Source organism: Bos taurus, chromosome 10, assembly GCF_002263795.3.
Source record: "Bos taurus isolate L1 Dominette 01449 registration number 42190680 breed Hereford chromosome 10, ARS-UCD2.0, whole genome shotgun sequence".
NCBI classification, from domain to species: Eukaryota; Metazoa; Chordata; class Mammalia; order Artiodactyla; family Bovidae; genus Bos; species Bos taurus.
In genome coordinates, this window is record NC_037337.1 from 25,931,970 (window position 1) to 26,216,443 (window position 284,474).

General features: G+C 44.6%; 14 protein-coding genes and 1 long non-coding RNA gene across 41 annotated transcripts; 6 read left to right on the forward strand and 9 right to left on the reverse strand.

Annotated features, from left to right (window-relative positions):
* The first annotated feature begins 18,284 nt into the window (after window positions 1-18,284).
* On the forward strand, window positions 18,285-20,211 carry OR5AU1 (olfactory receptor family 5 subfamily AU member 1). Its single transcript, XM_003586540.4, has one exon. It carries the CDS (start codon window positions 18,810-18,812, stop codon window positions 19,743-19,745), a length of 936 nt encoding a protein of 311 aa, XP_003586588.2. The 5' UTR covers window positions 18,285-18,809; the 3' UTR covers window positions 19,746-20,211.
* Window positions 20,212-37,855: 17,644 nt separating this feature from the next.
* TMEM253 (transmembrane protein 253) lies at window positions 37,856-60,498 on the reverse strand. Of its 2 annotated transcripts, XM_010809110.3 has the most exons (8): window positions 58,585-60,498; window positions 58,327-58,464; window positions 57,829-57,939; window positions 57,688-57,744; window positions 57,287-57,397; window positions 57,025-57,171; window positions 55,698-56,471; window positions 37,856-49,503 (listed from the first exon to the last, which is right to left on the reverse strand). In XM_010809110.3, the coding sequence occupies exons 2-7, from the start codon at window positions 58,426-58,428 to the stop codon at window positions 56,391-56,393; spliced, it is 609 nt and encodes a 202-aa protein (XP_010807412.1). In that variant the 5' UTR covers window positions 58,429-58,464; window positions 58,585-60,498; the 3' UTR covers window positions 37,856-49,503; window positions 55,698-56,390.
* Window positions 54,930-69,346, forward strand: ZNF219 (zinc finger protein 219). 7 transcript variants are annotated; one of them, XM_010809125.4, is made up of 6 exons: window positions 54,974-55,063; window positions 56,420-56,493; window positions 65,848-65,939; window positions 66,221-67,628; window positions 67,931-68,062; window positions 68,279-69,346. In XM_010809125.4, exons 3-6 carry the CDS (start codon window positions 65,934-65,936, stop codon window positions 68,881-68,883), a joined length of 2,151 nt encoding a protein of 716 aa, XP_010807427.1. In that variant the 5' UTR covers window positions 54,974-55,063; window positions 56,420-56,493; window positions 65,848-65,933; the 3' UTR covers window positions 68,884-69,346. The 7 variants fall into 7 exon arrangements, with proteins under 7 accessions (XP_024853722.1, XP_010807427.1, XP_059746772.1 ...); XM_059890789.1 differs by lacking the exon at window positions 54,974-55,063 and adding an exon at window positions 56,005-56,086; XM_024997954.2 differs by lacking the exon at window positions 56,420-56,493 and having other exon boundaries at window positions 54,930-55,063.
* A 492-nt stretch (window positions 69,347-69,838) lies between these two features.
* On the reverse strand, window positions 69,839-89,025 carry ARHGEF40 (Rho guanine nucleotide exchange factor 40; the record flags this gene model as incomplete). Its single annotated transcript, NM_001205941.1, is given in 23 exon segments — window positions 69,839-70,378; window positions 70,498-70,543; window positions 70,926-71,056; window positions 71,562-71,705; window positions 71,931-72,035; window positions 72,736-72,913; window positions 73,716-73,886; window positions 74,597-74,812; window positions 75,651-75,737; window positions 76,096-76,330; window positions 76,444-77,054; window positions 77,541-77,684; window positions 77,761-77,883; window positions 79,921-80,047; window positions 80,422-80,537; window positions 80,645-80,740; window positions 85,291-85,407; window positions 85,537-85,617; window positions 85,728-85,824; window positions 86,373-86,493; window positions 86,642-86,809; window positions 86,957-88,208; window positions 88,828-89,025. Coding segments are annotated over 22 exon segments (4,560 nt in total), but the record flags the coding sequence as incomplete, so codon positions are not given.
* A 17,202-nt stretch (window positions 89,026-106,227) lies between these two features.
* LOC100300237 (ribonuclease 7) lies at window positions 106,228-106,945 on the reverse strand. The gene is given in 3 exon segments (XM_010809126.4): window positions 106,228-106,640; window positions 106,643-106,876; window positions 106,879-106,945. Coding segments are annotated over 3 exon segments (453 nt in total). The 3' UTR covers window positions 106,228-106,488.
* Window positions 106,946-110,862: 3,917 nt separating this feature from the next.
* LOC104973100 (uncharacterized) lies at window positions 110,863-121,628 on the forward strand. Its single transcript, XR_009496158.1, has 2 exons — window positions 110,863-117,926; window positions 118,571-121,628. It is a non-coding gene; the product is annotated as an uncharacterized lncRNA (long non-coding RNA).
* A 2,211-nt stretch (window positions 121,629-123,839) lies between these two features.
* On the reverse strand, window positions 123,840-127,507 carry LOC538679 (ribonuclease, RNase A family, 7). Its single transcript, XM_005211526.5, has 2 exons — window positions 127,398-127,507; window positions 123,840-126,882 (listed from the first exon to the last, which is right to left on the reverse strand). Exon 2 carries the CDS (start codon window positions 126,840-126,842, stop codon window positions 126,372-126,374), a length of 471 nt encoding a protein of 156 aa, XP_005211583.1. The 5' UTR covers window positions 126,843-126,882; window positions 127,398-127,507; the 3' UTR covers window positions 123,840-126,371.
* A 4,715-nt stretch (window positions 127,508-132,222) lies between these two features.
* RNASE13 (ribonuclease A family member 13 (inactive)) lies at window positions 132,223-139,832 on the forward strand. The gene is made up of 6 exons (NM_001105426.1): window positions 132,223-132,297; window positions 135,566-135,622; window positions 137,327-137,514; window positions 137,714-137,825; window positions 137,936-138,151; window positions 138,430-139,832. Exon 6 carries the CDS (start codon window positions 138,435-138,437, stop codon window positions 138,894-138,896), a length of 462 nt encoding a protein of 153 aa, NP_001098896.1. The 5' UTR covers window positions 132,223-132,297; window positions 135,566-135,622; window positions 137,327-137,514; window positions 137,714-137,825; window positions 137,936-138,151; window positions 138,430-138,434; the 3' UTR covers window positions 138,897-139,832.
* An 892-nt stretch (window positions 139,833-140,724) lies between these two features.
* TPPP2 (tubulin polymerization promoting protein family member 2) lies at window positions 140,725-145,244 on the reverse strand. Of its 2 annotated transcripts, none has more exons than XM_005211473.5 (4): window positions 144,761-145,244; window positions 142,438-142,673; window positions 142,038-142,191; window positions 140,725-141,005 (listed from the first exon to the last, which is right to left on the reverse strand). In XM_005211473.5, exons 1-4 carry the CDS (start codon window positions 144,794-144,796, stop codon window positions 140,817-140,819), a joined length of 615 nt encoding a protein of 204 aa, XP_005211530.1. In that variant the 5' UTR covers window positions 144,797-145,244; the 3' UTR covers window positions 140,725-140,816. The 2 variants fall into 2 exon arrangements, with proteins under 2 accessions (XP_005211530.1, NP_001029456.1); NM_001034284.2 differs by lacking the exon at window positions 144,761-145,244 and adding an exon at window positions 142,834-142,895.
* A 1,334-nt stretch (window positions 145,245-146,578) lies between these two features.
* On the forward strand, window positions 146,579-155,365 carry NDRG2 (NDRG family member 2). 11 transcript variants are annotated; one of them, XM_059890363.1, is made up of 17 exons: window positions 146,601-146,662; window positions 148,266-148,332; window positions 149,049-149,129; window positions 149,471-149,512; window positions 149,888-149,993; window positions 150,252-150,372; window positions 150,554-150,616; window positions 151,487-151,547; window positions 151,742-151,828; window positions 152,026-152,082; window positions 152,248-152,351; window positions 152,818-152,862; window positions 153,150-153,201; window positions 153,583-153,630; window positions 153,886-153,921; window positions 154,075-154,126; window positions 154,369-155,359. In XM_059890363.1, the coding sequence occupies exons 3-17, from the start codon at window positions 149,055-149,057 to the stop codon at window positions 154,533-154,535; spliced, it is 1,116 nt and encodes a 371-aa protein (XP_059746346.1). In that variant the 5' UTR covers window positions 146,601-146,662; window positions 148,266-148,332; window positions 149,049-149,054; the 3' UTR covers window positions 154,536-155,359. The 11 variants fall into 11 exon arrangements, with proteins under 11 accessions (NP_001030381.1, XP_059746346.1, XP_024853260.1 ...); XM_024997492.2 differs by having other exon boundaries at window positions 146,601-146,634; XM_024997494.2 differs by lacking the exon at window positions 146,601-146,662 and adding an exon at window positions 147,252-148,145.
* A 7,343-nt stretch (window positions 155,366-162,708) lies between these two features.
* On the reverse strand, window positions 162,709-186,920 carry SLC39A2 (solute carrier family 39 member 2). 7 transcript variants are annotated; one of them, XM_059890299.1, is made up of 5 exons: window positions 186,581-186,920; window positions 165,175-175,630; window positions 164,854-164,984; window positions 164,570-164,620; window positions 162,709-163,623 (listed from the first exon to the last, which is right to left on the reverse strand). In XM_059890299.1, exons 2-5 carry the CDS (start codon window positions 165,287-165,289, stop codon window positions 162,991-162,993), a joined length of 930 nt encoding a protein of 309 aa, XP_059746282.1. In that variant the 5' UTR covers window positions 165,290-175,630; window positions 186,581-186,920; the 3' UTR covers window positions 162,709-162,990. The 7 variants fall into 7 exon arrangements, with proteins under 7 accessions (XP_059746282.1, XP_059746283.1, NP_001192577.1 ...); XM_010809088.4 differs by having other exon boundaries at window positions 163,535-164,275; XM_005211478.5 differs by having other exon boundaries at window positions 163,571-163,623; window positions 164,570-164,615.
* Window positions 186,921-187,602: 682 nt separating this feature from the next.
* Window positions 187,603-193,249, reverse strand: METTL17 (methyltransferase like 17). Its single transcript, NM_001038542.2, is given in 14 exon segments — window positions 187,603-187,828; window positions 187,903-188,087; window positions 188,312-188,404; window positions 188,629-188,679; window positions 189,381-189,449; window positions 189,724-189,831; window positions 190,019-190,089; window positions 190,417-190,511; window positions 190,971-191,044; window positions 191,347-191,428; window positions 191,683-191,761; window positions 192,634-192,768; window positions 192,855-193,008; window positions 193,157-193,249. Coding segments are annotated over 14 exon segments (1,389 nt in total). The 5' UTR covers window positions 193,238-193,249; the 3' UTR covers window positions 187,603-187,716.
* A 45,624-nt stretch (window positions 193,250-238,873) lies between these two features.
* Window positions 238,874-239,774, reverse strand: RNASE2 (ribonuclease A family member 2). 2 transcript variants are annotated; one of them, NM_001105511.1, is given in 2 exon segments: window positions 238,874-239,535; window positions 239,710-239,774. In NM_001105511.1, a coding segment is annotated over 1 exon segment (477 nt). In that variant the 5' UTR covers window positions 239,531-239,535; window positions 239,710-239,774; the 3' UTR covers window positions 238,874-239,053.
* Window positions 239,775-262,523: 22,749 nt separating this feature from the next.
* On the reverse strand, window positions 262,524-263,509 carry LOC112448555 (eosinophil cationic protein). Of its 2 annotated transcripts, none has more exons than XM_024998204.2 (2): window positions 263,366-263,509; window positions 262,524-263,191 (listed from the first exon to the last, which is right to left on the reverse strand). In XM_024998204.2, exons 1-2 carry the CDS (start codon window positions 263,436-263,438, stop codon window positions 262,710-262,712), a joined length of 555 nt encoding a protein of 184 aa, XP_024853972.1. In that variant the 5' UTR covers window positions 263,439-263,509; the 3' UTR covers window positions 262,524-262,709. The 2 variants fall into 2 exon arrangements, with proteins under 2 accessions (XP_024853972.1, XP_024853973.1); XM_024998205.2 differs by having other exon boundaries at window positions 263,359-263,425.
* Window positions 263,510-268,423: 4,914 nt separating this feature from the next.
* LOC517093 (ribonuclease pancreatic) lies at window positions 268,424-270,070 on the forward strand. The gene is made up of 2 exons (XM_002690740.5): window positions 268,424-268,663; window positions 269,531-270,070. The coding sequence occupies exon 2, from the start codon at window positions 269,536-269,538 to the stop codon at window positions 269,959-269,961; it is 426 nt and encodes a 141-aa protein (XP_002690786.1). The 5' UTR covers window positions 268,424-268,663; window positions 269,531-269,535; the 3' UTR covers window positions 269,962-270,070.
* The last annotated feature ends 14,404 nt before the right edge of the window (window positions 270,071-284,474 follow it).

Below are 284,474 nucleotides of genomic sequence, written 5' to 3' on the forward strand. Positions count from 1 at the left end.
ATTGCAATTAACCTTTCAATAAAGTCCAGTTTTTCTTACATAGCCCACTCTCACCTTAGTAAGCAGCTCTCCTACTCTTCAACACCTGCACTTTTTAATTTTTAAAATTAACATGTATACACACACACACTATAAAATGCATACATTTTAAGCATATAGCTTGACTGTAAAGTGAATATGCGTGTTTAAACACCACCGTGATCAGGATATGGAATGATACCAGTACCCCAGAAAACTTCATGCCCCCTCCAGTCATTACACCACTAGGTAACCACTGTTCTGACTTCTGTCACCATTAGATAGGTTTTGTCTGTTTTTGAAGTATGTATGGATGGAATCGTATTGTGAAAGTTTGGGCTTCCCCAAGAAAACACTTGGATGCAGTAGTTTATTGAGGGATTGGTCCTGGGAGATGGAGTAATGACGTGGGGAGAGTTAGTTAAGGGAAAGCCAATATAAAGATGTGTTATTGAGACAACATGTAATGTTTTCCAAAATTGTCTGAGAAATGGGAGAAGAGGCTGGAATACGCTGGCTCCTGTTCCCCATTAACTTACACGATACTGGGCTATAATCAATCTTAATAGGCTCCAGCAGCACTGAAGGACATTTGGATTATTTTCAGTTTGAGATAGTACTGTTATGAACATTCCTAAACCTGTCTTTGGAGAACACATATGTACACATTTATGCAGGGTATATAATTGGGTGGAATTTGTGGGTCATATGGTATGTGTATATTTAGCTTTAGTAGATAACTGCAAAACACTTTTCCCAAAGTTATTATACTAATATATATTCTTACTAACGGTAAATGAAACTTTCAATTCTCCACATCCTTGCCAACACTTGATATTGTTAGTCCTCTTAATTTTAGGCTTTTTAATGAGTATGTAGTGGTATCTCACTTTGTGTTTCCTTTTTGGTAAACTTTTTATTGCATAATTAACATAGAAAAGTGCACAAATTGTGTGTAGCTGTTAACTTTTCTCACACTGAATACACACAATAGCTAGAAGTCAAGAACTGGAAAATCACCAGCGTTATATAGCCCCATGCATGCATGCCCTCTTCTCATCACTGTACCACCATCCAGGGAACATACTATCCTGACACCATAGATTGTTTCTGCCTGATTTTGAACTGCAAATAAATGGTATAATATGTAGTTTTTTGTGTCTGGCTTTTTGATTCAACATCATGTGTGATTCATTTCTATTGTTGCATGTTCATACTGTTGTAGACTATTATGCTGTAAAAATATACTGCAATTTATTCATTCTGTGAATAGGTATTTGTACTGTTTTTGATTTTGGATGTTATGAATAAAGCTGCTATGAACATTCTAGAGCATGTCTTCTTGAACACATGTATCTATTTCTTCTGGTTATGAAACTAAGAATGAAGTTACTGGGATAAAGCGTATTCTCCACACCCTTGCCTACCTGCTATATTCTCTCTCATCTTAAAGATGCCTAGTGGTATCACATTACATTTTTCTTTTATAAAAAATAAGACTTTAATGTTTGATTTACAGGAAAGTTGCAAAGATGTACAGAGAACTTCTTGTGTATCCCTCATCCCAAATTTCTCTTAATGTTAACATCTTAACACTACCATGGCACATTTGTCAAAAATAAGAAGCCAATACTGGCATATTACTGTTAAACTCCAGACCTTACTCAGATTTTACCAGTTCTTCCCTGTACATGTGTGTTGTTTCTGCACATTTTGTCACATGCATAAATTCATGTAACCACCACCCCAATCAGTATTATAAAGAGCTGTCCCATTACCACAAATGAACACTTGTACTATTTATCACTGCATTGTGTGCTCCCCCATCCTCCCACTACCATCCCTAACCTGTGGAAACCACTAACCTGTTCATCACCATAATTTTAAAATTTCAAGAAGTTATATAAATGGCATCAGACAGTATGTAGTTCTGAGTATGGCTCCTTCCCACCCCAACAGCAAAATGCCCTTGACTTTCATCCAAGTTGTTACATGTATCAATAGTTTATTCCTTTTTATTGCTGTGGATATTCAAGTTTGTTAATTGTTCATCTGGCTAAGGACATCTGGAATGTTTCCAGTTTGGAGCTATTACAAACAGAGCTGCTATGATTAACTGTGTATCAGTTTTTCTGGACATTTTATGGTGATTGGTGAGTAGTATGGTAATATGTACATGTTTATTTTTATTAAAAACTGCCAAACTATTTACCAGAAATGCTGTATTATTTTACATTTCCATGGACAATGTGTGAGACATCCAGTTTCTCCATATTCTTGCCAGGATTTGGGATTGTCACTTAATTTTATTTTCACTTTTCTAATAGGTTTGTAGTTTTCTGTTTTTGTTTGCTTGTTTGTATTTCCCTAGTAGCTAATGGTGTTGACCATCTTCTCATGAGCTTATCTGTTATCCATACATCCCTCTTTGGCAAAATAGCTGTTGATGTTTTTACCAATCTTATCACTGACTTTTTAAACTGCTAAGTTTTTAGAGTTCTTTATATTTTCTAGCTACATGTCCTTTGTTTAGATGGCTTGCAAATGTTTTCCCCCACTCTGTAGCTTGGCTTTTCATCTGAACACAGACTTCGTGGACAAAAAGTTTTAAATTTTGGTGAAGTCCAGTAATCAGTTCTTTTTCTTTTATGATCATGCTTTCAGTGTCATTTCTAAGAATTCTTTACCAGGACCTGAGCCCTGCCAATTTTCTCCTATGTTTTTCTCTTAAAAATTTTAGAGTTTTAGCTTTTATGTTAAATCTATGATTCATTTAAAGTTATTTTTTGTATAAGATGGGAGATTTAGACTGAAGGATGTTCTTTTTTTTTTTTTTTTTAACTATGGCTATTCAATTATTCCAACACCATTTGTTGAAAATACCTTCCTCCACTGAAATGCTTCTGCACTTTTGTCAAAAATGAATTAAGCATAGTTGTATGGGTCTATTTCTAAGTTCTCTCTTTTGTTCCATTGTTCAATGTATTAATCCATTTGTCCATATCATGTTTTTTAAACTGCAGCTACATAGAAAGTCTTAAAATTGGGTAGAATGTTTCTTTCCACTTTACTATTTTATGTTTTCAAACTTGTTTTAGTTATTTCCTTTGCATTTCCATATGCATTTTAGAATACGCTTGTATGTTAAAAATCTTACTTGGATTATGATAGGAAATGTACTAAATCTATAGATCAATTTAGGAGAATCAATGGCTTTAATCAACGTTGAGTCCTTTAATCTGTGAACATGGTGTGGCTTTCCCTTTGTCTAGGTCTTTTCTTTTCGTCAGGGGTTTATAGTGTTATCTGGATCTTGCATCATCTTGTAACCTTATTGAACTCTTATTTAGTAGTTTCGGGTTTTTAATAGCTTCATTGGGAAATGAATTTTCTCAGTGCATTGAGAATTTTATAGATTCATCTCCAAGATAGCCATGCCATCTGCAAATATGAATTTTCTTCCTTTCCAGTACATATGATTTTTGTTTTCTTTCATTCTTGTACTGGCTAGGATTTCTAGTGCTATGATGTATAAGGGTGGTAAGACCAGACAAACTTTCTTTGTTCCCAGTTTGGGGAGAGAAATACACACTCTTTTACCATAAGTATGATGTTAGCTGTAGATTTTCCACACATACTCTTTATCTGGTTAAGATAACTTCCGTCTGTTCCTAACTCACTGAGAATATTTTTTCATGAATGAGCATTGAATTTTGTCTGTAGGTTTCCTTGGGTAGTATAGTCTTTTTTTTTTTTTTGGCTGTGCCACACAACTTTATTTAGTTCCCTGGCCAAGGATCGACTTGTGCCCCATGCAGTGGAAGCATGGAGTCCCAGCCTCTGGATCACCAGAGAATTCCTGGTAATATGGTCATTTAAAAAATATTCAATCCAAGAACATGGTCTATCTTTCCATCTGTTTGTGTCATCTTTATTTTCTTTCATCACCATTTTACAGTTTTCAGTGTACAGGTCTCCTGCCTCCTTATGTAGATTTATTCCTGTGTATAATGGATAAACTTTTGTTTATCCATCTACTTAATGGACACTGATTTGCTTTTATCTATTGACTGTTGTGAATATTGCTGCTATGAACATGATGTACAAATATCTATTCAAGTTTCTGCTTTCACTTTTATGGATGTACTTTGAAGTAGAATTTCTGAATCATACACAAATTCTATTTAATTTCTGAGGTGTTTGTCACACCATTTTCTACAATGGTCACACCATTAATTTTCTGGTCACACCACATGGCTTGTGGGATCTTAGTTCCCCAACCAGAGATCAAACCCAGGCCCCTGGCAGTGAGAGCACCGAATTCTAACCACTTAACTGCTGGGGAATTACCTTGGCTGCACCATTTTAAAGTCCTACCAGCAATGCCAAATGTTCAAATTTCTCCACATCCTCCCCAATACTTGTAATTTCTTTTTTTGATAACAGCCATCCTAGTAAATGTGAAGTGGTATCTCAATGTGGTTTTGATTTGCATTTCCCTAATGATTAATAATGTTAAACATTTGGCTGTGTTTATTGACCACTTCTATATGTTCCTTGGAGTAATGTCTATTCAAATCCATTATTTATGGCTGTGCTGGGTCTTCAGTTGTGGCAAGTGGGGGCTACTCTTTGATGTGGTAAGTGGGCTTCTCACTGTAGTGGCTTCTCTTGTTGCAGGGCACAGGCTCTAGGTGTGCAGGCTTCAGTAGCTGACTTGGGTTCAGTAGTTGTGGTGCACGAGCTTAGTTGCCTCATGACATGTGGGATCTTCCTGGACCAGGGATTGAATTCATGTCCCCTGCATTGGCAGGCGGATTCTTTACTACTGGACCACCAGGGAAGTCCCTTTTGCCCATTTTTTAATCCATTTGTTTCATTTTTGTTGGTTAAAGAAGTCCTTTATGAATTCTGGATATCAGTTCCTCATGAGTTACATGATATTCAAATATTTCCTTTCATTCTGTGGGCTGTGTTTTCATTCTGTTAATTTTCTATGAAAGTGAAAGTCACTCAGCCGTGTCTGACTTTTTGCAACCCCATGGACTATACAATCCATGGAATTCTACAGGCCAGAATACTGGAGTGGGTAGCCTTTCCCTTCTCCAGGAGATCTTCCCAACCCAGGGATCGAACCTGGTTTCCCACATTGCAGGTGGATTCTTTACCAACTGAGCTACAAGGGAAGTCCTAATTTTCTAGACTGTTTTTTTTTAACTTATTTATTTTTTAGTTGAAGGATAATTGCTTTACAAAATTTTGTAGTTTTCTGTCAAACATCAACCTGAATCAGCCATAGGTATACATATGTCTCCTCCCTCTTGAACCTCCCTCCCATCTCCCTCCCCACCCCACCCTTCTAGGTTGATACAGAGCCCCTGTTTGAGTTTCTTGAGTCATATAGCAAATTCCCATTGGCTATCTATCTTACACATGGTAATGTAAGTTTCCATGTTACTCTCTCCATACATCTCACTCTCTCCTCCGGTCTCCCCTGTGTCCATAAATTTGTTCTCTATGTCTGTTTCTCCATTGCTGCCTTGCAAATAAATTCATCGATACCATTCTAGATTCCACATATATGCATTCAGTTCAGTTCAGTTCAGTCGCTCAGTCGTGTCCAACTCTTTGAGATCCCATGAATTGCAGCACGCCAGGCCTCCCTGTCCATCACCAACTCCCAGAATTCACTCAAACTCACGTCCATCGAGTCGGTAATGCCATCCAGCTATCTCATCCTCTGTCATCCCCTTCTCCTCCTGCCCACAATCCTTCCCCCTCCTGCCCCCAATCCCTCCCAGCATCAAAGTCTTTTCCAATGAGTCAACTCTCTGCATCAGGTGGCCAAAGTACTGGAGTTTCAGCTTTAGCATCATTCCTTCCAAAGAACACCCAGGACTGATCTCCTTTAGAATGGACTGGTTGGATCTCCTTGCAGTCCAAGGGACTCTCAAGAGTCTTCTCCAACACCACAGTTCAAAAGCATCAATTCTTCAGTGCTCAGCTTTCTTCACAGTCCAACTCTCACATCCATACATGACCACAGGAAAAACCATAGCCTTGACTAGACGGACCTTTGTTGGCAAAGTAATGTCTCTGCTTTTGAATATGCTATCTAGGTTGGTCATAACTTTCCTTCCAAGGAGTAAGCGTCTTTTAATTTCATGGCTGCAATCACCAGCTGCAGTGATTTTGGAGCCCCCAAAAATAAAGTCTGACACTGTTTCCACTGTTACCCCATCTATTTCCCATAAAGTGATGGGACCAGATGCCATGATCTTCGTTTTCTGAATGTTGAGTTTTAAGCCAACTTTTTCACTCTCCTCTTTCACTTTCATCAAGAGGCTTTAGTATACGATATTTATCTTTCTCTTTCTGACTTAACTTCACTCTGTATAATAGGCTCTAGGTTCATCCACCTCATTAGAACTGACTCAAATGCATTCCTTTTTATGACTGAGTAATATTCCATTGTGTACATGTACCACAACTTCTTTATCCATTCATCTGTTGATGGACATCTAGATTGCTTCCATGTTCTAGCTATTGTAAATAGTGTTACACTGAACATTGGGGTACATATATCTTTTTCAATTTTGGTTTCCTCAGGATATATGCCTAGGAGCGGGATTTCTGTGTCATATGGTGGTTTTATTCCTAGTTTTTTAAGGACTCTTCATACAGTCTTCCATAGTGGCTGTATCAATTTACATTCCCATCAACAGTGCAAGATGGTTCCCTTTGTCCCCTCTCCAGCATTTATTGTTTGTAGACTTTTTGATGATGGTTATTCTGACTGGTGTGAGATGATATCTCATTGTAGTTTTGATTTGCATTTCTCTAATAATGAGCGATGTTGAGCATCTTTTCATGTGTTTGTTAGCCGTCTGTATGTCTTCTTTGGAGAAATGTCTGTTTAGGTCTTTTTCCCACTTTGTGACTGGGTTGTTTGTTTTTCTGGTATTAACTTGCATGAGTTGCTTGTATATTTTAGAGATTAATCCTTTGTCAGTTGTTTCATTTGCTATTTTCTCCCATTCTGAGGGTTGTCTTCTCACCGTGCTTATAGTTTCCTTTGCTGTGCAAAAGCTCTTAAGTTTAATTAGGTCCCACTTGTTTATTTTTGTTTTTATTTCCATTACTCTAGGAGGTGAGTCATAGAGGATCCTGCTTTGATTTATGTCATCAAGTGTTCTGTCTATGTTTTCCTCTAAGGGTAGTGTTTTAGATATTGCTTAGATATTACATTATACATAAAATACTGGTCACAGTCTACTATTTTTATTTTACCATTTTGAGCAAAATTTTGAAAACTACCTTATTTAGATCCCTTTACCATGCTCCTTCATCATGCAGTTGTCTTAAATATTTCTTTTACTTACATAGTGAACCACAACAGACAATTTCATTTTTTGCTTCAACCATCAAACAGAATTGTTTTTTAATTCAAGAGGAGGATAGTGTATTATGTTTAGTCATATTTTTACTTTTTTCATTGTCTTTTTCTTAATTACAAATGTCCCAAGATTTTTTTCAAGATCCTTTATCAAAGATCTTGCTTTGTGCTTAGGTTGGTTGACAAAAATTCTTAGTTTTCCTTCATTTGAAAATGTCTTTATTTAACTTTCCTTCTTGAAGGGTATTTTCTCTGGATAAAGAATTCAAGTTTCACCATTCTTCCAGCACTTGAAGTGTGCCACTTCTTTCTGGCCTCCATGATTTCTCATGAGGAATCTAACATTTGGATTCTTATTCCCCTGTAGGTAATGCATTTTTTTCTCTCTACGTGCTTTCAGGATGTTTTCTTCTTTCCTGGTTTACAGAAGTTTGATTATGATGTTCTGGGTGTGATTTTTCTTTGGGTTCATCTTGTTAGGAATTATATGCTAGGCTTTCTGAATCTGTAGGTTTATGCCTGTCACCTAATTTGGGGGAAATTTAGCCTTTTTTTTAATTAACGAATTCTCCTTCTCTTTCTGTTCTTCCGGGACTGTGATCATACAAATGCTAGGTCTCTTGTTATTGTCCCACAAGCACCTGAGAGTTCTTTTGTGTTTGTTTTGTCTCTTTTCTCCCTGTTTGTTGTTTAGATAGGGAAGCTTCTATTGTTCTATCTTCACATTCACATAGTCTTTCCTCTGTCGTCTCTATTTGTACTATTTTAGCCCATTCAGTTAGTTTTAAATTTCAGTTATTTTATTTTTAAGTTCTAACTTGGCAATTTAGATTGCCAATGGAAATACAATTTTGTTCTAATTTGTATTTTCTATTTCTTTGCTGAAATTTTCTGTTCTTTCACTTGTTTTAAGCTTATAATTCCTCATTGAAGCATTTGTATGATAGTTGCTTTAAAATCTTTTTCAGATAATTTCAACATCAATGTTATTTTGGTGTTCATCTGGTGTTATTTTGGTATTCATTTGGTTCTTGGTATGACAAGTAGTTTTTTTTTGTTGTTGTACTCTGGACTGACTGGGTATTATTTTATGATTTTTTTAATCTTATTTACATCTTGTATTTTAGCAGGCCTCCAATGACACCTTGCTGGTTTGGAGTAAGGAAGGACACCTCTTTTTTCCACTGGGTGTGAGTGAAAATTCATGCTCTCCACTCAGCCTCTGCTGACATGGGGAGAAATGCTTTATTACTGCTGGATAAGGGTAGAAATTTAGGCTTTTGATTAAGCCTCTACTGACATCATGAGTCTTCAGAGGGGTGCTTTGTTACTGTCAGGCAGGAATGGAAGTCTAGACCCTCCACTCAGCTTCTCAGAGAGAATGGTGTCTCACTACTACTGAATGAGGTGGAACTCTACGTTCCTTATTCAGGATTGCTGACTGCATTTTTTGCTTTGGTGATTGGAGTAGTGTGAATATTGCAAAAAGATTTTCTATTCTCCTAGGCCACCCCTTTACCAGTCCTTTGGCTAAAGACAGGATTTGAGGAAGGCCTTTTTAAAAACCTGTAATAATTTTAAAATCAGCTTGCAATTTCTAAAGATTAACTGTTGGGATTTTGAATGGGGCTGAATGTAATCTATAGATCATATGGAATGAATTTTTATAATTTTGAGTCTTCTTTAGTTGTTTTAGTATTATTTAGTAGCTTTCATGCTCTTCATTATTTCAGTTCAATTCAGTCACTCAATCGTGTCCGACTCTTTGCGACCCCATGGACTGCAGCATGCTAGACGTCCCTGTCCATTACCAACTCCCGGAGTTTACCCAAACTCAAGTCCATTGAGTCGGTGATGCCATCCAACCATCTCATCCACTGTTGTCCCCATCCAACCATCTCATCCTCTGTCGTCAGCTTCTCCTCCCCGCTTCAATCTTTCCCAGCTTCAGAGTCTTTTCAAATGAGTCAGTTCTTTGCATCAGGTGGCCAAAGTATTGGAGTTTCAGCTTCAGCATCAGTCCTTCCATGAATATTCAGGACTGATCTCCTTTAGGATGGACTGGTTGGATCTCCTTGCAGTCCTAGGGACTTTCAAGAGTCTTCTCCAACACCACAGTTCAAAAGCATCAATTCTTTGCCACTCAGTTTTCTTTATAGTCCAACTCCCACATCCATACATGACTACTGAAAAAACCATAGCTTTGACTAGATGGACCTTTGTTGGTAAAGTAATGTCTGCTTTTTAATAGGCTGTCTAGGTTGATTATAACTTTTCTTCCAAGGAGCAAGCGTCTTTTAATTTCATGGCTGCAGTCACCATCTGCAGTGATTTTGGAGCCCCCCAAAATAGTCTGTCACTGTTTCCCCATCTATTTGCACTTTCATTAGAATTTAATTAATTTTGGATACCAAGGTAAATGCTATCATTTAAGATGTTTTATTTTATAATAACTTTTTCCAATAATTTATTTTTATAACTTTGTATTCAGGTTTTTGCTAGATTAACTTTTAAATTCGTAGATTGATTTTGGACTTGCTATGTATTCAATCATGCTGTCTGTGAATAATAAAAGTTTTGTTTCTTCTTTTCCAATACCTATTTCTTGCTCTTGCCTATTACACACTATTGATAGAAACTGTCCAGTTCATTGTTGAATCAAAATTGTGATAGAGGATAACCCTGTCTCTTTCCTGATCTCAGGGAGAAAGTTTTTACTATTTATTAGATTTTAATAAAACCAATAAACATGATGCTTGCTGTAAAGTTTTTGTATTTATGTTTTGTTAGATTAAGGATATTCTTTATCACTAATTTGCAGAGATTTTTAAAAATCATGAGTGGGTATGAAGTTTTAGCAAATGTTTACTCTCCATTAATTGTGACAATTATGTATTTTAGTCTTTATTTTGAATGTTTTCTTAAAATTTTTATTGGAGTATAGTTGATTTACAATGTTGTATTAGTTTCAGGTGTATAGCAAAGTGAATCAGTTTTACATATACATATAGCTATTCTTTTTAAAGATTATTTTCCCATATAGGCCATCAGAGTGCTGAGTAGATTTCCCTGTGCAGCAAGTCCCTGTACAGGAGGTTCTTACTGTAGGTCTCAGTATCAGTTTTGTATATAGTAGTGTGTATATGTCAATACCAATCTCCCAATTTATCCCTTCCCTCTGTTACACTCTGATAACCATAAGTTTATTTTCTACATCTGTGACTCTACTTCTGTTTTGTAAATGAGTTCATTTGTACCCCTTGTTTAGATTCTATTTTGAATGTTAAATCAACTTTGCATTCCTAGGATAAAATCAATTTGATGTAATATGTACCCTTTTTATATATTACTATATTTGTTTTGCTAATATGTTATTTAGGGCTTCCCAGGTGGCACTAGTGGTAAAGAATCTGCTTGCTAATGCAGGAGACATAAGACATGCAGGTTTGATTTCTAGGTCAGGAAGATCCCCTGGAGGAGGAAATGGCAACCCACTCCAGATGTCTTGCCTGGAAAATTCCATGAACAAAGGAGCCTGGTGTGCTGCAGTCCATGGGGCCACAGACAGAAAGACATGACTGAGCACACACACACAAATATTTTAATTTAGGATTTTTGTCTCTCTGTTCATGAGAGAAATTGACCTGGGGTTCCTTTCTTACAGTGTTGTTTCCAGGTGTTGGTTGTCAAGCTTATATGGGTCTCTTATAATAAATTAAACAGAATTTCCTCTTTTCCTACCCCCTGGAATTTTCTGTGTAATATAGATGTTATTTATTCTTTAAATATTTGAGAATTTTTACTGATAAAGCCATCTGGGCCTAGAGTTTTCTTTGTAGGGAATTTTTAATAATGGATTAAAATTTGTATTAGCTTTAGGACTATTCTGATTATTTCCTCTTTGTTTTGATAAGTTGTGCTCTTTAAGGATTTTTTCTATTTTATTTAAGTTCAAATTTATTGGGATGATTATTCATAATATTCTTGTATCTTTTAAATCTTTGTTGTATCTCATTAACATTGTGATTTCTCTTTTAACTCTGGTTATTTAGAAGTCTATTGCTTAATTTCTTAAGTCTATTCTTTAATTTCTAAGCAGGATTTTATAACTATCTTTTTTATTTATAGTTCAATTCCACTGCATTCAGAGAACATACTCTTTATAATTTCATTCCTTTGAAATGTGTTAAGAGTTACTGTTTGCCAGGTATATGTTCCATTTTGGTAAATATCCAAAGCATATATTGCTTTAGAAGAATGTGCATTCTATGATTTGTAGGTGCACTGTTTTATGTATATCAATTTAATTAGTTGTTTATTCACATCCTTTATATCCTTTGTGATTTTCTGTCAGCTTGTCCCATCATTTAGTGACAAGAGATGTGTTAAAATCGCCAACTATGATTGTAATTTAATCTGTTTCACCCTATGTTCTATCCCTTTGCTTTATATATATTTGAGGTTGTGTTATTAAATGCATATTAATTTTAGGATTATTACATCTTCCTGTTGGGTTGGCCCTTTTGTTATTATGAAATGCCCTTAGTCTCTCCTAAAGCTCTTTCCTTTAATGTCTACTTTAACTTATATTAGCATAGTTAAACTAGATTTCTTTTTGTTAAAATGTGCATGGTATATATATTTTTCAGTTTTTTTACTTTTGAGTTTTCTTTGTCTTTATATTTTAGATGCAGTAGCTCACATAGGAAATGCAGAATAAATGTTTGATTCTTTCCCTTTAAATCCTAGTTTTCAAGACACTGAATTAATTCCCTCTTAGCTTCCAAATATGATAGCCAGCCCTCTTGGCTGGCCCTTACCGGTCCTTAGTAGGGCTGACCTGAGTAACCATCAGAATACTGTGAAAGTAATAGTGTGTGCTTTCTGAGGCTTCCAAGGTCTTAAAACACACTATGGCTTTCTCCTTGCACTCTCTTTGTTCACCTCCTCTGCAGGGAGGCAGTCATCATGTCAGGAGGACACTCAAACAGTCTTGTGGGGAGATTCATGTGTAGAAGAACTGAGGTCTCCTGCTAACAGCACCAACACCAGTCAAGTGAGTGAATTATCTTGTAAGCAGATCCTCCAGTGATTCAACTGACAACAGCTCCAGTTGACATCTTAACTGCAACTCCATGAGAAAGCCAAGGTCTCTCCAATTTTTGACCCATAGAAATCATGTGAAATACTAAGTGTTTATTGTTTTTTTTAAGATGCTAAATTTTAGGACAGTTTATTACAAAGCAATAGATAATAAAACAGACTTTGGTAAGTGGAAATGAGATGTGGATTTAACAAAACCCTAAAAAATTATAAGCATCTTTGACAGTACGATGGGAGGAAGCTGAAAGAACTTTGAGGAGAGGATTAGTGAAAGTCTAAAATGCCTTGAAGAGACTGTTAGCAAAATTCTGATAGTCTTTGAGAAGGCTTCCAATAACGATAAACATGGGACTTAGATAACCATGAGGAAAATGTTATTGGAAACTGAGAGGGAAAAAAATCTCTGTTATTCAGTTTCAGAGAGTTTAGTAACACTGGTGCCTTCAGTAATGTAGATGGTAGAAAATATCAATTGCCTAATGAAATTGGCAATCTGGGAATTCCCTGGCTGTCCAGTGGTTAGGACTGCATGTTCTCACTGCTGAGGGCCCAGGTTCAATCTCTGGTCAGGAAACTAAGATCCTTCAAGTGGCTCATGGCCAAATAAATAACAAAGATGAAACTGAGAGTCAGTAAAATCTTTTGTTAAGACTTTAGAAAGATCTAAGGTACTGTCTCAGAGAATGGTTCAGTTAAATGATAGGACTTCCAAAAAGTTTCAGGGCACAAGCCCTCAACAGTCTCAGCAGAGGTTCAAGACAGAGGGCTGTGTCAAGAGAGATTTGTTAATAAGAGTCACAGAAGACCCCCAAGTTTTAAGAAAGTCACGATGACAGAAACACCACCAGACTGAACTGTAAGAAAAAAAATGAAGAGAAGCCTTTCAATTCCCAAACTCCTTCAGTCAGGAAGCAAGCTAAGAAAACTACTCAGCTTACAAACACAGGCTAGCTTTCATATAAAGTGAAGGATAATTTAGTGAGGACAACGATAGTCTCCGAGTGGAGCCAAGAGCCACAGAGAATTATTCTTAGGATTTGAGTCCTAATCAAGGACTTGCCAACAAGTATCTTACTGGATTTTAGAATTTTTGAGACTCACTGACTCTTGTGTGCCCACCTTTCCCCACCCCCCATTTTTTCCTAGAGGTTATCCCGTACGTGTCCTGCCAGTGTATGTTTTGTGTGTATAGAAGCCAGATGGAACTTCTGTGTTTAGCTCACCAATCTTAAGACTGAGAGGAACTGTAGTCAAGATACTCTTACAGAGGGACCATACTTCAGTTATACCTGATTTAGATGATGTGACTGTGGACTTTGAGCTGATACTGTAATGGTTTTGGGGAGGTGTGAGTATATTTTGAGCATATATTCATGTATAAGTTGGACAAGAATCAGTGAGGGTCAGAGGGAGGACTATGACAGCCAGCCTTCAAGATGGCCCCAGTGATTCTCAGCTCCTGGCCATTTTATAATGTATGTGGGAAAATTTATCAAGAGAACATAATAATCTTAAATATTTATATACGTCATAACAAAACTTTAAAACACATGAAAGCAAAACTGAAAAACTGCAAGAAAAAAAAATCACAATTATAGTTAGATTTCAATGTACCTCCCTTTCAATTCTTGATAGAAAAAGTAGGCAGAAAATTAGAAAGGCTACAGTAGACTTGAATAACACTATTAAGCAACATGAGGTAATTGAAAGTGATAGACCACTTGACCTAACGACAGCAGAATATAATTCTTTTCAAGTGGTCATGGAACATTCATCAAAATACACCATATTCTGGGCCATAAACAAGTCTCAATAAATCCAAAAGTATTCAAGTCATACAAAGCATGTTCTCTGATGACATGCTATTAAATTAGAAATTGATAACAGAACTATCCCTAGAAAACCCCAAGTATGTGTTAAGCAAATCACATACCTCTAATTTTATTATGATCTTGATGGACAGAGAGGTTGTCCTCCACTGTAGCCTAGGTCACTTTGTACATTGGGAAACTGGAATAAAGGAAAGAAAAACTATAAAAACTTGTTTCTCCAGCACAGAAGAAATACAGATAATAAGTACATAAGGGTTCATTTCCGGGTTGAGATAGGGAGGTCCTTTGAGGCTACTGATCAGTGTATTGGCAGGGATCTGGTACGGATCTGTTCCCTTTATTCCCAGTGTCCCAGTCACCAGATTTCTCAAGGGTAAGAAACTCAGTAACTTTGCAAACGCACATTAATGGATCTATATGGGGCCAATTATTCTTACTTCACCTGCCTGCTAAGCCCTCATTAATGAAGGCAACATCCTCCCCAGCTGTGACCTCATGGGCCACCCATGGGAAAAGATGGCTCTGGGGTGTCTCTTCCCAGTATAGGACCAGCTGTGAGTGCCTCTCAGGGTAGGGGCTGCCTCCCTCCCCTCACCACGTGAGAGGTTAAAGTCAATAGCAGGCTCTGATCCCCAGACTCAGTCTATGGACCCAATGAGTCTGGCTTTGTCATCACTGTTTTTCTAATGAAAGATTGTGTTCTGACCTCCAGAGCAACAGCTCTGCCACCAAGTCACCTGCTCTGTTGGAATTATATGGTTTTCTTATGAACATGGAAAGCAAACTTGAAGGACGAAATTCGTTGGTGCTTGACTATCACCAAGTAATACTCAGATTTCTGGGAATTGTTAACTACTGATATGTCTTCTGGAAGGAAGGGAATGTCCAGGACAACCACCTTATCCTACAGGCTGATCTGATTTTCCAGGACATGGAGAATTCTAGCAACTCAGAAAAGGATATTTATATGTGGCTCAAGGGAAGATACTCCATGGTTTAGTGTTTCTCAAAGTGTGGCCAGTGACCACCTGTTTCAGATTCACCAGATGTGGGGGCCTGGCTTTAGATGCACTAGATCACATTTTCTGAAGTTGGTACCTAGAATCTGCACATGCAGCAAGCTTCTCCAGGGAACCTTGGGCAGAGCACCTTAACGTTTCAGAACCACTGTTTGAGGTCATTGTTGCTCACTGTTTGGGGTCATTGCTGCTCCCTCTGGCTGCCTGCTCTCCGTTGTACTCCCACTCTGGTATCCCAAGGAGGAAGGCAAAGAAACAGGTATAATAAAACCCTTGCTTACTCCTCCCTCATCTACAGGCCCCTGGCACCTGCTCTCATTCCTAAACACTCCACTCCAGCATGACTAGACTAGACCACTCAAGTTTTCTTCCTAGTTTCCATTCACAGGTATAAACTACAGCCAACAGAAATAGTGGTTACTCCAGCATCCTTTTTCCCCTCCAAGATGAACTACTTCCATTTATTTATTATTATTTTAGCCATGTTGCCTAACATGTGGGATCCTAGTTCCCCGACCAGGGATCATACCTGTGCCCCCTGAATTAGAAGCAAGGAGTCCTAACCACTGGACTGTCACGGAGACCCCACTCCAGCGTCCTTTGAAAGACTGTCAGAGATGTCAGTTTGTCCACAATCCCTTGCTTAACTAACTCTCTATACTCTGAATAGTTTTGAATTTAGTGCAGACTGGAGAAGAGGGATGGCAGAGGAAAGGGGAGAAGAAGAGAAAGCGAGTAGACATAAAGCGAGTAATAAATCAGAGGCTCTGATCAGCTACCCATTGCATTACCCACTACCCTACCCTTTTCCATCCCACCTCCCAGCCTGCGTGTTGACTGTTTTAATCAGAGAAGTACTTGCAGACCTGTTACCCACATTGAAACCACCTATTGAAGAAGGTGTGAACTCGGGTCTTAAGTTCTTCTTCACTCATAATAACCATTTCTCAATTTCTTGAAGTCCCTGTAAGTTATTCATCCTGAGATTTTTACAGTTAATTCTTTAAAGTCCTTGTAATTTGCCTTGAAGCTGGGTTGGCTTTTGACACCAATAAGGCCAATGACGTTTGCAACCCAAATCTGGGGCTGTCTGCAATCCTGCAATAATAGGGTTTATTATAAACTAGCAACTGTTGGGTTCAGAATGGCTGAAATTTTACATATCAGTGACACCAAATAAGTCAGTTATGCTCCATGTGCTCTAAAAGATGTTACTAGTACCCTGTGTTCAAATTTGCCCTCTTGGGTTTTGTATTGCAACTTTATTAGGAGATGTTATCTCTTTGGGCATTACAATGATTTCTTCCAGTCACCACTCACAGTGTTCCATCAATAGCCATAGTGTCTTCAGTATCTACTTGATAGCTAAAATTTTTTTAAATTTTTATTTATTGATTTGGCTGTGCCAAGTCTTAGTTGTGGCATGTAGGATCTTTAGTTCAGCTTGTGAGCTATTAGTTACAGTATGTGGGATCCAGTTCCTTGCCTAGAGATCAAACCCAGGTCCCCTGCATTGGGAGCACAGAGTCTTAATCACAAGATGTTAACCACTGGACTACCAGGGAAGTCCCTCAACAAATTTATGGATAAATTTAGTTATCCATATTCCAGAGTCTTCCCCTGTTCTGGCAGTTTGCTGATTCTGGAAAGTTTGCCAATGGGACAAACTAGAATCTTTCGCCTGTTCATGGCAGCTTTCCTCTCTGGAATCTTCCCAACATCTTTCACAGCTCCATTATTCATTTACTCCTCAGGGCAGGAGGAGGGGGCTCAATTTTTTCCCTTTCTAGCCTCCTCTATCACATCTGCTGGTTTCAACGTCTTCACAACTGAGGATCCTCACCAAAGAGCACAGGATACTTAGCTGACTCCAGAGCCCAAGGTAATTCAGGAACAGGCAGCCAGTGGAGCAAGAGAGAGTGTGGTGCTCAGGTGGTACAGTTCAGTTCAGTTCAGTTGCCCAGTTGTGTCCAACTCTTTGTGACCCTATGGACTGCAGCACGCCAGGCCTCCATGTCCATCTTCAACTCCCATAGTTTACTCAAACTTATGTCCATTGAGTCGGTGATGCCATCCAACCATCTTATCTTCTGTTGTCCCATTCTCCTCCTGCTTTCAATCTTTCCCAGCATCAAGGTCTTTTCATATGAATCAGTTCTTCGCAGCAGGTGGCCAAAGTATTGGAGTTTCAGCTTCAGCATCAGTCCTTCCAATGAATATTCAGGAATGATTTCCTTTAGGATGGACGGGTTGGATCTCCTTGCAGTCCCAGGAACTCTCAAGAGTATATCATGACTTTATTCATCATGACTTTATTCATTCTCTGCATGTAAAAGGCATTTTTACAAAGCCCTAGTCCTGGGGAGGGGCTATTCCTTCCCTGCTGGCCCCAACATCCCTTGAGAACAAGGTGATTCTATTCACTGGAAATGATGGTGCCTTCATGAAGGATGGGTGACGTTTTACCCTTGGCTGATGCTCTGGAGTGCAAGGTCTCAGTGTACACTCTGCAGCCTTATACCACACCTATTTCTCCACATCCCAACCCCCATCACCTTTAGAGTCCACAATAGTGCTTGACTTGTGCCAAGTTCTGAGAAGCAATTTTGTAGCTGAGCCAACGAACCACCTTCCACTCCTCTAGAATTCTCCAGATCCTCTGAAGGCTTGTTTAGTCACTCTCACTTAGTACACGTTTCCCTTCTATTTTGTTTGGTGGTAGGTTGTTTGCTAAATCTCGTCGCTGTTTCACTTATTTATTTTTATTGTTGTTTAGTTTTGTGTTAGATGTCTCTCTCCAACAAGAATAATCAAAGCTAACATTCTTTCTCAAAGTGCCGGGCTTTGTTCAAGTGCTTTACATGAATTAACTCATTGAATTTTTACAATAAACTTTTGAGATTAGTGTTTTTATCCCTATTTTACAGAAAACTGAAAATCAGAAGGAAGGTTAAGTAACATTCCCAAGGTTACATAGCTGGCTAATGGTGAGGTCTCAGTCTGGAACCTTGCCAGTCTGATGCCACAGCTTGTGTGCTTAAACACAGTATATATAGTCTCGAATATAGGCTTCTTGAAGTCAGACATACTTGAATTCCTGACAGGAAGAACATAGAGCTAAGTTTATAGAAGATGGTCAATAAATTTTTGGTAAGTAATTGTTTCATTATTTAGAATTTTTTAAGATCCCTAAGAGACCAAATTGCGTATATTTCTTTTCTATTTTCCATTGCTGTTCAAGTAATACTTCCTAAGTGACTAATCAGCCAAGTTGAGGAGAACTTCTCTATGACAGAACTCCACTGACAAAGCCAGACTTCCTCAGTGAGAGCAATCTTCAGAAGGCTGTCCTTAGGGCAGAATTAAGCCAGCGAGAGCCCCTGGGGCTTTCACTTCTTTCTGGTGGTCCCCTCTTTCCACGTCACAGAGCACTGAAGAAATATGGAAGGGGCCAACCTGAGTCAAGGGACTGAGTTTGAGCTTTTGGGGCTCACCAGTGACCCCTGGCTCCAGAAGCTGCTCTTCGTGGTGTTCCTGGGCATGTACACTATCACACTGCTGGGGAATCTAATCATGTTTCTTCTGATCCATGTAAGTACCACGCTGCACACACCCATGTACTCCCTCCTGAAGAGCCTCTCCTTCTTGGATTTCTGCTACTCCTCCACGGTTGTCCCCCAGACTCTGGTGAACTTCTTGGCCAAGAGGAAGGTGATCACCTATCTTGGCTGTGTGGTTCAGATGTTTTTCTATGCGGGTTTTGCCACCAGTGAATGCTATCTCATTGCTGCCATGGCCTATGACCGCTATGCGGCTGTTTGTAACCCCCTGCTCTACCCAATTGCCATGTCTCCTACGGTCTGTGCCTCTCTGATTGTGGGATCCTATGGTGCAGGATTTCTTAATTCTCTGATCCACACAAGCTGTATTTTTAGTCTGAAATTCTGTGGTACTCACGTGGTCACTCACTTCTTCTGTGATGGACCACCCATCCTGTCTCTGTCTTGTGTGGACACCTCACTGTGTGAAATCTTGCTCTTCATTTTTGCTGGTTTCAACCTTTTGAGCTGTACCCTCACCATCTTGGTCTCCTACCTCTTAATTCTCATCACCATCCTGAGAATGAACTCAGCTCAGGGCAGATTCAAGGCCTTTTCCACCTGTGCTTCCCACTTCACTGCTGTGTGCCTCTTCTATGGCACAACACTTTTCATGTACCTGCGCCCCAGGTCCAGCTACTCCCTGACCCAAGACCACACAGTGGCTGTGATCTACACAGTGGTGATCCCACTGCTCAACCCCCTTATCTACTCTTTGAGAAACAAGGATGTGAAAGAAGCTTTAAGAAAGGTTTGGGAAAGAAAAATAATGGAATGATCTTCTTAATTCATCACCACATATCTTTAGAAAGCTGAGGGAACTTTATCCCATGCTCAGCTCTATTCATAGGAGGCACTCTCTGGTCTGCAGGGGCCTCTGCATCTACTGCCACAGAAAGAACAGATCGTGTCATAGAGACTAAAAAGAAGTAAGGAATGTCTGCTAGTTGCATAATTGGACCCACTGGAAATATTTAGGCATGTCTTTATTCAGATGTTTCTTTCATGTTTCCACGTGTGTGAATATTTTTTATTACAAACTGACATTTACATTCTTCACAATGAAGTTCTCCCCTTAAATAACTTGAAGACCTTCACTGCTTGGGGGAAATCCTTCCTTATTTACAATCACCTCTTTGTAAAAACTGACTCCTTGACTTTAACATTTTTTAATTGTCTAATTATTTGAATAATACTGTAACAATTTCAGAAGCTCAGATTATATTCTATTATCTTTATTGACTTTTTTCCTGGACAAGTAACTACTTAGTTGCTTCCAAACTGAATGAACTTAGGCAAGTTACTTAGTTTTTCTGAGTCACAGATATCTCATCTTTTAACTGGTGTGAGTTTTAAGTGTTCAGTTAGATATTACAGGTAAATCATTCAGTACATGGTAGACATTCCTGGACTTCCCTGGTGGCCCAGTGGTTAAGTCTCCATGCTTCCACTGCAGGGTGCACAAGTTTGATCCCTGGTCGAGAAACTAAGACCCTGCGTGTCTCATGCCCCACCTTTTCCTTTCTATCGGCCCCTGTGCATGCTCAGTTGCTTCAGCTGTATCTGATTCCTTGCGATTCCATGGACTGTAGCCTGCTAGACTCCTCTGCCCATGGGATTTTCCCAGCAGGAATGCCGGAGTGGATTACCATGTCCTCCTCTAGGGGGTCTTCCCCACCCAAGGATGGAACCTACAGGTCCTGAATTGGCGGGTGAATTCTTTACCACTGAGTCAGCAGGGAAGCCCTTTTTTTCCCCAGTGGTGTGGAATAATTTAAATAAGATAGGAATATTTGTTCTTTAAAAATGATACATGCTGTGCTGTAAAACCACCTGAGACTGGTGTGTCTTTAAAAGGTAGACCTTTAATTATACTTCCAATTTCTTATACAGTTATTAATTTCATTTTAGGTTTTTCCCTGCTTATTAAGTCAATTTCATCATTTATATTTTGCTCAAAAATTATTTCCTTCTTCCAAATTTTCAAATTTATTGCCATGAGTTGTACATAATATTTTCTTATAAATTTTGTATTTGTTCTTTAGGTCAACAGCATCTCCACTTACTCTTCTAAATCTCTCCAAAGAGTTTGTGCCACTTTTTAGGACAATCCAAAAAAAGACCCTCTACCATAAAATAAGAAAAGGATTAAGTGGTCTGTAAGGATCTTCTGGACAACAACCCTCCATGAGATAAACATTTGAAGAAAGGCAATGTTGAGGAAGGATTAAAGACATATACTGCCTAATTCTAATCTAGCTCTGTCACTTACTAGCAATGTAAATTTGGGGAAATTCTTTACCTCTCTCTGCTAAGTTTGTCTCATTTGGGAAATAGGGATAACAGTAAAATCTATTTTATGTATAAAACTGTTGTGAAAATTAAATTACATAATATTTACACTTGTGAAATTTAAATGATACAATATCTAAAACAGTGTCTGACCCTTAGTAACTCTGTCATAAATTTGTATTAGCTACTCATTTCTTTTGTGTGTTTCTGTGGTTTCATTACCTTACACATTCTTCATATATTTGTTTTATTTTCCTTAATAACACTTGGCAGAGGATTTTTATCAACATTTGAAAACATTCTGTTTTGTGATTTTTCTTATTTCTACAATGTATCAATTTCTCATTTTATTAATGTCAGATTGTTCTTTATTAATTCCTTCTTTCTCTTCATTTATTTTGTTTTTCTTTTGTCAAGTGATTGTTTTAAACACGGAAAATCTACAAGAGAGTATTTTAAACATCAGATCAGATCAGATCAGTCGCTCAGTCATGTCTGACTCTTTGCGACTCCATGAATCGCAGCACGCCAGGCCTCCCTGTCCATCACCAACTCCCAGAGTTCACTCAGACTCATTTCCATCGAGTCAGTGATGCCATCCAGCCATCTCATCCTCTGTCATCCCCTTCTCCTCCTGCCCCCAATCCCTCCCAGCATCAGAGCCTTTTCCAATGAGTCAACTCTTCGCATGAAGTGGCCAAAGTACTGGAGTTTCAGCTTTAGCATCATTCCTTCCAAAGAAATCCCAGGGCTCATCTCCTTCAGATGGACTGGTTGGATCTCCTTGCAGTCCAAGGGACTCTCAAGAGTCTTCTCCAACACCACAGTTCAAAAGCATCAATTCTTCGGCACTCAGCTTTCTTCACAGTCCAACTCTCACATCCATACATGACCACAGGAAACACCATAGCCTTGACTAGATGGACCTTTGTTGGCAAAGTAATGTCTCTGCTTTTGAATATGCTATCTAGGTTGGTCATAACTTTCCTTCCAAGGAGTAAGCGTCTTTTAATTTCATGGCTGCAGTCACCATCTGTAGTGATTTTGGAGCCCCGCAAAATAAAGTCTGACACTGTTTCCACTGTTTCCCCATCTATTTCCCATGAAGTGATGGGACCAGATGCCATGATCTTCGTTTTCTGAATGTTGAGCTTTCAGCCAACTTATTCACTCTCCACTTTCACTTTTATCAAGAGGCTTTGTAGTTCCTCTTCACTTTCTGCCATAAGGGTGGTGTCATCTGCATATCTGAGGTTATTGATATTTCTCCCAGCAATCTTGATTCCAGCTTGTGCTTCTTCCAGCCCAGCGTTTCTCATGATGTACTCTGCATAGAAATTAAATAAGCAGGGTGACAATGTACAGCCTTGACGTACTCCTTTTCCTATTTGGTTATTCATGTCTATTTATTATATAGTGATTAAAAATAAAATGCAATCACTCACTATCCAGCTAAAGAGGCAATATTACTAATCCACTAGAAATTTTTCTTGCTTTACCCTCCAGGAAGTGCTTAGTCATAAGTCATATCTTTTTTAGATTTTGGTATGCTGAAAACTGGAACATAGATAAGATATCTGGAGTACAGAAGGTATATTGGGTCAGAAGGTGACCTTGAGCGTGGAAGTTCTATGCAAAGGATGGCCAAGCAGGAAGACAGAGGAGTTTGGGTCCCTGGGGACAGTAGGAACCCATAATCTCTACCTCTGAGCTTCCTTTATATAAAAGAAAACAGACCCTGTCTCATAGATTTTGGATTTTATGTTATATGTGACTAAGCATAATTTACACTGCCATTGACATAGGAGAGCAGAGAAAATAGGCAATGTCATGAGAGAAACAAAATTTTGTTTTTCTCCAAAGATGGAAGATACTATAACATATTTTATAGAGGAAAAAATTGATGGTGTAGAAGAGAGAGGATATAGTTATAGGAGCAAAGCTTGTGAGTAAGGAAAAGGGATTGGAATCTAGCACACAGATGAGGGGATTGGCCTTAAATGTTAATGAGAATAGTTCATCCATTGTCACAGGAGAGAAGGCAGACAGGTATAGGCCTAGGTAGTTCAGTAGCTTGGTGAAAAAGTTAAGTTTTCAATTGCATTTCTCTATTTTCTCAGTGAAATATGAAGTGAGTTATAAAATTAATTCTAGTTCATCTCTAAAATGGGGATAATAGTGTTTGCTTTCAAGAGTAGGCCACGTATAGTATACAGGACATGGCTAGGTTTGCTGTACAGTACTGGAATCTCTGGCTCAGTCTCTGTGGGGTCTCTGGATCCTGGTGTGCACAAGGTTTGTTTGAGTCCTACGAGGGTCTCTGGTAGGTGTGGGGTTTGATTCTAAATGTGATTTTACCCCTCCTACCATCTTGCTGGGGCTTCTCCTTTGCCCCTGGACGTGGGGTATCTTTTTTGGTGGGATCCAATATTCTCCTTCTCAGAGAAGGCGATGGCACCCCACTCCAGTACTCTTGCCTGGAGAATCCCAGGGACAGGGGAGCCTGGTGGGCTGCCGTCTGTGGGGTCGCACAGAGTCGGACACGACTGAAGCAACTTAGCAGCAGCAGCAGCAACATTCTCCTGTCGATGGTTGTTCAGCAGCGAGTTGTAATTTTGGAATTCTTGCAGGAGAAGATGAGCGCACGTCCTTCTACTCCATCATCTTGCTACCAAAAACTTTCACCAAGCTATGAAACACCTATGTCTATACCTGTCTGCCTTCTCTCTTGTGACAATGGATGAACTATTCTCATTAACATTTAAGGCCAATCCCCTCATCTGTGTGATAAATTCCAATCTCTTTTCCTTATTCACAGGCTTTGCTCCTACAGTTACACCCTCTCTCTTCTGCATCATCTATTTCTTCCACTATACAAATATGTTATAGTATCTTTCATCTCAGAGGAACCAGAGATCAAATTACCAACATCTGCTGGATCATTGAAAAAGCAAGAAAGTTCCAGAAAAACATCTACTTTTGCTTTATTGACCACACCAAAGCCTTTGACTGTGTGGATCACAACAAACTGTGGAAAATTCTTAAAGAGATGGGAACAACAGACTACCTGACCTGCCTCCTGACAAATCTGTATGCAGGTCAAGAATGTAAGAGTTTTTCTGACAATGTTTATGGTATGGCTGTTTAGCAGACTCAAAGTCTGTGGTGATCACTTTCATTTCTCCAATTTTTCTCTTCATGCTAAACAACTACTAAACCAGCGTTTTCCAATGTATAGTTAGTGAATATATATAAAAATTCCTGAGCCCCACCCCTTAAAAAAGTAATCTGCATTTTAATTTGTACTTTTAGTTAACTTACCAAGGGACTCCCGTGCACCCTAATGTTTTAGAACCATCACACCAAACTCAAGGTACCATGCCACTCTTATCCACCAATGTAATCCGTACACCTGGCATAATAATTCAGTAATTATTGAATGAAAGAATGAATAAATTATGGCAATCAGTCATGATTATTCCTTCAGAAACCAGAGAACAGTTTACGTTAGGGCAATGGTTCTCAAACTTTTTGGTTTCAGGATCCCAAACAGTTTAACCTTAGAAAATCCCAGATATATACCCTACTATGTATAAAATAGATGAGAACCTACTGTACAGCACGGGGAACTCTACTCAGTGCTCTGTGGTGACCTAAAAGGGAAGGAAATCTTTAGAAGACTGGATATATGTATACCTGATTCACTTTGCTGCACAGTAGAAACCTAACACAACATTGTAAAGCAATTTATATGCCAATAAAAGTTCATAAAAAGAAAACCCCAGAAAACACAAGACTATAAGACCCATTGTCTATTAGCCATTAAAGTGATGATGTCATTATACTTCCTGTAGCCTCTGGAGATTTCCTCTGTGTACCTTTAAACACATGAGAATGAAAAAAGAAAAAAAAAATCTTAGTATTATTTTGAAAATAGTTTTGACCCCCTGGACTTCCCAAAAGGACTACCCTTTGGGAATCACAGCTGGAGGGACTGTTTTGGCCATAGAGGACGTGTTACTGGGGTTAAGTGCAGGTACTCTAGAGCAAGGACTCCTGGATATGAGTCAACTCTTTACTGACTAACTGCTGTGTGACAGTAACTTTCCTGGACTTTATTTTCCTTAACTGTAAAACAAGGATGTTAGCACCTGCTTTTTAGGGATATTGTAAGGATTAATTGAATTAAGACACTAGAAGTGCTTAAGATAGGGTGAAGCACAGAGTAAGCATGACAAAGGTACATGTAAGTACTATTATTAGAAATGAAGATATCATCATCATTATTATAAATGCTACATGACTGCACATATCTGTTATTTTCTCTGGTCCCTTCTGAAGGTTTTTTCATGAACACAAACCACATTTACAGCCCATATGTCCTTACAACCCAGTTGGCAGCTGTAGTCAAAGATAACAGATTTGGAAAATAGTTTTCTAATTTTTTCCCTGAGTTATTTTTTAATTCCCTAGCACTATTTGTTACAGTCAATTCCAAAAGGAACATCTAGTCTGTACCTCTTAATATGATTCTGTTGCATCCTTATTCCCTTTTATTTGCTTGCCTTAAGAGAGTTCCAGCAAAACATCTATTTCTGCTTTCTTGACTATGCCAAAGCCTTTGACTGTGTGGATCACAATAAACTGTGGAAAATTCTGGAAGAGATGGGAATACCAGACCACCTGTCCTGCCTCTTGAGAAATCTGTATGCAGGTCAGGAAGCAACAGTTAGAACTGGTCATGGAACAACAGACTGATTCCAAATAGGAAAAGGAGTACGTCAAGGCTGTACATTGTCACCCTGCTTATTTAACTTCTATGCAGAGTACATCATGAGAAATGCTGGGCTGGAAGAAGCACAAGCTGGAATCAAGATTGCCAGGAGAAATATCAATAACCTCAGATATGCAGATGACACCACCCTTATGGCAGAAAGTGAAGAGGAACTAAAAAGCCTCTTGATGAAAGTGAAAGTGGAGAGTGAAAAAGTTGGCTGAAAGCTCAACATTCAGAAAACGAAGATCATGGCATCCGGTCCCATCACTTCATGGGAAATAGATGGGGAAACAGTGGAAACAGTGTCAGACTTTATTTTTGGGGGCTCCAAAATCACTGCAGATGGTGACTGCAGCCATGAAATTAAAAGACGCTTACTCCTTGGAAGGAAAGTTATGACCAACCTAGATAGCATATTCAAAAGCAGAGACATTACTTTGCCAACAAAGGTTCGTCTAGTCAAGGCTATGGTTTTTCCTGTGGTCATGTATGGATGTGAGAGTTGGACTGTGAAGAAAGCTGAGCGCCGAAGAATTGATGCTTTTGAACTGTGGTGTTGGAGAAGACTCTTGAGAGTCCCTTGGACTGCAAGGAGATCCAACCAGTCCATCTGAAGGAGATGAGCCCTGGGATTTCTTTGGAAGGAATGATGCTAAAGCTGAAACTCCAGTACTTTGGCCACCTCATGCGAAGAGTTGACTCATTGGAAAAGACTCTGATGCTGGGAGGGATTGGGGGCAGGAGGAGAAGGGGACAACAGAGGATGAGATGGCTGGATGGCATCACTGACTGGATGGACGTGAGTCTGAGTGAACTCCAGGAGTTGGTGATGGACAGAGAGGCCTGGCATGCTGCGATTCATGGGGTCGCAAAGAGTTGGACATGACTGAGCGACTGATCTGATCTGATCTGATCTCCCCTACAGTAACATCTTTGACTCAGTTAGCTATGAAAGAGATTTTTTTCTTTCTAAGTACATGTTTACTTGTTTCTCTGAATGTTCTGTTCCACCATCATTTTAGTAGTTTCCAGATTCCTTGGTGCTATTTACCTTTTAAACCCTATCAATTTTTTCCCAACTAAAGGTTTAATTTAACAAGTAAAAAGAGTTTTTGGCTCAATACAAGAAAAACTCTTTTTTCCCACTTCAAGTTGATTTAACTTTCTCTTTTCAGTTGATTGGGAAATGGCATACTTTTTTAAATTTTATTTTTTAAATTGAGGCAACATTGATTTGTAACATATTAGTTTCATGTGTACAACAGTATAATTTCACTTTTAAATACACAATAGTGTGCAACCCACTCCAGTACTCTTGCCTAGAAAATTCCATGGATGGAGGAGCCTGGTGGGCTACAGTCCATGGGGTAACAAAGAGTCGGACACGACTGAGCGAATTCACAACACGAGTGTGCTTTCCACCAAAAGTCTAGCTTCCATCCATCACTATACAGTTGATCTCCTTTACTTATTTCACCTTCCCTCTCAACCTCCTTCCTGTCTAGAACCATGTTTTCCATGTCTATGTGTTTTGTTTGTTCATTTATTTATTTATATTTTACATTCCACATGAGTGAAATCATATGATATTTATCTTTCTCCACCTGTCTTGTTTCACTTAGCATAATACCCTCAAGAGCCATCCAGGCTGTCACAAATGGCAAGATTTCACCTTTTTATGACTGAATGGTGTATATACGGTACATATATATATGGATTATATACTCTGAATATATATATGGATTATATACTATATATATATTATATACTATATATATATATGGATTATATACTGTGAATATATATATATGGATTATATACTGTATAATTATATATGGATTATATACTGTATAATTATATATGGATTATATACTGTGTGTATATATATATATATATGTATATATATGTGTGTGTGTGTGTCACATCTTGATCCATTCATCCACTGATAAGATCATAGGTTGTTTCCATATCTTGGTTATTGTAAATAATGTTGCAATGAACATAGAGGTGTGTATATCTTTTCAAATTAGTGTTTTTGTCTTCTTTGAATACTCAGGAGTGGAATACCTGAATTGTATAGTAGATCTATTCTTAATTTTTTGAGGAATCTTCATTATGGGTACACAAATTTACAATCCCACCAACAGTGTAGGAGAATTCCCTTTTCTCTACATCCTCTCCAACATTTGCTATTTATTGTATTTTTGATAATAGGCATTCTAATAAGTGTGAGGTGATAACTTACTGCTGTTTTGATTTGTATTTCCCTAATAATTAGTGGTGTTGAACATATTTTCATTTGTCTGTTGGCCATCTCCATGTCTTCTTTGGGAAAATGTCTATTCATAGCCTCTGCCCATTTTTCTGGAGAAGGCAATGGCACCCCACTCCAGTCCTCTTGCCTGGAAAATCCCATGGACGGAGGAGCCTGGAGGGCTGCAGTCCATGGGGTCGCTAAGAGTCGGACACGACTGAGCGACTTCACTTTCACTTTTCACTTTCATGCATTGGAGGAGGAAATGGCAACCCACTCCAGTGTTCTTGCCTGGAGAATCCCAGGGACGGGGGAGCCTGGTGGGCTGCCGTCTATGGGGTCACACAGAGTCGGACACGACTGAAGTGACTTAGCAGCAGCCCATTTTTCAATTGCATTTTTTTTGTTTGTTTTTGTTCAGTTGTATGTGTTCTTTATATATTTTGAATGTTAACCCCTAATTGTATATATGATTTGCAAATGTCTTCTTCCATTTGTTTTGTTGGTGGTTTCCTTTGCTGGGCAAAACCTTTTAGTTTGATGTAGTCCCATTTATTTATCTATTTATTTTTTGGTCATGCCATGTTGTTTGTGGGATCTTAATGCCCTGACCAGAGACTGAAGTCAAATCTTTGACAATGAAAGCACAGAGTCCTAACCACTAGACTACCAGGGAATTCCCACCCATTTGTTTATTTTCAAGGTTATTTCCCTTGCCTGAGAAAACATATGCAAAAAGATATTACTAAGAGCAATATTAAAGAACATATTGCTTGTTTTCTTCCAGGAATTTTATGATTTCAGGTCTTCAAGTTTTTCTTTTTTTTTTAATCCATTTTGAGTTGATTTTGTGTATGGTGTAAGATGGTGGTCTAGCTTCATTCTTTTTTTGTGACTGTACAGTTTTATCAACACCATTGAAGAGATTTGCTGTTCTCCATTGTATGGTCTTGACTAATTTGTCACAAATTGAAATAATCCATAAATATGTGGGTTTGTGTCTGGGCTCTCAATTCTATTCCATTGATCTGTATGTCTGATTTTCTGCCAAAACCATGCTGTTTTGATTACTCTAGCATTGTAGTATAATTTTGAATCAGGGAGTGTGATACCTCGAGCTTTGTTCTTTTTAACTCAAGTTTGCCTTGGCTTTTTGAGTTTTTTGGTAGTTCCATATAAATTTTAGATTTTTCTTTTCTATTTCTGTGAAAAATTTCATTGGGATTTTGAAAGGAATTACACTGAATCTGTAGATAACTTTAGGTAATATGAATATTTACACAATGTTAGTTCTTCAATTCATAAGTACAAAATACCTTTCCATTTCTTTGTGTCTTTTGCAATTTCTTTCAACAATGTCCTAATAGTTTTCAGTGTATAGGGTTTTCACCTCCTTGGTTTAATTTATTCCTGTGTATATTGTTCTTTTCATTGCAATTGTAAACATGATTGCTTTCTTAATTTCTTTCTGATAGTTTATTGTTAGTATATAGAAATGGAACTGATTTTTGTATGTTGATTTTATATGCTGCAACTTTTCTGTATTCATTTATTGTTTATAATAATCGTTAGTGGAATCTTTGGGTTTTCTATACATAAGATATTGTCATCTGCAAATAGTGACAGTTTTATATCTTGATAAAACTAAACTATTTTTTTATAGTTTATTTTTATTTCTATTTTTTAAAATTTTTATTTCTATTTCTTGTATAATTTCTCTGACTAGGGCTGCCAATGCTACATTGAATAAAAATGGTGTGAGTGGGCATCCCTATCTTGTTCCTGATCTTAGGCCGATAGTTTTCAGTTTTTTACCCTGAGTATGATATTAGTTGTGGGCTTGTGATAAATGGCCTTTATCATGTTGAGGTTTGTTCCCTCTGTATCCACTTTATTTAGAGTTTTTATCATAAGTGGACATTTAGTTCAGTTCAGTCGTGTATGACTCTTTGCGACCCCATGGACTGCAACGTGCCAGGCTTCCCTGTCCATCACCAACTCCTGGAGCCTCCTACTCAAACTCATATCCATCACGTCAGTAATGCCATCCAACCATCTCATCCTCTGTTGTCCCCTTCTCTTCCTGCCTTCAGTCTTTTCCAGCATCAGGGTCTTTTCCAATGAGTCAGTTCTTCACATCAGGTGGCCAAAGTATTGGAGTTTCAGCTTCAGCATCAGTCCTTCCAACGAATATTCAGGAATGATTTCCTTTAGGATGGACTCGTTGGATCTCCTTGCAGTCCTCCTTGCAGGGACTCTCAGGAGTCTTCTCCAACACCACAGTTCAAAAGCATCAATTCTTCGCTACTCAGCTTTCTTTATGGTCCATCTCTCACATCCATACATGACTACTGGAAAAATCATAGCTTTGACTAGATGGGCCTTTGTTGGTAAAATAATGTCCCTGCTTTTTAATATGCTGTCTATGTTGGTCAAAGGTTTTCTTCCAGGGAGCAAGCGTCTTTTAATTTCATGGCTGTAGTCACCATTTACAGTGATTTTGGAGCCCCCCAAAATTAAGTCTTTCACTGTTCCCACTGTTTCCCCATCTATTTCCCATGAAGTGATGGGACCGGATGCCATGATCTTCGTTTTCTGAATGTTGAGTTTTAAGCCAACTTTTTCACTCTCCTCTTTCACTTTCATCAAGAGGCTCTTTAGTTCTTCACTTTCTGCCATAAGGGTGGTGTCATCTGCATATCTGAGGTTATTGATATTTCTCCTGGCAATCTTGATTCCAGTTTGTACTTCATCCAGCCTAGCATTTCGCTTGATATACTCTGCATAAGTTAAATAAGCAGGGTGACAATATACAGCCTTGACATACTCCTTTCCTGATTTGGAACCAGTCTGTTGTTCCATGTCCATTTCTAACTGTCACTTCTTGGCCTGCATACAGATTTGTCAGGAGGCAGGTCAGGTAGTCTGGTGTTCCCATCTCTTTAAGAATTTTCCACAGTTTGTTGTGATCCACACAGTCAAAGGCTTTGGTGTAGTCAATAAAGCAAAAGTAGATGTTTTTCTGGAACTCTCTTGCTTTTTCAATGATCCAGCAGATGTTGTCAATTTGATTTCTGATTCCTCTGCCTTTTCTAAATCCAACTTGAACAATGGAAGTTCACAGTTCATGTACTGTTGAAGCCTGGCTTGGAGAATTTTGAGAATCATTTTGCTAGCGTGTGAGATGAGTGCAATTGTGTGGTAGTTTGAAGATTCTTTGGCATTGCCTTTCTTTGGGATTGGAATGCAAACTGACCTTTTCCAGTCCTGTGGCCACTGCTGAGTTTTCCAGATTTCCTGGCTATTGAGTGCAGCACTTTCACAGCATCATCTTTTAGGATTTGAAATAGAATTCCATCACCTCCACTAGCTTTGTTCATAGTGATGATTCATAAGGCCCACTTAGGTGAGTGACATTTTGGGAATCAGTGAACTAAAATGGACTGGGATGGATGAATTTAACTCAGACGACCATTATATCTACTACTGTGGGCAAGAATCCCTAAGAAGAAATGGAGTAGCCATCATGGTCAACAAAAAAGTCCAAAATGCAGTACTTGGATGAAATCTCAAAAATGCCAAAATGATCTCTGTTCGTTTCCAAGGCAAACCATTCAATATCACAGTAATCTAAGTCCATGCCCCAACCAGTAATGCTGAAGAAGCTGAAGTTGAACAGTTCTATGAAGACCTACAAGACCTTCTGGAACTAACACCCCAAAAAGATGTCTTCTTCATTATAGGGGACTGGAATGCAAAAGTAGGAAGTCAAGAGCTACCTGGAGTAACAGGCAAATTTGGCCTTGGAGTACAAAACAAAGCAAGTCAAAGGCTAACACAGTTTTGCCAAGAGAACGTGCTGGTCATAGCAAACACCCTCTTCCAACAACACAAGAGAAAACTTGTGGTCAATACCGAAATCAGATTGATTATATTCTTGGCAGCCAAAGATGGAGAAGCTCTATACAGTCAGCAAAAACAAGACTGGGAGCTGATTGTGGCTCAGATCATGAATTCCTTATTGCCAAATTCAGACTTAAATTGAAGAAAGTAGGGAAAACCAATAAACGATTCAGGTATGACCTAAATCAAATCCCTTACAATTAAACAGTGGAAGTGACAAATAGATTCAAGGGATTAGATCTGATAGACAAAATGCCTGAAGAACTATAAATAGAGGTTCGTGACATTGTACAGGAGGCAGTAATCAAGATCATCCTCAATAAAAAGAAATGCAAAAAGGCAAAATGGTTGTCTGACAAGTTATAAATAGTTGAGAAATGAAGAGAAGTAAAAGGCAAAGGAGAAAAGGAAAGATATACCCATTTGAATTCAGAGTTCCAAAGAATAGCAAGGAGAGAGAAGAAAGCCTTCCTCAATGATCAATGCAAAGAAATAGAGGAAAATAATAGAATGGGAAACATTAGCAATCTCTTCAAGAAAATGTGAGATACCAAGGGAACATTTCATTCAAAGATGAGCCCAATAAAGGACAGAAATGGTATGGACCTAACAGAAGCAGAAGATATTAAGTGGCAAGAATATACAGAAGAACTGTACAAAAAAGATTTTCATTACCCAGATAAGTAGATGTTGGATCTTGTTAAATGCTTTTTCTACTCTATTGAAATAATCATATGATTTTTATCCTTCATTTCTAATGTGGTGTATCATGCTGATTGACTTGCAGATGTTGAACCATCCTTGCATACCTGGAATATATCTCACTTGATCACGATGTGCTGTGCTGTGCTTAGTCGCTGTCATGTCCAACTCTTTGTGACCCCATGGACTGCAGTCGGTCAGGCTCCTCTGTCCATGGGGATTCTCCAGACAAGAATACTGGAGTGGGTTGCCATGCCCTCCTCCACGGGATTGTCCCAACCCAGGGAACAAAGCCAGGTCTCCCACATTGCAGACAGATTCTTTACCATCTGAGCCACCAGGGAAGCCCAAGAATACTGGAGTGGGTAGCCTACCCCTTCTCCAAGGGATCTTCCTGACCCAGGGATTGAACCAAGGTCTCCTGCATTGCAGGAGGATTTTTTACCAGCTGATCCACCAGGGAAGCATGATCATGGTGTGCGATAACTTAAATGTACTATTGTACTTGGTTAGCTAATATTTTGTTGAGGATTTTTGCATCTATATTCATCAGTGATATTGACCTGTAATTTCCTTTTTTTGTGGTGCTCTTGTTTGGTTTTGGTATCGGCATAATCATTTTGTAAAACGAGTTAGGAAGCATTGCCTCCTCTTCAATTTTTTTGGAATAGCTTGAGGATTGGTATTAAATATCCTTTGAATGTTTGGTAGAATTCACCAGAGAAGCCATCTTGTCTTGGACTTTTGTTTTTTGGGAGGTTTTTATTACTGTTTCAATCTCATTACTAGAGATCAGTCTATTCAGATTTTCTATTTCTTGATGATTCAGTCTTGGTTGTATGGTTCTATACTCAAAGAATTTACCTATTTTTTAGGTTGTCCAATTTGTTGTTGTATAGCTGTTCATAGCATTCTCTTATAATCCTTTGTATTTCTGTTGTTTCTGTTATAATTCCTCTTCTTTCATTTCTGATTTTGTCTTTATTTTTTTTATCTTTTCAAAGAACCAACTCTTAGCTTCATTGATCTTTTCTGATATCTTTTTAGTTTCTATTTAATTTAATTCCACTCTGATTTTTATTATTTCCTTTTTGGGGCTTCATTTGTTCTTTTCTAGTTCCTTTAAATATAAGGTTAAGTTGTTTATTTGAGATTTTTCTTGTTTCTTGAGGTAGGCTTATGTTGCCATAAATTTTCCTTCTAGTACTGCTTTTGCTGCATCCCATAGATTTTGGTATGTCATTATTTTTGTCTTCAGGTGTTTTTTATATTTCTCCTTTTATTTCTTCATTGACTCAATCGTTTCTCAGTAACATGTTGTTCAGTTTCCACATATTTTTCCCAGCTTTTTTCTCGTATCTTATTTCTAGTTTCACATTGTTATGTATGGAAAAAATGTTTGATGTGATTTCAGGCTTCTTAAATTTACTGAAAGCTGTATTATGTCCCAGCATCTAGTCTATATCCTTGAAAATATTCTATGTTCACTTGAGAAGAATGTGTATTCTATTGCTTTTGAACGGGGTCTTCTGCATAAATCTATTAAGTTCACCTGATTTAAGTCTGATGTTTTTCTCACTGAATTTCTGTCTGGATAATCTATCCATTGATGTAGCGGGATGTTAAAGTTCCCAACTATTATTGTGCTGCTGTCAATTTCTCTTTATAGGTCTATTAATAATTGATTTGTATATACTAGTTCCATCTATATCAAGAAATGTTATATCTTCTTGAAGGATTGTCCCCTTTGTCATTAGGTACATCTTTGTCTCTTGTTACTTTATTTTCTTAAAGTCTGTTTTATCTGATATGAGTAGTGGTTGTACCTGCTTTATTTTGGCTGCCATTTGATTGGGGTATCATCTTCCATCCCTTCACTTTGAGCCTATGTTGGTCTTTAGAGCTAAGTCTCCCAAAGGCAGCATATAGTTGGGTCTTGTTTTTTAATCCATCCAGCCACTCTGTATCCTTTACTTAGTGAATTCAATCCATTTGCATTTAAGGTGAGTATTGATAGAGGAGGACTTAGTCCTGCCATTTAATCTTCTGTTTTCTAGTTCCTCTTTATCTCCATTGTTTCTTTTCCCTTGTGTTTCTGTCTGTTATTTTGGTGTGGTTTGGTTTTCTATGATGTTTTACTGTTTCCTCTTGTTCATGTTTCATGTTTCTGCTCCAATTGTGTGTGTGTGTGTGTGTGGTTACCATGAGGTTTGTATAAAATATCTCAAAGATAAAATAGTCCTTTTTAGGACTATAGTTTCTTTTTCTGCTGATAGCATCTTGTCTTCATGTGTCTATATAGGTTTGTCCTTTTCTTCTTCCCTTCCATGTTCTTATTGTCACAAATTATCCTTCTTTATATCATGAGTTCATTACCAAATTGAAGAAGCTATAGTTATTTTAAATACTTTTCTCCCTTTAAACTTTAGACTATATTGTTTAACAGTATTCTGATACAGAGTTTTCATTTTTCTGATTCTGTCTATTCATCACCTTACTCAAAGTTTTGTGTACTTTTGCCTTTTTGTTTCAGGTTTAAAAGCTCCCTTCAACATTTCTTGTAAATAGATCTAGTGTTGATGAACTCTCTCAGCTTTTGTTGGTCTGGGAAAGCCTTTATTCCTCCTTCATATCTGAATAATAACTTTGCTGGATAGAGTATTATTGGCTGAAAGTTTCTATCTTTCAGTATTTTTGAGTATGTCATTTTGCTGTCTTCCGGCCTGTAGAGGTTTTAGTGAGAAATATGCTGATAGCCTATTGTGGTACCTTTGTAGGTTACTCTTTTTTCCCTCAATGTCTTTTAAATTCTTTCTTTGTCACTGACTTTTGACAGTTTTAATATGTCTTGGAAAAGGTCTTTCTGCACTGATATAATTAGATGTTGTACTAGCTTCATGAATGTATACATCCATTTCCTTCCCCAGGTTTGGAAAATTCTCAGTTATTATTTCTTTAAATAATAGTTATTATTTCTTTAAATTGCTCCCTCTTCCTCCTTTCTTCTGGGATATCCATTATCTTTATGTTGCCTTTCCTAATGTAGATAGTTCTCATAGTTTCTTCATTGAAAATAAAACAAAACAAAACTTAGTTTTATTATCTCCTCTTCTACATGAATCATTTCTAGATTTCCATCTTTGAGTCTGAATTATCTCTTCTATACGGCCTGCTCTGTTTTCAATGCTTTCGAATGCATTCTTCATCTCATTTATTGAGCCCTTCATCTCCACAATTTCTACTTTGGTTCTTTTTTAGAGTTTCATTCTCTTCGGTAAAATATTCCTTCTGTTCATTGATTCTATTCCTGAGCTCATTGAGCTGTTTTCTGTATTTTCTTGTAGCTCATTTAATTTCTTCATGACAGCTATTTTTGAATTCTTTAACAGTTGGATTAGAAGTCTTCTGTAATTTTGTTTCAGTTCTATGGACTTGTCATTATCTTTTTTTGATACTATGTTATCATGTTTTTTTATGATGCTTGATGAACCGATCCTCCGCCAGCACATTTGAAATAGTGAACACTTTTCTTATTTAAGTAGTTTTGTTTACTTTTAACAATTTAACAAACTGGTCACTAGAAGGCCTTTCTTTTGCTTATCGGTAGGTGGTGCTATAGCACAAGTTTTTGGTTTCTCTTACCAGAGCTGCTGCCCAGATATGAGAATTAGCACTTTCCATCTTCCATTACTTTTGCCAAAGGTGTCACTGCTGCCCTTATCGTAGCTGCCTGTGCCTCTGGGGTTCCTAGTGCCTTGCTGCTGCTAGTAACACTGGTGTTGCTGGTGTCACCACCAGGGGCACTGGGACGGCGGGAACCTTTGTTTTGTCCGAAGTTGTCTGGGTTGCAAGCATTGCCACCATGATGAGAGAGGAGGGGAAGAGCTGGGGGAGCCAGGGTCAGGGACACCTCCACCATGTCTGGGGTTGTCTGGTTTGCAGTAACTGCTGCAGTAGGCAAGGGCAGGGGAGCACAGAGTTGTAGGCGTCACCACAGTTGAAGGGACTGTCTCGGCCCCGCCAGTGCCGCTGACCTGTTTCCTGTGCAGCAGAGATGTTGAAGTTGTGTCTGCTGCCCCTCCTCCTGCTCTGCTGTTTGCTGGGCTCAGCTGCTGTGACCAAGGGGCTGGGATCCTGGGCACTGTCTCTGCTGTTTCCCCACCTTCCACCTCCTCTGTGTTCCAATCCACACCCACCTTCACATGTACAGATGTATGGATCTCTCTAGCATCCAGGGAGCTTTTCTTGAGTTAGGGATGTTTTACTAGTTGTAAATTGAAGGTGTGAGACAAAGGGAGCTTCTCACACTACACGATGCTCATGTATCCTCCAGGAAAACTTTAAAATAATATTTAAAATCCAGATTATGTGTGTGTGTGTGTGTATAAGCTACAGTTTTTCCAGTAGTCATGTATGGATATGAGAGCCAGATAATAAGGAAGGCTGAGTGCTGAAGAATTGATGTTTTTGAACCGTAGGGCTGGAGAAGACTTGAGAGTCCCTTGAACTACAAGGAGATCAAACCAGCCGATCCTAAGGGAAATCAACCCTGAATATTCCTTGAGAGGACTGATGCTGAAGCTGAAGCTCCAATACTTTGGCCATCTAATGTGAAGAGCTGACTCATTCAAAAAGACCTTGATGCTGGGAAAGACTGAGGGCAGGAGGGGAAGGGGGTGACAAAGGATGAGATGGTTGGATGGCATCACTGACTCAATGGACATAGGTTTGAGCAATCTCAGGGAGATAGTGAAGGACAGAGGAGCCTGGCAGGCTCCATGGAGTCGCAAAGAGTTAGGCAAGACTGAGAGAGACTGATCAGAAACTGTTTAGGGATCAGACCTGCATCCCCTGCACTGGAAGGCAATTCTTAACCACTGGACCACCAGAGGAGTCCCTGTCCTTCTACACACTTTTTCCTATGCATATACTTCAGAAAAACAAAACCAACTATACCTACTGTTTTGTAATGTGCTTTTTTTATTGTGGTAAAATTCACATAACATACATTTCACTATTTTAACTATTTTAAAGTATACAATTCAGCAGCATTTAATACATTCATAGTGTTCTGCAATCATTACCACTATCTAGTTCCAGAACACTTTCAGCATCACAAAAGGAGACCCCATAGCCATTTTGCAGTCTTGCCCCATTCTTTCTTCCTAGCCCATGGCAACCATTAATATGCCTTTTGTTTCCATGGATTTGCCTATTCTAGATATTTCAGATAAATGGAATCACACAATATGTGGCCTTTTGTGTCTGGCTTCTTGCATTTAGTACAGTATTTGCAGGGTTCATCCATGTTGTATAGTGGAATAAGAAGTGTTCCATTATATGGATATACCACATCGTATGTATTCATTTATTAGTTGATGGTCATTTGAGTTGTTTCCATCCTTTCTCTATGAATATTTATATCTAAATCTTTGTTTGAACACCTGTTTAGTAAATGCATAAGATAAGAATTACTGGCTCATATAGTAATTCTATGTCTCACCTATTGAGGAAATGCCCACCTATTGAGGAAATGCCAACCTATTTTCCAAAGCAGCATTTATGCTCCTACCAGCAATACATGAGAGATCCAATTCCTCCACATCTGTGCCAACACTTGTTATTTTCCGTTTGTTGTTGTTGTTCTTATAGCTCTCATTGTGGTTTTGAATTGTATTTCCCTAATGACTAATGATGCTTGACATAATTTTCATGTGATTATTGGCCATTTGCAAATTTTTTGGAGAAAAATGGCAAAAGACTTTTTTTTCAAGTCTTTTTGCCATTTTTTAATTGGATGTAATGATGAAAAAATTTTTTTACTTAGGAATATACCATGGGCATCTTTTACTCTTTTTATACCAGTGTAATACAGTATAACATTTCAATCTCTAGGTTTATTATACTTTAAAAATCAACTAGGACGTCCCTGGCAGTCTGATGGTTAGGACTCTGTGCTTCCACTGCAGGGGGCATGGGTGTGGAGTAAAATTTTAAAATAATAATAATAAAATAAAATCAACAACTGTATTGTTTCTCTGGTGGCTCAGATGGTAAACAGTCTGCTTACGATGTTGGAGACCTGGGTTCAATCCCTGGGTTGGGAAGATCCCCTGGAGAAGGAAATGGCAACCCACTCCAGCGTTCTTACCTGGGAAATCCCAGGGATGGAGGAGCTTGGCGGGCTACAGTCCCTGGGGTTGCAAAGAGTCACACACAACTGAGCAACTAACACACACACCAAATTGTTAGATATTTAAAACTGCTTGCACTTTAAAAATTAATGATGTACTAAACATTTCAGTAGGTAACTCCTTATATATGTCCAAAAGTATTCCTGTAAAAAATTCCTAGATACGGAATTGCTGGGTTAAGGGTAGCCAATTTTTTTTTTTTTTTTGGCCAAGCCATGCAGCATGCAGGATTTTAGCTTCTTGACCAGGTATCAAACCTGTGCTTCCTGCAGCAAAAGTGCAGAGCCCTAACCACTGGACCACCAGAGAATTCCCAAGGATAGGCAATTTTTAATCTGTATGTACAAGATGTTAAGTTGCTTTCCATTATAGCTTACCAATTTACAGTCCTATCAGAGAAATAAGAGAATGCCTATTTCCTTACACACTCATCAATGATGGGTTTTATGCATTTAAAAGTAACAATATGATTGACACAAAATAGCATCTTATTGTTTTAAATTGCATCTATTTAGGGACTTCCCTGGCAATGGCAACCCACTCCAGTACTCTTGCCTGGAAAATCCCATGGACAGAGGAGCCTGGTAGGCTGTGGTCCATAGGGTCGCTAAGAGTCAGACACGACTGAGCGACTTCACTTTCACTTTTCACTTTCATGCATTGGAGGAGGAAATGGCAACCCACTCCAGTGTTCTTGCCTGGAGAATCCCAGGGACGGCGGGGCCTGGTGGGCTGCCGTCTATGGGGTCACACAGAGTCGGACACGACTGAAGCGACTTAGCAGCAGCAGCAGCTGGCAGTCCAGTGGTTAAGATTCTTTGCTTCCATTGCAGGGGGCACAGGTTCCATCCCTGGTTGGGGAACTAAGATCTCACATGCTGAGCAGTGCAGCCAAAAAATAGATAAATAAATAAATTGAATTTATTCGCCATGTAAGTTTCTTTACTGTATTTCTTTGGTAAATTGGCTCAATTTCTCTGTAAGAAAAGATTCAGGGACTTCCCTGATGGCCCAGTGGCTAAGACTCCACACTCACAATGCAGGGGGCCGGGGTTTGAACCCTGGTGAGGGATCTAGATCCCACATGTCACAACTAAGACCCAGAGCAGCCAAATAATAAAGAAAAATAAATATTAGAAAAGATTCAGTACTGATACTAACCATCTTTTAGTTTTATGTTATTCTGTCATCTTTTAACTTTACATTTGAACTTTACCTTTATTTATTGCAATTTTTTTGATAGAAAGCTTAAAATTTTTAATGTGAAATCAATCTTTTTCCTTTCAGTTTCTACTTTGTTGTTCAGTCGCTCAGTAGTGTCCAACTCTTTATGACCCCATGGGCAGCAACATGCCAGGCTTCCCTGTCCTTCACCATCTCCGGGAGTTTGCACAAACTCATGTCCATTGAACTGGTGATGCCATCCAACCATCTCATCCTCTGTTGTCCCCTTCTCCTCCTGCCTTCAATCTTGCCCAGTATCAGGGTCTTTTCCAATGAGTCAGCTCTTTGCATCAGGTGGCCAAAGTATTGGAGCTTCAGGTTCAACATCAGTCCTTCCAGTGAATATTCAAGGTTAATTTCCTTTAGGATTGACTGGTTTGATTTCCTTGCTGTTCAAGAGACTCTCAAGAGTCTTCTCCAACACCACAATCTGAAGGCATCGATTCTTCTGCACTCAGCCTGTTTTATTGTCTAGCTCTCATATCTGTACATGACCACTGGAAGAACCACAGCTTTGATTATACAGACCTTTGTAGGCAAAGTAATATCCCTGCTTTTTAACTGTCCAGGTTTGTCATTGGTTTTCTTCCAAGCAGCAAGCGTCTTTTAATTTCATGGCTGCAGTCACCATCTGCAGTGATTTTGGAGCCCCCAAAAATAAAGTCTCTTACTGTTTCCATTGTTTCCCCATCTATTTGCCATGAAGTGATGGGATCAGATGCCATGATCTTAGTTTTTTAAATGTTGAGTTTTAAGCCAGCTTTTTCACTCTCCTCTTTCACCTTCATCAAGAAGCTCTTTAGTTCCTCTTCTGCCATAAGGGTGGTATCATCTGCATATCTGAGGCTATGGATATTTCTCCTCACAATCTTGATTCCAGCTGTGCTTCATCCAGCCCGGCATTTTGCATGATGTACTCTGCATATAAGTTAAATAAGCAGGGTGACAATATACAGCCTTGATATACTCATTTTCCAATTTTGAACCAGTCCATTTTTCCATGTCCGGTTCTAACTGTTGCTTCTTAACCTGCATACAGGTTTTTCAGAAGGCAGGTAAGGTGGTCTGGTATTCCCATCTCTTTAAGAATTTTCCACAGTTTGTTGTGATCCACACAGTCAAAGGCTTTAGCACGTAGTCAATGAAGTGGAAATATATGTTCTTCTGGAATTCTCTAGTATTTTCTATGATCCAAAGGATGTTGGCAATTTGATTTCAGGTTCCTCTGCCTTTTCTGTATGCAAGTTGTACATCTGGAAGTTCTCGGTTCACATAGTGTTGAAGCCTAGTTTGAAGGATTTTGAGCACTACTTTGCTAGCATGTGAAATGAATGCAGTTGTGTGGTAGTTTGAACATTCTTTGGCACTGCCCTTCTTTAGGATTGGAATGAAAACTGACCTTTTCCAATCCTGTGGCCACTGACGAATTTTCCAAATTTGCTGGCATATTTAGTGCAGCGCTATAACAGCATCATCTTTTAGGATTTGAAATAGCTCTGCTGGAATGCCATCACTTCCACTAGCTTTGTTCATCGCCTCCACTAGCTTTATTTGCAGTTTCTGTTATTAATGTTATATCTAAAAGCTCTCATTTGACCTGGGTTATATAAATAATTACCTATATTTCTTCTCATATTTTTATGATTTTGATTTTTTCCATTTATGTCTAGAATTTATTTTCGTGTATGGTATATGATAGAAGTATAATTTGGTACAGTTATGCAGTTATTCCAATATCATAAACGGATTTTAGTTCATGATTAACTGATAAGAAATAGTACTACTAAAATTTATTAAATCTTATATATACTTGAGCTCTTCTTTTGACTCTATTCTATTCCATTCATCTATCTATCTATTCTGATGTCAATACCATAGTGTTTTAATTTTTCATCTTATACATTAATAGCTGATAGACCAAGTCTCACCTTATTACTCTTGTTAGAAACCCTTTCTCTCTTCTTTCTTTTTCTTCTTTCCTGCCTTCTCGTTCTTTCATTATCATTTGTTTATTCTTCTAGATGCACTTTAGAATAACTATTGAAAACAAAACAAGACAAAAAACTTGAAGTAGCAGCTGTGGAAACTGAGAACTGCCAATAGTAGTATTAATATTACGGGGCTGCTTTTAGGATATAGCTGCAGTTTGAGATCAGGAATTTGTTGTGGAACCAGCTGCCATGATTGAGTGATTTTCTCCAGTGACTGTTACTGTTAATGTTTTAGCAGAGACTGAATGACTGTCAGAATGTTGCATAGGAGTTACTATGTTGAAGTTCCTTCAGACTTAGTGTATTTATTCATTCAGTCAGTCAATGTGTATTGAATGTCTCCTATATGCCATTCCCTTAGCTAGGTTCTGGGCTTATAAAGATGAATAAAACAGTTCCTGCTTCAAAGGTGGGCACATAAATGATAATTTAATTTTTGGGGGAAGAAAAAACTTCTCTACCTTCTTGGTTTAGTAGCTGGAGCTTGCAAATTAAATTGATAAAAGTCAAATTAACAGGAAAAAAGGCATATACACTTCCCTTGTTAATATTTCAATTTTTATATATACAGAGGCTCTTCATAGAAAAGAAATGATGGATCAAAGAGGTGCTTAGACACAGGGGATTATATACTATTTTAACAAAGGGTGATAAACTGTGGAGAAGTAACAAGACAAAGGAAAAGCATTTTAGGCCTCTAGGAGTGATAGATTTCAGGAAACTAAATATACGGGGAAAACTGATAAAAGATAATGGTGATTTTAGTATGGTTGTTTGTGTACATTCATGATGGTGCTGACTCTGACGTGTAATGGTTGCTTTTCTTCCTCCCACTATGAGAGATAGGAGGGGGATGACATTTACAAAGGGAAATTTATATTCCACTTTTATTAGAGGGAGGGCAAAGAGCTCTTTCTGAGTGTGCTGCTTATTTACCTTCTAATCAAGACAATCTCCATGCCAATGTAACACATTTTGGGGTGAAGTCTTCTGATCCCCTTCATAGTAAGTATGGAATTATGTGTAGAGCACTGTAAAAGCACCTTAGTGAGGAGAGAAGTCAGGGAAGCTTCCCAAAGTAGGTGAAGACTAAACTGAGTCTTGAAGAATCAGTACCAGTTAGCAATTTGGGGCTAGGACTTACCACTGCTTGAATAAGGCATAAAAGTAAGAAACATATGTGCCAAAGTGAGATGTTTTGACTTAGCTATTTTGACATGACATGGCTTTAACTTCTCACTGGAATTTTGATTGTTCTGACTTTTCACTAATGTATGCAAAAAACAGTCCTGACTCCCACCTTGCCCATCACTGAGTCACTGCTGTCATCATCATCATCCTTGAAAGTGAAAGTCACTCAGTCGTGTCCGACTCTTTGAGACCCCACCATGGTCTACACAGTCCAGGGAATTCTCCAGGCCAGAATACTGGAGTGGGTAGCCTTTCCCCTTTCCAGGGGATCTTCCCAACCCAGGGATTGAACCTGCGTCTCCTACATTGCAGGCAGATTCTTTACTGCCTAAGACACCAGCTTATGGGTGGGTCCATTTAAAAAACCATCACTGGGGTTTCCCTGCTAGTCCAGTGATTAAGAATCTGTCTTGCAATATAGGGAACATTATTCAATCCTTGGTCCAGGAAGATCCCACATGCCATGGGGCAACTAAGCCTGTGTGCCACAACTATTGAGACTGTGCTCTGGAGCTTGCAAGCTGCAACTACTGAAGCCTGAGCACCCTAGGGCCTGTGTTTCACAACAAGAGAAGCCATCTCAATGAGAAGCCCATGCACCATAACTACAGAGTAGCCCCCACTCTCCGCAAGCAGAGAAAGCCCATGTGCAGCAACGAAGACCCAGAGCAGTCAAAGAACAAAACCTTCACTGCTGAGAAACCAAATCTTAATGTTGGAGAATAAATTAAAGGTCATCTATTCCAACCATTACTGGAGAAGAGAATGGCAAACCACTTCAGCATTCTTGCCTTGAGAACCCCATGAACAGTACAAAAATGCAAAAAGATTTGACACTGAAAGATGAATTCCCCAGGTTGTTAAGTGCCCAATATGCTACTGGAGAAGAGCAGAGAAATAGCTCTAGAAGGAATGAAGAGATTGAGCCAAAGCAGAAAAAATGCCCAGTTGTGGATGTGTCTGATGGTGAATATAAAGTCCAATGTTGTGGTGTTGGAGAAGCCTGTTGACAGTCCCTTGGACAGCAAGGAAATCCAACCAGTCAATTCTAAAGGAAATCAGTCCTGAATATTCATTGGAAAGATTCATGCTGAAGCTGAAGCTCCAGTACTTTGGCTATCTGATGCAAAGAGCAGACTCATTAGAATAGACCCTGATGCTGGGAAAGATTGAAGGCAGGAAGAGAAGGGGATGACAGAGGATGAGAAGGTTGGATGGCATCACTGACTCAATGGACATTAGTTTGAGCAATTAGTTTGAGCTCCCAGAGATGGTGAAGGACAGAGAAGCCTCGTGTGCTACAGTCCATGGTGTCTCAAAGAGTTGGACATGACTCAGAAACTGAACAACAACATTCCAACTGTTTGGTTGATACTTGAAAACTCACTTCAACAACTTAACTGTACAGAAGTGCATTGCACAAAACACCTCAAACATTACCCAGAGGTTGAGAGATTAACTTCAAAGCAGCTCATCTTTAGAAAGGTGTTCCATTTCTCTTTTTTGGTTGAAAACCAGCCTCTCTGCCTCTCTATAATACGACACCATTGGACCCAGCTTCACATCTTGGGCTCACTAATGATAGTTTCTCTTCCTCATAATTATCTGTGAGATTTACAAAGACATCAGTCCTGTTCCTCTTATGCCATGACGTTGAGTCCTCTCATTTTATCTAAAGCACAAGAGTGGATACAGAGTAGTTTCCTCATACATAAAGTGAGCATAGAATTATAAAGAAGCAAAGCTCCTCTATCTGAGGAGCTTGGACTTGTAGAAAAATACTTTATAAACAAGAAACTTTAAAAGGCAAGGAAAAATAGATAAGAGTCAACAAAAACAACTCACTCACTCTGGATTGAACACAGGAAAAGTTTCTGATAAGAAAAATAAACCAGAGATTCAGATCATAAGTAGAATCAAGAATAACATATAGGACTTACCAGATGGTCCAGTGCTTAAGAATCTCCCTGCCAATCCTGGGGACACTGTTCAATCTCTGGTCCGAGAAGATCCCACATCCCACGGGGCAACTAAGCCCGTGTACCACAATGACTGAAGCCTGCATACCTTAGAGCCCATGCTCGCCAACAAGAGAAGCCATGGCAATGAGAAGCCTGCACAACATAACTAAAGAGTAGCCTCTGCTAGCCACACTAGAGAAAGACCATGTGCACCAATGAAGACCCAGAGCAGCCAAAAATAAATAAGTTTTTTAAAAAATTTATAAAAATAAAAAGGAATAACATGAACCACAAAATATAATTAAAATAAAGCTGAAAAAATATAAGCAAAGAAGGAAAAACAAAAGAAACAGAAGACAACTCCTATTAAATAAACAGCATCTGAGTTATAAAGCAACACATACCAGTTTAATAGCCTAGGAAATTATACAAGGAGGCCCTTTCCCTGAATTTTTGCCTTTTTTTTTCTATTTTTAAATTTAATTAAAAAAATTTTTTTACAGTGTTGTGTTAGTTTCTGCCATACAGCAATGCAAATCAGCTGTAATTATAGATATAGCCCTTCCCTCCCCAGCCTTCTTCGCCTTCCCCCATCCTATTCCTCCAGGTCATCACAGAGCACCAGACTCCCCTAAATTTTTACACATGGGAAAGCATATTAAAACAAACTACAGGCAACTGTTTTTCCTCCCCCTCCTCCATTGTCTCCTCCTCCAATTCTGCAATTAGGGATAAGGAGGGCCTGGTAGAGTCTGGGCTCTCCATAAAAAGCCAAACATGTGTAAAATATACAGGAAGGGCAAACAGCTAGGAGACAGTTCTATACATTTATTAATACTTTAACGCTTGGAAGGTTTTAAATACATTATTATAATGAAAGAAAAATAGCACCAACTAGAAGTTTTCCTGCCTTTCCTCCAGAACGAGTCACTTGCTGCTCAGTCACCAACAGCCCAGCTACAAGGGCAGTCTCCTAGATTCCCTGTGCCTTGGGCATGGACCTCTGATCACTACAGTGCTCAGATCCTGTCATCCTTATAGGAAACACTGCTTAACAGTGACACACACTGCCACTGTCCTGCTCAATCCAGCAATTAAACATTGAACTTGTAGCAGTACTGGCTGGACAAGCCAAGAAGCAACGGTGTGTACACAGAGCAAACCAAAATGGGCCTAGACAGTAAAACAAAATCCTGATGAGGTAATCATCTCTTCTCACTAAGATAAAGAATAACTCAGCCCTGACGGTGAGTAGAGAGAGGCTGCAGGGCATTCACTGGGCCAAGCAAGCGAGGTCAGCTCCGATTACTCCTGGGTAGTTGAGTTTACTGATTTTCTGGCTTGAGTCCAGGATTGCATAACACATGGAGGCCCAAGGGCTGGGAATGACCCAGAAGGGCCCTGTGCCTCCAGCCTACTTGCTACGCGCTTGGCGTGCGTCATGGCCCAGGTGGACTCATAGCAGGGGAGGGATTTGGCGCGTACCCAACAGTGAGCAGAGAGTCCTTCTCCAACTAAGCCATAAGCCACTGACACACGCCATTACCTGGAGGCAAGGCCCTTTGTGAGACCTCAACCCCGGCAGCAAAGAGGCCACAAGATGGCAGCAGAGGACAAAGCCCAGGACACAAAACCCGAACCGTCTGCAAAAGCTGATACTTCATTTGGGAAATGTCTGTTGTCTACAATCATGTATTTGAGGTCAGAATAAATGACTGAATTTCAAAAAAATCAGGGTAAAATTCATCAACACGGAGAATTTCCCAACCACCTCAGAATTCAGTCGCATATGAAGCCACATATTTCTCAAATGCTTAAAGCAGGGGATGGGGTCAAGGCCTTTAAAACTGACGTCAGCAGGAACCTTGTCACAGTCACTTCTTTCTGTGAAGTTCCAATGGGCAGCAATTCAAGTAAAACATGAGTGACTTCTATAGCGGCTGCCAAACTGATGAAGGGACAGATACAATGGTTGCTGGGAAGCATTGAGCAAAGCAGAATGCTTTCATGGAGCAGCTAGTAACTCTGGCAGTAGGCAGTATGCCGGGAAGTGTGGGGGGATAATGAGGACCACAGGACAAGTCTCACAGTCTTTACTTGCAGCTTGCAGAGGACAATGCACAGGAAAGGGGCAACAGTAGCACTGGGACTAAATCTCTGATCTTCCAATTTATCCTCTTAATACTCTTTTGCCTACATAGTCTTCCCCACCCCACCCCCACTGCCACTACCAAAAGCTGTCACTACCAAAAATTGCCAAGTAATCCCTGTGGGGCAAAATACCCTTCCCTGAAAATCAATATGAGAGGGATATGATTCTTAAAAAATGGTTTTGAGAACCTAATGTTAAATCTCTACAGGACTCTTGAATTTTATAAAAGGCTTTGATGGCCTACAAAAACCATATTGTACATCTAAACTCTAAATTTCTACCATATGTGTATATAAAGGAGAGATAATAATTGAAGGACTATGGACCAAATCTGGTACTCAGTTTTAAGAAAATCAGTTGTTAATATTTTAAAATCAGAAGATTTTACATTTTAAAAGTCAGAATTTTTGACTATTATAGAAAAATTGGAACAATGGCAATACTAAGCCCACAGTCCCACATGCCAATAATTGGGTAGAGTTGAGTAGGGTTAGTCTTTAAACAAAATGTGGGCTTTCTAGTTTGCCATAGTTCCCATCACTCCCTATTAACTCATGCCTAATCTGCTTCACTTATTTACACCATTTCTCATTTCTATAGGCAATTTATTTTCAATCTCTGAAGTGCTTTATAGTTTTAAAGTTTTTTTTGTTTTCTCATGTGTGATTTATTTGAGCCTTCAGTCAGTTCAGTTCAGTTGCTCAGTCATGTCCGACTCTTTGAGACCCCATGAATTGCAGCACACCAGGCCTCCCTGTCCATCACCAACTCCCGTTCACTCAGACTGACGTCCATTGACTCCGTGATGCCATCCATCCATCTCATCCTCTGTCGTCCCCTTCTCCTCCTGCCCCCAATCCCTCCCAGCATCAGAGTCTTTTCCAATGAGTCAACTCTTCACATAAGGTGGCCAAAGTACTGGAGTTTCAGCTTTAGCATCATTCTTTCCAAAGAAATCCCAGGACTGGTCTCCTTCAGAATGGACTGGTTGGATTTCCTTGCAGTCCAAGGGACTCTCAAGAGTCTTCTCCAACACCACAGTTCAAAAGCATCAATTCTTCAGCGCTCAGCTTTCTTCACAGTCCAACTCTCACATCCATACATGACTACTGGAAAAACCAAAGCCTTGACTAGATGGACCTTTGTTGGCAAAGTAATGTCTCTGCTTTTGAATATGCTATCTAGGTTGGTCATAACTTTCCTTCCAAAGAGTAAGCACCTTTTAATTTCATGGCTGCAGTCACCATCTGTAGTGATTTTGGAGCCCCCAAAAATAAAGTCTGACACTGTTTCCACTGTTTCCCCATCTATTTCCCATGAAGTGATGGGACCAGATGCCATGATCTTCATTTTCTGAATGTTGAGCTTTTTCACTCTCCTCTTTCACTTTCATCAAGAGGCTTTTTAGTTCCTTTTCACTTTCTGACATAAGGGTGGTGTAATCTGCATATCTGAGGTTATTGATATTTCTCCCAGCAATCCTGATTCCAGCTTGTGTTTCTTCCAGCCCAGCATTTCTCATGATGTACTCTGCATAGAAGTTAAATAAGCAGGGTGACAATATACAACCTTGACATACTCCTTTTCCTATTTGGAACCAGTCTGTTGTTCCATGACCAGTTCTAACTGTTACTTCCTGACCTGCATACAGGTTTCTCAAGAGGCAGGTCAGGTGGTCTGGTATTCCCATCTCTTTCAGAATTTTCCACAGTTTATTGTGATCCACACAATCAAAGGCTTTGGCATAGTCAATAAAGCAGAAATAGATGTTTCTCTGGAACTCTCTTGCTTTTTCGATGATCCAGCGGATGTTGGCAATTTGATCTCTGGTTCCTCTGCCTTTTCCAAAACCAGCTTGAACATCTGGAAGTTCATGGTTCACGTGTTGCTGAAGCCTGGCTTGGAGAATTTTGAGCATTACTCCTCCAGTAAGGTAGCGAGAGTAAATATTATAATCTCCATTTAAGCAAAATGCATTTCAGAGAGGTCTGATTTGCCCAAACTTCCACATCAAAACCAAAGTCTAGATTTTCTGAGTCCCAATCTTATTATTCTTGGCAGGGGGAACTATTAAGTTTCTATTAAGAACTTCAACATTGCCGGGAGAAATATTAATAACCTCAGATATGCAGATGACACCACCCTTATGGCAGAAAGTGAAGAGGAACTAAAAAGCCTCTTGATGAAAGTGAAAGAGGAGGGTGAAAAAGCTCAACATTCAGAAAATGAAGATCATGGCATCTGGTCCCATCACTTCATGGGAAATAGATGGGGAAACAGTGGAAACAGTGTCACACTTTATTTTTTGGGGCTCCAAAATCACTGCAGATGGTGATTGCAGCCATGAAATTAAAAGATGCTTACTCCTTAGAAGGAAAGTTATGACCGACCTAGATAGTATATTCAAAAGCAGAGACATTACTTTGCCAACAAAGGTCTGTCTAATCAAGGCTATGGTTTTTCCAGTAGTCATGTATGGATGTGAGAGTTGGACTGTGAAGAAAGCTGAGTGCCGAAGAATTGATGCTTTTGAACTTGGTGTTGGAAAAGACTCTTGAGAGTCCCTTGGACTTCAAGGAGATCCAACCAGTCCATCTTAAATGAGACCAGTCCTGGGATTTCTTTGGAAGAAATGAGGCTAAAGCTGAAACTCCAGTACTTTGGTCACCTCATGCAAAAAGTTGACTCATTGGAAAAGACCCTGATGCTGGGAGGGATTGGGGGCAGGAGAAGGGGACGACAGAAGATGAGATGGCTGGATGGCATCACTGACTCGATGGACGTGAGTCTGAGTGAACTCCGGGAGTTGGTGATGTACAGGGAGGCCTGGCGTGTCCCCTTCATGTCTCCAACTGTAGGGGGCATGGGTTCCATCCCTGGTCAGGGAACTAAGATCCTGCGAGGCATGTGACACGGACAAAGAAAAAAAAAGAACTACATTTTAGTGGTTCATGTATCAAAACCAGAGAAGTAGATACAGGTATAACTGTTGGAATGGATGAATTCCCACTGTTTAGTTGTTCAAGAATCCTTGCAAATGATTACCTCCTCTTCTTTCAGTGAACTATGTCCACTCCCCTTTCAGGCATATGAAGATTGCCTTTCTAACCATTCTGAAGTTGGGTGCGGCTATATGACTTGTTTTCCTCAATGAAGTGTGTGTGAAAGTGATATGTATCCCTTTGAGGCAGAAGCATTTAAGAACCTGAACAATTCTTCATGTTTACTTCACAACTTGGGAAGGGGCTGGAGATCGGGGGAGGGGGGATTAGTCTCATGGTGACATGGTAGAGAGCACCAGGCTGCGATGGTGCAGGAGTGGCCGAGAGGAGCTACCCCACATCCGAGGTCAGGGGTGGCGGCCAAGAGGAGCAACCACACGTCCAAGGAGCAGCAGCTGCACAGGCACAGGAAGGCCGAGAGGAGCTACTCCATGTTCAAGGTCAGGAGGGGCGACCTCATCCAAGGTAAGGAGCAGCAGCTGCGCTTTGCTGGAGCAGCCGTGAAGAGATACCCAACATCCAAGGTAAGAGAAACCCAAGTGAGACAGTAGGTGTTGCAAGAGGGCATCAGAGGGCAGACACACTGAAACCATAATCACAGAAAACTGGTCAGTCTGATCACACAGACCACAGCCTTGTCTAACTCAGTGAAACTAAGCCATGCCCTGTGGGGCCACCCAAGATGGACGGGTCATGCTGGAGAGTCTGACAGAATCTGGTCCACTGGAGAAGGGAATGGCAAACCACTTCAGTATTCTTGCCTTGGGAACCCCATGAACAGTATGAAAAGGCAAAATGATAGGATACTGAAAGAGGAACTCCCCAAGTTGGTAAGTGCCCAATATGCTACTAGAGATCAGTGGAGAAATAACTCCAGAAAGAATGAAGGGATGGAGCCAAAGCAAAAACAATACCCAGTCATGGATGTGACCTGTGATAGAAGCAAGGTCCGATGCTGTATAGAGCAATATTGCATAGGAACCTGGAATGTTAGGTCCATGAATCAAGGCAAATTGGAAGTGGTCAAACAGGAGATGGCAAAAGTGAACGTTGACATTCTAGGAATCAGCGAACTAAAATGGACTGGAATGGGTGAATTTAACTCAGATGACCACTATATCTACTACTGTGGGCAGGAATCCCTCAGAAGAAATGGAGTAGACATCATGGTCAACAAAAGAGTCTGAAATGCAGTACTTGGATGCAATCTCAAAAACGACAGAATGATCTCTGTTCGTTTCCAAGGCAAACCATTCAATATCACGGTAATCCAAGCCTATGCCTCAACCAGTAACACTGAAGAAGCTGAACGGTTCTATGAAAACCTACAAGACCTTTTAGAACTAACACCCCAAAAAGATGTCCTTTTCACTATAGGGGATTGGAATGCAAAAGTAGGAAGTAAAGAAACACCTGGAGTAACAGGCAAATTTGGCCTTGGCATACAGAATGAAGCAGGGCAAAGGCTAATAGAGTTTTGCCAAGAGAACGCACTGGTCATAACAAACACCCTCTTCCAACAACACAAGAGAAGACTCTACACATGGACATCACCAGATGGTCAACACCGAAATCAGATTGATTGTATTCTTTGCAGCCAAAGATGGAGAAGCTCTATACAGTCAGCAAAAACAAGACCGGGAGCTGACTGTGGCTCAGATCATGAACTCCTTATCGCCAAATTCAGACTGAAATTGAAGAAAGTGGGGAAAACCACTAGACCATTCAGGTATGACCTAAATCAAATCCTTTATGATTATACAGTGGAAGTGAGAAATAGATTTAAGGGACTAGATCTGATAGACAGAGTGCCTGATGAACTATGGACGGAGGTTCATGACACTGTACAGGAGACAGGGATCAAGACCATCCCCATGGAAAAGAAATGCAAAAAAGCAAAATGGCTGTCTGAGGAGACCTTACAAATAGCTGTGAAAAGAAGAGAAGCGAAAAGCAAAGGAGAAAAGGAAAGATATAAACATCTGAATGCAGAGTTCCAAAGAATAGCAGGGAGAGATAAGAAAGCCTTCCTCAGTGATCAATGCAAAGAAATAGAGGAAAACAACAGAATGGGAAAAACTAGAGATCTCTTCAAGAAAATTAGAGCTACCAAGGGAACACTTCATGCAAAGATGGGCTCGATAAAGGACAGAAATAGTGTGGACCTAACAGAAGCAGAAGATATTAAGAGATGGCAAGAATACACAGAAGAACTGTACAAAAAGATCTTCATGACCCAGGTAATCATGATGGTGTGATCACGCACCTAGAGCCAGATATCCTGGAATGTGAAGTCAAGTGGGCCTTAGAAAGCATCACGATGAACAAAGCTAGTGGAGGTGATGGAATTCCAGTGGAGCTATTTCAAATCCTGGAAGGTGATGCTGTGAAAGTGCTGCACTCAATATGCCAGCAAATTTGGAAAACTCAGCAGTGGCCACAGGACTGGAAAAGGTCAATTTTCATTCCAATCCCAAAGAAAGGCAATGCCAAAGAATGCTCAAACTACTGCACAATTGCACTCATCTCACACGCTAGTAAAGTAATGCTCAAAATTCTCCAAGCCAGGCTTCAGCAACACGTGAACCATGAACTTCCAGATGTTCAAGCTGGTTTTAGAAAAGGCAGAGGAATCAGAGATCAAATTGCCAACATCTGCTGGATCACCAAAAAAGCAAGAGAGTTCCAGAAAAACATCTATTTCTGCTTTATTGACTATGCCAAAGCCTTTGATTGTGTGGATCACAATAAACTGTGGAAAGTTCTGAAAGAGATGGGAATACCAGACCACCTGACCTGCCTCTTGAGAAACCTGTATGCAGGACAGGAAGCAACAGTCAGAACTGGTCATGGAACAACAGACTGGTTCCAAATAGGAAAAGGAGTACGTCAAGGCTGTATATTGTCACCCTGCTTATTTAACTTCTATGCAGAGTACATCATGAGAAACGCTGGGCTGGAAGAAACACAAGCTGGAATCAAGATTGCTGGGAGAAATATCAATAACCTCAGATACGCAGATGACACCACCCTTATGGCAGAAAGTGAAGAGGAACTAAAAAGCCTCTTGATGAAAGTGAAAGAGGAGAGTGAAAAAGTTGGCTGAAAGCTCAATATTCAGAAAACGAAGATCATGGCATCCGGTCCCATCACTTCATGGGAAATAGATGGGGAAACAGTGGAAACAGTGTCAAACTTCATTTTTGGGGGCTCCAAAATCACTACAGATGGTGACTGCAGCCATGAAATTAAAAGACGCTTACTCTTTGGAAGGAAAGTTATGACCAACCTAGATAGCATATTCAAAAGCAGAGACATTACTTTGCCAACAAAGGTCTGTCTAGTCAAGGCTATGGTTTTTCCAGTGGTCATGTATGAATGTGAGAGTTGGACTGTGAAGAAAGCTGAGGACCGAAGAATTGATGCTTCTCAACTTCGGTGTTGGAAAAGACTCTTGAGAGTCCCTTGGACTGCAAGGAAATCCAACCAGTCCATCCTAAAAGAGATCAGTCCTGGGTGTTCTTTGGAAGGACTCATGCTAAAGCTGAAACTCCAATACTTTGGCCTCATGAGAAGAGTTGACTCATTGGAAAAGACCCTGATGCTGGGAACGATTGGGGGCAGGAGGAGAAGGGGACGACAGAGGATGAGATGGCTGGATGGCATCACTGACTCGATGGACATGAGTTTGGGTAAACTCCGGGAGTTGGTGATGGACAGGGAGGCCCGGCATGCTGCGATTCATGGGGTCGCGAAGAGTCCGACACGATTAAGCGACTGAACTGAATTGAACTGACGTGGTAGGATCTCCAAATGGTGGTGGTCCATGGACTTGGGTACCTGAATAATTTACAAGGAGCAGAGCACCCTGCCAGAGAGTAAACCTTTGTGGTTTTAGGCCATTGAGATTTTGGCATTGTTACCACAGCATAACCTAGCCTAACCTGATACAAGGTTCATCTGCATGGTAACTGAACTTTTCCAAGAATTAAAATGCAATTCTTAGATATCTGATCATATGACTAAAACTTGTTGCTCCTATGTGGAAGACAGTTAAGAATGAATTGTTGACTTTCATTCCTAGCTTCTTCAGCTACCACCACCTTCTGATTTTGAGGAAAATTATTTTGAGTACTTCACAGATGAGCTCTCCATTATTCTGGTATTTAGACGGGGAGGGGGGCGGGGGAGATTTTGTTTTCTCATTCCAGAGCCTAATCCCAGAACTGTCCCCACCCACTAATACTCACACAATCTTGTCATAGGGCAACTATTACCACTCCCAAGGTGTCACAAACAGCTGGCGCCACTGCAATGTAAGGGCAATGCAGCCAGGCTGCGCTCTTTCCTCACTGGTGCCTGGGCTTGGTTAAGCCTGGAGAAGCAGCCTTCTCAAGTGGGAACAAAAATGAGTGTGAGGCGCACACCCATCCCGGCACTATGTGAATTTGGGGTGAGTTTTTAGTATTGCAGCTCTGGTCAGTTCTAGTTTCTCTAGCGGCTAGCAAGCTGTCGGGTTGGTGCTACGGGGTGCCCTCGTTTTCCTGGGCTTTTCTCAAGCCCACCTGAACTTGCCATTTTTGCACACTTGCAAAGGTCATAAACGGTGGGGGTTGAGCACGACCAGAGCTTCTGCAAGCGCGCCGCAGCTGGGATCAAAGGTCGGCAGGGCTGCCGAGAGGCTGAGCCTGCGCAGTCCCGCTCCCGCCTTGGAGAGAAAGGGTGGCTGCAACGCGGGATCTTTACACCGGCTAGCTCACAAGAGGCGGGAAAATCTTAGGTTGGGTCGCCGTGTCCCTCCCTCTTCCTGCCCTGTCCACACCGTCTGCCCAGCCGGTCCGTCCTCCTCAGGCGCCTAGGCCCCGGGGGAGGGGGATGAGAAGGGCCCTGGGCTTCTGACTCATCATCTCCAACCCCTTTCTCGCGCGCGCTCCAAGTCTCAGGACTTTGGACCTGGGCACTGTGGGAGGGGGCACGGCAACAGCATCTGGGAAACCCCAGCTCTGCCGAGGGGCAGCCCTCAACCCCAGCCGGTCTCCGAAGCTACCAGATGGAGGAATATAGAACCCCAGTCAGTTCTTAGTTACCGAGGTTGGGGTGGTGGCGCCCCCGCGTAGCACTGCCCGCCCAGCTCCTCCCTGCACGCGGGGCCAGTGGTCACGTCCGAGGAAACGCTCGTCTAGGCCCATATTTCCAGCGCCTCGCGTCACTCAGCAGATGCACAGCGCCCCCACCACAGAAGGGAAGGCTCTTTATTTCCCAGCAGGCCACAGGGCGGCGGGGCATCCTGGGATTTGTAGTTTCCGCTAGACTAGAAAGGCACCAGATCGAAGTGAGAGAACGGAAGCACCAGTGGTGAATTGATTTCAGAGAGTGGGCGTGTACAGGAACCCGGGTTTGGAGTGAATGGGATTGTGAAAGGTGGAAATCTTGGAAACAGTGAGATGAGGCAGATGTGAAGCTGGGGAGGCAATGGGTAAGAATGGAAGGGAGGAAATGGATCTAGCTGAAAGTTAGTTTAAGGATATCTTATCTTGCAGGCAGTCAGATTCTCAGGGCTGTGAGGTGATGGCAGACTCACTCTAGGTATTGCTTTCCCCAGCAGGGAAGGGTAAAGCAAGGGGCCTAGTTAGAGGGAGAATTGAAGGCACTCCACCAGACTTCATGTATGTCTCAGGGGACTCCATCTAGTTTGAGTTCAGGGGGATGCTGTGCAGGAGAGTCTGGAGAATGTTCCCGTGGGGTAGGAGAGCAGCACATGTCTGCTTCCACTTGCCAGCTCACTGATTTGTTCTCTTTGCTGTGCTAGCCACTGTGGGACCAGTCTCCAACTCAGGAACTTCCTCCAACTCTGAGAGGCCCTGAAAACCAGACAGTTGTGAGGTGAGCAAACATCAAGGGTGAGAAAGGAGGAATCCCAGAGAGACGCAGTTTCCTCCTCTCCGATTTTTTCCCTCATGTTCGCACAGTCCTTCCAATATTTAGTCACATTCCTAATGCTCTCCCACATTTCTAGCCCCAACCATTTAGATACTCAGTTTCCTGTTGCCCATCACTAGGAGAAAGGGAAAGTGAAGTTGCAGTCCAGTGCGACTCTTTGCAGACCCCATGGACTGTAGCCTACCAGGCTCCTCAGTCCATGGAATTTTCCAGGCAAGAGTACTGGAATGGGTTGCCATTTCCTTCTCCAAGGGATCTTCCCAACCCAGGGATCAAACCCTGGTCTCCCGCACTGCTTTACCGTCTGAGTCTCCTAGCCATCACTAGGAGAGACATGTCCAAAGCCAGAAAACGAATAAGTTTCAGTTTAACAACCTCTCCTGCCCTGCCCCATTGTTTTCCCTTAAGTACCATTGACCAGAAGAGCCAGTGAAAAAAGTTTCTAGCTCTCTGCTTCCTCCCCACCCTCAATACCTCCTGTAGCTCCTGGTAGCGCAGACTCTGGCTTCTGCAGCATCTTGGCTTCCTCTGGCTCAGCAGGAACAGGGAATATGCTGAGACCAGCACTCCCCCTAGGGTGAAGGCCTCAGCGCTGAGCTCCAGCACCAGCAAGCCGGCTAGCTGTAGGTAGATGGGGCTGAGGGTATGCTGCAGGGGACCCTGCACCTATCTGCCCTTGTCCTTTCCCCTCCTCTCGCCTCCACATCCTCCCACATTCTTCTTTATTTACTTGTACCTCAGAGGGGACAGTTGGGGCAGACATCAAGGCTGTCTTCATCACCTCGACCACCAATGCGATGAAGCCCGAGATCAGATTAAAGGTGTTGAATATCATCATGGCGCGCACCTGCCAGTGAGCCAGTTGAGTCCTGCCAGCCTAGGGGACTCATTGGAACCTCAAGCCCCACCTGTAGCCTAGCTGAAAACAAAACTCAGCTCCTATTCCTCCACCTCCAAACAAGACCATCAGCCCTTTAAACTTTCTTATTTTACCCCCTCAGGGTTTTAGGCCAGTCATGGGCAGAGAGCTGACACAGTTAGTCAACAGTGAGAAATTCACTTCCTAGACTGAGATGTGCATGTGTGTATGTGTTTCAGGGGGTGGGATAATAGTACTACATTCTTTTCCCCTCTCACCTTCCAGAGACGGGGTGCTCTGCGCAGCTCAAGAGTAACAATCCCAGTGAGGAGACCCTGAATGATGAGAAAGGCAAGTGGTGAGGTTTGGCTTGTTAGGGAGGGGCCCTTCCTTCTACCCTCCCACGTGGTAGTTCTTACCAGTATGCCAGGCCCAAGTGGCAGTGCTGTGGTCATGTGACAAGCAGAGTTCAGGCAGGCTACTGAGACAGCAAAGGGCACCACAGCCACTGCCAGCCATAGCTGGCTCACCTGGAGGCCAGATGCAGTGTAGTTAAAGGGAAACTGTCAGGAATTCCCTTCCTCCCAATCCTTGCCTCTTCCAGAGATCAGCGATTGGGAGGAATCATAGTGCCAGAGAGTAGTCAACCAAGGGTCATAAGGAGAAGGAGATATCATTTAATTTTTTTCTGCCTCATGTTGTAGTTCAGTTACTTACCTGTGTGTTTTCCCCATATGGAGAATCTACTTGGAGATTAAGGGTCTTCCCTTGTTTATTCTATATTTCCTCCACCCTCCTCCCACTCAGAACCTAGCACAGTTTCAGGCACGTGATAGGTGCTTACAAAACATGTGTAGAACTGAATTGGGGGTACAAGTTAACATGCTGAAGGTCGGGGTGGGGCAGCTTGGCCTCACCGCCAGCACCAGGAGGCGCCCACTCTGCCTGTGCCTGGCCCAGTGCTGTAGCTTTTCCAAACGAAGGCTAGGTCTCTCTTGCTGACCAGCTCTGTCCTCCATGGCTCCCTTGACCACTAGAGCTCCGTGATTTCTAGCCTGGGAAAAATGCATTATGACACCCATCAGAAGACAGGACATACAGCAACATCTCTTTCAGCTGCCCCTCTGCCCACTTTCAATATCCAGGAAGTTGAGGTTTAGAGTCCTTACACCTACCTAGTCTTGAAGCAGCTGCTCCAAAGGGATGGGTCCCAATCGGGCCTGGAGCTCCTGGCAGGGCCCCTGGTAGCTCAGAGCAGATGACAAACTTGTCCTGGCAGAGACAGGCTATCAAGGCTGAGGTGTGGTGGGGCAAAGGTCCCTATGAGGGCTTATGGATCCAGGGAGTGGCGGTGGGTAGACACCAGCCTCAGTTCACTCTACAAGACACCTCGCCCTATCTCATTCTGTTCCCATTTCCTGTTGACCCCGTCTCTGCCCATCCTTTGTGCCTCTTCTGATCACTCACCTTATCCACATGGATACTATCACCCTGGGCTCCAATGTCCCATTTCCACCTAATTTTTTTCCTTTTTTTAGGGGGCTTCCTCCTTAACTTACTTGCCATTCCATAGGGAAATCCCACCTCACTCTCTGGATTAGTCCCATCATTACCACTTGAAGATTTGTCCCAAGACCAGCCAAGACCTGGCTTCTTATCTCTCACTTTCTGGACAATTTCTCCTCTCTCATTCCTTTCTTGAAGGATTTACTCTGGATTGGGCACTGACTAAGTGGATGGAGAGCTCTATTTATAGTAGGGATTGTTTTTGACTCAGTGATAACCTGTAGTTAGACATGTTAGAAGATGGTCCTTAAATGGTCAGTCTTGGAAAGGACACTATTGCAACAATTAATATTTTTGAGGGACAGAAGTTGCCTTGAAGCCAGGCAAGCTCTGACACTTTCCCAGCTGTGTGGCCTTGGATACATTATTCTACCAATTTGAACCTCAGTTTGTTGAAACTGAGTGATTAAAAGGGGGACAGTAATATGACTGGGAAGGGTTGTTGACTCAGGGTGGGTACATAATAACCATTAATGATGCTGATTAATTTATACTGATATACCTGATGCCCATATATTACAGCACTTGGGTTGCAAAGAGTCGCACACGACTTAGCTACTGAACAGCAATAAAGAAGCAGCATCACCTAGGCCCAAATATATATTCTGTAGATCAAAAATAGGAAAAGCCCACCTTGCTGCAAGCCTGACTTCTGGAGGCAACCAGATCTATGTTCAAATCCCAGAGCAATCCAGGTGACCTTGGGCAAGTTACTTAATCTCTGTTTTCTTATCATTAAAGGCAAATTAATACCAATCTCAAGGGGTTGCCTTAAGTATTAAAAGAGAAAATGCATATGAACCAATTCAGTTCAGCACCTGGCTCATACACACTCAATAAATGTGAGTCGCTATTATTAATTGATGACAGAAGACTGAGCCAGAAGACCCCAGGAGTTAGAACTAGGAGGCAGGGTCCTGGGGGGCAAGTGGCCTTCTATGTGAGCCACTTCTGCCCTGCTCAGTGCTGTGCCAACTCACTGGAGCACTGTGCCCCCTCTTCTTTCCTGGGCAGTGAGAATCACATTTAAAGGAATCCTGAGAACTGCTGTGTCTACTCTCTCCTCTATCCTTACGTATATTAATTTTATTTTGTGGCGATGGCCTGACAGAATGTGAGATGTTAGGCTTGCACTGAGTTTCCCTTAACTGGTAGGCCAGTGAAAAGAGACTACTAGCTTTGTTTTCCTTACCTGTAAATGCAGACTAATTATAGAAGTGTTATTGGAAGGATTGTATACTATTAAATATGTGATCAGGCGTTCAGTGAAATATTGATCAAATCTAAGTGTCCAATTTACAAATTTGTAGTCCCTGTCTAGATTACAATCTCCTCGAGGGAGAGTACCACATTCCCCTGCTGTGTTCATCCCCCACGGCCCTGAGCGTAGTGCTTGGTACTCAGTAAGCACTCAGTAAATATTTGTTGTATTGAAGAGCCATTAAAGTAACTTAAGGAATGGAAAAATAGAATTCGAGAGGAAGGAGCAGGAATTGTTTATCAAGAACAGAAAGGACCGAAGAGTAACTTTAATGTTTCTTACACGGCCGACATTAACTATCTCTATAATCGCCCCTCCTCCTCCCCCAAAAGAGAGACAGAAATTGTAAGGGAGAGGCTTTGAGATAAAACCCCAGGAAGAACTTCCCGAGTCTGTGCATGTTGGGGCAGAAAGAGCGGCAGAGCCAGCTCCTTCCCTGGTATGTCCGGGTTTAGGGTGGGAGGGGCAGTCCTGCTTGGAGGCTGGGGGAAGGACGAGATGACCTTTCAAAATCTCTTCCAGTCTCCTGTTGGAATCATCCGTGCGCCCCACCCCCGTCCCCCCCCCTCCTCCGACAGCGCCCCCAGTCTCCAAACGGCCCGCACCCCGCCCCTGGCGGCCGCCTCTCGCGGCTCCCGGGGTCCCCTGCTCCCTGTCCCCGGAGCCAGAGCCCCGCTCCCGCTCCCGCTCCCGTGCGGCTCCCAGCCCCGCCGCGCCGCCCCCCGCATGCTAATGGCCGGGCCGCCTCCCGCCGCACACAATGCGGGCCGGGGCCGGGGGCGGGGGACCGGGGAGGGGGCGGGGGCCGGGCCGGGGGCGGGGGGGCCGGGGCCCGGCGCATCTCCCCCGGCCCCACGTAACGCTGACGCCCGCGCCGCCGGCCCGCCGCCCGCCGCCGCCGCCGCCGCCGCCGCCGCCGCCGCCCGCTCCGCCGCCGCCCGCCCGGGGCTCGTGAGTAGCCGCTCCCCCCACTCCCGGCCCCCCCTCCGCCACCCGGCCCCCGCCCCCGGCCCCCGCCCCCCCTCCCGGAGGGGGGGGCCCCCGCTACGCGCGCCCGGCTCGGAGCAGGTGCAGGGGGCGGGGGCGGGGGAGGGGCGCCGGCTCGGCCCCAAGCAAACTTCGCCCAGAGCTCCTGGGGGGGCGGGGTGGGGGCGGCGGCCACGGAAGCCTGAGAGCTAGGGGGGCCTCGAAGGAGGGGGGGTAGGTGGGGGAGTCGGGAAAGCGGACACCAAAGGGGAAAGGCCAGCGGGGGTGGGGGGGGGGCGGTCGTCTTTGTAGGGGCCCGAAGGCAGGGCGCGAGGGGCCTGGGGGTGCCGGGCGGCCGAACTGGGAACCAGAGTGGATGAGTGCCCCCCGGCCCAGGTAGGGCTGATGGAGGAGGAGGGGGAAGGGACCCAAACTCTCCGGGAGCGGGGGATGGGGGAGGGGAGAGGATGGGGGGGTGCTTCCCTCTCTGCGTCCCAAACAAAGTGTCACAAAGAGCTCGGCCGGCGGCAGCGGCGGAGGCGGCTGCAACTCAGCTTTTGTTCTCCGGGCCCGGGTAGCTGAGCCTTGGCCTCCCAGTCTCCCAACCCTGTCCCCCATCATCCTTCTGGTTTATCTTCCCCGGGAGGGGCCAGGGGTGCTGCTAGAAGAACCTCTTGTGCAAGATCAAAGGTCTTGCCCTACTTGCCAACCTACTTCTGGGAAGGAGATTTTCCCAGAGGCTTTCCTACCCACTCCCTACCCCCTAATCTGAGAACTGAGGTTCATATGGATGCTGAGACTCTGACCCTTCTAGGGTCAGCTCCAGCTAAGGGGGCTTAGGGCTGGCTGCATGCCGCTCCCCCAGATCCAGGTTCTTCGGAACTTTCAGAAGAGGGGTCAACTTGGGACATGCCTCTGGGATAAGATTCACCATGGTGGGGTGGCTGTAGGTGAGCAGGTGTACTTCCCTCTCACCTCTTGCTGTCCATTTGCGGACTATAACCCCCACTCAGGGTAGTGAGGATGGAAGGAAGGAGGCTTTACCAAGAACTCAATCTAAAAGGTGGGCAGGCTGTGCTATTAGGTCAGTTTTGGGGGAGCCACCTGAGCAGTGCAGTTCAGAGGACCATGGAAAGGAGGCCATAAAAGTGAACTAGTGGCGTGTCCATGTGTTAAAGGTGGTCTTGACTCTAGACCACCTAAGGAGTTCCCTTTCAACTCCATCTAGTACAGCATTAATCATAATGTTAGAGGACTTGGAAGGCGTAAAAATTCTCAGAGGGGGAAAACATCAAGTATTAGAGATGACCAGAGACAGAGATCTAGTCACTGTCCTTCAGGCCCTATACTTCAAGTCTTGACCATTGCCCCTTACACTTTCACCCTAAAAGCTTTTGAAACACAAAGTTTGAGAGAGAATCTTGATGGTCCTCCAGACAGCAGATGCATCTATGTACTTGTCCCTGTTGTTTCTAAGAGTCTTCTCACCAACCCTTGATGGTCCACACCCCCTTTCCCACCAGGTCTCCTAGCACATAAAAGGAATTGGCCTATTGCTTTGGAAAGATTTTGGATCCCTATCCCTGGCCCTACATCCTTGTAGAACCCAAATAAGGGCAAAATAACCCTTGATTCCCACTGAGGGTGGGAAGTAGGTCAGTGCTACTGCCTGGCTAAGTCTCGTGGTTGGTGTTTAGGGCCTGACTATAGAAAACTCTGATTATTGCCCACGGGCAATGCATGCATGATCTGGGTTCCAGGTCATTTCATAAAATCTGGGGCTCTGGGGCTCTGTCAGTGCTTTCTCCTACTGAGAAAAACTTGTGGGATCAGGTTCTTGGGACCTCTTTGGTGAGGAGATGATTCTGGAGATCTTGCCTGAGCCTAGGAGGGTCTCTCAGTGGGTTTTGTTGATTTGAGGCTACCCTCTGGGGAAACTTTCCCTGCTGGGAATTCAGCTTCACTTTGAGCCTTCTTGTATATCACTGCATTTCCGTCCTGGAAAACTGCTATGTGGAAAGCAGTGTTTTTGTTTTGTTTTGGGGAGGAAGCTTTGCCCAATTCCTACTCTACTTGCCTTGGTATGAGATCAGTCTCCCAGGAGGTAGTTTGTTTACTATCCTATAGGCACTTTTAAGGGCCCTAGAATCTTCTCAGAATCAGAGTATGTGCCCATAGGTTAGTCAGCTATGACCATGCAGTATTCCCAGCCTCCTCCCCCTCCTCCCCCACCATCTGCTTCCTCTGAATATACCAGATTGGCTGTACACCAGGATGTTCCGGGAATCCCCAGGAGAGCAACAGAATGTGATGGACCCAAATATGATGCCTCAGTAACTCATTCCAGGATGTACAAACTGTAACTGTCAGAACACTGCTTATAGCTAATTAAAATTCTTCTAGTTACATCTATTTTCTGTTACATCTGTCTATTTTCAGTGACATCCAAAAGGCCAAAATAATCCCTCTGGTACCACTGGTTTTTCCCCCCTCTATGGTTTCCAGATAAGAATTTTAAAAAATCCTCTGGCTTTTCTCATTGCCTTATGTGAGGTGCTAAAATGGCAAATGTGGCCCCTCTAGCACTTCATTGCTCTATGGTATGGAGGTGGCCAAAGAGGCTCCTCTGGTAGCCCACTGCACTCTCCATGGTACTGAAGGAATGACCATTTGTTTCAACATCTCTCTGGGGTCCAGAAGAGTCCTATGACTCAGAACCACAAAACTTTTGAACTGGAGGGGACCATCAGTATAAATTAGTCTAATCCCCTTATTTTACAGATGAGTAAACTGGGAAGTTAAGTGATTTACTGAAGGTTGCAGGGCTATTAATGATCTGACTGGGCCCACAGTAGTCTTGTACCCTTCAGTCCTACACTAATTCATCTTTCATTATATTACTTAGTGAACTCAACAAGGCTCTTGGTCTCAGGAAAGGGGCTTATTTGGAGGATCCAGAAGATGAGAGTGGATGCCTTAATTTGGAGCTGCAGAAATAAAGATATTAAAAGTTGTGGTTGAGGTTGTTTAGTGACCTTGGACAAAGACATTTTGTTAATTAATTTCCTGTTAATAAAATTCCCATCACCCAGATTCCACATGTAACAGGTACCTGACCCTTCACAGAGTCTTGTCCCATCTACTAAACATCAAAAATTAAAGCACCGTTAGGTCTCCAGAGCCTTTTTTCTTTGCAGGGCTGACCCTAGCTCAGTTCTCTTCTGTTAAAATTCCTTAAGCAAAATAATGCTGAATCCTTTTCTTTCTCAGTAACCTATTTCAGTTTCACAATACCTATTGTAAGCAGGTTCTTTATACCTCAAACATTCTTTCTGTCTCAGGCCAAAAAAAAAAAAAAAAATCAGGTAAGGTCCACATTTGTCTAGCTTTGACCACATACAGTTGTATATGGAAGCAAGAAAGATAGACTAGATGACTTCTGGTCATTCTCCTAGGTCTATTTCCATGAATCTTAATTCTGGGGTTGCTTCTAAGTCCTGCTAACCTCCTCTGCAGCTTAGAATCAGGAGATCCTCACCCCCCACCCCCACCCCCAAGTCCTCTTCCTCTCAATGCTCTTCTCCTTCCTCAGAACTGGAGCTTTGCACATCCCAGGCTCAGGGAATTTTAGCCTGGAGAATTTTAACCCTTTTCAGCTCAGAGCATGTGCTGAGCCCCTATCTGTGCAGATGGCCCAGCCCCGCCCCCCGTCCCTCACTCCAGCCTCTTGAGCTCAGAGCCAGTGTAATCCTCCTCTTGTGTGAGGGAGCCTCTCCCCTGCAGAGAGGAGGAAAGCCTGCCTCGGAACAGCCCTGGACAAAGGGGCTGAGATGCCCCATCAAACTGCAGGCTCCAAGGTTTGAAACGAGGGGATGAATTCTATCTGGTATTTGCAGTTTTTAACCCCTTCCCAAGGCCAGCAGCGCCCCTTAACTTCCACTCCTCCCCCAACTCTCTCTTCATTCCCTTTCCCTCTGGCTCTCTCCCCCTTCATGCCCCTCCCCCTCTGTCTGTCTCCAGACTCTGCTGCTGGGAGGTGTTTCTCTCCCATGCATGAATGAGTCTCTGTAATGAATGGAAATGAATGGATCAGGAATCCAGGCGGAGGGAGGAAGAATGAGGGGGAAAGACAGAAAGACAGGGTAAAGGCAGAAGGAAGAACTATGGAGCCTGGAAGAATGTTTGGCTGGCTGGTCAGTTAGGGGTCTGAGAGCAACTGGTCCCACTTGGATAGCTGAGGAGCATGGCAAGCCGACCCCGTTTGCTTTTCCCACTGCACAGCCCAGTCTAAATGAGAGAAGAGTATACTGTGATGGTCTCTTCCACCAGCAGGGTGGCGGAGACGTGGGTGGGGGGCGTGGTGGTGTTGGTGGTGATGGTGGTTCTGCATAAGGCATTTAAAATGAAAAATTTGGGGGGAAGAAATCTGGGTTATCAGGGAGCCTTGTGGACAAATAAAGTAGTACAAGTTTTGAAGACAGTAGCCTCCTCCTGTCTCAGGATGTAAGGCAGGAAGGAGAAGGGATAGATTCCAGGGTGCTAAGAGTTTGGGGCTCTCCGGAAGAGACTCGGGTTAGGGGTGACTTTTTCCACTGCTGAAAATCAGGGCTCATCCTTTGCTCCAAATCTGTCTCTCTTGCTTTAGCTCTTCAGCACCTGTTGCCTTCACTAGCAGCTTTTCCCCCTCCTCTTCCGTACACTCCTCAGAACCAAAGAATGTGAAGGGGGTCCATGGAGGTGAGTGAGGCTCTGGCCTGAACCTACAAGTACCTGCAACTATACTTCCTCCCCTCCCTACCTCTCTTTCTGTCTCTCTGGCCTCCCATTATTTCCGTGGTCCCCAAAGCTCAGTTCCCATTCATCCCCCAACTTCCTCGAGGTGAGTGGGAGGGGCCCCCGGTGTTCTTGGTTCAGGCCCCGACCCACCCTCTCTTGGGTTCCTCTGGCTCTCCGTGTCCATGTCTCCCCCACAGCTCTCCCTTCTCCACCCTTCGCTCTGTTCACATTTTTCTCCACAGGGCTCACGTCCCCGCGCCCCGGTCGGCCACCTAGCGCCGTCGCCCCCGGCTTTCGACGGCGAACTGGATCTGCAGCGCTACTCCAACGGGCCAGGCGTGAGCGCCGGGTCTCCAGGGATGGGAGCAGTGGGCTGGTCTGAGAGTCGCGCAGGCGAACGGCGCTTCCCCTGCCCTGTATGCGGGAAGCGCTTCCGCTTCAACTCTATCCTGGCTTTGCACCTGCGGGCGCACCCAGGCGCCCAGGCCTTCCAGTGCCCGCACTGTGGCCACCGTGCTGCGCAGCGGGCGCTGCTGCGCTCACACCTGCGCACGCATCAGCCCGAGCGCCCGCGAAGCCCCGCAGCGCGCCTGTTGCTGGAGTTGGAGGAGCGAGCTCTACTGCGGGAGGCCCGGCTGGGGAGACCTCGAAGTTCAGGGGGCCTGCAGGCCACCCCTGCCACCGAGGGCCTGCCGCGGCCCCAGGCTTCTTCGTCGTCCGCCTTCCGTTGCCCCTTCTGCAAAGGCAAATTTCGCACCGCGGCGGAGCGCGAACGCCACCTGCACATTCTACACAGGCCCTGGAAGTGCGGCCTGTGCAGTTTCGGCTCCAGTCAGGAGGAGGAGCTGCTGCACCACAGCCTGACGGCCCACGGAGCTCCCGAGCGCCCCCTGGCGGCCACCTCGGCTGCGCCCCAGCCTCAACCTCCACCCCAGCCTGAACCTAGATCGGTCCCCGAGCCAGAGCCAGAGCCTGAAAGTGAGGCAACCCCCGCCCCCGCTCCTGCTGCTCCCGAGGAGCCCCCAGCGCCTCCAGAGTTCCGCTGTCAAGTGTGTGGCCAGAGCTTTACGCAGTCCTGGTTTCTCAAGGGTCACATGCGCAAGCACAAGGCCTCCTTCGATCATGCATGTCCTGTTTGTGGCCGCTGCTTCAAGGAGCCCTGGTTCCTAAAGAACCACATGAAAGTGCACGCCAGCAAGCTGGGCCCACTGCGTGCTCCGGGGCCTGGTTCCGGGCCTGCCCGGGCCCCCCAGCCTCCTGACCTGGGCCTACTTGCCTATGAGCCTCTGGGCCCTGCGCTCCTCTTGGCCCCAGCGCCCACCCCCGCTGAGCGCCGTGAGCCTCCGAGCCTCCTGGGCTACCTGAGCCTACGAGCTGGCGAGGCGCGGCCCAATGGTGAGGGCGCTGAGCCTGGGGCTGGCCGCAGCTTTGGAAGCTTCCGCCCGCTGCCCTCTGCTCTCCCAGCCCGGGCTCGCCGGCACCGCGCTGAGGAGCCAGACGAGGAAGAGGAGGTGGTGGAGGCAGAGGAAGAGACCTGGGCCCGGAGCAGGGCGGTGGGCCCTCTGGCTTCCCTGCCCTCGCGCCCAGGCGAGGCCCCAGGGCACTCTGCGCCTGCCGCGGGGGCCCAGGCGAGGTCCACCGCCACGCAGGGTACGTAAGGATCTCCTCTAAGGTGTTCCACATTGTGGCCCACTCTGACGCCACCACTGCCCTCCTGCCCGCTCCTTTTCAAAAGGACCTGCCTCTTCTCGGTTTTCCTCCCTTAGAGGCTTTACTACTCTTTGAGGGCACAGTCCAACTCAGAGCAAGTCGAACCTCTCAGGTTCCCGCAAACGTTTTGTTTCCTCCTGGGCTGGGAGGGGAAGCAGTTCTGTGGGTGGTATGGGGGCACATGGACCTAATAGAGTTAGGGCAACGGGTCCTTCTGACTTCTTTTAATGCGTGTATTGCAGAAGAGAATGGTCTGTTAGTTGGAGGGGCCCGGCCTGAAGGGGGCCGGGGGGCCACCGGCAAGGACTGCCCCTTTTGTGGAAAATCCTTCCGCTCAGCGCACCACCTCAAAGTGCACCTGCGCGTGCACACAGGTGAGGGGGGCAACCTCCGGGATGGGGGGGTGCTGAGGTCAGGAAGCGGGGTGCGGGGTGCGGGTGAGAGCTCCGAGAAACACCTCTTAATTAAAATCAGAAGGGTGGGTGCGGCAGTGGTTTTTTTTCCTTGCCCAAAGCTTGTACATGGAGTGAAATGCGGGCAGGGGCGGGCAGTGATCGTGACTCTGGCATTATCGCACCCCTCCTCTCCAGGCGAGCGCCCCTACAAGTGTCCGCACTGCGACTACGCGGGCACCCAGTCCGGCTCGCTCAAGTATCACCTGCAGCGCCACCACCGGGAGCAGAAGAGCGGAGCCGGCCCCGGGCCACCCCCGGAGCCGCCGCCCCCTTCCCAGCGGGGTTCGGGCCAGTCGTCCGGAGCCAAGGCGGCTCCGCAGCCTGCGACCTGGGTAGAGGGCAGAGCGAGCCCCCGGCCTCCCGCGAGTGGCGGCGCGCCGGGGTCCCGTCGGAAGCCCGCCAGCCCCGGGAGGACCCTGCGCAACGGGCGAGGCGGTGAGGCCGAGCCCCTGGACCTGTCCCTGCGGGCAGGCCCAGGAGGCGAGGCTGGGCCAGGGGGTGCCCTCCACCGATGCCTCTTCTGTCCCTTCGCCACGGGAGCCCCCGAGCTCATGGCCTTGCACCTACAAGTGCACCACAGCCGCAGGGCTCGGGGCCGCAGGCCGCCCCAGGCCGATGCATCCCCGCCCTATGCCCGAGCACCGTCAGGAGAGACCCCTCCCACTCCTCCGCAGGAAGGGGAGGAGGGCCCCGGGCTGTTGAGATCCGGAGAGGCTGGGCTAGGGGGCCAAGAAAGGTAGGGAGCCCTCTTAGGGGGCCGTTAGCTTAGTTTACCCCGCCGGAGCGGGGCAGCGGTAGAGGTAGTTGGGTAGAGCAGCCAGCAGGGGGCAGCATGGGACCCATATCCCAGCCCCGGGCGGACCAGAGGTGGAGGGGCAGAGAGCGTGAGGAGGGTGGGCGGGCGACACCCACCCAGCCCACGGGAGAGTCACAGTGCCTTAGCAGTGGCAGGGGTGAGGATCAAAGAACGGGGTCCCAGGGCTGGCAGAGAGGAGTGTTCCTGCTGAGGGGCAGCTCTGCCAGTCTTTGCTGGTCCATAGGCGTGAGAGTTTATTTTTGTACAATGGGTGGGGGTGGGGGGCACTGCACCCTTCTAGCCCCTTCAGGGGCCCTGTAGACGTCGCTATTTTTGGTACGATTCCTGTCATCCCTGTCGCAGAGTTGTGTCCCCAATAAACAGGTGTCTTGAGACACAGGGCACTGTGTCTGCCTGCCTATGTCCTGTCCTTGGGCCACTGCATCCAGAAAAGAGTCCTTTCTTCAGGCACTTTTTACCACCCAAAGAGCTTGGTAAGAAGCTTGGGCTTTACCCTCAGGCTTTGGCTTCAGTAGCTCTGGGGTGGGGCCCATGAATTAGTATTTTAACAAGTAGCCCATTGTTCTCCTGTACTGTGATCTGAGACTCATCTTGAGAAACTGCTGGATGGTGCTAGAAGACCCCAGCTTGACTGTGAGCAGCTCAGCCTCAGGAAGTGCATGCAGAATGAGAGGAGGAACTTCAGGCCTCTGGAGGCCTCTCCTCTGGGAGGGTGCACGTTCACCCAGGCCCAGCTTTGTGCCAGTAAGGGGGTACAGTGTACCTTGCAGCCTTGGCTTTATTTTCTGTGTTCTAGTTAACGATCGGGTTAGCAGAAGTGCTCAAGTTAGTGGTATCACTTCAACCCTGAGGTCTGCTCTAGCTGTTCGGAGACAAAGTGTGAGTAAATATATTTAATATAACAATAGTATTATAATAACAGTAATTACATATACAAAGTTTGCAGTTCCCTGCCCCACTCTTCTGTAATGGTTTGCATAGCTCCGTGTCCTATGACACCTGCCCCCCACCCTCAAAAACGGAGTTGCCAGGAATTGGCAGAGATGAGTCTTCTCAGGATGAGTCAGGGGGCGGCATGAGGGGAGAACACAGGCTATGGAGGCAGGGCTGACACGGAGCTGTGTCCTGGGAGTATGCACTGGCCCCGGATGGGGAAGGACTGGACGGAGGAAAATTTCCCCACCTCCAGGGTATAAAGGCAAGCAAGTGTGGACACTCTGGTTCTTGTAGGAAGGCACCTGGCTGGGAAGAGCTAGAGACAGTGGTAGCAGGGAGACATACTAGTCCTTTGACCTCCTCTCTGTCCAGGAAGCAGAGGGAAGGACTTCAGTGCTCTTCCAGTCCTCCACTCTGTGCCCTCAGCATCCCAGCCCAAAGTGTGCTGAGAGGAGGGGCGGTAGCCAAGCTCCGGATCTTCTCTGGAAGCCAGGAGAGAAGAGGGAAGATGGGTTGGGAGAGGGAAGAAGCTGACTCCCAGGCAGCTGGGGAAGGGAAGGGAAAGGATGTAGGATATGGTAGAAAGGGGGCACCAACTTACCCAGTCACAGAGGCGTGGTGGGGTCGCTCAGGGCCCGGGTATGACTCTGAAGGAAGAGAAACCACAGTGAGTTTAAAGCATAAGAAATCATCTCTTGTATAGAGAGATTATATAACCCTCCCTCTCTCCCAAGCCTGTCAATTAGTTCACCCTTTTTTCCTCATCATTCCTGAATTTTGTGGATTGAATCCAAGTTCAAACCAGTCTGTTAGAATTCTCCCCTTTCTCTCACTCTTGCACTACATTCCTTATTAAAGATTCTTTTTCACTTCTGACCTTCATCCCTCTTAGCCAGGCCTGGAGGAGAGGAGAAACGCAGACTGGACAAATAGCCTTGCGGGAGCACAGGCTCACTGGTTCCTCTGCCCCTCATGAGTTGAACGACCAGAAGAGCCCACCCCATTCTCAGCACTACTGCAAGGACTTACCTGCCGGGATAGCCCTAAGATCCCTCCACTGGACAGAATGGGAGTGCTGCTCCCAGGGTGTGGGGCTTGCAGGTTGGGGCTGTTTCTCGGTCCTGGGGACACATCTCCAGAAGAGTCAAGTGTTTCTGGGGCTGGAGGGGAAGCTAGGGTGAGAGCAGAGTACAGAACCCCTCTAGATTACCTTAAGCAACCAAGCTGCTCCATCAGGGAAGAAAAAGCTCCATAGCAACAGGAAGCTGTAAGTCACCATAGCAATCCAGTTGCAAGAGAACCCCCCTACCAAGAGGCAGGAAATTGTCAGCGGCATCATTAGAGCAACCAGGGAAGAAGCGACAGGAAACTATAAGGATTGCCGTGGTGAACCAGGAGGGTACAACAGGAAGCTGAAGCAGTTTCCATAGAAACCCAAGGAGAGCTAGAGAGAGAGGTACAGAGGAAGTGCTTCTTAGCAACAGGCTGCTGTAAGCATTACCCTAGCAACCAGATGGAAGGCTCTTTTAGCAATGGGGGAGCTGTACATAGTTGTCATGGCAACTGGGCCACTTGGCTAGAGAAAGGAATTGCTCAGCAGCAAGCAGCCTGAACATCACCATGATGACCCAGCTGTTGGGAGCCACCCCTTGAGAGGTGCCTCACCCAGGGCAATTTGCTTGACGTCCAGATCCCAGGCCTCCTCCTCGACGCGGGCAGGCAGGGAACACGCTCCCGGGGAGAGACCGGGAAGGGAGGGGCCGGCATGCTCAAAGGATGACACGGCCACCGAGGCCCGGGTGCGGGCGGCTGCAGAGAGTGGGGGGGTGGGGGGTGGGGTGCTGGTGTGGGAAAGCCCTCCTGGCTCCCTGAAATGATCCTCATCTACTAGAGGGCCTCCCAGTCAGTCCCACAGTTTCTGAGAAGATATATCCACTGCGACCCTTCCTCTCTTTCCACCACACCTCCTCACTGTGCATTCACTCTCAAGGTCTTTGACTCCTGGGGGCCACCCCCCTGCACTCCGGCCCTCACCTCTTCCAGTGAGCAGGGCACTCAGTGTCCGCTCCCCAAGTGCTTTGATGTCCAGGAAGGGTTTATTCCCAATGCCCATGGAGACCATCTGCTGCACTCGGAGCTCTAGGGAACAGAGACCATGTTACCAACTTCTTTGCTCCTTCCCAACTCTTCATTCCTCATTCTCATTCCCTTGGCGTCTCTTGTTACTCTCCTGTTACGACATGGATGATGATGATCCTTGACTTCCCCCTTAGACAGCTGTCTCTTCTACCTGTTGCATCCTGCCCATTTGGCATTCCTGCTACTCAACTTTTCTTCTAATACTCACCTCTTCTTTTATCTTGGGTATTAAGAGCAAAATTCCCATTTTTACATACCTTTACAGTTTATCAAGTGTTTCCATATATATCACCTTATTTAATCCTTCCTATCATACCAAGATGTAGATGTTACTTTCCACTTTTCAGATGAGTGGAATGAGAATTAAAGAGAATTAAAAATGAAAAACAAAAACTAGCAAAAGACTGCTCAAAACAAACAAACTAGGTCTGCTAACACAGAAATTAAATTCTGAAAGGCAAGGCACGTGCATGGAACACCCTCTGACTCTCTTTTGCCCAGCCATTTGTGCTCACCTTCCTGAAGCTTAGCGGCTTCCTCTTTTCTTTTGGTACACCTTAGACTAATTTCTATCTCAGCAGTCTCTCTCATGTCGAATCTTCTCATACACCATTCTCCATCTTATACCCTCTTTTCCCCAGGCTCTCTCCAGCTAACCTCCTTGATCCCAAGCACACCCGCTCCTGGTTCTGCCCGGTACCCTTGTTGTGGGCTGCCTGTCTCCACAGCAACTGGGCAATAGAACTTGTCCACTTGAGTTTGATCTCTGGTGAGGCTGCCTGCAGGGTGTACGCCTCTCGTGCGCGCCGCCGCCGAAACCACAGTTCAAAGCAGAGCCCACTGTCCCCGATGTTTTCTGTTAGCCCCATGTCGGCAGTCTGAGAAAGAGCAGAGGAGTGTGGGTGAAGATGAAGTGCGTCCTGACTAGATGGTACCATGTGGAAAAGCACTACACTTAGTTTGGCATCTGGGAGATGCTCAGTAAATGTTTGCTCAACACCTACCCTGTGCCAAGTGCTCTACATTTAGCCTTCACAACAACCACGATTTACAGAAGGGGGGGCTGTATAATACCCAGAGCATCTTGTCCAAAGGCTTATCATAGCTTATTAGAGAAAGTTCAAGCCCATGGCTGTGTTATTCCAAACCCAAGCTTTTTTCTCTATATTGGACTCTGTTGGAACTAGTATAAGAGGACTACGTCAGAGAAACTCTTAGAATCATGCTACATTGCCTGATCTGGGACTAGGCTGCTATTGATGTTTATCTGGATATCAAGGCTGTTTCCCTAAAGCAAGGCCTCCCTCCTCTTGGTTTCTTCAGTTCCATAAGTTAAGCTATATTTATAGTGTCCTCTCTTCATCCCCCAGGGACCATCCCTAACTCAGAAAGCATGTGTGTTCTTAATGGGAAAGTTCCTCTTCCCTTCTGGTTTGGAATGCCCCATGAATCTCCTGTGTGAATAAGAACGCCATGCAGTAGGCCAATGACAAGGACTTCTGTCACCTCGACACCCTAACCTGATGTTTGATTACAGGCCAAAGCCTGTTCAACATGATACAGATTCTGAAGCTGGGTTGGGATTGAGTTTTCCAGAACATCCTGAGTTCTCAAGTAGAGCATGATTTCCTGTCCTGTCCCTGTGGTTTCCCACCACCACCCTGCCCCCAGGCATTGTACCTTAAAGGCCTGCTTATAAACGAAGGTCTCTGACCCCCCCTCAGGGCCCTTGAGCTTGCTGAACAGGAGGAGATGCTCAAAGAGAAAGACATGGCGAAAGCACTTTTTTCGGCCACAGATGACTGTGAAAGGGTCCCGGTGCAGGAGTTGGCCCTGCTCCTTCAGATCTATCTGGGGAAAGCAAAAGGAAAAGTCATTGGCCCTGGAGCCCTTTATATATATTTTATGGAGCGTAAAAATGGGATTTATAGGGCAAGGGGCCTAGTGCACTGGTTCTCAGGCAGAGTGAGGAAATCAGGAAAGCCCCTGGCCTAGAATCCATCTACTGGTCACCATGCACAGCACACCTGGCGTGGCAGCACAGCCCTGCCTCTGAAGACAGAAGATGGATCACACAGTAGGGTTTAGAGCCTCCAGTGGGTAAGCCTTTGCATGTTGGGGACCAAAGCACCATTTTGCCCCAGGAAGAGAATCAAATCAGCAAAGACCTGAAGGGAAAAGAGGTCTAACCCAGTGGAGGTAGGTTTCCAAGTTGTTCTGGAACCTTAGGGCTGGAAAAAGACTAAGGAGAGGAGAATAGGTATGTGTTGAGTGTTGAGATACAGAATGAACTGCAGGGTAGATGTAGATAAGAATTAGGAAAGGAATAGGAAAGCAGAGGCAGATACAGGGTCATGGGATGTTGGGCAGGACATAGCTTTATTAGTAATGAGGAAATTGAGGGCCAGTGAAGTTCAGTGACTTGACCAAAGCTATCCATGTTTGTTAGAAATGACAGCCTGGGGCCCTCTGACATTGAGTCTATTTCCCTGGTCACCAGCCCACACTGCTTCTGAGGTCACAGGGCGGCCTGGGCTGGTATGTCTGGAACATGCTCTTACCTCACAGCCACGCACCGCCTCTACAGCCAGCAGGTCTCTGCCACGGATCTCTTGTTCCCGGAGCAGCTGCACAGCAGCCCCAAGGGCCTGGCGCTCAGAACTTGGTTCAGGCCCAGCTTCCCTTAGGAGCTCCTCTAAGAGCCGCCCATACCTGGCCAGCTGCTCCAGGGGCTGCTGCAAGGCCCGGGGCAGGTGAGGGCCCCCCTCCAAGGTGCCCTAGTATGGGGAGGAAACAGATAGGAATGAAGGAAGGTGCTAAAGGCCTTTGGAGAAGATGGGCAGTACTCTGGGTTTTTAGGGGTAGATCAAGTCCAGATGGTCTTCCCAGATGGTACTAGAACCCACCTGCCAATACAGGAGACTTAAAAGACTCAAGTTTGATCCCCAGGTCAGGAAGATCCCCTGGAGGAGGGCATGGTAACCAGCTCCAGTATTCTTGCCTTGAGAATCCCATGGACAGAGGTGCGTGGCAGGCTACAGTCCATAGGGTCACAGAGTTGGACATGACTGAAGCAACTTAGCACGCACCCACAAGCCCAGATACACCCAAAGGTAAGGTGAAAAACCTTTCCGCAGAAAGAAAGGAGGTAGGAGGCCTGCATGAGACTCAGACATCCTCTATATCTTAAAGGAGAATGGAAGAGGAATACAAATAATCCCTTGAATTCTCCGGCTTTTAACTTTTTTTTTTTTTCCGGCTTTTAACTTTTGAAGTCACTTTCACATCTTTTGATGTGAGGTCTTTTGAGCCTCTGAGCAGTCCATTAGTTAGATGTAGTGAACACTGCCCACTTTTCCTGGATACAGAAACAGCAGCCTGGAGGAATCAAGACCCTTGCCCAAAATCCTCAGGTGGACGGGATATGATCCCAGCTTCACCTGGCTCCCAGACCAATGCGTGCCCCACCCTCAGCAATTCTGGGAGATTACTGGTAGCTGATGCTCCACGGCACGTCTAGGAAAGCTTTTTTTTTCCCTGAGAGATTTTGAGGTTGGCTGAATTTTATGTCTTCCTGGCGTCTCCCCTTCTCATGAGAGTAGGAGAAAAAGTTACCTTGGTTGGGGGGCTGAGGGCTGTCAGACCGGTCTCCAGTTTGTGCCGGTGCTTCACGTACTGGGCATAAAGGCTGAATTGGTCCCCCTGTGCCAGTAGGGAAGCAGTAAGTCATCTCCATGAGGCCCTGCAGACCAGCCTCTCCCTCTCCTCCTCCACATCCTGTGCGGCCGGAAGGAGGGACCGGCCCCGGGGGAGCACTCAGTCTGCCTGGGGAATGACAGGCTCCGGTGGAGAGAGCAAAGGCCAGGCAGCCCTGATGTTGGGGACACAGAGGTGGAGTAGATCCAGGAGCCCAGCAAACAGCACTAGGCCCCAGTATCTGGAACTGCACATTCCGGTGGGGGGAGTGGGGAGGAGAGACGTACTGAGAAGGAGGGACCGTGGATGGGGCTGAGACGTGTGAAGGGAGAAGCCCTGGAAGACATTTTAGAGGCTGACTCACATGGCGAAGGAAGCAGGCCCCGATGCGCAGGGGGTGGGTGGCGCAGCCCTGAAGTTCCCGCAGAAAGTGTGTCCGGTGGAAACTGCGGAGCCTCTCCCGGGCGCTCAGGGCAGCAGCCCAGGTGCCCCGCAATTCTGGGGTCAGCTCAGGCCCTGGGGGTGGCACCGGCTCACTTAAGGCAGCCACATATTCTTGCTCACAGGTAATCAGCTCAGACACCAGACGCTGCTGGGCGCTGCAGGTACCACAGGGAGAGATAGGAGGCTGTGGCATGGGAGGCAGTCACCACCCCGACAATGTCACGTTCTTTTCCTGCGGGGCAGCTGGGTCTGCTGCTTGGGTTCTCACCTGATGCTCCGCTTGCGCTCCATCCGGGGGGTGCCCACTCCCCAGGGCCCTTCTGGTCCCCCAGCCCGGCCCAGCAGCACGTGTTCCCGGGGTGAGCACGTCCTGTCTACCACCTCCGTACTGGTGACTTCCAGACCTCGGATCAGCACAGTCCTTGGTGGTCTGCCTTCTGCTTCTGGACCCAGCTCGGCACCCTCCTCCTCATAGTCCTCCCCACAGGGGGCCAGGGAGCAGTGGGACGGGGCTGCCCGTGGCCCGGGGCTGCTGGGGAGCAGCAGGGAGCTGAGGCTGGGTGAGGGGCTGTGGGGGCCCCGTGGGGCTCCTCCGCTGCTGGCACTGTCTGCCCGTCGTCGCCGGTGGCCCCGGGGACTTGCTTCCTCCCCCAGCTGTTGTTGAATCCTCCTCTCCAGCTCTTGGCAGCGGGCCCGGCAGCGGCCCCATTCTCGCAGGGCTGCCGGGCTGCCCAGGTCCAGGGCCAGGGCCCGCATCTCCTGGAAGGTGCCAGCGCTGGGCTCCGGGGCGCGCCGCAGGGCCAAGGCTGCCAGCACTGCCTCCCGCCCTGGTCCCGCTCCTGCCAGCCTCGCAGAACCTTCATCCACCCATTCGTGTGCCTGCAAGGCCAAAGCGAAGGGGAATGGGGCCAGGAAAGGGTGAGGTCCCGGGCCACTCCCACGAGCTGCCCCATGGCAGCTCCTGTTCTTCTTCACCAATGGCTTCCCAAGGCCCAGCACCACCAACCCCCTCAGAACACCTCCGCTCACTGTCCTGCATCCCTGCCTAATGTGTTACTCTGAGCTGGTAGGGAGACAGAGGGGCCTAGATGAAGATGGCCAAAACACAGAATTTACAAGTGGCAGGCTCTGTACTGAGTGCTTGTTACATACTGCTTATGATAAGCCTCACGCAGCCCTGTGAGGTAGGTGCCACGAGGCACACTCAGGTTTAGTCTCCTATCCCAGGTCATTCATCAGGTTAGAGCCAATAGTCAAAGCCCAGGGGAGGCCTCCTAAGTCCTGGCTTCTAACAGCTCCCCGATCAGCTTCTCCAGGCAAAAGAAAGGTGGCGGTGGGCACTGGAAGAAAAGGCTCGGCACATACCTGCTGGAAGAAGCGCTGTAGCCGCAGAGCCCGATGGAGGCCACTCTCCACCTGCTCCAGGCGCTGTTCAAAGACATCCAGAAGCTTCTGGGAGGCAGCGTCCTCTTCCAGGGCCAGGGTCTCCCTCGCTTGGGCCAGGCGCTCCTGGAGAAGCGAGGCTGCTCTGAGGCCTGGCCCTCAGTCCAGCAGTCTCCCCTTCCTCCCCGCTCCCCCTTCTCACCTGAACCTCAGCACTGAAAGCCCGGAATCGTAGCTCTGTCTCCTGCAGGGCAGGCAGGGAGTCCCCAGGCACGGCAAAGCTCGCCAGCTGCTCCTCTCCGGGGCCTGAGAGCCACTGCAGTGCCTGGGGCAGACAGGGTGGGAGAGCAGGGCCATGAGGGAGAATGGGGCAGGCAGGGCGAAGGAGAGCTGAGGTCCAGCTCCCACCTGACTGCCCTAACTTGTAGAAGTTGGGGGAAACCACGTCATCTCAGCTGTCAAGTGGAAATAACAGTGAGTGGTGATAATTTCCACAAGGGTCAAGCGAGAAAGTGAGTAAGAGATCTTTGTAAAACACGAGGTGAAGGGGAGGCTGGGCTGTTAGGAAGCACTGAGACCTGTGCTTGGGTTCCAGGACTATGCCTGGAGGTGAAATAGATAAAATTAGTGTGAACTGGAGGCAAAGGGGCCAGAAGAAATTTCACATTTACAGAGCCTAGTGATAGGGGGCAGTAGTTCCAGGGACTGGGCCTGGAGAGACAACTCAGGTTTGTGTGTGTGTGTGTGTGTGTGTGTGTGTGTGTGTAGCTCTGGTTGCCTATTATGGGGCTCTAAGAACTCTCATGTTGGTTCTGGGATGTTTGACCAAAAAGGGATGGTAATTCCTTCCTCTGAAGAAAGGCTGGAAGCTGGGGCAAGACAGCCTGAGGACAAGAAGTCTGAGAATGTTCCCAATAACCTGTGCCAACAATAAACACTTCTGCAGTCCTCTGCTGAAATCATTTGATCACCCTAATGCCCTCGTGAGGCAGGCCTTACTGTCACCCCCATTCTGCAGACGAGAACGTGGGAAGTCAGAGATGTTTCAAGGCTTCTCCAACATCTCACTCTTAGCAGAGCACAACTCAAACTGAGCACTTTAGACTCCAAATCCTGTGTGCTAACAGTTTTTAAACAGGAGGAAAACAGCTGATTAGCAAGCAAACAAACAGTAGAAGTAGGGGGTTAGGTTTTATGTGAAGCAGAGTGCCTGGAAGAGGGCTCCACCAGATACCCTGGTGGTTCTGCCTGCAGTAAAGCGTCTGCCTGCAACGCGGGAGACCTGGGTTCAATCCCTATGTCGGGAAGATCCCCCCTGGAGAAGGAAATGGCAACCCACTCCAGTACTCTTGCCCGGAAAATTCCATGGATGGAGAAGCCTGGTAGGTTACAATCCATGGGATTGCAAAGAGTTGGACACAACTGAGAAACTTCACTGGTTCACAGACCTGGATGCTGGAATGTGTGTGTGCACTTAGTCACTCAAGAATACTGGAGTGGGTTTCCATGCCCTCCAGGAGATCTTTCCAACCGAGGTCTCGAACCCAAGTCTCCTGCATTGCAGACAGATTCTTCACTGTCTGAGCCACCAGGGAAACACAGATGCTGCAATGGAGGAAGCTAAATATGCAGAAATCTCAGAAAAGACAGCCCTGCCCCTACCCTCCTTTGTCATTGACCCTGAGATGACCCTTCCCCTGAGGCTACATGCAGTCCATGAGGTGATCACTAAGCACACACAGGAGTTATGGAAGAGCAATCAGATTTCAAAGCTCCGTTTACCCTACAAGATAGGGTGGAGAGCAAATCTCTATGGAGCTCTTAACCCCAGGAGAAAAGAATTAAGGTTCAAAAAAGCAAGCCTTATCCCCGAATCTTTCTCATAAAGAGACTTCAGTTTCCAAGGCATTTAGCAGCTTCCATCATCCTCTCCTTCTAAGGCGGAGGGAGGTGGGACCTTTCCAGCCTCAGGTTTGGGGATGATTATTGCCTAAGGGGTGGACAGAGCTGGTGTCAATGGACATTTGTTATTTCTGAGCTAAGGAGGTAGGCTCTCAGAATCAATAGACTCTTCCTACAGTCCCCGAGGGCACCCGAGCATCTCACAATTTCTAAGGATCCTTGATCAAATATCAACAGTGGGAAGGGGAGATCTGTCTTCTCTTTCTTGCTGGTGCTGAAATGCCATCTCCCTCTTGCTGAATCTCACACTGACCATGATCAACTTCCAAGGAGATGAAGAGGGAGGGAGGGTTGTTCAGGTTAGGAGAACACCATCAATTGTAAGTATCAGTGGGAAAAGCGTTGCTGGAGGCCAGGCCCTCAGGTGGAAAGAGGCATGGGGGAGGGGGTGTTGGCTCACCTGCTGCAGTCGGTGCAAGCGTTGCCGCTGCTCCTGCTGCTGCACGTGCAGATTGGAGAGGCGCACGAGCTGGTGAATGGCTTCATCTACCTCTTGATACAGTGCAGCTGGACCTGGACCTTCCAGCCTGGGGAGGAAGAGGGGCAGAATTAACCACAGCCCTTGTCAAGCTCTCCTCCAAACCCATCGCATCCTTGCATTCCAACGTGAGGGGTGACACAGCATTCTAGGTCAGCAGATGGGCCTGTATCTGAATCCTGACTCTTCCATTTACTGACTGACCTTGGCCAAGACATTAAACATTTCTGATCCTCCAAATCTCCATTTATAATCATGACTAGCATCTGGGGATGTTATGAGGGTTGTACATGGAGAAGCATGATATCCTGTCCAGATAACATGCTTAGTTAAGAATTTTCTGGCAGCTAAGGTGAACTGGCAGTTCTCTGCTGTGTCTCCATCATGCATGTCCACCTGCCCCCGTGCACCCATCCCTCGTACTTGCTGCTGTGGGTGGATCGCAGCTTCATCAGGATGGCTCCTCCGTCCCTCTGCAGCTCTGTCAGCCGGGGATCTGCCAGTACCTTCTGCAGGGGCTCAGGCATTCCTACCACCTCCTGGCGGGCAGGGAAAAATTGACAGGATTCCACCAGAAGGTCCTCAGCTCAGCTCAGCCCCATCCCCACCTCCACCTCATGCCCTTTGGTCCCATCTTATTTCATACCTCTCCTTCTGGCTCTGCTGCTCTCTCTAGTTCCTCAATGGCTTGCCGTATAGAGCCCAGCACACCTCGGCACAGGTGGCACAGCCTTGCCACTTGCTGAAACAAATACACGGGGATGGAGTCCAGGGACAGAGTCTAGGATAAGGGGCCTAAGCCCAAGAGTGGAGGTGGGGCAACCCTAGAGACTTTTATGAGGCAATGCTGGATTCAGTTAGAAAGTAGGTTATTGCTTACTAACTATATGACTTTAGGCAGGTCCAGAAAATTCCCTGAACCTCAGTGTTCTCAACTGTAAAGACGTACCAGATTTAAAGGTTTAAATAGATGACCCTACATAAGCAGTTAGCATAGGGCTGACACATTTTACAGCTTAGTAAACATGAATCTCCTTTCCCTCATCTGCACTGCCTCTTCACACTATAAGACCCACCTCTCTGCCTATTCAGATGCGCTTCCCCTTTGATCCACAGCTTAGAGACCATGTTACAGACCCCCTTTAATACTCAGCTCAGATCATGTTCAGACCTCTTTTCTTGAAGACAGCATTCAGATTTCATAAAATCAGAGATGTCCCAATTGGTGTACTTTGTGGGCAAAAATCTTGAGGCTGGAATGTTGGTGCAGGGAGCAGGTATAGGAAGGCACCATCTCCAAAAGTAAGTAACTTGTTACAGGTCATATGGAACCAGAATCAGCCCCTCTGAGTCAGCTCTTTCTAGAACCCCAGTGACATTCTGCATGCTTCTCCTGTTGTTTCTAACTTATCTTCCACCAAAAATGATATGTTATTTAATGTCATGTTAAGAATCACAAAAAGAGAAGATTACAGGCCAATATCACTAATGAACACAGATGCAAAAACACTCAACACAACATTAGTAAACCAATCCAACAATACATTAAAAGGACCATGCATCATGATTAAGTGGGATTTATTCCAGATATGCAAGGATGGTTCAACACCTGCAAATTAATCAACATGAAACACCACAGTAACAAAATGAAGGCTAAATATCACATGATCATCTTGATAGATGTGGAAAAACTTTTCACAAAATTCAATATCCACTTATGATTTAAAAAAAAAAAACTCTCAATAAAATGGGTGAAGAGGGAAACACCTCAACATCATAAAGCCCAATTATGACAAACCCACAACTAACATCATACTTAATGATGAAAAGCTGAAAGCATTTCTTCTAAGATGAGGAACAAGACAGGGACATGCATTCACACCAGTTTTATTCAACATAGTTTTGGAAGTCCTAGACACAGCAATCAGAGAAGAAAAAGAAATAAAAAGGCATCCAAACTGAAAAGGAAGAAGTAAAATGGTCACTGTTTGAAGATGATATGATACTATACATAGAAAATTCTAGAGAAGCCACCAAAAAACTACTGTAACTCACCAATGAGTTCAATAAAATTACTGGATACTGAATTAACATATAGAAATTGGTTGCATTTTTATACACTAACAATGAACTATCAGAAAGAGAAATGAAAACAGTTCCATTTATAATAATATCAAAACAAATAAAATGCCTAGGAATAAACCTAACTAAGGGGGTAAAAGATTTGTACTTGGTATAACACATTGATGAAAGAAACTGAAGATGACACAAACAGATTGAAAGATATACCATGCTCATGGATTGGTGGAATTAATATTGTTAAAATGTCCATACTTCCCAAGACAATCTACAGATTCAAGGCAATCCCTATCAAAATATCAATGGCATTTTTCACAGAACCAGAACAAATAATTTTAAAATTTATATGAAAATACAAAAGACTCTGGATAGCCAAAACAATCTTGAGAAAGAAGACCAAAGTTGGAGGTACCATGCTCCCTGATTTCAAACTGTAACTACAAAGTTACAGTAATCAAAACAGTATGATACTGGCTCAGAAATAGACACACAGATCAATGGAACAGAATGGAGAACCCAGAAATGAATCTACACACATATGGCCAATTAACCTGTGACAAAGGAGGCAAGAATGTACAATGGAAAAAGACCATCTCTGCAATAAATGGTGTTGGGAGTACTGAATAGCTACCTGCAAAAGCATCAAACTGGACTACTTTTTCACACCATGCACAAAGATAAATTCTAAATCGATTAAACACTTGAATGTAAATCTTGAAATAACAAAACTTCTAGAAGAAAATATAAGCAATATGCTTCTTGACATCTTAGTATTATTTTTTTGGATACATCTCTAGGGAAGGGAAACAAAAGCAAAAATAAACAAATGGGATTACATCAAACTACATCACCTTTGTGCAGTGAAGGAAACCATCAACAAAATGAAAAAACTCCCTACTGAAGGGGAGAGGACATTTGCAAACAATATATCCTATAAGGGGTTAATATCCAAATTATATGAAGAACTCATACAACTCAATATCAAATAAGCAAGCAACCCAATTAAAAAATGGGCAGAGGATCTGAATAAACATTTTTCCAAAGAAGACATACAGACATCGTTTCATGGCCAATGGGCACCGAAAACAATGCTCAACATTATCAATAAACAGGAATGTGCAAATCAAAACCACCATGAGATACCACCTCACATCTGTCAGAATAAGTATAGGTGAGGATGTGCAGAAAAGGGAACCCTCATGCACTATTGGTGGGAATATAAACTGGTGTGTAGGCACTCTGGACAACAGTATGGATAATCCTCATACGATCCAGCAATTCCACTCCTGAGTATTTAATACAAAGAAAGTGAAAACAGCAATTAGAAAATATATATGCACCTCTATGTTAATTGTCGGAGAAGGCAATGGCAACCCACTCCAGTACTTCTGCCTGGAAAATCCCATGGACGGAGGAGCCTGGTGGGCTGCAGTCCATGGGGTCGCTAAGAGTCCGACACGACTGAGCGGCTTCACTTTCACTTTTCACTTTCATGTGTTGGAGAAGGAAATGGCAACCCACTCCAGTATTCTTGCCTGGAGAATCCCAGGGACAGGGGAGCCTGGTGGGCTGCTGTCTATGCGGTCGCACAGAGTCGGACACGACTGAAGTGACTTAGCAGCAGTAGCAGCAGCATGTTAATTGTGGCATTATTACAATAGCCAAGATAAGGAACCAATTTAAGTTCCCATCAGTAGATGAATGGCTAAAGAAGATGTGGTGTACACACACACACACACACACACACGAATATTACTCAACCGTAAAAAGGATGAAATCTTGCCATTTGTGACAACATGGATGGGCCTAGAGGGTATTATGCTAAATGAAATAAGTCAGACAGAAAAATACAAGTACTGAAGGATTTCACTTATATGTGGAATCTAAAAAACAAACGAACAAACATAACAAAACAGAAACAAAGTTATAGATACAGAGAAAAAACAGGTGGTTGCCAAAGGGGAGGGGGTGGGGAGAGAAAAGAAATAGGTGGGGGGGCGGTGTGGGGAGACGAAAGAAATAGGTGGGGGAGATTAAGAAGTACAAACTTTCAGTTGCAAAGTAAATCAGCCACAGGTATGAAATGTACAGTGTGGGGAATATAGTCAATAATTATGTAATACCTTTGTATGGTGACAGATGTTAATTAAACATCATGGTGATCATTTTGAAATGTATGGAAATATTGAATCTACTCTTGTATACCAGGAACTAAAATAGTGTTGTTGGTCAATTATACTTCAAAAACAAATAAACAAAAAACTCATGGAAAAAGAGATCAGGTTTTTGTTTTTTTTAAAGGGTGTAGATGAGGGGGAGGGGGAATTGGACAAAGATGATCAGGGCTACCCTGATAGCTCAGCTGGTAAAGAATCTGCCTGCAAGGCAAGAGACCCTGGTTCAATTCCTGGGTCAGGAAGATCCCCTGGAGAAGGGCTAGGCTACTCACTCCAGTATTCTTGGGCTTCCCTGGTGGCTCAGCTGGTAAAGAATCCTCCTGCCATGTGGGAGACCTGGGTTCTATCCCTGGGTTGGGAAGATCACCTGGAGAAGGGAAAGGCTACCCATTCCAGCATTCTGGCCTGGAGAACTCCATGGATTGTATAGTCCATGGGGTTGCAAAGAGTTGGACAACTGAGCGATTTTCACTCACTCACTCAATCAAAAGTTAAAACTTCCAGTTACAAAATGTGCTGTGTACTAGGGAAGTGATGTACAACACAATATAATTAACACTGCTGTATGTTAAATATGGAAGTTGTTAAGAGTAAATCCTAACAGTTTTCATCACAAGGAAAACAATCTTCCTATTTCTTTAATTTTGTATCTGTATGAGATGATGAATATTCACTAGTGTGGTAATCACTTCATGATTGTATGTAAATCACTGTGTTGTATACCTCAAACTTGTTCAGTGCTGTATGTCAACTATATCTCAAAACTAGAAGGAAAAAAAGAATTTATTTAATATATTCCTCCCATCTTCCCAGCAGCCCAGGGTACACGCACAATCTTTTGCTCATAAATACTTATTAAATTTGCTAATAAACAGGTGTTGAATTGTGAACCATAACTACTTATTGAACTAAATGGAAGGGAAACCACTCTTTCCCAGCCCCTTGGTCAAGTCTCATTTGCCATTTTTTCCTAGAAATGTCCTCTGCTGGGTCACTCCTGGCTCCCAGTGTCCTGGGTGTGGGAGAGGAAGCTTACCTGGTGTGTCTCTACCCAGTGACTAGGAGAGGGCTCCCTGTGACCTCCCAAGTCCCACTGCAGCTCCTCTGGCTTGGCCACTCTTTTCAGATCGCCCTCTGATAGCAACTCAGCACCCTGTAGACACATGAAGACAGGGGGTTTTGGGCCTGGGCACCTAGGGATTCAGGGATTGACCAGGGGCTCCAACTAGCCTCTTCTCTCTCCATCACTGATGGGAACTAGGTGGGAATGAGGAGCTCAAACCTGAAGTCCATGGAGTTCAGCTGGAGGCTCATCAAGAGTGAGAAGCAAGAGCCGCTGAATGAGGGGAGGGTCTCCCGAGTCCTGAAGGCAGAGAAGAATAACCCTAAACTACAGGTGACTAGGTGGCCTGGAATGACCACTAGGAAAGAGTTAGGGCCCAGAAGAAGTAATCATCTCAAGGGGTTGGTTACCTGAAGTTGACTCAGGACAGGAATGAGAGCTGGAGGCAGTGGGGGTGCCTTGCGAAGATCCAGCAGGACAGATAGCCCCAATATCTGTAGATCAGGTCTGTGGGGGCAGAAGAGCCAAGGAAAGAGAGAGAGAGTGTGTGTGTGTGTGTGTGTGTGTGTGTGAGTGTCACTCATCCTCAGGAGAAGTTAGATCCTAGAAATGGGCAAAGGATCAAACAAAGCCTGGGATGTGTGTCCAAGCGATAGTGATGACTAGCAATTAGGAGTCTATATTCATACAACTACTGGGTCATGGGATCAGAGTTTAAAAAGTTACGAATTCTGTGCTCCAGAAGGATATGAATTCAATCCAGCACCTAGCCTAATAGATTCTGGGTCTCAAGAAATAGTTGTTGGATGAATAAATCAACATTTTTATAATCTAGGTAGTATCTTAGGAGACTGAAAGTCAGCAGGGTTGATTTTGAGGATTGATGAAGACATTCTGCAAGTCAGGGGTCAGGAAGGTCAGACATCAATGACCTGAACAATCTGAGGGTTGTAGAAGTAGGTGTCCTAGAGGTCAGTGTCCTGTGGAAAGAAGAGGGCAGGGTCCTTATGACCCAGGAGGTTACTGTGCAGGGTGGCAGCCTGGGCCTCAGTTACCTGAGCAGTGAGTGAAGGTAATGAAGAGCAGTGCTCAGCACGTCTTGGGAGGGTGGGGGCTCCTCGGGAGGGCACGGTGGGGTAATGGTCAGCAGAGCTCGCCCACTCTGGTCCACCCCTCCTAAGGACACAAAATGGCCAGGCTGTCCTGGCTGAGGGCAGGCCTTGGCTACCTCCCATCTACCCCGCCTCCCTCTGCAGCCCACCTTGGAGGCTTTTCCTTAGAGGCTTTTTCAACCCCTTCCCTTCAGCCACTGCTGCCCACTGACCAGTCAGGATGAGGAATCCAGATGCCAGTAAGTCCCAAGCTACACCAGGGTCATCAGAGATGGAGACTGGGGGCCCTTCTTCCGGAATGCTCTCCCCTTTCACTTCTTGCACAGTCTCTGGGGGTGGTTTTAGGGGGTCGGAGAGGAGCCCTTCTGGATCGTTGGGCGCTGCAGACACAGGGCAGAGCTATGGGCCTGAAGTGAGGACAGGTCTGGCTGTTCCACTCCCAGCCTCACTTCTGCTTTTCCTCTAGCCCCCTTCCCTAGACTCCACCTAGCCCGGCCCTTGCCCTACTGGCCTCAATGTTGTCTCACCTGCCATGCACACCAGGCTTAGCCCCTCCTGTTCTCTTTCTCTGGCCCTTTCTTCTACAGGCCCGCAGACTTCTTGGGACCGAGGCTCTTTTTCATCTGGTGGTTTGAGCTCCTCTCTTGGCTCAGGTTCTGGCTTCCCCGAGCCTTCATGTTCCTCCTTAACTGGGCTGCATCCTGGAAGCTCGTGTTCGTTTGGTGGGGGCAGGCTGACAAGGGCTTCCTGGTGGCTGGTCTCTTCCTTGTCCCCAGGGCTCAGTGGGGCACTGTCCCCTCCTCGGTTAAGAGCCCCTCTGCCTGCAGCTCGCTTCTTTCTCCTGTTTCCTTTGCCTGTTCTCCGAGGGGTACCAGGCAGCCCTTCAGCCCCTTGGCCTGGTCCTGCTCCAACCTCGCCTGGCCTCAGAGGGCAAGACTCGGAGGCTTCTCCCAGTGCCTCTGCCAGGGGCTCAGATACCTCCAGGGCTGCTGCCTCTGGGAAAGCCTCAACCTCAGCTCCCGGGGGAGACCCAGGGGAGGCTCCAGTGCTGCTCCCTTCACCAGGTGGCCGGGCTCCATCCTGGTCCCGAGGCCCCAGACCCTTCTGGTGCATCCATGCCCGGTGTCTCCGATGCCGGCCCTTCCCTCCAGCACCCTTGCGTGTGGGTACTGTCCGGGTCCGGGAGAGGCCAGAGGAGCCTTCAGCATCCATGGGGCTCCCCCTCACAGGCAGTGTCACCTCCAGCAGCTCCACATACTCGCCCTCAGGTCCTTCAGCGGGGGCATTGTGCCCATCCCCGGGACTCCGGGTGCCCAAGGCTTCCTCTGGGAGTGGAGGGCTGGGGAGCCCCGGGGGCCCCGAGGGCAGTTCTGGGGGTAGTGTGCTTGGCCGATGTCCAACCATGAGGCCTCCTTTGTGCACAAATCGAGGGCAGATGAGCTCAGCCCAGGGCAGTCGCTGAATCCCAGAGGGCGCAGACAGAAGGCAGGTGCTGAGGCGACCTGTTGGCCTGTCCTTATTGATGCCTTGTAGCCACTCAGGTGTGAACAGGTATGCACAAGCCTCATTAGGCACAGGCAGCTCCTGCACTCGCCCACCCCCTGGGGCCAGGCACTTGAGTGCTAGGCGGGGTGCTTGGGCTGCTGAGGGTACCACTTGCAGGTAGAAGTCTCCCGGGCGCAGCAGCTGCCAGGGGAGGGCGGCCAGCTGCACCACTACCTGCTCGTGCAGGCAGAGGGGCCAGCCCTCGTGGAAGAAGAGGAAACCGCTGTACTGGGCCTGGGGAGATAGAGGGCAGGCTGTGCTCAGGCTTCCTCTGCAGATGAAGCCAGCAGGAGAGGCTAGTTAGAATGGGACTAGCCTAGGCAGGAGTGGCCTTATGCCTGGTGGGTTAAGACTCCAGGGGTGCAGGAGGAGATATCTTGCTGTGTGCATGTGACAGAGGGAAGGATTGGAACTGATCGGTTTTCTGGTGGTAGGAAGCTTCTCTAGGAAGCTGGTTCCACGAGTAGGAGGGGCAGAACTGAGTCATTATAAAGATATGGTCAGCAGATGCTATTGTTTTGGAGGAGTTGGAGACTCTTAGGAGGTCTTTAGAGCTGTAGAAGTGACTTTGTTGAGTCATTCTTGGGGGAGTCAGTATCTTGAAAAAATTGATATGAGGAGGGAAATGTCTGGAATTTGGTCTGGAGGGTCAACATCTTTGGGAGTTGATGTTTCTCAGGGATCACTATTTAGGAAGATGAGTGTCTATGTGTTAGTATCTGAGTGGTAAGTGTCTCTGGGGGCATCAGTATTGGGCAGGCAGTGTCTCCAGGTGGGGGGAAATTAGTCTGACTGGTGCCTGGGGTGAGGCAGTGGATCTTAGGGGAGACAAAACAGGAACGTGTTCACTTACACAGGCTTCCTGCTGGATCTTGGCAAGCAGGTGCTTGGCAGGCACCAGGAAGTCCAGTGTGTATCTCAGCGCATCCTCCCGATAAGTCCTCTCCACCACCTGGAACACTTGGCCCAACAGTGTGGGGGCTGTTGCCTTGAAAGGTGGGTAAAGGGCCGCTAGAGTACTCTGCACACAGTCCTCTACTGGCTCAGGCTCCTGGAAGAGACAAGATCAGACAGTGGATCCCTAGCACCCAAGCATGGTTCCTTAAAGGCTGGTGTTGTCCCCCAGGGGCCCCATCACGTACAAAGTGTGTGTAGAGAGGCAACATTCAGGAAATGCTGACTGAATGAGATGGGAGTGGGGCTGGGCCAATCAGAGTGCACTCTGAGACCTTGGTTTTGGAGATCCGGGGAGACTTTTCTGTGAATGTCTTTTATCAGGGCTGAACTTGGTTTTTGTACATTGGGATAATTGCATAGGCCCTCTTTCTCAAGAAGAGATGGGCCCCTGGGCCATCAGGGAAGTCACAGGTGGCTGAGAGTTCTGCAGGGTGAAGCCTTTTGATACAGCCATTCTACTAGTCCCTCCTCACAGGGCCTGCCAACCAGAGTCATGTTGTCGTGAAGTCACTCAGTCGTGTCCGACTCTTTGTGACCCCATGGACTGTAGCCCACCAGGCTCCTCCATCCATGGAATTTTCTAGGCAAGAGTACTGGAGTGGGTTGCCATTTCCTTCTCCAGGGGATCTTCCCGACCCAGGGATTGAACCCAGGTCTCTTGCATTGTGGGCAGACGCTTTGCCGTCTGAGCTACCAGGGAATCACTACCAACCAGAGACCCCCTTCTTAAGTAGAGGTGCCACCACCCATGAGCAATCATATGCTAATGGTCATTGGGTGGGAAGAAGGACTGAAGGGCTATCTGTCTTGAGTCTTTCTAGCACCCCTCATCCTCTCCAGTGGCTCTCAAGGAATCACTCATTCCCTGAGTGTGCTGGATTAGGTTACAAAGACTTGGGTGGGGACAGCTGAAAGAAGGAAAAGTCACAAAAGGAACACGTAGGGAAGGGAGGAGGAGGCTTTGCTGGTATGTATTGGAGCTGAAATATTTTCTGATTTCTGTAAGGCCTGTCTAACAACCTCCATCCTGGGCCACTCAAAAGTTCTCAGCCCTGTTTCCTCTAGACTCACCTCCCTAAGTGAATCAGTTGGATATCTTTCTCCATCTCAGAACCTAAACAGCCACCCCTTAGGCTATTCCTTTACAAACTTACTTCTCTTTCAAGGTGGCTTTGAAATTCCTTTTATCAGATTTCTTTGCTGTAACTGGGCAAGGGTGATGCTCGAATTGAAGTGTTTACTTAGTTCTCTACTCTGCATTGCCCTCCCCACCCCCTACTCCGCCGGCTCTGCCCTGAGGATAAAACCGCATACTTTACTTTGAGTCCTTCCAGCCTGGGTGTTACAAGCCTATCCCGACAGTCAGAGAAGCGAGGCAGCCACTCCAGAGAGCGACAGTCAGTGCGTCAGCACCGAGACCCGGCCCCAAGGTGTGTGGGCGAGCAGACAGACCCCCCAGTGTTCCGGGGACCCGGCCAGCTCCGGGAGCGTGGGTGGGGGAGGGTGGGGATGGGCGGGGTGAGGCAGAGTGGGCTGTCCCCTCGGAGGCCTGGAAGGGGGAGCTAGAGCTGGAGCGGCGAGGCAGCTGCAACCCATTAGGGGCGGTGAGCTCATGGCTGAGTGAGAGTCTCAGCCACAGGAAACGGCAGCGGCAGGAGGGGAGGAGGGGTCTGGGGTGGGAAAGGGCGGGCAGGAGCTCAGCGACCCGGCCTCCAGCCGGCCCGGACCAAAGAGAAGAGCAGAGAGACTGAGTCAGCTCTCCCTGGCCCAGTTCCTCTTTCTTCTTGTTCCAGTCTCCCTGCCAGGGGCTGCCCTTCCTTCTGTAGAGGAACAACCCCGGTGGTGCTCCTACCCCTCCTCCACTCCCTGCTGTGAGCGCCCCCTGGCAGGGCCTCTCCCCCCTCCTCCACTCCGTGCTGTGAGCGCCCCCATGGCCGTACCCCCACCCTCCCTCCGCAGTGGGCGCTCTCCCTGGCAGTGCCCACACCTGCAATGACTTTTTAGAGAGTTCTTTTGGAGTGAAAGTTCACACGACCATGTCCACTCCTATAGGCACTGCCATCCTCTAGCAGCGCTCTCCTGCTTCCTGTGCCCTCGAGTTGCTGCTGCCAGGGTCCCCAACCCGCTGCAGCGGGAATGCTCCGAGACAGTGCTTCGCTTCCCTGCAGCGGGAGCTCCGGGGCACTCCTCCCCCATCGCATCTCGGGTCGGCTCCGGCATCGTTACGCCCCCTGGCACTGTGGGCCCCCTCCCCACTCTGTCCACTATTCTGAGGCAACATCTCTTTCTCCACGGGAATTTCCCTTTTTGACGAGGTCCCTGGCCCCAACCCAGCCGCAACTGTGGCCGGTCCCCCAGGGCCGGATGGGTGGGCCCGGGGTGGGGCCCGGGATGGAAAATGGTGGTTCCAGGCAGGTCATTTCTCATGACCCAAGGCCGGGCCCCCCTCCAGGGCCGCTGCAGCACGAACCCGCAGGGGTCTCCCGCGGGTAAGGAGTTGGGACTGGGAGGGGGAGGGAAGATCCTGCAAAGGAAAGCACAAGTCAGGACAGAGGAGGGCGAGGGGAGGTATGTGGATTAGGGGGAGAGACCTAAGGGAGGTTGGGGGAGGCGCGAAGAAAAGGGGAAGAAAGGAGTGAGGGCAGTGCCCAGTGGGGTCAGTCAGTGGGGCAGACAGGCAGATCAAAGAAAAGAAGGGGGGATGGGAGGAAGGAGAGTCTCAGGAGCGCTCAAGAGTTCCAAGCTGGAGCAGGAGGCACCCAGCTTGGGGCTGGCGATCCGCAGAGGACGGCGCGAAAGCGGAGGGGACACCGGGTGGCGACGCGGGACTCACCATGGCTCGGCTCGCGGCCGCGTCCGACGCTCGGGCCGGCGGGCGGGGCCGAGCGCGCCGCCGCCTCCCTCCCGCCGCTCGCGTCTCGCCGGGTCTGGCTAGGGGACAGCTCCGGCCGCGGTGGCGGCTCGGCCCGCTCGGGCTCCCAGGCCGCGGGGCCCCACCAGGGAGGGTCGAGACGGCCGCCCCTCCTCGCCCCGCCCTGCAGTGCCCGCCTCCGCCTCCGCGTCCGACCCCCTGCCGGGACGCCCTCTCCCGCGCCGGGCCTCTGGCCGCTCCCCCCGACGCCCCCAGAGGATCTCCCCGGCTCTCCCGCAACCCTCTTCCACCTCCGCCCCGCCCTCCAGCCCGTCTCCCCGACCCTGACCCTCGGAGGCCCGTCCCGCCGAAGATGCCCCTCTTTTCCCGCCTCCGCCTAGCTCCCTAGGCGATCAGTTTAGTCTCCGCAAGGGACTGTCCAGAGACTGGGGCGTGCGTGAATTCCCTGGGGTCCTCAGCCTAGGATTGGAGTCATTTGATGGCCGGAAGCCTCCTGAGTCTAACTCGCTCGGGAACCTCTTCTCCCCTCGGTTGCCAGACTTTGGCAGCACTGGCAGCACCTGGAGCTCAGAAGAGAACCCCACCCCCCGCTCACAACACACACACACACACACACAGCCCCTGCACACACACACAGCCCCTGCACACACACACACACACACACACACACACACACACACACACACACACACACACAGCCCCTGCTAGCTTCCCTCGGAGCTGGGGGCAGGAAAATCGGGGGATTCCTCCCCCTCTCCAGGGGCTTGCCTGCCCTCCTCCTTCCCCTCCCATCTCCTCCGGCCTCGAGCCTTCGGGCTCCGACAATGGGCTCCTCTGTGCGGCCTGGGGAGGGCGGGGGCGTGGGGGAATTAGGCAGCGGAGAAGGCTTGGGGAGGGGGATTGGACGTCCAGGCTGAATGCGCGCAGAGTCCCGGGATCAGGATCCTCCTGCCTAGGCGGACGTTTTCTGAGTTCTTTCCTCGCTGCCCCTTCCCCTCTGAATCTCTCATCCTCTCCCTTAGCTAGCGGAGGGAAGGCACCAGACCCTGTTCAGCAGCCCCACCTCCGGATTCCAGACCCTTCCTTCTGTGGGGGTGGCGAAAGTCAGTCTCCTGGGGCCGCTAGAGCTCTTGGTGGCGGGGATGGCAATCTGACGCAGTAGACAAAGGGGGTAGGCTAGTTAAGAAAGTTCTAGTCTCACCCATCCTCCACCTCGTCTGGATGGCAAATGAAGCCCTGGCGAGGGTCCCCCAGGAGGGTCAGAGGAGGCTTAGGCATGGCGAGGAGATGCTTTGCTCCTCCTCTGAGCAGGCACCTGGAAGCCGTGCAGGGGTGGGCAGGGGCACTTCTAAAGAGTGGGCATTTGAGAAGATAGGAGAGCCAAATAGACCCCAGAGACGGACGTGAATGCAGGTACCACTGCGACTGGGGAGAGGGTGACGTTTGGAAAACGTCCTGCCTGGGATGCAGCTCCGACGAAGCCAGGAGACTGGAGCCTGAGGGCAGTCTTTGGAACGGAGGCAGGCGGAAGGGTGGGGATAGAGGGGGCGTCGCCTAGGTGATGGGCTCTTCTCTCACCTCCTCTGAACGCTAATCTCCGCCCTTTTCTCCTCTCCGCCGGATCTGGAAAACAGGAGAGAAAATATTCATTCTTTTGGAGGCAAGAAGATCCCTCTGCTCCATAGCGTCAAAAAAAAAAAAAAAATCTAGGGCAGCAAACCTCAGTGCCCATCTTTCCAGCACAGTCAGAGGCAGGGAGCTGGAGCTCTTGTCCATCAATGGGTTATGAGCTCGCTAGACATCCAGCCTCCCCAAGCCTCCTTATAATCAGTGCTGAGAACTGGGAGAGTGAGATTTTGCTACCCCCTGGTGTCCACTCTGTAAATGGGACCCAGTGGCTGGTTATAGAGGCCAGAATTTAGGAGATTTTCTTAGGGGGTTTATTATGAACCTTATTCACTTGTTTCAAACCCAGCTCACCCATTCCCAGTGTTGACAGAGTCTGAACTTTTCCTCATTAGATCTTAACATTCTTTATACTCAAACAAATTGTTTGGGGAACAGTTGGTAGAATCCGAGTTTCCCACAAAGCTGGCTTTTATAATCTGTGAGATCCTGGGGGAAAAAAACGAGTGGATATTTTTCCCCCCATGGGAAAAAGGGAGTTATTGAAAGTTTTTGAGCCTACGGGTGAGGGGTTTAGATGCAGGCTCTGAAATCAAGTTATTCCTTTCCAGGAGTTTTAATCTGTGCTAAATTAGAAAGGTTTATTTAAGTAAATAAGGAGACAGATATGCATATAGTGGTTAAATGCCACTTTCTCCAGGGATGCAGGCTCTTACCTAATACCTGTGCATCTGTGTGATAGTGTGTGTGTTGATGTGAACGTTTTGGGGAGATTGTGAAGTAGAAAGATTAAAATGGAGGAAATAGAGACTGGCAATAGACCAGACCTAAAAACTCTCTCCAGCATTCACTAAAAGTTCTCACTATATTTCACCAATTTCAGATTCTTTGGAGTTTAACAAACTCGCATTTTACAGATGAGATTCTGGCTTATTTGAAATTAAAAAACAAGCTGTAAGCTATACAGTAAGTGGAGAAGCCAGAATTTGAACCCCAGCAGCCTGACAACAGAGCCTTCATTCTCAACCACTGTCATAGGGTTTCATCCAAGCTGTCAAGCGAGAGTCCATACAGGAAGTCCTTTGAAAACTACATCACCTTTTCCACCACCTAACCATCATGTTAGGTTAACATGTTAGGTTAGGACAGGGAAGCGTGGCATGCTGTAGTCCATGGGGTTGCAGAGTCGGACACGACTGAGCAACTGAACTGAACCATCATGTTAAAAAGGGTTAACTTTGGGACTTCTCTGGTGGTCCAGTAGTTAAGACTCCACACTTCGAATGAAGTTTGAACCCTGATCAGGGAACTAGATCCCATGTGCTGCAACTAAGACCTGGTACAGACAGATACATTTTTTAAAAAGGATTATTAAAAAGTGTTAACTTTATTTTTGTAGTAACCAGTGCTGGAAAGAGTTTCTAAAAGTGATAAATATATCACTGTGGTCAGGCATTGAAACCATTTCCCCCACTAGTCTTGTTCTAGAATAAATAATAGTTACAATAATTGCCAGGAAATTTCCAGTATGGTTCTTTTGGGAAGTACTGTTATGCAAACATGAGAGATGGTGAAAGAAACATTTGTGTCTGTAATGTTTATTACCTGGCTTGTGTGCACCAAGAGATGTAATGGCCGTTCTACATAGGGTTGGGACTTCAGGCTGCTCAGTATTTGTCCACTTGGAGACTAGAAGGGACTAGGGCTCTGCTTGAGCTGCATGCCTCAAGGTAAGGGGGAATTAGTGAAGGACCACAAAGGGGAATTTGGGGGACAGGAAGGGACAGACTGGAGAGAACAGATTCTTTTTTTTTAAATATAAATTAATTTGTGTTAATTGGAGGCTAATTACAATATTGTATTGGTTTAAGAGAACATATTCTTGTTACTCGTGCTTTCCAAGGAAACTGGGGGCCAAACCTTAGGTATTTCAGGATAAGAAATCTGTGTAGTATATATGTGCTGATTCTATTTTTTGTTTAATTTCCCCTTAGGTTTGGTTTTATTTTATTGGTAATATTCCTTTAAACATTTATAGCTTGTCTGCTTTGAACGAGGTGACACCAAAGCCCACACCACCACCATCTTGCCTATACTAATGCATTCATTTCCGTACTGGCCTACCTGCTCCACTCTTGCCACCTAAGAAGCTGTTCTCTGCACCCTCACCAGAGTGATCTTCTAAAAACCCTGATCATTATCCATTCATCTGTCATTGGACATCTAGGTTGCTTCCATGTCCTGGCTATGGTGAATAATGCTGCAATGAACATTGGGGCACATGTGTCTTTTTAAATTGTAGTTTTCTCAAGGTATATGGATAAAGAATCTTCCCTGGTAGCTCAGCTGGTAAAGAATCCACTTGCAATGCAGGAGACTGCCTGCAATGCAGGAGACCTGGGTTTGATCCCTGGGTCAGGAAGATCCCCTGGAGAAGGAAATGACAACCCACTCCAGTATTCTTGCCTGGGAAATCCTATGGAGAGAGGCAATTGGAAGGCTACAGTCCATAGGGTCACGAGAATTGGACACGACTTAGCGACTAAACTGCCACCCCCATGGATCAAAGAAGTTGTGGTACACATATATAATGGAATATTACTAAGTCATAAAAGAACAAATTTGAGTCAGTTGTAGAGAGGTGGATGAACCTAGAACCTGTTATACAGAGTGAAGTAAGTCAGAAAGAGAAAAACACATATTGTATATTAATTCATATGTATGGAATCTAGAAAAATAATACCGATGAACCCGTTTGTGTGGATGAAATGGGGATGCACATGTAGACAATGGACTTGTGGACAAAGCTGGGGAAGGACGAGTTGAGAAAGTAGCCCTGACATATATGCACTATCATGTGTAAAATAGATAGTTGGTGGGAAGCTGATGTATAACACAAGGAGCCTAGCCAGGTGCTCTGTAGTGACCTAGAGAGGTGGGATGGGAAGATGGAGGGAGAGAGGCTCAAAAAGGAGGGGATATACATATATAACTATGGCTGATCCTCATTGATGTACAGCAGAAATCAACACAACATTATAAAGCAATTATCTTTCAGTTAAAAAAAAAATACTCCAATCAGATCCCATCAGCCTCTTCTAATGGCCTCCCCTTTGTATCATGACTGCTTTTCTCCTCTCTCCAGCCTCACCTCTTACCACTCCACTGATGTGGGAAGCCACTAGTGAGCCTCCAGTCATGCGGCCTTTCAGTTCTTCACACAGGCCTTGCTTATTCCTAATTTGGAATATCCCTTCTCCCTGGAGGCTTCTTTTCACAGTTCTAGGGTCTGGCTCTCATCTTTCGATCATAACTAAAATGTTGCATTCTCAAATGTCTTCCCTCAACTAAAGTGGGCTAAACTGGTCTCTCATCTGTTGTCCCTCCAAATAATGTATGTTTTCTGTCTTGTTTTCCTTCCAGCATTTGTCTCTATCTGATTATTTCTTTGATTATTTCCTGTTTCTCAATAGACTCACCTCTACCACCACATATCATTTGAAATTAAGCTTCATAAAAAGTCAAGGATCTTGTCTCTTTTATCACTGCTGTATCCCAGCTAGTGTCCAAAAGATGTCACCAAACTAGGTGAAGACTGTAAAGTGAAAGTCACTCGGTCGTGTCTGACTCTTTGCAACCCCATGGACTATACAGTCTATGGAATTCTCCAGGCCAGAATACTGGAGTGGGTAGCTGTTCCCTTCTCCAGGGGATCTTCCCAACCCAAGGATTGAACCCAGGTCTTGCATTGCAGGCAGATTCTTTACCAGTTGAGCCACCAGGGAAATCCAAGAATACTGGAGTGGGTAGCCTAGCCCTTCTCCAACAGATCTTCCCAACTCAGGAATTGAACCAGGGTCTCCTGAATTGCAGGCAGATTCTTTACCAGCTGTGCTACCAGGGAAGCTCTGAAGACTGTAAAGAGAGCAGAAATCCCCACATAATAGGAATGGTGGTGGTAACAGGTGAGAGATAGAAACCAGGAACAAGTGAGTAGGCCAAGGCGTGGAGTCCACTGCTTAGCTTTCATTTCTTCCTGGAGAAAAGATATGTGAATGTCTATGTTCATTGCTGAATTACTTACAATAGCCAAGACACAGAAACTGCCCAACTATCTGTTGATAGATGGACAAAGGAAATATGGTATATATGTGTGTGTGAGTGTGTGAGTGTGTGTACTTAGTTGCTCAGTTGTGTCCATCTCTTTGCAACCCCATGGACTGTAGTCTGCCAGGCTTCTTTGTCCATGGGGATTATCCAGGGAAGAATACTGGAGTGGGTTGCCATGCCCTTCTCCAGGGGATCTTCCCAACCCAGGGATTGAACCAGGTTTCCCACATTGCAGGTGAATTCTTTACCCTCTGAGCCACCAGGGGAGGCATTATGCTAAGTAAAATAAGTATGAGAAAGACGTCATGTGATCTCACTTTAAAAAAAATCTTGTAGATACGGAGTACAGATTGCTGGTTGCCTTGCAAGAGGTGGGTGGGTAGGTGGGTGAAGTGGATGAAGCGAATCAAAAGATACAAACTTACACAATAAGTCATGAGTATGCAATGTACATTATTGGTGACATCATCTCACATGCTAATAAAGTAATGCTCAAAATTCTCAAGCCAGGCTTCAGCAATATGTGAACCGTGAACTTCCAGATATTCAAGCTGGTTTTAGAAAAGGCAGAGGAACCAGAGATCAAATTGCCAACATCCACTGGATCATCAAAAAAGCAATGCCAAAGCCTTTGACTGTGTGGATCACAACAAACTGTGGAAAATTCTGACAGAGATGGGAATACCAGACCACCTGACCTACCTCTTGAGAAACCTGTATGCAGGTTCGGAAGCAACAGTTAGAACTGGACATGGAACAACAGACTGGTTCCAAATAGGAAAAGAAGTACATCAAGGCTGTATATTGTCACCCTGCTTATTTAACTTATATGCAGAATACATCATGAGAAATGCTTGGCTGGAGGAAGCACAGGCTGGAATCAAGATTGCCGGGAGAAATATCAATAACCTCAGATATGCAGATGACACCACCCTTATGGCAGAAAGTGAAGAAGAATTAAAGAGCGTCTTGATGAAAGTGAAAGAGGAGAGTGAAAAAGCTGCCTTAAAGCTCAACATTCAGAAAACTAAGATCATGGCATCCAGTCCCATCACTTCATGGGAAATAGATGGGGAAACAATATCAGACTTTATTTTTGGGGGCTGTAAAATCACTGCAGATGGTGATTGCAGCCATGAAATTAAAAGACGCTTACTCCTTGGAAGGAAAGTTATGACCAACCTAGACAGCATATTAAAAAGCAGAGACATTACTTTGCCAACAAAGGTCCGTCTAGTCAAGGCTATGGTTTTTCCAATTGTCATGTATGGATGTGAGTTGCACTATAAAGCAAGCTGAGTGCAGAAGAATTGATGCTTTTGAACTGTGGTGTTGGAGAAGACTCTTTCGAGTCCCTTGGACTGCAAGGAGATCCAACCAGTCCATCCTAAAGGAGATCAGTCTTGGGTGTTCCTTGGAAGGACTGATGTTGAAGCTGAAACTCCGGTACTTTGGCCACCTGATGCAGAGAGCTGACTCATTTGAAAAGACCCTGATACTGGGAAAGATTGAGGGCAGGAGGAGAAGTGGACAACAGAGGATGAGATGGTTGGATGGCATCACCGACTCAGTGGACATGAGTTTGGGTAGACTCTGGGAGTTGGTGATGGAGGGGGAGGCCTGGCGTGCTGCAGTTCATGGGGTCGCAGAGAGTCGGACATGACTGAGTGACTGAACTGAACATATATTGTAATTACTGATGACAATAATTTATAACACTGTATTACATATTTGAAAGTTGCCTAGAGAGTAGTTCTTAAAAGTTCTCATCACAAGAAAAAAATTTTGTGTAACTATGTACGGTGACAGATGTAGACTTATTCTGGTAATCATTTTGCAGCACATACAAATACTGAACTATTGTGTCCTATACCTGAAGCTGGTATGATGTTATATTCAATTATACTTTAAAAAAACAACACATGTGGAATGTCTTCTGTGTCAGGCATAGTTCACTGGGCTAGATGAATTTGAAGGAAGCACTGGTTTGGAGACAGAGTTCTGGAAAGGCTCCAGATTCACTTATGGACTTTGCTGCTGCTGCTAAGTCGCTTCAGTCGTGTCCGACTCTGTGTGACCCCATAGACGGCAGCCCACCAGGCTCCCCCCTGGGATTCTCCAGGCAAGAACACTGGACTGGGTTGCCATTTCCTTCTCCAATGCATGAAAGTGAAAAGTGAAAGTGAAGTCTCTCAGTTCTGTCCGACTCTTAGTGACCCAAGGATCAAACCCGTGCCGCCTGCATTGGAAAGCAGATTCTTAAACACTGGATCAGCAGGGAGGTCCTAATGTTCTCTTTTCTTCATTTATCATTCCCCAGACAAATTTCTATGCATCAATATAATTTTTGTATATTTGTCTTCAGCTAAAGTGATGACTTGATGCTTCAGTTAATGCATTATAAATAGCTGCCCCATCATTTGTTTAGTCATTCTCAGTTTGGGGAAATTTGTATTATTTCTACAATTTCTATATATATATATATATTTTTTTTTTTTGCCACACAAAGACAAATATAGACAGGTTGCACAAATTTACTCCTTCTCACTTTGACTGATTTCCATTTAGCATATTTTACCAACTGAAAATTATTGGGTCAAACTTTAGAAGCCATTTTATAGCTCGTGTTATTGTCTGTTGAGGCAATTTTGGAGGGAAGGGGGCATGAAACACTGAAAATATTTACAAAGTTGGGTGTGATGAGGAATTGGATTTACTCTGAATGGCTCAAAGTGATAGGGCATCAGCAAATTGCTGCAGTGACAGAGAAATAGATTAGGTTCTCTATAGGAGAATTTTTAATATTTAGAGCTGCCAGAAAATGGGACAGGCTGTCTCGATAGGTAGTAAATTCCCCCTCTCTGGAGAGTTTTAAAATAAATTGTTTTATAAGCTTTCCAGAGTTGTGATTTGTATATTTCCCTAGCCCCATTCCTTTGCTCTGAAAACAAATTGTGTTCAGTGAACATTTATTAAGACTTCAATGTGCCAGGTATGCCCAGTGGCAGCTGGAGCACTCATTGGCAGGCTCCCAGCTGAGCCTCCAGGGGCAGGCAACCTGGGAATTATAGCACCTTGAAATCATACCTCCCAACCCCTTAGTCTTCAGAACTGCTAAGCTAGTGGGCACAAATTTGTCTCCAGTTCCTTGACATCTCGTTTTCTATGCTCATCTTCTCCTTCCACGTCTCTGCCTCTATTCCACCTATTCTTAAGATCTTTGTTACAAACCTTTCAATACACTATGACATACATCCAACAGCTCCCAAGCCATGGGACTAACGCACACATGCACTGCTATACATATCAATAAAATAAATAACCAACAAGGACCTACTTAACAGCACAGGTAACTCTACTCAATACTGTGTAATAACTTATATGGGAAAAGAATCTGGAAAAGAATGAATATATGTATATGTATTACTGAATCACTCTGCTGTACACCTGAAACTAACACAATGTTGTAAATCAACTATACTCCAATAAAATTTAAAAAATAAACAAACAAAAAGCCCAAGCCAAATGCACCCAGTACCCAAGTGACTGATTCCAAGTAATTGTTACATTATATTGTTGTTTTCAGTTAATGGCAACCCACTCCAGTGTTCTTGCCTGGAGAATCCCAGGGGCGGGGGAGCCTGGTGGGCTGCTGTCTTTGGGGTTGCACAGAGTCAGACATGACTGAAGCGACTTAACATAGCATAGCATAGGCTGCATCAGGTCTTAGATGCAGCACACGGGCTCTCCAGTTGTGGTGCATGGGCTCCGTAGTTGCAGCTTGCAGCAGGCTTAGTTACTCCGTGGCATGTGGGATCTTAGTTCCCAGACTAAGGATAGAACCTGTGTACCCTGCATTGCAAGGTGAATTCTTAACCACTGGACCACCAGGGAAGTCCCAACATTATCTTGTTTTTTATTTCTACTAAAAAATATTTGTATTTCACACGAGGCATTCTGGTCCCCAGAGAATCTGTAACTGGTAAAATACAGCAGTCCTAATCCCACTAACATAACTTCTCCTCCTCACCATGAACACATGTGTTTACACACACACACACACACATTTCCAGGCAAGCAGCCTGATTTATTGAAGGAAACAGTTGCTTAACAATCTGTTGTTTTTAAAAAGCCATCTTACTTGGAAATATGTAGTCTCAAAATTCCAAATTTGGCCAGGGAGGAAAAGTCCCTATTGAGGATGGAGACTCAGCTATATAGTTTCAGAGTTTTACTTTTTCTTGGAGTGTATTTAGCTGAATTCGTCTGCCACCACCACAGTGGCCTCAGGGAAGCCCTACTCCCCTTTCTCAGTTCCTCCAGAATGCAGAATGACCCATCTGGAGGTGGAACAATGGAGAGAAAGGAGGGCGCTGAGGAGAGACAATTTCGGAGTCAGTCCCTGCCAGCTCTGTGCCTTGAGCCCGGCCTCTGCTATTTCATCAGCAGAGCCATTCTCCCTTCTGAAGGCTTAGTAGTAAAACCAGCAAACATGGCAAGAGCAGGAAATATAACCACCCAATCTGCTCTGTACTGGGTAGATGAAAGCAGTCCAGAAAATGGACCAGTCTTGCAGTGTTGGTGTGAATTTTTTAAATGTCCTTTTTGTGCCAGAAAAGAAGGCTATAAAGGCCACTGCGGTGGTGGCAGATGAATTCAGCTAAATACGCTCCAAGAAAAAGTAAAACTCAAAGACTATATGGCTGAGTAGGGTCTACTTTGGCTTTTTGAAATTTGTGTTCCCTATGTTAAAGATGCAAATCAGAAGCTCAGTTCTTCCTTAAGTTTATGTTCAACTTGCAAACAAGTATATTTTAATAATCACTTTAAATGATTGTACTTGATGAACTGTTTGGTACCACTTATAAATGTAGTTAATGACTCCTTTAAACACTTAAAAGTATACTTTATAAGTTTAACATATTCCATGTCCTTACAAAGTAATTTGGTTACCTGAGCTAACCAACCACACATTCCTGAATACCTAAAAAAATTCTTAGAAATCTGACAATTTATGCATATAGTGATTAAATTCCTAAGTTTTTAAAATGTCCCCAAACTAGTTTTAAAGGGAAATTCTATACATAAAAAGGATGTGTACATATATATATATATATATATATATATAAACTGAGTTACTTTGCTGTACAGTGGAGATCAGCACAACATTGTAAATCAACTACACTTTAGTAAAAAAAAATTGGGGACTTCTCTGGTGGACCAGTGGTTAAAAATTCACTTTCCAATGCAGAAGCCCATGTGCCACAACGACTGAGCCTGTGCTCTCTGGAGCTCGAACACCTAGAGGAGCCTTCACACTGGAACAAAGACCCTGCACACCACAACTAAAGACCCAATGTAACCAAATAAATAAATAAATATAAAAATTGGTTTTTTAACTTGAAGAAAAAAATAAAGGAAAATTCTATTTCAAACCACACATCTAAACTAATTACACATTTAAAATAGCAAGACCAATTTGTTACTGTAACAGGCTAGATTCTCTTAAACACTGTAAATACTTAAAATACAAAATACACAGGAAGTCTTTAACACAAACACACTAATGCCAAGTACTTGATTTGCGTAAATATTTCTATTCTTACAATTTTATGGCTAGTAAAGCAAACTTACCGACCAGGAAATAATTATGTCATCCTAAATATCTGGGGAGTGCCTTTCCGAGTTGACTTTTTGGAAATCCGTTCTCAGAGAATATAACCAGCAGAGATTTGGTCCCAAGGCTTTTGCGTGGCTCTTCTCAGGCCCCCAACTGCCCCAGTGGGCCCTGTATTCTGTGTCATTAGTCTCTGAATGGGCCAGGTTCATGATCCATGGCCCCTGGATTCAAGTTACACTGCATTTAATTCTTCAACCTACACACGGAAGTCAGAAACTCCCACCCAAGCTGCTACATTACTTGTTTGGATATAATTAGTCTATTTAAAGATCCATTCTATTCTGAACTCGTTCCACACTCTTGCCAGCTTCTGGAGCCATAACTCTTACATATATTCAGTGGTTTGATTTCTCCTGGTGTTGCCTGACTCTAATTACAGACCTAATATTATGTCAGAGACATGTATCAGAAATATTAGCATTTAACAGAGAACAGAGAACCTAACCTATAGGTTAGGATGAATGAAACCTTGGGGGAGGTGGGAGAGAAATGTTACAGAATCCACTTGATTCATTATACTCTTCTATTGCTGCCTTTTTTTTCCTTAACTTTTTGGCCCCACCCCTCGGCATATAGGGTTCCACCACCAGAGACTGAACCTGCACCTCCTGCATTGGGAAGTGGAGTCTTAACTACTGGACCACCAGGGAAATTCCTACTCTGTTACTGTTCGATAAAGTTCTAAAGGTATTATTTTTTCTTCCCTCTGTAGCTAGACAGTAAATCCTTGATTGCAACCACTTAGGTGTATTTGCTTAGCTTCAAATCACAGCCGCCTCCAAAATCATTATGTCTGTTGAACCAATGTTAGGAACTTAGTGATAGTTGGAAAAAAGAAAATCCAAGAACTTGTGCGCCCTCTTAAGGTAATACCTGGGATTACCTGGGTGGTCTCAGGTGGCGCTAGTGGTAAAGAACCCAATTGCCAAGCAGGAGATATAAGAGAGAGATGTGGGTTGGATCCCTAGGTGGGGAAGATATTCTGGAGAAGGAAATGGCAACTCACTCCAGTATTCTTGCCTGGGAAATCCCCTGGACAGAGGAACCTGGAGGGCTACAGTCCACTGGGGTCGCAAAGAGACATAACTGAAACAAGTTAGCAGGTAAGCATGGGGTAGATGGGGAGTTACTGGCAATGCCAGCAAACAGAAAAAGAATGTGTAGACATAGGTGTCTCTTAGATTAAGACTTTGAATGACTGGCTCTGATGTTTCCCCTCACCAAGACTGAGAGATGCCAGGAGAAGGGGCAAGTTTGGCAGCCAGGCAGATCTGAGCCCAGTTCTGAGTGTTTTTTTTTTTTTTTTAATAATGTCTGCAAGATGCTGAGATGAGTATATGTGCCTGGAACTTGGGAGACAGGGCCGGAGAGATGCTTTTGGGAGAAAATAAGTGGAAGTTGAAGCTATGGGACTGTATCAAGTCATTCAAGAGAGTTCAGTGTGAGAGGAAAAGAGAGCTAAGAATAGGAGCCTGAGAAACACCATCATTTAAGGTGCAGACAGAGGAAGTGAAGCCTGCCCACAACACCCGGGCAAAGAGAGGAGTAGAAGGATGTTGTTTTCCTCTCATTTCCAGTATATCTTCCTTGGTCAGAAGCACAGGGTGGGTACAGTAGTGGTAGTGATGGGCAGAGTGTGATGTGGGAAGGCTGGGCGCTGTGGGGAAAGCTATATTTGGGTAGGATAGTGTGGGTGTGGTAGGTAGCAAGGAGCTCTGCTTTAGATCTCTTTCTAGGTAGCAGGGATGGGGGCTGGGAGTCAGAATTTTTGGATTTTCTGCTTTTCTTGCCACTTCATGTTTCACCAATCATGCTTTCCTTATTATGAACTCTAGTCGATGTAGAAAAGTCTCTTTCTAAGTATGGAAAGGGAGCAGTATGGGCGAGGCAGAATCAGCAGAGGGAAGGACGGTGTCGCCTTACTGTTGAGTGTGTGTGTTGTGTGCACACGTGCACATGTGTGAGTACGTGCCCATTATATGTATATATGTATGGGCGTGTATGTCTTATGCTGGTGTTTAATTTATGGGTGTATATGTATATAGTATTTTCCTCTGTGTATCTATCATAAGTATAGAAATTATGGGCAGCATAATTTGCAGCATAAGCAGCATAAATCAAAGGCAGCATCGAGAAACTTTTATCCCAATCTGATACACCACTTTTATGTTCACTGAATTTGATTATAAAGAAATCCGACCTTGTGTTTTCTATATCTGTATATTCTATTTCATTTTTCCAGTAATTCATTTTATTGTATTTTATGAAAGTGCTGATCTGTGGCAGATTTTGCATACAAAACTGATCCTTCACTGCAGTTAGTTGGAGAAGCACTAATTAGAACCAGATCAAGATTTTTAGAAGGTCCTGGTTCTGAAATTTCCAAGGGAGGTAAGTTCACTTCAAAAATCCGAGATTCCTGCTCTGGGTCATAACAGTGAGGCATGAGGTCAGGTCTTGAACATAAACAAGGGGTTCCACCTTAGGTCTGACTACCATCCTGGGGCTCAGCCTGCCCTTCCCTGCCATCCTCCCCTTCATGTGACGTGGGCCCACCAGGCAATTTTTAAGGGGGTGGAAGGCAGAGCCCCCTAGAGTAACTGCGCCTTCCAGCCTGAGCCTGCTCAGGGTGCTGCCGTCTCTTCTGCCTGCAGGGTACACGATGCTGAAGCTTCACAGAGATAAACAGGGGCTTCCAAACCTCCATGCTTCCCCTGGTCAGTAGCGCACACGTTCAATCAGGAAAAGAAAGGTTTTTCATTGTAGCAAAGTCAGACACATTCCTTTGTCCAGTACAGTGAACAGGGCACAGACGCTTCTGGCCTCCTTCCTTGAATGATCTCCCCTAGGGTTCCCTCTGAATGGTCCAACCACAGCTCTACCAAGGTCCTGACTTTACTTTGCATTTGTAGTTTGTGTTCTTCTTCTTTAAGATGGTCTCTAAAATTGCATGTGCCATAAGCCCCACAAAACCTGGATCCACCCATGCCAAGAGCCTTAGTGCCTGAAGAGCCACAGGGCATCCACACTCAGAAAACAATGTAAGCAGCAGTGAAGGGTTAAGGAGAATCACCTCTCTTCCCTCATCATTTGGAGCATCCACAAAACCCCGTAAGGAATTAAGAGTATGTGGAGTTGGCTGCGTGGGAGAGAAGTGGTATTTGCAAAAAGGGTGAGGATTAGTGAAGAACTCAAGGGAGGAAAAGGCAGCCGCAGTGTCAGGAGTCTGCAGGGCTTGGGGTGAGGGGAACACTTGGCCTTAGACAACATTATCCAAAAGTACAGGACCAGTGGTACCTCAGGTCATCCTTCTGTTGTGGCAGGTCACAGGCTACAATGAAGAATGCCTCCAGTTGCTTCTCCTTGTTCCTGCAGTCTGGACACCTTCCTGAGATGAGCTCACATGTAGTCAGGGATATAGGCTTTGGCTCTGGTGGCAGTTTTTATGACCATTCTTGCAGGCTAAGTTGGGGGTCCGACAAGTGGTGACCATGCAGTAGATGGATTCATGCAGAAAGGTGTTGAAGTCTTTGCAGTGCTTAGAGAACTTGTTGATTTTGTGTATCGCTGTGTTGCATCCTTGAGGTCTGGGCTGCACATGCTGAGTTTCAAACCACTGAGCTGGGGTCATGTTCCCAGGCTTGGCGCTGACTGGTCCTTGGCCACCCACAGCCCCAGCAACAGGAGCAGCCACAGAGCGCAGAATCCTGCTCTGGCTGGCGCCATTGCTCCCAGGGGGCACAGGGGGCACAGAAGAAGTGGGAGGTGGGTGACTAGGTCACCATGGGGGTGCCCTGCTAGCCCTTCTAAAAATTTCATACTGTAAATCAAGTATTGCAGGGTTCCTACAGCCTCAGATATTTAAAAACACTACTGGCATTTAATTGTTCGGTCCCAGCAGATACATTTTATTTAATGATACATTTTATGTCCCCCAATAAATACGTATACAGTTTTTCCTTCATAAGAGTTTTATGAGGTATGAACTCTTTTTTTTAATAGGCAAGCAAACTGAAGCTCAGAAAAGTTAAGGAAATTGCCCATCATCATACAGCTAGGGAGTGTTACAGGCTTTGAATCGATGCTTCTCAGCTTCCAAAGCCCCTATTCTTTCCACATTCCCATGTTTCTGGTTTGAAACTCTGAGAAATCAGACCACAAAAGGAAACCAGTCTTGAAAGAAAGTAGGTCAAGGGTCCATACCTTGCTCTTCCAGGCTAGCTCAGACATTCCTGAAAATCAATATTAAGGTTGTGGTGTCAGGCTAATTCCTCTCTGCTCTGTGGTCGAGTTTCTCACTGAAGCTAGAAAAACAGTCACTCTCAGTGTTCCAGCCAGCCAAGCAGGATTCTGTGAATTGGGTTCTTTCTGGGACTGACATATCACCCTAAGTGGAGAAAGTTTTGGAATGACAGAATCAGAGCAGAGGAGTTTCTTTAAGATCATCTCAATCAACTCTGCTTTACAGAGGAAAGAGCTGGAGGGCCTGAAAGAGCAAGTGCCCTTCCCAAGGCCACCAACTGAGTGTCAGAGCTGGGACTGGAGCTTCCTGACTTTCAACCCATCCCTTTGGTCTAGTGCCAGGCTGAAAAGGGAAGGAGAACGTGTTTCCCATAGAGACAGGGCCTAGTGAGTGTGTCTGTTTGTGGTTTAAGTGAAACATGACCATTGCCTTTGATAATTCTCTTCTAATCCTTCTGATGACTTTAGGAGAAAGTCTCCTATTGGACACGACTGAGCGACTTCACTTTCACTTTTCACTTTCATGCATTGGATAAGGAAATGGCAACCCACTTCAGTGTTCTTGCCTGAAGAATCCCAGGGATGGGGGAGCCTGGTGGGTTGCCGTCTTTGGGATCGCACAGAGTCGGACACGACTGAAGCGACTTAGCAGCAGCAGCAGTTCCTATTAGGACAAGAAGGTAAAGCCTTTGTTTCTACCCACTTTTCAGTACAGACAACAGATCTCAGGCTGAGCCTTCAACTGAAAACAGTATCTGGATAGAACTTTAAAATCTTTTTTTTCTTTTGGCTGCACTGGGTTTGTTGCAGCATGCAGGCTTCTTTTGTGGAGCAGTGGGCTTAGTTGCCCCATGGCATGTGGGATCTTAATTTCCCTGACCAGGGATCAAACCCACATTCTCTGCTTGGAAGGCAGATTCTCAACCACTGGACCACCAGGGAAGATCACCAGAATTTTAAACAATTTGATGACATTGTTTATTTTTACTTCTATTTATCCAGTGACACTCTAGTATTCTTTGAAATATGATGTTACACAGTTTCATATTCAAAGAACTCTTTGAACTAAATGCATATAAATATAAATTTAGTAAATGATAATACTGGCAGTATTACAGCAATTATCAAGGGAGGGAGCAAATGACTGAAGTGGGGGATCTTGCTTTAGCTATAGCCTCTCAGGTCTGTGCTGGCATGTTGAGCCCTACCTTGACTTCTGTGTGATTTCACTGCCTTTGAGATAAAATGCTCTGCAAAGTGGCAAAAAACACTTAGACTCCTATGATCTGGATTTCCAGATGGGAAACTTTGGAGATGTTTGCCTTTCTATCTTCAAGGTGGAGCCTGGTTCATCAACCAAGCTCACCCTTCTCCTGCACTTCTCCCCACAAAGCTAACGAAACACTGCTTTTTGATCCCAGTAGAGCATTATCCAGCAAATAGTTGATTTGGACCTCAGAGAGAAAATATATTGAGTTGTTCAAAAAGTTCATTTCATTCATTTTTTCCATCAGATGTTACAGAAGATCTCTAACTAATTTTTTGGCCAACCCAATATATATATTTCCCTTTTGCAGGCTGTCAGCTGCCACGACTGAAGTGACTTAGCAGGAGCAGCAGCAGCTGAACCTTTCCCATTGGGATGGTTGGATTGCCATGTGATTGTTCATTACCTGTTGCAGACCCAAGCCTCTGGGCTTTTTGTGTGAGAGGGTAGGGATGGCAGCAGGAGCCAAGGGTTGGCAGGAACATTTCATGCCAACCAAGTGACTGACCATGGACTTCGCAAGCTCTGAATCTAGTTAAGTTGCAAACATGCTTTCCTCAAGTAGGTACTGACCGTGCAACTGGCCAGTCCCACTCAGGGAGGTCTGAGGAAAGGGTTCCTTTAATTGTGTGTTTGATCCTAGTTATTCATCACAAGTCTTCCCAGTGGTCACAGTCTCAGGGCTGTCTTATCCATTAAGCACTAAAAGCCCAGTGCCTAGGGTCTGGGAGGTTTTCAAGGGCCTACAATATTTGAGATTAGGAAAAAATATATTGGCTCCAATATAGGAAAAGTCAACTATAAAATCAAATTTAAAATATTTACTTACCTGCTACCACAGTAACATAAAGTTGATTTCACTTATTTTGGAATTTGGCACCCATAAGAAGTCTATTACTTTGGAAAACAGACTTAGGTTAGATTTTTTTTTTCCATCCTTTTACTGGAATACCACGATTGGAGAAGGAGAAGTGCCAATCCCAAGTTACTTGGAGTCAAATGATTTCAGAAGTAAAACTTTAAAAATCATTTCAGATACGTTTCTGCAAGAATGATATTGAATGAGGAACATACATTTTATATATTCAATGTGGCATGACGAAATGTTGAAATGCCTAGTGTGGTATGGGGGTATTAAACAGAGCCCTTGACATTCTAGAGCTAGTTGCCTTGGGTGTATCGTTTACCGCTTTCCTAAAGGCAGCCTGGATGATACGCACTACATTGCTTTAGAGTTGAGTCAGCCCAGGGCTGTGCTGCAGCAACAGGAGGAAAGTGTACGCTAACCACCGTTCAGTGAAGATATAGCACGTGCTTGGCACAGTGCTAGGTATTCTGCTAAGGATTACAGCTATCGTTTAAAAGTGCTTGGGGACTTCCCTGGTGGTCCAGTGGTTAAGACTCTGTACTTCCACTGCAGGTGGTCTGATCCCTGGTTGGGGAACTAAGATTCTGCATGCTGCAGTGTATGGCCAAATTTTTTTTAAAAAAATGCTCACTGTGTGCCAAGGCCTTGTGCTTTATGTACAATTCAATTTGCAAAACAATATTGTGTGTTCCATGTTATTTTTTCCATTTTATAGAAAAGGAAACTGAGGCTTGGAAAGGCTAAGTTCACAGATGTGTTAAGCGGCAGGCCTAGGACAGAAAAGGAGGGAGGGCTGGCTCAAGTGTTGTGTTGTTCCCTCCTCACCACACTGCTTTTTAAGTTTTATAAATGTGCTTTTCGAATCTATTGTTTCCCTATTTTATTATTTCCTGCATTTCCTGGTACCACTCATTCGGATGCTCAGTCAGGTACTACCTTATTCTATTATTTGACTCTTACGTGTGTATTCAGTCTTCCCAGCTGGCTGATGAACTTGTGGGACAGGAATCAGGTCCTTTCATGCTTCTCAGTCTCCACAGAGCTGGGCATGTGGCTAGCTCAGAGGGATACTTATTTCCTCTTATTTCCTTATTTTATTTTTTGTTGCACTGAGTCTTCATTGCTGCGCACGGGCTTCTCATTGCAGTGCTTCTGTCGTTGCAGAGCACAGGCTCCAGGCCCACGGGCTTCAGTAGTTGCAGCACGTGTGGCACGCGGACTTCGTTTCTCTGTGGCATGTGGGATCTTCCTGGACCAGGTATGGAACCCTTGTCCCCTGCATTGGCAGGCAGATTCCTGGCCCAGTGTGGCAAGTCCCCACACTGCTTTCTGAGAGTTACCTTATGGGCTGACAGTTACTGTGTGACTAATAGATTGGGCTTCTTTTCATCTCTTGGACGTGTTCTGTTTTCTTCAACTTTATTTCTGCTTTTTTTCCCCTCTTCCCTAAAAGTTCTCCCTCAACTCTTATCCATCCTTCAGTGCTCAGCTTGGTCCCCCGAGCTTGTGCTTGAACCTTCCTGTACAACTCTACCTGGGGTGACTCTTTTCTGAATATACCTCCTTCAGTATTAACTCCTGGTACCACTCACTTGGATGCTCAGTCAGGTACTACCTTGTTCTATTATTTGACTCTGATGTGTGTATCCAAGCTTCCCAACTAAATGGTGAACTTGTGGGCAGAAATCAGCTCATTTCATGCTTCTCAATCTCCATAAAGCCGGGATAGCTCAGAGGGATACTCAGTAACTGTGTGTTGAACTGAATCGCCACTCTTGTCCTCTTAGTCTCCTCATCATTTGTAGCCTAAAGAGTTTCAGTTGAGTAATTTCTAAAAAGTATAATAATTTCTAAATATTTTCTAAAAAGAAAAATTTCTAAAAGACTCTGTGAAACAAGAGGAAGCATCAAAGTGCTAGTGGCCAGACTAGAATGTGAAAAGAGATCCTGCAGGAAGACCCCAAAGGTAGCTCCAAGAGGGCGAGTGGAGAATAAGCACTGATCCTGTAGAGACCAGTTTTCTCAGGATAGCCTAGGAGGTGTGAAGAACTGACTCATTTGAAAAAACCCTGATGCTGGGAATGATTGAAGGTGGGAGGAGAAGGGGACAACAAAGGATAAGATGGTTGGATGGCATCACCGACTCAATGGACATGAGTTTGAGTAAGCTCCGGGAGTTGGGAGTTGGTGATGGACAGGGAGGCTTGGCATCAGATCAGATCAGTCACTCAGTCGTGTCCGACTCTTTGCGACCCCATGAATCGAAGCACGCCAGACCTCCCTGTCCATCACCAACTCCCGCAGTTCACTGAGACTCACATCCATCGAAGTAGTGATGCCATCCAGCCATCTCATCCTCTGTCGTCCCCTTCTCCTCCTGCCCCCAATCCCTCCCAGCATCAGAGTCTTTTCCAATGAGTCAACTCTTCGCATGAGGTGGCCAAAGTACTGGAGTTTCAGCTTTAGCATCATTCCTTCCAAAGAAATCCCAGGGCTGATCTCCTTCAGAATGGACAGGTTGGATCTCCTTGCAGTCCAAGGGACTCTCAAGAGTCTTCTTCAACACCACAGTTCAAAAGCATCAATTCTTCGGCGTTCAGCCTTCTTCACAGTCCAACTCTCACATCCATACATGACCACAGGAAAAACCATAGCCTTGACTAGACGAACCTTTGTTGTCAAAGTAATGTCTCTGCTTTTGAATATGCTATCTAGGTTGGTCATAACTTTCCTTCCAAGGAGTAAGCGTCTTTTAATTTCATGGCTGCAGTCAACATCTGTAGTGATTTTGGAGCCCAGAAAAATAAAGTCTGACACTGTTTCCACTGTTTCCCCATCTATTTCCCATGAAGTGGTGGGACCAGTTGCCATGATCTTCGTTTTCTGAATGTTGAGCTTTAGGCAAACTTTTTCACTCTCCACTTTCACTTTCATCAAGAGGCTTTTGAGTTCCTCTTCACTTTCTGCCATAAGGGTGATGTCATCTGCATATCTGAGGTTATTGATATTTCTCCCGGCAATCTTGATTCCAGCTTGTATTTCTTCCAGTCCAGCGTTTCTCATAATGTACTCTGCATAGAAGTTAAATAAACAGGGTGACAATATACAGCCTTGACGTACTCCTTTTCCTATTTGGAACCAGTCTGTTGTTCCATGTCCAGTTCTAACTGTTGCTTCCTGACCTGCATACAAATTTATCAAGAGGCAGATCAGGTGGTCTGGTATTCCCATCTCTTTCAGAATTTTCCAGTTTATTGTGATCCACACAGTCAAAGGCTTTGGCATAGTCAATAAAGCAGAAATAGATGTTTTTCTGGAACTCTCTTGCTTTTTCTATGATCCAGTGGATGTTGGCAATTTGATCTCTGGTTCCTCTGCTTTTTCTAAAACCAGCTTGAACATCAGGAGGTTCACAGTTCACATATTGCTGAAGCCTGGCTTGGAGAATTTTGAGCATTACTTTACTAGCGTGTGAGATGAGTGCAATTGTGCGGTAGTTTGAGCATTCTTTGGCATTGCCTTTCTTTGGGATTGGAATGAAAACTGACCTTTTCCGATCCTGTGGCCACTGCTGAGTTTTCCAAATTTGCTGGTATATTGAGTGCAGCACTTTCACAGCATCATCTTTCAGGATTTGGAATAGCTCAACTGGAATTCTATCACCTCCACTTGCTTTGTTTGTAGTGATGCTTTCTAAGGCCCACTTGACTTCACATTCCAGGTTGTCTGGCTCTAGGTCAGTGATCACACCATCGTGATTATCTGGGTCATGAAGATCTTTTTTGTACAGTTCTTCTGTGTATTCTTGCCACCTCTTTGTAATATCTTCTGCTTCTGTTAGGTCCATACCATTTCTGTCCTTTATCGAACTCATCTTTGCATGAAATGTTCCTTTGGTATTTCTGATTTTCTTGAAGAGATCCCTAGTCTTTCCCATTCTGTTGTTTTCCTCTATTTCTTTGCATTGATCGCTGAAGAAGGCTTTCTTATCTCTTTTTGCTATTCTTTGGAACTCTGCATTCAGATGTTTATATCTTTCCTTTTCTCCTTTCCTTTTCTCTTCTCTTCTTTTCACAGCTATTTGTAAGGCCTCCTCAGACAGCCATTCTGCTTTTTTGCATTTCGTTTCTATAGGAATGATCTTGATCCCTGTCTCCTGTACAATGTCACGAACCTCTGTCCATAGTTCATCTGGCACTCTATCAGATCTAGGCCCTTAAATCTATTTCTCACTTCCACTGTATAATCATAAGGGATTTGATTTAGGTCATACCTGAATGGTCTAGTGGTTTTCCCTACTTTCTTCAATTTCAGTCTGAATTTGGCAATAAGGAGTTCATGGTCTGACCCACAGTCAGCTCCTGGTCTTGTTTTTGCTGACTGTATAGAGCTTCTCCATCTTTGGCTACAAAGAATATAATCAATCTGATTTCAGTGTTGACCATCTGGTGATGTCCATGTGCAGTCCATGTGGTTGCAAAGAGTCAGACATGACTGAGCGACTGAACTAAACTGAACTGAGGAGATGTGGGTGAGGGGGCCAGAAAAGTCTATCTGGGTTGCTGGCCTGAGGTAGTCTTTGAGCTACAAATGCCACCTTCAGTATGGTTGTCAGGCTTTACCCTGGAGGCAAGGGGCAGCCTCTTCAGGAAGAAGGGGGTTCTGGAAGAGCAGGACTGGTGTAGGAGTGGCCAGGACCACTACAAATGGCCACAAGTGGCTAAGTGGAAAGGGGGCTGTATGTACATTTTCTGATCCTCTGCTTGGATCTTGTGTGCAATTGCCCAGAACCGATTCCTGGCACCTCAGTAGAGGGCCTTGGTGGGATCTATTCATAGAGGTCTCTGAGGACAGGTTCAGCTTGAGTAGCCAGCGGGAAGCTTCACTTGCTTGGCTAAGTTACTCCTGACTATGCGTGAGAGGAGCTATCGCTGACTATGTTTTCTGTAGGTGCTAAAGATGAGGCAGGCTGGGGTGCAGATGCCTTGAGGTAAAATTCACCAAGAGGCAAGCTGAATGAAGGTATAATGTTAACTTCAGGAGGCAGGTGGCTGCTGATAGTGTTCAGGTTCTCTGGGCTCAGTATGAGAGATTCTCAGCTAACTTTCTGCCAAACAGCTCACACATCCATGAGTACCACGTGGGGCCAGGACAGGTGAGTTTGCAGCACTTACTCCTAATGACGGAAGTCCTGACCGTGGATGCCCTGCAGATGGATGCCCTGACGCCCCACAGCTCTGCTGTGAAACACTGCTGCTGCTGCTAAGTCGCTTCAGTCGTGTCCGACTCTGTGCGACCCCATAGACGGCAGCCCACCAGGCTCCCCCGTCCCTGGGATTCTCCAGGCAAGAACACTGGAGTGGGTTGCCATTTCCTTCTCCAATGCATGAAAGTGAAAAATGACAGTAAAGTCGCTCAGTCGTGTCCAACTGTTAGCGACCCCATGGCAGCCTACCAGGCTCCTCCGTCCATGGAATTTTTCAAGCAAGAGTACTGGAGTGCGGTGCCATTGCCTTCTCCGGCTAGAGAAATAGAAACACTATTGCACTTCTAATTCAGAAAGGAGACTGAGATTGTGAATATTCAGCTCCTCAATTACTTTGTAAATATATATAAAGATATCCTCAGGAGAGAGGGAAGAGGGAGAAAAGAGAAAAATGCAAATAGAATGAAAGTCCAGGAAGCCGGGTAGATGCAAGCTCAGGCTGGAAAAACCCAGAGGGAAGCTAGAAGGATGAGCAGCCCGAAGGGCAGTGCCCTGCTCCAGGGTATCTCTGAAGGACCACAGGGCTACCTTGCCCCTGATTCTCTGAATGTTCTCCTTGCTCTGCTTGCTGGGACTCATGGACTTGGCACTGAGTCTACAGCCAGGCTAGATAGAGGAGCTGGGTTGGTCTCAGGCGGAGGCAGGAGCTTGCCAGAAACTTTGACAAGGAATCTCTCCAAGAAGGATTCTCCTCCAAGACAACTGGAGGAGAAGACCCATGGCATAAGATGTCCTGGATTCTGCTTTCTAAACTTTGAGCCTCCGAGTGCTATCACAGGAAATCTCTGTTCCCAGTGGCTGACCCTCTCTCTTACCAGCTTCATTTTTCTGTACCGTGAAGCTCTTTGGGGCCTTCTCAGGGCGTCCAGTCCGCCATGATCGTGCTTCAGCAGGTGGACTGCCTCCCTTTGTTCCTTTCTATTGGATCTGTCCTCAAGCAGGAGAGGATGCGGTCTTCAATCCAACAAGCCTGGGGGTCTGTGTCTCCCCTTGCATGTGTTTTGTGGCTTTTGACTTACTTCAAGCCTGTGTTCCGTATTCAGACCTCCCAGGGGTGATGATGACAACGGTAAAAACAGTCAGAGTGAACACGTACTGAGGGAGTCTAGGTCCCAGCTTCAAGTGCTCCACGTTTATTTTCTCATTTTTAGGTGTGAAATACCTTCCTACTGCTCTGGCTCTGTGGTTATCATATCTTCCTCATCCAGTTCTTATTTTTTCCCTGATAAGCCTTTTGTTTTTTATTATCATAGTGATTCACACATAAGGAAATTTCTAAAAATTGTAAGCCTTGAGGGGAAGAATGCAAAGCAAATCAGAACCAAATATGATTCCCTTTTAAAGTATGAATAAACATTGGTAAATGATATTTGGGCTATATTTAAAATTTTTAAAGTGAAATTTTTAGAGAATGAGTGAGAGGTGGGCATTCACTCTCTATTGCTCAAAAAAGTTCTGAATTTTGGCTTGTAGTTTTAAAATAGCAGCACAAGTTGTCTTTTTCAATTCTATTTACAAAATTAAGGAAAAAAGGGCATAAATTAATAATACTCTAAATAATACAGGACTACATTATGCAGTTAAAGAACAAGCCAAAATGAAACAGTTCTTTAAGAGAAGTATTGGTCAGAGGCACAGTCCACAGAGAGCGAATTAAAGAAAACCTCATTAGGGCGAGTGTATTCCTAGTCTAGGTTGAATGCAGATATGCACAAAGTGCACGCAAAGCCATGAGATAAATGTCTTCTTTCCCAGTTTTACCAAAACTATTTTGGAGGGGAAAGGAAGTAATTTGAAGCACTGTTCTTTACACAAAAGAAAACTATGATAGGGTTTATTAAAACATTGAAGTCAATTATTTAAAAAATAATTTTCAAATGTTTCTGCTTTGACATAATTTCAAATTTATATATGTTTTAGGAATAGTACACCGAGCTCCCCTATGTACTTCACCCAAATTTCCTAATTTTTATTAACATTTCTGGACTATTTGGGACTAAGTTACAGACCAAATGCTCCCTTGCCCCTTCATACCAAAACGAACATTTCCTAATTACAAGTATGCCTGCCTACGTAACCACAGCATAGGCATCAAAACCAGGAAATTAACATTGATTCACTATTATCACAAATTAAATTCTAGGATGTAAAACATCTATGCATGTGGCTATTTTATAAATATCAATTAAGTGAAATAAAAAGGCTTTAGAGAAAGCTCATGCCTGCTGGATATGACTTAGTGTTTAATTAATTCTCCTCTGCCATTACTAGCACTTCAGGGAAAAGTCTGAGAAACATTGCTCTGGGGGCTCTAGTTGACCATGAAAACCCAGCCCTGGATGTGTCAACCTTGAGGGTTAAGAATGATAACCCTTACCAAAGATAAAATATTTTGGATGTTTCAGGCCCATCTGTAGATCACCCAAAGGGATCTCTGCAATGTTTTCACCTTGGCCCCAAATAGCAGATGGAGAGTAAAGACCTTTGTTCTTGCTGTGTGCCCTTATTTATGTCTCCAACAGGCATGGCCCAGGGATATGCTTGACGAGTTTACCATCAAGTTCTTGGGTGCTATTTTGTTTTTTCCATCTCACTGATACAATGTAAGCATTCAGGTGAAGGGGATGTAGTCCACAGGTGAGCAGCAGAAAGGTAAACGCCTCAGGATCATGGACACTGGACGCTCTGTTTTGGATGAACATGCTTTTGTCTCAGTCTGGGAACCTGCCCATTTGCTGATTGATTTGCCAGTCATGTATCATGAGTTTGACCTTGGAGGATGTCTGAGATCCATTTGGGAGCCTTAACTGGAATAACACTTTGGAAATGTCATTGGACTGGTTCAAGAAACATGAGTTCTTACTTAAACTAATCACAGGGTCTTAGGTTCCCTGGGTCTCATTTTTCTCATTTGCAAAATAGGGAGGGCGGTACTAGATGATCTCTGAGGTCACTGGATACAACATCTTATGACATCGTTTTATGAATATCGACTGAAAGAGCCTAAAGCTATGTGGATGTGAATGCCATGGCCCAAGCGGGAATTTGTACTGATTCACACCAGGTCAGTTTGTTTGCTAGTTTATTTATTTATAATGAAAATATGGTTGGTTTACAATGTTGTATTAGTTTCAGGTGTACAGTTTATGTTTTAAATGTGTAACTTCAACTAAGTTTCCAGGTGAAGATCACAGAAAATAACAATGCTGATATTTTCCCATTGTAAACAAGCCATCGGAAAGCAGTGGACCAACCTTGGTGGTAGTTTTGTGTAATGGGAGACAGACTAGCAAATGAAACTGAATCAGAGGGTGGGAAAAATACAAGACGTCTTCCATGATGGAATGAAGGCACAGTAAGCTTACCTAAGGACTAGTTTAAATGACTCAGGAAGGGAAACGGAAATGTAACTAGGAACTTCTCTCCATCAACTGCTGTGATAATTGAACCCTTTGGAGAGGAGCTGTAAGGAGGACACTCTCAAAAGTGAGTGACCTTATTTCCTCTGCCTTGTTTTCACATCTTTGGATTCATGGATGGTAGAGATGAGAAAAACCCATTGCATAGTCTTAATAGAAATGCTCAATAGCTTTCTGTCCCCTCTAATTGAAAACATTGTTCCCACTTCACTCCAGAGAGAGCAGAGAAATTAATGCATATTGTCCTTTGTGTCTAATCTTGAACCTTACCTTATCTCCTCTTTGCTAGGAATTGTTTTGGACAAGAGGAGGCTGAGGAGGAGCTCGGCCTTCTTTGTTTAAGTCCTTTGTTCTTCTGTTACGGAAGTCGGGCCTGTTCCATCAGAGATCTGGCCACTCAACATTTGACATCAGAGTAATAAATATAAATGATTACATCTCTCAAACTTTTCCTGCACACCAGCCACTGTACTAAGTGCTTTGTGTACGTTATCACATTTAATCTGCGTTAATACTCTGAAGTAGATGACCTTCACACAGATGAGGAAATTCCAATTTCTCTAAGTCAAGAGGACTTTCCATCATGGGCATATTTCCATTACGGGTAGACATCTTTCCTTGCCTCTCCTCTTGTGAACTTCCTTCGAAGCCTCTCTGGCAATGTTTTCTCATGCCTCTGTGGCTTCATGGATATTCCCATGCTTACTGGCTTTGAAATCCTGCACAGGAAAACATCCTGGTAAGAGCTGTGATTGCTGTTTATCTCTCTCCAGGTGGATAGGGGATAGAAAGAGGACTTTAGAATGAGGATCTGAAGTTTTCAAAGCTCTCTTGGAGGCCCAGTTGTGAAGTAGCACAGGAGAAATGTGGTGAAATTGGGCAAGGTTCTTGCCAAGAAGGCTCTTCCCTGAGTATTGTTATTGGTTTGTTTTCTGCTGCTGTAGCTCTAAGGTCACCCCTTAGGGCCATAGGCACTATGAAGAAGGCCATCCGAATGGATGTGCAGAAAAAGTTTCCAGTCTCAAGGGCATTTCCTCTTCCTACACCATGCCCTTGAGATCAGGACCCTTCTCTCTGCTTTGACCCAGCTGGCCCTCTTCATAGTGTCTGTGGGTCATTTTCTTCAGAGCATGGTGCCTTTGGAGCAACTAGAGTCACGTCAAAAAGTCTCCTACCTAGTCTACCTCAGATAGTCTCACTCCTAGAAAGTTAGCTCACACTAGCTCCAGTTCTTGGGTTATGTTCTTTATGGGATGCCATTTTTGCTCCTTAGACAGATCCAGGGCAAAACGATTTCCTTTAAAGCCATCTACCCATGGCTGGGCAATACCTCCCTGGACACCCTCCTCCCCTCTCCATGCTGCCACCCCCAGGAACAGAAATTTCACAACTAATCAGTCTTCTTTTCCCATTTTTCAGCCTTCAAGTAAGAATGTGTCAAGATGCAGCCTTGGTAATTGGTGCAAACCTATTATTCGTTTTGGACCTCAGCTTTGGCCTTTGAAAGTCTGAATAGCCCAATGCTTATTTCAACATAATTCCTGGCATCCCTGAACTTGGCTGTGATCAAGATCATGTGAAGGAATGGGTGACTGTCAGATCTAATCAGTTAATGCTTTAGTATGAAAACAAGTCAGGTCATTTGGGTTCATTGTTAATAGAATAATCTCTTTCAAGTATTGGTGAGCACTCTGAATGTAACTGGAAGTGAAATTTTCCTTATGAACTTTAAAAGTTGAAATTCTGTTAGTCGGTGGAAATACAAATACATGATTATTATTTTTTAAAAAATGTAATAATTGATTGTAAAAGCTTATACTTGGCTTCCCCTATAGCTCAGAGGCAAAGAATGCCTACAATGCAGGAGATGCAGGAGACGATGGTTTGATCCCTGGGTAGGGATGACCCCGTGGAGAAGGCAGACAACCCACTCCAGCATTCTTGCCTGAAGAATCCTACGCACAGAGGAGCCTGGCGGGCTACAGTCCAAAGGATCACAAAGAGTTGAACACAATTGAGCAACTGAGCATGAGCTTTTGTACAAGCACAAAAGCTTATACTACATATAAAATTCATTAAGAATTTTCAGTTAAAAATAGTTTCTTATTTATATTTACATTTTATTTTTTTATTTTCATTAGTTGTAATAAGTAGTTGGATAAGTAGTAGAAGAGAATGGATTACCTGGATAACTTTGGAAAAAAAACCTTATATACTTTTTGAGCCAAAAATATTTACAATATTTCAATAAATAGTACAGTTCAGTTCAGCCGCTCAGTCGTGTCCAACTCTTTGTGATCCTATGGACTGCAGCAAGCCAGGCTTTCCTGTTCATCACCAAATCCCAGAGCTTGCTCAAACTCATGTCCACTGAGTCAGTGATGCCATCCAACCATCTCATCCTATGTCGGCCCCTTCTCCTCCCACCTTCAATCTTTCCCAGCATCAGGATCTTTTCCCATGAGTCAGTTCTCATCAGGTGGCCAAAGTATTGGAGTTTCAGCTTCAGAATCAGTCCATCCAATGAACATTCAGGACTGATTTCCTTTAAGATTGACTGGTTTGATCTCCTTGCAGTTCAAGGGACTCTCAAGAGTCCTCTCCAACACCACAGTTCAAAAACATCAATCCTTCGGTGCTCAGCTTTCTTTGCAGTCCAACTCTCACATCCATACATGACTACTGGAAAACCATAGCTTTGACTAGATGGACCTTTGTTGGCAAAGCAATGTCTCTGCTTTTTAATATGCTGTCTAGGTTGGTCATAGCTTTTCTTCCAAGGAGTATCTTTTAATTTCATAGATGCAGTGACCATCTGCAGTGATTTTGGAGCTCCCCAAAATAAAGTCTGTCACTATTCCCATTGTTTCCCCATCTATTTGCCATGAAGTGATGGGATAGGATGCCATGATCTTAGTTTTGGGGATGTTGAGTTTTAAGCCTACTTTTTCCACTCTCCTCTTTCACTTTCATCAAGGGGCTCTTTAGTTCTTCATTTTATGCAATAAGGGTGGTGTCATCTGCATATCTGAGGTTATTGATATTTCTCCTGGCAATCTTGATTGCAGTTTGTGCTTCATCCAGCCTGGTATTTCACATGATGTACTCTGCATATGAGTTAAATAAGCAGGGTGACAATATACAGCCTTGATGTACTCCTTTCCCAATTTGGAATCAGTTGTTGTTCCATGTCCAGTTCTAACTATTGCTTCTTGACCTGCATACAGATTTGTCAGGAGGCAGGTCAGGTGGTCTGGTATTCCCATCTTTTCAAGAATTTTCAACAGTTTGTTGTGATCCACCCAGTCAAAGGCATTGGTGTAATCAATAAAGTGGAAGTAAATGTTTTTCTGGAACTCTTTTGCTTTTTTGATGATCCAACAGATGTTGGCAGTTTGATCCCTGGTTCCTCTGGCTCTTCTAAATCCAGCTTGAACATCTGGAAGATCACAGTTCACGAACTGTTGAAGCCTGCTTGGATAATTTTAAGCATTACTTTGCTAGCGTTTGAGATGAATGCAATTGTGCGGTAGTTTGAACATTCTTTGGCATTGCCTTTCTTTAGCATTGAAATGAAAACTGACCTTTTCCAGTCCTGTGCCCACTGCTGAGTTTTCCAAATTTGCTGGCATACTGAGTGCAGCACTTTAATAGCATTATCTTTTAGGATTTGAAATAGCTCAACTGGAATTCCATCACTTCCACTTGCTTTGTTTGTAACGATGTTTCCTAAGGCCCACTTGACTTCGCATTCCAGAATGTCTGACTCTAGGTGAGTAATCACACCATTGTGGTTATCTGGGTAGTGAAGATCTTTTTTGTACAGTTCTGTGTATTCTTACCACCTCTTCTTAATATCTTCTGCTTCTGTTAGGTGTATACCATTTCTGTCCTTTATTGTCCCCGTCTTTGCAAGAAATGTTCCTTTTGTATCTCTAATTTTCTTGAAGCGATCTCTAGTCTTTCCTATTCTATTTTTCTCTATTTCTTTGCATTGATCTTTGAGGAAGGCTTTCTTATCTCTCCTTGCTATTCTTTGGAACTCTGCATTCAAATGGGTATATCTTTCCTTTTCTCCTTTCCCTTTTGCTTATCTTCTATTCTCAGCTATTTGAAGGCTTCCTCAGACAACTATTTTGCCTTTTTGCATTTCTTTTTCTTGGGGATGGTCTTGATCACTGCTTCCTGTACAGTGTCATGAACCTCCATCCATAGTTCTTCAGGCACTCTCTCAGATCTAATCCCTTGAATCTATGTGTCACTTCCACTGTATAATTGTAAGGGATTTGATTTAGGTCATACATGAATGGTCTAGTGGTTTTCCCTACTTTCTTCAATTTAAGTCTGAATTTGGCAATAAGGAGTTCATGATCTGAGCCACAGTCAGCTCCCTGTCTTGTTTTTGCTGACTGTATAGAGCTTCTAGCCATCTTTGGCTGCAAAGAATAGAATCAATCTGATTTTGGTATTGACTACCTGGTGATGTCCATGTGTAGAGTCCTCTCTTGTGTTGTTGGAAGAGGGTATTTACTATGACCAAGTGCATTATCTTGGCAAAACTCTGTCAGCCTTTGCCCTGCTTCATTTTGTACTCCAAGACCAAACTTGCCTGTTACTCCAAGTAACTCTTGACTTCCTACTTTTGCATTCCAGTCCCCTTTAATGAAAAGGGTGTTAGTTCTAGAAGGTCTTGTAGGTCTTCATAGAACCGTTTAACTTCAGCTTCTTCAGTGTTACTGGTTGGGGCATAGACTTGGATTACTGTGATATTGAATGGTTTGCCTTGGAAATGAACAGAGATCATTCTGTCATTTTTGAGATTGCACCCAAGTACTGCATTTTGGACTCTTTTGTTGACTATGAGGGCTACTCCATTTCTTCTAAGGGATTCTTGCCCACAGTAGTAGATATAATGGTCATCTGAGTTAAATTTGCCCATTCCTGTCCATTTTAGTTCACTGATTCCTAAAATGTTGATGTTCACTCTTGCCATCCTGTTTGACCACTTCCATTTGCCTTGATTCACGGACCTAACATTCCAGGTTCCTATGCAGGATTGCTCTTTACAGCATTAGACTTTACTTCCATCACCAGTCACATCCACATCTGGGCGTTGTTTTTGCTTTGGCTCTGTCTCTTCATTCTTTCTGGAGTTATTTCTCCACTCTTCTCCAGTAGCATGTTGGGCACCTACTGACCTGGGGATGATGGCAACCTCCTTCAAAAGGTCCTGTGCATGCACTGCCACACTCAGTGCCCCTGACCCTGCAGCAGCCATGGCCGACCCACACTGCTGCCGGAGACTCCTGGACATTCACAGGCAAATCTGAGTCAGTCTCTTGTGGGTTTACTTCTCCTTTCTCCTGGGTCCTGGTGCACACAGAATTTTGTTTGTGCCCTCCAAGAGTCTGTTTCTCCAGTCCTGTGTAAGTTCTGGTGGCTCTATGGGGTCAGTGATGACCTCCTCCAAGACAGCTTATGCCATACCCAGATGTGGGTAAATAGTACAACTACTATTTAATTTAACAAATAGTACAAAGTGGGACAATAGAAATGGATTAGATCATGATTCTGTGATTTTATTATAATAATTGTGAATTGATATATTAGCATTTCTCATGTTAAATAAACTAATCTTTAAAAACTATACTTTTTTGGAAGATTTTAAAATTGAGGTATAATTTCCATGCAGTAAAGTACACACATCATAAGTGTGCAACTCAGTAAATTTTCACAAAGCAAGCATATCCAGAGCAGGAATCAAACATTTCCAGCTTACTTCCCACACCTTCCCAGTTAGTACTCCCTAAGGCTAGCACTATTCTGACCACTATCATCATAGATTGCTTTAAAATTATGTTTAATTTTTAGCTACTATTGAGATTATGAGTCCTTCAAGAAAAAAATTATATTTGGAAATTCTTTTTATTTTGAGAGACTACATTAATTTTAGCCACTTAAGAAGTTTGTGAGGAGGATGTCTTCCAAAACCATAATATCCATAAGAAAAGTCATCAATAAAGAGTATAAAAAGAGTTGTTAAAAAAGAAAAAAGTGAAAAGAAAAAGATCAGCTACCCGTCAGTCTTGATTATCCATATGCCTCAGTTGAAAATCATCTATTTAGAGTGATGAATGTGTAGCACAGTGACCATAGATATGTAGACTTTACATTCAGTCATTTGGCTATAAAGTAGACTTATTGCCCCTCTACTTTTAAGGCTCATCAATGTATTGGCCCCACACTTGGCTTGAAGTGTTCAATGTTTTGCTCCCCATTCTTTTTGTCATCCCTTCCCTCACCATCTCAAACCACCCAGTCTATCTACCAAAGGTGAATATAATAGGGTTACTGCTACTACTCCCTGCTAGTAGCTATTATTATTGACTGCCTAACAGTACCTGGGGTTGACTGATGCTTCAAAAGTGTCATTTCTAAGTCTTTCTGAAATCCTATTGGGTAGGCGGTATTACTCCAATATATATGGAAATGTAGTTGCAAAGGGGTGTGGGTTTTCTTGAGGACATGTAGTCACAAAGAACTGAGCCAAGATTTATACCCAATTGTATCTGGCTCCAAAGCTTACCTGACTCTGGGAAGGCATAAAGGAACACTGGAGTGTTGGGGAGAGACAGGTAGGTGGTAGACTCCGCAGCTGGGAAGGGAAGGTCTAACAAGGTAGTCTTTAGGTGCTCAGCTAGGGTAGGCATGGGCATAGTGAAGTTTGGGACTGAGATTAAGGGAGAGAGAAGGGGTTGGTGATGGTCAGGGCTGCAGGCAATGCTGGGTGGGGGCTATGAGTGGGAGGCTATGAGGACTGAGCCGACGGAAACCCATAGTTTCTCCAGTTCTGCTCACCAGGAAGGGAGAACTGGTGTCTGCAGCCCTTGGGGGACAGGGAGGCGGCATTTCCACATCTCAACCCCTCTGGCCTGGGCGGACAGCCAGAGCAGAGAGCCAGGGAAGCACCAAGGCAGGAGAGATCATTATCAGGAGGAAGGAAGCTCTGGCAGCTCCCACTAGCTTGTTTGTGACAAGCAGGCACTGGGCCACGGAAGTCCCTTGAGGTCAAGGGAAATGTGATCCTGGAACAGCGGGATGAAGCTGGGACACTCCTCTGACACTGTGCCTTCAGGGCTAAGCGATCAAGCCAGCCAGAGCCAGGCCCAGGGCCCAGGACGGAAGAGTAGTGGGCTGGAGAAGGGGGAGGGCAGAGAGGCGGGGTGGGGGTGGGGTGGAGAGAAGAGAGAGGATTACAATCCTTGGAACACCTCATCAACAGTCCCTTGGCTAGAGAGGTAATGACCTTTATTGCAGCCAACATGGTGTAACTGGCTCTTCAGAGCTCTCCGACATTGCCTCACAGGTGAACTCTCACCCAGTGGCCCTCTGGTCCCTGCAGAGGTCTCCATTTCTGGCCCAGTGATTAAATAGAAAGTGCACTGCATGCAGAGTCAGGAGACCCAGTTTCAAGTCCAAATGCTGCTACTAACCGCCCTGACAAGCTCTTTAATTAATAAAGCCATCTGAAACCTCAATTTCCTCATCCCTAAAGAAGGAAGTAATCCCTGTCAAGTCTGTCTCACAAGGGATGCACGTGGACACGCCGTGAAGAGCCTGAAATGCCATGTCATTGTGATGAGCCTCCTCCTCTTCCCTTCTGGCCGCCTCCCTGCACACAGGCCACCTCACTACCACATCAGGGTTGGGGAAGAGGCCCAGTTTAGGAACAGGAGTAACTCTTTCCTAAATCCCATACACTCTCTTTCCAGTCCTTTCTTCCTCGTGCCATGCTGCCATAAGAAGATGGGGCACGGGAGAGATGTATGAGGCACAGACCAAGGGACCCAAACCCCTAAACTTTTTGCAGATAAACTTCTGAAAAAACAGCAATAAAAAGTAGAGAGATCACCACCTCTTCTAGAGCTTAGCCTGCTAAGGTATCACCTCAACCCTCCAGGCCCCTATCTTTTCAGAGGAGCTTGAGCCAGGAAGGGTCCCAAGAGATGTCAGAAGAGAAACTTCTGGGTGGAGGAGTGGTCCAGAGGCCTGGAGAGGGAATTAACTCAAGCACAAGGAAGGCTGGAAAACTAAAGGACTTTTTCCAAGTGGACTGGAACCAGCTTGAATTTCCCAGAGTCCCCTTTCTTGGGAGGCTTACAGGCCACGATGTAAGAAGTGATCTGTTTCTTCTCCTTGTACTTGCAGTCTGGGTATCTCCTTGAGGTGAGCTTACACTCGGTCAGGGATACAGGCTTCTGGCTTTGGTGGCAGTTATTCTCATGATTCTTGCAGGTTATGTTGGGAGTCTGACAAGTGGTGGCCACACTGGAGAAGGACTCATGCAGGAAGGTGTTGAGGTCTTTGCAGTGTTTGGAGAACTTGTTGATTTTGCGCATCGCAGCGTTGCAGCCTTGAGGACTGGGCTGCACGTGCTGAGTTTCAAACCACTGAGCTGGGGTCATGTTCCCGGGCCTGGCACTGACTGCGTCCTCGGCCACCCACAGCCCCAACAGCAGGAGCAGCAGCAGAGGGCAGAATCCTGCTCTGGCTGGAGCCATCTCTCTTAGGGAGCACAGTTAGAAGGGAGGAGTGGGGTCTCTGGGGATGGAGAGCAGGAGGTGGAAATTAGCCCTCCTGAACCTGCTCCTTCCAGCTGATCACCGTCTCCCTCCCCATCTGTCTCCTCTTCCCTCTGCCCATGTCTTTCACCTCCTCTCCTCTCGGTGTCCCCACAGCTGCTATGACCCCTTCCCATGATCCTAGGGCTCTGTCCCCCTCATCTTGTGTCCCTATCTTCTTTCATTCATTCTGTCCCACACGTCTCCCACTCCTTGCTTTGTCTCCTCTCCCTCACATCCATCCTTCTGTGTCCCTGTTTATATCCTTTTCTCTGTGTTTTGTACCCTCCATGACTCCATCCCCATCTCCTCCAAAGCCCCAGTTTGTGCCCCCAGCCCCTAGCATCTCTCTCCTCTCTCCCCTTTGTGTCCTCATCCCTCCACATTGAGTCCTTCCTTTGTCCACCTTGTCACTCACCTGAGGGTACTCTTATCTGGCCAGAACCCATCCCTTCCCTGTCTTCTCTCCTCACCCACGTTCTACTGTGGCCTCACCTCGTCAATGAGTCTTCCTGTTGCAACGCTGGCTCAGTGAACACAGCTTTCGTCCGCTGGTCTTCAGATGTCTGAGGGCCTCCTTTCCCACCACGAACTCCTTAAGAGCTGGCCTGGCCTGTGGTGCCTTTATTTGGGTGTGGGCTGGGGAGCAGCCCTGGATCAGGAAATGAATCAGGTTCATGCCTTTCCACTTACATATTCCAAGTGTAGTAAATGGGGCTAGTACACCTGCCTAAACATATTTAGCAATGAGGAAGTCTGAATCGGCATACTCAAAGAGTAGATCTGGCCTCTAGCCACAAGGTTGTCATGACTCTGATAAAACACTTGACCCAGGCGTCTACCCCAAATGAGAGCTGTCATTTATCCTCTCCTATATACACCTCTGATTCTCATTCTGGGAAAAGCCCATGGCTGTGGTGGTAAGGGTTGCTTTTTTTCTATATAGATGGAATAGCCTAGGTGGTTACTTTGCGTGACTTCCTGTCATCAGGACTTTTTGCTAATCTTTTGGAGACAGGGAAGTGGACCAATCATCACAGCCCCTATTCCCAGCACCATTCCAACTCAACCATTCTACAGTGATTCATCCTTCTGGGTCCCTCCTGTTCCAGGGTCAAGCAAGGTCACCTGGCTTTACCTGGAGATGATGCCCAACACCTCTCATCCTTCACTCTTTCCCTTACTGCTCTGTTAAAATTTTCAGCACTTAGTGTCCAAATTTGAGAATGCTGCTGGTGGGGATGCTGCTCCACAGCTAACTAGACCTTCCTCCACTGGTGTTCCCTGTTCCTCGTGGCAGTTACAGCTGTGCGAAGAGCTGGAGTCAATGCTGCTCCTGTGGCTCCAATGAGCTTGGTACATGAGACTCAGAAGAACCGAGATACCAAGGCAGAGAAGCATCACTGCAGGTGGATGGGAAGGCCTAGAAAACGGACACGAACAGTGTTCTTCTCAGGATTTACTTGTAAGCAGTAAGTGATCTCAGAATAGTGGATTCAGGTTCGTTCACGTAGTCAGTATTTATTGAGCATCTACTATGGGCCAAGGAGCTTGGGATATACCAGTGAATAAAAGAGTCAAAGTCCCTACCTTTGGAATGCTTACGTTTCACTGGGGAAGAGAATCTTTACATTACATTGGAGGAAAGACAGTTAAAAAATACATATTTTGCTCAAAGTGATCATTGCTAAGGAAGAAAGAACAAATGGAGATTGGTAGGCAGTGATTTTTAAACAGTGTCATTGAAGTAGGTGACTGGAAAAACACTTGAAGGTGAGAAAGTGAACTTATGCTTGTTTGGGGAAGAAGGCTCCAAGCTGAGGGATTCAGTTCAATTCAGTCACTCAGTCGTGTCCAACTCTTTGCGATCCCGTGGACTACAGCAGGCCAGGCTTCCCTGTCCATTGCTGAAACCCATGACCATTGAGTTGGTGATGCCATCCAACCATCTTATCCTCTGTCGTCCCCTTCTCCCGCCTTCAATTTTTCCCAGCATCAGGATCTTTTCCCATGAGTCAGTTCTTTGCATCAGGTGGCCAAAGTATTGGAGTTTCAGCTTCAGCATCAGTCCTTCCAATGAATATTCAGGACTGATTTCCTTTAGGATTAAGTGGTTGGATTTCCTTGCAGTCCAAGTGACTCTCAAGAGTCTTCTCCAACACCACAGTTCAAAAACATCAATCCTTCTGTGCTCAGTTTTCTTTATAGCCCAACTCTCACATCCATACATGACTACTGGAAAAACCATAGCTTTGACTAGATGGACCTTTGTTGGCAAAATGATGTCTCTGCTTTTTAATATGCTGTCTAGGTTGGTCATAGCTTTTCTCCCAAGGAGCAAGCGTCTTTTAATTTCATGGCTGCAGTCACCAGCTGCAGCAATTTTGGAGCCCAAGAAAATAAAGTCTGTCACTGTTTCCACTGTTTCTCCATCTATTTGCCATGAAGTGATAAGACTGGATGCCATGATCTTAGTTTTTTGAATGTTGAGTTTTAAGCCAACTTTTTCACTCTCCTCTTTCACTTTCACCAAGAGGCTCTTTAGTTCCTCTTCACTTTCTGCCATAAGGATGGTGTTATCTGCATATCTGAGGTTATTGATATTTCTCCCAGCAATCTTGATTCCAGCTTGTGCTTCCTTCAGCCCAGCGTTTCTCATGATGTACTCTGCATATAAGTTAAATAAGCAGGGTGACAATATACAGCCTTGACGTCCTCCTTTTCCTGTTTGGAACCAGTCTGTTATTCCATGTCCAGTTCTAACTGTTGCTTCTTGACGTGAATACAGATTTCTCAGGAGGCAGGTCAGGTGGTCTGGTATTCCCATCTCTGTAGAATTTTCCACAGCTTGTTGTGATCCACACAGTCAAAGGCTTTGGTGTAATCAATAAAGCAGAAGTAAATGTTTTTCTGGAACTCTCTTACTTTTTCAATGATCCAGCGGATGTTGGCAATTTGATCTCTGGTTTTCTCTGCCTTTTCTAAAACCAGCTTTAACAACTGGAAGTTCACGGTTCACGTACTGTTGAAGCCTGGCTTGGAGAACTCTGAGCATTACTTTGCTAGCATGTAAGATGAGTACAATGGTGTGGTAGTTTGAACATTCTTTGGCATTGCCTTTCTTTGGCATTGGAATGAAAACTGACCTTTTCCAGTCCTGTGGCCACTGCTGAGTTTTCCAAATTTGCTGGCATATTGAGCGCAGCCCTTTAACAGCATTATCTTTTAGGATTTGAAATAGCTCAACTGGAATTCCACCACCTCCACTAGCCTTGTTCATAGTGATATTGTCCCCTCTCCAGTATGAAAAAGCAGAGGGGACAGCACTGCAGAGGCCCTATAGCAGATGGATGGGTGAGGGGTTGGAGGAACAGTAAAGAGTCCAGTGTGGCTGGAGCGGGTGAGTGATAGGGTCAGAGCGGTCCAGAGGCCAGATCATGGAAGCCTCAGAGACCATTAGAAGGACTGTGGTGGAGGGCTGAAAAAAGAAAAAAAAGAAAGGACTGTGGTGGCTCAGTGGTAAAGAGTTGCCTGCCAATGCAGGAAACACAGGAAGCACAGATTTGATTCCTGGGCTGGGACGATCCCCTAGAATAGGAAATGGCAACCTGCTCCAGTATTCTTGCTTGGAAGTTTCCATGAACAGAAGAACCTGGCAGATTACAGTCCATGGGGTTGCAAAGAGTCGAACATGGCTGAGCAACTGAGCATGCACACACAAGTTTTGCTAAGCAGAGGAATAAAGAGAGTTTCCAGGTGGCATAGTGGCTAGGAGTCCAGACTTTCATTGCCATGGCCTGAGTTCAATCCCTGGTCAGGAAGCAGATCCTGCAAGCTGCGTAGTTAAAAAAAAAAAAAGAACAAAAACCCAGAGGAGTAGAAGATCTATCTGTTTAAAGATTCCCTGGCTGTTGTGTGTATGTGGCTGCAGAGAAGCCACACGAACCATCCAGGTCGTACAAACCTGAGCCATACTGTCTGTGTTCTGGTCCAGAAGTTAGGATTTTGAGTCAGGGAGGTGGGGTGTTTGTTTTGAGGTTGGGGACGTCATTTTAGTAGCTCGAGAACACAGCTGTGGGTCAGGATGGAGAATCTTTGGAAGAAAGAATGGTGTTGGAGTGAGAAGCACCACTAGATGGCAGCAGAGAACCAGGAGTAGGTTAACAGGCCTCTGACTCCCCTGGCTCCCCCTTGGTGAGGCCTTGGCGGTGGTAACAGCATTCACTGCTTTGTTCAGGTGCCTGATTCTTTGTAGTTTGGACTTCTGGGTAGAGAATTATGCCTCTGCTGCTGTAGGAATCCAAGGGTTAGAGCAGAATGTGGACAGAATGCAGATCAGCCCAGGCCAGTCCTGCCCTGGACCGGAGGCTGGGGTTAGAGAGGGGGTGGAAAGGCCAAGAGCTCATTTGGATTCCTCGCCTGCCGGACACCTCCTCACTTCTTATTATTCTAGAGTGAGATGATTCCAAACCACAGCTTGCCCTCTGCTCTTGTGTTTTCCTGTTAACATAATTATCTAGTTTGCTCTTCGACTTCATCGTGTGGGGTTCTAAAAAAAGTCTACCTTAGTGCTCTGTGAAAGTAAACACAGCCACGCTGTCTCAGGTCAAAGGGAAGAGGGAGTCAATGTTTAGATTTGCACTGTGAAAACTGTTTACACAGTTCAGGCTGAAACCCTTACTTTGCCTCCGTTATTTGGATAAGCCAGGTGATTTCATTTATTTATTCACTGAAACCATACAGTTTCCAAGATCTGCTTCACTTTGCACTCGGTAGGATAACTTTGCCATGTTTCCTTCACTGCATTCACAGGGCGAGAAAGGATGGAGGAAGGGGAATAAGGTTAGGGAGAACAAAAGGAGTCAGGCATCAGGCCAAGGACTGGTCGGGAAGGCTGGCAGAAGGGAGAAGAGAAAAATTAAAGAGGGGAGAGAAGAAGACAGAATGGTGGGAGAGAAGATGAGAGGGAAGCAAGCCTCTGTGCAGGGCTGTAAGGTAGCCACCTCCTCCTTCAGTGTCACAGTCTCTGCTCTGGGCCTAACCTTTCCCTGGGCCACTGCTGTGCGTGTGTGTGGTGCATGGTGCATGTGTGTGTGTGTTTAAAGTTGTTGGGGTGGGTGTTGTAAAAATCCCAACAGTGCCAGGTGGACCTCTGCCTGTCTTCCCCTCAGGACGACAGCTGCTACTTCCTCTAGCCCTCGCTGGGAGGGGTTGAAGGGGGCTGGGAGAGAGGAGGCCGAACTTGGATTGGTGCCCACCCTTCAGAGCCCAGGCTCTCTCTCTTCTGGAGTTCTACACAGCCTCTGGAGACCCATGGAAAGTCCATGAGCCTTTCCCTCCAAGCAGGAGCAGATCCAAGCTCTGTTATTCTGTGTTGCTCCTAGGATATATAAAGGTAATGGACTCATTTTTGCAGACGAGGAAAAAGTGAAACAAATAGCAAGTTGGGGTCAGATGTGGGATTCACTTTGGGTCTTTGAATTCTCATGACCTCTTTTGGAACAGCTGGGATCTGTAGGAGGCAGCAGTGACGGAAGTTTGGAATCCTTGGCTCCTAGGCCAGTGCCTTTAGACCAGCCAGGATGTAGGGGTGGGGAACCTGGTATGGGCTTGAGAGGCCTCACCAGGTCACTCTGTCCCGTAAGCCATTGCCTGTTCCCCATTTGTCTATGGAGTAAGTTAGAAATTCCTTAGCTTGATACTCAAGGTCTGCCACAATCTGGCAAACCTACCTTTCTAACTTTGTCTCTGACTTTTCTCCCACTGAGTGCCTCAGTCTCAGCCAGGATGGTTTTTTTTCTTTCCTCAAACATGCCTTTCATAATTTTCCCCACCCCCTCTTTTTTTTTTTTCAAGCTTTGAGGCTGCAACTATCTCGCTTTTCTTCCTCCTTCAGTATATTTTATTGAAGTACAGTTGACTTACAGTGTTTCAGGTACACAGGAAGGTGATTCAGTTATACATATACACATACATTATTTTCAGATTATTTTCCATTATAGGTTATTACAAGATACTGACTATAGTTCCCTGTGCTATACAGTAAAACTTTGTTGCTTGATGCATATCTATTTCTTTTAATTAGAAATTTAGTATTCTATTCATACTAAGTCAAACAAGTGGAATCAAAATGTCACAAATTTTTTGGGCAAAAATTCATACATTTTCTAAAATATATGTTATACATGCTATTTATATTTTTAAAATTTTTATTTTGTATTGGAATATAACCAATTAACAACATTGTGATACTTTCAGGAGAACAGCAAAGGGACTCAGACATACATATACTTATATCCATTCTCTCCCAAACTCCCCTTGCATCCAGGTGTCTACATAACATTGAGCAGGGTTCCATGTGCTATACAGTAGGCTCATAACTCTCTTTATCTCCACCTAATTGTTCCTTGAGATCCATCCAAAGGTTTCAATTTCCCTCCAAAAAGCTTTCTTTGGCCTTCCTAATTCAGAGGGATCTCTCTCATCTTTAAATTCCTACATTTACTGTCTTCAAAATGTATAATTTTCTGCCTTGAATCATTGGTTATTTCTTCATATATGTTTGTTTTCCTCCAGTTTTGACTGTCAATTCCCAGAAGACACGGACCATCTGTTAGACTATTCCCACAGGATACAGCACAGTTAGTGACCCTAAAGGATTCAAATTCAATGTTAGAAGGCATTTGTCCTGGCCTTGGGTGATCCCATTTCCAGGTGGTATCACCTGAATGATCCCAGTCCCAGTTGAGGAACTGACAGTGCAGCTGCTGAACTCTAACCCTGGGGAGAAGGTCAAATTATGACAAGGAGGTTGAAGTGGCTGAAACAATCCTTTGAGTTCAAGGACAACCCAGGACAGTTTGCTATTGGAACCATTTGATTTGGAAAGGGCAAAGGTAAAGCCACCAAGATTGTAGTGAGCTCACTTAGGGCTCCCCCTTGATCATAGGGAATCATCTTTGCACTTGTCAGTCTAGCCAGTGGTTCTAGAATCCTACCATTGGGAAGGGGAGGAGGGAGAGAATGTGTACATGGCTGTGTGCAGAGAGTCAGTTTCAGGGGAAAAATAACAAAAGGGTGCTCCAGTGATGAATGGTCAGTAGTCCTTTGGCTGGCAGAAGGACCAGCACCATCACAAGCGAAGTCAAACAAACAAAAAATCTCTAAGTCTTAGATATTTACCAATCCTTTTCAATATGTAAGGTATAAGTAAGTTTGCTCTTGTTAGGGAATCTGATTCTGTCATTAGACCAGAAGTTTTCAACCTCAGCACAAGCTACACTTTGGTCTGGGTTCGTCTTTGTTGTGGGAGCTGTCCTTGTGCAATGGAAGACGTTGAGCAGCATCTCTGGCCTCTACCCATTAGATGCCAGTAGCACCTCCCAGTTGTGACAACCAAAAAAGTCTCCAGACATGATTAACTGCTCCCCCTTGAGAACCACTGAATTAGACAGGTGGCCTCAAGCAAGCTGCTGTCCCTCTCTAAAAGTTAGTTTCTTCATCTCTAGGATGATTGTTGTATAAGTAAAGTCCAGTATAACCGGGTAACAATTTAACAAATCTCAGGCCTCAGGTGCAGATGAAACCATCACAAGGATGTCAGAATGGATGAAGCAATACTATGGATCAGGATGGGATTTTAAAGACCAAACCACAAGGACTGAAGATTGAAACTCAAAGGCCAATCATACACTCAGCACTTTTTTCCAGTTCCATGATCATGACTTTGTAACATATGTTTATCCGTGTGTTGTTCCTACTGAATTGTAAATTTAATCTGGACTGGAACTGTCTCACTTACTTTTCTATTTCCCCCAATATTTGTTGTAGTGCTTTTCAGGTAGTATTTAACAATTTTAAAATATTTTCAAGCAATTAGCATGGGGCATGATTAATAGAAAGCTTGGTGAAGATGAATTTAAGTCAGGCATTACAGAGGGCTCTAGATTGGCAGTGGGGATGTGGGGAGGTCACTTGGCTCATTTGGGGAATATAAGACTTGCCAATGTTGAGTGAGTTGGGAAAAGTAAGTTGGTATAGGACCATAACTAGATATCCAATTATATATTGTTTAGTGACTAAAAGACGCTTACTCCTTGGAAGGAAAGTTATGACCAACTAGATAGCGTATTGAAAAGCAGAGACATTACTTTGCCAACAAAGGTCCATCTAGTCAAGGCTATGGTTTTTCCAGTAGTCATGTATGGATGTGAGAGTTGGACTGTGAAGATAGCTGAGTGCCGAAGAATTGATGCTTTTAAACTGTGGTGTTGGAGAAGACTCTTGAGAGTCCCTTGGACTGCAAGGAGATCCAACCAGTCCATTCTGAAGATCAGTCCTGGGTGTTCTTTGGAAGGACTGATGCTAAAGCTGAAACTCCAGTACTTTGGCCACCTCATGCGAAGAGTTGACTCATTGGAAAAGACTCTGATGCTGGGAGGGATTGGGGGCAGGAGGAGAAGGGGACGACAGAGGATGAGATGGCTGGATGGCATCACTGACTCGATGGACGTGAGTCTGAGTGAACTCCAGGAGTTAGTGATGGACAGGGAGGCCTGGCGTGCTGTGATTCATGGGGTCACAAAGAGTCGGACATAACTGAGCAACTGAACTGAATGACTAAAAGGCATTTCCATACTAACCGTCTCATTTTATTCTCACAGCCTCATGAGGAAAGGAAGGCATCAATCCCGTTCTCCAGAAGAGGAAACAGAAGCTCAGTAGGTTAACCTGAGATCATATCCTAAACTTTTTATGATGTGTTGTTCCATTTCTGTAATTGTGCAAGTGGAGGTCAGTGATGAAGGGGGAGTAGCAAATGAAGGAAGTGGAAGACAAAGAGGCACAAAAAGCCCCTTTCTCTTCCAAGGGAAGTTGCAGCCTTGAGCAAATAAGGAAGAGATGGCATGCTCTGAGACTGGGGCCACATAATGCTAGCTTCCTCAAAACAAAGACTTGAGTCAGCCAGGCTCTGGCACCACCCTGCATGGGCTCCCACAGGGTGTTGGCTGATAGACCAGCCTGAAGGATACAGATGAACCACCTGCCTGTGTGGGCTTTCCCCTCACCTGCCTAGCTGTGCACACTTCCCTAAGGAGATGCTCCAAACAGAGGCTTCTTAAACATGACCTCTGGGTTGATCTCCACATGAACTGGTTCAGAAGAACTGAGGGTGGGGGTGAGAGTGGGAGGAGAGAGCAGCATTCTGGGTAGAGGAGATAAGATGAACAAGATGTGGTGGAAGCAGGCAGGGATGAAGATGCAGTTGGAGACATGGTGGGGGCCACGTCACAGAGGTCTTCTGCCCTATGAGATGGAGAGTCCTCTTGTGGTTGGAGAGTGTGTCGTGTCCAAGAGAAGGAGATCCTGAGCAGGAGAAGGAATAGGAATGGAACAGACAGGTTCGAGGAAAATTTTAGTTAAGAGATTGTCAGGGCTGCGTGACTGATGGACTCGAGCTCATACCAGTGCCAGGCCCTGAGCTAAGAGCTCCTGATATACATCTTCATGAATCCTAATACTGCTTCGAGGTATGGAATATTATCCTCACTGACAGATGAAGAAACTGAAACTTATACTGGTTTAGTGAACTAAGATCCATGGTGCACAGCCTGGAAGCATCAGAGCCAGGATTCAATTCCTGGTCTGTTTGGCTCAAAAGCTTTGCTCTTAACCATCTTGTAGTACTGCCTCCAAATGGATGGGATTCGGGAGAGGGTAAGGTGGAGGATCATTCTCAGATTTCTTGCAGAGGTAACTGAGGAAACAGACAAGGCAGGAGAGAAAGCAAGCTGGAGGAGGATGGGTTTGGTTTTGGAGTCTGCCTTGTCGGAAAGAGCAAGTTTGGACTTTGCTGGTGGCGCAGTGAATAAGAATCCTCCTGCCAATGCAGGAGTGACCAGTTTGGTCCCTGGCGCAGGAAGATTCCACATGGCTTGGGGCAACTAAGTCTCGCAACTACTGAAGCCTGTATGCCCACGCTCTGCAACGAGAGAAGCCACTGCAAAGAGAAGCCTGTGCGTCATGACCAGAGAGTAACCCCTGCTCTTTGCAAGTAGGGAAAGCCTGTGCACAGCAATGAAGACCCAGCACAGCCATAAATAAATAAATAAAAAGAAAATTTCTTAAAAGAAAAAACAAAGAGCAAGGTTAAGGGGGGCTGTGAATGAGGAACACCCGTGGATCTCCCCATTCCCCCTACCCCTTGTGAATCACACACCGGCCTTGGAACACTCAGGGTTCTGTTCTGACTCCCCTTTCCTGCTCTCCAGGGAGAGAATGGTAAGCTGTCCTAAGACACAACCTGGACAACAGGTGCTGGAGGCAAGGCCGAGAAGCCCGTGGAAGTCCAGGACTGTGAAGGGGCAGGGGTTGATGAAAACGATTTAGTAGCCTGGCCCTTTTTTTTTTTTTTTTTTAAACAGCAAGAATCTGATCTACTGGGCACCGGCCCACACCGCCTCCAGCCCAGGCGACGCTGTCTACTTCCACCTGACAAGTTTGAGCCTTCGGGGTCAGCACTCATAAGTTTCCAGGAGTGCCCTGACGCTAAAGGGCCTGAGGTTACAAGGTCAGCGTGATCACCACTGGAGTGCAGTCGGTGACGGAGACGGTGAGGGGTCCACAGAATGGTCTTTGGTTCTTAGCCCAGCACTCAGGCGGCAGGGAGGCTCCCTTGTATATGTGGCCCCGGGGCCCCCAGGAGTGGGATGAGAGAGTGGGAGACCCGCTGTTCTCTGAGGGTCAGGAATAAGCAGCACCTTGTTTCTCAGAAACATGACAGTGTTTTCCTTATCACCTTTCCACGGGAGCAGGGCCTGTGAACCAGAGAAGACATCAAAGGAAGCCTAAGAACCGGGGGATTTCTGGCAAGGAGACTGGAACTTAGTGTTCTGATGACACCAGAGAGGAGGAGAGCAGAAGGTAAATGGCTCTTTCCTCCTCCTCATCCAGCCCCCTCAGCCCAAGGGGCTCCTCAATCCCAGGGGACATGCCCTCCTCCCACACCAGTCTTTATCCACCAATCTTTCTAGCCTCTTCTGTCACCTGTTGGCTGTCCTTAGCCTCAGGCAGGAAGACTCCGCCTCTGTCCTGCTGCCTTCCAGCTCCCATCCCTCCTAAGCTGCAGTCAGGGAAGTGCTGCTGAGCCTGTCACTTCTGGACCCTCTGCATTTTTACCAGAAGGACTAACCAGGCCAGGGTAACCAGGAAGAGCCTCTTACCCAAGGACCAGTTGGACCTCTTATTTTGTAAGTGTCACAGCTCCCAGATGGATGGGGTGAAGCTGAGATTCTAAGGTAGACCCAGGGACATGGGGAATGGTTAGAGGTGGCCGACCAGCGGGGTGACCTTGGGCAAATGTCTCCTCTCTCTGATGCATGAGGACTTGGGCTGCATGATCTCTGAGGGACAGTTGGGCCTTGAAGGCATAGGGGAGGGCACACTGGGGAGGCTGGGGGCACACTGGAGGCTCTGGGCAGGGACAGCCAGCCACCTCTCTCTCCAACCACCTTAATTCTGCCAGCAGGAAGAATGGCACCACTTGTGGCCCAGCTCCTCTTCCTCCAGGTTGTTCTAGGGACAGCTTTGCTTGAAAACATCAAGACTCAGCTTGCCATCAAGAACTTCCGTACCTTACACGTTGACTATCCCAAGGTTACCTACGCCCAAGGTTTCCAAGGTTACTGCAATGGTCTGATGTCCTATGTTCGGGGCAGGCAAGAAAGCTGGTATTGCCCAAGGATCCATTATGTCTTACATGCCCCTTGGACAGTCATCTGGAAGTTCTGCAAATACAGTGAGAGCTTCTGTGAGAATTACAATGAATACTGCACGCTCACCAAGGACTCCATCCCGCTCACAATTTGCTCCCTGTACCCCAGACAGCCGCCGACCAGCTGCCGTTACAACAGCACCCTGACCAACCAAAGGCTCTATCTGCTCTGCTCTGAAAAGTATGATGGTGAACCCATAGATATCATTGGCCTCTACTAGGAAGAGAAGCCTTCGGTCTAAAACCACCCCCGCAACTCCCCGTGCATGGCCACTGCCACACACTAGCCTGTCCCCACTCCTGAAGCTCAGATTCCTGGTACAAGGCTTCCTTTCTGGCTTCACAGGCAGGCAGAGTCCCCTCCCAAGAGACCAGGGAGGCAGGAAGTATGTCCAGACTTTTGGTCACCATGCAACATTGTACTGTCTTCTAGGCCTTTTCCGTCTTGTTTCCCTCCTCCCACCACCCCCGCCACCGTTCTCGCTCTCCCACAGACCGTTTTACCCACCCAAGAAGCTGACTGTGTCCAGCTGGCAGCGACTGTCCATCTACTGGGCCAGATCCTGAATCCTGGCCGGAGTCCCAGAGCCTCAGCTCACACCATGGCACTGGTTCCGAGTCTCAAATCCTCTCCCTGCCACCTTTCCCTTCTCGGTCTTCCCCATCTCCCTTACGATTCCCTCCACTTGCTCACCCGTATGGTGGCTATCTCTAGCTGTAGGACGCTCCCTAAGAGTCTTAGACTCATATCAGCTTCATTTCTCCAGGCCATCCCCCTCAGCTCTCAGTCTCTCCCCAACACCTCCAACCTCTTTAGTCATCCTGTATTCTTTCTCTGACCTCTTTTCCTTCCATCCTTCTCGCCTTGGACCACTGGAGTTTTAAGTTATCTTCTCTGACCTGTTCTCCCAGAGATTCCTGCATCCTTTTCCTTCCTGAAGCTCCTTCTGATATTCCCCCAAATCCAGGATCTGCCTCTGACAAGGCAGGGATGAAGTGGGCTCAGCTGTGGTCACAGAAGGTTTTAAAACCATATTTGAATTATGTAAGATACAACCATTGGATGAAATTGGGAGAAGGGTACATGGGATCTCTCTGTATTTTTTTTTACATCTGCCTGTGAGTCTAATCATTGCAAAATAAAAAGATAAAAAGCACATCTGAATTAGTTCTGATTTCATTACTTTTCCTGCAATGCATCAGAACTCCTACTCTCAGAGTCCTGGAAGTCACCCACCTCTGGCCATCTTCCTGGGCCACCCTTTGGCAGTAGGGTCAGTAGGATCTTCTGTTCCACATCTACCACGATGGAGGTGGGTGGGGTAAGACTCAGCTCTGGACTGGGTTGAAAATGAAGTCTCCTTACCCTTGTTGTGTTGTGTGCTCAGTCGTATTTGACTCTTGCGACCCCATGGACTGTAGCCCACCAGGCTCCTCTGTCTATGGAGTTTTCCAGGCAAGTATATTGGAGTGGATTGTCATTTCCTACTCCAGGGGATCTTCCTGACCCAAGGATAGAACCCATGTCTCCTGCACATCTCCAGCAATGCAGGCACATTCTCGAGCCACCAGCGAAACCCTTAGCTCTAGAATAAGCTCATAACAGGAGTTAGGCTAAGTAGATCCTTGATCCTTGGCCACCAGATCTCTGGTGTCTATTTCTTCCCCAACAGAACATGGACTGCAGCAGATGAGGAAGGTGGAGGGACAGGGAACGGTCTCATTGCTAGTATTTGGGCCGTGCTATGTCAAATCGGGAACTGCTACTCCCCTTTGGGATGCTGGGGGTGATGGATACTGGTAATGTGTGAGCACAACTAGCAAATACTTTTGCCTCCACAGCTAGTTTATCGCTTATCTCCAAGTATATTCCTCAGCCATGTTCTTAGAAGGAGCTGTTGAGGGGGATGCTACCCAGTGATAAGGAGGCCAAGTAGAACGAAGGACGTGCTTCTGGGAAGGCCTACCCTTGGGTTTCTCGGCTCTTCTCTCTGTTTCTGCACCAAGGGTCCCTCATCCTTCCCCGGGTGGAAGACGGAGCTCATGAACTGCTGCACACACAGATGTTTATTGTCCCCTCCAAGCTCCCTGGTGTTCAAGATGCAGGGTCAAGGGCCAACAGGCGAAGATGAGGCTACTCCCTAGTTGCTGCCCTTCTTATCATACGTGCCAGCACCCTTGTAGCCACTCACGTAGCCTGAGTTGTCAGTCACGTCTTCCCGACCCGCGATGCCTTTCCCCTTGCCACTCTCGTCAAAGCGCTCCTTGTGGGTACCGGTGTACTTGCTGGTGTCCGTCAGCCGGCTCACCCCGCCCACTGTTGTCGCTTTCTATGGGCCAGAGGGTGAGGAGCCTGAGCCTTCTCCCTTCCTTCCCCTCCACTGTCACAGCCCTTCTCTAGAAATGGCCTTCGAGTAGTTTTATTAGTTGTCTGAGCCCATGTTCAACCCCTGGCATGGTGCTGCCTGCTTAGGGCTCAGGTGCAGACGAGAGGAGGAACTATGATAAAAGCCATCCACTCGTGAGAAAGGAATCCGGGGCATGGGAATGAGTAGGGAGGTGTGTGTGGATTTTTCTGCTTCCAGAGAAGCTATTTTGACTAGGCTGCAGCCAGAGGACTTCAACCGCAGACCTAAAACATAAGTTCTGTCCTGCTGTGCTGTGCTTAGTCGCTCAGTCTTGTCCAGCTCTTTGTGACCCCATGGACTGTAGCCCTCCAGGCTCCTCTATCCATGGGGATTCTCCAGGCAAGAATACTGGAGTGGGTTGCCATGCCCTCCTCTATGGGATCTTTCCAACCCAGGGATCAAACCCAGGTCTCCAGCATTGCAAGCAAATTCTTTACCATCTGAGCCATCAGGGAAGCCCCTCTGTTCTGCTGGGAAGGCCCTATTTGAAACCCACAGTAGAAAGAGCTTTTAGTAGAGAGGGGATAAATAGGGAACAGAAAGGTGGGTCGAGGCAAGAGGTCAGATATTAGACCTTACATAAGAGTGCAAAGAGGAGTAGGGAGCAGGTAGCATGTGCTCTGTGCTCAGTGTTTCCCCAAAGCTACCTGGCCCTGGTGGCTTGGCCCAGATCCTGGATACTTGGGAATGACTCTAAGTTTTACTATTAAAATAGGTGTGAAAAGAAAAATAAGTAAATAAATAAAATCGCTGTGGACCTTGGGTAAGTCACTTCTCACGGTTTCCTCACTTCTGAAATGACTCGATGATCTCTAAAAGTGCCCAAAGGCCTTCTGCCCCGTCTCCCTTCTGCTATTGAAAAGGGTTGGGGACATTGGTGCAGAGGAGGGGAGATGAGAGCAGCAGGGACTCAGGGAAGCAGAGTCAGGGTTAGGAATGAAGTCTGTCACTCACAGTAACACCAGTGGTAGCTGGGTCCTTGCCCTCCATGAGCTTATAAATGTTCTCCAGGGCTTCATCCGGGCTTTTACCCTTGAATCGCTTCTGGCCCAGTTCCTTCATTGCTTCCTGGAACTGTTGGAATGTGATGGTTCGGGCATTCTTGGCCCTGGTCAGTAAGACAGAAATCCAGGAACTGGGGAACATGAAGTCATTGCTTTCCAAGGTCCAGCCCTCCTCTTACTCAGACGGGGCCTCTATACACTGAATGTCTTGAGGTCAGGGCCTAGCAGAGCCAGGCACCCAGTAGGTGCTCAGGAGACCTGTTACAAATGTTCTACTGCGGAAACCCTGCCACATCCCATGACCTTGCTTGTTTTACTCACCACCCCCACACCCGTCTGTGGTCCCTTACTTGACTTTGCTGAAAACGATGTCCACGTCAGTGGAGGTGACCGTCTTGCCATCCATGATGCCACAGTCTTTGCACAGCTTGGAGAAGTTCTTGTTGTTCATTTCAGTGCCACTGCTTGACGATTCTCCAAAGACAGCAAACCGCTGGAACGTTCTTTCTGCTTCTGATGCCATGGTCAACGGGAGGTAGGGGAGGACAGTAAGGGGGGAGGCTTGGGGGTGAGGGAGGGGGGAGGACTGAGGAGTAAGAATGATGAAGGTTACAGTAAAATCAGAATCAGCAACAGGAACAAACACACCCGTCCAACCTACTGTTCCCAGTACGAGGGATACTAGTGTGGATCCTACATACTGAATAATCACCACTGCCAACCACTTCCCCACCACTTCTGTGTACCTGAGAGTGCCTGGATGGTGTCTGACCAACCAGCCTCTGTAGGTAAGTGTGTGCAGATCCGTGGGAGCCGGCTGGCTGAGGAGACTGGGGGGCAGTGGGGAGGGAGACAGGGGAGGAGAGGGAAGTTTCTGTGACCTCAGCAGTGTTTATGTGACATCATTTTCAGCCCCTGTTACAGCTCTAATCTTGGGGGAGGGGGTCTTGTGTCCCTACCTTGCATGCTGCATTGAGCATGTTACCAAACTCCTGATCTCTGCAAGTGACCAAGCTTCCCTCATTGGTTCAGCCCTGCTTGAACCAGTCCTCTGGTCCTAGTTAAACTGTCTTATACTCTGTCCCTCAACAAAAGTTGAGGAGAGCTCAGGGAAGGAGTTAAGGGAAACAGGTTGACATCAGTCTAGCACTGTCCCTTTTTCATCTCCTGGCCGGGTTAATGACCCACATGGAGAATCCCACTGGCTTTGGCAGACCAGGCTCAATAGGAACTTGAAATGGCTTCCAGTTTGGGCCCCACACGGAAAGAGTGTGGGCCTTGTAGGGTCACACACCTGGCTGGGTTAGGGTGAGGGTGAGCCTCAGACTCTCAAAATCTTCCAGATAATTTTAATTTTCTATGCAGGTCAGGGATATTTTTTTCTTCCCATGCCACATGGCTTCTGGAATCTTAGTTCACTGACCAGGGACTAAACCTAGGCTCTCGGCAGTGAAGGCTCTGAGTAACTACTGGAGCACTAGGGAATGCCCTCCCCTCTCTTTTTAAAGTAATGCTGTAATTTTACTCAGTTTTTACTACATGTGTTGTTTCTTCTTTCAGAAGGAGTTTCTCTTTGGCCTTTTCTCTTGCTGGAAACCATCTAGAGGAATGAACTTCATGGCTCCTAAAATAGAGCCACTAGGTCGGTGACTTCCCTCCCCATCCCATCTAATCAGTCACCAATTTCTGTAATTCCCTTGTCTTATAAATCCACTCCTTCCTTTCCATTCCTGTTACTCCCACTCTTTATTCAAGTCCCTGTCATCTCATATCTAGTTGATTATTCTGGCTTCTAAATGACCTCTTTCCTAAGTCAAATGCCTTACCCTCAACCACTCCATAATCCATCTCTTCTTAACCCTCCGCTCCCAATCAGATTATTTTCACAAAACAATTACTTATCCATTGTTCCTGATCAAGAACACTCTGGATCTTCAAAATGTTTTGAAGAGTCAACCCTTTTCACCTGTCATTCAAGGACCTTCACACTTGGCTCCAATCCACCTTACCAGATGTCACATTTCATCAGTATCACTCTGCATTTGTGGCCATAATGACCTAATCACTCTATGCTGCAGAGGCTACCTGAAGCCTGGTAGAGACAGAATAACTTTGGAGAGGATTGAATCCAGGGATTTAAGTCCTAGATAAATCATTTACAAGTGAGTGGCCTTGAGCAAGAGACTAAACACCTCTGAGCTTTAATTTCTTCATCTGTACAGTGAGGACAATAATATTTATCTTATAGTATTGGGGGGGATACTATGTAGGAATTATCTTCCACGTAGTAGCTACTGTGCAGTTCATCAAATTAACTTGTGTATTTCTGTCCCTAAACTTTCCTTTATGGTCTCTCTGCCTTAATAGAATGCCCCTCCTTCTCACGCAAGTACTGTACTGTACTTCTCATAGGATGCTTTACCCTAAGAACAAAACCCTTTCCTTCTCTGAATTATACTAAGATAATGGTTCTTAGCCTGTGGGCTGAAGCCTCTTTGGGCAAGGGTTTCTGAGTTATTGAGGGCCTGTGGAACCTATATATATATATATATATATATATATATATACACACACACACACAGAAGACTGGTCATTGAGTAAATAATAAACTTTGCACATGTAAGTGCATACATGCATAGATGTTACAATTACCAGAAGACTGAACAAACTTACCTGAAAGTATTTGCTGAATTCACAGTTGGTCTCCATCAGGGGATTTTAAAATCATCATTTGGGAATGGAAGTCTCTGATCTCCCACTTGAAAAGGATGGGAAACTCTTCCTATAGCACTTATTGTGTAAACAATTAACCTTATATTATTACGTCATTCTGAACGTTTTCTATCTTTGTATCTTCTCTCAACTACTGGATCCTAAGCTCTAGAGAGGTATGACTAGACTCACACTTCTTTGAATTCCATCTATACAGTGGCTTGCGCAGAGCAGGTCCTTATTGTTGCCAACTGGAAGGTATAGTTTGAAGCTGCTTCTTGGTCCAAGAGAAGGAAGTTAGGGAAATTGTTCTTGTTGGGCCACTGACACTGGACCAGGCTGAGATCTGCCCTGATAAGGAGGGACCCCATCTTAGAGCAGAAGCAGCCTCTTACTGCCTGTGGCAGGCTGAGACCCCTAGCCTAGGAAGCAAACAGATCCCAGTGGAAATTTCCTGACTCCTGCCTGCCCTACGCCCCTGCGTAGGCCCCTTATCAGGTTCCCCCTGAGTCATCCTGACCCAGAGACGGATTTAGATGCTGGAACCTCCAGGTCCTTCCCTCCCCCACTCCAAGTAAGACCTACTTTAGATACATCAGAGGAGGCAGCAGGCAGAATTTCTCACTGTAGGCTCTCTTTTCTCCCCCAGTTCCAGCTGGGCTGGGAGAGCTCTCTTCTGTCCTATGCATTTTTATCTACAGTCCCAATTCCAGCAGGCTTTTCCTTGTCCAGGAGAGTGTTAAACTGGCATCCAGAGGGGAGAGGGGACTAGGCAAGGAGCCAGGGGTGCCCAGCTTCTGTGTCAGTTTCTGGGTAAATGGTTATGAAGGGAGTGGGGAAGGGAATGGAGGAAAACTTGGGTGCCCCAAATTGGGGAGTCTAGAGGGAATCCTTTAGGTTTGGGGTTGTTAAAAGCTGGATTTGATTAGTCGGGATCTACTCTGGGTCACCTCCTCCCTCTTGGCCCCTCCTTTCCAATAGACCCTGCCAAGTGGGGATGAAAGGGGCATTGATGTTCCTTGGATGGGAGGGGGTGGTGAGGGTGGTTGTGGGGGGTGGTTCCCAGGCAGGAGGGGGAAAGCAATTTAGGGGTCTTGGGGGGGCAGTCTGAGCTGGTGTTGCAGTTGGCAGCTCCAGTTCCATTGGCCATTGTTCCCAACTGGCCTGGCGCCCAGCCCCTGAAATGGCAACTCAGGAACCAGGCTGAAGGAGGATGGGGTGGGGACCTCTGGGGGAAGGGAACCTGGAAAGGGCGCAGGTGGGGAGAAATCCAGTCTGTGTCCTTTTGTGTAAGACAACTTTGAATCCCTTTAGCCTCATAACTATCTCATTCTGGGTGACTTTTCCCCGAGGGGCACAGGGAGGGTGCATATAGGTGGGGAGAGAGCAGGGTGAGTGAGGGATCCAGGCCGTCACACCCACCCAGGCCCTAATAGACGCCGCAGTCCCTGAGAAACCATTGCCTTGGCTGGCCCTAGCCGGCCTCCTTCTCTGGGCCAGAATAGAAGGGGTTAGCACTGAAGCCACAGGGTCTCTTGGGTCCCAGCCCGGGACACTGCGTCCTCCCTAAACCCCCACCCCACTTCCACAGAGTTAACTCCACCCCTGTGCCTGTTTACCCAAGAGTCAGCACCCCTGGGGGTCCTGGCCCCTCCTCCGCCCCTCCTTGGGGCCTTGACCCGGGAGTCCCCGTTGGCCATCCTTTGCCCCCCCTCCCGCGATCTCCCTCTATTTATAGCGGCCCCCCGCATCCCCCCCCTCCCTCCCCGCCTTGTTTTCCAACTTCTCAGGGAGCAACCCGGAGAGCAGTCGCCGGGACACTGCAGAGAGAGGAGGTACCAGGACCCTGGGCGCCCAGAAATTGTAACTCCCGCGCCCTCGACGCCCCCACTCCCTAGTCGGTGCAGGCACACCTCCCCTCTCCGCGGTCGAGACCCTCGCCTCCTCAGCAGCGATCCTTCTTTGGCCTAGCCCTCTGTTTCCAGGCGGGTGGAGTAAAAATCGTGGGGTGCCAGCACCCTGGCTTCGTCTCCCTTTTACCCGTTCCCACCTCGGAGTCGGGGCGCAGGAAGGAGCCTGAGTGCTACAGGCAGGGCCAGATCACGGGTGGGGGCGGTGCTGAGAGCGGGGGTGGGGGTCCCCCACGGGACTAAGGGATCCCCCACACCCACAGCCGCCCGGTTGCCGGGGTCGGGGCGGGGGCGGGTAGTGAATGTTGTGGGGAGCGCGGGCCGAAGTCTGGAAGCACCCAGCAGTTGGCTTTCTTTAGAGTTCCCCTCGGGCCCCCAGCGCTGCCCCTCCCGGAGCTGTGGGAGGCTCCGGGCGGGGTGAAGGGGGGCGTGTTTACCAGGGGTCTGGGGCGGATCTGCGGGGAGCTGGCGGCCGGTGGGCGGGCCGGGGCGGGCCGGGGGCGGGTCTGTGGGGAGCCCGAGCCGGGGCGGGCCGGGGAGTCAAAGGCAAGTGAAGGTGGAAGCGGCGGCGGCGGCAGCAGGTAGGGGGAAGGGCGGGAGTGGGGCCGCGGGGCCAGGCTGGCACCTGGGGGTGCCGGGAGGCGCTTGGATCCCAACGCCTCGGAGAGTACGGCTTGTGGGCAGGAGCCGGCCCACAGGGCCGCGAGGCCGCTGCGTACAGAGGCGGAGGCTCCGCGGGCTGCAGGGCGTGTTTAGGGCGTGCACGAAGTTGAGTTCGGGGTCCAGGGCTCTCCGCGCCAGCCGCGCGAATTGTCAGTCCCCACGCGGATGGCAGCGAGGGGACTCGGAGGGACAGGTTCCGGGGGCTGGGCCCAGTCAGTTCCATCTGTCCTCCCCATCCCTTCCCAGCTGACTCTCGGCCCTTGCGGGTTGTCGGGGCACGCTGGGGAGAGACTGTGGAAACGCCCCCTACACACCCCTTCTCCACTTTCGGGACCCACACCGAAACTGGGTGGAGGAGAGAAGCGAAAGCACGAGGCTTAAAAAAAATTTTTTTTAATGGTGGAAAGAAACAGTCGTGCTCTGCCACCCCATCTCACTCGAGAGCTGTCAAAAATCTTGGGGATCCCTTAGTCCCCACTTTAATTTGCAAATAAGAAATTGAGCGCAAGAGTAGTGACAGACAGAGCCAAGGTCACAGTGGGAGCAGCAGAGCCTGGGGTAGAATCCAGAGGTTCTGACATAAGACACGCTCTTTCCTCCACATCAGCACTTCCTTCTCTCCTCTCCCCGCCCCGCCCCCGGCCCCCCGCCCCGCTTCCCAAGCCTGGACTGATACCTGCTGTGTTGCCGGGCAGACCACGCCAGCCTGTAATGATTCTAGCTGAAGCCTGGAGAAGACTTGTTCACTGGACTCGTGGGTACAGATTGGGAGGGTTAGTGACCTGGCAGGGATTGGTGACCCAGATAGTCCAGGTCTTGGCTTAGGTTTTTTGTCTCTAAAAGATCCAGGATTTGTCTCCCATGTCATTGACCTCATTGCCTTGTTTTCTCAGACCCCAGAGCCAGGAGGAGTGAGAACCCTGACCCCTAACCCTACTTCATCCAGCCAATAGGAGCCAAGTAAGTGACCCCACCTCCGGGCTGCTGGTCTTTTACTCTGCTGGTCTGCACAGGTGCTCTGCTCCTCACTGGCCCCAAAGGTTGAATACATGCTACTTTATTCCAAGTCAGGAGTCTTGGGAGGAAGGGAGGCATTGGGTCTGTTGGACACAGATGTCCCTTGTCCTTCTTTTCTGGTTTCCCCCTCCCCCCCTTGGTCATGTTACTCAGGTCATTTTTAGCCCCTTTCTCTTTGCGCTGCTGACCTTGGCGCTTTAGTCGAAGGTCACAGTCAGTGGTGAACTCTCGATACCCATCCCTTGGTATCTTTAGAGCACCCAGTCGCTGAGCCACGAGTTTCACCCCCTACCTAACTAGGAGTGTGGGGTGGCCCCTAAATATAGCCTGGGAAACCTGAGCTGCCCTGCTGCCCCACCCTGATATTTCCATCCAGGATAGGGGAGGGGGTACGGAAGGTGTCGGTGTTGAGGGGTGTTGGGATGGCCAGGCTGAAAGGAAGTGGTGTCCTGAGTCCTCTTCCCCAAGCCCTCTTTCCTAGCGGCCTGGCCCTACAGCTGGGGGTGCCGGACCACCTCTCTCTGTGTCCTGGAGTAGTCTTCAGCTCCTGTGGCCCTCCGCACTCAGCAATGTCCAGTGTTGAGAGGAAGCCAGGGGTTGGGGGAGGCGTGCGGTGTAGGGGCAGCCTCCCCAGTCTCTGTGTTTCCTCACCCTGCCAGGTCACCATGGCAGAGCTGCGGGAAGTGCAGATCACGGAGGAGAAGCCGCTGTTGCCAGGGCAGACACCCGAGGTGGCCAAGGTTATCAGAGACCCCTGACTCCCAGTCCGGAATCCCAGACCTCGAAGCATAGCCCTCACTTCTTTCCCTCCCAGACTCATGATCTCATTGTCACTCACACCCCACTATGCTCTCCACGTCTCCCCATGTTATCTCTCCCCAAACACCATGGCTCAGAGTCCAGGCTTTTTTCCTGTCACTATGCTAACCTTCATCCTCTCCATGTCTCTTTTTCGTCAATCTCTTTCTGTCATTGGTCTCCGTTGGCCTCTTTGCCTACCTTTCTTTTATCTGTGTCTGTCTCTCTCTCTGTGACTCTACTGTGTGTTTCTGTGTGTATCTGTCTGTGTGTATCTCTCCAGGAGGCTGAGTTAGCTGCCCGAATCCTCCTGGATCAGGGACAGGTAACAGTTTGGGGCAGCCCCAGGTGGGAGGAGGGGCTCTTCTCGCCCCAGGAAGGAGGGGCCCCTGCCTGGTTTTCTTCTCTCTGCTTCTTCTCCTTCTATTCCAGTCCTTTCCTGTCCCCATCTCCCTGCTTTCCTGCCTTCTCCTCCCTCTTTTCTGAGTTCCCTGATGCTCTTCGGATCTTTCATTATTCTTTCCCACCCCCTAAATCATCTTCCAGTGTCATTTTTACCTAAATTCTTGCTGATCCTACTTCTACTTTTTGGCTCCAGTTTCCTCTCTTTTGCCCCTACCCCTTCAACGCCCCGACTTTCATGGAGGCTCCTCTCGTGCCTCTTTTCCTCTCAGCCTGATGGTGACCTGTTTTCCTGCAGACTCACTCTGTGGAGACACCTTATGGTTCTGTCACTTTTACTGTCTATGGCACCCCCAAACCCAAACGGCCAGCGATACTCACCTACCATGATGTGGGACTCAACTGTAAGGACCTTCACTTCCTCTCCCATTTCTTTCTGGGAAGAGGCTGGTGGGGCAGGGGGAGGGTAAGACTCCAGTGTGAGGGGAAGGGCAAGACTCCAGTGTGAGGGGAAGGGCCAGTATGGGAAAGGAGCCATGTGGCATGTCAAGGGGAAGTTCTCTCCTCGTCTGAATGTGGCATGAAAGAAAGAGGGTGGATTCTGACCTGGGGACATTTTCCCCGTCTGACTCTACTGTTGGGGTGATGGGGATTCTCTTTAGATAAATCCTGCTTCCAGCCGCTGTTTCAATTTGCGGATATGCAGGAAATCATTCAGAACTTCGTGCGGGTTCATGTGGATGCCCCTGGCATGGAAGAGGGGGCTCCCGTGTTCCCTTTGGGGTGAGAATTAGCTCCTTCCCTCCTCATCAGGCTGTGAGGCACATGGCAGGTATGGAGTAGATTGGATCAGGGAGGAGGAAGGGGAGGGCAAATGGTGACCCTGGGAGAGAATGAGTAGGACATGGAGGTGGGGGCCATGGGGGCAGGTTGGTGTTTTCCTTAACGTTCTTTTCTTCCCCAGGTATCAGTACCCATCTCTGGACCAGCTTGCGGACATGATCCCTTGCATCCTGCAGTACTTAAAGTGAGAGGCCTGGGGACCCCTCCGAGCCAGAGTTCTCTTTCCAGTACAAGGCGGCCCGTAGAACTCCTGAGCGAGTTCTGTCTGGACTAGATGTTGTCTATTCCAGTTGAGAGGAAGTGGGTGGCTTTGGAAAGCTGACTTGAGTCAGCAGAGTAGCCCTAAGGGAGGAGGAAAAGAAAAGGGAGCTGTGTGCCTGGCCTTGCCTCAGGCTGAGGAGGGTCTGCTGTGATCTGAAAGCTAGAGAAGAAGAGGAGTGGGCGACACAGTCCCTGAGGAACCAGACAAGCCTGTCTTTCCCTCCCACTCCCTGTGCCTCCTCCAGACCGAGGCAGAGTGGGTGAGAGAAGGAAAAGAAAGCCGGGTGTGGCCTCTTCGGTGCATACTTAGTGCTGATGACACCTGGGCTCTGTCCTTGCCTTGGCTTTTCCTGGGCATCAGGGCCCTGGGCAGCTGTGGTTCACCTCTTGGGCTCTTTCTCCTGATACTTCCTGTTGTTCACCAAAGTTGTATCTTTTTTAATATCTTGCTTTAAGTGCCCCCCTTCCCAGTTCCTCTAGAGGAACCAGGAAGGAAAACAGAACTAGTTGAACTAGCTCCTGAAAATTGAGAATGGACAAAGAGCTACATAGGAAACAGTGTCTGGTTGGTTGGCATGTGGGTGTTTCAAGACACTCACTCTCCCTGGAGGGAGCTGGTAAAAGACTACAGTGTCCATTTTTTAGCTCCTTAGCACCTTCTTTTTCAGCATCCCCCCAAAGGAAGGTCCCTTTCTGTCCTTTATGCCCATGGCCTTAGGAAGGAGGGTGAGGAGTTTGGAGAGTCAAAGTTTTGGATACCCGGACCCATTAGACCTACATTTACCTTTCACAGTTTCTCCACAATAATTGGAATTGGTGTTGGAGCTGGGGCCTACGTCCTGTCGCGATACGCTGTAAGAAATTAAAAAAAAAACCCAGATAAGCAAAAGGCGGGTCCAAGGCCCAGGCAGTGTTAACAGTGTGTGCTTGGGGGGAGGCTGTGCGTACGAGGGTGGGAAGCAGGCCCCATGGAGCCTGGGGTGGGCAGAGCTCAGTGGGGAGGGGATAAGTCCATGCCTGCCTCTAACTTCCCTCTGCTGCCCCTCAGCTTACCCACCCTGATACCGTCGAGGGTCTTGTCCTCATCAACATTGATCCCAACGCCAAAGGCTGGATGGATTGGGCAGCGCACAAGGTTTGGGGGGCCTGTGCACTGAGATCTTAGGGGGCTTCCCCTTGTGTGGGTCCATTTAGGCTCTAACAACATAACTGGCTGGCCTGTGAGCTTCAGGGAAGGGGGAAGGAGCAGGAAGGGGGGAAGGAGCAGGAAAGAAACTTGGGTCTCTACTCCTCATAATGTCCTGAGCTTTTTCACCTGCCCTGTCCTCATAGCTAACAGGTCTCACCTCTTCCATTTCGGAGATGATCCTTGGACATCTTTTCAGCCAGGTAAGTGGTTGTGGAAGATGGAAGAAGTAGAGGGAACCAGCAAGGACTGGAATGTGTGGGGTGATTTCCTTACTTGGGACTGATTTGGGGAGGGAAGTTTGCATCTAGTAACTGTTTTTGAGTTCTCTTCCCAGCCCTATTTATTCTCCCTCTATTTTCCTTCAGGAAGAGCTGTCCGGAAATTCTGAGTTGATACAAAAGTATAGAAATATCATTGCACATGCCCCCAACCTGGATAACATTGAACTGTACTGGAACAGCTACAACAAGTAAGTGGGCATGGATGAGAAATGTAGAAGCGGGAATGGGGGTCATGGGAGGCACAGAGGGGCCAAGGGGAGGGGAAGCAGGCTGTGCGAGGTGGGCAGGGATTGTTGGGCAGTAGGGGGCAGCTGCAGGACAGACGGGGGTTTGGGGGGTAGAATTGTGAGAAGCCGGCCATCTCTCTCTTGTTACTTCCTTGGATTTTTGGATTCCCTGAAGTAAGATGATCTCTGGTCCTCATGCCCTTCATCCCCTTCACTGCCCTCTGACCAGGGACTTGGGCACAAGTGACCATAGGGCTCATGCTTGAGGCCTGTCTGCCACCTTCTCCTTCGGTTCTCACTTGTAATCACCAATATTCAACTCTAATTTAGGGGAGGAAGATTGCTTCCTCATGGGGAAGCTGGCTTACATCTGGGTGGGTAGCACTGCTTGCCTAAAATTTCTACTCTTCTTTTAAACCCTCTTTAGTCGCCGAGACCTGAACTTTGTGCGTGGAGGCGATACCACCCTCAAGTAAGACTTTAAGGGATAAAGCTTTGCCTCTCTCCCTGGATCTTCCCCTAGTAGACGCTTATACCCTTTAGAAGGAGAGTCTTTTGCCAGGGAATTTTCTTGTCACCTCTTCCCCTATCCTGTTTAGCAAACCACCACCCTCTAGGTCCTACCCCTTTGAACTCTGTTGGTGGGGTCAGCAGGGTTCAGAAGGTTATTTTCTCTTTGGAGCCAACTGTTCTTCTGGGAGGAGGTGGAGGAGGGAGTGCCAGGGGCTCACCACCTGCTCCCCAACACTATGCCTCTAGGTGCCCTGTGATGCTGGTGGTAGGAGACCAAGCACCCCATGAAGATGCAGTGGTCAGTAGGGAGTCTTGGGGTGGGTGAAGGAGGGTGGCAGTCAGAGGGCTATCTTGCCAAGAAGCAAGCTCTGTTTGGGGACGGGGAGAGTAACTTTGGGGCATAAGAGGTTGATTCCTGACAAGAAGGAAATGGGCAGAGGCTTGATAAGAAAGGAATTTGGAGGACTCTTCTGGTGGTCCAGTGGTTAAGACTGCATGCTCCCAATGCGGGGGGCATGGGTTTGATCCCTGGTTGGGGAACTAAGATTCCATATGTTGTGGGTATGGGCAAAATAAAATTAAAAAAAAAAAAAGAATTGGGTCTGGGCCTCTGGGTTCTTTGGTTGGGAGGGGCCACTGGGAGTGTGACTTCATTCATTCAACCTTCTCCCTACTCCAGGTGGAATGTAACTCAAAACTGGACCCCACCCAGACTTCTTTCCTCAAGGTCAGTAACCCTATTCCACATTCAGCCTGACTCTTGGCCCCCGGTCCAGAGCCATAGATCTTCTCCAGATTCAGCTGCTAGGCTGGCTTCCAGGGTCCTACATGGGAGCAAGTGGGTGGGTGGAGTAAAAGAAACAGAAAACACCCCAACGGCCTGGAGTGGGAAGCCTAGGGAAGAGAGCCGTCTCGTACCTCTCGGCATGGCTCATTGGTGTATATGTATATCACTTTTTCTGGATGACTCTCTCCTGAACAGATGGCTGACTCTGGGGGGCAGCCCCAGCTGACTCAGGTGAGCGCCCCTGCCATTCGTGGGGTGGGATATTAGTGGCCCTGAACTATACCCTTTGCTACACACCCCATCTCTAACCTGCCATGGCTATGGGCTCCAGCTCAGTTTCTAACCTCACTTTGCTGTCTCCCTTTCCTCATTTTACTTTCACAGCCAGGCAAGCTGACCGAGGCCTTCAAGTACTTCCTGCAGGGCATGGGCTATAGTGAGTATGGGGGTCAGAGGCTGTCATGAAGACAAGAGGTTGTGGCATAGGAGGAGGGAGGGCCACGGGGGGCAGGAACCACTTCAGGCTAGTTCCTGGATTTACCGCCGTCTGTCAAATCAAGCTCATTGACCCCTGGCCCCATTTGTAACTCTCGTCTCCACCCAAGCACCCCACTCTGAGTTGCCTGCTTCTCTCCCCACCTCCGCTCTGACTGCTGGCTTTCCCTTCCGTCTCCACAGTGGCTTCATCCTGCATGACTCGCCTGTCCCGATCTCGCACGGCCTCCCTGACCAGCGCAGCATCCATTGATGGCAACCGGTCCCGCTCTCGCACCCTGTCCCAGAGCAGCGAGTCTGGGACTCTCTCTTCAGGGCCCCCAGGGCACACCATGGAGGTCTCCTGTTGAATGATCCTTGTTGTCCTGGTGTGGGACCCAGCCCTCACCTCCCCCAGTACTAACCTGGGAGGTGCCCAGGGCACTGGGCCCAAGTGAGCACAGGAAGCTGGGCAGATCATGTGGGGAGATGACCTTGATCTTTGATTGCTACCCTAACCTTGACCTCTAACCTGTGATTTCCCTCAGCTCCTGGGAGAGATGTCCTAATATCTCTTAGGGACCCAGACCCCTAAATGATCCCTCTCCTTCATCTTGGTGTTAGGCGGAGAAGGCATGTATCCCTGCTCCCTAATCTGGGTGTCTGTAGCTAAGGGACAAGAGGTTGTGGAAGTTGTCCGTGGTGACTCCCCCAGACTCTCCCTCCTTATCCCAGATTGCAAGGGTAAGGGGCTTTGGGCTGGGGCTCCTCTCACCAAAGCTGGCATGGTGTCGCATTAATCCTTCGTGCCTCTGAAGGGCATGGGCCTCAATGAACGTGTGACAGGGGAGAGCTGCTGGTGGGTTAGTGGTCCTCAGGACATGCCAGAAACGTTCAGTGTGGAAATGGAAGTTGGAATGGGAGGTGGTGGGCGGTGAACAAATGTGACGGAGGGGCTGGAGCTGGGCAGTAGGAAGGGGACTGGGGCCACCGGCTGCTCTAACTTTGGTAGCTATCTAGACAGCGTGTGTCTAGAGGGGGGTGGGGGGGAGCCAAGCTGGGCATGGCTGCTTGGGGCTTGGCATGGGGGTGGGAAGGGCTGCCTTGGGGCTCTGACCACAGTGTGTTATATGTGGGGGGTGCCCTCCTGTCTCCCACAACTTCTGCTGTAACAATAAACTATAGAGGAATCTGAGCTCCATTATTCTTCTGGGTCTGAATATGCCTGCCTCGTGCCCCTTTTCTGCCTCTCCCTGCTCAGCCCTTACATTTCTCTTCTCAAGGTGACAAAACCACAGGACAGGGCTTGTATAGCAAAAGTGTTAGTCGCGCAGTCGTGTTCAACTCTTTGTGGACCTCATGGACTGTGTGTAGCCCGCCAGGCTCCTCTGTCCATGAAATTCTCCAGGCAAGGATACTGGAGTGGGTTGCCATGCCCTCTTCCAGGGGATCTTCCTGACACAGGGATTGAACCCCGGACTCTTGAGGCAGATTCTTTACTGTCTAAGCCACCAGGGAAGCCCCTGTATAGCATAGACACACTATAAAATGTGACCTCATGGTCACTGGTCCCTACTCCAATAGCATGGTATTGCCCTTGATATTGATAGGGTATCCCAGTTGGGGACCAGAGGAGGAACTCAGATCTTAAGAGACTGGCCCACTGAGAAATGCCATAGGATTTTAGAGACATCACCAAGATCGTGATTTAAAGAAGGAAGCATAGAAAACTGACGCAAGTGTCCAAGGACATCTTTTGACTCATTTTCTGGCGGGATCCTCCCTAAGGTTCTGTAGATTTCATTTTCGATTGATCGATACAGTCAGTAGACAAGGCCTCGTGCAGTTGCTAGAAAGGTTGGATTGCTCATAGTCGATCCCAATCTGAAGACTCCTTCAGGAGAGTTACAGCAAAAGAGAGGACTTCCTCTCAGGAATTTCTCCTCTTCTGTGAATCAGGGAGTTAATTAGACTCTGCGTGTGGTTCTCTGAGAAGCTTTTCAAGTAAGAACAATGATCAAGAGGACTTCAGATAGTCTGTGGCTGTTGCAGGCTGATTCTTATGCTCTTGGGGCACAAGAAGTGAAAATGAGAAGGCACCATATAGTGTTACTGGCAAGAGGATTGTAGATGGATTGTTACAAGGTCATTTGTTAGATTACTTCATATAATAGAAACGCCATAGGCAATTGCACTTTCCTCTGGAACTGAGCTAAGGACTAATGTAGCTTGAGATCTGGTGCTGACACGTTGGCATCAACGTGGAGTGTGGAATGTATGCTTGAATCTTGAGCATTTCCTCACTGTCTAACACAGGATGAACTGTATCTTAAATGCAGTAGGCCAGGATCAGAAGGGGGCAGTATTAGGTGACTAGCAGATATACAGACCCTGGAGAAGGGAATGGCAACCCACTCCAGTATTCTTGCCTGGAGAATCCCATGGACAGAGAAGCCTGGCAGGCTGCAGTCCATTGGGTCGCAAAGAGTTGGACATGACGGAAGTGACAGCACGCGTGCACACACACAGAAATACAGAAGTTACAGAGCTGGCTATGGATGGTGAGGGTGTTGACCAACCACACACAGGGTAGACAGCAAGCAGGGCTTAAATGCCATGCTAAAGAAACAAAACAGCATAATTGGAACATTGGACCAACCAGCTCCTAGATAAACATGCAGAAAAGGCAGAGAACTTACAGCCTTGACCAGCAATACCTGCTGTTGTTCATTATGGAAGGGAAGGCCAGTCTTCTCAGTACATTTACCTGAAAAGATAACACTGTTATCAGGGTACTCCTCAGAAGAGGGAGTAAATTACATTTGTGTATACATATCAGACAGTGTATCTGCCATGGAGGTGGGTGTGAATGGGTGTTGACTGTCTCTCTCTCTCTCCTACAGATGTGTCTGCATCTTTAGGAAACCCAAGAATTAAGTAGAGGGAGAGATGCTGTCTGCTGGGAGCAAGGGAGAGGGGCTTTGCTGTCCTTGACTGACCTCTCTGCTTTGTTGGTCTTGCACACTCCAGGGATGCAGTGCCCCCCTGTGGTTGGCATGGTTCTTCCTAACTTTTCCCAGCTCCCGGGTCCCTTCCAAAGTCTCCCATAGCTCTTTGTGATTCTAGTGGTAGCTCTGGAGGGAAGGCCTGATACCATGGTCAGCAGTGGTCTGTGGCTCTTGCCCATTCTCAAGATCAGAGCTTAGAGGAGAGGTGAAGGGACTTTACAGATGTCAAACCACAAACTACCTCTCTTTTGTCTTGGCTTCAGGCTTAGGACTCTTGTTTCTCTCTTTCTCTTGTTCTCAAGGAATGTTTCCCTGACTTTAGGGACAGAAGCCCAAGACAGCTAAGCAAGGGTGCCATGGGAAGGAGATTAAAACTAGAACACAGTGATGAGAGCCCTTACAAATTCTGGAACAACTAAAGAGATATGAAAGGTTGATTCTCGGAAGGAACACACAAAGCAGTGAAACTGCAGCGGGAGGATAGGTGTTAAGCTTTAGAGAGCACTCCTCTAACAGGGAACAGCACCTTTCTACAGAGATTTTAGGACTAAAGTGGAAAGTGTGAGTCAATTCTGACCACAGGCCAGGGGCGTGGTCAGGGTAAACAGTGCCCAGAGACACCACATAACCTTCTCTTCTCACCAACATTAGAATTTTCCTCCAGCTGGATAAATACAGTAAAAATAGAATGCTTCCTTCCTGTTTTTTTCACTTTCAATGAATCTAAAGAAAGTAACTCAGGGACTTTCCTGGTGGTACAGTGGATAAAAGTCTGCCTGCCAATGCAGGGAAACATGGGGTCAATCCCTGGTCTGGGAAGATCCTACTTGCTGTGAAGCAACTAAGCCTGTGCGCCACAAGTACTGAGTCCGTAGAGCCCAGGAGCTGAAACCGCTGAAGCCCACGCACCACAACTCTTGCAGCCAGTGAGCTCTACGGCCTGAGAGCCACAACTGATAAACCTCTGTGCTGCAACTGCTGAAGCCCACGAGTCTAGAGCCTGTGCTCCGAAACAAGAGAAGCCACCGCAATGAGAAGCCCATGCGCCGCAACTAGAGAGTAGCCCCCCGCAGTCTCCATTATAGAGTTAGAGAAAGCCTTCACACAGCAGTGAAGACCCTGCACAGCCAAATAAATCAATCTGTTAGCTGCTCAGTTGTGTCCGACTCTGAGACCCCATACACTGCAGCCCTCCAGGCTCCTGTGTCCATGGGATTTCCTAGGCAAGGATACTGGAGTGGGTTGCCATTTCCTTCTCCAGGGGATCTTCCCGACCCAGGGATTGAACCTGGACCTCCTGCACTGCAGGCAGATTCTTTACCATCTGAGCCACCAGGGAAGGCCAAATAAATAAAGTTACCACCTCCACTTCCAGTCTGTGGAGATTATTAAATACACCAGTTGTCAATTATTTCCTTTTTTATTTCAGTTTTTGTTGTTACTTTTTAAATATAATTTTATTTATTTAAACATTAATTATTTATTTAAATAAAGTTATATAAAAAAGTAACTCACAACCAAAACTGAAATAAAAAAGGAAATAATTGACAACTGGTGTTTTTAGCATCTTCACAGACTAAGGGTGGGGGTGGGTGTCACCCCTGTCTGTACCCCTTTTTACTTCACCTTTGCTAGTAATCATGGGCTTCTCCCTCAGGTTCGGGGCTGGGGTGTGGGGGTTGAAATGTGAGGGTATCTGGCCGATTGGCACACTCACGTTACCAACCCACCCCAATTAGCTGTTTCTTGCTCTATCATCCAGAGCCAGGAGCAAGGGACCATTTCCTCGGCAAGACATTGGAAAACTGTCCTTAAGGGGAGGGGTGAAATGGCATGAATTGCCTCATGAGAATTAGTTCAGAGCACTTTGGTTTTTGTCCTGGGTGTATCTTGTTCACATGTGTTGTTCTCTGCCTGGCCTCCCACCTGACTCTGAGGTATTCACTGAATACTGTTCAGTATGCTGTTCCCCATCTCCCTTTTTTCATACAACAGCAATATCCAAACCCAACCCTTAGCTCATAAGCAAAGGAAAGGTGGGGAGCTCCCAAGTTTTACTTCAAAGAATTATTTGTTTTTATTTGTAATTAATTTATTTTTTGGTCACTCCACGAGACTTGTGGAATCTGTTCCCTGAGCAGAGATTGAACCCAGGCTTTGGCAGTGAAAGTAACCACTAGATCACCAAGGAACTCTCCCAGAGAATCATTTATTGGTGCAAAAATGGAAAGCTGGCTCAAAGTGGGAAGGAAGTTGGAGGTTTCATTCTTTTGTTTCAGATTGTTTTTTCCTGTTTAAATATGTAAAAAATAGATGGCGTGGAGAAGACGGGTGAGGAAGAGACACAGAAAGAAAACTTGAGAAGATTTGAAAAACTATTTGTATAAATTCTCTTGTGATTACTCCAACTAGTTTCTCCTATTATTCACTCTTCCAACCTGTATATCTTCCCTCTGATTTTTATATTTCAACTCTCATTATTCTAATTTTCTTCAGTTACAATCTATCTTTCAAGGCTGTGTGAATCAGGGTTCACTCCTGAATCTGGCTTCTAGTCACCAGGCCCCAGTTAACTGAGCTCTCCCTCCTGTCCTATGGTTCTTATTCCATTCTTCCTCATTTCTAGCTCATTCAGAAATCACACTCATCTTCTGCTCCCTTAGAGCCCTTTCTGGCTCCTGGCTGGGGATTCAGAACTTTTGAAAAGGATCAAGATTGTTCCTTTTCTTCATCCCAGTGTTCTCTCCATGTGGCATTCCCTAGCTCTATTCCAGCTCTTGATACAATATGGTTCAAACCAAAGATGGTTCCTGGTTGATAAGAATCTTGAGAAAGGAAAAGGAAATGGACTTTGGAAGGATGGCTGAAAGCAGAGGAGGAGAAGGGAAATCTAAAGGCCCGTGGGTTGGGAGGAAGCAAAAAAATGCACGAACCACTCACGCTTGAAATCTCCAGCCTCTGCTCATTGTCGTCAAACGCTGATAGCATCAGTGACCCAGAAACATATGGAGAGCCCTAGAGTCTAATGTACTCCTCAAGCCTCCTTTCTATAGGCATACAAATCCTCAGTACCAGAAATAGCTAACTTCCATATAATCGTGTCCCTTCCAAAGTCCTGGCAAGATCATTGGAGTCGAAGGAAGCAGAGAATCGATGGTGTGTGGAATGTCTTCTATTTGCCCTTCCAGAGTTCTTTAGGACCTGTGCCTCACAAGGCTGGCCTATGCGCAATCACCCGTAGACATTTTTGTCCTTGGTTCCTGTTTGTGTATGGCCGACAGGAGACACTGGCAGCAGACCACAGAGGAGAAGGAGAGTGAGGATATTCCTCTGACTTCCTCCTGGTCCCTGCAGGTTGGTTGTATCCTTGAACCAAGGCCACAGCTCTTATTGGACAGCCCTCTAGTTTCTGGTTGCTACTCCCTCTGTTCAGCCCAGGTAACAGCATTGTTATTACTCAGCCCCAAGGAATTGCACCATCCCTTGTTGTTCTGTCTAAACCCTGCCCACACCTTTCTATCAGTTCAGTTCAGTTCAGTCGCTCAGTCGTGTCCGACTCTTTGCGACCCCACGAATCGCAGCATGCCAGGCCTCCCTGTCCATCACCAACTCCCGGAGTTCACTCAGACTCACGTCCATCCAGTCAGTGATGTCATCCAGCCATCTCATCCTCTGTCGTCCCCTTCTCCTCCTGCCCCCAATTCCTCCCAGCATCAGAGTCTTTTCCAATGAGTCAACTCTTTGCATGAGGTGACCAAAGTACTGGAGTTTCAGCTTTAGCATCATTCCTTCCAAAGAAATCCCAGGGCTGATCTCCTTCAGAATGGACTGTTTGGATCTCCTTGCAGTCTAAGGGACTCTCAAGAGTCTTCTCCAATACCCTTCTATATACTCCCTTTATTAAGCTTGCCTCACTTATCCAATGTGCTCTCGGCTTTCTTATGAAACCCTAATGTGGAAGATGGGGAGGGAAAGGTAAGGTAGGAGAAGAAAAGCTACATCTTGAGTTTTTCTTATATGGGTTTGAAGAAACATGGGTTTGAAGCCCACTTAGCTACCAAGTTATTTAACTTTTCTAGTACTTCCCTTGACTTACCATAGGGATAATATTTACCTGGTAGAGTTGGGAAGGTGAGATAATATACGTGAAAGCAATAGAACTGTGCCAGATGCTCAGCATAGAAATTCTATCATTACTACATTAGAGTGTATTCCATGTGAGTGCAATTAGTACCAAAGGGAAGACAAAATTGGATGATGCTTCAGGGAAATTATTTCCCTTGTCAGACATTTTTATTCAGCTTTGCCCGAGGCTTGCCTTCTCACTGATCCCTATGAGTGTAAGCTGGGTTGGTGGGGAGGTTTATGTATCTTAATTTACGGGAAGGGTAATGGGATGGACAGGAGATAGACTGAGACAAGAATGAAACTCAGGAGACCTTGTCGGTGTTAAGGCCAGTTAAATACCAAAAATATGAGAAGGAGCAAGCTGGTGAGCAGTTGAGCGCACAGGGCACACCTTCTCTTTCCCTATTTCTCCACTAAGTCTGATATATTCCTCCATCCCATGGGTCAGTGGCTGGGCAATGGTCATCTGCTCCCCCTCGGTTTTAGATAATGTATATGTCCTCAGCAGCTCTTAAGAGAAGCAATACACTGTAAGAGTTACTCAAACTGAAAGGCAAATGGTCTAGAAAGGCGGGGGGGCTGCAGCCATAGTGGCAGGTAAGACAGGCAGAAAGAAAGTCATTAAGTCATGGGGTGAGCCCAGTAATCACCCAGGACATCTATCTGGCATCTCTCTCTCTCTCTCCAAACTGTTTCTTAATCCCTCAGCACGAGGCTGCTGGGAGGAGACAGAGACTCCAAGAAGAGCAAGAATGTCCCTGAAGCCACATGGGGCTCAGCATGAAACAGAGGAAGCATATGGAAATAGCTTCCATTTAGCTTTATCTCAAGAGTCTGTTGGATACTTTGTGGGAGGCTGATAACAGGCACAGGGAGTAGGGTGGGTGTGGATAGCATAGGAGAAAAATCTAGATCCCTAAACCTCTTCCCTCTGAATGTGGGAGCTCTGGCTCAGTTTCTCAAATTTGTGCGTAAGGAGGATTCCTAGGTGGCGCCAGTGGTAAACCATACTCCTGCCAATGCAGGAGATGTAAGAGATGCAGGTTCAATCCTTGGGTTGGGAAGATCCCCTGGAGGAGGGCATGGTTAACTACTCCTGTATTCTTGCCTGGAGAAACTCCATGGACAGAGGAGCCTTGTGGGCTATGGTCCATAGCATTGCAAAGAGTCGGACATGACTGAAGCGACCTACACACAGACACACATACGTGCATAAGGTGGTAGTGAGTTGTTGGAATTTCAGCAATGCTCCTGTAATTGGAGGGGCTGGGCCTGCAACTGACAGAATGAATGACTGGGGGCCCAATTCCAGAAAACAAGACTGTATCCCACACTCACCCTTCCCGCTCGCCACTCCACCACCTCCTGACCTTCCTAGGCAACCCAGAGAAATGAAGCACAGCACAGCTGAAGAGGAAGGACAAAATGACATTTTATTACACATAACAGCACAAATGGGACAAGAGTCAAATACTCTCATTTATAAGCACTCAACCAAAACAACTTTTTCTCAGTCCTGTATGAGAAATGGCATCTCACGTGGTGAAAAGTTGGGGTCCAGGTTACGGCACAATGCCTAGTAAATGTCACTGTGTCTCAGGGAAGAAATGTCAGAGGGCGAAGTCATTTGAGCAGCTTTTCCTGGGGGTAGGGAGGTCATCTTGGGTCCACCAGAAACGTCAGGAATCTCTCATGCCCACAAGGCAATGACAGCCATAAAAGCAAAACCAGCAGCTACACAGCTCCACTTGGCCAGAGGGGCTTCAGGACTTGCAAGTTCCCGGGGCAGAATTTCCAGGAAGGTGACATACAGGAATGTACCAGCTGCCATGCCTTCTAACACAGACTGCGCCAAACCTTGCCCAGCTTTAGAGTCTCCTTGAGGCACGGCCAGCCCTATGGCTAGGCCCAGGGGGGACATGAGAGCTAAAGACAGGATGGAGAGCACGGCCCAACGTGATTTAGTGCCTACCTGCACCAGCCGCAGTCCTACACCAAACACCACGATCCCCTTGTGAGCCAGGACAGCAAGACAGAGCTGCACAGTAGATGCGACTGTGAGCTGCAGCCCCACAGCCAGACCTTCAAACACGGAGTGAAAGGAGAGCGAGAGCAAAAGGATGAGGGCTCGAAAGGGACCCCCTGAGGGTGAGGATAGAGGTCCATGGCTGTGAGGTGCAAGCTCATGAGCTGTACCCAATTCCTGCTCCTGCACTTTGGGTGTTTCAGCAGTCCCAGGACAGCACTGCAATGCCAGCGACTCCAAAAGGAAGACAAGGAAGAAGCCCAGGGAGATGATGAGCTCTCCGTAGGGATACTCCATCTGGTGGGAACAGAAAGAGGTGTTGTGAGATGGCAAAGTGTGCTGTGCTTGTGCTCAGTCATATCCAACTGTTTGTGATCCTCTGGACTGTAGCCCGCCAGGTTCCATGGGATTTTCCAGGCAAAGATACTGGAGTGGGTTGCCATTTCCTTTTCCAGGGGTTCTTCCCCACCCAGGGATCGAATTCGAGTCTCCTGCGTTGATGGTGGTTTCTTTACTGCTAAGCCCTGGGGGAAGTAAGGAAGGGAAGAAATTGCACAGGATTGGGACTGGGCTGACAGAGAAGGCAATGGCAACCCACTCCAGCACTCTTGCCTGGAAAATCCCATGGATGGAGGAGCCTGGTAGGCTGCAGTCCATGGGGTCACGAACAGTCAGACACGACTGAGCGACTTCACTTTCACTTTTCACTTTCATGCATTGGAGAAGGAAATGGCAACCCACTCCAGTGTTCTTGCCTGGAGAATCCCAGGGATGGGGGAGCCTGGTGGGCTGCCATCTATGGGGTCGCACAGAGTCGGACACGACTGAAGCGACTTAGCAGCAGCAGCAGCAGCAGGGACTGGGCTGAAGAGAATGGGAAGTGTGGTAACAGAACATAAAAAGGGGAATGAAGCCAAGAGGAGACATGGACGTTTGACCACAAGAAAACCTGAGGAAATAAGGGAAAGAATATCAATAGGGTTAGAAATACAGGGAAATGATAAGAAGCATGTATCAAAGGGTCCAGAGAAAGAATGGAAGGTTAAACAAGAGTTCTCTCTGGGTTTCATAAGCCCAGAAGGATTGAGTGGCTCCACCTTTCCTTGCCAACAACAATGTTAGAGCTGAGGGGCAGGAGGAATTCTTAGAATTCCACACACAAATCCTCTCAAAAAGGTCTGGGCATGAAAGCAATCTCTGGTTCTCCTTACTGTCCAGGTAAGGGCTGGTGGGAGACACTCACATAAGCTGAATCAGCATCATCATCAGAATGCCCCTCACTCTTTGTCCTGTTCTAGGGAGAAAAAAGCACAAATTAGATGAGGGAAAGCAGCTCAGCTTCCTGTTCTATGCCGTTGGCTCTACCACTTTCCTTCAAGGCCAATCTGACCTGTTTCCATCACTCCACACAATAGCCATCATCTTCCTCGTGGTTCCTTCTGTCCTTGACCTTGTCACTTCCCCCTCTTTCTTCCCCTCGTTCTGTTCATCATTCTGGCCTCGCAGCCTTGGAGGTCTGCCACTCACCTGTATCACCAAGTTCTGGATCTCTGATTTAATCCCCTCCAAGGCTTCAGCAGTCATGTGCATGAACCCTGCTCCCAGGAAAACACCAGCAGACGTGCAGCCCAGGAAACTGAGAACCCGGCGGTGACAACCTAATTAAAAGCAGGAGTTACAATCCAGTTGGCAAAGAGGAGATAAGAAGAAGGTGACTAAGGAGCCACAGGCAGCACTCAGTGTCCGAAGACTGGGGATGATGAGAGAATCGGAGCAAGATATCAGGACAGGGTGACAAGGCTGAAGTCAGACTTAGGTTGTGGGGACAAAGATGTGATAGGGCTGTACCTGTGGCTGTAGTAGTCTGGAACCACTTGAAGCAGATGGGAATAAGGCCACAGACCAGAGTGAGCACCAGCAGGGCAAATAGGCAGCCAATTTTTGTTCCTAGTAGTGGTTCCATCCTTGTGGTACAGCGTTAGTAGAGGCTCAGAAAGACAAGTGGAGTTATAGTCTTTGGAGCAGGAGGGGTGTCTCAGGTGGTCAGAGCTGGAGTGTTCACCCTCCTGAGTTTCAGGAGGCTATCAGGAATCCTCTTTCTGGTCTATGTTGCCTCTTCTTGTGTAGCCTTACATAGGAAGCTTGCCCAACCCCGGTTTCTCGCTCTTCCCCTACATGCAGGCCCCTCCCCTGGCTGACGCCTTCCTGAATTTAGAAACCAGAAACTCCAGACTCTCTGCCAGGCATGGCCTGGTGCAGTGTCTTCTCCTCCTCTTCAATGCTGTGACTAATCCAGGGGCTGTCGAGTCTTAGTTCTGGCTTGGGGCTGTTCTAATCCAGAGTGTGTATAGTAGCTCTCCCAGCTGTTTTGTCCTGGGGACAATCTGATCTTGCCTCACTCAGGACATTTGATCTAAGCCTTTCATACCCTGTCTACTCCGCCTCAAGTCCTTTAGGTTGCTCTGTTGATACCTGAACTGCATCCTTTCAAAGGGGATTTGGGGCCACTTGGGATAAGAAGGAGAGAAGGAAACGGCACTCCACTCCAGTACTCTTGCCTGGAAAATCCCATGGAGAGAGAAACCTGGTGGGCTACAGTCCATGGGGTCGCTGAGAGTCAGACACGACTGAGCGACTTCACTTTCTCTTTTTACTTTCATGCATTGGAGAAGGAAATGGCAACCCACTCCAGTGTTCTTGCTTGGAGAATCCCAGGGACGGAGGAGCCTGGTGGGCTGCCGTCTATGGGGTCACACAGAGTTGGACACGACTGAAGTGACTTAGCAGCAGCAGCAGCAGCAGGAATAAAGAGGTGGGGCTGGCAAGTAGAGCTGCCACCACTCTGTGAGAACTAGTAGAGGAGGGGACTTCCCTATCCTGTCACTCTAGAGAAATAGCTCCAGGCATGGAAATGTCTAGAAGGAAGTTGAGATTTCTAGTATTACAACAGTGATACTGTTACAACTTTTGACTATGCCTTTTTCCTGATATAAATTATAGAAAAGGGAACGAGAGTTTTAAGATGAAGAAAGTTGCTCTAATTCTGAAACAGCAAGGCTTAGAGGAAAACAGAAACGAACCAGGTATACTGAAGGCTCCTGCCTGGACATGTAAAGATGGAGATGGAACATTGAGGCCTGAGGGGAACCGACTCTTGAGGCAAATGTGTATGGGGTTAACTATGAGTGAGTTGAGAAAGTTGAAAGGGGAGAAGGCAGAAAAAAATAGAAGCCAAGCAGCTGTTGATTACCCTGTTCAGGTGGACTGCCTAACAATCCTGAGACCTGTTAAGCCAGTTCTCAGGAAGCTGGGGGTGACTTTCCCCATCCCCCCTCCCCCCATTATCTGGTGGAAGCAGCAGGATTCTTCCAGGACAGGATGAGCTGGAGACTTATGTGGGGACCACTGAAAATCTGAGGATTCTCTTCATTATAGGATAGGCCATGACAACAGACCTCTCTACCTTTTAAGAAATCGCAAGATTCCTTTCCATTCTTTGAAAACTTTTTATTATTATTAAAGCTTCAAGTGAACACAGGTATATAGGGGTACTGTTGCTGAAACTCATCTCTGTTCACCAGAGTGAACAGAAACATAAAGACAGTTTTGGGTGAAGTATAAAAGAGTAGTTTTTTTTTATTGTGCCAGGCAAAGGAGGCCACTGCAGGTTAATGTCCTACAGACTGTGCCTTCCCTCGAAAGAGAACAGCAAGGGGTCTTATAGTTTGAGGGTGGAAACCAGGACCATAGATAAGGATCAGGGTAGATCAAGCTTGCATTCTTCACTTCAGAAATTTTCAAAATTGTCACAGTTGGTGTTAGGTGCTCCTGGGACTGATTCTGGTGGTCCTTGAGATGATCACACCACGCATGACCTTTCTTTCTGGAATGAATGATGCTCACAAGGGAAGGGAGTTTTAGGGAGTGTTTTCTTGGAGAAGTAAACACCAGGTGCACAGCACAATTCTGGCTAGAAGGCAATCATTTGAGAAGTGCAATTAAGAAAGAAAAGCAGCTGTGAGAGTGTTGCAGTCTTTTACAGACCGGGACCTGGGGACTGGAGTCGACGAAAAGAAAGAGAGAAAAAGAGAGAAAGAGCAATATCCCTTGGGTTACGTGGAAAACCAATAAAGCCCATACACAGGACTTGTACCACTCACGAAGGCACAGGGCGTCCTCTCAAGGAGGTCAGAAAGCCCGGGTGAGAAAGTGAGCTCAGTAGGTTTCCATGCTCTGAAGAAGTAGCCGGAGATAGAAAGAAGGACGCAGGGGACCCAAGTCTCTAGTGAAACAAGGGTATTTTATTAGCATGCTTATAAGAAATGCATGCTTATATATCTTCAGTAAAATGATTTCTCAGCCATTAAAAAGAATGAAATTCCACCAGTTGGAAGGATAGTCTAATAAGTACAAGGTCGTTGAAGAGAGTCACTGAAGGGAGTCACTTGAAGGGAATCCAAGCAGGTGCTCTTTCCCATGATCTCAGTCCTGAGAACTGCATGCAGCTCTACTCGTTCCTGTATCCCAGGAACTGATAAGGAACAGACAGTCCTTGAGAAACGGCACACAAAGGAAGAAAATGCAACATATTGGATCCCTTAAAGTTGACTGTCCCCTGACAATTCCTTTTTTAATTTTTTCATAATTCGGGGTGACTGTAGATACTTTTGTGAAAAAGACCCTGACGAAATGAGTTTGTTTAGTTTGAACAATTTTAGTTGAAAGGCATTGGTATACTACAAATATAACCATCAGGATAATTATCAGTGTCATAGCTCCAGATCCAATACTATGTATAATGCTTTGAAATCATCCTCGAGGGTCTAGCCCAGATAATTAATCAGCTAGCTGTTCAGCTAAGGTTTCCAGATTTTTGAAAGCGGGTAGACTGTTAGAGAAAGTTTCAAAGATTTCTTTTGGTAATAATTGTACATTTAAGGAAGCATTATCATGTAAGTCTTGCAAATGAAATTTGATATGTTCCCAATTGTAGGCACTATAGTTGAACCGAACAGGGGTCATACAAAATTGAGTAGAATTTCAGTTATATTTTAGTATAGCTTGTTTTTGCAAATCTATTAATTGATCTTCAACCTATTGGATGGCTATTTTTATTTCTTGTATTTCATCTTGAATTTCCTCATTTACCTGAGTCTGAATGGTCCACATAGTATGAGCATCTTTGGTCCAATTTTGAATAAAGTTGTGTGTTTGAATTGAGGTTTGTAAAGCAATGCCTGCAACAGCGGCAGTAGTGCAAATGGCCATTAATCCCCAAATGCCAAGAATTAACCATCCAATGAATTGTTTAGATCATCGAAGTGATTTAGTAAGTAGCTGGGAGGCAAATCCTGCCATGGGACCCTCTTCCCAGGGTCATTGGAGATCTATTGGCAACCATAGATTACGTCACAAATGAAGAATCAAAAGGGATTCATTTTTCAAAGAGACAGAGGAATTAAAACAAGCATATAATTTGCAATCTATACAAGGCACAAAACATAAAGTCTTATTAAACTGCAAGTTCCCTATAGCTATAACAAAAGGAAGGGGAACACAAGCTTGTATGAAATATGAATGATTATAATGAAAGGAATAGTTACTATGACTATGACTGGTCCCCATAAAATATCCAGTCCAAATTCCAAGTTCTTTGGTGCTTGTGGCAAGTTTCCAGATGTCCCATTGTTCAGGCCCAATCCGTTTATTGAGGATGATTCGAGGTCGAGGGGGTGCCATTCCACCGTCAAGCCACCCAAGGGTCCTTTGTTAATACAATGAAGTCCATTGTAGTATTAGTAACCTTTTATGCTACTTGAGTAGTATAATCATATACAGTGGTGTTAATATCATCTGAGCAGTTAGACAACTACATACCATGGGGTCCCCAATAATCAATGGTGTTCAGTTCAGTTCAGTTTAGTCACTCAGTCGTGTCTGACTCTTTGCAACCCTATGAATCACAGCATGCCAGGCCTCCCTGTCCATCACCAACTCCCGGAGTTCACTCAGACTCACGTCCATCGAGTCAGTGATGCCATCCAGCCGTCTCATCCTCTGTCATCCCCTTCTCCTCCTGCCCCCTGTCCCTCCCAGCATCAGAGTCTTTTCCAATGAGTCAACTCTTCACATGAGGTGGCCAAAGTACTGGAGTTTCAGCTTTAGCATCATTCCTTCCAAAGAACACCCAGGGCTGATGTCCTTTAGAATGGACTGGTTGGATCTCCTTGCAGTCCAAGGGACTCTCAAGAGTCTTCTCCAACACCACAGTTCAAAAGCATCAATTCTTCGGTGCTCAGCTTTCTTCACAGTCCAACTCTCACATCCATACATGACCACTGGAAAAACCATAGCCTTGACTAGACGGACCTTTGTTAGCAAAGTAATGTCTCTGCTTTTGAATATGCTATCTAGTTGGTCATAACTTTCCTTCCAAGCAGTAAGCGTCTTTTAATTTCATGGCTGCAGTCACCATCTGTAGTGATTTTGGAGCCCAAAAAATAAAGTCTGACACTGTTTTCACTGTTATCCCATCTATTTCCCATGAAGTGATGGGACCAGATGCCATGATCATTTTCTGAATGTTGAGCTTTAAGCCAACTTTTTCACTCTCCTCTTTCACTTTCATCAAGAGGCTTTTGAGTTCCTCTTCATTTTCTGCCATAAGGGTGGTGTCATCTGCATATCTGAGGTTATTGATATTCTCCTGGCAATCTTGATTCCAGCTTGTGCTTCTTCCAGACCAGTGTTTCTCATGATGTACTCTGCATATAATTTAAATAGGCAGGGTGACAATGTACAGCCTTGATGTACTCCTTTTCCTATTTGGAACTAGTCTGTTCTTCCATGTCCAGTTCTAATGGTTGCTTCCTGACCTGCATACAAATTTCTCAAGAAGCAGATCAGGTGGTCTGGTATTCCCATCTCTTGAAGAATTTTCCACAGTTTATTGTGATCCACACAGTCAAAGGCTTTGGCATAGTCAATAAGGCAGAAATAGATGTTTTTCTGGAACTTTCTTGCTTTTTCCATGATCCAGCGGATGTTGGCAATTTGACCTCTGGTTCCTCTGCCTTTTCTAAAACCAGCTTGAACATCAGGAAGTTCACGGTTCACGTATTGCTGAAGCCTGGCTTGGAGAATTTGGAGCATTACTTTACTAGCGTGTGAGATGAGTGCAATTGTGCGGTAGTTTGAGCATTCTTTGGCATTGCCTTTCTTTGGGATTGGAATGAAAACTGACCTTTTCCAGTCCTGTGGCCACTGCTGAGTTTTCCTAATTTGCTGGTATATTGAGTGCAGCACTTTCACAGCATCATCTTTCAGGATTTGAAATAGCTCAACTGGAATTCCATCATCTCCACTAGCTTTGTTTGTAGTGATGCTTTCTAAGGCCCACTTGACTTTCCATTCCAGGATGTCTGGCTCTAGGTCAGTGATCACACCATCGTGATTATCTGGGTCGTGAAGCTCTTTTTTGTACAGTTCTTCTGTGTATTCTCGCCATCTCTTCTTAATATCTTCTGCTTCTGTTCAGTCCATACTATTTCTGTCCTTTATTGAGCCCATCTTTGCATGAAATGTTCCTTTGGTATCTCTGATTTTCTTGAAGAGGTCTCTAGTCTTTCCCATTCTGTTGTTTTCCTCTATTTCTTTGCATTGATCGCTGAGGAAGGCTTTCTTATCTCTTCTTGCTATTCTTTGGAACTCTGCATTCAGATGTTTATATCTTTCCTTTTCTCCTTTGCTTTTCGCTTCTTTTCTTTTCACAGCTATTTGTAAGGCCTCCCCAGACAGCCATTTTGCTTTTTTGCATTTCTTTTCCATGGGGATGGTCTTGATCCCTGTCTCCTGTGCAATGTCACGAACCTCCGTCCATAGCTCATCAGGCATTCTATCAGATCTAGTCCCTTAAATCTATTTCTCACTTCCATTGTATAATCATAAGGAATTTGATTTAGGTCATACCTGAATGGTCTAGTGGTTTTCCCTACTTTCTTCAATTTCAGTCTGAATTTGGCAATAAGGAGTTCATGGTCTGAGCCACAGTCAGCTCCTGGTCTTGTTTTTGCTGACTGTATAGAGCTTCTCCATCTTTGGTTGCAAAGAGTATAATCAATCTGATTTTGGTGTTGACCATCTGGTGATGTCCATGTGTACAGTCTTCTCTTGTGTTGTTGGAAGAGGGTGTTTGCTATGACCTGTGCATTTTCTTGGTAAAACTCTGTTAGTCTTTGCCCTGCTTCATTCCGTATTCCAAGGCCAAATTTGCCTGTTACTCCAGGTGTTTCTTGACTTCCTACTTTTGCATTCCAGTCCCCTATAATGAAAAGGATATCTTTTTTGGGTGTTAGTTCTAGAAGGTCTTGTAGGTCTTCATAGGACAGTTCAACTTCATCTTCTTCAGCGTTACTGGTTGGGGCATAGACTTGGATTACTGTGATATTGAATGGTTTGCCTTGGAAACGAACAGAGATCATTCTGTCATTTTTGAGATTGCATCCAATCAATGGTGTAATTGGCCACAAACATTAATTTTCCTGATTTAGCCTGACATCTGTCCCAATGAATAGGAGTATATTTAAAGTTTTTATATGTAAATCCTTTACATAATGATTTTTGTTTTTTCCCTAGAGTTTCAGTAGTGTTGACATGGTTCTCATAGAAAGAAAGGGCAGTAAACTGTCCAAGCAATGTCCAAAAGTTCTTCTTTGGAGGCAGAATGAAAGCCCATGTTTGTCGGCTAAAGTTAATGCATAATTCTTTTGGACCCATGCATAGACGAAGGACTTCATACCCTAGAGAAATATTAATTAGTCTTCCTTTTTTCTCAGGATGAGAAGGCCCCTCCAAGCTCCAAGGAGGAGGCATATGTACTGAGTCATCAGTGGATATGATTGGTCCTTTATCTGTACATTTTATAACCTGCAGTAAAGGGGGGTTGGGTATATAGGCCCAGTAAGTATGATTAATTAATTCAGCGTGAGCAGGGGAAGCAAAAGCAAGCAAAGCAAGCATAGCAATAAAAATATTTTCTGGATTCTGAGGCATTTCCTGTTGAGAAACCAGATTTTCAGCTTGATTAGTAAGGGTTTTTATTTGTCCCCAAGTAGGGAGATCATGCCTGGAAAATCCCATGGATGGAGGAGCCTGGTGGGCCGTAGTCCATGGGATCACTAAGAGTTGGACACGAATGAACAACTTCACTTTCACTTTTCACTTTCATGCATTGGAGAAGGAAATGGCAACCCACTCCAGTGTTCTTGCCTGGAGAATCCCAGGGACGGGGGAGCCTGGTGGGCTGCCGTTTCTGGGGTAGCACAGAGTCGGAAACGACTGAAGTGACTTAGCAGGAGCAGTGACAGGAGATCATGAGGTTGATGACATCGAGGGCGGTGCTTCTTGGAGAGTTTTAGAGCAGCCATGGCCTGTATTGGAATTTCTTCCTCCTGGGGGTTTTGTCTTTTTGTCTTTATTTTGAATACTGGAGGCTCCCCTGGGGCGGATTTTCCGAAGAGGAAGCCAATTGAGTTTGTTGGATCCATCTGGAGAAATACAAGCATATCCCTTTCCCTGTAAGATTTTCCAGATTTCCATTGTTTAGTCAGCCCGTCTTGATACCAAATGGGCAGAGGAGGAGAGGTATCCTGTAATCCTTCAAAATGTTTTTCTGCTCTTGTTAAGATATCTCCCTGTGGTAAGTTTAAAAAATTTACTAGAGCTAATCAATGAATATAGTAAAGTTGCAGGATATAAAATCAATACACAGAAATCCCTTGCATTCCTATACACTAATAATGAGAAAATAGAAAGAGAAATTAAAGAAACAATTCCATTCACCAATGCAATGAAAAGAATAAAATACTTAGGAATCAGATCAGATCAGATCAGATCAGTCACTCAGTCATGTCCGACTCTTTGCCACCGCATGAATCACAGCAAGCCAGGCCTCCCTGTCCATCACCAACTCCCGGAGTTCACTCAGACTCATGTCCATCGAGTCAGTGATGCCATCCAGCCGTCTCATCCTCTGTCGTCCCCTTCTTCTCTTGCCCCCAATCCCTCCCAGCATCAGAGTCTTTTCCAATGAGTCAACTCTTCGCATGAGGTGGCCAAAGTACTGGAGTTTCAGCTTTAGCACCATTCCTTCCAAAGAAATCCCAGGGCTGATCTCCTTTAGAATGGACTGGTTGGATCTCCTTGCAGTCCAAGGGACTCTCAAGAGTCTTCTCCAACACCACAGTTCAAAAGCATCAATTCTTCGGCGCTCAGCCTTCTTCACAGTCCAACTCTCACATCCATACATGACGACAGGAAAAACCATAGCCTTGACTAGACGAACCTTTGTTGTCAAAGTAATGTCTCTGCTTTTGAATATGCTATCTAGGTTGGTCATAACTTTCCTTCCAAGGAGTAAGCGTCTTTTAATTTCATGGCTGCAGTCATCATCTGCAGTGATTTTGGAGCCCAGAAAAATAAAGTCTGACACTGTTTCCACTGTTTCCCCATCTATTTCCCATGAAGTGATGGGACCGGATGCCATAATCTTCGTTTTCTGAATGTTGAGCTTTAAGCCAATTTTTTCACTCTCCACTTTCACCTTCATCAAGAGGCTTTTGAGTTCCTCTTCACTTTCTGCCATAAGGGTGGTGTCATCTGCATATCTGAGGTTATTGATATTTCTCCCAGCAATCCTGATTCCAGCTTGTGTTCCTTCCAGTCCAGTCCAGCGTTTCTCATGACGTACTCTGCATATAAGTTAAATAAACAGGGTGACAATATACAACCTTGACGTCCTCCTTTTCCTATTTGGAACCAGTCTGTTGTTCCATGTCCAGTTCTAACGGTTGCTTCCTGACCTGCATACAAATTTCTCAAGAGGCAGATCAGGTGGTCTGGTATTCCCATCTCTTGAAGAATTTTCCACAGTTTATTGTGATCCACACAGTCAAAGGCTTTGGCATAGTCAATAAAGCAGAAATAGATGTTTTTCTGGAACTCTCTTGCTTTTTCCATGATCCAGCGGATGTTGGCAATTTGACCTCTGGTTCCTCTGCCTTTTCTAAAACCAGCTTGAACATCAGGAAGTTCACGGTTCACATATTGCTGAAGCCTGGCTTGGAGAATTTGGAGCATTACTTTACTAGCATATGAGATGAGTGCAATCGTGTGGTAGTTTGAGCATTCTTTGGCATTGCCTTTCTTTGGGATTGGAATGAAAACTGACCTTTTCCAGTCCTGTGGCCACTGCTGAGTTTTCCTAATTTGCTGGCATATTGAGTGCAGCACTTTCACAGCATCATCTTTCAGGATTTGGAATAGCTCAACTGGAATTCCATCACCTCCACTAGCTTTGTTTGTAGTGATGCTTTCTAAGGCCCACTTGACTTTCCATTCCAGGATGTCTGGCTCTAGGTCAGTGATCACACCATCGTGATTATCTGGGTCGTGAAGCTCTTTTTTGTACAGTTCTTCTGTGTATTCTCGCCATCTCTTCTTAATATCTTCTGCTTCTGTTCAGTCCATACTATTTCTGTCCTTTATTGAGCCCATCTTTGCATGAAATGTTCCTTTGGTATCTCTGATTTTCTTGAAGAGGTCTCTAGTCTTTCCCATTCTGTTGTTTTCCTCTATTTCTTTGCATTGATCGCTGAGGAAGGCTTTCTTATCTCTTCTTGCTATTCTTTGGAACTCTGCATTCAGATGTTTATATCTTTCCTTTTCTCCTTTGCTTTTCGCTTCTTTTCTTTTCACAGCTATTTGTAAGGCCTCCCCAGACAGCCATTTTGCTTTTTTGCATTTCTTTTCCATGGGGATGGTCTTGATCCCTGTCTCCTGTGCAATGTCACGAACCTCCGTCCATAGCTCATCAGGCATTCTATCAGATCTAGTCCCTTAAATCTATTTCTCACTTCCATTGTATAATCATAAGGGATTTGATTTAGGTCATACCTGAATGGTCTAGTGGTTTTCCCTACTTTCTTCAATTTCAGTCTGAATTTGGCAATAAGGAGTTCATGGTCTGAGCCACAGTCAGCTCCTGGTCTTGTTTTTGCTGACTGTATAGAGCTTCTCCATCTTTGGTTGCAAAGAGTATAATCAATCTGATTTTGGTGTTGACCATCTGGTGATGTCCATGTGTACAGTCTTCTCTTGTGTTGTTGGAAGAGGGTGTTTGCTATGACCTGTGCATTTTCTTGGTAAAACTCTGTTAGTCTTTGCCCTGCTTCATTCCGTATTCCAAGGCCAAATTTGCCTGTTACTCCAGGTGTTTCTTGACTTCCTACTTTTGCATTCCAGTCCCCTATAATGAAAAGGACATCTTACTTAGGAATATATTTACCTAAAGAAACTAAAGACCTATATATATAAAACTATAAAACACTGGTGAAAGAAATCAAAGAGGACACTAATAGATGGAGAAATATACCATGTTCATGGATTGGAAGAATCAATATAGTGAAAATGTGTATACTACTCAAAGCATCTATAGATTCAATGCAATCCCTAGCAAGCTACCAACGGTATTTTTCACAGAGCTAAAACAAATAATTTCACAATTTGTATGGAAATACAAAAAACCTCGAATAGCCAAAGCAATCTTGAGAAAGAAGAATGGAACTGGAGGAATCAACCTGCCTGACTTCAGGCTCTACTACAAAGCCACAGTCATGAAGACAGTATGGTACTGGCACAACAACAGAAATATAGATCAATGGAACAAAATAGAAAGCCCAGAGATAAATCCATGCACCTATGGACACCTTATCTTTGACTAGGAAGCAAGAATATACAATGGAGAAAAGACAATCTCTTTAACAAGTGGTGCTGGGAAAACTGGTCAACCACTTGTAAAAGAATGAAACTAGAACACTTTCTAACACCATACACAAAAATAAACTCAAAATGGATTAAAGATCTAAATTTAAGACCAGAAACTATAAAACTCTTAGAGGAGAACATAGGCAAAACACTCTCCGACATAAATCATAGCAGGATCCTCTATGACCCATCTCCCAGAATACTGGAAATAAAAGCAAAAATAAACAAATGGGACCTAATTAAAATTAAAAGCTTCTGCACAACAAGGGAAACTATAAGCAAGGTGAAAAGACAGCCTTCAGAATGGGAGAAAATAATAGCAAATGAAGCAACTGGCAAAGAACTAATCTCAATAATATACAAGGAACTCCTGCAGCTCAATTCCAGAAAAATAAATGACCCAATCAAAAAATGGGTCAAAGAACTAAACAGACATTTCTCCAAAGAAGACATACAGATGGCTAACAAACACATGAAAAGATGCTCAACATCACTCATTATCAGAGAAATGCAAATCAAAACCACAGTGAGGTACCATTTCATGCCAGTCTCACATGGCGTGAAGAATGGCTACAATCCAAAAGTCTACAAGCAATAAATGCTGGAGAGGATGTGGAGAAAAGGGAACCCTCTTACACTGTTGGTGGGAATGCAGACTAGTACAGCCACTATGGAGAACAGTGTGGAGATTCCTTAAAAACTGGAAATAGAACTGCCTTATGACCCAGCAATCCCACTGCTGGGCATACACACTGAGGAAACCAGAAGGGAAAGGGACACGTGTACCCCAACGTTCATCACAGCACTGTTTATAATAGCCAGGACATGGAAGCAACCTAGATGTCCATCAGCAGATGAATGGATAATGGATAAGAAAGCTGTGGTACATATACACAATGGAGTATTACTCAGCCATTAAAAAGAATACATTTGAATCAGTTCTAATGAGGTGGATGAAACTGGAGCCTATTATACGGAGTGAAGTAAGCTAGAAAGAAAAACACCAATACAGTATACTAATGCATATATATGGAATTTAGAAAGATGGTAACAATAACCCTGTATGTGAGACAGCAAAAGAGATACAGATGTATAGAACAGTCTTTTGGACTCTGTGGGAGAGGGAAAGGGTGGAGTGATTTGGGAGAATGGCATTGAAACATGTATAATATCATATAAGAAATGAATCTCCAGTCCAGGTTTGATGCAGGATACAGGATACTTGGGGCTGGTGCACTGGGATGACCCAGAGGGATGGTACGGGGAGGGAGGTGGGAAGGGGCTTCAGGATGGGGAACATGTGTACACCCGTGCCTGTTGATGTATGGCAAAACCAATACAATATTGTAAAGTTGTTAGCCTCCAATTAAAATAAATAAATTTAAATTAAAAAAATAAAAAATTTAAAACAAATAAAGCTGTATTAACAATAGTTATAGGTTTAAATAACATCTTACATTGAAATCTAGTAAAGTCTGCTTTGGATAAGGAAGATAGAAGTGTTCTTGTGTATTCCCCCTTTTTAAACTTTTTTATTTGTAGTTTCAGTGTGTGATGTGCTCGTTCAACTATGCCTTGTGCTTGTGGATTATAAGGAATACCTGTAACGTGCTTAATAGAAAATGATTGTAAAAAATTGTTTGAATTGCCTAGAAATATAGGCAGGGCCATTGTCTGTTTTTATAGGAGTTCCCGTTACTGCAAAACAAGCTAAAAAAGGTGAGTTACAACGTGCTGTGTAGCCTGACCTTGAAGAGGTATGGCCTATATAAAAGAAGAATTTGTGTTGATACAGATATATAGGAAAGAAGATGGAGAAAGTTCAGGGCAATGAGTTACATCCATTTGCCATAATTCTTTGGGTTGTAATCCTCGAGGATTATCACCCTGTGTAATGGGTCGAAGATGTAAGGGTTTACAAGTAGAGCAATTACTAATGATTTCTTTAGCTTGTCGGTATGGAATTTTCCAAATTTGGTGCCAGGAGCCAGCATTATTGTGTAATAGAGCACGTTGTTCCTCGGGAGTAGCAAAACAAATAAGTTTATCACCTTGTTCATTACCATGAGTCATAGGGCCAGGAAGGTAGGAATGTGTTTGAATATGGGAAATATAAATAGGAGAAGTGCAGTTTCTAATAATAGATTGTAGTTCGAAAAAAAGTTGTTGAATAATAGGTTGACTGGAGTTTATAGTGGAGGTTTCTATATTTTTTAATAAAAAAGCTGAATATAAGGAGTCAGAGACTATATTAATGGGATAAGGTGAATAACTTGAATAAGAGCATATAATTCATTTTGTTGAGCAGAATGAAATTTAGTATAAAAAATTTTATGTTCTTTGAGAGACCAGAATGAAGCTTTGGAGTTTTTAGTCCCATCTATATAGAAAATATCAGCTTGAGGTATAGGCTGCAAGCTGATAATGTGAGAGATAATAAATTCAGTATTTTTGAAGAAATTCCAGAGCTTGTTAGAAGGATAATGAAATGAAAATTCTACAAAATATTGCAGAAAAGCTATTTGGAAATCAGTAGGTTTGTAATGCATTCTCAAACTGAGATTTATTAATAGGTATTATAATTTTATGAGGATCAGAGCCAATTAGAGTTTTAGGTCTATTTCTTCCATTGATAATTAGAGCAATTAAATCAAGGTAGGGTGTAAGTGACTTTATTCCTCTAAAATGGGTATAGATTCATTCTATTGGGTGTTCTTGTTGGGCAAGAAGTCCCATGGGAGGATGAAAAGAGGGGAGTATAAATAATTCTCATTCCATAGTTCATCAGGCACTCTATCTATCAGATCTAGGCCCTTAAATCTATTTCTCACTTCCACTGTATAATCATAAGGGATTTGATTTAGGTCATACCTGAATGGTCTAGTGGTTTTCCCTACCTTCTTCAATTTCAGTCTGAATTTGGCAATAAGGAGTTCATGGTCTGAGCCACAGTCAGCTCCTGGTCTTGTTTTTGCTGACTGTATAGAGCTTCTCCATCTTTGGCTGCAAAGAATATAATCAATCTGATTTCGGTGTTGACCATCTGGTGATGTCCATGTATAGAGTCTTCTCTTGTGTTGTTGGAAGAGGGTGTTTGCTATGATCAGTGCATTTTCTTGGTAAAACTCTGTTAGTCTTTGCCCTGCTTCATTCTGTATTCCAAGGCCAAATTTGCCTGTTACTCCAGGTGTTTCTAGACTTCCTACTTTTGCATTCCAGTCCCCTATAACGAAAAGGACATATTTTTTGGGTGTTAGTTCTAAAAGGTCTTGTAGGTCTTCATAGAACCGTTCAGCTTCCTCAGCATTACTGAGCTATGGAATGAGGTTTGTGACATTGTACAGGAGACAGGGATCAAGACCATCCCCATGGAAAAGAAATGCAAAAAAGCAAAATAGCTGTCTGGGGAGGGCTTACAAATAGCTGTGAAAAGAAGAGAAGTGAAAAGCAAAGGAGAAAAGGAAAGATATAAACATCTGAATGCAAAGTTCCAAAAAATAGCAAGAAGAGATAAGAAAGCCTTCTTCAGCGATCAATGCAAAGAAATAGAGGAAAACAACAGAATGGGAAAGACTAGAGATCTCTTCAAGAAAATCAGAGATACCAAAGGAACATTTCATGCAAAGATGGGCTCGATAAAGGACAGAAATGGTATGGACTGAACAGAAGCAGAAGATATTAAGAAGAGATGGCAAGAATACACAGAAGAACTGTACCAAAAAGAGCTTCACGACCCAGATAATCATGATGGTGTGATCACTGACCTAGAGCCAGACACCCTGGAATGGGAAGTCAAGTGGGCCTTAGAAAGCATCACTACGAACAAAGCTAGTGGAGGTGATAGAATTCCAGTTGAGCTATTTCAAATCCTGAAAGATGATGCTGTGAAAGTGCTGCACTCAATACGCCAGCAAATTAGGAAAACTCAGCAGTGGCCACAGGACTGGAAAAGGTCAGTTTTCATTCCAATCCCAAAGAAAGGCAATGCCAAAGAATGCTCAAACTACCACACAATTGCACTCATCTCACACGCTAGTAAAGTAATGCTCCAAATTCTCCAAGCCAGGCTTCAGCAATACGTGAACCGTGAACTTCCTGATGTTCAAGCTGGTTTTAGAAAAGGCAGAGGAACCAGAGGTCAAATTGCCAACATCCGCTGGATCATGGAAAAAGCAAGAGAGTTCCAGAAAAACATCTATTTCTGCTTTATTGACTATGCCAAAGCGTTTGGCTGTGTGGATCACAATAAACTGTGGAAAATTCTGAGAGATGGGAATACCAGACCACCTGATCTGCTTCTTGAGAAATTTGTATGCAGGTCAGGAAGCAACCGTTAGAACTGGACATGGAACAACAGACTGGTTCCAGATAGGAAAAGGAGGACGTCAAGGCTGTATATTGTCACCCTGTTTATTTAACTTATATGCAGAGTACATCATGAGAAACGCTGAACTGGACTGGAAGGAACACAAGCTGGAATCAAGATTGCCGGGAGAAATATCAATAACCTCAGATATGCAGATGACACCACCCTTATGGCAGAAAGTGAAGAGGAACTCAAAAGCCTCTTGATGAAGGTGAAAGTGGAGAGTGAAAAAGTGGCTTAAAGCTCAACATTCAGAAAACGAAGATCATGGCATCCGGTCCCATCACTTCATGGGAAATAGATGGGGAAACAGTGGAAACAGTGTCAGACTTTATTTTTCTGGGCTCCAAAATCACTGCAGATGGTGACTGCAGCCATGAAATTAAAAGACGCTTACTCTTTGGAAGGAAAGTTATGACCAACCTAAATAGCATATTCAAAAGCAGAGACATTACTTTGACAACAAAGGTTCGTCTAGTCAAGGCTATGGTTTTTCCTGTGATCATGTATGGATGTGAGAGTTGGACTGTGAAGAAGGCTGAGCACCGAAGAATTGATGCTTATGAACTGTGGTGTTGGAGAAGACTCTAGAGAGTCACTTGGACTGCAAGGAGATCCAACCAGTCCATTCTGAAGGAGATCAGCCCTGGGATTTCTTTGGAAGGAATGATGCTAAAGCTGAAACTCCAGTACTTTGGCCACCTCATGCGAAGAGTTGACTCATTGGAAAAGACTCTGATGCTGGGAGGGATTGGGGGCAAGAGGAGAAGGGGACGACAGAGGATGAGATGGCTGGATGGCATCACTGACTCGATGGAAATGAGTCTGAGTGAACTCCGGGAGTTGGTGATGGACAGGAAGGCCTGGTGTGCTGCGATTCATGGGGTCACAAAGAGTTGGAGACGACTGAGTGATTGAACTGAACTGAACTGAACTGAACTGAAAGAGGGTCTAATCCAATTTATATCACCTAAAAGTTTTTGAAAATCTCAAGGTTGATAATTTATCAGTACGAATCTGTTTTAGTTGGGGACTAATATGTTTTGTATTAATATCAAATCTTAAGTAATGGTAATGTGTAGAGGTTTGTTTTTTCAGGGGCAATGATTAATCCAGTCTTTCAAGCATTGTTGAGCTGTATAGAACATGTGTTGAGTTTCTAAAACAGATGGAGCTGAAAACAATACATCATCCATATAATGAATAACAAGAAAGTTAGGAAATTGTTTTCTTGTAGGTTCAAGGGCTTTGGCTACATAGTATTGGCACATGGTGGGAGAATTCATCATTCCTAAGGCAATACAGTCCATTGGTATCGTTTATGAGGCCTGGTGTGATTAGGATAAGGAAGAGAGAAAGTACATCTCTCTCGGTCTAGAGGGTGTAAAGGTATAGTAAAAAAGCAATCCGAATGCAGAGTTCCAAAGAATAGCAAGAAGAGATAAGAAAGCCTTCTTCAGTGATCAATGCAAAGAAATAGAGGAAAACAACAGAATGGGAAAGACTAGAGATCTCCTCAAGAAAATCAGAGATACCAAAGGAACATTTCATGCAAAGATGGGCTCGATAAAGGACAGAAATGGTATGGACTGAACAGAAGCAGAAGATATTAAGAAGAGATGGCAAGAATACACAGAAGAACTGTACCAAAAAGAGCTTCACGACCCAGAAAATCACGATGGTGTGATCACTGACCTAGAGCCAGACATCCTGGAATGTGAAGTCAAGTGGGCCTTAGAAAGCATCACTATGAACAAAGCTAGTGGAGGTGATGGAATTCCAGTTGAGCTATTTCAAATCCTGAAAGATGATGCTGTCAAAGTGCTGCACTCAATATGCCAGCAAATTTGGAAAACTCAGCAGTGGCCACAGGACTGGAAAAGGTCAGTTTTCATTCCAATCCCAAAGAAAGGCAATGCCAAAGAATGCTCAAACTACCACACGATTGCACTCATCTCACACGCTAGTAAAGTAATGCTCCAAATTCTCCAAGCCAGGCTTCAGCAATATGTGAACCGTGAACTTCCTGATGTTCAAGCTGGTTTTAGAAAAGGCAGAGGAACCAGAGGTCAAATTGCCAACATCCGCTGGATCATGGAAAAAGCAAGAGAGTTCCAGAAAAACATCTATTTCTGCTTTATTGACTATGCCAAAGCCTTTGACTGTGTGGATCACAATAAACTGTGGAAAATTCTTCAAGAGATGGGAATACCAGACCACCTGATCTGCCTCTTGAGAAATTTGTATGCAGGTCAGGAAGCAACCGTTAGAACTGGACATGGAACAACAGACTGGTTCCAAATAGGAAAAGGAGGACGTCAAGGCTGTATATTGTCACCCTGTTTATTTAACTTATATGCAGAGTACATCATGAGAAACGCTGAACTGGACTGGAAGGAACACAAGCTGGAATCAAGATTGCCGGGAGAAATATCAATAACCTCAGATATGCAGATGACACCACCCTTATGGCAGAAAGTGAAGAGGAACTCAAAAGCCTCTTGATGAAGGTGAAAGTGGAGAGTGAAAAAGTGGCTTAAAGCTCAACATTCAGAAAACGAAGATCATGGCATCCGGTTCCATCACTTCATGGGAAATAGATGGGGAAACAGTGGAAACAGTGTCAGACTTTATTTTTCTGGGCTCCAAAATCACTGCAGATGGTGACTGCAGCCATGAAATTAAAAGACGCTTACTCCTTGGAAGGAAAGTTATGACCAACCTAGATAGCATATTCAAAAGCAGAGACATTACTTTGACAACAAAGGTTCGTCTAGTCAAGGCTATGGTTTTTCCTGTGGTCATGTATGGATGTGAGTTGGACTGTGAAGGCTGAGTGCCATAGAATTGATGCTTTTGAACTGTGGTGTTGGAGGAGACTCTTGAGAGTCACTTGGACTGCAAAGGAGATCCAACCAGTCCATTCTGAAGGAGATCAGCCCTGGGATTTCTTTGGAAGGAATGATGCTAAAGCTGAAACTCCAGTACTTTGGCTACCTCATGCGAAGAGTTGACTCATTGGAAAAGACTCTGATGCTGGGAGGGATTGGGGGCAAGAGGAGAAGGGGACGACAGAGGATGAGATGGCTGGATGGCATCACTGACTTGATGGAAATGAGTCTGAGTGAACTCCGGGAGTTGGTGATGGACAGGGAGGCCTGGCGTGCTGCGATTCATGGGGTCGCAAAGAGTCGGACACGACTGAGCGACTGATCTGATCTGATAAATCTGTAATAATAATATGCCTGTTTTGAGGAATAGTGGTAGGTGATACAATTCCTGGTTGTAATGCATCCATAGGTTTCATATTGCATTAACTTTTCTAAGGTCTGTTAAGATATGCCATTTGTTAGATTTCTTTCTTATAACAAAAGTGAGAGAGTTTCAAGGGGAATAAGATTCCTCAATATGTTTTAATTTCAATCTGTCCATATAGGGTCATCATTCTTCCAAATTATTTTAATAATTGCATTGTTTGTTAAATGAGCAGTGGCCCCTAGGAAAAATGTGGAATATATATTTGTGCTTGCCATTGTATAAGTAAATCTGTATTAAATTAAGGGTTGCATCTATCACATAAGATTGTAATGTTGCCGGTTGGCTTTCTAGTCCCTCACAAGGATAAATTTGAGTATTTTGATAGAGTTCTTGTTATTTTGGTTTGAGAAATTCCTGTAATTTGGCAAGAAATTCTCTGCATCGGCCAAGATTTGGGCCATAAATATTTGAAAATAACAGTAATATTGGATCTAGTATCAAGACCAGAAAATCTTTTGCCATTAATTTTGATTTTTATATTTGGTTGTGCATATTCAGATATTATTGATGTCCATAAGGATTATTTTTGATCTGTATTGCCAAGTCCATCTGTCAAGGTAAAAGAAGCAGCTGGGCAATTTTGTCCCCCTTTTTGAATTGCCATAGTATCTGAGATGACATCATAATTTGAATTTCTCCCTTATAATCTAAATCAATTATTCTAGGGTGAACAGTAATTCTTTTAGAAGTCAAACTAGATTGGCCAAGTAAAAGGTCGAAGGTTTGTGGGGGTAGAAAGGGTATCTGCCTCATTAGTTTAAGTGGGACCTTGTATATTTCTCAACTAGCTGCTGATAATAGATGAAAAGAATACCTCAACATTGTAAGAGTTCTATTAGGCTCTTTCCCAGTGGCACCCCACTCCAGTACTCTTGCCTGGAAAATCCCAAGGACGGAGGAGCCTGGTAGGCTGCAGTCCATGGGGTCGCTAAGAGTCGGACACGACTGAGCGACTTCACTCTTTTCACTTTCATGCACTGGAGAAGGAAATGGCAACCCACTCCAGTGTTCTCGCCTGGAGAATCCCAGGGACGGAGGAGCCTGGTGGGCTCCTGTCTCTGGGGTCGCACAGAGTCGGACACGACTGAAGCGACTTAGCAGCAGCAGCAAGACATATATCCTGAGATAACTTTGGCACAAGATTAGCCAGGGAGAACAGATTCCAGACAAAGTCTCTGGGCAAGATATATTGTTGCTGTGTAATCAGGGGTACAAGTCTTGAGATATAGGTTCCCAGCAAAGATTTGTTATAATTCAAATCATTAACATAGGGCCTAGGAAAAGCATTTCCATGAGTAAGACATTGTGCTGTGTAATCATTAGCTCTGGACCTAAAGAAAGGTCAGTTCTCTGGCAACATACATTGTTGCACAAGGCTTAAGGAAAACATGAGTGAGAATGCTTGTCTCTTCCTTAAAAGGCCCTGGATTGCTTGCCTAAGCTTTAATTCTTTCATTTCGTCCTGCTTTTAGGAGAATATGATTGCCAGGGAAAGGGGTGAAGAAATTGTTCTGTAACTTCTTCCTGCTGGGAAGGGGTGTAGACCCTAAATTGTTGAGGCAATACAGTCTCCTTATCCTCATATTGAGGGTCTCTGATCCAGGGGCCCTGAGGCAGTGGAAACTGCAGGAGCATGAACAATCATTTGTAACTTAAATGCCTAAGCCACTTAGATACAAAGTTCATTATACAGTTACTGATATAAAAAGCAAACAGCAAGAATAAGATGACTACAATTATTATAGTCAAGATAGTTTTCCACCAAGGAGGGCTTTGTATTTGAGCTTCTATAGAATCATATTGCCTTGTATTGGTTAACATTTCAAGAGTAATTTGGTTTTGGAGAGTGCCAGCTTGAGCATTAGAATTGGCACCATCTTGGGCCATATCCTGAAACCACATTGTCCATTGAAAATATTCTCCTGGTTTAAGAAGAGCCCTTATCAAAAGTTGCCAATCATAAGGAACAAAATTTCCAATAGAAGATGCCATAGTGTTTAAAAGTTCTTTAGTAAAAGGTGAATGAGGGCCATACATAATTACAGCCTTTTTCATTTGTTGCCTGTGAGAAAAATCAAAGCCTTCATATTGAGGTATTATTTGCCCCTGGGCATTAACATTTCTTAATATAGGAAAAGCCTGTATTGGCCTCAGAGATTCAAGATTGCAAAGCCAGCAACTCAGAGAGCCTCCGTCGTGAAGGAGAATGAGTAGATAGTTTTTTCTCATAAATACGAGTGCGTGCTAAAGGCTTATCGTTGTTATCCAAAAAACCATTATCAGCTTTAGTGTCAAAGAGAGCCTCAGAAGAGTCATTGTCAGAGTCATTTTGTCCTTGAATTGAAGGGACTTTCGGTTTTGTGTCTATTGCGAGAGGAGGAGCACTTGGGGCCGCCGGAACAGGGCTAGTAGGAAAATTCTGAAATATTTTATGTTCTAATTGGGCCTTTTGAAAAGTTTCATCATCTAATTCATATTCATGTAACAAGCGTTCCGCTTATTGTCGAATATCAGGAGGGCTAGAATTATCTTGAAATGGCAGAATCACAGCTTTAATGAGAGTCCATAGGGGCCAGAAATCTATTGGAATATTTTTCCCCCATTTAGTGGCTTGTTCCAACATTCTCTTTGACCCGGTGCCAAATTATAAGTTGACACAAACCCAGAAGTCCTTGAACTTTAAATGATGAAGTAAAGTAGAAAAATGGTGAGGCTTTCCAGCTGTTTGTCCCATAACCCCGCACTTACCAACCTCTGTAGGTCCCAGTCACTCCGTCCTGTTTGCCAAGGGTGAATACCATGTCCGTTTCGGGTGCCATTTGTTGCGGTCTTTTACAGACTGGGACCTGGGGACTGGAGTCGACGAAAAGAAAGAGAAAGAGCAATATCCCTCAGGCTACGTGGAAAACCAATAAAGCCCATACACAGGACTTGTACCACTCACGAAGGCACAGGGTGTCCTCTCAAGGAGGTCTTGAAAGCCCGGGCGAGAAAGTGAGTTCGTTAGGTTTCCACGCTCTGAAGTAGCTGGAGACAGAAAGAAGGACGCGGGGGACCCAAGTCTCTAGTGGAACAAGGGTATTTTATTAGCATGCTTGTAAGAAATGCATGCTTATATATCTTCAGTAAAATGATTACTCAGCTGTTAAAAAGAATGAAATTCCACCAGTTGCAACAAAATGGATAGTCTAATAAGTACAAGGTCACTGAACAGAGTCACTGAACAGAGTCACTGAAGGGAATCCAAGCAGGTGCTCTTTCCCATGATCTCAGTCCTGAGACAGAGAAGGCGATGGCATCCAACTCCAGTACTCATGCCTGGAAAATCCCATGGATGGTGGAGCCTGGTAGGCTGCGGTCTCTGGGGTTGGTAAGAGTCGGACACGACTTCACTTTCACTTTTCACTTTCATGCACTGGAGAAGGAAATGGCAACCCACTCCTGTGTTCTTGCCTGGAGAATCCCAGGGATGGGGGAGCCTCGTGGGCTGCCGTCTATGGGGTCACAGAGAGTCGGACACGACTGAAGTGACTCAACAGCAGCAGCAGCAGCAGCAGCAGCAGCAGCAGCCGCAGCCGCAGCCAGCAGTCCTGAGAATTGCGTACAGCTCTACTCGTTCCTGTATCCCAGGAACTGATAAGGAACAGAGTCCTTGACAAATGGCACACAAAGAAAGAAAATGCAACATATTGGATCCCTTAAAGTTGAATGTCCCCTGACACGAGAGGATGGCCGAGTAAGCTCAAAGAATACAGTCTACTACAATGGAGGATATTTGAACTAGTTTTTTTTTGCCGTAACAGTAATAGCACTCCCATCCTGGACACCAGGTAGCTTCCGCCTCGGCCATCAAGATAGAAGAAAACACTTGTCACACATCTGTGTCAACTCTCAGGGGCATCTTGGGCATCTTGAGCAGATGGAGGAAGTTCCAATGGTGTGATCACAGGTAAAAGATCTCCCCAGGAACTGACCCGGGCACAGCGATACAAATCCCTACAGAAAAGAGAGGGTCAATGTGGGCTGCAGGTTCTCCCTACCTCCCACCAACTCTGGTCACACCTCCACACCTGCCATGTCTGCGGGCTGTGATCACAGCATGCTGCATATGCCCATCTGGACAGCACAGGTGGCAATGCACATGGCGTGGCCGTTTAAGAACAGGCTGAGTGATTCGGGGCCAGCGATTAGCCTTCTCTGGAGATCCTCGGGCAAGGATTACCAAGGAGAACTTTTCTTCCTTCGGCTTCTTGTTCTAAGACAAAGATACAGAGATGGCTTGCGGGAAAAGATGAGGGAAAAAAATTTCTTCCAACCTCATTCCTGTGACTCTTCTCATTTTCTATAAGTCATATACATTCAGACCCTAAAATCTCTAAGCATTCTCTGGAATTTCCCAAATCCTCCCATCTCTGAATCTTTTTCACTGTGCTTTCCCAGGCTATTTTCTCCCTACCACAGTATTCTCAGAGTACATACCCAGCTGAAGGGGATGGGATAGTAGGCCTGGGAAAAGCTACAGGCCAGGGGCTTAGAGGCTGTCAACTGGGGACACGGAAGTTCATGGGGACACTGTGAACACAAAGACATAAGGTAAGACAAAAGAACCACAATCATGAAACCTAGAAACTATGAGTAATAGAGTTAAGAAGGGCTAGGGATAAGGGAGCACAGAGCAGACGAAAGGGCAAGCCAGGGGAATCACTAAGGAGGAATCAAGAGTAGAGGATGGTGGTTAGCTCTCTTTTCCTGAGTTCAGATCTTTGCTTGCTGGGAAAGGCAGAAGTAATACTCACTGGGGCAAAGACAAAACCAGGTCGAGGATCCAAAGGTGACTTTTCTTTTCCCTGAAATCAAAGGAAATGAAAAAAAATTTTAGGCTGGGCTGAGGGGGTCTGTTCTAACTCAATCTCTGCACTCAATAAATTGGGCACTCCTCTAACATTCAATTATGGTAATTATTAACTATGTTCTTTGAATTAAGCTGGCTGTTTCTCTAATACTCCAAACAAAGAACTTTCTCTTTGCAGCAAGAGAAAGGCAGAAACTTGGCACATAGTATGGTGCTCTCCCTTGTCAGTAACCTTCACTCTCAAAAAAAAAAAATCCCATTTCAAGACAATGAAATTTGCGATTATACACTGGTTCATATGGTCCTAAACAGATAAGGTTCTTGGCTCAGAAGTGCCCTGGATCAGAGGCTGGCAAAAAAAAAAAATTTTTAAGGTCCAGAGACTAGGCAAAATCTGTTTCCTACTGCTATCTGTATGGTGAAAATAGCCACAGGCAACAGACGTATAGCCACAGACACATGGTTATAGATGCACAAATAAGCACTGCTCATATAAAAACAGGTGGCAGGCTGGATCTGATCCATAGGCTGGAGTTTGCCAACTACTACCCTATATCATGACTTCATGTGCCTACTATCTCCAGAGTCATCCTTATTACTATATGCGAGTCCCTTCAGTTTTCAAGGGAGTGCCAAGAACTGGTGAGAATAAGTGGGGAAAGGAGGGTAAGGTGAAAGAAGGAGAAAGAACCTTACATTAAGGACCAGGTCCCTGGCGTCCATGAGAAGGGAGTGCCCAGCTTTTGTTCCATTCTCTATCAATACCTGATTATAAAAGGGGAAGTAAGAAGCCTCGAATTACATGAAAACATAAATGTCAGTAGCTCTGGAAGAGCATTCCCAAATAGAATAGGGATTCTAAATGAAACGGGTATTACATATATGATGTAGGTGGAGACCTGAAAAGAAGGACAAAGGGATCTATGTAGGATGAAAATGCTTAAAAATGAAGACAAGCTCCAATGGGGACAAGGAAAGGCATGAAACAAACCCATGAAGCTGCTTAAAAACTTGAAGGGATAAAGGGGCTTCCACTTACCAGAAAATGACCTGTCTTGCGCCACAAGGTCTGGACTACGTCAGTGCGGTCGGCCTTGCTGGGCAGCTCACTGAGAGAAAAGGCTGCTACCACCACATCGAATTGTACCTGGTGCACAAGACAAGGAAAACGACCGACCTGACATCTCCCTCTTTTAAAGAGTACAACAAAGGTCTATCCCACTAAATTTCTTCTGCTTTCTTTTACTTTCTAACAGAATGCTAGGTTGTAAAGCCAGGGCCAGTTTTCCATCTGCATACTCCACATCTGGCATACTTTAAACACCGCCACTTGCCTTGGGTGATACAGGTAGAAACTGTCTGAAAAAGACACCCGGAACACAAGGCATCCCAGATCCTGAACCACCTGTGGAGGAAAGTAGAGATGTGGCAACTGTGAGTGTGGGTAGAAACTGAAGGGACAAAATGCTAGCTGAGGAGGAGATGCAACAGAGTAGACAACTATGAAAAAAAAGGGCAGGGGGAATATTGGGTCATTTGTCCTGTTATTCTTACCCTACCCATCCACAGTCCAACAGAGGCCCCCAGCATCTTTAACAGGGTCATTGCATCAGACACATCTTTAACTTTCAGGCCTCTCCTCTACTCCCCAATAAAATACCCTTTCTGGTACTCCTTTGCTTTGCAAACGCCTTCAACTTTGGAAAAGCCCTTCCTTACATTTTGTCCTCACCTTTCAGCAGCTTTTCTGCCAATTCCAACATGGCAGCTGAGCTGTCCACACACATATACTCCCGTAGGCTCTGGCCCCAAGTACTATGAGCAGCCCTAAAGTGGCAAAAAATAAATCATCACGTTCTCATGACAAAGTTATCCCTACAAGAGACCCCTCTGTCCCTAACCCAACCTTGGGGAAACAGAGTGCTATGTTAAAATAGTTAGAAAAACTAGCAATCTTATTTTCTTGTTTCATCTACAACTCTTTAGAAGACTCAAAAACTACATGAACACACACACAAAAATCTTGATGATACGTAAATCCCTGTCCGAGATCAAATTCCTTTCCTTTTTTATCCTTCTTAATGTGGGTTTTTTCACTTGACATTTAAGTTCTGACCCTAATTTATATACCTTCTCATGCCTTGTCTAATCTGAGGGAAGAAACACATCAGTTCCCAATTTTCCTCTTCTTCCTTTGGTTCTCCAATCTCTTGATATTGACGTGGTATAAGCTAGCTCTAGCTCTCTATAGAGTTGGAACTGACAGAGACAGAGAAAGATACTCACCAGGTGACAGAGCCAGTACCTGAGCCAAAGTCCATCAAGGTTTGTGGCTGGAACTCTGGAAGGCGAGCTTGGATCTGAAGAAATATTCAATACCCCACAGTGGGGAAGACAGACATACATTTAGGGTCTTGGTAAACATGAATTAGGGGACCGCAACAGAGGAAATGAGACATGAATGTCTTTTAAGATTCAGTGTAGCTCTTAAGAACAGTGATTCTAAACCTTTTTTGGGTCAAAAATTCCTTTCAGACGATAAAGACAACCTCTCGAAAAAAATGCACATGTAATGTCCCAAGAATCTTGTCCCAGAAGATTACTTTATGAAGAAGGGAACTGATAGTAAAAAGTTTCTGGTTGGAAGTTGAGGGAATTTCACCTCATGGAAAGCTCTGGAGACTGCTGCAAAGCCACCATCCAATCTTGCTGCCATATACACCAGGCTCAGTCCCTCACTGTAGCTGCCAGAAAAATCAGACATACCACTGGGAATTAACCTCTATCCTGCAGCTACCCTCCAGACTTTTAGGAAATGAAATCTTTGCAAAGGGCTCTTCCAGCTCAACCCTTTCACTGATCAACACAGAAACGTCTTAGGGAGGCTTACAAACCAGATTACTTTTTCAAACACTAAAGGGTGTAATTGTATTTCCCCAACTCTCCTTCTCAAAAGCCAAACTTTTCCTTCTCCTGCAGCCCTTTTAGTCTCCCTTACCTCAGTTCTTGCCAATGATAGGTAGTTCTGCGCAAGGCATGCAGGATTTCTTCATGATGTTTCTCTGTCTGACATGAGTCTGGGGTAAGAACAAGGACTGGAAGTAAGGACCTAGGAAGAACAGGGCTCAGATACAATATCTGAATTTACTGCCTGCCATTCCCCACCAGTTCCCACATGGAAAATGCTTAAGAGAGAAGCGAAACTAGAGAAGAGTTTCAGGTAAGAATAATAATGACCACCACCACCACCATAGTATATCAGATAATATATTGCCTCTAACAGCAGTTCTTTCAATTCAACCAACTCTATCTCACAGGTTTTGTTCTGTATTAAAAGCAAGTGTAATAAAAAGTTAAAGGATAGGATAAAGACAGTACTTTGTAGATTTCTTCAATTCCCCCAAATTTAATAATGTGATGTCTCCAAAGTTCCTATAGGAAGGAAAGGGGCTTGAAAAACTTGTCTTACAATTGTGTTCAGTTCAGTACTGTTTTACCTACGGAGTGCCTACTATGAACCAGGTACTACAAGAAGTTCAGGGAATACAAGATGAACAAAAGGCAGGCCTCTTAATAGGAAGGAATTCACAATCATGAAAATAACTTGACAAACGAATTCTCCTTTCCCTGTAGTACTGGAGAGGGACTTTATTTTACCTGAACAAAAACTTAGACGGTCTTAATCCAGTGGACTTGAGGAAAAAAAAAAAGATCTAAATTTCAACAGTAGACTGAAGCACTCATTGACCTTTACTAAAGCCCTGAATTTAGTAGGCAATCTCTGAAATTACCTATCTTCTTTTAGAAAGGCAACATTATGAATAACTACTCTGGTTAGAAAGTCAAATAAGAAACTGCAGTATTTATTTAAGAGGCTGCAGAATTATTACTCGCTCTTCATTTCTCTCTGCTCTTTCTATTTGGCTTACTCTTTATTTTTAAGACCCACCTGCGTTTTCCAGGATTTTTTTCTCAAGAAGAACTGCCCGTCTTTGTAGCTCCTCTGGCTCTACAGGTAAATGCCGGCTCCAGAGATAATTGGTTAGGGCTTGCACCTGCTTCTCCATATTGGGCATCGCGCTCCCTATGGACCAAAGATGCAAAGAGGAATCACTTGTACGCAGGGCCCAATCTCCGCTTCTTGAGCTTCCATTTCCCACCTTTACTCACCTAGCAGCAGTAACTGCGCGGCTTCGGCCAATGCTTGCGGCAGCCGCACGCATGACAGCTGCAGGATTCCAGGGTGCCGGCGATGGGGCCTCTTCCCCAGGAAATCGGACTTGTTATCCACGTGGGATACGCCGGGCACGAGGGCAGCAAGCGCCTGCAGAAAAAGAAAAGCTAATGGCGGGGCACAGAGGATGTCTGCGGGCACTGGCTAAAGGAGGAACTGCCGAAAGCGCACCTCCTCGGAGAGGAGCTGTTCTTGAGATCCACAGCCTCTTTTGAAAGCAGGGAAAATAGGTACTCACTCGGAACTGGGGAGCTATTCCAAAACTGCGGCGCCATCTGCCTATTGTCAGCAGATACCGCGACCCTCTCCCGGTCGCCATGGAGCCAGCGGTGAACCGGAACCGGAAATTTAGGTGCGGAGTCTGTCACTCTCACTAGCTGCAGCGAACATCCTGCGCGAACATTGGCGCCGCGCAGCAACAGCCAATGCGGAGAACGAGTGCTTGCTAGTAGCCAATAAACAATCGATCTGTATATCGCCTTGGAGGCCGTTTGTGCACCTCAATTCCAGCGTAGCCAGCCGGAAGCTAGGTGACTTCCACGCTGCGTTGTGATTTGTCTCCGCCTCCAGAAATCGGAGGGGCGGGGTTAGATAGGTATGGGCTGGCCCTATGCTGGATTCCCCAGAAACGCGTCACAGGAAGGCAAAGAATTTGTGTTTGTATTAACTACCAGTGTTCTTTGTTTTACCTTCTGGAGAACACTGAATTCTTGGAGTTTTTACCTCCCGTGTGGAATGGAGAGACTGCAGTAATGGGAAGATGAACAAGGAAAGCCAGATTTAGGAGACGAAATTGATGGAATAATAGATAATAATGTTTCTTACTTGTTAGTTTCTCTTAATATTAAACCAGTACTTTTAAACCAGGTAAATAGCTACCATGAGAACCTTATGTGACAGGTAGTGTGGCAGGTATAAATAAGGTATGGTACTACCTTATTTAGTCCCCATACTTCTAAAGGATAGATTTTGCACCCAAGGAAAGTGAAAGTTCAGGTGGCTAAATATTCTGCTTGAGATCCAAGAGCTTGTTAGGTGAGAACAAGTTCTAAACCTTGGCAATCTAAGTCTGATCTTCACCTTTAGACATATGCTCTGCTGGTAGTATTGGTACTTAAAAGGCAAGTTAGCAAGTGTCAATTTGTCAAGTGCTGATGACAAATTGGTACTTTCTATCTGGGGGCTTCTCTGGTAGCTCAGTTGGTAAAGAATCTGCCTGCAATATAGGAGACCTGGGCTCGATTCCTGGGTTGGGAAGATACCCTGGAGAAGGGAATGGCAACCCACTCCAGTATTCTTGCCTGGAGAGTCCCATGGACAGAGGAGCTTGGGAGGCTACTGTCCATGGGGTTGCAAGAGTCAGACATGACTTAGCAACTAAACCACCGCCACCATCTACATCTATGAGGATTAAATTATGACCTGCTGTAGCTGCTGACCTGTAGCATCCTCTGAAAGGATTTCAGGATGGAGATCAAGAATGAGGCATTTTGTGCTCTGGGAAAAACTGGCAGAAAGTCCATATGTTTTCAGGAGATGATTTTCATGAGCCCAATTTTTGCATCTTCTCGTATTTAGAAAAGCACCAACATCGTTCATGGTGATGTCTGCTCCCCATGACTAGCAGTAACCTTCACATGACTAGCAACAACCTTTTGCAAAAATTTGTGCTTGATTGCTTGTATTCCCCCTCCTTCACCAAAATCACATATATACGGACCTTGCCTCGTGCCTCTTCAGAACAGTTTCTCAGAGCTATCTGAAATGCTGTCTCCTGGCCTCTAAGTTCTCATTTTGCCCCCAAATAAAAGTTAATTCACAACTCATCACAGTCTGCAATGCAGGTCTGACCTCTGTGAAAGACGGAGGGAAAGAAAACAGGTTGGATAGGCACAGTTCTAAAAAGGTTCAGCCAGGCTAATGGAGAGTCTTTGAGCTCAAGGTGGCTATCAGAGAAGTTGTGCTTCCTGAGAAATAGGCCTGACTTAGTATCCGAGCTACACTCAGTCACTGTCTGAGAGCAGCCCATAAGAAGCATATCAGATTTACAGGCTAGCAGTTGGGGTCATCAGTTAATTATGATTACTACAGCAGGAGATCTGAGTAGTGCATTTTCACACTTGCCCTAGAACCACACAGATCTGCTTTGATAGGTTCAAGAGATGATTCCTTCAAGCCTTATATGGGACTCCGTTTTTGAAGAGAAATTTGGAAGAAAGAGAGGGAAAATATAGTCACTGTTACTGTGGTTGATTTCAGGGCTGAAGTTATCCTCTCCTTCCTTTACATTAATTCTCATTCCCCCTTGCCCTCAGCTGTGACAGTGGCATGTCTGGTATTAGAACCCAAACCCTCTATCCTGAATGGTCCAAACCCTTGATAGTCATATCTTTCCCCAGCTGACATTGTAGTACATATAGCCTCACAGTTACATGGGAATTCTGGGAAGCACCCAAGTAGATCACTTTGGTTTTGCATTGCTGGGGTCCAGCCTTGGTTGGATCCAGGGATTCCCTTGGGAGGATGGCGTTGGCAATTAAGAGAAATAGAGAAAGAGATAAGGAAAGAATTTTGCAGTTAAGAAAATAGAGGAGAGAAAAGAGGCTGATATTCCTTGGTTTACGCAGAAAGCCAATAAAGCCTCAGCACGGGACTTGCTCTGTTCACGTAGGCTGCAGGCGCCCTCTCGAATCGTGGAAGATGCCCCACCTTAGGCACCTTCTCGAGTGGGTCTTAGAAGCCCAGGCAAGAAAGTGAACGCAGAGGGCCTCTGGGCTCCAGGGAATCAGCCTGAAAAGGAAAAGGAAAGAGAAAGAATGACATGGGGAGACCAAGCCTGATGATCAAGGCCCACACTGTATTTTCCAAAGTAGTTTTTATACCTTAAGTTGTGCATAGAGGATAATGGGAGTTGGGGGGGCATAGAGTCATGCAAGGTCAGCAGTCCTTGATCCTTACCGAAGCCAGGCTTTCTTTCTGCAAACTTATCATATGCAAAAGCTTTAGGTGACTTACATCATCTTCTGGCCAGGAGGCTTGTTAACATTTTATGAACCTTTCTTCAGAAAACTTATTTTTCTCTAAAGGTGATTATTCTAAAGTCAGGCGCCACCCTCCAAAAGCATTAGATAAAGTTGGATTCCTATAGGGCAAAAGTGTGGTGGGCTATAACAAGAAAAGAATTAATTCAAGGGTCCAAGGTTACAAATATTAAAGCTACTACTTACATTTCTATACACCAACTATATTAATCAATACACTCCCAGGGACATAGTAGGTAAGGGATATGAAAACTTGGCAGCAAGCATTAGCTCAACAAAGAAATCCTCTACTAGTTCTATTCTAACAATTTTAACTCTCTGAGAAGCTCTGCATTGTTAGAATATCTTAAGCTTCCCATGCCTCTTGTGGTTGGGAGGCTGTGAATCTGAACAAACCTGTCAGGCAAGCTAGAAAGTCATCAGAGGGGTTTGAATTGAAACACTCCTATTATGCCCAGGAGAATTATTAACTAGAGGTCTAAATTGATTTTCTTTAGAGAAAGGTGGTCAAGAATAGCTCCCCCTTAATGTCAGGGGAGTTGGTAAAAGTCATAAAATAGTAAAACAGACAGATTCTGGTTTTGGGGTAGATGCTTGGGCAGGTCCAGGAGGGGGCGCCCTTGAGCCCTGACTCGCCTTGCCCATCAGGGCTCTCCCGTACGACCTTGTCATGGGTGTGAACTCCCGTGTTGGCTCCCAGCACTGCATGAATTCTTCTCTGCTCTCATTGTGTAAAAAAGAGTCCTACCTCTTCCTTCTAATTAGTGTTACTTAGCTCTGACAGTGGAGAAAGCAATGGCACCCCACTCCAGTACTCTTGCCTGGAAAATCGCATGGACGGAGGAACCTGGTGGGCTGCAGTCCATGGGGTTGCTAAGAGTCGGACATGACTGAGCAACTTCACTTTCACTTTTCACTTTCATGCATTGGAGAAGGAAATGGCAACCCACTCCAGTGTTCTTGCCTGGAGAATCCCAGGGACGGGGGAGCCTGGTGGGCTACTGTCTATGGGGTCGCACAGAGTCGGACACGACTGAAGCGACTTAGCAGCAGCAGCAGGAGCAGCCCTGACAGTTCGGTAACTCCTCATCTTCTGCTCCCTAGACCTAAGAAATCCAAAGTGTTATGGCAGCAGCTGTAGATTGTAGTTCAGTGAGACCCTCGATATATCCCTTGACAAGAATGCATCCTCTTTGGGGACCTGAACCTTTGACTTGACAGAGCCCAGCATTACAGAGATGAAAGCATGAAATTTCCATGGGTCAGAAGGAGTGATGGTAAAGGAAACCATTCCTGCTTCTACTCCTTGGTTATCAGACCTATGTAATCATCATATTGGGGTATTATTTAGAGTTTTCTGATTCAATATGTACACTGCATCCTGAAGGATGGTACCCCATCTTTTCAGAATGTTCCCTCCAAGCTGTTGTTTCAGCTGTGCCCTTAGAGAGCCAGCCTGTAGCTTTCCCCTCTCCTACCCTCCCTTCCTCTTCCCTTCCCTTCCTTTTTCTTTCCTTCCCTTGTCAGCAGAGTCGGACAAAACTTAGCCACTCAGTTCAGTTCAGTCACTCAGTCATGTCTGACTCTTTGCAATCCAATGAATCGCAGTATGCCAGGCCTCCCTGTCCATCACCAACTCCCGGAGTTCACCCAAACTCATGTGCATCCGGTGATGCCATCCAGCCATCTCATCCTCTGTCATCCCCTTCTTCTCCTGCCCCCAATTCCTCCCAGCATCAGGGTTTTTTCAAATGAGTCAACTCTTCGCGTGAGGTGGCCAAAGTATTGGAGTTTCAGCCTCAGCATCAGTCCTTCCAATGAATACCCTGGACTGGTCTCCTTTAGGATGGACTGGTTGGATCTCCTTGCAGTCCAAGGGACTCTCAAGAGTCTTCTCCGGCACCACAGCTCAAAAGCATCAATTCTTCAGCGCTCAGCTTTCTTCACAGTCCAACTCTCACATGCATACATGACCACTGGGAAAACCATAGCCTTGACTAGATGGACATTTGTTGGCAAAGTAATATCTCTGCTTTTCAATACGCTATCTAGGTTGGTCATAACTTTCCTTCCAAAGAGTAAGCGTCTTTTAATTTCATGGCTGAAATCACCATCTGCAGTGATTTTGGAGCCCAAAAAAGTAAAGTCTGCCACTGTTTCCCCATCTATTTCCCATGAAGTGATGGGACCAGATGCCATGATCTTAGTTTTCTGAATGCTGCTGCTGCTGCTGCTGCTAAGTCGCTTCAGTCGTGTCCGACTCTGTGCGACCCCATAGACGGCAGCCCACCAGGCTCCTCTGTCCATGGGATTCTCCAGGCAAGAATGTTGAGCTTTAAGTCAACTTTTTCACTCTCCTCTTTCACTTTCATCAAGAGGCTTTTTAGTTTTGCTTCACTCTCTGCCATAAGGGTGGTGTCATCTGCATATCTGAGGTTATTGATATTTCTCCTGGCAATCTTGATTTCAGCTTGCAACTTAGCCACTAAGCAATAACAAATACTGATGCTGAGCAGGGCCCTATGGGACTCCTGGGTAGAAAGCCTTTCTGTGTCCCCAATTTCTTTGATTATAGGAAATAGCCTTCATTCAGCCTCCATGAACTTCCCTGAGTTTCAATGGCCAGATCCAGCAGTTACTAATTAGGGAAGGGAGAAGATGCAAGACAAGGGAGAAATAGTCAAGAGAAACAATAGTGCAGCCTTGGGGCAGGGTCCTGGTTCCCCATCAGAGGATACACACAATAATATCTTTGAGTTGTTTTGCAGATACTGAAACCCCCTCCCAGAGGAAGAAGTTAACTATCAACAATGGTATGCTGCCCAGATAAGAAGCACGTAGACCTCAGACCAGTTGAAACTGGAAGGCTGATGATGTTGACTCATCCTTACCTCACTACCAACCCATTAGAAGAATGCAAACCGGTCACTGCCTTGATCCTTATCACTTACTTGACTATAATACTTCTCCCTATTCCCCAGGGAGGAGAGCACAGTATTTGAAGTGCTAACCTACTGTGTTCCTTCTTTGCCTGGCAGGGAAATAAAGCCACTGTATCTTTTTTTCTTTATAACTCTATCTCTATATTTCTATTGGACATCTGTGCATGGAGAGCCAAGATTTTGGCATCAGTACCAATTAATGCTTTGCATTAGTCCTTTGTTTTCCTTTAGAAGTAAGTGATACTGTTGAAATAACTTCAAAAGAAATTAGGGGAGTTCTTATGAACTATGGTTAAAAATAGAATGTGGTAGTTTAGCTACTTCTCCTTGGATATAATACCCCGTATCTTTGATTTTACTTATCAAGCCAGTAGAGCCACCTGATGATGACTGCACTAACTTTTCATCTTATGATATATGACTTCTGTCTTGCCCAGATTTGATAAATAATTTATCCTCACACAACTCACTGATGCAGGCTACATAGGAGGTCTCAAGCCATAGTCTTGATGCCAAAGGCCGTGTCGTTCTTCCTCTTGCACTGTCCCTGGTTATCATGGTAATGAAAGTGGGATCTCACTGCGGTATTTAATTGCCTCAATAGAAGGATTTTCTTTTCTTAGTTAAAATATGCCCTGCTGAATTAGTTTGAGAAATATCCAAGATGTGTGGGTAAACTGAGTGAAACCGTATGGGGCTCCTAGGCATGGAAGCATTTTCTGTCTCCCATTCCTTATAGGCAAGATTCCAGCCCCATGTCTTCCTTGAGTTCCAAATGGCAGATTCAAACAATTGCTAACCAAAGGAGGAACAGTCAAGAAATCCCCTGAAGCAATATTAACAGGACCAGAGATGCTAGTCTCAAGATTAGGAGACTGACCGTTTGAGACAAGATTAAGGGAGTGCAGGGCCTTGTTGTTGCTGTTGTTCAGTCGCCAAGTTGTGTCCGTCTCTTTGTGACACCATGGGCCGCAGTGCTCCAAGCTTCCCTGTCCTTCACCATCTCCCAGAGCTTGCTCAAACTCATGTCCATTGAGTCAGTGATGCCATCCAGCCCCAAAATCTCATACTCTGTTGCCCCTTTCTCCTCCTGCCTTCAATCTTTCACAGCCTCAGGGTCTTTGCCAATGAGCTGGCTCTTTGCATCAGGTGGCTAAAGTATTGGGCTTCAGCTTTAGCATCGGTCCTTCCAATGAATATTCAGGGTTGATTTACTTTAGGATTGACTGGTTTGATCTTCTTGCTGTCCAAGGAAGTCTCAAGAGTCTTCTCCAGCACCATAGTTTGAAAGCATCAATTCTTCGGCACTCAGCCTTCTTTATGGTCCAACTCTCACATTCGTACATGATTCCTGGAAAAACCATAGTTTTTACTAGGGGAAGCACACTGACTGAAACTGCCCATCCTAGCCAGGCACCATGGTAACCATTTGCGTGAGTTGTTTTCTGACAGGAGGTCCTGGTAAGGAATATGGAACAAATAAGCCACCGCTAACCAGAAGAGTTTGGGAAAGGTCAAAAGGAGACACCACATGTCAGATCACCTCCCAGAATCCTTCTGGCTGGCATCCATCTTGGTTGAGCGATGCATGTGCCACCAGGAAGGACTCTGAGTCAGAATGATTGGTCAAAGACAACCCAGTAACTAATCCCAGTACCATAAAATGCGAAACTTTGAGCCATGTGGCAGAGCAGAGGTTCCGTTACCCTACTGCTCTCCACTTGGGCACCCCTTCCCAATAAAATCTCTTGCTTTGTCAGCACATGTGTCTCCTCAGACAATTCATTTCTGAGTGTTAGACAAGAGCCAACTCTCGGACCCTGGAGGGATCCCCCTTTCTGCAACATATGGACCTTTGTTGGCAAAGTGATGTCTCTGCTTCTTAATACACTGTTTAAGTTTGTCATAGCTTTCCAAGGAGCAAGTGTCTTTTAATTTCATAGCTGCAGTTACCATCCACAGTGATTTTGGAGCCCAAGAAATTAAAATCTGTCACTGTTTCCACTTTTTCCCCTTCTACTTGCCATGAAATGATGAGACCAGATGCCATGATCTTAGTTTTTTGAATGTTGAGTTTTAAGTCAGCTTTTTCACTCCCCTCTTTCACCCTCATCAAGAGACTGTTTAGTTCCTCTTCACTTTCTGCGCTTATAGTGGTATCATCTGCATATCTGAGGTTGCTGATATTTCTCCTGGCAATCTTGATTCCAGCTTGTTCTTCAGGGAATTCCCTGGTGGTCCAGTGGTTAGGACTCTATTCTCTCATTGCTGAGGGCCCAGGTTTGATCCCTGGTTGGGGAACTAAGTTCCCACAAGCACAGCAAAAAATAGAAAACCCAGCTTGTGCTTCATCCAGCCTGGCATTTTGCATGATGTACTCTGCATATAAATTAAATTATCAGGATGACAATATAAAGCCTTGACATACTCCTTTCCCAATTTTGAACCAGGCCCTGCACACACTCTAATCTTGTCAGGGACCCAAGCCTTGAACCATTGCTATAAAACTTCTTATCAAATCCTTCTTGGTTGGGACACACAGTTTTTGAGGGCAGGAGCCCACTGTGTCTCCCTTTGCCTGGCAGAGCAATAAAGCTATTCTTTTCCACTTTAGAACTTTGAGATTTGATTTGGCACTGGTGTACAGAGAGGCTGAGTTTTCAGCATCATGAGGACAGAATTTCTAAAATGCAGGTGACTGTCTGATTTGCTCACCGCTATATGCATAGCACTTAGGATAGTGCTTGTTACATCAAAGGCACTCAGAAAGAAATGTCAGTTAAATAAGTATTAGTATTCTAAGAATGACTCTGTTGTCTTCATATAAGAATAAAAAGTTAACTAAAGTATCATTCTCTTGGTGTCCACATGGTAATTTTTATTTTTTCAGTGGAATGACATGGATTATTATTGTCTGTACTCCTCTTTTGGGCTTCCCTGCTGGCCCAGTGGTAAAGAATACACTGGCCAATGCAGGAGATGCAGGTTCAATCCCTGGGTTGGGAAGATCTCCTGCAGTAGGGCAGTGCAACCCACTCCAGTGTTTTTGCCTGGGAAATGGACATGGCAGCCCACTCCAGTGTTCTTGCCTATGGGCAGAGGAGCCTGGCAGGCTACAGTCCATGCGGTCGCAAAAGAGTTGGACAGGACTTAGTGACTTACAGCAACAAAATATGTCCTTCTATTAGTGGTCTACTTTTCCTACTTAGGAATTTTCAGAATGCTGTTCTTTTGTTATGTTTTAGACATTCTTTTTAAAAGCAATGGTGGGAATTGCCCATGGTGAGAATCTGTGAGGTCTACCTATTTCTAAAACCAGTTCCCTACCTCCTGCCAAAGAAATATTTCTTCTATCTTTGATTATTGATTCTGTGTCTTGTGCTTTATATTCATTTTTGGAATCTCAGTATGTTTTAAGTTAATTCTCTAGGAATCTCTGGCATCATCCTTTTCTTCCTTGCTGTGGTTAAGGACTGTATCATTACCAACTGAATTAACACCTGTTCCAATGTTTAGATATTTAGGTTTTTGGCATTTGACTGTGCTTTGAAAACTGTACTTTCTACAGAATGGAAAGGGGGAGTTATTTAAAAAAATATGTATTCTAAAGTAGAGATTTGGGGCCCTTTCAGGTTAATAGGTCCTATTAATAGATTAGGGGGCCAAGTTAGATATTCAACAAGTAGACAGGGTGCATTTCTACTGGTTCGACTTTTGTGTTGTTGGAATGTAATTTAAATGTGACTCTGGGCTCAGAGTGATTCTTGCCCCAGGGAGGGAAGGCAAGATCAAGAAAATTCTCTAACAGTGATAAAGATTCACTGGATTGACCAAATTGAGTTAGAATAGATTTATTTACATCTTTCTTATGACTTTGAAGGATTCAGCAGGCCAAGAACTACAAGAAAGTATATGTGTTTTATTCTGAGTAATAAGATTGAGTATAAAGCCCATAGGCTTCAGGATTTCAAAGTACAGGCAATCCTGAGAGAACATAGTTATGACACACCACATTCACTTGACTAATGCAGCATTTACATTTATTTCTGTCAATTAGCTAAATGGGGAGTAAGTGAATGTGTAGTATAGGAAAACAGGAACAGAGACACCAACCTAGAAACAATGTCTTCATCATGCCAGTGTTTTCATGCATTTCACTGCTGCCTAGTAACTGCTGCATATTGGTGACCTCCACCTGCAAGATTTTCTTCCTCACTTTTGCACAAGAAGGCTGAGTCCCTTCAGAGACTAATGGTCATGGTCTGCAGGAAATCCGACTCAGCTCTCTCCATTGGAAGTAAAGGGATATTGGAGCTCAATTGCTCAATATTCAGAGACGGTGTGGTTTCCCAGACTTATATGCTAAAACTCATACCAGGGTTTGAGGGTTAGTGCAGACTGCTGGGAACCTGACCCTAGATTCTCATCAGTTCTTCCACAAAAACTGGATGTTTGCATTACTTATTTCAGATATAAACACAATTTCTACTTTTAAAATTTTCTCTCAAAGACAGATTTAAAAATAAGATTTACATACACATATTTATGAGATTTAAAAATAACAATATGTTTATAATTTGACAAGGTGAAGTAAAAGCTCTTGGTCAAAACAATTCACTTCAGTAGGAGGTGAGGCATCCTTTTAAAAATACCTAAACAAATAGCTTCCCAGATGGCTCAGTTGTAAAGAATCTGCCTACCAATGCAGAAGACACGGGTTCGAGCCCTTGAGAAGATCCCCTGGAGGAGGGAATGGCAATCCACTCCAGTATTCTTGCCTGGGAAATCCCCTACAGAGAAGTCTGGTGGACTACAATCCACAGGGTTGTAAAAATCAGACGTGATTGAGCGACTGAGCACAAACAAGTCTCACAAATCACCATATGTGTCCAATATTAGTTGGCTGGCATCCATCTGATTTGTCCCATGTGCTTTAGAGTTATAAGCAGTCTCCTACTGTTACTCAATCTTTTCATCAACTGAGGACCACATCCTGGGCTGGGCAGGTTGCTTCAAGGGAACTGAGTTCCTTTCCTGGTCATCAACCTAAAGGAAACCTTTATGTTTGTTTGTTTATAATTAAATATTCCTTATTTTTTTTTGTCCATGCCAGGTGGCATGTGGGGTCTATTTCCCCAACCAAGGATCAAACCTGTGTCCCCTACATTGCAAGGCAGATTCTTAACCACGGGAACACCATAAAAATCCATAAGAAGCCCTGGTATTTTTAAGTTGTAGCAAAACAGGCAAAGCACTCCAACCAGCATCAGCCTTGACTGGCAATAGTTGTTGTTCACTTTGAAGGTAGGTCTTCTCAGTACATTTACCTACAAAGATAACGCTGTTATCAGGGTAATCTTTGGAAAAGGGAGTACATACAGCTATGTGTACATATGTGAGGGTATTATAGGGCCCTTTCCACCTTTTTGGACAGCAATACCACAGAAATGAGTAATTGTTTCCACAAGACAACTAACAAGGACTTACTATATAGCTCACGGAACTCTACTCAATATCTTGTAATAACTTTAAGGGAAAAGAATCTGAAAAGAAATATATATAGATATATAGATATTTGTATAACCGAATCACTGTGCTGTGCATCTGAAACTAACATGATATTACAAATCAACTATACTTCCATTAAAAAAATAAGCGAGTTATAAAGATGTAATGAACACAAAAAAAGACTCTTAGGTAAGCAAAAATTTTTATTGAAAGAGATATCTTGTGCATAAGGGAGAAGATGAGGGGAAAAGTGTCAGTTCCCTGAGTAGAAGGGGCAAGTTGTTTTTGTAACAAAAGGAGGGTTTGTCTCGTGATCACCAATAATCTCCAGAAATCATGAAACTTGTTTGATCTTCAGCAGGTGGCTCCAAGATAGCTATCAGGAATAGGAGTTCTTCTGTGAAGGAATAGAAGTACATGATAATTTTCTGTAAGAAAGCACCAGAACAGATAAGGTTAAAATTTATAGTTGAGTTTCTTGTCTTGTGGCAACTAAGTATACTCATTAGTGTAACAGAGAAAGAGGTAAGCTTTTACTGCTGTGAGCCTGATTTTTGTCTCTGGAACTAAGGCCCCTAGAGCCTTTGTTTTTTAGCTTCCAAGTCCTGTTTTTCCCAAGACCATTCACTAGTCCTTTTCCAAAATGGCTGTACTTTTGTCTTCCTGTCTCTAGAGCACGTGTATGTATCTGTCGTGGAGGTGGAGTGTGAATGTGTATCTGTCATGGAGGTGGAGTGTGAATGGATGGTGACTACGTGTGTCTCTCTCCTACAGATGTCTCTGCATCTATAAGAAACCCAAGAGTTAGGTAGAGGGAGAGATGATCTTTGCTAGGAGCAAGGGAGAGGGGCTTTGCTGTCCTTGACTCAACTCTCTGCTTTGTTGGTCCTGCACACCCAGGGTATGCCATGGGGATGCAGTGGCCCCTGTGTTTGGCATGGCTCTTCCTAATTTTCCTTTCCAGTTCCCTTCCTAAGTCAATCCTGAATCTGACTTCTCGTCACCATGCCCCAGCTAACTCAGCTGTCCCTCCTGACCTATGGTTCTTATTCCGTTCTTCCTCATTTCTAGCTCATTTGGAAATCACATTCATCTGCTGTCTTAGAGGCCCTCTCTGGCTTCTTTCTGGGGATTTATAGCTTTTGTAAATGATCAAGATTGCTCCTTTTCTTGACCCCAATATTCTCTATATGCAGCATTCTCTGGCTCTGTTCTAGCTCTTGATACAATATGGATGTATACAAGCCTGGTGTGCTCCAGTCCATGGGGTTGAAAAGAGTCCGACAAGACTGAGCAACTAAACTGAACTGAAAGGTGATTCCAATCCTGGTTGATAAGAATCTTGGGAAAGGAAAAGGAAATAATCTTTGGAAGGATGGCTGAAAGCAGAGGAAAAGGGTAATCTAAAGGCCCCTGGGATGGGAGGAAGCATAAAAATGCATGATCCACCCATGCATGAACTCTCCAGCCTCTGTTCATTGTCATCAAATGCTGATAGCATCAGTGACCCAGAAACATATGGAGAGCCCCAGAGTCTAATATACTCCTCCTCAAACTTTCTTACTATAGGCATACGAATCCTTCATACCAGAAATAGCTCTTTAACTTTCATATAATCATGTTCCTTCCAAAGTCCTGGCAAGAATACTGGAGTTGAAAACATCAGAGAATCAATGGAATGTGGAATGTCTTCTGTTTAAAGGAAGCAGGGCACACAGATTGACCTTCTAAAGGCACAGCTGAAAAAATTTTTTTGCCTTCATTTCAGCAAAATCTCTGTCCAGATTTTTACATAATTTATGTCCTCTGGACAGCAATAGATGTCAAATTAGCCAGACTTTCTTGAATTATAGTTATTGATTTTTAAAAATGAATTTAATTTGAAAATATTTTGCTCTGTTAAGTCCATAGCAACTGGTATTATCAATACAGTTCTTAAAGCAATAGTTAGATTTGGAAATGAATTGTTGGTTTTACATATCGTGTTCTCACACTATAATGGGGTTGCATATGTTAAATTAACATTATTGTATTGTATTAAGGATTATTTTATTATATAAAGTACTATATACCTTATATTGCAACTTTGTTACTATATCTTAAACCAGTATCTAGATACACAGAGAATTATAAAGAATTAGTATCAAGTTCACACATGTTGTCCTAACCTACATATATATAAATTTAAGAGTAATGACATTGTTGGCTATTGCAAACTGTGCCTCAGCTGCAATGTACAACTGTTAGGAATATTGTGTTAATTTTTGAGTACCTTCAGAACTATGCATTGAAACATGAAGGGAAAAAAGAAAATAGGTGCTTGGTACTATGATATGTCATAGTATAAAAATGTATTTCGAGGGTTACCCTTGTGGCTCAGTGGTAAAGAATCTGCCTGCTGATGAGGGAGATGTGGGTTCAATCCCTGATCTGGGAAGATTCCACATGCTGTGGAGCAAATAAGTCCGTGTGCCACAAGTACTGAACCTGTGCCCCAGAGCCGGGGAGCCACAACTACTGCGCCCGCACGCCCCACGTACTGAAGCCTGTGCGTCCTACAGGCCTTGCTCTGCAACAAGAGAAGCTGCCGCCACGAGAAGCCTGCACCCTGCAACTAGAGAGTGGCCCCCACTCTCTGCAGCCAGAGAACAGCAGCCTGTGCAGCAACGAAGACCCAACACAGCCAAAAATAAATAAATAAAACCTTCTTTTAAAATGTATTCCATTCATGCTCTCTGAGAGGAAGAATTTGACAAATTTGTCTTTTTTTTTTTTTTAACCTATATGTTCCTGCTGTCTAGTCCTCCCTTGTACTTGGAAGCAATGTCTGGCGGAAGCCCAATCTACAAGCAGTCTTGTCACTTAGACACAGTCACCTTTAAGGGTTTGGGCAAGAGATGTGGGAGGTGTTTCCCCCTGACTTAGAGCCATGTCAGTCCTGGAAGCAGAAGTTCAGAATGATTTTAGGTTGCAGAGGATCCCAAGTGACAGAGGCACCTCTGTATTCTATAGTAAACTTTTTATTTATTTGTCTACATTAGTTACATATGGGATTTTCTTGAATGTGAGACCCAGGAAAGGGACTCCTCTTTCTTGGGCCAATGGGTAGTTCTGGCTGTACCTTCAGCACTTAGGCAAAGTCAGGTATATAGTCATAGCAAATTCCCAATAAGTATCTGATCAAAAAATTTTTGAGTGAATTGGATGAGTTCCTGAAGGAGATGTGTTGCTGACTCTCTGGATCTTCTACAGTTGGTAATTTTTTTTTTTTTTAAAAGAAGCATTTCTTTAGAGTGAGGAGGAGGACAATGAGGACAGATCAGAGGGAGAATATTTTCTGGGTAGGAAAAGTTTAGAATTGTCAGCCAAGAAGAGACTAGTTTAGAAATGTTCTCTAAACAAAATACAGATGAACTCTTAGTTGACTTTGTATGGGCATAAGGAGGGTAGTTTCTACTTGAGCCATGAAGGCAGGGCCCAGAGTTCAGAGTGAAAGAATGCTGCTTCTTTAGAGATCAAGGGATAAACAGTTCTGGCCTAAACTGGTGGCTCAGATGGTGACTGTAGCCACAAAATCAAAAGATGCTCGCTTCTTGGAATAAAAGCTATGACGAACCTAGACAGCATATTAAAATGCAGAGACATTACTTTGCCAAGAAAGGTCCATATAGTCAAAGCTATGGTTTTTCCAGTAGTCATGTATGGATGCAAGAGTTGGACTATAAAGAAAGCTGAATGTTGAAGAACTGATGCTTTTGAACTGTGGTGTTGGAAAAGACTCTTGAGAATCCCTTGGACTGCCAGGAGATCCAACAAGTCCATTCTAAAGGAGATCAGTCCTGAATATTCATTGGAAGGACTCATGCTGAAGTTGAAGCTCCAATACTTTGGCCATATGATGCGAAGGGCACTCAGAAAAGACCCTGATGCTGGGAAAGATCGAAGGCAGGAGGAGAAGGGGATGACAGAGGATGAGATGGTTGGATAGCATCACCAACTCAATGAACATGAGTTTGAGCAAGCTCCAGGAGATGGTGAAGGATGGGGAAGCTTGGCATACTGCAGTTCATGGGATCACAAAGAGTTGGACAGGACTAAGTGACTGAACAACAACAACAAACAGGTGGCTCATATAGTAAAGAATCCACCTGCAATGCAGAAGACATGGGTTTGATCCCTTGGTCAGGAAGATCCCCTGGAGAAGGAAATGGCAACCCACTCCAGTATTCTTGCCTGGGAAATCCCATGGACAGAGGAGCCTGGTGGGCTACAGTCCATGGAGTGACAAAAGAGTCAGATATGACTTGGTGACTAAACAAAAGCAAAATGGAGACTGGCAGTTATGTGTGAACTTTGAAATGAACTGGAGCAGGCTTCAAAGTCTGAATGGTGGGTGACACTGTTCCATGCCAAATTCCTTAATGCTTGCTATCATGTACTGTGAAAAATCATTGTCACCATGGCAGAAACATTCTTTCCCTAACCATCTATCAGAGGAAATGGGAGAGGCCACCTTCAGGGAGGTAGAGGGAGGGAGTAGAATCTCAGACCACATTTTTTGGAGAAAAAGACTGTCCTTGAAATTTACATGACAATAACTTAAACAGCTGATTGTAAATCTGGCTAAGAAGTTTTCAGGGTGGATATGCCCTTGACCTGTGCTCTGGCAGTACTATCTGTTTCTACTCTTGCTTTCCCTCTCCATCTAGAGGTTTAAGGGAAGACGTTCTAGAGAACGGACTTGGCAAATTTCAAGGGACAGACAGGATGGATCTTTTTCTTGTGCTTTTCCAGAAATTTTAGGCATCTGCTGAAAACTGTCAGACTGTATTTCTTTCTTTTTTTTAACACTTAAAAATATAATTTGTTTATTTATTTATTTATTTTTAAATTTTATTTTATTTTTAAACTTTACATAATTGTATTAGTTTTGCCAAATATCAAAATGAATCCACCACAGGTATACATGTGTTCCCCATCCTGAACCCTCCTCCCTCCTCCCTCCCCATACCATCCCTCTGGGTCGTCCCAGTGCACTAGCCCCAAGCATCCAGTATCGTGCATCGAACCTGGACTGGCATCTCGTTTGCTGGGTCTTCATTGCTGTGTGAGGGCTTCTTGCGGTGGCTTCTCTAATCGCAGAGCACAGGTTCTCGGCTCACCAGCTTCAGTGGTTGCAGCATGTGAGCTTGGTTGCTCCGAGGCACGTGAAATCTTCCTGGACCAGGGATTGAACCCATGTCCTGTGCATTGGCAAGTGGATTCTTACTGACTGTATCATCAGGGAAGTCCCAGACTGTATTTCTTATCTGTAGTTTCTCAGTTCAGTTCAGATGAGTCGCTCAGTCATGTCTGACTCTTTGCAACCCCATGGACTGCAGCATTCTAGGCTTCCCTTTCCATTACCAACTCCCGGAGTTTACTCAAACTCATGTCCAGAGAGTCGGTGATGCCATCCAAACATCTCATCCTCTGTCGTCCCCTTCTCCCACCTTCTATCTTTCCCAGCATCAGGGTCTTTTCCAGTGAGTCAGTTCTTCGCATCAGGTGGCCAAAGTATTGGAGTTTCAGCTTCAGCACCAGTCCTTCCAATGAATATTCAGGACTGATTTCCTTTAGGATGGACTGGTTGGATCTCCTTGCAGTCCAAGGGACTCGCAAGAGTCTTCTCCAACACCACAGTTCAAAAGCATCAATTCTTCTGTGTTTAGCTTTCTTTATAGCCCAACTCTTGCATCCATACATGACTACTGGAATAACAACCATAGCTTTGACTAGACAGACCTTTGTTGGCAAAACGATGTCTCTGCTTTTTAATATGCTTTCTAGGTTGGTCATAGCTTTTCTTCCAAGGATCAAGCATCTTTTAATTTCATGGCTGCAGTCACCATCTGTAGTGATTTGGGAGCCCCCCCAAATAGTCTGTCACTGTTTCCATTGTCTCCCCATCTATTTGCCATGAACTGATGGGACCAGATGCCATAATCTTAGTTTTCTGAATGTTTAGTTTTAAACCAATTTTTTCAGTCTCCTCTTTCACTTTCATCAAGAGGCTCTTTAGTTCTTCTTTGCTTTCTGCCATAAGGGTGGTGTCATCTGCATATCTGAGACTATTGATATTCCTCCTGGCAATCTTGATTCCAGCTTGTGCTTCATCCAGCCTGGCATTTTGCATGATTTACTCTGCATAGAAGTTAAATAAGCAGGGTGACAATATACAGCCTTGACGTACTCCTTTCCCTATTTGGAATCAGTCTGTTGTTCCATGTCCAGTTCTAACTGTTGCTTCTTGACCTGCATACAGATTTCTCAGGAGGTAGGTCAGGTGGTCTGGTATTCCCATCTCTTTAAGTATTTTCCAGTTTGTTGTGATCCACACAGTCAAAGGCGTTGATGTAGTCAATAAAGCAGAAGTGAAGTTGCTCAGTTGTGTCCGACTCTTTGCGACCCATGGACTGTAGCCTATCAGGCTCCTCCGTCCATGGGATTTTCAAGGCAAGAGTGCTGGAGTGGATTGCCATTTCCTTCTCCAGGGGATCTTCCCGACCCAGGACTCGAATCATGGTCTCCTGCATTGCAGGCAGATGCTTTATCGTCTGAGCCACCAGGGAAGCCCTAATAAAGCAGAAGTAGGTGTTTTTCTGGTATTGTCTTGCTTTTTTGATGATGCAACTCCTACCAAGAAAATAAAGTCTGTAATGTGGAGAATCTTAACTGCCCTGGGCCTAGTTTACAACCTAAGTTGTAAACCCTCTGAGGCCCATTGATATGGATATATGGAGGTTAGGAAACAAATCCTTTATTCAGCTACAAGATTGGGCCTGTGACTCCTTGCTTAAGGGGAGAAAGAAATTTGGCTGTAGCTTTGGTAAGTTGTCAGAGAAAGTGATTACTAAGATATAAAGAGACAGTTCACAAAAGAGGGTCATGGCTAGTCAGATAAACACTGGGGAAACTAACCTCACTAGTAAAGAAAAGCATGTTAAAACAATAGAATAGGGACTTCCCTGGCAGTTCAGTGGTTAAGACTCCGTACTTCCACTGCAGTGGGGATGGGTTCCATCTCTGGTAGGGAAACTAAGATCCTCTCATGCCTGACAGTGCATCCAAAAAGCAAAAACAAAAACAAACAAAAAAACCCCTCAAAATTAGGATGATTTTTTCCTTATAAACCAGCAAAGTTGCAGTGAAACTTATATTCCATAGCAGATGGCATTATAAATAGGTGTTAATTTTTTGGAGGGCAGTTGGCAATATACCAGGAGTCAAAAGGAGTGTTTTGGGTCCTTTGATCCATTGATCCCAGTGTTGTTTTTCTATAAACATTTATAGAGTCCTTGTATGATAACATTCAAGACAGAAACATCAGAGATTGGTGTTGCATATTGTGCTCTTCTCCGTCTGCAATGTGGGAGACCTGGGTTCGATCCCTGGCTTGGGAAGATCTCCTGGAGAAGGGAAAGGCTACCTACTCCAATATTCTGGCCTGGAGAATTCCATGGACTATCCATGGGGTTGCAAATAGTCAGACACGACTGAACGACTTTCACTTCACATTGTGCCCTTCAGGAATTGTCAGTCTGCTAGAAAAAAAACAAACCAATAATCCAATCATCATAATATAAGCGTGAATGGGGGAAGATATGAGCCCAACCACAGGTCTGGGAAGTGTATGGCAGGGGACAGGAAAGTTTTCCTGCTGAAGATGTCACCACACTGAATCTGGGAGGATAAATAATTACCCTAGAAAATCATGTATTCCAGGCAGAGGCAGACTAAGACCTCGAGTTGGCTGTCCCTGATTCAACATGACTAGAGGGTAGGCCTAGAAAGGATTTCAGGAAGTTATGTAACCATTCTCAAGGCTGACATTAGAAAAAAATTTTTACACGTTGCGTTTCTTTCCCTTGACTCTGGTTTTTATTTTCTACCTAGAGGTACATATTCAACCCTTCAGTTCTCTGGGATAGACAGAGGCAAATAGGGCACCTTGGCTGGCAAGCATGAACTGCATTCCCTGGGTCCCTTTCAGCATAATGCAGGACTTCAGTGATCCCTAAGTCCCTAATAGGAAGCAGAGGGAAGCAGAGACAACTTCTTAAGTAGGAAAGCTGGAGCCACAGTGCACAAGACAGGCAAGACTCACATGATCCTTTCCCTTCCCATGGCAGTTTCATCTGGCACGAGGCTCCTGATGCCTTGGTAGAGCAGAGTCAGGCCACAGTATAGGAGGATGTGATGGGAATATAGGCTAATTGTCTCTGGGAAAGGGCGGACTTATTTCTGCTCACCAGCATTGCCAAGAGTGAGATGTGTGTGTTAGTTGCTCAGTTGTGTCCAACTCTTTGCCAACTCTATGGATTGTAGCCCGCCAGGATTCTCTGCCCATGGAATTCTCTAGGCAAGAATGCTGGAGTGGGTTGTCGTTCCCTTCTCCAGGAGATCTTCCCAAGGGACTGAACCCTGGTCTCCTGCATTGCAGGCAGATTCTTTACTGTCTAAGCCACCAGGGAAGGGGACAAGGGTGAGATGGGAGACCTTTTAGAAGAGCCAGAGGTCAGCAGACATGACTGAAAGTCTGAGAATTATAACCTAAAGGAAAAGTTAAAGGCTTGGAGAGGGTAAAGTTTTGCAACACCAGAAAGAGTCAACATATAGTTTGTTTTTATGTTCCACTTCCTCCAAAACAAGAACAAGCTGAATAGGGTCATAATTGCAGTACATTGGTCCCAAAGGCATGCAGACCTATGAGAAAGTGCTCTCAAGCAGTGACTGTGTAGATGCCAGAGCAGAAATCTGGGAGACCAAGAAAGAGCTCTACAAATAGGAGAGGCCCTGTCATCACCCCATCACGTGGTAAATGGCTAGATGGCTGAGATGCCTGTTTTAGGGACTCGAGCACTTCCCTTTCACTTAGCTGGTGGCTCCATTTCATTTGGTAAAGATTTACTTAGCAAGAGCTATGCAACATGTATCATAAGTGAAAGTGTATCTTTAATTCAATTTTCCAGATGAGGGATAAGGATTCTTGTCTATAGGCCTGTGGCAGATCAGAATGGGGTCTGAACCACAGGAGAAGCCCTGAATCTAAGAATGAGGCCAATCAGGGCTGAGTGGTCAGGTTGAAAGAACCAACTAATAGAAAAGCAAAGACTTGGCTGAGTGAAGGGATGACCCAGCAACCAGGCTGCAGTGCGTTAAGGCTGATGAGGCATTTGGAGAGCTGACCCAGAGTGTGGACTGTGAAAAAAGTCTCAAAACCAAAGCTCTGGCTCTCATGGTGAAAGGACAAGAGTACTAGGGCTTTTCTTCATGGAGCCTGGGAGGGCTTTAGAGGGAGCAGGATAGCCCATACAGTCAACATCAGTTCTTTTCCTCAGATCTCAGCTCCACCTCTTGATACTTTCCATCCTCAGGCCCTCTTCCCTTCCTTCCAGCTATCTCTGAGAGCCTCTTCCTCATTGGGAATCTATGAATATTCTTTTCTCTACACTCATTGATTTCCTGGCTTCAAATTAGAGAGCCCCAGGGCTATTTAGGGGAGAGGAAAGTCAGTCTGGTGGCTGACTTGTTGCTCAGACTGGGTTGCATTTGGCCAAAAGGAGTTATGCTTTCTAGTTAGGCTCTCTTCCTCTTTACCACTGCCCTTCCAGATGACATGAACAATCAGACTCCTTTCCCATATAACCTGTGGCAACAAAGAGGCTCAGGGAGAGGAGAACACTTACCTGGGGAGCCCAGAAACTGGGGCTGCCTTCCATTCTTTTCACCCTCCAGTCCATGCCTGGGTCTGATTTCCCCAAAGACCCCTGGCCTCCTACTATACAGTCTCCGCATATATTGCTTGAGGTCCTATTTGAGTGTCAAGACTGAAAGTCTCAACTTTCACCCCTGGAAGATAATGGGACAGTACTCTTTCCTCAACTCCAATGCATCCAGTTCCTCCCTGCCCCCGGTGATATAACAATACACCTTGGAAGGAGAGCCCTTCAACACCTCTCCAGCCACAGACTCCTCAACTTTAATTACGAGAACCTCAGCCCGGGGCCAAGTAGAGGGGGCTGCACACATGAGATCAAGACTGTTGAGGGGAAGACTCTCGCTCAAGGGGTGGTAACAGCTGTAACCCTTCTGTGGTCCTGGGGAGAAGAGTGGGTAAGGGGGTGAGTGAGGTAGTTAGAAATAAGTCTAAGTGAGCATGAGAGGAAGAGGAGACTGGTCAGGCTCTCTTAGTTTGCAGCATGAGGCAGGTTTCTATTGGTGGGGACCCTCAAGGGTTCATCATTATTTTAGGCTGTCTCTCACTTTTTAGCTGACTTTGGGCAGGTCACAAACTTCAGAGAGTCATTTATCTCTTTATAAAATGGGGTTGTAAAAATGCTTGCTTTAACTCATAAGGTGGTGGTAAGGATCAGATGGGGGGAAAATGCTTTGTCATCCCTGTGGCACTTCACAATGTAAATTATGGCAATTACTGAAGAGGGGTTAGGTGAGGATCATAGATCCTTTGGGATAAGATGGGACCTCTGCACCAGGTCTAGAGGGAGGGGGGAACTTGGCTCTTTACGTGTGTGACAGCTCCCCCCACCTCAGTTCCTTGAAGAAATCTAGACTCCAGCACTATGATCAGGAATGTGCTGGGTCACGGACTTCCCTGGTAGTGCAGTGGTTAAGACTCCTGCGATTCTACTGCAGGGGTTGCTGGTTGGATCCCTGGTGGAGGAACTAAGATCCCATGTGGCCAAAAAGTTAGGGGAAAAAAAGCTGGGCCAGATGGCAATTCAGGAAGGGGAAGCCCCAGAGAAGAAAAGAAAGGAGATGGATCAAGTAGAAGAGGGTGTGACCAAGCGAGTGAGCTGATGCAGAAGAGGGAGTGTCAGAAAATTCCATTTGAGAGTTGTGAGAACTTGCAGCACTACATTTCTTAACTAGGAGAAGGGCAGACACCTTGTCTCTGGAAAGAGACTAACCCTCACAGTGTGTCCTTCTCGGAAAACACACGGGCCCTTCTCCAGGTTTCTGCTGCTACATCAGACTGTTTTCTCCCAGTCCCCAGATTCCCCAGCATCCACAGGACCGCCCCAACTCCAGGATCCCATGTGGGTCCAGTTAGTACCACCACGTGAGGATGCAGCACAGGGGGATGGTCTCTAGGGTCTGCAAGTCCCTCAATACCTTCTTTCACCAGAGCTTGCAAGGGATAAATGACATGCAGCGCCAAGACTACCAGGTGCCTGAAAGAATAACTGGTAGGTCCACCTCTTAAAACTCTTCACCCAGTACATGGTCTCTCTGGGGTCCTGGCCCTCTCACTCTCCTTAAAGGTCTAGAATCTGGTCCTGTTATATCCGAATGGCCTGTGTGCTGAACCAGTAGAGTCATCAATCATCAGCTGGCCTCCCAGGTCACCGTGTCCTCACGGACGCCCTGATGATCTCAGCACACCAGCGCCTTAATTGGGGTGCCTTCGGTGGTGCTCCCTCTGGTTAGACTCCTTCCCCGAATCTGCACCCCTCACTGACCCGGCCCGCCGTCTCTCTCACTCTCAGGGCGCCTCGTGTGACAGGGAGTGGGGTGAGGAGACGTGGGTGCACGACGGGAGAAGGGTTATGCTGCCTCCTGCAGGCGTGACTGCCCTTCCTGCCAGATGAGCGCAGAGGCCCCGCGACATCGTAGGCAGACACTTGCTACTTTCCCAGCTTTTCCTTGGTACCCCTTTCACCTAGGGAATCTTCGCAGGTTCGCAGAGCATGGGGGTGGGAGTGGGGCAGCATCTACTTCTGGAAGCCCCAGGGTGATGCTGAGTGATGGAGCTCTTTTGTTTACGAACGGGTCTTATAAATCTGTGATCCTGGCTGGCAGCCTTTCTTCTGGCGGCTCCACCCTCTTTTCCCGCTGAGGCGCCTCTCACTGCACAAGCTGGCAGGGGGTGCTATGTTGCTTGCTCCCCGCGAGTCAGCGCAATAGAGCAAATTTACCCTTTGGCTCTGCAAGGCTGACGGAGAAGGCGATGGCACCCAACTCCAGTACCCTTGCCTGGAAAATCCCATGGACGGAGGGGCCTGGTGGGCTGCAGCCCATGGGGTCTCTAAGAGTCGGACACGACTGAGCGACTTCATTTTCACTTCCCACTTTCATGCATTGGAGAAGGAAATGGCAACCCACTCCAGTGTTCTTGCCTGGAGAATCCCAGGGACGGGGGAGCCTGGTGGGCTACCGTCTATGGGGTCGCACAGAGTCGGACACGACGGAAGCGACTTAGCAGCAGCGGCAGCAGCAGCAAGGCTGAGACCGGCTTTATCTTTTAAAAGCCTTTTTGAGTCCAAAGGGGAACAACAGAGAAATAGACCCATAGGATTTAAATATCTTAAAACAGATCAGCTGCCAAAGTACAAGATTTTCACCCTTCCGCAGCGACCTGGCTCCAAGCTCTGTCTCATTCTACCTACCTCCTGCTGTGGCATAGTCAAAGTTTTTCAAAACAGAGGAAGGCAGCAACAGACACAACTATTGAGCATCCCTTGTTACCGTGCGCCTCCAGCAGTGGACAGAAGATGGAAGAGGACCAGGGGAGGGGGGAGAGAGCTCAGGAGAGCGCTTCTCTTTTCTGCTCCGAGAGCAAAGGTTCTCTACGAGGGTCTGTCTCTATCGTTTGTGTCTCTGTCTCTGCCAGTGCGGCGCATATGGTAAAAATATAAACTCAAGGGGCTTCTCTGGTGGCTTCAGTGGTAAAGAATTCATCTGTCAATGCAGGTAACACAGATTGATCTCTGATCCAGGAAGATCCTACATGTTGTGGAGCAACTTAAGCCCCTGGGTCACAACTATTGAGCTTGTGCTACAACTGTTGAGTTTGTGTTCTAGTTCCTGAGAATGGCAACTAAGGATCCAGCAGTTGGAAACCGCTCAAGCTGAGTCCTCTAGAGCCCCTGCACTGCAACAGGAGAAGCCCCTGCAATAAGAAGTCACACTACACCTAGAGAGTAGCCCTGACTCACTGCAACTAGAGAAAAGCCTGCGCAGCAATGAAGACTCGGCACAGCCAAAAAAAAATACATAAATTATATATATATATGTATGTATATATATATATATACACACACTCAAACTTACTGATGTGTATCCACTGAAAACAATATCTTCCTCTAGTATTTGTCTTTTAGGCACTAGTTTCCTTTCTAAAAGCAACAAGTATTCAGTTTCTTTGTATCCTTTCACAGTCTATACATAACACATACACTTATACATGTATGTAAGTTTACTGGTGTGTATAGAGGTTTGTGTGATTCTCCTTCATTGACACCACACATAGCAATATCCTATACAGTGTTCTGCACCTTATTTTTTAATTACTAACTATGTTTTGGCAAAGAATATACCTCCCTCTAGTTAATGGCTGCATGGTATTCTGATCTATGGCTATTTAATCATAGAAACAATCGAACAGCTTGTTCCAGTCTTTAACTGCTATCAGTAAGATGGGATGTATATCCTGGAACAACAGTGCCACAACAAACTGTTTGTATTCAGCTGTTGACAAGTTCACTCCCATACATGGTGAATGTTCCCCGGATCCGAGCACTGACGCTTCTGTATGTTGTGGGGTGGGGGGTGGGGGAAGCTGTGAGTTGGCAATGCCAAGTCTAGGTGCATCTGGCGTCGCTGGCCCCAAGGAAGCCTGGGAGACTATTATTCTTCAGAGCATAACAACAAGCCCAGGGGTTGTTTCCTTGTATTGAGAGCCCCGTAACATATCTGCATATGGAAGTCAGCATTATTATTTCAAAGTTCTAGTCCTTTAATACTAGAGAAAGTACATGCTTGTTTATATGTGTTAGATAAATTAGATACAAGTAAGAACAGCTAATTTAACTTCATATGTAGAAAATTTTAGAGCAAATTGCAAGCTCTCATTTTCGAGCAACTTCTATGGGGTAAACACTTTACTTAAATTGACTCACTTAACCCTCAGGAGAACCCACAAGATAGATAGTATTATTCTCACTTTAAAGATGATCAAACAGAAGCTCACACACTTAACAGTGGCAAAACCAGCAATGTCTTCCTCAAAAGTCAAGTGTTTCCATTCATTTCGGGCTGGCTCTTAGAGGGAGCTGGGGTGCACAGTATATTAGGGTATCTTCTTTGGCAAAAACTTTTGTTAAAGAGAGCAAGCTGGTTTCAGAGGAATATATATTTTAAAAAATCTGGCTGGGTAGACATTGCCAAGTATCTCTACAGATGTGATACAAGGGAGCAAAGGGACCTCCAGTCCATGTAGCATCACAGAGCAGTACTCAGCTCTGCATAGATGGCTTGAATGGATCTCTGACATCCACAGAACATGAATCTTATATATACAGGAGCTTCTCTAGAGGTGAAAAGGATTGGACCCCCACCCGGAGTATCCCATTTCTCTTCTGAGAGCCTGGGACTTTGACATGGGCATGAGAGTGGCCATGGCAGTGAGGGGATGTAGAAGTCTTCCTTCTATCAGTTCATGACTCTTTGAAGGAAATCTTAAAATTATTCCAAATGTAGTCATCTGGGTCAGGGGCCTCCTTTGTTCAACAACTTATTTAGCAGTTTCCATTCCAGATTCAGGAGAGGAATTCCAGGAAGGAAACTTGCCTTCTAGAAATATTGTCTCTAATATACTGCCCTGCAACAGGAACTAACTTAAGAGAGAACTTTCTGGAAGGACCCATAAGTGTTTTTGAGATTTACTAGAAGCCAGCTTGGCAAACATAGCTATCCAGCCCATAGCCTCATAGCCCAGGAGGTTGTCCAGAAAATGAAGAAGAAATGTGTGAAGAAAAGGAATAAAAAAGAGAAAAAATAGAGAGAGAAAGGTGTATAATGAGAAAAGATATTTATTTATGATATGAGAATTAGTTTTCATTTCTGAATTAGTGGAATCCTTTACTGACTGCATTAAATGTGCCAAGCCTTGTGTTAAGGGTGAAAACCAGGCGAGGAGTGGAATATGTTATGGGAGGTGCTGTCTTCTTTTTCTTGTACAATCTTGTTCCAAATTTGTATTTTGAACTCACCGAGGTGCCTCAATTCAAGCTCTGAAAGTACTATGGAATCAGATATCAGTAAAATCTCCTTTTTAATCCTACTTCAGCCCACTAAAGGGGCCATGTCATATAAAAAGAGAGAATTCCCTGGTCCACTGGTCAGGATTCAGCACTTCCACTGCTGAGGCCCCTGGTTCAATCCCTGGTCAGGGAACAAAGATCCCACTGCTGCTGCTGCTAAGTCACTTCAGTCATGTCCGACTCTGTGCGACCCCATAGACGGCAGCCCACCAGGCTCCCCTGTCCCTGGGATTCTCCAGGCAAGAACACTGGAGTGGGTTAAGATCCCACAAATGTGTTCCCCCCACCAAAAATAAAAAATAAAAACCCTAATACTCAGGAGAAATAGAGCCAGGGAAGGCTGTTTGCAAAGGAGGAACCCAGGTTCCTTTTTATTTTTAGTAATGTTCCTTGTTTTTAATTCACATAAGCTTTCTCCATCTCATCATTTCCTGATGCTAGAAACTTAAGCCTTTGGACTTCTTGCTGTTCAAAATTGTGCAGAGGTTAGTACAGTTTGTTAAGTGCTTCTTGAGCTCTTCCCTCTGTTTCATTTGTATTGGATTTATTAATTTTCAGTCTGAACCTGATTATTGCTCCTACTCTATGTCAGCCAACAATCTGAAAAAACACAGAAGACTTTCTGTAAAAGAATACAATCTCGGTTTCGAGGATCTTGCATTGATTCACATTTGTGCTGTTTTCTGGTCTTCCCCAGTGGCTCAGCGGTAAATAATCCACCTGCAGTGCAAGAGATGCAGGTTTGATCCCTGGGTTGAGAAGATCCTCTGGAGGAGGGCATGGCTACCCTCTCTAATATCCTTGCCTGGAGAATCACATGGACAGAGGATCCTGGTGGGCTACAGTCTATAGGGTCGCCAAGAGTCAGACATGACTGAAGTGACTGAGCATGCACGCACAGGCTGTTTTCTACACAACTCTCATGTACATGCCCAGTGCTTATATTTCATTATGTAAATTGGGAATTTTCTTTTTGTAAATCAGTCATTTAAGGACAGTGCACTCTTCCTGAAACCGTGTTAATCACAGGGTATACCAAGATACATGAAATGGAGTCTAGATTCCCAAGTAACCTATGGGAAGTAGAGAAGCTGAATTTGTGATAGAAGGACAATAATATCGCTGGTGTAAGCATGATTTAATGGGAGTTCAGGAGGTGGAGGAAGTTACTTTCCTTGATGGGTCCAGGAAGGCTTCTAGGAGGAGGCTGGAAGCCTCTTCTGTGCTGGGTCATGAGGATGAGCAGGAGTTTGCTGGGCATTAGGGTAAGGATGAGCATTCTGGACAAAGGAATTGATGTGCAACAGTGCACAAAGGCAGGGAAGGCCTAAGTGCTAAGAGACATTAAGTCACTGGTCCAGCTTCTAGGTGAGAAAAATTGGGATCAGACTCTTAAATTGGCATAATATCATCTTTCAACAAAATGAATTCATGTAATTTTTTACTCCTTTTCTGTATTCTTATCTGCAAATGTGATCATGTTACCACTGATGTCCTTCTAAAATCTGGACACAAATGTTGACCTGGATAGGACTGAAGGCTGAGCTATTAGCACTGTGCTGTGTCATCTTGTTTTGTGGAACTCCTTAATTATTTTGAGTATCAAGTAGCTTTTTGTATATATACTGGGTGTGAAATATTTTTATAGGTGCGTGGATGTGTGCTGAGTTGTGTCAGTCATGTCTGACTCTTTGTGACCCTATGGACCATAGCCCGCAGTCTCCACTGTCCTTGAGATTCTCCAGGTGAGAATACTGGGGTGGATTGCCATGCTCTCCTCCAGGGGATCTTCTCGACCTAGGGATTGAACCTGTGTCTCTTATGTCTACTTCCATTGGAAGGCAGGTTCTTTACCACTACCACCACCTGGAAAGCCCTTTTTATAGGTGTTCAGCTCAGTTCAGTTGCTCAGTCGTGTCTGACTCTTTGCCACCCTATGGAAGGCAGCACGCCAGGCCTCTCTGTCCATCACCAACTCCTGGAGTTTACCCAAACTCATGTCCATTGAGTTGGTGATGCCATCCAACCATCCCATCCTCTGTCGTCTCCTTCTCCTCCTGCCTTCAATCTTGCCCAGCATCAGGGTCTTTTCAAATGAGTCAGCTCTTTGAATCAGGTAGCCAAAGTATTGGAGTTTCAGCTTCAGCACCAGTCCCTCCAATGAACACCCAGGACTGATCTCCTTTAGGATGGACTGGTTGGATCTCCTTGCAGTCCAAGGGACTCTCAAGAGTCTTCCCCAACACTACAGTTCAAAAGCATCAATTCTTCAGCACTCAGCTTTCTTTATAGTCCAACTCTCACATCCATACATGACTACTGGAAAAACCATAGCCTTGACTAGATGGATCTTTGTTGACAAAGTAATGTCTCTGCTTTTTAATATGCTGTCTAGGTTGGTCATAACTTTCCTTCTAAGGAGTAAATATCTTTTAATTTCATGGCTTCAGTCGTCATCTGCAGTGATTTTGGAGCCCCCCCCCCCAAAATAAAGTCAGCCACTGTTTCCACTGTTTCCCCATCTATTTGCCATAAAGTGATGGGATTGGATGCCATGATCTTAGTTTCTGAATATTGAGCTTTAAGCTAGCTTTTTCACTCTCATTTTTCACTTTCATCAAGAGGCTCTTTAGTTCTTCTTCACTTCCTGCCATAAGGGTGATGTCATCTGCATATCTGAGGTTATTGATATTTCTCCCTGCAATCTTGATTCCGGCTTGTGCTTCCTCCAGCCCAGTGTTTCTCATGATGTACTCTGTGTATAAGTTAAATAAGCAGGGTGACAATATAAAGCCTTGATGTACTCCTTTTCCTATTTGGAACCAGTCTGTTGTTCCATGTCCAGTTCTAACTTTTTCTAAGTTCTAGTTGCTTCGTGACCTGCATACAGATTTCTCAAGAGGCCAGTCAGGTGGTCTGGTATTCCCATCTCTTCCAGAATTTCCCACAGTTTATTGTGATCCACCCAGTCAAAGGCTTTGGCATAGTCAATAAAGCAGATATAGATGTTTTTCTGAAACTGTCTTGCTTTTTTGATGATCCAGAGGATGTCGGCAATTTGATCTCTGGTTCCTCTGCCTTTTCTAAAACCAGCTTTTATACATGAAAAGGGTATAAAAGTGAATTAAGAATAATGTAGCCCTTCTGCAATGATTTAGAGTCTCAGTGGGCAGCAAGGCTGTAGAACGTGAAAGTCGCTCAGTCGTGTTGCAAAGAGTCATGACTCTTCCATGGAAGTCCATGGAATTCTCCAGGCAGTAATACTGGAGTGGGTAGTCTTTCCCTTCTCCAGGGGATCTTCCTAACCCAGGGATTGAACCCAGGTCTCCCGCATTGCAGGCAGATCCTTTACCAGCTGAACCACAAGGGTACTCAAGCATCTATAATATGAGGCAAACCCATATACTCCAGTTATAGGGGTCTGTCTGGTTCAAAAGCCGATCTGATTGGCTTAGTCAGTGGGTTTTGTTGATGATGTTATTTTTTAATGTTTAAACTAATTTTTGGAGTCCATGATAACCTTTCCAAAGAGGGATTTTCATATAGAAAATATGATCCTTGGCTTGCCTTAAAATAGCCTCAAAGTGTGGCCATGTAACCATCAGCCAGAGCTGAGTAGAATAGGCCACTTCTAAAAAGCTCAAGAAGTCTTCCCTGCTCCATTCCTCCCTCCTGACTCCCATCCTGTCTGTTCGCTCAGGGATGATACCTATCCGACTCCTGCACACATTTGGGTTCATGAGCCGTCAGACTTGTTAAGTGTCCCAAGAGGAGTCTGGCTGATACTCTGCCTGATCCTTGACCATTCTTCTTTAGATTGTGTTCAGAGAACATCCCCAAACATAATTTCTGATAGTTTCATCTATAGATTTTCTCTGCACATTTTTAACTGTCCTCTATTTCCTTCCAATCAAACCCAAATGATTCAGTTGACAAGAAAGATCTTGGGCTGAGGATTTGTTTATTTGAAAAGGGATTAATACAAACCCATAATTAAACTGGAATTCTCAGCATGATTTTTCTTTAGTATCAAAAGACTGCTAAATGTGAGCTCATTCTATTATTTCATTAGCTTAATCGCCCCATCTGTGTTACAACAGCCACTGAATTAGCAGCCAATGTCATTATGCTATTATTTGTAATTGAGGGACATTGTAAGGTATAGTCTTGGGAAAAAGGTCTTTTGCATTGTGGTAAAAAATGATGCTAAAGTTGAAACTCCAGTACTTTGGCCACCTCATGCGAAGAGTTGACTCATTGGAAAAGACTCTGATGCTGGGAGGGATTGGGGGCAGGAGGAGAAGGGGACGACAGAGGATGAATTGGCTGGATGGCATCACTGACTCGATGGACATGAGTCTGAGTGAACTCCGGGAGTTGGTGATGGACAAGGAGGCCTGGCGTGCTGTGATTCATGGGGTCGCAAAGAGTCGGACACGACTGAGAGACTGAACTGAACTGAACTGAAAAATAACTGTTGAGGGCTTTGGCCACAGGGTTTCTCAAAGCCATCTTGATGTTCGGTACTTGAAATTTCTTCAGCCCTAAGGAGCTCTTGCAACGTGTGCCCTTAATCTGCTGATAGGGAGTTGCCAACTGTTAATACGTTCCTGGACACAGCTTTCCTAATGCAGTGGCTGTTACAGGGGCAACAATGAACACTGCTTGCCGGCAAGGAAAGAAGGACTGTGGTAATAACATTTTATAATTATGAACACTGCTTGGAGTAGCTTTTCTTTTGAACAGAATTGGTTAAATATGACCAAATCTTTGATTTTTGGGTTCATTTTTTCCCACTGTGCTTGGGTTTTTGGGTTTTTTATTTTTCTGTAGGTACAGCTGTTTGTAAAAACATGAAATGTGTACAATTGGCGAGAAGTGAGCTCACTGATGTCAAGGAGTACACAGATAAATATTTAAGGTGTTAATTGTTAGGGATTTATTTTAATGTGATGAATAATCAGTGTGTCAAATCTGTGTTTTCATATGTATTATGCCTTAGAACAAAATTGTGTAAAAACTGAGTTGATAAAAGGGAAATGTTAATGAATAATACAGTTGGAATGGAGCTATCATGCAGGATATCTGATGTCTGGGAAAGCTTGAGATAAAGTCAGGCTTACCTGGGTCTGTGCCCTAATTGGCTTCTCAGTTTGAGCTACTCCACTTGTTTCTCAATAATAGACATTACTGCTGATAATTTCTAGCAGTAAGGCTTTCCCTTTGATGCCATTTAGAGGAATTTGGGGGCTCTTAATTGTTAACGTATGTTCTTCCTCCAAAGCCAGGATATTTTCCTGTGTGGGGTATTATCCCATGATTCCTCTTGGTCTAACGTGAGAGGAACAAGCTTGTTTGTCTGTTAAAGTGCATGGCTTTTTAAAAACAGAGAACAAGGTTTGACTCACAGCTCTGCCCCTCACCAACCATGAGACCTCAGCCAAGGAGCTTACCTTCCCTTATCCCAGAGAAAGAGTAAAATTCCTCCTGCATACTGTCCACAGACATCCTAGGTCTACTAGTGGGTCATGCTGGGTCTTGAGTACAGGTGAGAAAACACTAGAAAGTGTAGGGAGTGTTACCTATTGGGCAGCCTTACTGGGGGGCTTAATTCCAACTGCCATGTATGAAATGGGTGCATCAAAGAGGTGGTGGCTTTCTTATTATTTTCAACATATTTTGCCTTTATTTTCAGCACACCAAGAGTCATAAAAATTGTGAATGATGCACAGATATTTTACACTGCATCAGTTCAGTTCAGTTCAGTTCAGTTGCTCAGTCGTGTCCGACTCTTTGCGACCCCATGAATCGCAGCACGCCAGGCTTCCCTGTCCGTCACCAACTCCTGGAGTTTACCCAAACTCATGTCCATTGAGTTGGTGATGCCATCCAGCCATCTCATCCTCTGTCGTCCCCTTCTCCTCCTGACCGCAATCCCTCCCAGCATCAGAGTCTTTTCCAATGAGTCAACTCTTCGCATGAGGTGGCCAAAGTACTGGAGTTTCAGCTTTAGCATCATTCCTTCCAAAGAACACCCAGGACTGATCTCCTTTAGGATGGACTGGTTGGATCTCCTTGCAGTCCAAGGGACTCTCCAACACCACAGTTCAAAAGCATCAATTCTTTGCTGCATAGCACCCATCAAAGCTTCCTGTTTGGTTTAATGAGTTCCAGGCCTTTTGCTTTCCTATTCGACCAGAGACTCGTGAACCTCGCTGGAGACAGCGAAGAATGGAACTACTCTGCTAATGTATGCTGACTGACAGCAAACTATTCAGGCCTTCAGTTGACTGGATGAGGGCCACCCACGTTAGGGTGAGGAATCTGTTTTACTCAGTCTACCAATTTTTAATTTTTTTAATATTTATTTTTATTTATATGGCCATGCCAGGTCGTAGTTGGGGCACATGGGATTGTCAATCTTTGTTATGGCATGAGGGCTCTTTAGGTGAAGCATGTAGACTCTTAGTTGAAGCATGTGGGATCTAGTTCCCTGACCAGTGATCAAACCTGGGCCCCCTGCACTGGGAGCACAAAGTCTTAGCCACTGGACCACCAGGGAAGTCCCCCTAGTCTACCAGTTTAAATATTAATCTCATCCAAAACCACTGTCACAGAAATACCCAGGATAAGGTTTGACTGAACATCTGGGCCCCCCATGGGCCAGTCAAGTTGATAGAAAATTAACCATCACATATACACACATGTATGTATATATATTACGATTATTTTATTTCAGGTAATTGACCTATTTCCTATGGATTTAGGCATAATCTTTTAAGAAAATAAGCTTTACATAGTAGAAAAACTTCAGAAATGAGGATTGCACTTTCTGTAGACATTCCTCTCCACATATACACCTTTACTCCTTTATCAGGAATTCAGAGAATTACAAGAGAACTTGTTTTGTTCCAAATCCTTCAATTAACATCTGAGAACTAGAATCCTGGAGTGATTTATCTAGCTGACACAGAAAAGTAGAGATAAAAGTAGGAATTAAACACATGGCTTCACTAGTGGCTCAGTTGGTAAAGCATCTGCTTGCAATGCAGGAGACCCAGGTTTGATCCCTGGGTCAGAAAGATCCCCTGGAGAAGGAAATGGCAACCCACTTCAGTATTCTTGCCTGAAGAATTCCATGGACAGAGGAACCTGGTGGGCTACAGTCCATGGGGTTACAAAAAGTTGGACACGACTGAGTGACTAATTTTGACTTTCAAACACGTGGCTCCTTGATACAAGGATTCCATTAGTACCATGTGGCTATTTAGAAATGAGGTGGATCGGTGTGCTACCTGTAGAGATCTCTAGAAGAATGTGCAGAGTCAAGGTAGTGGGATGGAGGGAAGAGAAGAGGGAGGAGCTTGAACTGGATGCTCATGACAAAGGAAGGGAAGACAAAGTGAGCCTATCACGTGAGTACTCAGACAAGGGAGGAGAAAGAGAAGGGGAGAGTGCTGAAGGTCTGGGGTCTGAGGCAAGAAGGACTGGTAATTTGGGGGAAGTGAGATAGAGATCCCCTCCTCTCTGTCTCTTCATTCCCTCCTCTAGGACAGAGAACACGACTCAGATCCTTTTCCGACTCACACCTAGATAAGACAGTCTTCTTCTAGGCCAAGAACTTTGTCAGTCTCCTCAGTTCCATAAGTAGAAGTTAGGGGGCACTCCTTGCACTTGAAATGAGACCTCCCCACCCCAGCCGAGTTGATTCTCCAGGCTCAGCAGCATCAAGTATGGCCAATCACTCCCTCCTCCTTGATGATTCTGACCTGGCAGTGGGGCTTCTTGTGACAGAAACAAGCGTGAAAAGCCTTTAAGATCAGTCTGGGTGCCCTCAAGACAGACAGACCTGTCAATCGGCATGTTGGGTCTGGGACACCACTGTCTCCTGGCTCTCTCATGCCCCTTAGTTTAAAATGCTACTGGTAGCTGCGCCTTATTGTCCTTCTTGCTGTATTTTCCCCACAGAGCTCATCATCCCGTCTATACAGCTTGCATACTTTATTATGTTTATTCTCTCTCTCTCTCTTTTTGTCCGCTGTATTCACTGATGACTCCCACATACCTCTAACAGCGTCTCACACATAGGTACTCAAGAAATGTTAGCCGAATAAGGCTCCTCAAATCAGTTGCCACTACACAACATTCTTAAGATGCCAAGGTCACTGATGGATAGCGGCTCCATGCCAGCCTTTACCATCTATTGTGCAACTAAAGCTCCATGCCGGTTACCCACGAGGTCAAATGGGGGGGCTGGTATAGACTCCCCCTTTCCTAGTAGGACATGTGCTGCGATACAAGCCCCTTCTTATCTATGGGGACCCTCAGTCCGTTCTAATGCTTCTGGCTCCCAAATCCGCACCCCTCGCTGACCCCACGCAGCTGCCTCTCTCACAACGTAAATCAGCCTTCCGCCAGCAGAGGGCAGGAGCTGCTGCGAAATTCTGTGCTGGGCTTGCGCCTCGTTCCAGTCTGGCCTGTTTTCTTGGCTGGTTCTCCCCTGTTCCTCGAATTCCTCGCCCTCTTCCTGGGCGGGATTGAAGGACACAGGGGCCCGGAGAGTCAGCAAGTTCTTGCGTGCGCGCGTATGTGCTGATAGGATGGTGGGCATCTATACGGGAAAGTCATGTTCCCTCCCTGGGATGATGTTCTCTGGGCTCACTGATCGATCGGCCCACGGCAGCTCGAATAGAACTCCGATGGCGCTGACCCAAGGCCCGGGTGACCGGACCCACAGCGTTTTTCTTCGGGTCTCTTCACCCGCAGAGCTTCCGCCACTGAGGCGCAGATCAAGGACTCCTGACAGGGGTTTCGATGCTCTACCCATAGGGCCTCCGCTTCCTTCTTAGAAACAAACCCTAGACTTGCAAGCACAGCCTGAGGAGGAAGCCCTGCTAGAAGAGGAGGGGGCCTGGAGCTGCGGAGACCCCACATACAGGCTCAGCGCCTTTGTGCTCGGGGGAGGGTTCCCACGGCCGCCTCCTCGGTCGGCAGGGGGCGCTGCGCCGCCTGGAACTCGCGGGCCGAGCAGGACCGGAAACTTTTAATGACTTTCTGGTTCTTCCACCTGGCTTCGAACTTTCAAAAGGCTCTTTTAATCACTGAGGAAAATCTCAGGATAGTAAGCAAGTAGGTTTCAGATTATGAGCGCCTACTGTGTACCAGGAACTCTCCATCACGAAGGAGGCTGATGTGCTGAAGGAGGCAGGTGGAGGAAGGAGGGAATATCTGCAGCTTCCCAGCTGGGTTTTCCGAGGTCAGCTCTGTGCTGCATCACCATGGTAGTTTATGTTTTATGTCATAAATATGAGTTATGAGCTTTGAAAGCAAATAGCTTTGTTTTAGCTTTCGATTTCAAAACAAATAGAAAAGGTGTTTGAGTTTTCTATTACCAGGGACTCTTCCTTGGGTCCCTCGACTGAGAAGGGACTATAGTGAAGTAGTCTATTTGACTTTTTCCTTTAAAAACACACAGATGCGTGTAAATGACAGATGTAAATTCAAACATACTAAGAGAGCAAACCTAGTAAAAAGAATGTTGTCCTCTTGGTTCTTGGTCCAAATTTTATTTTCCAGATGCAAAAATTTTTCAGTTTTTTGGGTATACTTTTACAGTCTTTATATCATCTACATGTTACAGGCATTTATAAGTTTGTTGACAGGTGGATAGATGCCTCTTCCCCACCTCCCCCCCATAAGTAGTAACATTTTATATTCAGTGTTCTACATTGAATATCTCTTTCCCACTGACAATATATTTTGGACATATTCCATGCCAGTGGCAAGAGTGTTCCTCATTCTATTTAATGTACTGGTTGCTTCAGTTGTGTCCAACTCTTTGAGACCCTATGTACTGTAGCCCCCCAGGCTCCGCTGTCCATGGGATTCTCGAGGCAAGAACACTGGGATGGTTTGCCATGCTCTTTTCCAGGGGATCTTTCCAACCCAGTGATCAAACCCGCATCTCTTAAGTCTCCTGCATTGGCAGGTGGGTTCCTTACCACTAGTGCCATCTGGGAAGCCCCTTCTATTTAATGGCTGAATAGTATTCCTTTGTAAGGGCCGGGAGCCAGCATGGGAGTTTCCACCCATGACAAAGTCATGTGGAGAGGCCTGATATGCAAAGGCGAGTCAGGACTCGAGGGGCTCCCCCACCGTGGACCTGCCTGAGCGTCTACCCCAAAACCAGAATCTGTCTGTTTTACTATTTTACGACTTTCACCAACTCCTCTGACATTAATGCGGGGCTATCCCCGACCACCTTTCTCTGAAGGAAATCAATTTGGAGCTCTAGTTAATTAGCCTCCTGTGCATAATAGGAGTGTTTCAATCTAAACCCCTCAGACGGCTCTCTAATTTGCCTGACAGGTTTACCCAGACTCCTACAGCATACGATTGTTTACAGTCTCCCAACCGAGAGCCACGGGAAGCTTAAGATATTCAAATAGTATAGAGCCTCTCGGAGAGTTAGAAATTGTCAGAATAGAAATAGTAGAAGATTTCATTGTTGAGCCAATGCTTGCTGCCAAGTTTCCACATCCCCTGTATTGTATCCTTGGAAGTATATTAATTAATATAGTTGGTATATAGAAAAAATAAGTAGTGGCCTTGGTGTTAACAACTTTAGACCCTTAAGGTAATACATTCTTTCCTTTGTTGTAAGCCCACTGCACCTTTGCCCTAAAGGAATGCAACTTTATCTAATACCTTCGGAGGATGGCGCCAAACTTTAAAATAATTACTCTTAGAGAAAATAAGTCTATGGTTGACAAACCTTGATCAGAATCATAAAATGTTAACAGGTCTTCTGGCCAAAAGATGGTGTAAATCACCTAAACCATTTGTATACGTTAAGTTTGCAGAAAAGAAAGCCTGTTCTCAATAAGGATCAAAGACTGCTGACTTTGCATGACTTTACACCCCCTATTATCCTCTATGCACAACTTAAGGTATATAAGCTCCCTTTGAAAATAAAGCTACGGGCCTTGCTCAAAGCTTGGTCTCCCCGTGTCGTTCTTTCTTGCTTCCTTTTCTCTCCTTTTCTTTTCTGTTCTTCCTTCAGGACATATAATTGGAGTGTGGGGGTCCTCTGGGACCACTTACTTGCCTGGGCTTCTAAGACCCACTCGAGAAGGTGCCTAAGGTGGGGCACCTTCAGCGATTCGAGAGGGCGCCTGCGGCCTCCGTGGTCAGAGCAAACCTGATGTCACGGGTTTTATTGACTTTCCGCGTAAACCAGTTATAATGAGCCTCTAATCTCTCTGCTTTGCTATCCTTTTCACCAACGCCGTCCTCCCGAGGGAATCCCTGGATCCAACCGGGGCTGGACCCCGGTATGTAGGGATATACTATTGTATTTTATACAGCCCCATGTTCAGGATATTCTGTTTATTTTCAAAGTTTTACTAGTATAAACAAATTGGAATGAATATACTGGAACAAAAGCAGCAGTATTAAGCATCATGTGTTTATTTATAGTGCCCTGCTGTTGGCGGGTTACCTCTGGTACTATGGGTTTTCCTAGGGCCTTATGTTCTGAAGCTCCTATGTGGGTGTAGGGTGGGAGATGCTGTGGCTTGACAACAGAAAACCCTTCCAAATACACATGGTGTTGCTGAACCTAGTGAAGCCTGGGAAAAGTGAATATTTTTGGCACAATTCAGTTGGTTTTTCTTGTAACAGGAATCTGAGGAGTCAGTATCAATTGGGTCAAACTTTGGTCTTTTATGAGACTGACGCGCTGCCCACTGCACTTAGAAAGTGCTTTTAATACTGGAGAGCGTTAAAATAATAACCATGTTTATATATGGAGGATAAGCTAAGATACTGGGCTTCCCTGGTGGCTCAGATGGTAAAGAATCCACCTGCAATGTGGGAGACCTAGGTTCAATCTCTTGGTTGGGAAGATCCCCTGGAGGGAGGGCATGGCAACCCACTCCAGTATTCTTGCCTGGAGAATCCCCATGGACAGAGGAGCCTGGCAGGCCCCAGTCTGTGTGGTTCCAAGGAGTCGGACACGACTGAGCGACTAAGCACAAACTAAGATACCAGGATAGATAACTTATTTTGTATTCACACTGAACATATTTAAGAGCATATTGATTGTTCTCATTTGTAAAAGAATTTTAAAATTTAAATCAACCCTCACAATATTCCATCAGGCAGGTATAATTATCCCCATTTTAGAGATTATACTGAGGCCCTGAGAGTGACATAATAGCAGGTAGAAACAGAGCTTGATGTTCTCCTTCATTGTGGCTGCTCCTTAGAGGGAGGCAGGATGCACAGTAGGTTTAAGGTAAGTGTCATCCATGTAGGTTGCCTCTGAGTCTTTTGTCTAAGGAGGGCGTATCATCCAGGCTGAAATACCTGCTTTATCAGGGTTTTGTTTCCAAGGTAAAAATGTTGTTTCCTTAATAAAAGGTATTTATAGGAATATATTTATATTCATATTTATGAATTATATTTATATTTATTTTCATTCAAAAAATTTACTTAAGCATCTGACTATTTGAGACACAAGTACGATGAACTGAGGCCTTCTATTTCACGTGGTGGGTCTCAGCCAAAACCTTTGATCATTTCTCCCTTTATTCAATGGGAAAATGTCAAAATGACAGTAGGTTAATCGTGTGCACTCAGGTGGTGATGGGGTCAGGTGAACACAGGCTTATGCTAAGATGCAGATCCCTGATTAGAAGTACTTGTAGCTGGAGTTGTCTTGGGCTCCCAAGGCAAATGGTACCTCCACTTCCTCTCACCTTGGAATAGCCCCAATATCGAGACACTATCGAATTCCATCATAGGCTTATGAAGTCAGAGTCAGCTAAAGTGAGTCCCAAATGCCAGGGTGGGAACAGGTGATGACGGAATCACCTGAAGGAAGATTTGGAAGTGCTGACTGCTGAGCTCCTGAATTCTGTCGTTTTCTAAATGCAACAAAGGCATAGGCAAGATTCACTTTGTGACTGAGTGGAACACAAAGACTAGGTATTGGTGATCACCACAGTGCCATAGTTTCTTCTAAGGCATCTGAATAAAGACCACGGAAAGTGCCCACAGAATTCAACCTCATTTGACCTCTCAGTAAAACAGTCCCCATTTTAAGACCCTGTGGAATTCATGATGACTGACCAAACACTACTGTTTGTTTTGATAGATCACCTACAACCAATATCCACCTCCCACTGCCTAGAATAATAGCTTGATACCAGAAAAACCACAGTTGGATTTCTGGCCTCACAAAATGTTATGGGAGAGCAGCAATATGGGTATGAACCCAAGTTTCAGAATGGGACAACCTCACCTCGACCACACACCCCAACCTCTGCCCAGTATTCCATAACAGCAGGACTCAGAATGTTTGCTCTCAGTATCACTAAAAGTTATTGAAGGAACTTCCCTGGTGGCTCAGTTGTCAAGACTCTGTGCTCCCACTGCAAGGGGCCTGGGTTTGATCCCTGGTCAGGGAGCTAGATCCCACATGCTCTGATTAAAAGTTTGCATGCTACACTAAAGATCTGCTGCAACTAAAGAGGGAAGATCCCATGTGCAAATAAGACCCAGTGCAGCCTAAGTAAATAAATATTTAAAAAAAGAAATAAAAGTTATTGAGAACAGCAAAGAGCTTTTGTTTATTTGATTATATCTCTCTATATGTACTTTATTATAAATTAGGACCAAGAAATTTTAGAATGCTTAACCATTAACTCAAAATTCATTTAATAATAGCAATAGTGAATCATTAAATGTTGATATATATCATGTATTTTTTTTTAAAAGCCTATTTTCTAAAACAAAAAAAAATTTTATAAGCAGAATACCGTTGTTTCACATTTTCTTTACCGGCTGACTCTGTGTTGACAATTGGATTCTATATCTGCTTTTGCATTCATCCATTGTACTATGAGAGTTTGCTAAATTATGTAAAGAGAATCCTGCCTCATATAGTTAAATGGTTTGAAAGGTAAGACCCTAATAGATACTGCAAAATGGTTTGTTCAAGGACCATGAGGGTCCTTGAACCATTCTTGACCTAATCAGTGCATGCATTCCATTTCTCAGATCACAGGTGTTGATTCTGAGGTCAACCTTTTACACAACCAGATATATTTGATGGAAATGTTGGCAGTTGAAGACAGGGCTATCTTCTGCTGGACTTATTCCTGAGGTGGTAAAAGGTTTGGAGTTGTTGCAGTCACCTTAAAAAAATGTGAGAGAAATTTGCCTGATGTGTGCACCAGGATCTTGGAGAGATGGAAATGGAGAAAGAGAGGGAAACTTCGGTTTTCTTTTCATCATCAGAGTTCTGATAAGCTGCACATTAAGCCATAACAGTTCCCTGTTTCTCGGGACAGTGTAACTGCTCTTTCAGATTGTTAGGACATCACCAGCAAGGCCAAGTACGTGGAGGGAAGGGCCTTCAGCACACCGTTGTGGCCAAAGGAACTCCTAAACAGTCAAAGCTGTGGAGGACCCTGTGGGTCAGAAGCTGGCCAAAATTTGGGGAAGGTGTAGAGGGTATTAAAGTAGATGAATGAATGTATTTATTTAATCCTCCACTTGGTTTTGAATCTCTGTTTTTGAGATAACTGCTCACAATGAAAGAACTGTGGCAAAAGGCTCTCACATTTTGTTAAAAAGGAAATGAAGAATTCATTCTTTCTCATTATCAGTTGCCACTAAAGCTCTTGATTCCCCTCCAGACAAATTTCACCTTCCAGGTGAGACTGAATTTTTGATAAGTTCAGATTTGGTAATGTCCATATGGTGTGCTGTGGGTCGCATTTTTTAACTCAGTGGAGTATGTGAATGATTTGATCTATTCAGTATTCTTTTCCATTTTAATCACCCTGCTGTTCCTGTTCACTAAGTTCTCTCATGTCACCAGTTTTGAGTTCAATATACCCTGAAATACTAAGAATTTTGAAGTAGGCATTGTCCTTATGAAATTATTGTAACTCAGACTTCAGACACAAGTAACAGTTATCCATTTAAACAGTTATGTTTAATAACATAAGTAAAGTTTTAGTGTCAAAAAAGGCTGTGTTTCATAGGTAATTTGAACTGGGGATGAGAACAGAATTTCTGTGCTCTCTTCCCTACTCCTTGCCTCACTCTTTTTTATTTCTTTAAATTTTACTGAGATACAATTGACACACAGCACTACGTAAGTTTAAGGTGTACAGCACAATGGTTTGACCTACAAACGTGATGCAGTGATCATCACAATAAGTTTAGTGAACATTCATTATCTCATATGGATGCAAAATTAAAGAAATAGAAAAAAATTGTCCTTTTTATGAGAACTGTTAGGATTTACTCTCTTAACACCTTTCGTATGTAACATACAGCAGTGTTAATTGTATTTATCATGTTGTGCATTACAGCTGTAGCACTTATTTATCTTTTAATCTGAAAATAGTTTAACCTGAAGATGAAGATTGACTATCTTCATCCAATTCCTCCTCGCTCTCATCCCCTACCCCTGGTAACCACAAACCTAATCTCTTTCTATGAGTTTGCTTCATTTGTTTGTTTGTGAAGTATAGTTGACCTATAGCACTGTTAGCTCCTGATACACAGCAGAGTGATTCGATATTTCTGTACATTTCAAAATGGACACCGTGACATCTAGTTGTCATTTGTTACCAAAGATACTACATAATTTTTGACTATATTCCCCCACACCGTAAATGTGCACCTGAGACTCATTTGTTTCATAGCTAGAATTTTGTACACCTTAATCTCCCTCACCTGGCTCTTTCATTTCCTCACTGTACTCCCCTCTGGCAAACACCTGTTTGTTCTCTGTATCTATGATTCTGTTTTGTTATGCTTGCTCATCTGCTGTTTAGATTCCACATATAAGTGACATCATACAGTATTTGTCTTTCACTCTCTGCTGTTTCACCAAACGTAATACCCTCTAGGTCCATCCATGTTGTCACCGTCTCTCTCCCTTATGTGATTCAAGTGGAAACACGGTGTGTAAAATCTCAGTTCCAGACAAAAACCAATCACAGGGTTTAGATCAGATTCCTCTCCTCTCACATCTCCTGACCTGACCCTGGGACCCTCTTGCTCTGATCTGAGGGTCATTTGAGACAACCCTCTTTGTACCCTCCAGAGGAACTTGCTTTGCAATGTTCCTGATGTTAGACCATAAAGCACAAGCAGTAACAATGTGAACTGCCCGTTCACTTCATGCTGGACCTTACAGAGTGTGTTGCTATCACTAACGACTTTCACTCCTCCAAGACTTCTTTGAGACTGGGTACTATTGTGAGCATTTTACAAAATTGGAAATGGAGGTCTAGTGGACCCCAAGGAACGTGTCCTTGGAATATGCTGATGTGGACAATTAACTTTTCTAATAGTGGCCACCGTGCTGCTGGCCTCAGGTTTAATGCAGCCAGATCTTGAATGTCTATCACAGAGGGTGGTGGAAGCGAAGCCTTCCTTGCTCTGCGTTGAATCCTCACGCCTCCTAAGAAAGATGAGCTACTTTTAAGCTTTAGGGCCACCACCTCCCTCTGACCCCAACCCAACCTTCAGCACAGGAACTGGGGAAGCTGAGGAACAGGGAAATAGCAGGAAGAAGGTGGGGGAAGCCTAAGGGCAGGAGGGAGAGTGTGGTTCAGGGAGGGAGAACAATAGGGGCTTTGTGAGAGGATGAAGGTACATTTTCCTGCCACAAGGAAGTCTCCTCTGTTCCCCTCTCCCTCCACTTTGAATCCTTCATTAAAATCTGATCATTTGAAGTTGAAAACAGAATCCCAAATCTGCACTTCTTCTTCTGCTGTGTTGCCATTACCTTATCCCTTGCCTCTGGGATTTGGCCTGGGTAGCATGAGTTCCTGACTGTCCCACAGTTCCTGCACAGCTGGCAGACTCGTCTTCAGGTCACATTATTAGAGTATGTGACATGCTCCATTGGTACCCCATAAGAAATTGCTCTTTACCTATCTTCACAGGTATGAAGCACCTGAGCCTCATTTCCCTCTATCATTAATGCTCATGATTAAAATGCTCTTGTCCTGTAAAACTAATTTTTATTTTTCTTTTTTTTTAAATTTTATTTTTAAACTTTACATAATTGTATTAGTTTTGCCAAATATCAAAATGAATCCATCACAGGTATACATGTGCTCCCCATCCTGTACCCTCCTCCCTCCTCCCTCCCCATACCATCCCAGTGCACTAGCCCCAAGCATCCAGTATCGTGTATCAAACCTGGAATGGCATCTCGTTTCATACATGATATTTTACATGTTTCAATGCCATTCTCCCAAATCTTCCCACCCTCACCCTCTCCCACAGAGTCCATAAGACTGTTCCATACATCAGTGTCTCTTTTGCTGTCTCATACACAGGGTTATTGTTATCATCTTTCTAAATTCCATATATATGCGTTAGTATACTGTATTGGTGTTTTTCCTTCTGGCTTACTTCACTCTGTATAATAGGCTCCAGTTTTGTCAGGCCCTTTGAATGCTTTCTCTCGGTGTGACTATCCCCTTAGTTTCTGAATGACCAACTTCTCATATTGCTCAGAATTTACTCCTTTTTGGGTCCCTGACAACCACACTGCAGATTGATTTCTATGAACTAACTGAGACCCACTACAGGTGGCCTGCTGCGTGGATGTGAGACCCGTGGATGTGGAGGGCCAACAGTCCTACCCTTTTTTAATAAGGGACTTGAGCATCTGTGAATTTTGAAATCTTCTGGGTTGAGGAACGAATTCCCTGAAGATACCGAGAGATAGCTGTACATTGTATTCCTCAGTATAGTTTTCCTCCCTGACACCTATCACCTGAAAAAAATAATTTTCTAAGTTCAATTCTTCTCAGTAGAAGAGGCACCATAAGGGCAGGAGTGTATCTGTGTTTATATTGCATCCGCACGACCTTAGAAAACTACCTAGAAGACAATACCTGCACATCGGTTATCTGTTGAGTGAATGAAGGGATGAGTGATGGGCGAGGGGAAGACGACACAAGGCAGAGAATGATGGGGCAGCTGAGTTAACTGTTAGAGAGGCTGTGTCCATGTCTGGGAAGAGACACATGCTCTGTAGAGACAAGAAGGTTCACCGCATCCTGCATCATGGCCAATGTGACTCCAGCCTTGCAGTATTCCAACTCCTCCTTCTGTTACTCCAAAGCATTTGGAAGAGTGAAATCATGTCTTTCCACTGTTTATTAACCTGAAGTCAGTGGTTTCTGCTGAGCTCCAGAATTTTCCAAACCTAAGGTCTCCATGCAATAACTCCAACCAGAGGAACAAATCTTCCAATGGCTTCTCCAGAGAAGATGCTCCAGTGCAGCTGGTGTGTGCAGTACTACCAAGAGCAAGAATGAATGATCATATGAGGGGGGTGGGAGGAAAGGAAATTGCTATATATCTGGAGCTGGAAAAGGAGCTGATATAAAGGAAGTCAGAAACACCAGACTCAAGGACAGAGGTACAGATTTGATGACAAGCCACCTCTGTTTTATTCTGTGTGAAGTCCTGCAAAAGATTCAGCCTGTCTCCCAAGCAATCCCTTGAATGCTGCTCCTGACCCCAGTGTGTGAGGAGCTTTCCCTTCCTGCTCCTCACTGATTCCTGAGTGCAGCTCTGGGATGGAGGGAGAGTAGGGGCTGTCATTATTGGCTTCCTTTTCTGTCAGTCTATTTCCAGAGTCCTGGAGCCTGTGCCCCTTCCTGACCTGAATGTGAATGAGCCACTGACCGATCCTTGGGAGAGGGCCTCATTCCAGGTCTCCTTCCTGACCTTCTCCACCACATGACAGGCTGCTGCCTCCTCCAGGGCATAGAAGTTCTCAGAAAAGGGTGTCACCCCTTCTCCAGGTAGTACTAGAATCTGATCATGTACTACCCGAACACTTTATATCATTCCACATTAGACTCAAACTGGATCCACCCCTAGGATGACCATACATACCTGAAGATTTGATATACTTATTTAAAAATGGATCTCTGAGCCTAAAATTTGCTTTTTTCTTTTGGTCTTATCACAATTATGATATTCCCCTTTCTTTTCATTTTTACACCATATAGTTTACTGCTATCATTTAGTGTATGATTCTTCGATCAGAATAAAATACATTTGTTTCTAGTTACTGAGGACTCTGTGCCCCCTGATATTGAGACAGTCAGCTATGAATGGAAGCCTCGGTTTCCTGCCCTACAGCAGAGAGAAGGAAAAGTCTGCACAACTTCAAGACACAGCAACCTCTTATCCTCATGTCTCTCATTTTCCCACAAATCTCTGTTGAGAAGGAGAAATGCCTCTAGACCAGGATGTAGCCACACGACAGAAGGGCACAAGCAGACACACAGAGCCTTGTGTGTAATGTTGTACAGTTTATTGTGGGTACATATGTAGCTTCAGCTGAGCAAAGCTTAAAGGGCACAGGGGGGCTGGTGCCATGAGGACTGATGCTGATCTCCTGGGAAGATCGGGGGATAGGACTGCAGCCATGACCATGGGGCTTGGCAGGTAAGCACAGGCCAAAGTGCTGACCCCAAATTTAGATGATGTTATCCAAGTGAACTGGAACCACAGGGTACCTGGGACTGTCCCGAGGTGATCTGTTGTCACAGGCAACGATGAAGATCCTCCATGCCCTTGTCTGTTGGTATTGGCAGTTTGTGTAATTCAATGCAGGTCTTGTGAGGTTGCAGAAGGTTATAGGCACTTGGACTGAGCTATTATGACAGTTCATCCTGCCTGGTTTAGAGCAGGTTACATTTGGGGTGTTACAAATACCAGCTACATAAGCAAATGTTCTGTGGAGAAAAGTATTTTTATTTTTACATACCATTCTGTAACGGTTAACCACTCTCATTGCGGCATTGCATTGAGGGTGGGCCATATTTATGTGCTGAATCTCAAACCACTGAGCCCGGGTTAAAGTACCAGGTTGGGCATGGAGTGAGATCACCATTCCCAAGAGCCCCAGCAGCAAAATGAGACGAAGCCGAGAATCCTGCTGTATTGGAACCATGTTTCCTGTGAAAAGAAGGGTATATTTTGCATCCCAGCAACTAATAGTACAGTCCCTCCTCACTCACCCAGCAGACCCTGGCTGTCACTGTGTTTCTAGCTCCTTTCTCCTCACCCCAAAGTCTGTCCTGTGCCCTGGGCTCTAACTTCAGCCCTAGGGCTCCTTGTCTTACCCAGTACCTCTGCTGTGGCTCCTGTGAGAACAGATCCAGCTGAATGTCCTGGGGCTCAGGGGCAGCTGGTGTACCCCCATCCTTGGGACTGGAGATATAGAGCAGTCCCTGTGGGTGGGGCCAGCAGAAGCACGAGGGTTCCAAGTTTAGGGCATGAAGAAACCCGCAGACTGGCACAGGGCCCACTCATGCAATGAGCCTCTTTGTTTCATCATTTGCCAATCTGTGTGTCCCCAGGGACACACCACTGCTGCTTCTCTTGTAGGAAACCTAATTCTAGGCAGATGCCTAGAATTGAACAATCTAGGATTGTTCAGGGCCCAGCTCTGCCACTGGGTCTGGACTTTCAGATAAAAAGTATCACTGGCTGCAGAATGGCCTTAGATTTTATAACTTAGCTTGGGGGCAACACATTGAAAGACTAAAGTACATAAAGGCAGGCCCAGTACTCAGCAAATAAGGGTCAGGGAGGCTTGTTTGCACAAGAGGAATTCAGGTCTCCGTTTAATTTTTAGTAATCGTCCCGGTTCCCTCTCACCCAAATATTCTTTATCTCTTCACCTCCCTGTGCTGGAAAATTGAGCTCTGGATTTCTCATTGCACAAAATCCTATAAGCAATTAGTTTGCATCTATGAGTTTCTGTTCTTGTTGTCTTTTTTTTTTCCTGCTTCCCATGCACTGAATTCTCTTTCTTTTGTTTTTAGCCTGGCCTGATTTTTGCTCTCGCTTCCTGTGAAGTAGCATAACCTTAAACACCTAAAAGAAAGTCTGTAAGATCTACCAGAGAATGAACATTTAGTATTAAAGAGGGGATTCCAAGCTAGAGCTTGAATTCTTGCATTCTTTTTAATCTGTGATATTTTCTACAAAACAGTCTGCCTTAGAGCCACCATTTATCTTTCTAGTACATTTCATTTCTCATTGTTAACAGGAAAAAACTTTTTTAATTTATAAAATGAGCATTAGTGGATAAGACATTGCCTTCCTGGAACTATGGAAGTCATAGCGTATAACTTGATGCATGAAACATACTCTTGGTCCTCAGAGAAGCAGAGAAAAATTATGGTACACCCGTGATTTTATTACAGTGTGATAGAGGTAAAAACATTGTGTGAAGACATTTTTTGAGGGGCACTTCAGACAAAGGGATAGGAAGGTTTCCAGAGGAAATGTCCATTTGAGCAGGGTTATAAAGGATAAGTAGCGTTTAGGGACTTTAGGGAATAAATGAGCATTCTAGACTTAGAAGATGGTGTGGGACACTGTACAGACAGGAAAAATGTATTAAGGTATGAAGAGCCTTCAGGTAAGAGATGTTAAATCTCTGGTCTAACCTCTAAGTTAGAAAACTAGATTAGGTCCTTAAATGGTACTGTACAGTCTGCCACGAAAATTAATCCAGGTTATTTATTTTTACTGTCTTTCTATATTTCTGTCATCTAGAAATGCAATTATTTTACCATTGATGTCTTTAAATAAACATTGACATAATGGTGACCTAGATAGGACTCAGTTCAGTTCAGTTCAGTCGCTCAGCCGTGTCCGACTCTTTGCGACCCCATGAATCACAGCACGCCAGGCCTCCCTGTCCATCACCAACTCCCGGAGTTCACCCAGACTCACGTCCATCAAGTCAGTGACGCCATCCAGCCATCTCATCCTCTGTCGTCCCCTTCTCCTCCTGCCCCCAATCCCTCCCAGCATCAGAGTCTTTTCCAATGAGTCAACTCTTCGCATGAGGTGGCCAAAGTACTGGAGTTTCAGCTTTAGCATCATTCCTTCCAAAGAAATCCCAGGGCTTATCTCCTTCAGAATGGACTGGTTAGATCTCCTTGCAGTCCAAAGGACTCTCCAGAGTCTTCTCCAACACCACAGTTCAAAAGCATCAATTCTTCGGCACTCAGCTTTCTTCACAGTCCAACTCTCACATCCATACATGACCACAGGAAAAACCATAGCCTTGACTAGACGAACCTTTGTTGGCAAAGTAATGTCTCTGCTTTTGAATATGCTGTCTAGGTTGGTCATAACTTTCCTTCCAAGGAGTAAGTGTCTTTTAATTTCATGGCTGCAATCACCATCTTCAGTGATTTTGGAGCCCCCCAAAAGAAAGTCAACCACTGTTTCCACTGTTTCCCCATCTATTTGCCATGAAGTGATGGGACTGGATGCCATGATCTTAGTTTTCTGAATGTTGAACTTTATGCCAACTTTTTCACTTTCCTCTTTCACTTTCATCAGGAGGCTCTTTAGTTCTTCTTCACTTTCTGCCATAAGGGTGGTGTCATCTGCATATCTGAGGTTATTGATATTTCTCCCGGCAATCTTGATTCCAGCTTGTGCTTCTGCCAGCCCAACGTTTCTCATGATGTACTCTGCATAGAAGTTAAATAAGCAGGGTGCCACTAATCACAACTACTAATTTTAGGTAGTGTGCTTTTTCCTCTTGGTTGTTTTCAGAGAACTGGGTTAGTATAACACTTCAAAGGGACCTTTTCCCCTCAACATGAAGACACGTTTTTTCATGGAGAATAAATTTCTAAACCTTTCTTAGTCCTGAGGCCTGCCACATGCCCTCTTCAGAAAGTTAGGGTCAGGGACTTTGCTAGTGGTCCAGTGGCAAGACTCCACACTCCCAGTGGGGCCCTGGTTCGATTCCTAGTAAGGGAACTAGATCCCGGGTGCCAAAACTAAGAGCTGGCACCACCAAATAAATTTAAAAAAAAAAAAGTTGTGGTCAGGTAAAGGATCTTGATTTGAATCAGATCTCTACTGCTTCTGAGAAGTGATATGCTCTACGTACTATTGACACTTGGCCACGTGGAACACACCAGAGGGTGGGCTACTTTAAGCCATATGGCCAGTTATGCAGGGCCATGAACACAGGAAATTGTGAACTCTGTAAATAATAACATACTTGTCAGAACTATTGTGTGAATTAAACAAGAGTAGCTAAGGATAGTAAAGTTAAAAAAAGAGACAGTCCTCTTTTCTTGGCTAATGATCAAGCAGAAGTTAAAAGATATTGAAATCTAGTTATGATATCCCAACTCAATTTCCTGACTGCTGTTATCAGCTCTTGCCTTGTTGCCGAAATAGACAAAAGGCTTTTGAGGCTTATCTACCAAGAAGCCCTATCAATATAAGATCTATGAAATCTACTTATACTACAACCTGCAGCTGCCCCTCCCCCACCCTCATTAGCAGGTCTGCTGCTGCTGCCAAGTGGCTTCAGTCGTGTCCAACTTTGTGCGACCCCATGGATGGCAGCCCACCAGGCTCCCCTGTCCCTGGGATTCTCCAGGCAAGAACACTGGAGTGGGTTAAGATCCCACAAATGTGTTCCCCCCACCACACAAAAAAAACAAAAACAAAAAACAACCTAATACTCAGGAGAAATAGAGACAGGGAAGGCTGTTTGCAAAGGAGGAACCCAGGTTCCTTTTTATTTTTAGTAATGTTCCTTGTTTTTAATTCACATAAGCTTTCTCCATCTCATCATTTCCTGATGCTAGAAACTTAAGCCTTTGAACTTCTTGCTGTTCAAAATTGTGCAGAGGTTAGTACAGTTTGTTAAGTGCTTCTTGAGCTCTTCCCTCTGTTTCATTTGTATTGGATTTATTAATTTTCAGTCTGAACCTGATTATTGCTCCTACTCTATGTCAGCCAACAATCTGAAAAAACACAGAAGACTTTCTGTAAAAGAATACAATCTCGGTTTCGAGGATCTTGCATTGATTCACATTTGTGCTGTTTTCTGGTCTTCCCCAGTGGCTCAGCGGTAAATAATCCACCTGCAGTGCAAGAGATGCAGGTTTGATCCCTGGGTTGAGAAGATCCTCTGGAGGAGGGCATGGCTACCCTCTCTAATATCCTTGCCTGGAGAATCACATGGACAGAGGATCCTGGTGGGCTACAGTCTATAGGGTCGCCAAGAGTCAGACATGACTGAAGCGACTGAGCATGCACGAACAGGCTGTTTTCTACACAACTCTCATGTACATGCCCAGTGCTTATATTTCATTATGTAAATTGGGAATTTTCTTCTTGTAAATCAGTCATTTAAGGACAGTGCACTCTTCCTGAAACCGTGTTAATCACAGGATATACCAAGATACATGAAATGTAGTCTAGATTCCCAAGTAACCTATGGGAAGTAGAGAAACTGAATTTGTGATAGAAGGACAATAATATTGCTGGTGTAAGCATGATTTAATGGGAGTTCAGGAGGTGGAGGAAGTTACTTTCCTTGATGGGTCCAGGAAGGCTTCTAGGAGGAGGCTGGAAGCCTCTTCTGTGCTGGGTCATGAGGATGAGCAGGAGTTTGCTGGGCATTAGGGTAAGGATGAGCATTCTGGACAAAGGAATTGATGTGCAACAGTGCACAAAGGCAGGGAAGGCCTAAGTGCTAAGAGACATTAAGTCACTGGTCCAGCTTCTAGGTGAGAAAAATTGGGATCAGACTCTTAAACTGGCATAATATCATCTTTCAACAAAATGAATTCATGTAGTTTTTCACTCCCTTTCTGTATTCTTATCTGCAAATGTGATCATGTTACCACTGATGTCCTTCTATAAATCTGGACACAAAGGTTGACCTGAATAGGACTGAAGGCTGAGCTATTAGCACTGTGCTGTGTCATCTTGTTTTGTGGAATTCCTTAATTATTTTGAGTATCAAGTAGCTTTTTGTATATATACTGGGTGTGAAATATTTTTATAGGTGCGTGGATGTGTGCTGAGTTGTGTCAGCCACGTCTGACTCTTTGTGACCCTATGGACCATAGCCCGCAGTCTCCACTGTCCTTGAGATTCTCCAGGTGAGAATACTGGAGTGGATTGCCATGCTCTCCTCCAGGGGATCTTCTCGACCTAGGGATTGAACCTGTGTCTCTTATGTCTACTTCCATTGGAAGGCAGGTTCTTTACCACTACCACCACCTGGAAAACCCTTTTTATAGGTTGTTCAGCTCAGTTCAGTCGCTCAGTCGTGTCTGACTCTTTGCGACCCCATGGAACGCAGCACACCAGGCTTCCCTGTCCATCACCAACTCCTGGAGTTTACCCAAACTCATGTCCATTGAGTTGGTGATGCCATCCAACCATCCCATCCTCTGTCATCTCCTTCTCCTCCTGCCTTCAATCTTGCCCAGCATCAGGGTCTTTTCAAATGAGTCTGCTCTTCGCATCAGGTGGCCAAAGTATTGGAGTTTCAGCTTCAGCATCAGTCCCTCCAATGAACACTCAGGACTGATCTCATTTAGAATGGACTGGTTGGATCTCCTTGCAGTCCAAGGGACTCTCAAGAGTCTTCCCCAACACCACAGTTCAAAAGCATCAGTTCTTCGGCACTCAGCTTTCTTTATAGTCCAACTCTCACATCCATACATGACTACTGGAAAAACCAGAGCCTTGACTAGACGGACCTTTGTTGACAAAGTAATGTCTCTGCTTTTGAATATGCTGTCTAGGTTGGTCATAACTTTCCTTCCAAGGAGTAAATGTCTTTTAATTTCATGGCTTCAGTCATCATCTGCAGTGATTTTGGAGCCCCCCCAAGTAAAGTCAGCCACTGTTTCATTGTTTCCCCATTTGTTTGCCATGAAGTGATGGGACTGGATGCCATGATCTTAGTTTCTGAATATTGAACTCTAAGCCAGCTTTTTCACTCTCCTTTTTCACTTTCATCAATAGGCTCTTTAGTTCTTCTTCACTTTCTGCCATAAGGGTGGTGTCATCTGCATATCTGAGGTTATTGATATTTCTCCCGGCAATCTTGATTCCAGCTTGTGTTCCTTCCAGTCCAGCCCAGCGTTTCTCATGATGTACTCTGCATATAAGTTAAATAAGCAGGGTGAAAATATACAGCCTTGATGCACTCCTTTTCTTATTTGGAACCAGTCTGTTGTTCCATGTCCAGTTCTAACTTGTTCTAAGTTCTAGTTGCTTCATGACCTGCATACAGATTTTTCAAGAGGCCAGTCAGGTGGTCTGGTATTCCCATCTCTTCCAGAATTTTCCACAGTTTATTGTGATCCACACAGTCAAAGGCTTTGGCATAGTCAGTAAAGCAGAAATAGATGTTTTTCTGAAACTGTCTTGCTTTTTTGATGATCCAGAGGATGTCGGCAATTTGATCTCTGGTTCCTCTGCCTTTTCTAAAACCAGCTTTTATACACGAAAAGGGTATAAAAGTGAATTAAGAATAATGTAGCCCTTCTGCAATGATTTAGAGTCTCAGTGGGCAGCAAGGCTGTAGAACGTGAAAGTCGCTCAGTCGTGTTGCAAAGAGTCATGACTCTTCCATGGAAGTCCATGGAATTCTCCAGGCAAGAATACTGGAATGGGTAGTCTTTCCCTTCTCCAGGGGATCTTCCTAACCCAGGGATTGAACCCAGGTCTCCCGCATTGCAGGCAGATTCTTTTCCAGCTGAACCACAAGGGTACTCAAGCATCTATAATATGAGGCAAACCCATATACTCCAGTTATAGGGGTCTGTCTGGTTCAAAAGCCGATCTGATTGGCTTAGTCAGTGGGTTTTGTTGATGATGTTATTTTTTAATGTTTAAACTAATTTTTGGAGTCCATGATAACCTTTCCAAAGAGGGATTTTCATATAGAAAATATGATCCTTGGCTTGCCTTAAAATAGCCTCAAAGTGTGGCCATGTAACCATCAGCCAGAGCTGAGTAGAATAGGCCACTTCTAAAAAGCTCAAGAAATCTTCCCTGGCTCCATTCCTCCCTCCTGACTCCCATCCTGTCTGTTCACTCAGGGATGATACCTATCCGACTCCTGTACACATTTGGGTTCATAAGCTGTCAGACTTGTTAACAGTCCCAAGAGGAGTCTGGCTGATACTCTGCCTGATCCCTGATCATTCTTCTTTAGATTGTGTTCAGAGAACATCCCCAAACATAATTTCTGATAGTTTCTTCTATAGATTTTCGCTGCACATTTTTAACTGCCCTCCATTTCCTTCCAATCAAACCCAAATGATTCAGCTGACAAGAAAGATCTTGGGCTGAGGATTTGTTTATTTGAAAAGGGATTAATATAAACCCATAATTAAACTGGAATTCTCAGGATGATTTTTCTTTAGTATCAAAAGACTGCTAAAAGTGAGCTCATTCTGTTATTTCATTAGCTTAATAGCCCCATCTGTATTCCAACAGCCACTGAAGTAGCAGCCAATGTCATTATGCTATTATTTGTAGTTGAGGGACATTGTAAGATATAGTCTTGGGAAAAAAGTCTTTTGCACTGTGGTAAAAACAACTGTTGAGGGCTTTGGCCACAGGGTTTCTCAAAGCCATCTTGATGTTTGGTACTTGAAATTTCTTCAGCCCTAAGCTCTTGCAACGTGTGCCCTTAATCTGCTGATAGGCAGTTGCCAACTGTTAATACATTCCTGGACACAGCTTTCCTAATGCAGTGGCTGTTACAGGGGCAACAATGAACACTGCTTGCCGGCAAGGAAAGAAGGACTGTGGTAATAACATTTTATAATTAAGAACACTGCTTGGAGTAGCTTTTCTTTTGAACAGAGTTGATTAAATATGACCAAATCTTTGATTTTTGGGTTCATTTTTTCCTACTGTGCTTGGGTTTTTGGGTTTTTTATTCTTCTGTAGGTGTAACTGTTTGTAAAAATATGAAATGTGTACAATTGGCGAGAAGTGAGCTCACTGATGTCAAGGAGTACACAGATAAATATTTAAGGTGTTAATTGTTAGGGATTTATTTTAATGTGATGAATAATCAGTGTGTCAAATCTGTGTTTTCATATGTATTCTGGCTTAGAACAAAATTGTGTAAAAACTGAGTTGATAAAAGGGAAATGTTAATGAATAATACAATTGGAATGGAGCTATCATGCAGGATATCTGATGTCTGGGAAAGCTTGAGATAAAGTCAGGCTTACCTGGGTCTATGCCCTAATTGGCTTCTCAGTTTGAGCTATTCCACTTGTTTCTCAATAATAGACGTTACTCTGACAAACAACTAATCTCAAAAATATACAAGCAACTCCTACAGCTCAACTCCAGAAAAATAAACGACCCAATCAAAAAATGGGCCAAAGAACTAAATAGACATTTCTCCAAAGAAGACATACAGATGGCTAACAAACACATGAAAAGATGCTCAACATCACTCATTATCAGAGAAATGCAAATCAAAACCACTATGAGGTACCATTTCACACCAGTCAGAATGGCTGCGATCCAAAAGTCTACAAATAACAAATGCTGGAGAGGGTGTGGAGAAAAGGGAACCCTCTTACACTGTTGGTGGGAATGCAAACTAGTACAGCCACTATGGAGAACAGTGTGGAGATTCCTTAAAAAACTGGAAATAGAACTGCCTTATGATCCAGCAATCCCACTGCTGGGCATACACACTGAGGAAACCAGAAGGGAAAGAGACACGTGTACCCCAATGTTCATCGCAGCACTGTTTATAATAGCCAGGACATGGAAGCAACCTAGATGTCCATCAGCAGATGAATGGATAATGGATAAGAAAGCTGTGGTACATATACACAATGGAGTATTACTCAGCCATTAAAAAGAATACATTTGAATCAGTTCTAATGAGGTGGATGAAACTGGAGCCTATTATACAGAGTGAAGTAAGCCAGAAGGAAAAACACCAATACAGTATACTAACGCATATATATGGAATTTAGAAAGATGGTAACAATAACCCGGTGTACGAGACAGCAAAAGAGACACTGATGTATAGAACAGTCTTACGGACTCTGTGGGAGAGGGAGAGGGTGGGAAGATTTGGGAGAATGGCATTGAAACATGTAAAATATCATGTAAGAAACGAGTTGCCAGTCCAGGTTCGATGCACAATACTGGATGCTTGGGGCTAGTGCACTGGGACGACCCAGAGGGATGGTATGCGGAGGGAGGAGGGAGGAGGGTTCAGGATGGGGAACACATGTATACTTGTGGCGGATTCATTTTGATATTTGGCAAAACTAATACAATTATGTAAAGTTTAAAAATAAAATAAAATTAGAAAAAAAATAATAGACGTTACTGCTGATAATTTCTAGCAGTAAGGCTTTCCCTTTGATGCCATTTATAGAGGAATTTGGGGGCTCTTAATTGTTAACGTATGTTCTTCCTCCAAAGCCAGGATATTTTCCTGTGTGGGGTATTATCCCATGCTTCCTCTTGTTCTTACGTGAGAGGAACAAGCTTGTTTGTCTGTTAAAGTGCATGGCTTTTTAAAAACAGAGAACAAGGTTTGACTCACAGCTCTGCCCCTCACCAACCATGAGACCTCAGCCAAGGAGCTTACCTTCCCTTATCCCAGAGAAAGAGTAAAATTCCTCCTGCATACTGTCCACAGACATCCTAGGTCTACTAGTGGGTCATGCTGGGTCTTGAGTACAGGTGAGAAAACACTAGAAAGTGTAGGGAGTGTTACCTATTGGGCAGCCTTATTGGGGGGCTTAATTCCAACTGCCATGTATGAAATGGGTGCATCAAAGAGGTGGTGGCTTTCTTATTATTTTCAACATATTTTGCCTTTATTTTCAGCACACCAAGAGTCATAAAAATTGTGAATGATGCACAGATATTTTACACTGCATCAGTTCAGTTCAATTCAGTTCAGTCGTTCAGTCGTGTCCGACTCTTTGCGACCCCATGAATTACAGCACGCCAGGCCTCCCTGTCCATTACCAGCTCCTGGAGTTCACTCAAACTCACGTCCATCGAGTCGGTGATGCCATCCAGCCATCTCATCCTCTGTCGTCCCCTTCTCCTCCTGTCCCCAATCCCTCCCAGCATGAGAGCCTTTTCCAATGAGTCAACTCTTCGCATGAGGTGGCCAAAGTACTGGAGTTTCAGCTTTAGCATCATTCCTTCCAAAGAAATCCCAGGGCTGATGTCCTTTAGAATGGACTGGTTGGATCTCCTTGCAGTCCAAGGGACTCTCCAGAGTCTTCTCCAACACCACAGTTCAAAAGCATCAATTCTTTGCTGCATAGCACCCATCAAAGCTTCCGGTTAGGTTTAATGAGTTCCAGGCCTTTTGCTTTCCTATTCGACCAGAGACTCGTGAACCTCGCTGGAGACAGCGAAGAATGGAACTACTCTGCTAATGTACGCTGACTGACAGCAAACTATTCAGGCCTTCAACTGACTGGATGAGGGCCACCCACGTCAGGGCGAGGAATCTGTTTTACTCAGTCTACCAATTTTTAATTTTTTAAATATTTGTTTTTATTTATATGGCCATGCCAGGTCGTAGTTGGGGCACATGGGATTGTCAATCTTTGTTATGGCATGAGGGCTCTTTAGGTGAAGCATGTAGACTCTTAGTTGAAGCATGTGGGATCTAGTTCCCTGACCAGTGATCAAACCTGGGCCCTCTGCACTGGGAGCACAAAGTCTTAGCCACTGGACCACCAGGGAAGTCCCCCTAGTCTACCAGTTTAAATATTAATCTCATCCAAAACCACTGTCACAGAAATACACAGGATAAGGTTTGACTGAACATCTGGGCCCCCCATGGGCCAGTCAAGTTGACAGAAAATTAACCATCACATATACACACATGTATGTATATATATTACGATTATTTTATTTCAGGTATCGACTTATTTCCTATGGATTTAGGCATAATCTTTTAAGAAAATAAGTTTTACATAGTAGAAAAATTCAGAAATGAGGATTGCACTTTCTGTAGACATTCCTCTCCCACACATACACCCTTTACCAGGAATTCCTTTATCAGGAATTCAGAGAATTACAAGAGAACTTGTTCTGTTCCAAATCCTTCAATTAACATCTGAGAACTAGAATCCTGGAGTGATTTATCTAGCTGACACAGAAAAGTAGAGATAAAAGTGGGAATTAAACACATGGCTTCCCTAGTGGCTCAGTTGGTAAAGCATCTGCTTGCAATGCAGGAGACCCAGGTTTGATCCCTGGGTCGGAAAGATCCCCTGGAGAAGGAAATGGCAACCCACTTCAGTATTCTTGCCTGAAGAATTCCATGGACAGAGGAGCCTGGGGGGCTATAGTCCATGGGGTTACAAAAAGTTGGACACGACTGAGTGACTAACTTTGACTTTCAAACACATGGCTCCTTGATACAAGGATTCCATTAGTACCATGTGGTTATTTAGAAATGAGGTGGATCGGTGTGCTACCTGTAGAGATCTCTAGAAGAATGTGCAGAGTCAAGGTAGTGGGATGGAGGGAAAAGAAGAGGGAGGAGCTTGAACTGGATGCTCATGACAAAGGAAGGGAAGACAAAGTGAGCCTATCACGTGAGTACTCAGACAAGGGAGGAGAAAGAGAAGGGGAGAGTGCTGAAGGTCTGGGGTCTGAGGCAAGAAGGACTGGTAATTTGGGGAAAGTGAGATAGAGATCTCCTCCTCTCTGTCTCTTCATTCCCTCCTCTAGGACAGAGAACACGACTCAGATCCTTTTCCGACTCACACCTAGATAAGACAGTCTTCTTCTAGGCCAAGAACTTTGTCAGTCTCCTCAACTGACTCCTTAGCTCCATAAGTAGAAGTTAGGGGGCACTCCTTGCACTTGAAATGAGACCTCCCCACCCCAGCCGAGTTGATTCTCCAGGCTCAGCAGCATCAAGTATGGCCAATCACTCCCTCCTCCTTGATGATTCTGACCTGGCAGTGGGGCTTCTGTGACAGAAACAAGCGTGAAAAGCCTTTAAGATCAGTCTGGGTGCCCTCAAGACAGACAGACCTGTCAATCGGCATGTTGGGTCTGGGACACCGGTGTCTCCTGGCTCTGTCATGACCCTTAGTTTAAAATGCTACTGGTAGCTTCGCCTCATTGTCCTTCTTGCTGTATTTTCCCCACAGAGCTCATCATCCCGTCTATACAGCTTGCATACTTTATTATGTTTATTCTCTCTCTCTCTCTTTTTGTCCGCTGTATTCTCTGATGACTCCCACATACCTCTAACAGCGTCTCACACATAGGTACTCAAGAAATGTTTGCTGAATAAGGCTCCTCAAATCAGTTGCCACTACACAACATTCTCAAGATGCCAAGGTCACTGATGGATAGCGGCTCCATGCCAACCTTTACCATTTTTTGTGCAACTAAAGCTCCACGCCGGTTACCCACGAGGTCAAATGGGGGGGCTGGTATAGACTCCCCCTTTCCTAGTAGGACATGTGCTGCGATACAAGCCCCTTCTTATCTATGGGGACCCTCAGTCCGTTCTAATGCTTCTGGCTCCCAAATCCGCACCCCTCGCTGACCCCACGCAGCTGCCTCTCTCACAACGTAAATCAGCCTTCCGCCAGCAGAGGGCAGGAGCTGCTGCGAAATTCTGTGCTGGGCTTGCGCCTCGTTCCAGTCTGGCCTGTTTTCTTGGCTGGTTCTCCCCTGTTCCTCGAATTCCTCGCCCTCTTCCTGGGCGGGATTGAAGGACACAGGGGCCCGGAGAGTCAGCAAGTTCTTGCGTGCGCGCGTATGTGCTGATAGGATGGTGGGCATCTATACGGGAAAGTCATGTTCCCTCCCTGGGATGATGTTCTCTGGGCTCACTGATCGATCGGCCCACGGCAGCTCGAATAGAACTCCGATGGCGCTGACCCAAGGCCCGGGTGACCGGACCCACAGCGTTTTTCTTCGGGTCTCTTCACCCGCAGAGCTTCCGCCACTGAGGCGCAGATCAAGGACTCCTGACAGGGGTTTCGATGCTCTACCCATAGGGCCTCCGCTTCCTTCTTAGAAACAAACCCTAGACTTGCAAGCACAGCCTGAGGAGGAAGCCCTGCTAGAAGAGGAGGGGGCCTGGAGCTGCGGAGACCCCACATACAGGCTCAGCGCCTTTGTGCTCGGGGGAGGGTTCCCACGGCCGCCTCCTCGGTCGGCAGGGGGCGCTGCGCCGCCTGGAACTTGCGGGCCGAGTGGGACCAAAACTTAATGACTTTCTGGTTCTTTAACCTGGCTTTGAACTTTCAAAAGGCTCTTTTAATCACTGAGGAAAACCTCAGGATAGTAAGCAAGTAGGTTTCAGATTATGAGCGCCTACTGTGTACCAGGAACTCTCCATCACGAAGGAGGCTGATGTGCTGAGGGAGGCAGGTGGAGGAAGGAGGGAATATCTGCAGCTTTCCAGCTGGGTTTTCCGAGGTCAGCTCTGTGCTGCATCACCCATGGTAGTTTATGTTTTATGTCATAAATATGAGTTATGAGCTTTGAAAGCAAATAGCTTTGTTTGAGCTTTCGATTTCAAAACAAATAGAAAAGTTTGTTTGAGTTTTCTATTACCAGGGACTCTTCCTTGGGTCCCTCGACTGAGAAGGGACTATAGTGAAGTAGTCTATTTGACTTTTTCCTTTAAAAACACACAGATGCGTGTAAATGACAGATGTAAATTCAAACATACTAAGAGAGCAAACCTAGTAAAAAGAATGTTGTCCTCTTGGTTCTTGGTCCAAATTTTATTTTCCAGATGCAATAATTTTTCAGTTTTTTGGGTATACTTTTACAGTCTTTATATCATCTACATGTTACAGGCATTTATAAGTTTGTTGACAGGTGGATAGATGCCTCTTCCCCACCTCCCCCCCATAAGTAGTAACATTTTATATTCAGTGTTCTACATTGAATATCTCTTTCCCACTGACAATATATTTTGGACATATTCCATGCCAGTGGCAAGAGTGTTCCTCATTCTATTTAATGTACTGGTTGCTTCAGTTGTGTCCAACTCTTTGAGACCCTATGTACTGTAGCCCCCCAGGCTCCTCTGTCCATGGGATTCTCGAGGCAAGAACACTGGGATGGTTTGCCATGCTCTTTTCCAGGGGATCTTTCCAACCCAGTGATCAAACCCGCATCTCTTAAGTCTCCTGCATTGGCAGGTGGGTTCCTTACCACTAGTGCCATCTGGGAAGCCCCTTCTATTTAATGGCTGAATAGTATTCCTTTGTAAGGGCCGGGAGCCAGCATGGGAGTTTCCACCCATGACAAAGTCATGTGGAGAGGCCTGATATGCAAAGGCGAGTCAGGACTCTAGGGGCTCCCCCGCCGTGGACCTGCCTGAGCGTCTACCCCAAAACCAGAATCTGTCTGTTTTACTATTTTACGACTTTCACCAACTCCTCTGACATTAATGCGGGGCTATCCCCGACCACCTTTCTCTGAAGGAAATCAATTTGGAGCTCTAGTTAATTAGCCTCCTGTGCATAATAGGAGTGTTTCAATCTAAACCCCTCAGACGGCTCTCTAATTTGCCTGACAGGTTTACCCAGACTCCTACAGCATACGATTGTTTACAGTCTCCCAACCGAGAGGCACGGGAAGCTTAAGATATTCAAATAGTATAGAGCCTCTCGGAGAGTTAGAAATTGTCAGAATAGAAATAGTAGAAGATTTCATTGTTGAGCCAATGCTTGCTGCCAAGTTTCCACATCCCCTGTATTGTATCCTTGGAAGTGTATTAATTAATATAGTTGGTATATAGAAAAAATAAGTAGTGGCCTTGGTGTTAACAACTTTAGACCCTTAAGGTAATACATTCTTTCCTTTGTTGTAAGCCCACTGCACCTTTGCCCTAAAGGAATGCAACTTTATCTAACACCTTCGGAGGATGGCGCCAAACTTTAAAATAATTACTCTTAGAGAAAATAAGTCTATGGTTGACAAACCTTTATCAGAATCATAAAACGTTAACAGGTCTTCTGGCCAAAAGATGATGTAAATCACCTAAACCATTTGTATACGTTAAGTTTGCAGAAAAGAAAGCCTGTTCTCAATAAGGATCAAAGACTGCTGACTTTGCATGACTTTACACCCCCTATTATCCTCTATGCACAACTTAAGGTATATAAGCTCCCTTTGAAAATAAAGCTACGGGCCTTGCTCAAAGCTTGGTCTCCCCGTGTCGTTCTTTCTTGCTTCCTTTTCTCTCCTTTTCTTTTCTGTTCTTCCTTCAGGACATATAATTGGAGTGTGGGGGTCCTCTGGGACCACTTACTTGCCTGGGCTTCTAAGACCCACTCGAGAAGGTGCCTAAGGTGGGGCACCTTCAGCGATTCGAGAGGGCGCCTGCGGCCTCCGTGGTCAGAGCAAACCTGATGTCACGGGTTTTATTGACTTTCCGCGTAAACCAGTTATAATGAGCCTCTAATCTCTCTGCTTTGCTATCCTTTTCACCAACGCCGTCCTCCCGAGGGAATCCCTGGATCCAACCGGGGCTGGACCCCGGTATGTAGGGATATACTATTGTATTTTATACAGCCCCATGTTCAGGATATTCTGTTTATTTTCAAAGTTTTACTAGTATAAACAAATTGGAATGAATATACTGGAACAAAAGCAGCAGTATTAAGCATCATGTGTTTATTTATAGTGCCCTGCTATTGGCGGGTTACCTCTGGTACTATGGGTTTTCCTAGGGCCTTATGTTCTGAAGCTCCTATGTGGGTGTAGGGTGGGAGATGCTGTGGCTTGACAACAGAAAACCCTTCCAAATACACATGGTGTTGCTGAACCTAGTGAAGCCTGGGAAAAGTGAATATTTTTGGCACAATTCAGTTGGTTTTTCTTGTAACAGGAATCTGAGGAGTCAGTATCAATTGGGTCAAACTTTGGTCTTTTATGAGACTGACGCGCTGCCCACTGCACTTAGAAAGTGCTTTTAATACTGGAGAGCGTTAAAATAATAACCATGTTTATATATGGAGGATAAGCTAAGATACTGGGCTTCCCTGGTGGCTCAGATGGTAAAGAATCCACCTGCAATGTGGGAGACCTAGGTTCAATCTCTTGGTTGGGAAGATCCCCTGGAGGGAGGGCATGGCAACCCACTCCAGTATTCTTGCCTGGAGAATCCCCATGGACAGAGGAGCCTGGCAGGCCCCAGTCTGTGTGGTTCCAAGGAGTCGGACACGACTGAGCGACTAAGCACAAACTAAGATACCAGGATAGATAACTTATTTTATATTCACACTGAACATATTTAAGAGCATATTGATTGTTCTCATTTGTAAAAGAATTTTAAAATTTAAATCAACCCTCACAATATTCCATCAGGCAGGTATAATTATCCCCATTTTAGAGATTATACTGAGGCCCTGAGAGTGACATAATAGCAGGTAGAAACAGAGCTTGATGTTCTCCTTCATTGTGGCTGCTCCTTAGAGGGAGGCAGGATGCACAGTAGGTTTAAGGTAAGTGTCATCCGTGTAGGTTGCCTCTGAGTCTTTTGTCTAAGGAGGGCGTATCATCCAGGCTGAAATACCTGCTTTATCAGGGTTTTGTTTCCAAGGTAAAAATGTTGTTTCCTTAATAAAAGGTATTTATAGGAATATATTTATATTCATATTTATGAATTATATTTATATTTATTTTCATTCAAAAAATTTACTTAAGCATCTGACTGTTTGAGACACAAGTACGATGAACTGAGGCCTTCTATTTCACGTGGTGGGTCTCAGCCAAAACCTTTGATCATTTCTCCCTTTATTCAATGGGAAAATGTCAAAATGACAGTAGGTTAATCGTGTGCACTCAGGTGGTGATGGGGTCAGGTGAACACAGGCTTATGCTAAGATGCAGATCCCTGATTAGAAGTACTTGTAGCTGGAGTTGTCTTGGGCTCCCAAGGCAAATGGTACCTCCACTTCCTCTCACCTTGGAATAGCCCCAATATCGAGACACTATCGAATTCCATCATAGGCTTATGAAGTCAGAGTCAGCTAAAGTGAGTCCCAAATGCCAGGGTGGGAACAGGTGATGACGGAATCACCTGAAGGAAGATTTGGAAGTGCTGACTGCTGAGCTCCTGAATTCTGTCGTTTTCTAAATGCAACAAAGGCATAGGCAAGATTCACTTTGTGACTGAGTGGAACACAAAGACTAGGTATTGGTGATCACCACAGTGCCATAGTTTCTTCTAAGGCATCTTAATAAAGACCATGGAAAGTACCCACAGGATTCAACCTCATTTGACCTCTCAGTAAAACAGTCCCCATTTTAAGACCCTGTGGAATTCATGATGACTGACCAAACACTACTGTTTGTTTTGATAGATCACCTACAACCAATACCCACCTCCCACTGCCTAGAATAATAGCTTGATACCAGAAAAACCACAGTTGGATTTCTGGCCTCACAAAATGTTATGGGAGAGCAGCAATGTGGGTATGAACCCAAGTTTCAGAATGGGACAACCTCACCTCGACCACACACCCCAACCTCTGCCCAGTATTCCATAACAGCAGGACTCAGAATGTTTGCTCTCAGTATCACTAAAAGTTATTGAAGGAACTTCCCTGGTGGCTCAGTTGTCAAGACTCTGTGCTCCCACTGCAAGGGGCCTGGGTTTGATCCCTGGTCAGGGAGCTAGATCCCACATGCTGTGATTAAAAGTTTGCATGCTACACTAAAGATCTGCTGCAACTAAAGAGGGAAGATCCCATGTGCAAATAAGACCCAGTGCAGCCTAAGTAAATAAATATTTAAAAAAAGAAATAAAAGTTATTGAGAACAGCAAAGAGCTTTTGTTTATTTGATTATATCTCTCTATATTTACTTTATTATAAATTAGGACCAAGAAATTTTAGAATGCTTAACCATTAACTCAAAATTCATTTAATAATAGCAATAGTGAATCATTAAATGTTGATATATATCATGTATTTTTTTAAAAGCCTATTTTCTAAAACAAAAAAAAAGTTTATAAGCAGAATACCGTTGTTTCACATTTTCTTTACTGGCTGACTCTGTGTTGACAATTGGATTCTATATCTGCTTTTGCATTCATCCATTGTACTATGATAGTTTGCTAAATTATGTAAAGAGAATCTTGCCTCATATAGTTAAATGGTTTGAAAGGTAAGACCCTAATAGATACTGCAAAATGGTTTGTTCAAGGACCATGAGGGTCCTTGAACCATTCTTGACCTAATCAGTGCATGCATTCCATTTCTCAGATCACAGGTGTTGATTCTGAGGTCAACCTTTTACACAACCAGATATATTTGATGGAAATGTTGGCAGTTGAAGACAGGGCTATCTTGTGCTGGACTTATTCCTGAGGTGGTAAAAGGTTTGGAGTTGTTGCAGTCACCTTAAAACAATGTGAGAGTAATTTTCCTGATATGTGCACCAGCATCTTGGAGAGATGGAAATGGAGAAAGAGAGGGAAATTTCGGTTTTCTTTTCATCATCAGAGTTCTGATAAGCTGCACATTAAGCCATAACCGTTCCTTGTTTCTCGGGACAGTGTAACTGCTCTTTCAGATTGTTAGGACATCACCAGCAAGGCCAAGTACGTGGAGGGAAGGGCCTTCAGCACACCGTTGTGGCCAAAGGAACTCCTAAACAGTCAAAGCTGTGGAGGACCCTGTGGGTCAGAAGCTGGCCAAAATTTGGGGAAGGTGTAGAGGGTATTAAAGTAGATGAATGAATGTATTTATTTAATCCTCCACTTGGTTTTGAATCTCTGTTTTTGAGATAACTTCTCACAATGAAAGAACTGTGGCAAAAGGCTCTCACATTTTGTTAAAAAGGAAATGAAGAATTCATTCTTTCTCATTATCAGTTGCCACTAAAGCTCTTGATTCCCCTCCAGACAAATTTCACCTTCCAGGTGAGACTGAATTTCTGGTAAGTTCAGATTTGGTAATGTCCATATGGGGTGCCGTGGTTCGCATTTTTAACTCAGTGGAATATGTGAACGATTTGATCTACTCAGTATTCTTGTCCATTTTAATCACCCTGCTGTTCCCGTTCACTAAGTTCTTTCATGTCACCAGTTTTGAGTTCAATATACCTTGAAATACTAAGAATTTTGAAGTAGGCATTGTCCTTATGAAATTATTATAACTCAGACTTCAGACACAAGTAACAGTTATCCATTTAAACAGTTATGTTTAATAACATAAGTAAAGTTTTAGTGTCAAAAAAGGCTGTGTTTCATAGGTAATTTGAACTGGGGATTAGAACAGGATTTCTGTACTCCTTGCCTCACTGTTTTTTATTTCTTCAAATTTTATTGAGATACAATCGACACACAGGACTATGTAAGTTTAGGGTGTACAGCACAATGATTTGACCTACAAATGTGATGAAGTGATCATCACAATAAGTTTAGTGAACATTCATTATCTCATATAGATGCAAAATTAAAGAAATAGAAAAAAATTGTTCTTTTTATGAGAACTGTTAGGATTTACTCTCTTAACACCTTTCGTATGTAACATACAGCAGTGTTAATTGTATTTATCATGTTGTGCATTACAGCTGTAGCACTTATTTATCTTTTAATCTGAAAATAGTTTAACCTGAAGATGAAGATTGACTATCTTCATCCAATTCCTCCTCGCTCTCATCCCCTACCTCTGGTAACCACAAATCTAATCTCTTTCTATGAGTTTGCTTCATTTGTTTGTTTGTGAAGTATAATTGACCTATAGCACCATTAGCTCCTGATACACAGCAGATTCGATATTTCTATACATTTCAAAATGGACAGCATGACATCTAGTTGTCATCTGTTACCAAAGATAATGCGTAATTTTTTACTATATTCCCCACACTGTAAATGTGTACCTGAGACTCATATGTTTTATAACTAGAATTTTGTGCACCTTAATCTCCCTCACCTGGCTCTTTCATTTCCTCACTGTACTCCCCTCTGGCAAACACCTGTTTGTTCTCTGTATCTATGATTCTGTCTTGTGATGCTTGCACATTTGCTGTTTAGATTCCACATATAAGTGACATCATACAGTATTTGTCTTTCACTCTCTGCTGTTTCACCAAACGTAATACCCTCTAGGTCCATCCATGTAGTCTACCATCTCTCTCCTTTATGTGATTCAAATGGAAACACAGTGTGTAAAATCTCAGTTCCAGACAAAAACCAATCACAGGGTTTAGATCAGATTCCTCTCCTCTCACATCTCCTGACCTGACCCTGGGACCTTCTTGCCCTGATCTGAAGGTCATTTGAGACAACCCTCTTTGTACCCTCTAGAGGAACTTGCTTTGCAGTGTTCCTGATGTTAGACCATAAAGCACAAGCAGTAAAAATGAGAACTGCCCGTTCACTTCATGCTGGACCTTACAGAGTGTGTTGCAATCACTAACGACTTTCACTCCTCCAAGACTTCTTTGAGACTGGGTACTATTGTGAGCATTTTACAAAATTGGAAATGGAGGCTTAGTGGACTCCAAGGAATGTGCCCTTGGAATATGCTGATGTGGACAATTAACTTTTCTAATAGTGGCCACCGTGCTGCTGGCCTCAGGTTTAATGCAGCCAGATCTTGAATGTCTATCACAGAGGGTGGTGGAAGCGAAGGCTTTCTTGCTCTGCGTTGAATCCTCACGCCTCCTAAGAAAGATGAGCTACTTTTAAGCTTTAGGGCCAGCACCTCCCTCTGACCCCAACCCAACCTTCAGCACAGGAACTGGGGAAGCTGAGGAACAGGGAAATAGCAGGAAGAAGGTGGGGAAGCCTAAGGGCAGGAGGGAGAGTGTGGTTCAGGGAGGGAGAACAATAGGGGCTTTGTGAGAGGATGAAGGTACATTTTCCTGCCACAAGGAAGTCTCCTCTGTTCCCCTCTCCCTCCACTTTGAATCCTTCATTAAAATCTGATCATTTGAAGTTGAAAACAGAATCCCAAATCTGCACTTTTTCTTCTGCTGTGTTGCCATTACCTTATCCCTTGCCTCTGGGATTTGGCCTGGGTAGCATGAGTTCCTGACTGTCCCACAGTTCCTGCACAGCTGGCAGACTCGTCTTCAGGTCACATTATTAGAGTATCTGACATGCTCCATTGGTACCCCATAAGAAATTGCTCTTTACCTATCTTCACAGGTATGAAGCACTTGAGCCTCATTTCCCTCTATCATTAATGCTCATGATTAAAATGCTCTTGTCCTGTAAAACCAATTTTTATTTTTCTAACATGACTAATCTATATTCATGTCAGGCCCTTTGAATGCTTTCTCTCGGTGTGACTATCCTCTTCGTTTCTGAATGACCAACTTCTCATATTGCTCAGAATTTACTCCTTTTTGGGTCCCTGACAACCACACTGCAGACTGATTTTTATGAACTAACTGAGACCCACTACAGGTGGCCTGCTGCGTGGATGTGAGACCTGTGGATGTGGAGGGCCAACAGTCCTACCCTTTTTTAATAAGGGACTTGAGCATCTGTGAATTTTGAAATCTTCTGGGTTGAGGAACGAATTCCCTGAAGATACCGAGAGATAGCTGTACATTGTATTCCTCAGTATAGTTTTCCTCCCTGACACCTATCACCTGTAAAAAATAATTTTGTAAGTTCAATTCTTCTCAGTAGAATAGGCACCATAAGGGCAAGTGTATCTTTGTTTACATTGCATCCGCACGACCTTAGAAAACTACCTAGAAGACAACACCTGCACATCGGTTATCTGTTGAGTGAATGAAGGGATGAGTGATGGGCGAGGGGAAGACGACACAAGGCAGAGAATGATGGGGCAGCTGAGTTAACTGTTAGAGAGGCTGTGTCCATGTCTGGGAAGAGACACATGCTCTGTAGAGACAAGAAGGTTCACCGCATCCTGCATCATGCCCAATGTGACTCCAGCCTTGCGGTATTCCAGCTCCTCCTTCTGTTACTCCAAAGCATTTGGAAGAGTGAGATCATGTCTTTCCACTGTTTATTAACCTGAAGTCAGTGGTTTCTGCTGAGCTCCAGAATTTTCCAGACCTAGGGTCTCCATGCAATAACTCCAACCAGAGGAACAAATCTTCCAATGGCTTCTCCAGAGAAGATGCTCCAGTGCAGCTGGTGTGTGCAGTACTACCAAGAGCAAGAATGAATGATCATATGAGGTGGGTGGGAGGAAAGGAAATTGCTATATATCTGGAGCTGGAAAAAGAGCTGATATAAAGGAAGTCAGAAACACCAGACTCAAGGACAGAGGTACAGATTTGATGACAAGCCACCTCTGTTTTATTCTGCGTGAAGTCCTGCAAAAGATTCAGCCTGTCTCCCAAGCAATCCCTTGAATGCTGCTCCTGACCCCAGTGTGTGAGGAGCTTTCCCTTCCTGCTCCTCACTGATTCCTGAGTGCAGCTCTGGGATGGAGGGAGAATAGGGGCTGTCATTATCGGCTTCCTTTTCTGTCAGTCTATTTCCAGAGTCCTGGAGCCTGTGCCCCTTCCTGACCTGAATGTGAATGAGCCACTGATCCATCCTTGGGAGAGGGCCTCATTCCAGGTCTCCTTCCTGACCTTCTCTACCACATGACAGGCTGCTGCCTCCTCCAGGGCATAGAAGTTCTCAGAAAAGGGTGTCACCCCTTCTCCAGGTAGTACTAGAATCTGATCATGTACTACCCGAACACTTTATATCATTCCACATTAGACTCAAACTGGATCCACCCCTAGGATGACCATACATATCTGAAGATTTGATATACTTATTTAAAAATGGATCTCTGAGCCTAAAATTTGCTTTTTTCTTTTGGTCTTATCACAATTATGATATTCCCCTTTCTTTTCATTTTTACACCATATAGTTTACTGCTATCATTTAGTGTATGATTCTTCGATCAGAATAAAATACATTTGTTTCTACTCTGTGCCCCCTGATACTGAAATAGTCAGCTATGAATGGAAGCCTCAGTTTCCTGCCCTACAGCAGAGAGAAGGAAAAGTCTGCACAACTTCAAGACACAGCAACCTCTTATCCTCATGTCTCTCATTTTCCCACAAATCTCTGTTGAGAAGGAGAAATGCCTCTAGACCAGGATGTAGCCACACGACAGAAGGGCACAAGCAGACACACAGAGCCTTGTGTGTAATGTTGTACAGTTTATTGTGGGTACATATGTAGCTTCAGCTGAGCAAAGCTTAAAGGGCACAGGGGGGCTGGTGCCATGAGGACTGATGCTGATCTCCTGGGAAGATCAGGGGATAGGACTGCAGCTATGACCATGGGGCTTGGCAGGTAAGCACAGGCCAAAGTGCTGACCCCAAATTTAGATGATGTTATCCAAGTGAACTGGAACCACAGGGTACCTGGGACTGTCCCGAGGTGATCTCTTCTCACAGGCAACGATGAAGATCTTCCGTGCCCTTGTCCGTCCGTAACGGCAGTTTGTGTAGTTCATTGCATTTCTTGTGAGGTTGCAGAAGGTTATAGGCACTTGGACTGAGCTATTATGACAGTTCATCCTGCCTGGTTTAGAGCAGGTTACATTTGGGGTGTTACAAATACCAGCTACATAAGCAAATGTTCTGTGGAGAAAAGTATTTCTACCTTTACATACCATTCTGTAACGGTTAACCACTCTCATTGCGGCATTACATTGATGGTGGGCCATATTTATGTGCTGAATCTCAAACCACTGAGCCCGGGTTAAAGTACGAGGTGGGGCATGGAGTGAGATCACCATTCCCAAGAGCCCCAGCAGCAAAATGAGACGAAGCTGAGAATCCTGCTGTATTGGAACCATGTTTCCTGTGAAAAGAAGGGTATATTTTGCATCCCGGCAACTAATAGTACAGTCCCTCCTCACTCACCCAGCAGACCCCGGCTGTCACTGTGTTTCTAGTTCCTTTCTCCTCACCCCAAAGTCTGTCCTGTGCCCTGGGCTCTAACTTCAGCCCTAGGGCTCCTTGTCTTACCCAGTACCTCTGCTGTGGCTCCTGTGAGAACAGATCCAGCTGAATGTCCTGGGGCTCAGGGGCAGCTGGTGTACCCCCATCCTTGGGACTGGAGATATAGAGCAGTCCCTGTGGGTGGGGCCAGCAGAAGCATGAGGGTTCTGAGTCTAGGGCATGAAGAAACCCGCAGACTGGCACAGGGCCCACTCATGCAATGAGCCTCTTTGTTTCATCATTTGCCAATCTGTGTGTCCCCAGGGACACACCACTGCTGCTTCTCTTGTAGGAAACCTAATTCTAGGCAGATGCCTAGAATTGAACAATCTAGGATTGTTCAGGGCCCAGCTCTGCCACTGGGTCTGGACTTTCAGATAAAAAGTATCACTGGCTGCAGAATGGCCTTAGATTTTATAACTTAGCTTGGGGGCAACACATTGAAAGACTAAAGTACATAAAGGCAGGCCCAGTACTCAGCAAATAAGGGTCAGGGAGGCTTGTTTGCACAAGAGGAATTCAGGTCTCCGTTTAATTTTTAGTAATCGTCCCGGTTCCCTCTCACCCAAATATTCTTTATCTCTTCACCTCCCTGTGCTGGAAAATTGAGCTCTGGATTTCTCATTGCACAAAATCCTATAAGCAATTAGTTTGCATCTATGAGTTTCTGTTCTTGTTGTCTTTTTTTTTTTTTTTTCCTGCTTCCCATGCACTGAATTCACTTTCTTTTGTTTTTACCCTGGCCTGATTTTTGCTCTCACTTCCTGTGAAGTAGCATAACCTTAAACACCTAAAAGAAAGTCTGCAAGATCTACCAGAGAATGAACATTTAGTATTAAAGAGGGGATTCCAAGCTAGAGCTTGAATTCTTGCATTCTTTTTAATCTGTGATATTTTCTACAAAACAGTCTGCCTTAGAGCCACCATTTATCTTTCTAGTACATTTCATTTCTCATTGTTAACAGGAAAAAACTTTTTTAATTTATAAAATGAGCATTAGTGGATAAGACATTGCCTTCCTGGAACTATGGAAGTCATAGTGTATAACTTGATGCATGAAACATACTCTTGGTCCTCAGAGAAGCAGAGAAAAATTATGGTACACCCGTGATTTTATTACAGTGTGATAGAGGTAAAAACATTGTGTGAAGACATTTTTTGAGGGGCACTTCAGACAAAGGGATAGGAAGGTTTCCAGAGGAAATGTCCATTTGAGCAGGGTTATAAAGGATAAGTAGCGTTTAGGGACTTTAGGAATAAATGAGCATTCTAGACTTAGAAGATGGTGTGGGACACTGTACAGACAGGAAAAATGTATTAAGGTATGAAGAGCCTTCAGGTAAGAGATGTTAAATCTCTGGTCTAACCTCTAAGTTAGAAAACTAGATTAGGTCCTTAAATGGTACTGTACAGTCTGCCACGAAAATTAATCCACGTTATTTATTTTTACTGTCTTTCTATATTTCTGTCATCTAGAAATGCAATTATTTTACCATTGATGTCTTTAAATAAACATTGACATAATGGTGACCTAGATAGGACTCAGTTCAGTTCAGTTCAGTCGCTCAGCCGTGTCCGACTCTTTGCGACCCCATGAATCACAGCACGCCAGGCCTCCCTGTCCATCACCAACTCCCGGAGTTCACCCAGACTCACGTCCATCAAGTCAGTGATGCCATCCAGCCATCTCATCCTCTGTCGTCCCCTTCTCCTCCTGCCCCCAATCCCTCCCAGCATCAGAGTCTTTTCCAATGAGTCAACTCTTCGCATGAGGTGGCCAAAGTACTGGAGTTTCAGCTTTAGCATCATTCCTTCCAAAGAAATCCCAGGGCTGATCTCCTTCAGAATGGACTGGTTGGATGTCCTTGCAGTCCAAGGGACTCTCCAGAGTCTTCTCCAACACCACAGTTCAAAAGCATCAATTCTTCGGCACTCAGCCTTCTTCACAGTCCAACTCTCACATCCATACATGACCACAGGAAAAACCATAGCCTTGACTAGACGAACCTTTGTTAACAAAGCAATGTCTCTGCTTTTGAATATGCTGTCTAGGTTGGTCATAACTTTCCTTCCAAGGAGTAAGCGGTGCTAATAGGATTCTGCTGGAAATCCTGTCCTGCCTAAAATGCATTAATATCTGTTATCAGGAAACAAGTGTTTTTTTCCATGCATATTTTGTGAAAAGAATTTTCATGAGAGATGAGGATGTCAAAATGAATTAAATGTAGTTTAGCCCTTCTGTGATGCTGACAACCACCCTGGGTAGAAGGACCTGTACTTAACTGTCTATAATATGAACTAAAAATCATACACTGTGGTCACAGGGGATGCAGCTGGCTCAAAAACCTGCTCTGGATCGGCATATACAATTTTACATTTAATACTGGGTTTTAGATATTCACTCTTCAAATTGGGATCATTCACATAAAAATCCGCATTCCTGTGTTATCTTTAAGATTCGGGAGATGTTGGTGCACTGAGTCTCTTTCACCACAAGGGATCAACTAGGGAGGAATAGTCCCTGACTTTGGTGAAGGTGGCAATAGTCCGGGGGTTTTCGCTCACTCTCCTACCTACTGATCACATCCTGTTCACTCAGATACTGCCCATCACACTTGCTACAAGTGTCCTGAGAGGCGACTCACACAATATCATGACTGATTTGCAACCACACTCTCCACCTTTAAAATTGTACTTGGAGTACACTTCTATGATTCTCCTGATTGGTCTGTCCACAGTTTTCCACTTGTGCACCTTTACCTTACACAAATCTCTTCACATAAATTTTAGTTGCTGAGTCTGCATATCGCTCAGTAACTGCCACTGATCAGTCAGTCAGTCAGTTCAGCCGCTCAGTCGTGTCCGACTCTTTGCGACCCCATGAACCGCAGCACCCCAGGCCCCCCTGTCCATCACAACTCCCGGAGTTTGCCCAAACTCATGTCCGTTGAGTCTGTGATGCCATCCAACCATCTCATCCTCTGTCGTCCCCCTCTCCTCCTACCCTTAATCTTTCCCAGCATCAGGGTCTTTTCAAATGAGTCAGCTCTTCGCATCAGGTGGCCAAAGTATTGGAGTTTCAGCTTCAGCATCAGTCCCTCCAATGAACCCAGGACTAATCTCCTTTGGGAGGGACTGGTTGGATGTCCTTGCAGTCCAAGGGACTCTCAAGAGTCTTCTCCAACACCACAGTTCAAAGCATCAATTCTTTGGCACTCAGCCTTCTTTAGAGTCTAAATCTCACATCCATACATAATTACTGGAAAAACCATAACCTTGACTAGATGGACCTTTGTTAACAAAGCAATGTCTCTGCTTTTGAATATGCTGTCTAGGTTGGTCATAACTTTCCTTCCAAGGAGTAAGTGTCTTTTAATTTCATGGCTGCAATCACCATCTTCAGTGATTTTGGAGCCCCCCAAAAGAAAGTCAACCACTGTTTCCACTGTTTCCCCATCTATTTGCCATGAAGTGATGGGACTGGATGCCATGATCTTAGTTTTCTGAATGTTGAACTTTATGCCAACTTTTTCACTTTCCTCTTTCACTTTCATCAGGAGGCTCTTTAGTTCTTCTTCACTTTCTGCCATAAGGGTGGTGTCATCTGCATATCTGAGGTTATTGATATTTCTCCCGGCAATCTTGATTCCAGCTTGTGCTTCTGCCAGCCCAACGTTTCTCATGATGTACTCTGCATAGAAGTTAAATAAGCAGGGTGCCACTAATCACAACTACTAATTTTAGGTAGTGTGCTTTTTCCTCTTGGTTGTTTTCAGAGAACTGGGTTAGTGTAACACTTCAAAGGGACCTTTTCCCCTCAACATGAAGACACGTTTTTTCATGGAGAATAAATTTCTAAACCTTTCTTAGTCCTGAGGCCTGCCACATGCCCTCTTCAGAAAGTTAGGGTCAGGGACTTTGCTAGTGGTCCAGTGGCAAGACTCCACACTCCCAGTGGGGCCCTGGTTCGATTCCTAGTAAGGGAACTAGATCCCGGGTGCCAAAACTAAGAGCTGGCACCACCAAATAAATTAAAAAAAAAAAAGTTGTGGTCAGGTAAAGGATCTTGATTTGAATCAGATCTCTACTGCTTCTGAGACGTGATATGCTCTACGTACTATTGACCCTTGGCCACGTGGAACACACCAGAGGGTGCGCTAGTTTAAGCCATATGGCCAGTTATGCAGGGCCATGAACACAGGAAATTGTGAACTCTGTAAATAATAACATACTTGTCAGAACTATTGTGTGAATTAAACAAGAGTAGCTAAGGATAGTAAAGTTAAAAAAGAGACAGTCCTCTTTTCTTGGCTAATGATCAAGCAGAAGTTAAAGGATATTGAAATCTAGTTATGATACCCCAACTCAATTTCCTGACTGCTGTTATCAGCTCTTGCCTTGTTGCCGAAATAGACAAAAGGCTTTTGAGGCTTGTATACCAAGGAGACCTATCAATATAAGATCTATGAAATCTACTTACACTACAACCTGCAGCTGCCCCTCCCCCACCCTCATTAGCAGGTCTGCTAGCCCAGCTGATTTTGAAGTTCTGGAAGGTGTGTATATTGATTTCTTTCCTTCCCTTACTGAAATGCAGACCCAAGTCTCAGAAAGCTTCTCCCACAATAAGAACATTCGCAAAAATATAAATTGTGGAGAGAAAAACAATATAATCTTTACATAAAAGTGATTGAAAATTTTTTTTGCCTAAATTCACTAACAAGTGTTTTTCAGAAAAATTAGATTTAATTGGATTAACAAATCACAAAGGGAAACTCAATTTGCAAACAAAATATTTCTCCCTACCCGAACATGTATAAGCCAATAGGGTACACAGAAAATCACACATGGACTCATACACACAAACAATGCTTTATTAGGGGTTGAAAGACAGAAAATGACTGAACTGAAAGAGATCTCTAGTCTATAATCTTCACTTTAGAGATGAGTAGGATGGGGTAAGTAGCCCGCCTCCAAGAGCAAGTTTGTGAAAGACAGGCACCAAACTACAGGTTTCTTTCTTCATATTTGTAGTGATGTCATAGGTACCCTGTGTGATGCTGATAAAGATTCTGGGTGTGAAATAGTAAACATGAAATGAGTCCCATGAAGCAGTCTGTTTAAGATCATTGACAGATCTGAGAGTTTTCCAAATGGCCTTCCCCTTATGGTCTGGGAAGAAAATGTCCATAATATAATTCCTATAGGATTAGAGGAAAGAGGGAAGGCAATGAAGGTTCCATTTCTGCTAGGAATATCCACCGCTGAGAGGGACATATCTGTCTCCATGGATGTCATCTGCTCTGCAAAAGCCCTGCCCTGAGACTTTCAGGTATTCAAGAAAGGAATCGGCATATTAGACCCAGAAACAGGAACCTGACATCCAGTCCTTACTCCTTACACATAGAGAAGCCAGAGTCTTTATTCTGCCTCCATGAGGCAGAGGACTAGGAGAGGGAAACATGAAGTTCACTCTCTTAGAACTGAGCACACCCACTTTCTTTTAAACAAAATTTAAAACAGGCATAAGTAATTTAAGAAAGTAGAAATATTTTCTAAGATGCAAGGCATATAGATTGTCAATTACCCTTCAAGCTCACCCACTGGAGGGAAGGTTTGGCAGAAACACCTGCTTCATTCATAAGCTGCGGAATCAGGAGGCTGATATACGCAAACACTTCAGAGATATATCTTTAGGTTAACTACTCGAGTAAGGAGAAAAATCACTGGAGAGTTAGACCCATTAAGGAGTGAGTGGGTGAAAGGCACCTTCTTTCTTGGCAAGTCCTTCTCTTCTCTCCTCATCACTTTCTCAGAGAAAAGAAGTTGGGGTGGGGCGGGGGGCGGCAGTGAAGTGGAAAGGGGATGTGAGAAGAGTAATTTCTGTGAGTACAAGAGTAAGCATAGCTAGGGGCCTGTCTACAATGCAAGAAATGCAGGTTTGATCCCTGGGTTGTGAAGATTCCCCTGGCAATCCACTCCAGTATTCTTGCTTGGACAAGCCCATAAAAAGAGGAAGCTGGAGGGCTATATAGTCCACGGGGGTTACAAAAGAGTTGGACACTTAGTGACTATAAAACAATAGGGGCCATCAGGAACATTAAGTGTTTGGGCCAAGAGTTCTTAGAAATAGTTATCTTGAGGGAAAGGGACCATAGCCTGCTCCTTGACCTCAGCCTTCCTTGACCTGCTTTCACAGGGAACATGAATCTGACGTGGACCCTTCTCCTCCTCCTCCTGCTGGAGCTAACTGTCTTCGCTTCAGGCCTGCCCTTCTCAAGACGGCACATAGATAACCCCAGGTCATGGGTTCCTGGGGGACAGCACCGATACTGCGATGTGATGATGAGGCGACGGTGGCTGATCCACAGGGGTAGATGCAAGCAGATCAACACCTTCATTCACGAGGATCTGGCCACCATAGCAGATTTCTGCACAACTCCAGCTGTGCCCTGTACCAGCAGCGGCTCCTTGCTGAGCTGCCACAACAGCTCTCACGACGTCAGCGTCACAGACTGCTTTGCCAAGGCAGGAACCCGGCCGCCCTACTGCCACTACCAAAAGAAGGACTCCATCAGGCCCATCTGTGTGGGCTGTAAGAACGGGGCCCCTGCTCACCTGGATAGCTAGGTTCCTCCCAGCTCTGACATGGGAAGCCGATTGCACTCTACATCTCCGGAGCTTTGAGGCTCTGCCCAAGTCTTCCCTGTAAATGCTTCTCTTGCCTGCGGATCCCTTATTTTTCCTAGTCACGAGAATCTCTCTCCCCTAGCCTCTCCCCAAACCCTCACTCCACACCCGACCCTTATTTTTCTTCTTGAGTGGCGAGGGGTCCGCAGGGCATGTGGGATCTATTTATCTCAGCAAGAATGGAAGCTGAGCCCCGGTATTGGGAGCGGAGTCTTAACCACTGGACCACCAGAAAAGTCTCCCCATGGTGTAGGTTTTTGGGTGTAGCACAAGATGCGGGTGGGGAGAGTTGGGGCGGACGGAGGTCGCAGGGAGTAAGCCCTTTTAGCTCATAAAAGGCATCTACCCTGGAAAAGCCTTGCTGCCACGGAGCGGCTACACAAGCCCGGCTGGCTGGGCTGACTTGCTCACAGGCAACTCTAAAAGGAACTCCCGATGGCGCCGGCCAAGAGCAGCCCCTAGTTGCCCGACTCGCAGGGTCCTCCTGCCGGACCTTCAGCTCCTTTCTTCCCAATGGATTCCTGCGGAGGGGATTCGAGACTACTCCGCTTCCTTTACAGAAACAAATAGCTGATGCGCCGGACACAGCCCGTGAAGAAGCCGCTGCCTGGAGGAGAGGTGGCCGAGTGGGGCGACTGCATACCGCGCGGTCCCTTCGGCGTCTCCTGCCGGTGGCCTCGGCCGCCTCAACTGGCCCGTAGGGGGCGCCGAGCCATCCCAGTCCCGGGGTCAGTTAATCAGTTCAGTCGCTCAGTCGTGTCCGACTCTTTGCGACCCCATGGACTGCAGCACGCCAGGCTTCCCTGGACATCACCAACTCCTGGAGCTTACTAAAACTCTTGTCCATCCCGTCGGTAATGCCATCCAACCATCTCATCTTCTGTTGTCCCCTTCTCCTCTCACCTTTAATCTTTCCCAGCATCAGGGTCTTTTCAAATGAGTCAGTTCTTTGTATCAGGTGGCCAAAGTATTGGAGTTTCAGCTTCAGCATTAGTCCTCCAATGAGTACTCAGGACTAATTTCCTTTAGGATAGACTTGTTGGATCTCCTGGCAGTTCAAGGGACTGTCAAGAGTCTTCTCCAACACCACAGTTCAAAAATACCAATTCTTCCGCGCTCAGCTTTCCAACTCTCACATCCATACATGGCTACTGAAAAAAATCATAGCTTTGACTAGATGGACCTTTGTTGGCAATGTAATGTCTCTGCTTTTTAATATGCTGTCTAGGTTGGTCACGGAGAAGGCAATGGTACCCCACTCCAGTACTCTTGCCTGGAAAATCCCATGGAGGGAGGAGCCTGGTGGGCTACAGTCCATGGGGTCACTGAGAGTCGGACACTAATGAGTGACTTCACTTTCACTTTTCACTCTTATGCATTGGAGAAGGAAATGGCAACCCACTCCAGTGTTCTTGCCTTGAGAATCCCAGGGACAGGGGAGCCTGGTGGGCTGCCGATTATGGGGTCACACAGAGTCAGACACGACTGAAGCTACTTAGCAGGAGCAGCAGCAGGTTGGTCATAGCTTTTCTTCAGAGGAGCAACTGTCTTTTAATTTCATGGCTGCAGTCAACATCTGCAGTGATTTTGGAGCCAAAAAAAAAAAAAAAAAGTCTCTCACCGTTTCCATTGTTTCCCCATCTATTTGCCATGAAGTGATGGAGGTGGATGCCATGATCTTAGTTTTCTGAATGTTGATTTTTAAGCCAACTTTTTCACTCTCCTTTTTCACTTTCATCAAGAGGCTTTTTAGTTCTTCGCTTTCTGCCATAAGGGTGGTGTCATCTGCATATTTGAGGTTATTGATATTTCTCGTGGCAATCTTGACTCCAGCTTGTGCTTCATCCAGCCCTGCATTTCACATGATATATCAGGAAAGAAGTACGTCTAGCCTGTATATTGTGCCGGGGTCAAGCAGAGACCAAGGCTTCTTTCTGGGTTTCTCTCAAGACAGGGAGAGATGGGTTGGAAGTTTCTTGGTTACCCACATAGGAATGGAGGATTACAGGTGATTAAATAGAAAATTCAGCCAGCAGAAATATTAATACAAACTAAATTTCAAAAACCCCCAGAGACTTATGAGTTTACCATAACTTTCCTGCTCTTGTGCTTCTTAGTACTTAATATTCTAATGCCACAGGCATAAAGGAAGATCTGTACAGAATACCTGGGTTATAAGCTTTGCAGTGTGGCTGCCTTGGGAAAAAAGTCTATGTCTTTCTTGGAATCCATTGTATATATATTTCATTATATATAATTATATTTTTATATATAATGGATACATATATATATATGTATTTTATATGTGTTGTTGTTGTTTAGTCACTGAGTTGTCTGACTCTTTTGTGACCCTGTGGACTATAGCCAGCTTGGCTCTTCTATCCATGGAATTTCCCAGGCAAGACCACTGGAGCAGGTTGCCATTTCCTTCTCCAGGGAATCTTCCCAACCCAGGGATTGAACCTATGTCTCCTGTGTCTCCTGCATTGGCAGGCGAATTCTTTACCACTGAGCCACCAGGGAAGCCCATCATATATATGTATATGTGCGTGCACACACACACAATCCCCTTCTGAAGGAAGTGTTTCTACCCATAAGAAAGAGCAGCGTTAGGTGACCATGTTCTCTGAGACTCCATCAAAATGGCAACAGGGTTTTGCATCAAAGGAGGACACTTGACTCTAGGCAGCCATCCATGTACTGACTGGGTAGGTGCTCACGGTGTAAACTGATGTGGGGATTTTACCCTCATGGGATCATGGTGACAAAACTGGATACTCTTATTTTTCATATTTTTCCCTGAAGTCAGGATCTGTAGTGGTGTGATAGTCTATTGTGACTTTCCTTACTTAAATACTTGCTATAAAAATGTTTTCAACAGAATTTAACTTGCTAATATTTAAAGTTAAGTCTTTAAAAAAATTTATATTCATGAATGAAATTGGTCAGAAAAATTTTCGGTACTATCTTGTTTGGTTTTGGTGTCCAGATTCTGTGTTCACCTTCAGAAGCGAGGAATATTCCTTCTTTATTTTCTATAACTGGAATTATATGTTATTTTATTGTTTATAAAATTTAAAGGCCATCTGGCCCTGATATTTTCTTTAATACTATTTTATTTTATTTATTTTTTAAACTTTATTTATTTATTTAGACTGCATTGGGTCTTGGTTGCAGCACGCAGGTTTGGTTGCTCGACAGCATGTGGGATTTTAGTTCCCCAGCCAGGGATCAAACCCACGTCCCCCGTATTGGAAGGCCAAATCATAGCCACTGGACCACGAGGGAAGTCCCTTTAATACTATTTTAAACTTCTATTTCAATTTCTTTAATGACTACAGACATGCTGAGTTTTCTAGTTCTTCTTTTTTAAAATTGAGGTATAGTTGATTGACAATATTAGTTTCAGGTGTACAGAATAGTCATTCAGTATGTTTTCAGATTATACTGTGTTATAGGTTATTACAAGATAAAGGCTATAATTCCCTGTGCTGTACACTATATCCTTGTTGCTTACCTATTTTATACATAATAGTTGGTGTCTGTTAATCCCATACCCATAAATTGTCCTTACCCTTCTTCTCTTTCACCTTCAGTAACCACAGATTTGTGTTCTATATCTGTGAGTCTGTTTTGGTTTTGCTATATATACATTCATTTGTCTTATTTTTAGGATTTCACATAAAAGTGATATCTCTAGGTTTTCTCGAGATAATATTTGACAAGTTGTTTTTTCCTCTAGGAATTTATCCATTTCATTGAAAATACGTATATTGGCACAAATTTCTTCATATTCTTTTTTAAAAAAATATTTGTAACATCTGTATTTACATCTTATTTCTATTCTGACATTTATTTATACCTTTCAAAATGGATAAAGCTTTTGAGAGCTGTCATTTATTAGACTTACTAAACAAAGACTTTCTCAAACATACAAAAGCTAAAAGAATTCATTGCCTGAAGGAAGTCCTTAAGGCAGGGGAAAAATGATACCAGGTGGAAACAGGAACCTACACAGAAATGAAGGACACTGGAAATTGTAATTACATCACAGTATATGTTAACTCCTGGGAATAGGCCATGGAAATAACTTTGAAAGTTTTGAGTTATAACTCTAAAATACTGGGTTTTGTTCTCCATAAAAGAGTAAGTTTATTTTCTAAAACAGAAGCTCTGAAACCATAGTTTTTTTTAAACCCTTCTAATAAATGTCAAACAGTAAAACTGCCTCCAAATTAAAAACAAATTCTTAAAATAAATAAAATTCTTGCTTTAAAATTTTTTCCTTGACTAAAATTTTTTTTTCTATATAGGTCACATTTATTGCTAGCTACCCAAATGATTTTTTTCTTTTTCATTAATTTTGTCATTTCACTAAACTATGTCTTGGTATTGGTCATTTTACATTGATATTCTCACTTATAGTGTATTCACTTTCATTTTGCACTCACAAACCTTTTTTTAAACTTTCAGTTGTTTTACTGAATTATAATTTTAGTATTGGCTTCCATCTTTGCATATGTTTCACCTTCAGAAATTCCTATTATCCATATGTTAAATATTCTTTGCTATGTCCCATCATTGTCCCTTTCTTTTGTTACTCAGTTGTTTCATCAACTGGGGACCACAGCCTGGGTTCACCAGATTCCTTAAAGGGAACTGAGTTAATATCCTCTGCTCCCTGTCACTAACCTAAAGGAAGCAAGGTGATGGGATGTGAGTGACTTAGAGCAGTGACTCACCAATCAGAGAAAAATAACACAAGGAGTGCTTATGGGAGGGATGTGCCCTACAAGAATGTTTCTACATTAGGGGACACCACCCACTGAGTCAAGCTGTGCTGACATCTCTGGAATCTGGCAGAAAGTGAAAATAAAGACCATTAAAAAAAAAAGGTAGTAGTAAACTCTGAAACAGTCATCCATTTTGTAATATGCTCACTGGGACCTGACGATGGCTGAGATCATGAACTCCTTATTGCAAAATTCAGACTTAAATTGAAGAAATCAGGGAAAACCACTAGGACATTCAGATATGACTTAAATCAAATCCCTTGTGATTATACAGTGGAAGGGACAAAGAGATTCAAGGGATTAGATCTGATAGATAGAGTGCCTGAAGAACTATGGACAGAGGTTGTAACATTGTACAGGAGGCAGTGATCAAAAACATCCTCAAAAAAAAGAAACGCGAAAAGTCAAAATAGTTGTCCAAGGAGGCCTTACCAATAGCTGAGAAAAGAAGGGAAGCGAAAGGCAGAGAAGAAAAGGAAAGATACCCATCTGAATGCAGAGTGCTGAAGAACAAGAAGAAGAGATGAGAGCCTTCTTAAGTGAACAGTGCAAAGAAATAGAAGAAAACAATAGAATTGGAAAGACCAGAGACCTCTTTAAGAAAATAGAGATATCAAGGGAACATTTCATGCAAAGCATGGGCACAATAAAGGACAGAAATGGTATGGACCTAACAGAAGCAGAGAAGATTAAGAAGAGGTGGCAAGAATACACAGAAGAACTATACAAAAAAGGTCTTAATGACTGGGATAACCCTGATAGTGTGGTCACTGTCCTAGAGCCAGACATCCTGGAGTGCAAAGTCAAGTGGGCTTTAGGGAGCATCACTACGAGCAAAGCTAATGGAGGTGATAGAATTCCAGCTGAGCTATTTCAAATCCTAAAAGATGATGCTGTTAAAGTGCTGCACTCAAACTCAGCAGTGACCACAGGACTGGAAAAGGTCAGTTTTCATTACAGTCCCAAAGAAGGGCATACAATTGCACTCATTTCACATGCTAGCAAAGTAGCAAATGGTCAAAATTCTCCATGCTAGGCTTCAATAGCAAGTGAACTGAGAACTTCCAGATGGTTAAGCTGAATCATAGGGAAAGCAAGGGAATTCCAGAAAAATATCTACTTCGGCTTCACTGACTATGCTAAAGCCTTTGTCTGTGTGGACCAAAACAAACCTTGGAAAATTCTTGAAAGAGATGGGAATACCAGACCACCTTACCTGTCTTCAGAGAAACCTGCACGCAGGTCAAGAAACAAGTTAGAACCGGACATGGAACAACAGACTGGTTCCATATTGGGAAAGGAGTATATCAAGGCTGTATATTGTCACCCTGCTTGTTATATATGCAGAGTAGATCATGTGAAATGTCAGGCTAGATGAAGCCCAAGTTGGAATCAAGATTGCAGGGAGAAATATCAACAACCTCTGATATGCTGATGACACCACCCTTATGGCAGAAAATGAAGAGAAACTAAGAACCTCTTGATGAAAGTGAAAGAGCAGAGTAAAAAAGCTGGCTTAAAACTCAACATTCAAAAATCTATGATCATGGCATCCAGTCCCATCACTCCATGGCAAATAGATGGGGAAACAATGGAAACAGTGACAGATTTTATTTTCTTGGGCTGCAAAATCCTTGCAGATGGTGACTGCACACATGAAATTAAAAGATGCTTCTTCCTTGGAAGAAAAACTATGACAAACCTAGACAACATATTAAAAAGCAGAGACATCATTTTGCTGACAAGGGTCCATATAGTCAAAGCTGTGGTTTTTCCAGTAGTTATGTATGGATGTGAGAGTTGGACTGTAAAGAAGGCTGAACACTGAAGAACTGATGCTTTCAAATTGTGGTGCTGGAGAAGACTCTTGAGAGTCCCTTGGACTGCAAGGAAATCAAAGCAGCCAATCCTAAAGGCAATCAATCTTGAATATTCATTGGAAGGACTGATGCTGAAGCTGAAACTCCAATACTTTGGTCACCTGATACAAAGAGCTGACTCACTGGCAAAGACCCCCTGCTAGGAAAGATTAAAGGCAGGAGGAAAAGGGGATGACAGAGGATGAGATGATTGGATAGCATCACTGACTCAATGGACATGAGTTTGAGCAAACTCTGGGAGACAGTAAAGGACAGGGAAACCTGGAGTTCTGCAGTCCATGGGGTCACAAGGAGTCGGACACGACCAAGCAATTGAACAACACCTTGAGAAAAGTTTTAGAAAAATGAAATTGAGAGTAGCTGAAGTCAGCAAGCACATAGTAAGTCCAAGGTTCTTTTGCTCTATTCATCCTGCCCTCTCAGGGTTTTGTCTGTGAAATGCCAGCAGTCATTGAGTCTAGCCCAAATCTCCCTCCATGGGTTGGTAAATAAGAGACTTAGGTTAGAAAAGCATGTATTTTTGTTTCACCAGCAGTGAGGTGTGTTGTTAACACTCTAAACTGAAACAAAAATCAAGAACTTCAAGGAGAACGAGTCCCTACCTTTCTCATCAGGTGCACTTGAGGGAGCTCATCAGGAAAGGCCACCACCTCTGAGGGCAACATTTCAAACAGCCATGAGCTGTCAGTCTGCTGTCCTGAGAAGGGAAAGTAACTGAAATACTCAGCAGTAGGAGAAAGGTTAAACAAGTGATGGGAACCATGTAGGATGACAGACTATAGTGCTATGAAGTCCACCCTAGGAGAAACCATACGGGAGTGGAAAAATTCCTTTTATAATGAGTGCAAAAGCAGAACACACCACACATTTGCCTTTTGGTTGGTGAGATTACAGCTGAGTAGATTTCAGATTTTTCCAAATTTTCTCACATTTCTTTATTGAATGTATGTTACTTCTTCAGAAAAATTTTAAAATGTCATTTAAAATAGTTGTTCCTTAAATCAGACATTCTGAGGTCCTTTCCAGCCCTCTGCTTGCTGCAGTGGGGACTGCGCCTTTGTCTAGAATCTTGGACTTCTCAGGTACGTGATATTGATGGGGGAGTATTTGGAATCCCAGGGCTGCTCAGAGAATTCTTGACTACTTTTTATGGGGTCAATACCCCTTTCTCCTAAGAATCCTCCAGGTAAAATGCTTTGCCCTGTGAATAAGTGCAATTTCCCCTTTGTTGTCCTTCAGAAGACTGATTGGTAACACACAGCATCCAGGGAATCACTATTTTGATGCAACAATAGTTTTTCTTAGAAGAATTGACTTCTCCCTTGGTCTCCTGACATTCTTTCTTAAAAAAAAAAAAAAAAGCAAAGTTCGAGGTAAAAAAGAAAGCAGGAGCTTTGTGTGAATACAGATAGAGGTATAATGAAAAGTTCCATAAAGGATTTCTCTGGTGGTTCAGTGGTCAGGAATCCACCAAAGCAGGGGACATGGCTTCCATGTCCAGGAAGATTCCACATGCCAGGGTACAAATAAGCCTGTGCATCACAACTACACAGCCTACCCTCTAGAGCCCGAGAGCCGCAACTACTGAAGCCCAGGCCCTAGAGCCTGTGCTCTGCAACCAGAGAAGCCAGCACAGTAAGAAGTCCATGCATGAGTACTAGAAAGTAACTCCTGCTCACTAACTGGAGTAAGCCCACATGCAGCAGCAAAAGCCAATGCAGCCCCAAAATAAAATAAGTAAATAAATATAAAAATTTAAAAAGTTTCATGAAAAGCCCTGATCCTTTAAAGCTGTGTGACCTCAAGCCAAGTGCTTGTACCTTCTTCTGAGTCACCCCAGAGCAGCTTGTATTAGCTACAGAGGGGTCCTTGCAGACAAAGTCTTTCAAGCACCGCAAAAAGGAAGGGAATTTGTTAAGCTCTTGCTTAACAAATGAAAGAACAGGAGCCCAATCCAGATTACCTTCCTTTCCCATGGCTATATGGGAAATAAAACCATCTGTGCAAATATCACATTATGTGATGGAATCAACATTATACCTGTGAAAAAGTAAACATGACATTAACTCTTTTAAACAACATTGCTTAAAATTATTGTCAGATTTGATGTATTTTCACCATTAAATGCTTATAAAAAAAAAAAGAACTTTCTCTTATGTAGGGTTATGGGACAGAGAGCGGTAACTACGGGGTCTGCCCATTATTGTACGGAAAATACACTCTCATTAGGTCTGTCATATCCAGACCCTCAGCTTCAGCTTAATTGAGAAACCATCAGGAGAAAGATCCATGCATATTTGTACAGTTATCCTCTGTACTTAGATCTGTGTTTGACACAGGGCAGACTTCCACATTTATTTACGGAAGTGAATTTCCCTGTATTCCTGTCCAGCTAGAGAGACAGTCTTATCTCAAACCACATGCACACGTACACGTGTGCACGTATACACATGCATATGCAAATGCACATGCAAATGCACACCGAACTGAGTGCCCAGAGGAACTAAACTTGTCGTCAGTTAACCTCAACCAGGACACCTGACACCTGGAGTTAGGTGAGTTCATGGTGACAAGGGTATGGAATATCTGAAGGAAGAAAAGGAGTCAAGAAGAAGAAAAAAGCAGGAGGAAAGGGCAGGAGTATAAGGGGAGACAAGTGAAGACTTCATGAGAAAGTGAAGTTTCTAGAAGCTTCTCTTTCTCCCCCCAGGGCAGAAAGTTGGCCAGGCATGGAGACAGATGAGTGGTCACATCTGCTGGGGGCTCCCTGGGACCGGTGTGTCTTTGAATCCCCAATACCTGGCACACAGTCCATGCTCAGAAATGTTTGATGGGTGAATGGAAGGATGCCCTGTCCTTCCAAACACCGAGTTTCCTAAAAGTCATTTAATATATGGGTCAGAATATTCTACTAGTCACATGTTATCCTACTTTCTGTTATGATCTCAATGATCATCTGTCTGGGTTTTCTGCTTTGAACTTTAGCTGTCCTCTAGGATCGGAACCATGACTGGAACCCCAGAGATTCATATGTCTCACCAGCACTCTCCCATCGAGAGGTGGCTTGTTTCCTAGCCCCTTTGGCTGTAGACAAGAGCCTTCTCTCCACTGTTCATGCAAACATTACCACCTGACCAATACAGCCAGTGGTACCTGCTTTCTGAGGTGGCACAGTGGTAAAGAGTCCCCCTGCCAAAGCAGGAGACGCAAGAAAAGCGGATTTGATCCCTGGGTCTGGACGATCCTCTGGAGAAGGAGATGGTAATGCACTCCAGTATTCTTGGCAGGAAAATTCAGAGGACAGAGGAGACTGGAGGGCTAAAGGCCATGGGGTCACAAAGAGTCAGGAGTGACACACGGATCTGCCTTTCCACTGGGTTGGCTCTTCTAGAATTTTGACATCAGCCTGAATCAACTGGGCATTTTACTCTGGACTCCTGGTGCCTCTCCTTGGGAACTAGCTCTTTAGCCAGATCAATATATTTGGAAAATACCAGTTTCTTCTTTTACTCAGTGGCCTAACTCAGGGGTTTCTGAGTGACTGACAGTCAAATAGGGACATGACAGAGGGAAAGTTGGCAAATGTGATTAGATTATGGATCCTCTGAAAACTGATGCTGTGATGGAATGTCTGATTGTAATCCACATTAACGCTCAGTTCCTATGGTTAACAAGGCTTTAGAGAGGAGTATCTAAAAAGCAGAACCATCCAGGGGAGTTAAAAATGGAACCATCACTTGTAATACATTTGGTTTGCATTTCTTTTCTTCTCCTGAAAAATTGATCTCACAGATCTTCAATCCCCCCCATTATCTTAGATGATCAATAGTGCAGGAAGGAAGATTCCACAGAGTGCTCTAAGGGATCAAACATGTTTACTGATTCACATTAGTCAATGCTTACAGGTTAAGACGTTATAACTGAAACCATTGTTAAGTCCATTCAGAGGAGGTAAGAGTAAATAAAGCCATTTCTCTCTTTGACCTTCATTTCTTTTGTTCTTGATTATCTTGATAGTGACATGTAAGGATCTCTAATCACTTTGTACTTTAGAAGATCAGTACTGCAGAAACATTAGTCTGATCAGATGCTTTCCTGGGGAGAAAGAATAGCTCCTATGGGTTGAGGAGACTTTAAGAAATCTGCTTATTATAGTTGGTTCTAAGATATTTGCAATACATGTTAGAATATGAAAAGCTCTTATAAGGGGCTTCCCTTGTGGCTCAGCTGGTAAAGAATCTGCCTGCAATGCGGGAGACCTGGGTTTAATCCCTGGGTTGGAAAGATCCCCTGGAGAAGGGAAAAGTTACCCACTCCAGTATTCTGGCCTAGTCCATGGGGTCATAAAGAGTCGGACACAACTGAGTGACTTTCACTTCACTTGTTCTTTATCCCCACATGTTTATCCCCTTTCCCCATGGCTCCTGATAAATTTTGAAAAATGCTCTTGAAATATTTTATGGTCTCCTTTGGGTGCTGGGAGTCTTTACCTTCTCATGTTTGCTCTTAAGTGTCACTGTAGTCTTGGTCCACTAGGCAGTGAACCTGAAAATCAGGAAGAGTCACAGTTCTGAACAGAACTGATGGTGCCCACAGGTCACAGAGCTTTGCCAGATAGAAGCTTTCAAATACTGATGGAAAGGTCATGCCATTTACCTTCACGGCACAAGGACCTACAAAAAAACAGGAAGAAACTTCCTGTAGCCTTCCTTCTCCAGGATAAATGCGAGAACGTATTCTCACTCTTTTCCTCATAAAAGCCTCATGCTTCTGAGATGTGGATTGTTGGAATGCAGGAAGCGTCTGAACTGAGGGGGCTTGTGAATGAAGATGCAGAAGGAAAAATTGAGAAAACCTTCTTTCTTAATGTACATCTATTCCCTGATGCCACTGAGCATTTTGAGTCCAGAAAGTGTCTCTTTAAGTTTTCATAGCCTGAAGGGCCTCTATATGGGAACTCCCAACAGATATCCACTCATTCTTCCCTTTATCATTTCACTTCCAAGGAAAGTTTTAGAAAAAGACATTTGCCCCAGATCTACTCTTTTGTAAAGAGTGGGTGTATAATCACTTCCTGATGTTCAAGCTGGTTTTAGAAAAGGCAGAGGAACCAGAGATCAAATTGCCAACATCTGCTGGATCATTGAAAAAGCAAGAGAGTTCCAGAAAAACATCTATTTCTGCTTTATTGACTATGCCAAAGCCTTTGACTGTGTGGATCACAATAAACTGTGGAAAATTCTGAAAGAGATGGGACTACCAGACCACCTGAACTGCCTCTTGAAAAATTTGTATGCAGGTCAGGAAGCAACAGTTAGAACTGGACATGGGAAAACAGACAGGTTCCAAATAGGAAAAGGAGTACGTCAAGGCTGTATATTGTCACCCTGTTTATTTAACTTACATGCAGAGTACATCATGAGAAATGCTGGGCTGGAAGAAGCACAGGCTGGAATCAAGGTTGCAGGGAGAAATATCAATAATCTCAGATATGCAGATGACACCACCCTTATGGCAGAAAGTGAAGAGGAACCAAAAAGCCTCTTGATGAAAGTGAAAGAAGAGAGTAAAAAAAGCTTAAAGCTTTTTTACTTAAAAAAAAAGTAAAAAAAGCTAAAAAAAGCTTTTTTAGCTTAAAGCTCAACATTCAGAAAATGAAGATCATGGCATCTGGTCCCATCACTTCATGGGAAATAGATGGGGAAACAGTGGAAACAGTATCAGACTTTATTTTTTGGGGCTCCAAAATCACTGCAGATGGTGATTGTAGCTGTGATATTAAAGGACGCTTACTCCTTGGAAGGAAAGTTATGACCAACCTAGATAGCATATTGAAAAGCAGAGACATCACTTTGCCAACAAAGATCTGTCTAGTCAAGGCTATGGTTTTTCCAGTAGTCATGTATGGATGTGAGAGTTGGACTGTGAAGAAAGCTGAGCGTCGAAGAATTGATGCTTTTGAACTGTGGTGTTGGAGAAGACTCTTGAGAGTCCCGTGGACTGCAAGGAGATCCAACCAGTCCATTCTGAAGGAGATCAGCCCTGGGTGTTCTTTGGAAGGACTGATGCTAAAGCTGAAACTCCAGTACTTTGGCCACCTCATGCGAAGTGTTGACTCATTGGAAAAGACTCTGATGCTGGGAGGGATTGGGGGCAGGAGGAGAAGGGGACGACAGAGGATGAGATGGCTGGATGGCATCACTGACTCGATGGACGTGAGTCTGAGTAAACTCCGGGAGTTGGTGATGGACAGGGAGGCCTGGCATGCTGCGATTCATGGGGTCGCAAAGAGTCGGACACGACTGAGCGACTGAGCTGAACTGAACTGAACTGTAGTGGAGGCAGAGAAATGTTAAAGAAGTAACAAATAAATAATTGAAGTTTCTAATAAGAGCTATGAAGGAAAAAGTAAGATGATTGGATTGAGGAGCTGGTGGATGAAAAGAGAATTGCTACAGACTGAAGTTTTTCAACCTCCCCCAATTCCTATGCTGAAATCCTATCCCAAATGGGATAGTGTTAGGAGGTGAGGCCTTTAGGGTGATTGGTCATGAGGGTGGAGCCCTCATGGATGATATTAAATGTCTTTTTATTATTTTTTTTATTTGTGTCCTTTTAAAAGAGACTTTGGAGAGTCCCCTGCCTCTTCTACTATGTGCACAGTGTGCTTAGTTGTTCAGTCATGTCCAGGTCTTTGAGATCCCATGGACTGTAGCCCACCAGGCTCCTCATGGGGATTCTTCAGGCAAGAATACTGGAGTGGGTTGCCATGCCCGCCCCATGGATCTTCCCAACCCAGGGATCGAACCCAGGTCTTCAACCCAGGCCTCCCACATTGCAGGCAGATTCTTTACTGCTGAGCCAAAGCATCTGCCTACAGTGCGGTAGACCCAGGTTTGATCCCTGGGTTGGGAAGATCCCCTGGAGAAGGAAATGGCAACCCTCTCCAGTACTCTTGCCTAGAAAATTCCATGGACGGAGGAGCCTGGGCTACAGTCCATGGGGTCGCAAAGAGTCAGACATGACTGAGCGACTTCACTTTCATTTTTCACCAAGAAAACCCTGGCAAAAAGAGCTATCTATGAACCAGAAAGCAGGCTCTCCCTAGACATCAAAGGTGCTGGTGCCGTGATTTCAGACTTCTCAGCCTTCAGGACCATGAGAGATGAATTTCTGTTGTTCATAAGCCGCCCAGTCTGTGGAAGTTTCTTGTAGCCATCTGGAGGCCCTAAGACAAGGACTATAGAGAGGGTGGTCAGAAAAGAACCTCTAATGAAGGGAAATTTAAACTGAAACCTGAAATATAACCTGAAATATTTAAACAGAAATATAAAAGAACAGTTCATGCAGAAAGTGCAGAAGTCCAGAGCCAGGCAAAAGCTTCTCATCTTTTGGTGAAGTCAGTGGGTGTTAAATGATGAAGGAGATATGAAAAGAGAAGACGTACGTAATAGAAGAGTCAGCAGAAGGGTTAGCAGGGGATTCTCCAGGGAATAGATTTCCTGTCACAGAGTTGGCTTGGCCTCAGGAAAATGATAGAGAGAAATCCCCAATTTCTTAAAGAAAGAGACAATGTTGACTGCAGACTATCATTGGAATGAATTAGGGATCAGCTCACAAGAAGGAGCTATGCAAGATGTGACCCAAACTAGTGCACAGCAGCTGAGGAGCTCTCTGTCCACTGCTGCGCTGCGTCGATTCAGTCGTGTCCAACTCTGTGCAACCCCATAGATGGCAGCCAACCAGGCTTCCCCTCCCTGGGATTCTCCAGGCAAGAACA

Bases quoted from the DNA above. Each gene is read 5' to 3' on its own strand.
- OR5AU1 (XM_003586540.4), top strand. From the start codon at position 18,810: ATGGAAGGGGCCAACCTGAGTCAAGGGACTGAGTTTGAGCTTTTGGGG.
- TMEM253 (XM_010809110.3), bottom strand. From the start codon at position 58,428: ATGGAGGACAGAGCTGGTCAGCAAGAGAGACCTAGCCTTCGTTTGGAA. The intron at 57,940-58,326 runs GTGAGGCCAAGC...TCTGGCCTCCAG, and splicing joins GGCGCCTCCTGGTGCTGGCG to GTGAGCCAGCTATGGCTGGC. The intron at 57,172-57,286 runs GTACAAGTAAAT...ATCTACCTACAG, and splicing joins CCCCAACTGTCCCCTCTGAG to CTAGCCGGCTTGCTGGTGCT.
- ZNF219 (XM_024997954.2), top strand. The intron at 67,629-67,930 runs GTACGTAAGGAT...CGTGTATTGCAG, and splicing joins GAGGTCCACCGCCACGCAGG to AAGAGAATGGTCTGTTAGTT. The intron at 68,063-68,278 runs GTGAGGGGGGCA...CCTCCTCTCCAG, and splicing joins GCACCTGCGCGTGCACACAG to GCGAGCGCCCCTACAAGTGT.
- LOC538679 (XM_005211526.5), bottom strand. From the start codon at position 126,842: ATGGCTCCAGCCAGAGCAGGATTCTGCCCTCTGCTGCTGCTCCTGCTG.
- RNASE13 (NM_001105426.1), top strand. From the start codon at position 138,435: ATGGCACCACTTGTGGCCCAGCTCCTCTTCCTCCAGGTTGTTCTAGGG.
- TPPP2 (XM_005211473.5), bottom strand. From the start codon at position 144,796: ATGGAGACCAACTGTGAATTCAGCAAATACTTTCAG. The intron at 142,674-144,760 runs GTAAGTTTGTTC...CTTACTCCTCAG, and splicing joins AATTCAGCAAATACTTTCAG to TCCTCCCCCCTCCCTCACCC. The intron at 141,006-142,037 runs GTGAGTGACAGA...TCTGGCCCATAG, and splicing joins CAGCTACCACTGGTGTTACT to AAAGCGACAACAGTGGGCGG.
- NDRG2 (XM_059890363.1), top strand. From the start codon at position 149,055: ATGGCAGAGCTGCGGGAAGTGCAGATCACGGAGGAGAAGCCGCTGTTG. The intron at 150,373-150,553 runs GTGAGAATTAGC...TTTCTTCCCCAG, and splicing joins GCTCCCGTGTTCCCTTTGGG to GTATCAGTACCCATCTCTGG. The intron at 152,863-153,149 runs GTAAGACTTTAA...CTATGCCTCTAG, and splicing joins GGAGGCGATACCACCCTCAA to GTGCCCTGTGATGCTGGTGG.
- SLC39A2 (XM_059890299.1), bottom strand. From the start codon at position 165,289: ATGGAACCACTACTAGGAACAAAAATTGGCTGCCTATTTGCCCTGCTG. The intron at 164,985-165,174 runs GTACAGCCCTAT...GCTTTTAATTAG, and splicing joins CCAGACTACTACAGCCACAG to GTTGTCACCGCCGGGTTCTC. The intron at 163,624-164,569 runs GTGAGTGTCTCC...TGTTCCCACCAG, and splicing joins ATGATGCTGATTCAGCTTAT to ATGGAGTATCCCTACGGAGA.
- RNASE2 (XM_010809128.4), bottom strand. From the start codon at position 239,530: ATGGTTCCAATACAGCAGGATTCTCGGCTTCGTCTCATTTTGCTGCTG.
- LOC112448555 (XM_024998204.2), bottom strand. From the start codon at position 263,438: ATGGGGGTACACCAGCTGCCCCTGAGCCCCAGGACATTCAGCTGGATC. The intron at 263,192-263,365 runs GTACTGGGTAAG...TTCTTTTCACAG, and splicing joins TCACAGGAGCCACAGCAGAG to GAAACATGGTTCCAATACAG.
- LOC517093 (XM_002690740.5), top strand. From the start codon at position 269,536: ATGAATCTGACGTGGACCCTTCTCCTCCTCCTCCTGCTGGAGCTAACT.